The sequence below is a fragment of the Puma concolor genome, chromosome E1 (assembly GCF_028749965.1).
Source record: "Puma concolor isolate L17-30 chromosome E1, mPumCon1.1.hap2, whole genome shotgun sequence".
Taxonomy (NCBI): domain Eukaryota; kingdom Metazoa; phylum Chordata; class Mammalia; order Carnivora; family Felidae; genus Puma; species Puma concolor.
This window is the reverse complement of record NC_141680.1, coordinates 10695676-10917634: the sequence shown is the minus strand read 5'-3', so window position 1 is coordinate 10917634 and position 221959 is coordinate 10695676. Positions and strand designations below refer to the sequence as shown.

At 48.8% G+C, this 221959-nt stretch overlaps 5 protein-coding genes, 2 long non-coding RNA genes and 1 pseudogene across 10 annotated transcripts; 4 read left to right on the top strand and 4 right to left on the bottom strand.

Annotated features, from left to right (window-relative positions):
• Positions 1–8038: 8038 nt before the first annotated feature.
• On the top strand, positions 8039–46906 carry LOC112857091 (multidrug and toxin extrusion protein 1-like). Its single transcript, XM_025920381.2, has 17 exons — positions 8039–8192; positions 15105–15206; positions 16980–17048; positions 19425–19573; positions 20415–20457; positions 22225–22269; positions 25432–25529; positions 25780–25877; positions 25983–26096; positions 26180–26247; positions 27524–27632; positions 27752–27827; positions 31536–31605; positions 32118–32250; positions 43173–43267; positions 43970–44054; positions 45926–46906. Exons 1-17 carry the CDS (start codon positions 8064–8066, stop codon positions 46126–46128), a joined length of 1686 nt encoding a protein of 561 aa, XP_025776166.1. The 5' UTR covers positions 8039–8063; the 3' UTR covers positions 46129–46906.
• On the bottom strand, positions 28462–48299 carry LOC147574066 (uncharacterized). Its single transcript, XR_015243892.1, has 3 exons — positions 48169–48299; positions 42374–42490; positions 28462–29106 (listed from the first exon to the last, which is right to left on the bottom strand). It is a non-coding gene; the product is annotated as an uncharacterized LOC147574066 (long non-coding RNA).
• Positions 48300–48546: 247 nt separating this feature from the next.
• LOC112857060 (multidrug and toxin extrusion protein 2-like) lies at positions 48547–108764 on the top strand. The gene is made up of 17 exons (XM_086686151.1): positions 48547–48680; positions 48828–48929; positions 55955–56023; positions 58997–59145; positions 59938–59980; positions 60540–60584; positions 62768–62865; positions 64456–64553; positions 82271–82384; positions 83289–83356; positions 92287–92395; positions 93197–93272; positions 97824–97893; positions 99305–99437; positions 106608–106702; positions 107736–107790; positions 108093–108764. Exons 2-17 carry the CDS (start codon positions 48843–48845, stop codon positions 108320–108322), a joined length of 1539 nt encoding a protein of 512 aa, XP_086542277.1. The 5' UTR covers positions 48547–48680; positions 48828–48842; the 3' UTR covers positions 108323–108764.
• Positions 108765–146447: 37683 nt separating this feature from the next.
• ALDH3A2 (aldehyde dehydrogenase 3 family member A2) lies at positions 146448–170473 on the top strand. 3 transcript variants are annotated; one of them, XM_086686148.1, is made up of 12 exons: positions 146448–146587; positions 146716–146877; positions 149467–149698; positions 151234–151319; positions 152928–153136; positions 154747–154864; positions 156692–156833; positions 158821–158987; positions 160735–160834; positions 164963–165198; positions 166301–166424; positions 168451–170473. In XM_086686148.1, exons 2-11 carry the CDS (start codon positions 146725–146727, stop codon positions 166376–166378), a joined length of 1521 nt encoding a protein of 506 aa, XP_086542274.1. In that variant the 5' UTR covers positions 146448–146587; positions 146716–146724; the 3' UTR covers positions 166379–166424; positions 168451–170473. The 3 variants fall into 3 exon arrangements, with proteins under 3 accessions (XP_086542274.1, XP_025776247.1, XP_086542275.1); XM_086686149.1 differs by having other exon boundaries at positions 146511–146578; XM_025920462.2 differs by lacking the exon at positions 166301–166424 and having other exon boundaries at positions 146449–146587.
• A 1199-nt stretch (positions 170474–171672) lies between these two features.
• On the bottom strand, positions 171673–192539 carry LOC112857059 (multidrug and toxin extrusion protein 2-like). Its single transcript, XM_086686152.1, has 19 exons — positions 192375–192539; positions 192078–192190; positions 191003–191830; positions 189723–189824; positions 189392–189460; positions 188501–188649; positions 187755–187797; positions 184279–184323; positions 183949–184046; positions 183421–183518; positions 182323–182436; positions 181479–181594; positions 180170–180278; positions 179223–179298; positions 178728–178797; positions 174334–174466; positions 174167–174261; positions 173175–173268; positions 171673–172204 (listed from the first exon to the last, which is right to left on the bottom strand). Exons 3-19 carry the CDS (start codon positions 191195–191197, stop codon positions 171984–171986), a joined length of 1827 nt encoding a protein of 608 aa, XP_086542278.1. The 5' UTR covers positions 191198–191830; positions 192078–192190; positions 192375–192539; the 3' UTR covers positions 171673–171983.
• A 1213-nt stretch (positions 192540–193752) lies between these two features.
• Positions 193753–194788, bottom strand: LOC147574065 (uncharacterized). Its single transcript, XR_015243891.1, has 3 exons — positions 194630–194788; positions 193953–194178; positions 193753–193816 (listed from the first exon to the last, which is right to left on the bottom strand). It is a non-coding gene; the product is annotated as an uncharacterized LOC147574065 (long non-coding RNA).
• Positions 194789–194976: 188 nt separating this feature from the next.
• LOC147574064 (histone H3.3A-like) lies at positions 194977–197322 on the top strand (annotated as a pseudogene).
• A 15552-nt stretch (positions 197323–212874) lies between these two features.
• ALDH3A1 (aldehyde dehydrogenase 3 family member A1) lies at positions 212875–221703 on the bottom strand. 2 transcript variants are annotated; one of them, XM_086686146.1, is made up of 11 exons: positions 221595–221703; positions 219110–219276; positions 217475–217706; positions 216898–216983; positions 216470–216678; positions 215770–215887; positions 214914–215055; positions 214152–214318; positions 213760–213859; positions 213192–213322; positions 212875–213089 (listed from the first exon to the last, which is right to left on the bottom strand). In XM_086686146.1, exons 2-11 carry the CDS (start codon positions 219269–219271, stop codon positions 213075–213077), a joined length of 1362 nt encoding a protein of 453 aa, XP_086542272.1. In that variant the 5' UTR covers positions 219272–219276; positions 221595–221703; the 3' UTR covers positions 212875–213074. The 2 variants fall into 2 exon arrangements, with proteins under 2 accessions (XP_086542272.1, XP_086542273.1); XM_086686147.1 differs by lacking the exon at positions 221595–221703 and adding an exon at positions 219549–219623.
• Positions 221704–221959: the final 256 nt, after the last annotated feature.

Below are 221959 nucleotides of genomic sequence, written 5' to 3'. Positions count from 1 at the left end.
GTTTATTTTTGAGACAGAGGGCGAGTGGGGGAGGGGCAGAGAGAGAGGGAGACACAGAATCCGAAGCAGGCTCCAGGCTCCCAGCTGTCGGCACAGAGCCCAACGCGGCGCTTGAACTCACGAACCGCGAGATCATGACCTGAGCTGAAGTCAGAAGCTTAACCGACTGAGCTACCCAGGTGCCCCTGACCCCATGTCTTCTATGTGTCTTCTGGCTCTGTTGCTGTCCCGGGTTATGTCTGATTCCTGGCCAAGTCTGGTTTGGGTCTGGTTCTGACCTGCATACAGCTACTTACGCCTCCATGGCAGGGAGTCGGGGAGATACACGGTCGGACCATTCGGAGAGCCTCGTCAGATGGGAGCCAACAGGAATTCGGATCTTTAGGTTATTTCTTCATTTATCTTGGGGATTCCAATACCTCCCGGGAAGCCCCGTTATGTTTTTGTGGGCACACACCAGCACGAGCTCAAATCACTTAAGAGGAAAAGTGGTTATTTTCCCTCCCTGGCACGGAGAGGAGCCCTATAGCAGCTGCAGCTCAACCAGCCGGTTAGTGTTGAGGTTCTGTGTTTTACTTCTTGACCTGTGGGTGAAGTGACTAAAACAGGTGGTTTGTTCTCTTTCTCTGTGTGTACGTTTATAAGAAGCATTCTGGGGGCGCCTGGGTGGCTCAGTCGGTTAAGCGGCCGACTTCGGCTCAGGTCACGATCTCGCGGTCCGTGAGTTCGAGCCCTGCGTCGGGCTCTGTGCTGGCCGCTCAGAGCATGGAGCCTGTTTCAGAGTCCGTGTCTCCCTCTCTCTCTGCCCCTCCCCCGTTCATGCTCTGTCTCTCTCTGTCTCAAAAATAAATAAATGTTAAAAAAAAAAAAAAAGAAGCATTCTGCACCCAATTCCAGTGTGTGTGTGTGTGTGTGTGTGTGTGTGTGTGTGTGTGTTGGGGGTGGTTCCCCACCCACCAAACAATTCTCGGACACTGGCAGGGTGTCCCTAATTCTCCAGTTCAAGTCAATTCCAATTCCAATTCCAATTCCAATACCATCCAATTCCCGTGACCCCTACCCTAAAAAATTAATTTGCTAGAGCAGCTCACAGAACTCAGAGAAACAGTTTACTTACTTAGATTACCGGTTTATTAGGGTGAAGGGATATAACTCAGGAACAGCCAGATGGAGGAGACACACAGGGCAAGGGGTGTGGGAAAGAGCGGGGAGCTTCCATGTTCTCCAAGGGCCACTGTCTCCGAATAGCCACCTGGTCACCGACCCAGCAGCTCTCTGAACCCCATCCCCTTTGGGGTCTTGATGGAGGCTTCATTAAATAGGCACGATTGATTAAATCATTAGCCATTGGCAGTCGAACTCGACCTCCAACCCCCTCTCCCCTCCTTGTAGGTTGGGGGTAAAACCAAAAGCCTCTAATCACATAGTTGGCTCAAGTGGCAAACAGCTCTCACCCTTAGGTGACGTCCAAAAGTCACCAAAAAAAGACTTCTCGATTTCTCCTATCACTTAGGGAATTCCAATGGTTTTAGGGGCTCTGGGCCAGAAACGGGATGAACACCAAACACAGTATACATTTCTTATTATAAAGTACAACATCGCAATTTAAAATTTTTTTTTAACATTTATTTATTTTTGAGACAGAGAGAGACAGAGCATGGGTGGGGGAGGGCAGAGAGAGAGGGAGACGCAGAATCCAAAGCAGGCTCCGAGCTGTCAGCACAGAGCCCGAAGCGGGGCTTGAACTCACGGACCGCAAGATCACAACCTGAGCCGAAGTCAGATGCTTAACCGACTGAGCCACCCAGACGCCCCACAACGTTGCAATTTTAAAAAAGCTTTTCCCTATCTTGTGAATGATGGTAACTTAACCTTTCACAATGGTCTATTTATAATCTCTCTGTAGCTCATTCTCTCTCTCTCTCTCTCTCTCTCTCTCTCTCTCTCTCTCTCTTGGCTCTACTCTTTTCCAGTATTGGCTTCATCCCTGGGCCGGTGGCTGGACTTCTAGGCATCACGCGTAGCTATAGCAACACTTGAAGGGGAAAACAAGGGCCTCTTCCTTCTATGACTCTTTCTTAGAGACAAGGAGATCTTGCCCGGAAATTCCATCAGATTCTGTCATGTGTCACGGGTAGAACTGGGGTATGTGTCTCCATTCTGACACAGAGCCCTGACAAGGGAAATGAGATTAGCAGGACTGGCTAAGATGAATCATTTGGAGTGAAAAGAATATTGGAAAATTAGCCACAACGACCACCGCAGTGTTCCCCATAATAAGAAGAACCAGAGTGGCTTTGGACTTTTCGTCTGTAACACACTATGCTAGAAGCAATGGGGTATCTCTAATGTGTGAACAGAAGACAAATAAGGTGGCATGCAAGGCTCCATAAAATATATATTGCATAGGGGCGCCTGGGTGGCGCAGTCGGTTAAGCGTCCGACTTCAGCCAGGTCACGATCTCGCGGTCCGTGGGTTCGAGCCCCGCGTCAGGCTCTGGGCTGATGGCTCAGAGCCTGGAGCCTGTTTCCGATTCTGTGTCTCCCTCTCTCTCTGCCCCTCCCCCGTTCATGCTCTGACTCATATTGCATAGCTTTTCTAAAAAGCGGCTACTTGAGAAATCACCCACTCTATAATGAAGAGTTCTTCAGAATAAAGAATACCGGAAAGCCAGGCACGTGCTGAGAACCCAGCGAGTATGGTATGCAGAATAATGGCCCCCCAACGACGTCTATACTCTAACCCCCAGAACCTCTGAGCGTTCTCTTTTGCGTGGCAAAGGGACTTTGCAGATGTGATTCATTTAAGGATCGTGCATGCAAATATTATCAAGTAGGCCCAGTATAACCTCCAAGGTCCCTACAAGAGGAGAGCAAGCGGGTCAAGGTCAGAACAAGGAGATACGATGAAGCAGAGGTTAGAGCCATGGACTTCGAAGATGGAGGAAAGAGCCACGAGCCAAGGCAGCCTTTAGATGCTGGAAGAGGCGAGAAAATGGATTCCCCCCCCCCCCCCCCAGAACCCCCAGCAGGATCGCAGCCCTGCTCACATCGTGATCTTATCCCCACAAAACCCATTGCAGACTTGCGACCTCGGTAAAATACTAACGTTTTTGAAAGACTCCAACTACCTCCATTTTGAGCTCAAACTTTCTGACTGATTTAAGTTCTTCTCTTCCGGCTTATCTCCTAGCTCGGGCAAAAGACCCTTCGGGCAAAGCATCCGGTGCTGAAAACCGAAACTACCCCCTCGAGCGAGTGCAAAGTGACAGCTCTGATCCAGTGAGACCCTGGGGGGAGGGTGGGGGCTGGCTCCAAGACACTGATGGACCCGATCATTACTGCCCACCCACCGGTACCTGCCAGCCTTTGCCCCACACTTTCCTTGGGTAACCCTGGAAGCTTTTTCCTGGCACTTTGGCGACGTCTTTGAGAAGCTACTTTGCTGTCTTCCTGGTGTTGGCTTTATCCGTTTCTCGTGTCACCTCCACTCGTCTCTGCCTTTGGATTTTGTCAGTGGTGCGTGGCCGAACGGGGTCCGGTTGTGACCCCCCCCCCCCGGAGTCAGGTGCTCATCGCCCTTGGGCCCTGGCTACATTTTCTTGTTTCAAGCCAAGTAAATCTGTGGTCATGTGTTACAACCACAACCTACAAACGTCTATCATTGGCCAAAATCGATTCAAGAAGAGGTAGAAAATCTGAATAGACCAGCAGCCTCAGAAGAAACAGAAACTTTCCCCTTTTTTTCTTATTTTCAAACTAAATATAGCTCCTAAAAAAAAAAAAAAGGCATCAGCCAGTCTTCTAGATGAATGCCGTCAAACCTTCAAAGAACGGATAATTCTTTCTTCTTTTTTTATTTATTTTATTTTTTATTTTTCAACGTTTATTTATTTTTGGGACAGAGAGAGACAGAGCATGAACGGGGGAGGGGCAGAGAGAAAGGGAGACACAGAATCGGAAGCAGGCTCCAGGCTCTGAGCCGTCAGCCCAGAGCCCGACGCGGGGCTCGAACCCACGGACCACGAGATCGTGACCTGGCTGAAGTCGGACGCTTAACCGACTGCGCCACCCAGGCGCCCCTCTTTCTTCTTTTTTTAAGTTTATTGACACGTGTGGCAGAGGAGAGGGGAAGAAAGAGAGGGAGGCAGAGAATCCCGAGCAGGCTCCATGCTGTCAGCGCAGAGCCCGATGCGGGGCTGGAACTCGCAAACCGTGAAATCATGACCTGAGCCCAAACCAAGAGTCGGATGCTTAACTGACTGAGCCACTCAGGCGCCCCCAAAGAACAGGTAATTCTGATGATATTCTAATAATTACAAAGCGTAAAAACAGAAAGCTTCACAATTGATTCTACGAGGTTATAAATGGTGTGATAACTAACTTGGACAAAGACAGGGAAAACATATACAAAAGAGTGCACAGATATAAAAATCCTGAATGAAACACTAGTAATAAATTCACCACCATAGACCACTGATACTATACCATAATCAAGGGGAATTTATTCCAGGAATCAGTGATGGTTACACATCAGGGAAGCTATGATGAACTTCACATTGAAATCCTCAAAGAAAAGAAAATGTGATTACTTCAGTGAACACTGGGGGGAAAAAAGCAGACAAAAGTAACTTCAATATGTGCCTTCTAAAAATCTCTTAGCGGGAGCCACAGAGGAACATAGTAATGACAATTTTCCAAACATCATCAGCAAAGTCAATACATTACTCATCTAGGGGGAATCAGACATGAATTGAAGTAGGGATATGATTGACCGGGAAGTCCCAGTATCTTAACGAGACACAATCTTTCTGAATAAATCTGCGGATATCATGGCTTGTCAGTCAAGATCCCAGCACTGTCCAAGTCAAGCATGCTTTCCCACAACCATTCTTGAAGTAATCCTTTGCTTATGTATTGACTCCAATGGCCAAATAGGACTTTCTAGTGTAAGAGAAGGCCTATGGATGAGGTCCATGTCTTGGCTGACCACCGTTTCCTTGATCAAGTTATCTAGTCTTAACGTAACTGTGTGTTGTTTTAAACTAATTATCAATTGGGGCGCCTGGGTGGCACAGTTGGTTAAGCGTCCGACTTCAGCCAGGTCACGATCTCGCCGTCCAGGAGTTCGAGCCCCGCGTCAGGCTCTGGGCTGATGGCTCGGAGCCTGGAGCCTGTTTCGGATTCTGTGTCTCCCTCTCTCTCTGCCCCTCCCCCGTTCATGCTCTGTCTCTCTCTGTCCCAAAAAAATAAATAAACGTTGAAAAAAAAATTTAAACTAATTATCAATTGACAAGATCTACTTTTCTTCCCCATTGCTTTCCTTTTTCAGAAAGGTATTTGTTTTGGGGGGCAGCTGGTTGGCTCAGTCGGTTAAGCATCTGACTCTTGATTTTGGCTCAGGTCACGATCTCACGGTTTGTGAGACAGAGCCCCACGCAGGGCTCTGGGCTGACAGTACTGAGCCTACTTGGGATTCTCTCTCTCTCCCTCTCTCTTCCCCTCCCCCCACCTCTCTCACACACAAAATAAATGAACATTAAAAAAGAAATAAAATAGGGGTGCCTGGGTGGCTCAGTTGGGTAGGCATCTGACTTCGGCTCTGGTCATGATCTCACGGTTCGTGGGTTCGAGCCCCACGTCGGGCTCTGTGCTGACCGCTCAGAGCCTGGAGCCTGCTTCGGATTCTGTGTCTCCCTCTCTCTCTCTGCCCCTCCCCCACTCACGCTCTGTCTGTCTATCTCTCTCAAAAATAAACAATAAAAAAAATTAAAATTAAACAGTTAAAAAAAAGAATGAGTGGTGTCCTTATATAAACAGGGACACAGAGGTAGACGCCCAGGGAGAATGCCAAGTGGTGGTGGAGACAGAGATTGGGATTATGTGGCCACAAAAGAAGGAATATCACGGACTGCAGGCAGCCACCAGGAGCTAGGAGAGAAGCATGGAACAGATTCCCCCTCTGAGCCCCCAAGAGGGAACCAATCCTGCTAAGTCCTTGATTGGAGACATCGTGCCTCCAGAACTATGAAAGAATGACCTTCTGTGGTTTCAAGCCATCAAGGTTGTGGTAACTTGTCACAGCAGCCATAGGGAACTCAGACAGGTGCATGCTATCCGTGTGATTTTGATAGTGACCTTGATCATCTGGTTGAGGGAGCGTTGCCAGTTTTCTCCACTTTAAAGTGACCAATCCCCCACCCCGCCCCCACTGTTGCAGACTGTGCCCTTTGGAAGGAAGTCACTGGGCACAGCCCCCTTAGGGAGTGAGAAAGGATGCTTTCCATCACAAGGAGGCTTTGTTGCTGTTGTGAAAGCGATTTCTGCCTCCAGTATATTCACATATGGTATTACCAATGTAAAGGACTGGAATTATCTGTTGAAGAACTTGTCCGTAGCAACTTTGTTAAATCCCCTTATGAATTCTATTGGCTTTCTTTCCCATTTGCTTAATTTGGATCGTGTGTAATTGTAACTGCAATTGTAATGCTTTGGCCTCTCTCTGTCTCTCTCTCTCTCTCTCTCTCTATATATATATATAAATCTATACACACACACATATATATCACACTTCCGTTCCACGTCTGGTTATATTGGCCAAGGCTCCGGAATACTAGTAAAGAACGGCCGTGATTGGAGAGTCAGCGTATATCCTAGGGTTTTTGTCTATTGGGACCCTCACCTCCTCCTCCACTTTCCTGCATGTAATTCTGGTGAGACTATTACCAATCACAGAGCCCAACCCTTTGGAGACAGGCCTGAGCGCATGGTCCAGGTCTAGGCAAACATTAGACCCTCTTTTCCTTCCCCGGGATGATTTTCCCAAAAGTGGGCAAGAAACCTCCATCTGACCACTCAAGTTTTCTCTCTGGTTTTTGTCTGTTTATTTGTTTGGAGCTAGAAGAGAGAGGGCCTTATTATCTGGTTTACGGGGTGGGAAAGAAAGGGGTGAGGGTTCCCAGAGGCAGCTCTGCCCAGCACAGGAAAAGAGAGGCTGCCTATGTAGAAAAAAATGAAACCAAGGAGAGAATCAAAACCGGTGGGAAGACGAGGGAAGACGAGGAGAGATGGGGGACAGGGAGAACACTAAAGACCTTGATTTAAAATCCCTGCATCCAAACTGCCTGGCTTGGGGAGCCCCAAACTTTATGCTTTCCATTTTCTTTGCTTCAGTTGGATCGTTTCTGCAAGAGAAAGAATTTCCACTATTACAGAAATCACCCTATCCTGGTAACTAACGTCTGCGGGGCAAGGATCGTGTACCAGACTGAAGGCACGTCGTTCACCGACACAACCTCGTTTCATCCTCACCAGAACCAGCGGTGGAGAAACTATTCCGAGTTTACAGAGGAGGCAACGGAGGGTCTAGGAGGCAAGCAAGTTGCTCTGCTCTCCCGGGGACCACGCGGCAGGTGTCCCTCAAATCCTCCTTTGTGGACGAAAAGGTCCTGGTTCTCCCACTTCAGGCTGATTCAGGATAAATACCCAAGAAGCCCGGCCGAACGGGAATCGTTCTGTTTGGGAAATGTGGGCTTGTCGCTCTATTCTGGTGGATTCTAAGTTCTGTAACACAGTTGGTGGGGGGAAAGGGAGAACGTCAATTCCAAACCCAGCCTCAAAGGCGGGTGCTGGGCGCACTCCGCAGAGCGGGGGCCACCAAAGCCCAGGTGCCCGCCAGGGCGCGCCCCCAGCCCGCGCCCCTGGCTGGCCGCCAGCCCCGTCCCGGAGCGAGGACTTGAGGTCCTTCCTGGCCGCACGTTTCAGAACCTGAAACCCCCGGGGCAGGCGGAGGGCCGGGGCGAGCCCTCCGGAACGCTTTCTGGGTGTTTCCAGAGCTTTTGCAAACGCTGCCTTCCCGGCAGGAGTCGCGTCCGCAGCGGTGCAGGGGTGCAAGGGAGGCGCCCAAGGTCGCGTCCGGGCAGGGGGCGCGCACGGCGGGGCCCCGGGCTGCGGGCGGGCTCCCGGCGCGCGGCGGGAGGTCTGGGGCGGGGACTGGAGTGGGGGCGGCACTGCGCCCTCCAGGAGGCAGTCTCCAAGCTCTCCGGCCGCAGAACTCCGGGCGCATGGAGGCTATAGAGGTGTCCGAGCCGAGCGGCCAGGGGGCCACCCCCGAGCGTCGTGGGCCTCGCTGCCAGCTTCTGCCCGGCTTCCGAGAGGAGCTGCGGGCGCTCCTGATTCTGGCGGGCCCCGCGGTGAGTAAGGTAGCCTCCGTCGGAGGCTGGGCCCGGCGGGTCGGGGGCCCGGCACGCGTGTCGCCCCGGGTGACCTAGGGGGGAGGCAGGGGGTCAGAGCGAGCTGGCGGCAGACGCGCGGGCGCCCGGGGACTCGGTGCCCAGAGCCGCGCGGGCGCGCGTCCCGGTGCCTCCGCGTGCGTCCCGGGTCGCGCTCTGCACCGTCCCGGGGGCCCGACCCGCCGGGCACAGGTGGCGCAGCTGGCCCCCGCCCGGGCATGGGGAGACCCGAGGGAACCGGGACCCGCTGGCCTAAAGGCGCTCCACGGGTGCCTTCCCTGGGGGAGGATTCCAGCGAAGCAAGCCGGTTCCCGAACCGCAGAACATTCGGGGAATCTGGTTGGCTTGAAAACTAGCTGTCGAGTCGGGATTTCAGGTCGCTAAATGGTCTCGAGGCAGGGAGGAGGAAGGTGAATTGCCCGTCTCTCTTGGGTTTAGATCTCCGGACCCTTCGGGATTATTGTCACCCTCTGCACGAGGAAACCAGAGGCATCGTGTCTCACTCTCCTCCCCCGTTATTGTGTGTGTTAAAGACGTAGAAAGTTTTTAATGTGGTTCTCTGTGGGGCTGAGGTTTTTTTCTTATTCTAAGGTTAGGGCTTTTTCTGCGTTGTCTATTTAAAAGTAATGTGGGTTTTGAAAGCCACAGGAACCACAGAAAAATGTAATCCCAGCCCTGTTCTCCTGACAGTTTGGGTGGTTTTCAAGTGAACCGAGTAAGAGTCATTTCATTGGACAAGAAGAACCAGTTGGGGTTTCAAGGCGGGAATAAGCTTTTGGCCACTTGGTAGGAGTTCTGCACCTGCACCGGCTAAGGCGGTCACGTGGCACTTCCTGGCGTGGTGACATCACTGGTTGAGGGATCTCATGATACCTGCTGTGGTGTGCCTGGGGGCAAGAGTAATGCCAGGGATAAAGCCGTGGAATGAAATTCTATCTTAGCAGGAAGGTGTTTGTGAACCTCTTCTTGGAGAATGGAGAGAGAGAATGCGTGGTTTGGAATCTCTGTATCTGGGGGGCTATTCCCTGCTTTGATCTCAGAAGGCAGGTTGGGAAACAACCTCTTCTAGCTTTTGTTTATTCATCCCTAAAATAAGGATAGAAATCTGGGCTTTGGCTCAATGTGCTGTCAGACTTGCTGTGAGAAAAGGCTTCTATAAGGCTGTTATTGCTCTAATAATACAACACCACAAGGCGGCTTGCTGAGACCTAGCCTCTCCCAGGACAAGTCCTTCGTTTCTCTGGTCCCCACTGAAACCTGGTCTCCCTTGATGTAGGGGGACCTTCCGGGTCTCTAGGGATCAGCACTAGCCTGAGTTGTTGACCTGTTGGGCCCTTTGTGTTTGTTGGAACCCCTGTGTGTTTGCATGTATATGACTGTGTTAATTACCGATACAATGTATATTCCTTACAGACAAAAATAGAAAACCAGGACAAAGAAGGTAACAAAAACACTCTGAAACTTCCCCACCCAGGCAATTTGGGAATTTCCTTCCAGCCCTTTGGGTGGGGGTTTGTACTGACTGCTTTACCCAATGTATATTACTTACAGACAAAAGTAGAAAACCAGGACAAAGAAGGTAACAAAAACACTCTGAAATTTCCCCACCCAGGCAATTTGGGAATTTCCTTCCAGTCCTTTGGGTGGGGGTTTGTATGTGACTGCTTTACCCAAAGAGGTCATACAGTGCTGTCACTCATTATTTAGTCTCTTTCCACACTCAGTGTCCCATACTAAGGCTCCACCATCAATTAGGTAGGATGCCTGGTCTGAATCTCCTCTTTGTGATTTTGTCTCTCCCATTGACTGCCTCCCTTCCAGCCTGTCATATTAACATGGATCCAAGATAGTATCGAGGCCCAGGTATTAGGACTGACTTCTCTTCCACTCCAAATGAACTTCAGATGAGGCCTGTAAGGAGAGAATATGCCTAACGCAAGGGAACAAGGTGCATATCAGAAAACATGTTGGTGCATGTTCCATTTATTCTGCAGAAAACGTATTTGTGAGGGAGGGAGGCGGTGGTTGAAACTACCTAGCCTTGGGCTTTTCTACTTTGTCTTTGTCATTAGCATTTTATCTTCACTGCCAGGCTGAGTCAGAGTCCTGAAAAATAATCCCAAGGGGGGATTGCCTGCTCTCTAGGAGCATGGGCTGTGCGCAGCATTGCCGAGGGTGGAAAAGAAGGGGGGAATCGCCTGGACCCAAACTGAGCGAGTTTGTTCCCATCTGTGTGGAGAAAGGAATACTTGAGAGGGAGCTGGAGAACGTTCTAGGGCTGCAGGGCAGAACGACAGAGCAAGCCCCGCACGGTGAGTGGCGTCTGGACAGACAGGCTGGATGGCAGTCGGGAGAGACACCAGACCTGCAGGCTGATGGTTTGATTTTCATCCTATAGGCAGTGGGGAAATAATCAGCGGGCAGTACTTAGTGACGCATGTAGGATTCGGCAGGAGCAAGCTTCCAGAAGGCAGAAGACAATCTAGGCTTGGCTGATGAAGGTCTAAAAGAGTGGGAGGCATCTCAAAGGGTGATGGGCATGAGGGGAAGGGAGTGGTCCAGGACCCTCCTCCATTGTCCCCTCCCTCACCCAGGCCTAGCTGTCTCTCCGCCAGATGGACCTGCTCACCTCCCCTCCTCCGCACTCCAGGTCTGGGCCACTACCGCCTCCAGCTTGTGTCTCCCTCTTAGGTTGGCCCCACTGCTCCACTTGGAGCCACCAAACTCCTCTTCAGATGTGCTGTGTGAGCTTGTCCCCTTCCTTCTTTGGTCTCCGTGAGGCCCTCCAGTCTCTCGTTTCAGTCTCCCACTGGTCCTTCACCCAGCCTCCTTTCAGTGCCCCAGCCTTGCCTCAGACCCCACACCCTCCTGCCACTCGGCGTTTCCTCTGCCTGGAACGTTCTCCCCAGACAGACCGCCCACCTTCACCATTCAGGTTTCAGCTGAACTTCATTTCTCCCAGAACCTTCTCGGACTCCCAGGCTGTGCTCTTGGAGCTCCTGCCTCCTTTGTAGCACCAATCATGTGTCCCTGGCAGTGTTATTCCACGACGAACATCTTTCTGTGCTACGCGGCGGGTTCCATTGGTGTAGGAATGGAGCGGATGGTGTTCATGTTACTTCCGTCCGTCTCCCTAGTGCTTGGCGTGTACTTGGTGCTCCAAAGATGTTGACCCCAGTTGACCATCTGGGAGTCCGGTGACTTGCGTCCTACCTCTGTTACTAACCAGCTGTGTGACTTGGGGCTGGTGGCTCAGCCTGCCTGCCTGGATTTCCTCGGGTGTCAAAGAAGAGGCCGTAGCCAACGACCTCGGAGGCTCCTTCCAGTGCTGGCCTTTCGCTACAGGAGTAAGCTTTCAGGCATCCTTTTGGGGGGGGGGGGTAAGACCAGGGCCTTCTAGAACTGTCTCGTATGGCACACTGGACAGGCTCACACCCATTGCCTCCCTGGCATCTGGCCCTGGAGAGCACCCTTCCAAAGCGGCCACATAGCAAGAGTTCGGTTTGTCTGGCCGAAGAATGAGCAGGGCCTCCGTGGCAGGAAGAAACAGATGCCACTTGTTTTTTGCTTTTTTTTTAATTAACTAAATTAAATCAATTTTTATTTAAACCCAAGTTAATATATAGCGGGATAATGGCTTCAGGAATAAAACTTAGCGATTCATCGCTTCCACGTAACACCCGGCGTTCATCCCAACAAGTGCCCTCCTTAGTACCCATCACTGTTTAGCCACCCCCCGCCCACTAGTTTGGGCATTTCCTTTTTTTTTTCTTTTTTAATGTTTATTTAGTTTTGAGAGAGGGAGACCATGTGAGCAGGGGAGGGGCAGAGAGAGAGGGAGACACAGAATCCGAAGCGGGCTCCAGGCTCTGAGCTGTCAGCGCAGAGCCCGACGTGGGGCTCGAACTCATGAACTCCTGAACCGTGAGATCATGACCTGAGTTGAAGTCGGACGTGTAACCGACTGAGCCACCCAGGCGCCCCCAGTTTGGCCATTTCTATTGTGCATTTGACTACATGTAGCCATTGCCAGTCATGCTGTCGTGGAGACAGCAGCCCCTGAGGCACCCGGGGGAACAAACCTGTGTCCGGAATTGGTTAATTCCCCAGGCACAGCAACATGCCGTGTGATGGGACAATTTGGGAGGATCTTGTCCTTGACCAACACGTCTTGACTGGGTGTGCATGGGGTGGGCGTTGGGGTGTCGAAACGCAGATCTCACAGCCCTGCTGATGTCCGGAATCAGTCTCTTAAGCTAGGGGCCAGGTGTTAGCTTTCTGATAAATATCCCCAGGTGATCCTTTAATTTTTTAAAAATTTTTGTTGAATTTATTTATTTTGAGGGAGAGAGAGTGAGCACAGGGAAGGGGCCAAGAGAGAGACAGAGAGAGAGGATCCCAAGCAGGCTCTACTCTGTCAGCATAGAGCCCAATGCGGGGCTTGAACTAACAACCATGAGATCATGACCTGAGCCGAAATCAAGAGTTGGACCCTTAACCCACTGAGCCACCCAGGCACCCCCCTCAGGTGATCCTTTGTGTAGGGACCACAGCCATGGTCAAGAGCTCACCCAAAGGGCTTAAAACCAGGATATAAACATTATGCGGTTAACAAACATCAACCCTGGAGCCAGGATCCTCCTGGGACTGAAGGTCACAAATGGCTGCTGTGTTGGGCGACCTGAACCCCATGTTACTGCCATGACCCCAGCAAGTGTTCGGTGGGCTCAACACTGCATCTCACGTGGGTTAGCTGAACTCAGCTAGACTTCCTGGCCTTTTCATCTAAGAAACATAACTATTCCTGCTGGTGGACGGGACACTTGCCCTACAAAAATGCCCATTCCCTGCCCAACTACAAAAGGCGTTCTGTGTAGCATGATCAGTCAGAGCAGAATTGGGAAAGTGGCCCAGAGGCCTGATGATAGATGGGACTGAGCACGTTTTTACGTGAAGCCACGGGAAACAGCTCACATGTGGCCTGTGGGGGGACTGGGCACTGTGTCGTAGAAATAACGTTCCCTGGAAAAGAGGAAAACAGATTCTGTGATACAGCCATTTGCCACTGTTTACATGCACGGAGGCTGAGAAGTTAGTGACCGTGATACTGAGTTCACTAAAAAAAAAAAAAAAGGACCCCATGATCTTTAAAGTTCTATAAATTCACAGTCAAAGAGACAGCAAGGTCCCCTGGACGGAACCACAGAGAACATCTGTAAGGATGGTGACGAGGCCCAGATCCTGGCCCGTCCCACTGGCACAGGCCTACGGGGGGTACCTTGGCTCTAGGCTTGGGCTCTATAGGATTGGGTTTCTATGCCAACCTTTTTTATTTTCACCCCTGCCCCCAGCTTCTCGTTGTCCCCTGCCTGCTCTTTGGTTTTTGGCTTACTTCTGCAATACGTTTTGAAAGCATCCCTTCTGCTCCATAGCAGAAGGTCCTGTCAGATGAGAAGCTGTGTCACTTGGGGGCCCAAGAAAGATGGAACCTTGTCTGAGGTCTGAGCAGGAGGAGTCCCTTTCCCTTTGCCGATGGGACCAGCACAAGCTCCTCTGTGTCCCATCAGCTTGGAAAGGGGCCCTTGGGGCAGATCCCAGCAGCAGCTGTCAATCCTTAGGCCTCTGTTCTGTCTCCCAGAGAGTGGGGGTGAGAGCACATAAGCCTCCTGGGAAAGAAGGGCTTTCCCGAGAGGTACTCCACTGCTCTGGCGGGTGAGGGTGGGAGGTGTTTTTTAATTTTATTTTTACTTTATTTTTGAGAGAGAGAGAGAGAGAGAGTGGGGGAGCGGGAGAGACCGGGGGAGACACAGAATCCAAAGCAGGCTCCAGGCTCTGAGCTGTCAGCACAGAGCTCGACATAGGGCTCGAACTCGTGAACCGCGAGATCACGACCTGAGTGGAAATCAGAGGTTTAACCAACTGAGCCACCCAGGTGCCCTGGGAGGTGGCTTTAAATTAACCTAAGGAGAAAAAAGAAAGAAAAAAAAATTAACCTAAGGAGATAAGGTAAGTGTCCAAACATCCAGCTGCAACCTTGGGGAGCAAGTCATGGTAGTTCCTGGAATGATGGCTCATTGTTCCAGAAGCTGAATTTGCCCTCCTTTCTGAGCCTTCATAGGATATAAGAATTAAACATGCTTGGCAGATTGGGGATGTCTCTTCCCAAGATTCCAGAGCCCGCTGACCTTCCAGCAGGATAACCTCGTGTCTGCCTTAGGTGTTCCTGCCTGTGGAACTGATTGAAGGCGGCATTCTCTCCAGTCCTCACTAGGAATTTGGGAGAACAGGGGGGTTATCCCAGAAGGCAGCCTCTGACAACTTCAGAGAATGTACACGTGACGTGCGGCCTGAGACTCTGCAGTGAAAAATCAATTTAAAAAGCTAGAAAGTTTTCAGAAATGTGATTGTGGGGGCGCCTGGCTGGCTCCAAGGGTTGGACTTCCACTCAGGTCACGATCTCATGGTTCGTGAGTTCGAGCCCGCATGGGACTCTGTGCTGACAGCTCAGAACCTGGAGCCTGCTTCGGATTCTGTGCCTCTCTCTCTCTCTCTCTCTCTCTCTCTCTCTCTCTCTTTGCCCTTCCCCTGCGCTCACTCTGTCTCTCTCTCAAAAATAAACAATTAAAAAACGTTTTAAAAATGTGATTCTGGTAGCGGTCGCAGATGAACTTTTTACCATCCTTCTGGAAGCCTACCTGAAGTTGCGTGTTGGCCTGTGAAAGTTGGCAGAGGCCGATACCAGCCAGATTCCGTTACTGGCGTTGATTTGCAGAGGGTGGGGGCGCCCCGACCCCCGCCCCCGGGCCCTCACACCCTCCTTCGGCTGTGACAGTTGGGACACTCACCCGCAACTCCTTTTCTGTCTCTTCCCAGTTCTTGGCCCAGTTGATGGTGTTTCTGATCAGTTTCGTGAGCTCCGTGTTCTGTGGCCACCTGGGGAAGCTGGAACTGGACGCCGTCACCCTTGCGATTGCGGTACGTGGGGGACTTGCCAACACACGTTTCCGAAAGCCGTCTGTCTGAGTTCCCTCTTGCTGCTGTTACGAGGTGTCGCTATTTAATGGCCTAAAACAATCCAGCATATCATATTATGCTGCTGGAGGTCAGAAGTCGCCAAGGGGTTTCACTGGGCTGAAAACACAGTGTTGGTGAGGGCGGTAACCATTTTTCCGTCTGCAGCTATAATTCTTCTTTGCCACGTAACCTCATGTTTTCCGGGGGTTGGGATGGGACATCTTTGGAGGGCCCTTACTCCGCCTCCCACATCAGTAAATTTGTAATCCGTGGCGCTCTGGCCTTCTGTTCTTGGTCCCACATCTGGGAGAAGGGAATCCTAAAGCGGGGGGGGGGGGGGGGGGGGGAGGGGGGGTGAAGTCTGACTTCATCAGGAGAAACTGTGACACCCCCCACCTCCGCCTTGACTTTCATCTCCCTGACACAGAAGTGGAAGATGGAATCCTGGATCCTAGTGTCCAAACCTAAAATTGGGAGGAACCCCAAATCCTCCCTGTATCCTGGATATGAGTCCCCGAAACCAAAGAGAGATGTCATTGACCTCTGCCAGGGGCTAAGTGGCTATGTCTGGCCAAACGACCCTGCCAACTTGTTTGGTTTGGCCAGCGAGGTGTCTCCAGGAAGGTGGATTTGGTGGCTTGTGTGCCCCTGTTCAGCCTCCCCAATTTCCCCTTGGTGCTCTCTGCTAAGGCACACGTCCACCTTACTTAGCCGTTGGTGTTTGCTACCTCGGAACTGGGCAAGACTACTCTGAACCGGGTCTTGGGTATATACGGGTTGTCTTGCTTTCGGGGAACAATGTGAGAAACCCCCAGGCTTAATTATCCCTTTGTGGTTTTAATGTTTGGAAATCTGGGAGGAACAAATGCACCTGGCAAGCCTCTGGCAAAATCTTTTTAGCCAAGCAAGCACAAGAAAGCCTTCCTTGGGGTGCCTGAGGGGCTTGGTTGGTTGACTGTCTGACCTAGGCTCAGGTCATGATCTCACAGTTTGTGAGTTCGAGCCCTGCCTCAGGCTTGCTTCCATCAGTACAGCTTTGGATCCTATGTTTCTCTGTCTCTCTGTCCCTCCCCTGCTCATGCTTGTGCTCACTCTCTCTCTGTCTCTCAAAAATAAGCACTTCAGAAAGAGAAGGAAAGCAAGCTGGTGCTTCTAGGCTGAGTCCAGTTTGGGGCTGTTGTCTCTGTAACCTCCCCGCAGACTCAGGTAGAGGTAACAGGTTCCAGACATCCTGTGACGCCACTCCCTGGTGTTGGGGGTGCTGCCCTGGGCTCCCCAAAGCTCCAGGGACCCTGGGGTTTAGTTGCTGACCCTGGTCAAGACAAGTACACCTGGAAGCCCTCTGGTCTTGGCTTCGGGGGCTTGATTCTGAGCCCTCAGAACCCTTTGGGATATTGTAACAGGCCGTACTTGGCCTTGAGCAGGGGGACTCACCCAGAACTGCCACCCCACCACATTACGTTGCTGTTAAGAAGGATTCACGTTCCTCTGAAGTCAGGAAGCCAAACGCCTGGGATTTAAGAAAGCAAAAGGCTTTGTCGTGACCTCTGGCTGAGACGTTCCCTCTCTCTCAACTCGTGCACGTCCTTTAATTAAAGTGGGGCCAGTGGAGGGGCTCCGGGCGGAGAATGGGGCTGAGTAGGCCGACTGGTGAGGGTTGTCGGAGGCTCGAGGCTGCCTCTGATCAGAGCAGACAGAGAATATGCCTTCCTGTCTCCTTGCGTTTCTTGGCAGATGATCAACGTCACTGGAATCTCGGTGGGCTTTGGCTTATCTTCTGCTTGTGACACCCTCATCTCCCAGGTAAACGGAAGCCCCAGGTGACTCTCACGGTGACCCTGAACATCTTCTCTGGAGCATAGCCGGAAGGTCCCCAGCGGCAGGAAGGGAGGGCCGTGCGCGCGGTGGGGAGGGACTTGCTGACGGCCTGCCCTGTGACGTCTGGCCAGCCGTCAGTTCCACTTTCCGGTGCCTGCTTTTTTTGAAGCGTGGCTGGGTGTCTCGCAGGCTTGTGCACGGCCACCTGACGTTGCCTTTTGACCACACGGGACATTTTGTACGAGTCCCTTTTATGACTTCCCGCATCGTTGAGTCTGGCACGGTCCCCGTGGGTCTCAGACTTGAGCGTCCCTCGGAGCTACCAGCGGGGCTTGCCAGAGTAGGCTGGTGGCATCCTGGTAACTGCTGAACAAGCGGGTCTGGGGTGGGGGAGGGGCAGAGGGCCACGTCTGACCTGCTCTCTGCCAAGTCCCATGGTGGTAACTATTCTCTCTATAGCTAGCTTCAGGCTCCCGTACAGATGTCACTGAACACGTCCCAGGGAGAGATGGCACAGAGTTTTTGGCTTCTGTAGGCCCGTAGGAGCTGGCTTCTGCGTGCACTGACCCTGTTTCGGCAGGTGGGGGGCAGGGCCCGAGATACTGCACGTCTAGTAGGTTGGTTTCCAGCTGATGCAACCCTGACTGGCCTTCAGAATCACACGGAGAGGGGCGCCCGGGTGGCTCAGTCGGTTAAGCATCTTTGGCTCAAGCCATGATCTTGCGGTCCCTGAGTTCAAGTCTCCCCGCGTCGGGCTCTGTGCTGACAGCTCAGGGCCTGGGGCTTCCTTCAGATTCTGTGTCTCTGTCTCTCTCTGTCCCTCCCCCGCTCGTACTCTGTTCTCTCAAAAATAAATAAACATTAAAAACAGGAAAAAAAAGAATCACATGGAGAGCTTTTAAAAGTGATTCATGTGGGGCGCTTGGGTGGCTCAGTCAGTTGAGCACCCGACGTCAGCTCAGGTCATGATCTTGCGGTTCGTGAGTTCAAACCCCACATTCGGCCCGCCACTGTGCGTGCACCACCCACTTCAGATCCTCTGTCCCCTCTCCTTGCCCCTCTCCACTGTGCTCTCTCAAAAATAAATAAACAGCAATGACTGATAACTGGGTCCCACCCTGGACCTGTTAAATCCAGACTCTTTTTTTCTTTAAAGTTGGTTTCTTTATTTGAGATAGAGCAGGAGGGGCAGAGAGAGAGAGAGAGAGAGAGAATGCCAAACAGTCCCTGCACAGTCAGCACAGAGCCCCAGCTGGGGCTCAAACTCATGAACCATGAGCCCACAACCTGAGCGGAAACGAAGAGTCAGACACTCAACCGACTGAGCCACCCAGATGCCCCTAAATGTAGACGATCTTTAGTGGGACCCTGGTGTCAGTGTTTTAAAATTTTTTTTTTTCAACGTTTATTTATTTTTGGGACAGAGAGAGACAGAGCATGAACAGGGGAGGGGCAGAGAGAGGGAGACACAGAATCGGAAACAGGCTCCAGGCTCTGAGCCATCAGCCCAGAGCCTGACGCGGGGCTCGAACTCACGGACCGCGAGATCGTGACCTGGCTGAAGCCGGACGCTTAACCGACTGCGCCACCCAGGCGCCCCTACCCTGGTGTCAGTGTTTTAAAAATGTTCTCCAGGTGGGGTGCCTGGCTGGCACCATGGAGTGTGCTACTTTCTTTTTAATAATGTTTGTTTACTTTGGGAGAGACAGAGTGCGAACGAGGGAGGGGCAGAGAGAGAGGGAGACACAGAATCTAAAGCAGGCTCCAGGCTCTGAGTTGTCAGCAGAGAGCCTGACGCAGGGCTCGAACCCATAAACCGCGAGATCATGATCTGGGCCAAAGTAGGACACTTAACTGACTGAGTCACCCAAGTGCTCCTCTTTTTTTTTTTTATTTTTATTTTTATTAAGTAAACACTATACCCAATGTGGGGCTTGAACTCACCACCCTGGGATTAAAAGTCGCATACTCTGGGCACCTAGATGGCTGAGTTGGTTAAGCGTCCGACTTCGGCTCAGGTCATGATCTCCTGGTTCTTGGGTTCGAGCTCCGCGTCAGGCTCTGTGCTGACAGCTCAGAGCCTGGAGCCTGCTTCAGATTCTGTGTCTCCCTCTCTTTCTGCCCCTCCCTTGCTCGTGCTGTGTCTCTCTCTGTCTCTCTCTCTCTCTCAAAAAATGAGCATTAAAAAAATTTTTTTTAAGGAAATCGAAAAAAAAAGTTCTCCAGGTGATGCAAATGGGTAGTCAAGTCTGAGAACCACTAACGTAAAGAGCGTGGCAGAGTCATGATTGAAGGCCTTTGGGGGGGGTATAGGGGTGCCGTTTCTGTACTCATGCGTTTGTTTGGACCGTGTGCACCTAGACGTATGGGAGCCAGAACTTGAAGCACGTGGGGGTCATCCTGCAGAGGGGCACCTTGGTGCTGCTTCTCTCCTGCTTCCCCTGCTGGGCACTCTTCGTCAACACCCAGAACATTCTGCATCTCTTCAGGCAGGACCCAGCCGTGTCCAGGTAAGATGGGCCCATGCCATGGGGTGGGGGTGGGGATTGGGTCCATCTTGCCAGAAAAACGGCCCTATCCAGGTTCAGCCTCTGGGAATTACAAAGGCCGGCATTATGTAGTGCTTTTCATACATGGCAAGGTCTAGACCCTTCCTTATTTGGGTGACTTCAGGGTACATCGTTTATACTGAAATAAGGTTTGCAAACATCCTCCGCTTGAGATAGGAGTTTAGGGCATTTGTTCACGGTTTTGTGATTCTTGACCCCGGTTGATACTAAAATCACCTGGGTGCCTTTAAAACCCGCCCATGCCCGGTCCCCCTCCCCCGTCGGCGATCCGTTTGAATTGGCCTGCGGTGTGGCAAGGGCATCAGTGTCTTTCAGAGTTCCCCTGAGGATTCTCATGGGCTGATGTGTTTGCCACCTGCTGGTCGAGTTAATCAAGACCTTTAAAACAAGTCCTTGTGCTAGACCCGCGGCGGTGAACCTAGGGGGCGTTTAGCCATGTTGGGAGGCATTTCCGGGGATCAGAACTGGTTACTGGGGCTCTGCAGAGACATCGCGAAACATCTTTCGATGCACAGGTTCCTTCCACGGCAGGGAATTATCTATCTGGCCGTAGTGCCGAGTTGAAAAACCCTTTCCTAGACCTAAAGATTTGGAAGGACCAAGAGAGGCAGTTTTAAGAGGACAAGGTCTAGGTGTCTCTCATTTTCGCGTTTGCTCCAGCAGTCGAAACCCGTTAATTTAGAAAGAGCCAAGAATGGGAAAGATGGTTTTTGTCAGCTTCTCCTACCCACCCTTCCCTCACAGAGACCGCTGTGGCCTTTTTTTGCTTTTCATTGTACAGGCTTACCCAGGACTATGTCATGATCTTCATTCCTGCCCTGCCTGTAAGTTTTCAAGGGTTACAAGGTCCCCTTCTTTTTTTTTTTTTTTTAAGTTTATTTTATTTTGAGAGAGAGCGAGTGAGCCACAACGAGTGGGGAAGGGGCAGAGAGGAGAGACAGGATCCCAAGCAGGTTCTGTGCTGTCAGCGCGGAGCCCGACTCAGGGCTCGGTCCCACGAACCGTGAGATCACGACCTGAGCCGAAATGAGGAGTCGGATGCTTAACTGACTGAGCCACCCAAGCACCCCATGAGGTCCCCTTCTTGGGGTTTACTGGTGGAAGGCACCTGAGCTACCTGTGGGCCCAATGCATTGGGTCAGTCTTCTGTGATTCACACGTGTGACGCTGGCTCCTTTAAGAAGTGGGGTTTTAATTATGCCTGTAAAAGACACAAACGTGTGTCCCTTGAGAGACCCCGGGACCGAGGCGAGTTCAGTGAACCACTGTCTTGAACTTCTGCCGCTGGAGGGGTCTCCAGGATATCCTCCGCGGAAAGGAGTTCAGCCTTTTTTTTTTTTTTTTCTTTTTTCTTCTTTTAGGTAAGGGTAAATTCTCTCCCATGTCAGAACTCCTTAGGGCCTCACTCTGAACCTTTAGATTTTTTTTTCTTCCTTGCTGAGTGTGATCACACACAACCCTAAGTGTATGTTCACGTCTGACACAGAAGCTCGCGGTCAGTGAACAATTAAAACTATTTTACTCCGTTGGGACGGTGGGACTGTGTGGGTTTGCTTGCACTGCCCTGACAACACGCCGCAGACTGGATGGCTTAAACGTTTTCTCACACTACTGGGAGCTGCAAAGTCCGAGATCAAGGTGGTCGCGGGGTTGATACCCTTGGAGGCCTCTCCTTGGCTTGCAGACCACCTCCTGCTTGGCTGCCTCTTCTCGCGGCCATCCCGGTGTCTTCTTATAGACGCGGTGCAGCCGCGGTGTCTCTTGTCTTCTTATAAGGACCTCAGTCCTGTTGGGTTAGAGCTTACGCTAATGGCCTCACGTTCACGTAATCACCTCTTTAAAGACTCCCCAAATACAGCCACGTTGGGGGTTACGTCTTCAACATACGAATTTGGATGGCTGTAATTCAGCCCTTAAAAGTAGCCGTCTGCCGTCACAGTTGGCATTGTGGCTTTTAATTTACCCCGAAGCCTTTCAAGTTTAATGTTCTCGGGGTGTCTGGGTGGCTCGGTTGGTTAAGCACCCAACCCTTGGTTTCTGCTCGGCTCACGAGCTCATGGTTTGTGGGATTGAGCCCCGAGTCAGGTTTTGTGCTGACAGTGCAGGGCCTGCTGGGGGGGGGGGGGGGGGGGTCTCTCTTTCCCGTTCTTTCTCTGCCCCTCCCCCATGTGCACGTGTGCACGCTCTCTCAAAATAAATTTCTGAAAACATTAAAAAAAGATAAAGTTCCGTATTCTTTAGTTACGCCACCAAATAGGACTGTTACTTGGTCTATAAAAGGGGTGCCCCCCCCGAGTTTGCCCAGGGGCCTCCTTTACAGCCCCACTGTCCCCCAGAAGGCTCCTTGTCATACTCCCAAGGAAACTGCTCTCCCAGGCCCTGGGGTCCCTTGGATGCTGTTCACCCATAAGAGATGTTTGGAACGCCCTGGCCTTAGACACCTCGGCTCCCGCCCCCTGTCCCTGTCCCCTTCTGAGACGGCATGCCTCTGCGGGTCCACGGGGGAGCAGAGGGCAGCCAAGCCACGGCTCCCAGCTCCTTGCTACATGGCAAGGCCAAGATGTTAACATTCGTTTCTTCTTCTCTTGTAGGCAATCTTTATTTACACGTTACAAGTTAAATTTTTGCTCAACCAGGTAATGTAGACTCTCCTTTTTTCTTTGGGGGGGGGCGGTTCAAGGGAGTTTATGGCTTTCGGGGATCGGGGCCCTGAAAACACTCATGGATAACGGGGTGGGGAACCTCACCTGCTGGGGGCCACCGAAATACGTTTCCCCGTGTGGTGCGCTCAGGACTTTGGTGTGGAGAAGTTTACGAAGTGAAATCAAGGGAAGGGTATGTTCTTGTTGGCTCTGGAACATTCTTATCTGATTCCCCCTTGGAAATATTGTCATTGGCAGGATCAGGGGTAGCACTAGCGTTCTTTGGCTCCATGCTGTTACCTGGCTCTCTGGAAGTGAAGGGTGTGTGCCTGTGTCCCCCAGAGGGCGCCGGGCAGGCTCCAGGGAGCCAACCTCTCCGCTCCTCTCAGCCTGTCTGAAAGGCCCGGCTCTCCTCAGTGGGGCGTGAAGGCCCACGTCGTAATATGTCAGAACTGTGACCAGCAGCAGGGGCCAAAGCTGTGTGACGGCTGCCCTGGTTCGGTAGGCGTGGATTTACGATGCCAGCGTATGTGGGACCCTTGACTTCCTTCCAGAGGAATCCAGGGAAATGAGGGTCCCGGGCAATGGGTCGTGGCCACGCAGGCAGGCTCTCCAGGGCACGTGCGACTGAGGGCACAAGGGAGGGGAGAGAGAAGGGAGGAGGTTTTCCGTTTATTTAACGTTCTTAAATTTAAGGTATTACCCTGTGGACAAAAACAGCTTCCGAGTCTCCCGTCAGCGTAAGGATGATACACTTGAAGGGTCTGGAAAGGGGCGGAAGTCTGCACGACTGAGCGCTGGCCTGTCTGTCCACTGCCAGCCCGTGGCCTCGTCTGAAGCCACGCGGAGGCGTTAGATGCTCGGGGCTTTCTCCCTGACTGCCAGGCTCCCAGCCAGCATGGGGGCTCCTAGCCACAGGCTCCAGCTTGGCCCAGTGAGGACACTGGGAGTGAAAACCCCTCTCTCAGATACTCTGAGGGACCCGCAGAGACCTACAAAGAGGAGCCTGAAGCTGAGAGGGGCCGAGAGGCTTGAACTGGGTTTGGAGACTACGCGGGGTTCCCAAGGGGTGTTCTGGTCACCGGGACGTGGGAGCACAGAGGCCACGGCCTGGGTGGAGGGGCACAGTGGATGACAGAATCAGAGAGGTGGGCTGGCCCAGGCTCAGCCTTGGTTCTCTGCTGGGGATTTCAGCTGGTGGGGAACCGATTGCTAGGGGGAGAGAGGAGAGTTATGGACGTGGTCCCAACAAAAGATGCTGCAGGTCTGTGATGAGAAAGGATGCCCTACAGAAGCAACGGGAATCGAAACACTGGGGCGGATCCTGTAGAACGAAATGACTCCTTGTCTGCAGGGATCTCTGGAGAGGGAGGGAGTTGCATTTAACCCAGTTTCCGTCTTGGGGCCCAGCCCTTCTGTGACCGTACGATATGTGAGTGTGCAGCTGGTCTGGGGGCAAAGTTAATACAGTTGGGGAGGTGGAAGGAGCCCCAGAGAAAACCGGGGGGTTGCTTAGACTTCTAGGTGGGAGAGAGGTAGACAAGGCGACCCCACTGGCTTCTGCTGACCTTCCTCTGAGGGAAGCTGTCTCTTGCGTGTTCTTTCTTTCCATCTGTGTGCCCAGGGCTTCCCCGTTTATAGCTCTAGTCGCCAGTCTGGAATGCTGCCTCTAGGAGGCACATGCATGTTGCGCACTTGACCTTCTCATTCCCCAGGCCTGCCTCTCCACTTGCCTGCCTTCCTTCCCAGTTAGGGGCCTCGAACACCTTATCTCTGGGGAACCTGCCCTCATCTGGCTCTCCATCTTTTCCTTCACTCTTACGTCCGGTCACTGATGGTCCTGTGGTCCTGCCTCTCTCCAACCTCCAGCCTCAGTTCCTCTCTTCTTCTTCCCTTATCCTTCGGCGGATACTTCCGTAGCATCTTAGCACATTTCCCTGCTGCCAGTCCTTCCCAAGGCCAACCTCACCCCATGCTACTTCTACTCTCTCTACCCGAAAGACTTGTGTGCTCCCCTGCCTCCTTTGCTAAAAACTAATAAGCAGGGTTGCCTGATAAATAAGTGACCCACATAAGTGGTTGGCCACGATCCTTGTCCTGGTCCCTGACCAGGAGACCACTTGAGACAAATACGCAGCATGATGTGGACCATAGCGTGGCTGGATCAGAGGAGTGTGGTTCTCCCCCAGCAAGGGCGGGGGAGAGTTATCATACGATTCTGATGGATGGAGTTTAGGTGCAGTGCAGGGGAAGCCACGTTTTGGTAGGCTCAGAGCAAAGCAGAAGAGGGGTCAATGCCAGGTCCGCCCTGCAAAGTGGACCCACGTCCTCTCTCCTTGGGGACCGGAGAGAGCTCAGATAGATGCGGATTGCTGTGTCCAGAAATCCGTGAGAAGCTCTGCCCCTGAGCTGGAAAATCGAGGCTGCTGCTTTGGGGTGTGAGAGTGACTTCAATCCCCCAGGCAGGAGAGGGATCTTTTATTTTCACCGGTAACGACTTCACATGGCGAGATGTCACAGGGTCCGTGATTTCAGAGAAGCAGGTTTGTCCGAGGGTGAGGAAGCAGTAGGCGTTCAGACGAGGGGCCGGGGTGACACCTTGCAGGTGGGAGAAGCAGCCGGCCTCATCGCGTCTGCGATTCTGATCCCCTGATGCCTTGTACGTCTCCAGCCCGTGTCGTTTTCCTCTCCCTCCTGAAGTCTTAGATTAAGATGCCAAACAGCCCGGACTTCTCTGCCCTGTACTTGTAAGCAGAGCCGGGTGGGATGGAGTCCTTCCCACGCCCCAGCTTTGTGAGGTCATCTTAGATCAGTGTTCCGAACTTCCATTTGGTTGAAAAAGTGCTGAGTTGGTCACCCCCTGTCCAGTGTGGAAGGTGATTTGTTTATACTCCGTCTCGGCCAGTCCTTGTGCTCTGGTAGGCGAACCACTTGGCGGTCCTGCCTGTCTGTTGCCGGGCCCTCTCCTGCCCACGTCCCTGTGTTTCACGCCTCCAGGCGGGGGAGGAGGGGAGGAGGGAGGCAGGAGGCCAGGAGCTGACACCGCGCATCCGGTTGGGTCCTCGTGCTATGCCTGTGGCGCGTGTGCATTTGGGGAGGAAGTGACCACCCTGCTCCCTGGTCTCCAGCATGCGGTGCGGTCTCTCCTCGTTTCAGGGAATCATACTGCCCCAGATCCTCACCGGAGTTGTCGCCAATCTTGTCAACGCCCTCATCAACTATCTGTTTCTCTATCAACTGGATCTCGGGGTGATGTGAGTCCAGCTGATTCTGGGGATGGGAGGCAGGGGGGGACCTGCCTGAGGCTTTTCCAGGGCAGGATGGCAGGGGGGGACCTCTACTTGGTCATGTGTCCCGGTGGGGGTCCCCTCCCTGGGCCGCTCTGGAAAGCACGGTCAGGGACGGACCGCGAGGCTGCTCCGGAAAGAAGATGTGTTTCGGGCTGCCACGGGAGTCCCCGCACGATGGACAGGCACCTGCCCTCACTGGGACCGTTCCTTCCAGGGGGTCGGCACTGGCAAATACCATTTCCCAGTTCACCCTCGTGCTGCTCCTCTTCCTGTACATCCTCTGGAGGAAACTGCACCAAGATATCTGGGGAGGTAAAGTCTGCTGTTCGTTTTCCAGCTCGGACGTGGGTCTTGTCTCGGGTTGAGCTCCAGCCCAGTGGCCCGTGTGTTGGTGATGTGTCTCTGTCCCTGCTGCAGGGTGGTCCCTTGAGTGTCTGCATGACTGGGCCGGCTTCTTTGACCTGGCCTTCCCCGGCATGCTCATGCTGTGCATTGAGTGGTGGGCCTACGAGATCGGGAGCCTACTGAGCGGTCAGTGCGGGGACAGGTGGCGATGGCTGGCGTGGGCACGGGCCCCATCCGGAAGCACGGTGTCAGCTGCCTCTCTCCACCAGGTATCCTCGGCATGGTGGAGCTGGGAGCCCAGTCCGTGGTGTATGAAGTGACCGTCATTTTGTACATGGTGAGTGTCCGGGAGCCGGTCGTGTGGGGGTGCTAGATGGTTCTCTTGAAAAGAGCCCAAAGGGGCGCCTGGGTGGCTCAGTTGGTTAAGCAGCCGACTTCAGCTCAGGTCACGGTCTGTGAGTTCGAGCCCCGCGTTGGGCTCTGGGCTGATGGCTCGGAGCCTGGAGCCTGCTTCCGAGTCTGTGTCTCCCTCTCTCTCTGCCCCTCCCCCGTTCATGCTCTGTCTCTCTCTCTGTCTCAAAAATAAATAAACGTTAAAAAAAAATTTTTTTTTAAATGAAAAGAATCCAAAGAACAAGCGTAGGCATTCATCCCATTAGTAACCTGTGAAACGATACACGAAAGTAAAATTTCATCATAGAGCCAGGTAGGGCCCATCTGGAATGGTGGGGTCTTTCCGGTGAGCTCTGGGGAGTTTGCATGTCCTAGCACTGTTCGGATCTGAAAGATTTTTGTTTAAGCTTCTTTATTTGTGTAGAGAGAGAGGGCATACAAATAGGGGAGGGACAGAGAAAAAGAGGGAGAGAGAGAACCCCAAGCGGAATTCTTGCTGTCAGCGCCAAGCCTGACGTGGGGCTCGGTCCCATGAACCATGAGAACGTGACCCGAGCCGAAATCAAGAGTCAGACACCAGCCAGGCGCCCCCCGGATCTGAAAGACTTGATTTGATTTGCACACTTGCCAGACATGAAGAATCTTTTCCGGTTGTCACAACACAGATAGATGCCTGGGGACAGGTCGGGGGCGCAAAGGGTGATGGCGCTAGGTTCATGGCGTGAGGAGCCGCATTGCCTGGGATGAGCTTGGGTGTGCATCTTTGCGTTTCCTTAAAGTTCCTTTTTACCCGACGCTCCGGGGAAGGGGAAAGGTCGCCGTTTTGGGATTCTGTTTTCTAAACTTGATCCCTTGATGGTCTTTCAGAACAGACTTGCCCTGGGCTCCTGGCAGTCCGTCCTCTGCACGCAGAGGAGGAAACACGATTGTGCGGGATCCTCCCCTGCACACCTTAGAAGCCTTGCCCAAAAGCCCAGTATGCGATGGAGATTCCCATCAGCCTGGGGGCACTCGGCTAGGCAAATGGGAGGTTGCAAATTTGTTTTCTCAGAACTTTTAGGACCAGGTTTTACCACTGAGGTGTATGCCATGATCTCCCGGGTCCCTGTTCCCTGGGGAAGGTGCACGGTTGGGCTGAGAACCGAGCCAAGAGGCAGGGACTTCTCTGCTCCCTGCTCACTCTTCCCTTTTCGTTACGGTATGTCTGCTTTTCATTTTAGATACCTTCAGGCTTCAGTGTGGCCACCAGTATCCGGGTAGGGAATGCGCTGGGCGCTGGAGACATCGAGCAGGCCAAGAAGTCCTCAACTGTCGCCTTGCTGGTCACAGGTGCTTAGGCTCTTCAGTCATTGACTCACCCAAGTGGTCTGTGCCCGGGAAGCCCAGCCTCCTGGTGCCCTGCAGATCTCATTTCTCACTGGTTGTTTCTCTGCTGTTTTTACCTCCAGGAGTCTTTGCTATAACCTTCTGCGTCCTGTTGTTAATTTTTAAGGATCTGGTGGGGTACGTTTTCACTAGCGACCGGTGAGTGTGGACATTTTCTTGAAATGCAAAATTTGCGGTAAAGAAATGGTTGGGTAGATGGATGCCTTCACACTGGGAGGCATCCTGGGGGTGTTGCATCTTGGAGGGTCCCTGAGCCATTTGTAAGATCAGAAACTCACCGGGGGCACCTGGGTGGCTCGGTCGGTTAAGTGGCCAACTTTGGTTCAGGTCGTGATCTCACGGTCCATGGGTTCGAGCTCCACATTGGGCTCTGTGCTGACAGCTCAGAGCCTAAAGGACACTTCAGATTCTGTCTCCCATTCTCTCTGCCTCTCTCCCACTCGTGCTCTGTCTCTCTCACTCTCAAAAATAAATAAACAGGGGCGCCTGGGTGGCTCAGTCGGTTAAGTGGCCGACTTCGGCTCAGGTCATGATCTCGTGGCCCATGAGTTCAAGCCCCGCGTCCAGCTCTGCGCTGACAGCTCAGAGCCTGGAGCCTGTTTCCGATTCTGTGTCTCCCTCTCTCTCTGACCCTCCCCCGTTCATGCTCTGTCTCTGTCTCAAAAATAAATAAACGTTAAAAAAAAAATTAAAAAAAAAATAAACATAAAAAAAGGGAAAAAAAAACCTCATTGATGTTTCCTGGGAAGAACTGATCAGATGTAGGAACTAATTTATCATCCAGAATGCCAATTTATTGGGCAATTTATTGGTGATACATGCTGCAGGTGGTCAGGATAGGTGTGTATTTTAGAGAAGGAGACCCCTTTTTGGTACCATTGGTTACATTTTCAGTTATTTTGCTCCCAGTGATAAGAATCCTCTTGGTAGCTCAGAATCTGGCCCCCAAGTTCCTGGTAGATACAAGTCGTGGAATATATTGGTCAGTTCGAACCGAAGTTAAAATCTCCCTGAAGAGCTGTCTCAAAAAAATCACATGATCAGCTCGATCACTGAGACGAATTCGTGTAAGGGATGGATCTCCTGTGTGGTTTACGGGTCCTGTTTGGGTTGGTTGCTTTCATCAGTGAGGCTGGCTGGTGTGGGCATGTCGCAAGGATACTTCTGACTTGGGTTTCTTCTATCGGCAGTTACAAAAGGCAGCGTTGACTTTTCCTTCACGGGTTTAACAAGCAGGTGGTAGACAGGACTGCCCTCCGCCGTTCGTTCCTTGGGTATCTTTTCGGGGTTGCCTTTTGACTTCTGATGTCGGGTTGTCCCCTTGAAGCCTCCGCCGTGTTGCTGTGGGAAATAGGATGTTTAAGTGTCCCTCGCTTCCAGGGAAGCAGAAGGGCAGCCGGGAATCATGCTCGATTTCCTGCAAGGGGATCAGAACGGTCGTTATCGGATGTGTGTCCTGCGCTGATGGTTTCAGTAGGCACGTGGCAGACGTTTGCTTTCGAGTCTGTCCACTTCCAGAAACCACGCGGGGCAGGAAGAAAACACGAACAAAAGGGCCCAGGAACCATATCTTTGGTGGTATCGGGAGACCGAGAAAACTCCCGACGTCAAATTATTCACGAGCTGACCAGGATCAGCTGAAACTGGCAGGATTGGTGAGACAGATTCTAACAAGGACTTGGAACCTAACGTTAGCAGAGAGGGAGAAGAGAGAGAGCCCCTTGACGCAAAGTAATAAAGGAGGAAGTTACTAGAAAACAGTAATTTTTTTGAACCGTGAGAGACGAGTTTGCATGACTTTTGAAAGTAAATTTAAAAAACCTGGGGGCGCCTGGGTGGCGCAGTCGGTTGAGCGTCCGACTTCAGCTCAGGTCACGATCTCGCGGTCCGGGAGTTCGAGCCCCGCGTCGGGCTCTGGGCTGATGGCTCGGAGCCTGGAGCCTGTTTCCGATTCTGTGTCTCCCTCTCTCTCTGCCCCTCCCCCGTTCATGCTCTGTCTCTCTCTGTCCCAAAAATAAATAAACGTTGAAAAAAAAAAATTAAAAAAAAAAAAAAAAAAAACCTGGAAGGAATATGGGGGCGTCTGAGTGGCGTCAGTTCAGTATCTGACGTCAGCTTAGGTCATGATCTCACGGTTCATGAGTTCGAGCCCTGTATTGGGCTCAGTGCTGACAGCTCGGGGCCTGGAGCCTGCTTCCGATTCTGTGTCTCCCTCTCTCCCTGCCCCTCCTTCACTTGCACTCTGTCTCTTTCTCTCAGAAAATGAATAAACATTAAAAAAAAATTTTTTTTTAATCTGAAAGGGATAAATAACTTTCTAGGAAAATAATTTACCAAAACTTACCTTGGAAAACATAAAAGGTCTAACTGGACCGATTTCCTTTGAAGAAATAAGAAAAATTGATTTTAAAATTTGAAAAAGCACTAATCCCTGAGGATTCCCGTGGAGAATTTTATAAAACCTCGAAAATGTCATTCCAGTGCTGTCGAACTGTACCAGAGACCACAAAAAGGGAAATGTCCGCATTCTGTTTTGGAAGCAAAAATAACATTGGTACCGAAATCTGACAAAGTTTGTACAGTAAAAAAGAAAGTTGCAGGCCAATCTCACTTATTAATATCAGTTCTAAAATCAAAACTAAAATATTAGTGGACAGAATTCAGCAGCACATAAAAGATAATATATTTTGATGGGATATAAAAGTGAGTATGTTGGAAAAGCCAAGTTGTAGAAGGTCACGTAGAGAATGCTAGAACATGGACTAACAGTTTCTAGAAGGGGAACAGAAGACTGTATTTGTACTGGAAAAGTACAGACAGTATTCAAGATTGTTGGCCAGTCAGCAGGGAGGTGGCAATGGGTGGGCTGGGAACAGAGTGGAAGTAAGATTTTTCTCGATATTCTTTTTGCATGGCTTGATTTCTTTTAACCATTGGCAGATGTTACCTATTCAAGAAATGAAATCCAATTTGAATAGTGAACTGTATTTCTGTCCTGTTTTTAGAGGGGGAGGAGAGTGACCACCTTGTTCAGTGCTGGGTTTCCTGATTTTTTAATTCATTCAACAAATATTTATTGCCAGACAATGATCTAGGCCTGTTTGTTCATCACTCAAGAGTATGATGGAATTTTTTGCCTTCCTGGGTCAGTGGCAGCATTTTCTAAAAGTGTAGGTGTTAAAATCAAAGTCTCTAGCTGTAGAGGTTAGGGACTACCTCTAGGAACCAAGGATAATTCTGTAAACTGTCTCTATGGCCTTTGTAACATGCCAACCTGGGTTCCACAGAGAGAACTGTAACCACTCTGTTCTACTCCATCCAGACACACTGAGATACATGTGGAATCATGTTCAAAGAAGGATGGCATTGGGGCGCCTGGGTGGCTCAGTCGGTTAAGCATCTGACTTCGGCTCATGATCTCACGGTTCGTGGGTTCGAGCCCCACATCAAGCTCTCGAGACGCTGTCAGTGCAGGGCCCGCTTTGGATCCTCTCTCCCTGCCCCTCAACTGCTCACATGTGCTTGCACACTCTCTCTCAAAAATAAACATGAAAAGAGGGTGGCATTATAATCCAAATTTTATTTTTTTGTGGGCAGTGGAGCACCACATCATCTCATGCAATTGTTTCCATCAACCAGTTGGACTATATATTCCTTCTGGAAGTCATTCGATGCAATGTAGGGTTGGTTTCCTCTATGGGCCAAGAAAAACCGTAGGATTGTCCGCAAATCGGGTGTTGGCTGGAACGCATGAGCCCCTCCGGTTTTACACAAGAGGCCAAATGCCATCACCTGAGCCACACATCTGTCTCCTCCTGATCACGACGTGCTTTCTTTTCCTAACAGAGAAATCGTGGCTCTGGTCGCTGAGGTGATTCCGATCTGTGCTGTTTCCCATGTGTTCGAAGGTCTTGCTGTAAGTGTTACGCAGTATTCCTTTCAAGCCCCTTTATGATCTACACGTTTCTTCTGATGGTGGTACATTTAAACCGAAAAGAGCAGTTGGGGGTGCCTGGGCGGCTCAGTGGGTCAAGCGTCTGACTTCGGCTCAGGTCATGATCTCACCACTCGTGGGTTCGAGTCCCATGTCGGGCTCTGTGCTGACAGTTCAGAGCCTGGAGTCTGCTTTGCATTCTGTGTCTCCCTCTCTCTCTGCCCCTCCCCTGCCCTCTCCCTGTCTCTCAAAAACGAATAAACGTTAAACACAAAAAATTAAAAAGGCAAAAAGAGAAGGAAAGAGCAACTGGGATGGGGCAGGTAGGTAATACCGAACGTTTTTATCATACTCGCTTGATAAGAACGCGGGCACGTGATCACGGATTTTAAGTCCGAGCCCCACCCCTGCCCCGGGGTTGGGAGGTGCTTGGGGACAGGAGTCTTTCAGAAGCCTCAGCAGTGTTCTCACTGATGGATGTTTTCTGCCTACAGTGCACAAGTGGTGGCATCCTGCGGGGAAGTGGCAACCAGAAGGCTGGGGCCATGGTCAATGCCGTCGGGTATTATGTGGTTGGTCTCCCTGTCGGGATCTCGCTGATGTTCCTGGCCAGACTGAAAGTGCTTGGTAAGCGTTAACCACACGGGCAGGCAGATCTGTTACTCATGGGCCCTGGAAATGACTGTTGGAGCATGGAGGCTTTTTTCTTTTCTTTTTTTTTGACACTTGGCCCTGGAACTTTGAAACTTTTGCATGCTCGTTCTGTGCCCTGTCAGAGAGAAGCACGGAGTGGACAGCAGGTAGCCAGGGGCCCGGGACTGCAAGTTCATGCCCCTCTTGCCCAGCCGGGCCCGCTTTTCACACTGACACGCTTGAGTAGAGCAGGGTGACCTTTCTACTCCTCTCCCTGCCCCGTGCCATCAAGTTCTCACGTCCTCAGAGTTGGTGAGAGCAGGAGTGCCGAGGAAGCTTTGAGAAACGTGCCTCTTGTGGCCCCGGTTCTGTCCTTTGGTAGAAGCGCTTGTATGGTGAGACCCGGAGAGTGAGTCTGCAGGACTGGTTGTGGCCATCATAAACTGGCCCCACTGGAGTGTTTGGGCTGAGGCAGGGGAAGCCATGGGTCAGCCTTGGCGTGATTCTTCCAGAACTTCCGGCAGCAGCCATGGTAGCCGTATACATCCTAGAGCGTGGCTCCCGCGTCAGCCCATGCAGCCCTTAGAGAGCTGTGTTCTCAACGTCCCCTTCATTGCCATTCTGTTGCCTCCACCTCCCGCCTGGTACGACCTTGTAAGCCTTGTGCCTTGCAGGTCTCCCCAGAAGGCCATGGGTGTGATGTGTGTGAACAGCACAGAAGGAAGGCACAGGGGTGTGAGGGGACTCTTTATCCCCTTGCCACACTTGGAGGAAAGGACTTAATCCATGCTAACCTTTAAAAACAGAGAGAGGGGCGCCTGGGTGGCTCAGTGGGCTAAGCATCCAACTTCTGCTCAGGTCATGATCTCGCGGTTCATGAGTTCGAGCCCCACGTCGGGCTCTGTGCTGACAGCTTAGAGCCTGGAGCCTGCTTCGGATTCTGTGTCTCTTTCTCTGCCTCTCCCTTGCTCGTGCTCTGTCTGTCTCTCTCTCAAAACATTTAAAAAATTTTTTGAAGTATAGAAACAAATGACTGCCCAGCTTTGATTTCTAAAATAATAATTTGGAATACACTGGTGGTTAATGCATGATGATGTTAAAACCTGAACACTTTATCTTTGGGTGAAGTGGTGACAGATCTAAGCATGGCTCATTTTTACCCATCAGTACTTGGCTGGCGGGGGACCAGTGAGAAGTCATCTGATACCTGGCGTGACCTTCCCATCCCGTTATGCTGCGCATTGTTCTCCAGTTGAATAATATTTTAATGAAAAATACGGGAGATGTTCAAAGAATGGAGTTGCCAATGCAAAGTTCCCTGGGCTTTCATCATGGTGCAGAAAATTATTTAGCTGAGTTTCTGACATTATTCATATTTTGGATTTGCCAGTGGCATAGCTAAGGGAAACGTTAGAGGGATCCACTTAAAAATACAGATCTGTGTTCCCAGTGCTGTTCATTTGACAAAAGCATCCCTAGGATGTGCAAAGCAGAGGGAGTTAAGAATCACTTAAAAGAGAGGCACCTGGGTAGCTCAGTCGGTTGAGCGTCCGACTTCGGCTCAGGTCATGATCTCACAGTTTGTGGGTTCAAGCCCTGCATCAGGCTCTATGCTGATAGCTTGCCCAGAGCCTGCAGCCTGCTTCGGATTCTGTGTCTCTCTCTCTCTCTGCCCCTCCCCTGCTCATGCCCTGTCTCTCTCTGTCTCTCAAAAATAAATAAAATGTTAAAAAAAAAAAAAAAAAAAGAAACACTTAAATGCTGTGGTGGGGCACCTGGGTCGCTCAGTCGGTTAAGTGTCCAACTTCGGCTCAGGTCTTGATCTCACAGTTCGTGAGTTTGAGCTCCACGTCGGGCTCTGTGCTGACATCTTGGAGCCCGGAGCCTGCTTTGGATTCTGGGTCTCCCTCTCTCTCTGCCCCTCCCCTGCTCATGCTCTGTCTCTCTGTCTGTCTCTCTCTCTCTCTCTCTCTCAAAAATAAATTAAAACATTAAACATTAAAAAAAAATGCTGTGGTGCAAACTTCCAGTTATAAAGTAAGTCCTGGGGATTGGGAATGCACAATATGGCAGCTACAGTTGTTAATACTGTTATTACTTGCTGGAAGGTTGGCAAGGGAGTAGATCTTAAAAGTTCTCATTGTAAGAAAAAGAATTTTGCAGCTGTGTGTGGCGACATAATTAGATTTATCACGGTGATCATTTCACAATACATACACACACGTTGAATCATTGTGTTGCACGCTTGAAACTAACAGGTCAGTTATATCTCAATTTAAAACATGCTGGGAACTCTGGGGAGCTGAGGGTTCCGCGAGAAGACTGTAGCCAATCTCTGCCACCCACCTCTTCGAGAAAAAAAAGTGTAACACTAACTGGCTTGAATGTTGTGTCCCGCTTTGTAGGGTGTGCAGTATACCTACACAGGGTGCTCAGAGGCGCATCAGAATGTGACAAGTTCGCCTGCGCAGCTCCAGCAAAACATAAAGTCCATCATAATTCCCTGTGAGGCTTTTCGAATACACCTATTCCTGGGTCTTGCCTAGGGGATTCTGATCATCGTGTTTCGGGGTTCCGGGGTTGAGTCAAACAGAAGTCTTTTAAATGGTGTGGGGTGAAATTCCTGGAACTCTAACTCGTAACTTTCCAATTACAGCTGGAGATAGCTGGTTATTTCCTGTTTAGGATGGTTAGGGTAAGCTTGTAGTTTTTGTGGCTTGGGAACAACTGGATTTGGAAGAGAAAGCCATCCTGTATGTATTTGGTTTTATTAGTCCATTATAGGAATGGCAGGTGGTCATCAACTTTACTCTTCTAGATATTGGGCTGGGAGCGCCTGGGTAGCTCAGTCAGTTGAGTGTCCAACTTTGGCTCGGGTCATGATCTCATGGTTTGTGAGTCCGAGCCCTGCATCGGGCTCGTTGCTATCAGCGTGGAGCCTGCTTCAGATCCTCTGTCTCCCTCTCTCTCTGCTCCTCCCACGAGTGCTCTCTCTCTTTCTCTCTCTCAAAAATAAACATGAAAATAAATAAGTAAATAAATAAAAGTAAACATTGGGCTGATCGCACCTGAAACGTGATACGAGGGTGACTGGTGTCAACGGGAGCAGAACTGTACATTCTGCACCAAGTCTGGCTATCTGCACCTGTCAATCACGAGCCCAGTCTGGCCACCTTGCCCTTACCCAGATCTAGATGGCTGTGGACCAACCAAATAGGAAAAGCAAAGGCCGTTAATTCTGAGCTTGCTGTAGCAAGGCCGGGGCCAGCATCACTGGAGTTCTGGCAGAGATCCAAAGGCAGGCAGAGGAGTTGGGAAGGTTTTGTGGCGGGGGTGGGGGGGGAAAGGGGCACGCTTCGGGTGTCCCCTGATGGACGCCGGTGGCCTGGGGAAGCTGGAAGCAGGCTAAGTAGATGTGGGGCATCCTGTGCAATTGGTCAGGGGTGCGTGTTTGCTTTTCTCTGCTTGGTTCTGAGTGGGAAGCAGGGACAAAAATTAGGGAAGCTGTCAGTTCTTAAGTCAAATCCTGGCCATTTTGGGTCAGCTGTTGCAGAAGTTACTGTTCAGCGTCCTGGAGTGTCCCTAGAGATAGCTATCTGGCCTTCTGCAAGTCTGATGTGGAACAGGCTGGCTTTTCGGTTGTTTATTGTGGATAAGGGGTTTTCCTGGCTCTGTTGCTGCAGGTTGTGGGTCAGAGTTCTACTTTTATATATGATGTGGCCATCGTATATTCAGTGTCTCAGTCTCCTCTTTTTCAGGGAAAATTAGAGACAAGGGGAATTCAGGGAAAGCTAGGGAGCCAGGTCTTACCACTTGGGGATTGTACAGTCATCTTCATAGTCAACTGTATTGCAAGATCTTCTTGAGCTCCTTGATGTTGTACCGTCATGATGACTATCATGGTGAGCGATTGTGCAGAACCATTCAAGACTTGGGAAAAAATGCAACCAACCAGTGTCACAACCATTGAAAAGGTCCCTTCCAACAAGGTTCAGGAGCAGTTTTCCCTGCTCTCTCTTCCGGTAGATGAAATCTTATGGCTAAAGATGGTGGAGAAGCTGTTTAGGAAGATGTTGTGGGAAGGCAGCCTTAAGCTGTTGGCGGTAGGACCCTGGTGATATTTTGCACGTAGCCCATCAGTGTGGTCAGGCTGGTATTGGTGGCGAAATCCCTAGACACAGGCCTTCCAGTGTCCTAATTCTTTCAGAATTTAAGGATGAGTTTAAGGATGACATTGGTCCTTTCTACTTTTCCAGAAGATTGTGGGTGATGAGGACAGCATAGTGTTTTGAGTAAGGAGTAATATTTTACAGAGTTCTTTTATATGGCTCCCATGAAGCACGTGCCTCAGTCACTTGGTATAAAACTTGCCATCTGAGACCTGTAAAACCTGAGACATCAGGTTGGAAATACAAAGTCAGGCAGCTTTTTAGTGATGGTAAGGGCTGTAGCTTTTCAGCAAGGAAATGCGTCATCTATCCTGAAAATAGACAACCGGTAACTAAAATGTATTTAAATCCTATGGAGGATACAAGCTGGACAAAATCCATCTGTAGGTGTTCAAAGGTCCCTTGAGGCCTGGTTCCCGGCCACGTCGACCTTCACGGTTTCTCCAGGATTATGTTGGTGACGAGCGACACATGACCTGAAAAAAACCTCAGCTATTTTTTTAAAGTTTCCCCACCAATGTTGATTTCAGATGCTAAGCAACCCGTCTACTCTGTGATGATGATGAATAGTTTCGTGGAGAAACTTCGCTAACATCCACTTGAAATCATCTTGTGCTGTTGAGTGGCCATCTTGATGGTGCCCGAGATTCCCTGAGTGATGGGTGTGCAACCAGATGTATTTTCCATTTGTCTTTTCAAAACCGGAGGGGCGCCTGGGTGGCGCAGTCGGTTAAGCATCCGACTTCAGCCAGGTCACGATCTCGCGGTCCGTGAGTTCGAGCCCCGCGTCGGGCTCTGGGCTGATGGCTCGGAGCCTGGAGCCTGTTTCCGATTCTGTGTCTCCCTCTCTCTCTGCCCCTCCCCCGTTCATGCTCTGTCTCTCTCTGTCCCAAAAATAAATAAAAAACATTGGAAAAAAACAAAAAAACAAAAAAAAACCGGAGGCTAAACACTGGTCTTTTACAAGGGCCTCTTTGAACCCTCCAGAGATCTTTCTTTTGAGGGCTCGGACAGGATCAGAACCTGGTTAAAGTGGCTTGCTTGGCTCAATGACCTGCGAGGGTCTCCTTTTGGCTTCTGCATTCTCTTGTTCTCTGTGGGTCTCCATCTTTACAATGGCTGCCTCTCTGGAAGACGGAAGTGAGTTTAAAGGTTTCTTCACTTGCTTTCTATCTGTGATAGGGGCTCCGGCAGAGGTGAGAAACCCTCTCTGTTTCCAGAACAGCCCCACATCAGGCAAGGGCTTCTCCCACAGCATCAGTCTGCCGTCCGCATATATGTCTAGTCTCTGGTCTTTGCTGGTGACGTAATTTGGGAATCACAGTAGGGTCTGCCATCTGGGGTGATGTTTTACCTCGGGTAGAGGACTGCAGTCTGATATTTTATTGTTTTATTATTTTTCTTTAAAGTTTGTTTATTTTTGAGAGACACAGCATGAGCAGGGGAGGGGCAGAGAGAGAGAGAGAGGGAGACACAGAATCCAGAGCAGGCTCCAGGCTCTGAGCTGAGCTGTCGGCACAGACCCCAACACAGGGCTTGAACTCATGAACTTTGAGATTATGGGCACAGAGAGACAAAGTAGTTTTTTGTAGTTGGGGATGCCTGGGTGGGAAGGAGGCCTGCTGAGGAGCCTTCTAGGTTTCAGAAGCCTGTTCGTGTTGGGGCCTCCTGAGCACAGGGTCTGTCTCTATGGACAAGTCTATTCATAGAGAGGTGTTGCAAGCTCAGAAAAATTTGGCTCCCGTGGTTTGCAATATCCAGTTAAACCCAGAAATCCTGGATAGGTCATACCCTAAATGAACTGTGTTGTGGCAAAATTGTGATTGTGCTTTTGAAACGATGTCTCTTTTCTGCCAAGGCTGAGAACAAGAAAACAGAATGTTTTACGTGCACTTCCTCATTCTCCGCACAAAGTAGGAGTGCTGATGCATCATGTATCAGAAATGAATCATAAGAGGGCGCCTGGGTGGCTCAGTTGGTTAAGCATCTGACTTCGGCTCAGGTCACGATCTCACGGTTTTGTGAGTTCGAGTCCCTCAGAGGGCGAGCTTGAACCCCACTTTGGGTGAGTTTGAGCCCTGCTTCAGGCGAGTCCCACTTCTCTCTCTTCTCTCCCTCTCTGCCTGTCATGGGATCTCTCTCTCTCCCTACCTCTCTGCCTCTTGCTTACTTGTGCCCTCTCTCTCAAGAGGAAAAAAAAAAGATGATCTTTCTCTCTCTCTGCTCCTCTCCCTTGCTCACGTGCTTTCTTCCTCTGTCTCATGAATGAATGAATGAATGAATCCTGCTGTGATTTAAAAAAAGGCAGGGGCGCCTGGGTGGCGCAGTCGGTTAAGCGTCCGACCTCAGCCAGGTCACGATCTCGCGGTCCGTGAGTTCGAGCCCCGCGTCGGGCTCTGGGCTGATGGCTCAGAGCCTGGAGCCTGTTTCCGATTCTGTGTCTCCCTCTCTCTCTGCCCCTCCCCCGTGCATGCTCTGTCTCTCTCTGTCCCAAAAATAAAAATAAACGTTGAAAAAAAAAAAAAAAATTAAAAAAAAAAAAAAAAAAGAAAAAAAGGCAAAAAAAAAGAATCACAAGGGAAATGTACATTTTGAAAATTCTTTTTTAAACTAGAAAAAAAAATTTTTTTTAATTTTAGAGCGAGGGAGTGCAACTGGGGAGAGGGGCAGAGGGGAGAGCGAGAGAATCCCCAGCAAGGACGGAGCCTGATGCAGGGCTCCAGACCATGACCCTGGGATCCTAACGTGAGCCAAAATCGAGTCAGGTAGTCAACAGACTGAGCCACCCAGGTGCCCCGATTTTTAAAATTCTCGATTAAGGAACTGAGAACAATTGAGGGGGGTTGGGGGGGATTCAGTGGCCCTCCTAGCCCGTGACTGTGCAGACACACTGTTTTCCTCGGCTGGTGAAGGAAAGGGGTGTCGGCTGTCCCCACGTAGAGGCTCGCTGAACAGAGCAGAACAAAGACTCATCACTACAGTAAAGCGAGTGGCTTCAGGAGGGGTCGATGTCAGGATGGTTACTGGGTCAGGTATTTGTGGTGAGCGAGGGATAACAATTTTGTTGGTGGCCCTGAAGTCTTGAGTAAAGATATCCTCATGCATTTGACTTTTTTTTTTTTTTTTTTTTTTTTTTTTTTTTTTAGTGACGGTTCTAAGGGCCAGTCCAGGGTATGGAAAGACCTCTGGGTGTGACTTTTCAGCGCTAGGTTTGAATCCCTTCATTTGCCTTCAAGGGATGCTGGGGAAGTTTAGGTAACACTTGGTAGGAGCAGTCTGAACTTTCAGGGGTCCTGCTCCAATCCTTTGGCTGTGTCAGTACAGTGACCAAGGCCATGGAATGTCAGGCATAGTGTCAAGGTCCTTGTCTGGGGTCTGTGTCAAATACAGGAAGCTAGGTGTGCACCCTGAGCAGCCCGAATTTGACCATAAATAGAGGAGTCCGCTCAGATCTCTGGTATGCATTTGATATCACGGTTCCGCCTGCAGAGGAAGGCTCCCCCTGTGAAATTTGCAGGGGTGGTAGCATCGAGCAGGAAGCTGCGCTTCTCAGTCAAGGGCTCCAGGGTTACGGTTAAAGACTGGGATAATTGGCCGGGGGTGCCTGGGTGGCTCAGTCGGATTAGTGCCTCTTTTTTTTAAAGTTTTTAAATGCTTGTTTATTTTTGACCGACAGAGCGAGAGTGAGGGTGGGGTGGGCAGAGAGAGAGAGAGAGAGAGAGAGAGGGAGACACAGAATCCGAAGCAGGCTCCAGGCTGAGCTCTCAGCACGGAACCCGAAGCGTCTGACTCTTGCTTTCGGCTGAGGTCATGATCTTGCGGTTCGTGAGTTTTGAGCCCCGCGTCGGGCTCTGCGCTGACAGTGCAGAGCCTGCTTGGGATTTTTTCTCTCTCCCTCTCCCCGGCTTGTGCTCTCTCTCTCAAAATAAATAAATAAACTTGGTGGGGGGGGAAGACCGGGAGATTGGGAAAACCTGTGGGTCACTTGAAATACCAACCACCTGTGCAGTATGTGTACCCTGAGACAGAGGTTGGGTAAGGTGCCGGGGCTGCTTGTAGAAAGCGGGGCATCTGCCAGGCATTGATGAGGATGGCCGTCTCTATTTACGGTGAATTCACCTGGAGTGTTGAAGGGCCTGGCGGGATAGTGGGTGATTTTGCCTTCCGCAAGCACTCACTGACCTGAAACGAGAGAGTTTTCTTGGTCTTGGGTTTTCCCTTCCTGGCATCCCTTCTGTTTACAGTATCTGCAAGTGTCCTTGTAGTTGGAGGTTGGCCGGGGTGGGGGCGGGGGGGCGGCCATCCAGCGGTCTCTCTCGCAGGTCCCAAAGAGACTTGGGGTCTTGGCTCATTTTTGTCCCAAAGTCCTTTTTCAAAATGGTCCTCCCATGTGTTGTAGGTCAGCGAAAGGGTTATGTTTCCTACCAAGTTCTGTGTTCATCTTCGCTTTCCAATTTCAGTGTTAGTTTTCTCATTGACAAAAGGAGACGAAAGGGTTGTGACATCGAGCACCTTCTCCGACGCCCACACGGCGGTTAGAAGGGGCTTCGAACGGGCGGGCGGAAACCCAAAAAGAAAGCTCCCTGGATCAAAGCCAAGGCCTCAGGACACAAAACTGTGACAGGAGAGCCTCATCTGGTCTTAGTGGTGACCTGCAGAAAAGTTTGTCCCAGTGGATGCCAGTTGGGTTGAGAACCACAAACTCCTCGTGGGTCCGTGAGATCAGCACACGCGGCGGGCTTCTAGGGCCTGTGCCTGTGTTCTGGCCTCTAACTGTCCCTCTGTGACAGACAACACTTTACACAGCACCACAAAACACAGCAAAAGGGATGAAAAGGAATGGCCTGATTCCACCCAAGATGCCAAACGAACGGGAACCAGGGACAAAACCTGGGTACTGAGCCGAGGAGCTCATTGTAAAGAGATTGGGGCGCAGGCCTGGCCCGAACTCACATCGTCAAGGACTGCACACGCCACAGGCCGACAGGCACGAGGGGCCTCTGTGGGTACCACATCGGGTTGGAGGCTGGGGTCCGTGGTGTTAGGCAGTGTAGGCCAGGTCTTGTGGGGCCTCCGTGATGAGCTGTGGACGTGGAGACCAACCAAATGCGAAAAACAAAGGCCATTATTCTGAGTTTGCTCTAGCAAGGGAGTCAGCCACCACCACCGGAGTTTGGGCAGAGACCCAGAGGCGGGCAGAGGGGTGGGAGAACTCTACAGAGAAACTAAGAGAGGTCTCAGGTGTGCGCTCATGGCCCCGGGGAAGCCGGAGGCGGGTTAACAAGAGAATCGGGGCATCCTGTGGGATTGGTGGGGGCAGGGGGGAGGGCGTGTTTGCTTTTCTCTGGTTGGCCCTAAGTTGGAAGCAGGGACAGAACTTAGGGAACGTGTCAATTATCGATCAAGTCCTGGCCATTTTGGGTCAGTTGTTGCAGAAGTTCTTATGTAGCACCCTGGATTATTCCCAGAGTTTGACGTGTAACCAACTGGCTTTTTGGGTTTATTGTAGGTAAGGGCTTGGTTTCTGGGCAGATTGCTGTAGGCTGTGGATCAGAGCTCTATTTTTTTTTTTTTTAATATTTATTTATTTTTGAGAGAGAGAGACAGTGTGTGAATCGGGGAGGGGCAGAGAGGGAGGGAGACAGAGAATTGGAAGCAGGTAGCTCCATGCTGTCAACGCAAAGCCTGATGTGGGGCTTGAACCCATGAACCATGAGATCATGACCTGAGCCGGAGTCAGCCTCTCAACTGACTGAGCCGCCCAGGCGCCCCTAGAGTTTTGTTTTTACATATGGTCTGCCCGTTGGTTGTTTGCATATTCAGTTCCTCACAGCCCTCGTTGGCTTTTCTGATTCTGCCATTACTTCACTGTTGACCAAAGAAACCCTTCTCACTTGGGGTCTCCCTCTGTGTCCCGTGTGGGTTTACTAGGTAGAGTGCGATGGTACCTTGAGATCCACGAGGATTTTCCTGTGTTCTGTTCTCCCTCAGCCTCTCTGTGATCATCTCTCTGCGGACAACCTTGTCCCAGGAGCTCTGGAAGTCTGTGCCCAAAGCCAGTAAGCCTGTAGGAAGTGCCAAGGGAGGGAACTTAACATGGCTGGTGACTTGTGCATTTTTTTTTTTTTTTAAATTTTTTTTTCAACGTTTATTTATTTTTGGGACAGAGAGAGACAGAGCATGAACAGGGGAGGGGCAGAGAGAGAGGAGACACAGAATCGGAAACAGGCTCCAGGCTCTGAGCCATCAGCCCAGAGCCTGACGCGGGGCTCGAACTCACGGACCGTGAGATCGTGACCTGGCTGAAGTCGGACGCTTAACCGACTGCGCCACCCAGGCGCCCCGGTGACTTGTGCATTTTGAAAACGTTAGTCCCTTTTGAGGAAAATAGGCCATAGCTGTTCAGAAGCATAGCACTCTTAGAGACAGGAAGTAGTCTGTCTTGGGAATTTCATTTCCTTATAACCTGAATGTCTCTTACTAGCAAAGTATTAGGATCACAAAGGCCAAAAAGAGCGTCTAAACATCAGTTCTGAGACCCAGAGCACTGGGCAGTGTCCACAGGGAGCCCTGGGCCTCTCAGAACCTTCTGGAAACCAAAGGAGAGCAGGAAGGGGATGTCTGGATCACTGTGGGCTCCACTGCAGCCGTGAAAGCAGATTCTCAAAGTGAGACAGGAGGCACATACTCCCCAGGGGTGCCCTGTTTTCCATGGAATTAACCTCTATTAAATATTTCCACTTCTAGGTCTGTGGTCAGGGATCATTATCTGTGCGATCACGCAGTGTCTGTGCTTTTTCATCTTTATTTCTCAGCTAAACTGGAAGAAAGCCTGTGAAGAGGTAACTATGTTCATTGCTGGCCCATAAAAGTTCCTCTCCTAGAAAACAATCTGTTCAGGCTCTCTCCCTCTCATTTGTAAGGTTCTTTCCCCTTTTATCACCAATGCTTTGTTGTTGTTTCAACTGCCTTTATTTCACATGCTAAGGGCCAGATACCCCTGCAGTTATCCATTTCCCTTTTGTTTATTTATCAAACAGAAAAATAGGGGTTCCTTTCCTCCTCGTATCCCAAGCCAGGCTACCACCTATGTGCCTGAAAAATCAGTTTGAGGACAAGATTTGAAACTGGAAAGAAAGGAGGGATGCCAGCCAATTTATCCTGATACTGTTTTTTATGATCCCAAAATATTTCATTAAGATACCTGCACACATGAGTGTCTCCAGCTTGCTAGGGTCAGTGTGGGGTCTGAAAATAGATGGTAGACAAAACAAAAATGAAGGAAAAAGGGGAGAATCCTCTGACCTTGGGCCCAGCCTTCCCCCTAGTGCTTTTCCATCGATCCCTTCCCCCCCCACCATTGACCTTACGTCAATCATCCTGAAAGACGATTCCATACTTGGGAACCAGAGAAGGTCCCCTTACATGTCAGTTACAGAGAATGGCTTGGTTTTTCCTAAACTGGGTAGTAGTCAAGCCAAATGTTTTATTTATAACGGTGGTAAATAATGCTTTGTGGATTGACTTTGAGTTTCATTTTCCAGGCTCGGGTACATGCCAATGTGAGACTAAATGTGGTCCGGACTAGGACCCAGTCTGTGGCCCAGCCTGCAGTCTATCAGAACATAGGTATGGAATAAACTCTCACCTCTTGGAAACAAGCCTGTCCAGGTGGTCCAGGAGGGGCCATTTGTGGGACACCACTAGATTTCCTGCCATGAGCGCCCCCCGAACCCGGGAAATAAAGTTTCAGGGACAAATGATAAAGTCACGCAACACTCAATTTTAGGTACACTGCAGGTTGCCAGTTCCTTGGCTGACCTAACGGTACTCACGTAAGCATTCCAAAGGGATCTCTAATACTCGGTGATCCTGTGCGTTGACCTTATCTTGGAAACTGACATTAGTATGTCTGTGTCTATAGGGTTCCCCCATTCACCAGGCAAAGATGGGCCTTAAACAGATCGTTGTTTTAACTGTTGCTTCTGGTGACCATCACGCAAGTGTGTATATCACTTTCTCTCTGTCAAATCTGTAATCTCCCCAGACTTCCAGATCCTTCGGCAGTTAGTCATGTACTCACACTAGTTCCTCGCTTCTTTATAACCGAGTTTTCACAGACTGGCTGAATTACAGCCCGCTGCCAATTCCATTGTTCCTGCCAGTTTTCGTTCATGTTGTCTGGTCCCCTGTGTGCCTGGTTATCTTTGATTGTGTTCCAGATCTTGTATTTGAAAATTGCCGGTGGAAGTAATTTGAGGCCTGTGATGTCTGTCTGTCTTCAGGGAGGATTTTCCTTTGCTTCTGTTGAACACTTAGGGTTACCAGCAGTCTAGGGCAATTTCAGAAACAGCTTCCTGGAGCCCCCAGCTGACTTGAAGGCAACCAGGGTGAGGCTTGGTTTACTTCTGGTTCCTCCTGAATTCTTGGATACAGCCCCTGAGATCCGGCCTAGAGTCCAGAGGGGTTTACCTTGGTGAGGACTAAACTCCCCCCAAAAGCATTGCTCAGGTCCAGATGGAGAACTCTCAGGTCAAAAGTGGCCCCCAAAGCTGGCTGGCTTTGCTGGGTTTCCAGCTTCCCGTAGATCTTGCCCTGGTGACTTTTTGTTACTTCGGTAGTACTCTGATACCTTCAAGATGGTATTTTTCATTCGTTTTATCCAGCTTTCATAATTGTCTTCAGCGGATGGTTGGTCCCAAGTTTCCTATCATCTCCCATTTGTAAAAGGGTAATAATACTAGTTACATCATACCACTGTCGTGAGAGTTACGTGAGCTTCATACGTGTAAAGCGCTGAGAACAGTGCCTGGCATGGAGGAAGCATTTTGTGACAGTGAGCTGGAATTACTCTATTCGAAATGCTTTTCTCTCACAACTCCCAAGGGCCATCAGCACATCCCAGTATCCACTATGCTTGTTTAAGAAGTCGGATGCCCATCTTATTCTTGGTTCTTTCTGTCAACTGCCTTTGCGTTTCTCTCGGGAAGCTTTTAGGATATTTTCCTGAATTCTGACTACTCTGAAGCATTGGAAGACTGAATCTACATCTGAGTCACACCCTTGCTGGATGCTTAGTAGGCCCCCTGATGTGAAGATTCACATCTCTCTTCAGTTCTGTGAATGGCCTTGAATGATCTCTTAGGTGATTTTTCTCCTCCGTTGGCCTTGTTCTCCTTCTGAACTGTTAATTAGAGGAGTGTTGGCCCCTTGAAAACTTGCCCTATGAATCTTAACTAGAGGGTCACTGTATTTATTCCTCTAGTTCTTGTGGTGAGGCAGAGCTCCCTGGTAGACCTAAGCTCACAATAGCAGGCTCTGGAGTTTGTGATCGGTGAATGGAGAGGCACTCTGAGATAGTATTCTTTTGCGTATCCAAGGCAGCAACTGCTTCCTCAATAAACTTTCCTCCAGCTAGTAACATACACATAGGACATCTTTTATACTGATAAAAAAAATATCCTTTTACTCTGCTCACTAAGTTCCTTTTTTCCCTTCAGCGGTGGTCCCAAGGAACCAGCGAAGAATGTTAAGGAGAGCTGTTGTACAAAGAGACGAGACTCCATTGGATCTGCAAATGAGCCAAGACGCTAGGATGACCGGGAGACAGTTGGTGCTGTGGCGTGGGCTTCTGCTCCTGGGGGTCATTTCAATCTTGCTCCTAGGGATTTTACTGAGAGTGTATATCAGAGTTGAGGGATAGGCAAGAGAGAGTCAGGTCGAGTGATACTTTTTGAGTTTACAAGTAACGCACCGGCCAAGTGGTGGAAATTTGTTTTCAGTTAAGCATTTCTACTTTGTGAGTTTACAAGTAACGCACAGGCCAAGCGGTGGAAATTTTTCAGTTAAGTAGTTCTACTTTTTGAGTTTACAAGTAACGCACAGGCCAAGCGGTGGAAATTTGTTTTCAGTTAAGTAGTTCTACTTTTTGAGTTTACACGTAACGCACAGGCCAAGCGGTGGAAATTTGTTTTCAGTTAAGTAGTTCTACTTTTTGAGTTTACAAGTAACGCACAGGCCAAGCGGTGGAAATTTGTTTTCAGTTAAGTAGTTCTACTTTTTGAGTTTACAAGTAACGCACAGGCCAAGCGGTGGAAATTTGTTTTTAGTGAAGTAGTTCTACCTTCTGAGTTTGCAAGTAATGCACAGGCCAAGTGGTGGAAATTTGTTTTCAGTTAAGTAGTTCATCTGTGCCCATGGCTTTCAAGGATTGAGAGTTCAAAATTATGTTTTCTAATGAAAAAAGGAACTAAGGTAAAAAAAAAAAAAAAACAACTATGTTCTAGTCTAAGACAATGTCTGAATGATGAGATTGATAATACCTCATCCATCATTGTCTCAACCCAGGACCACTGTGTACTGATGGTATTCATCTATGACTTTGATATTTCTTCTGCTTTTGTTTCTTTAGATACAAACGTATGTACTGAGTGCTTAAGGACTGTTAGCATCTAATTATTTAAAATATATTTTACAGCATATGTTTCCTTGTGTCTTCTATGGTTATTCAATGGGAAAATGGCATTTGTTAAGATTCATTTGGGGTCCAGCTCTCAGGCACTGTGGGCAACGGACGTGCTTGAGAAACCAAAAGAGGAGAAGACAGGTTTAAGAAGAGAGGAGTCCGATGGCATTGATGAACATGCTTCCTGTTAAGGAATGGTCTAAAAATCTGTCCGGACTGAGAAAGATTGGCAGAGACCAGGAGAGAGGAAGCTGTAGGCCAAGACCCCACTGAGAAGCAGCACCTCATTTTTCTAGAGGGGTGGACATCCCAGAGAGAGAAATAAAGGGCTTGAAGAGCTATTCTGGGCAAACTGGAAGAAGTCAGACCTTTTCCTATGTTGATGGAGGGGATTAAAGATTGGAAGGCAGCAGAAATGGAAAGAGGGGGCTAGGAAAGGGGTCCTGGGTGGGCCCCATTCATCTTCTGCTTGGGTCTTTGTCTTTATGAAGGCACCAGCTTTAGGTGGTGAACATGGCGTATCCAAGGAAGGGGTGCTTGGATAGCTTGGATAGGCGCACGTGCTTTTGTCTTAAAAGGATGAGGTTTTGGTGAATGCTCCCTTCTGCCCCAGCATTGGAGAATAATTGGGGAAGTTTTTGGAGCTGTGCAAATCCAAACAACCCTAGCCAATTCCTCTGGGGTGGAGGGAGTGGTCAGGATTTCAGTAGCGGCCTTGGATTAAGTAGTAACCAAGTTGTACTTGGACTCAACCTTCCTGGGGAGAGGGGGACACTGTTTAACTCAGAATTAAGAACGCTGTGTACTTGGGATGGATACAAAGAGCTATGCACGGCCTTTGCCCTCAAAGAACAGATAATGGACAAGATCACAAATGTTGGCTACTATGAGTAAAAAAACACCCAGGGCCGCCTTAAGGTATCTCCACCTCGGTGTTTTACTCTTCTAGGAGAGTCACTTTACTGGGACCAAGATTAAAGGCCTGCCCTGAAGGATGCCCCCCCCCCCCCCCTTCGCCGGCAACCTCCCCTCTCCCAGCTCTTTCGTTAGGAAGCCCACACACGCACCCTCTTCATTCCCTCCCCTGTGGATACCCCTCCTGGATACCCTCGCCTTCTAAAGAGTTCTCACCCTGCCTGGCCTTCCCTTCACCAGGTAGGAGCCCCTGGGAAGGGATGCGGAGGCTTATCAGCCCAAGTTGCAGGCGAGGAGCGCATCCCCAGGGGAGTAAATACTTTAACACACCCGTAACCCGAGGCAGAGGGAGAGGGACTTCACCTGCAAAACCGGCGCAGTGCTCTCGGGGTGCGGTGGGTGGAATTAGAAATTCGCCCTCTCCGCCCCCGCCGCAGCACATTTCGCTCTTCCCAAGCTACAGTCTCCTTTGTCAGCGCACAGCGCCCCCGACCCCGTCCTGCCTCCCCAGCACCACCCCCCACACCCCACCCGGGGATGTGCGGGCGGTGACGGTTGGCCCGTAGGTCCGGCGTCCCGGGGTGCGGCCCTCCCCCGCCCCTTCCCCCACCCCCGGCCGCGTGCGCAGGTGGGGGCGGTCCGCGGGCGCGCGGGGCGGGGCCGTGCGGGGGCCGCCCCCAGCCCGCCGCCTCCCGCGCGCCAGTCCCCGCGCCGGCATGGAGCCCCCCGCAGCAGCCGTCGCCGCCGCGTCCCGGGAAAGCGCCGAGCCGCCCGACGCCCCTCGCTGGCGCGTCTGCCTGCGGAGCCTGCGGGGCGCGCTGCCGCCCGACGCGCGGCGGGAGGCGGCCGCGCTGGCGGCGCTCGCGGGCTCCGTGGTGAGTGCGCGCCCCGACGGCGGCCCCGGCTCGGGGCGCCCCCCAGCGCCTTCGCCCCGCGCTGCCCGAGCGGGGCCCGAGCGGGGACCGGGCGGGGCGGGCGGGCCCGGGGTCAGCGCGTGCTCTCCCTCCTTTTTTCCCTCGCAGTTTCTGGCCCAGTTGATGATCTTCCTGATTAGCGTCGTCAGTTCCATCTTCTGTGGGCATCTGGGCAAAGTCGAGCTGGATGCCGTTACGCTCGCGGTATCGGTAGGTTTTCTTTTCTTTTCTTTTTTAAATACTTCCATTGGGGTTGGCCCCGCGGTAAAGCCTCGGAATTTGCATTGTATTATGTCTGATATCTTCCCTTAACACTATCGGAGCTTGGCCCGTGGGTACCTTTTGCCTTATCTCTAGATTTGAAAGGAGATCGCGTAAACTGCTCGGGGAAGCGTGTTTGAATCATCCCATGGTGGTCGGGCTTGCGAGGAATTTGTAGCAATGATACACTTCCAGGGCGGCCAGGGATTGCTAGGAATTTGTAGCAGTAATACGGTCACAGGAACAGAACGGCATTTTTTTTTTTCCTGTTGTAAAATCAAACGGGAGAACTTAGAGATCATGTAGATTGTCTGCCATCGGTTTGAATTGCACAATTCATTATGGGCGCAGTATTTCCGGCTTGTACTAAAGTGTCTCCCTTGGGCCACGGATTGAAATTACACCTCCTTTGAAGGCTTTCGTCCCTGAGTTTTTGTTAGTGATGTAGCGGAAAGTTGCCTCCCTCCATCCAGGCTTTCAGAGAAGGTGGAAAATAGTTCCGGTGGTGCTGGCAGGTGGTCTCTCCCAGCCTTAGAAAATTCCCCCTCCGTCCCCACCAGAGGTCGGTATCTGCTCTAAGATCGTGGCGGGACCGCCAGAGTTTCTCTTTTCAGCTTTGTGGGTGAAGTGACCTTAGTATGTGGACTCAGATATTTTATTTACAGGTCTGTTACTGAGTGAACTAATTCAGGCTAAGGGATATTTCTCCTTCCTTTGAGATTTTAAATTTTTTTTTTCAACGTTTTTATTTATTTTTGGGACAGAGAGAGACAGAGCATGAACGGGAGAGGGGCAGAGAGAGAGGGAGACACAGAATCGGGAACAGGCTCCAGGCTCCAAGCCATCAGCCCAGAGCCTGACGCGGGGCTCGAACTCACGGACTGCGAGATCGTGACCTGGCTGAAGTCGGACGCTTAACCGACTGCTCCACCCAGGCGCCCCCCTTTGAGATTTTAGATTGGGTCTCTAGAAAGAGTGAAGAAAGCAGAGAAGCTTTACGTATAGGCTGTTAACTGTGTCCCCTCCAGAAAGGATGAACTTGATTCCTCCCCCACATAGGGCACGGTGGCCCTGGCATATGTTGTACTCCTGATCATTCTGTCTGCTGTGAACGACATTAACAGTGGGTTATTATTGGAAACCTGAAGGGACACTTTTCTCTTTATCCACCGGGCCGCAGTTGGGATCTCCCTTTTCCTATCGCTGCTTCCAAACCTTTATTCTGCAGTGCTCTTTAAATTTTTTTTTTTTTTTAAATTTTTTTTTTCAACGTTTATTTATTTTTGGGACAGAGAGAGACAGAGCATGAACGGGGGAGGGGCAGAGAGAGAGGGAGACACAGAATCGGAAACAGGCTCCAGGCTCTGAGCCATCAGCCCAGAGCCCGACGCGGGGCTCGAACTCACGGACCGTGAGATCGCGACCTGGCTGAAGTCGGACGCTTAACCGACTGCGCCACCCAGGCGCCCCTAAATTTTTTTTTTAATTTTTATTTATTTACGTGTTTATGTATGTATCTTAAATGTTTGAGAGAGAGAGAGGGACAGAGGATCCGAAGCAGGCTCCGTGCTGACAGCAGCGAGCCTGTGTGGGACTTGAACTCACCAACCGTAAGATGGTCATGACCCGAGCCAAAGGCAGATGCTCAACTGCCTGAGCCACCCAGGCACCCCCTTAAAAATTTTTTTTATTATAATTTTTTTTTTACTGAGATATAATTGACACACAACATTTAATTGGTTTGGGGTGTCTAACGTAATGGTTCAGTATTTGCGTATATTGTGAAGTGATCACATTAAATCTGGTTAAAATCTTATCACTATACACAGATTTTTTTTTCCATGTGATGAAATCTTCTAAGATTTACTCTCTTAGGAAGTTTCAAGTGTGAAATACGGTATTATTAACTGTATTCACCATGTGGTACATTGCATTTTCACACGTTATGTACTTTGTAACTGTTATGCCCAGAATTCATGATCCCCAAAGACCACTAGGGAGCCGAGTCCGATGCAAAAGCAAAGAGCCTTTATTCGAGCTAGCTCGAGCTCAATCCCCTACCTGCACCGACGCAGCGGTGAGATACCAGGGAAAGAGCGAGTTTCAAAAGGACAAAGGTTTTATTGGGGCCTGGGGCAGTTGGTGAGGTAATGGCTATGGCCTCAGCCGATTGGCTGGGGAAGGGTCCGAGTCCTGTTAGGCAGGTGAGGGGGGGGTTACTCAAGGGGAGGAGGTGTGGTCAAGGTGAAGGACACAGAACAAGATGGAGTCGGCTGGCGTAGGCCCGCCCTTTCAGTAACCGGGACTTTGTATCTTTAGATGGCCTTTACCACCAAGCCCCTCGGACATCCCCCCCGCCCCCCGTCCTTGGCAATCACCAATCTGCTATGAGTTCAGTTTTTCTTTGTTTGGATTCCACGTGTAAGTGAGATTATACAGGCATTTGTCTCTGTTTGACTTCTTTGACTTAGTATAATGCCCTCAGTGTCCATCCGCATTGTTACCAATGGCAAGATTTTCTTCTGTTTTAGGACCAACTAAGATTCAGTGCATAAGCCGCATTTTATTTACATTTTATCTACCTGTTTCATTTTCTTTGGTTAAATACACAGAAGTGGGATTGTTGGATCATATGGTAGTTCTATTTTTAATTTTTTGAGACTTCATACTGTTTTCCCCAAGGGGCTGGACCAGTTTGCATTCCCTCCAGGAGTGCACAGGGGCTCCCTTTTCTCCACGTCTCCTCCAACACTTGTTATTTCCTGTCACATACTCTCGCAGGGGTTAGTTCATGGTGGTTTTAATTTGCATTTCCCTGACGATTAGTGATGTCAAGCACCTTTTCCAGTATCCTTTGGCCATTTGTGTGTCTTCTTTGGAAAAATGCCTATTCAGATCCTCGGCCCAGTTTTTAATTAGATTGTTTGGGGTTCTTTTGCTAGTGAGTTGTAGGAGTTCTTTACATATTGTGGAGGTGAACCCCTTATCAGGTGTACGATTTGCAAATATCTTCTCCCATTCTGTAGGTTGGCTTTCCACTTTGTCGGTGGTTTCCTTCAGGGTGTGGGCGCTTTTTAGTTTGGTGTGGTCCCACTCATTTATTTTTGGTTTTGTTGCCTTTGTTGTTGGTGTCAAAACCAGAGTCCTTGCCAAGACCAAGAGAGCTTGCTGCCTGTGTTTTCTTCTAGGGGTTTTATGGCTTCGGGTCTTGCGTTCAGGTCTCGAATCCATTTTGAGTTATTTTTGTGTGTGTGTGGTGTAAGATAGTGGTCCAGTGTCACGCTTTGGCCTGTGGCTGTCCAGTGCTCCCGACACCCCTGGATTGAATAGCCTGTCTTTTCGCAGTGCCCATTTCCGGACTGTCCCTTTGGGTTTACCATCCTGTACGGTTCATGTCCATGGTATCTGATGGCCGGTGCATGGCTTCTTCTGTGTTCATCAAACGCCCCAGGGCCTGAGTGCTCAGCTTCTTGGGTGTGGGGACCCCACCTCCCTCCATCTCTCTGGCTTTCAGGAACCCCCTAAATTCACTTCAGGACTCACACTCTGCACATTGCCATCTCTCAGCTTGGGCCCACGGTAGCAGTTTTGTTGGTTTTGTTTTGTTTTTTCACTGTAACAGTTTTAAACTTTACTTTCCTGCTGGTAACCTTTTATCCCTGGAGCCCTCTCAAGTCCCCACCTGCCCTTTGACCTCATGGGTCTTCCTTGCTGTGGTCCCTCCCTCTTCTCTCACTCTGCAGCCCTGACTGCATTCTCCATCGTTCTCGATCCTGCATTCTGTGACTTGCATGTGAGGCTCGGGAGGATCCTTCTAGATGCAGCTTAGGGGCATGCATTTGCAGAACACTTTCCCAGACCACCCCCCACCCCACCCCAGCCCCACCCTTCCGTGCTGTGCCACAGTCTCTGTCTCTGAATGCTCTCGCCTTGGCCGGCCAGCTCATATTAATTTTCGCCACGCCTGGTTCCTGGCACAGATCTGCCCCGAGTGGATATTCCCAGGAAATGCAGAGCTCAGGGGAGCTGTGAGCGGGTCCTCATCTAGGCGCTCCTGAATTTGTCTCCTACGCAGCCCTGCTGTAACATGGTGAGGGTTGAAGGCTCTGTGATGATACACGTGCAGGCCCCATGTCTCCTTTCACTATTTTGGCAGAACTGTCTTAACCAGGGGCGGCTGCGTGGCTCAGTCTGTTGAGCGTGCAACTTCCGCTCAGGTCATAATCTCCCGAGTCATGAGTTTGAGCCCCACATCAGGCTCTCTGCTGTCAGCACAGAGCCTGCTTCAGATCCTCTGTCCCCTCAAAAATAAATAAACATTAGGAAAAAAAAAAAGAAGGAATTAGGGGCTCCTGGGTGGCTCAGTCGGTTGAACGTCCCACTTCGGCTCAGGTCATGATCTCACGGTTCGGGAGTTCGAGCCCCAGGTCTGCCTCTGTGCTGACGGCTCAGAGCCTGGAGCCTGCTTTGGATTCTGTGTGTGTGTCTCTCTCTCTCTCTTTGCCCCTCCCCTGCTGTGCTTGCTTGCTCTAAAAAATCAATAAATATTAAAAAAAAAAAAAAAAAAGGAATTAAATAAAACTATCTTTACTGTATCCTGGGGGGAGAAAACAAAATTAAGATTTTATGGAAGGTTTGTAGTAATTTCCTTCCTTCTTTCTCTCTGTTTTTCCCGCAAATCACGCACCGATGAGAGCATAAAAAAGAGTTCCTACTTTTTGAAGTAAAAATAGGTACAGAGCAAATACAAGCCCCAAATTCCGTAGATAGGCCTGAAAAGGGTATGCGGGAAGGTTGGTATGTTGCAAAGAGAGGAATTTCTGTAGCTAAGGTTTTAGGTAAGGGAGTCTATGTCTGTCTTTCCTTGGGCAGTGCGTGGTAAGATGGTGCTTTTAACCAGCCGTTAAATTGTAACTAATTGGTAGGAGGAGAGTAGGCCCAATTTCAAGAAAACTATGAAAGCCAGATACAGTTAAAAATGTTTTACTTTATGAAAAATTCTGTATGCGGAATGAGAGAATTTACAAAAGTGTTTGTTTTTTAAGTAAAAGAACGTTTTTTAAGGTTTATTTTATTATTTTTTTAACGTTTATTTTTTAGAGAGAGCGTGTGCACCCATGTGAGTGGGAGAAGGGCAGAGGGGGCCGTGGGGGGGGGGAACAGAGGATCTGAAGCAGGCTCCACATTGGCCGCAGAGAACCCGTTCGGGGCTCGAACTCACGGAACTGTGAGATCATGACCTGAGCCGAAGTTGGATGCTTAACCGACTGAGCCACCCAGGCGCCCCTAGGTTTTATTTTATTTTATTTTTTTGAAGGAATCTCTTACTCCCAATATGGGGCTTGAACATATGACCCTGAGACCAAGAGTTGCGTGCTCCACCAACTGAGCCAGCCAGCTGCCCCCTGCCCTCCCCCCCTGCCCCCCCGGCCACAAACATTTATTTATACCCCACCTTGTTTTGTTTCATGAAGAATTTGAGTTGGTTTGTAAAAATACTTTCAGTACAGAAGGATAAATAATTAGCTGGTAGAATTACCAGCATCCTGAGGTCGTGTAGTTTCCAGAAATTCACAGTGTGCCCAAGATGTCCCTGAGCCATCTGTTCGGGGGAAGGACGGCCTTTCCTGATACTGAGTCAGAGGAGTGGTGTGGACACCCTGAGGTGGAAGATGGTGTCCCGGACAACTTGCTACGAGAGATACGTCAGCAAGTCTCGAACCATCTCCGTATACAGGTGGTCATTGTGTGGGGAAAGCACAGCGCCCTTGACTTTCATCCAAGCAGTCTCAGACAGCGGACTTGGCCCGGAGATAGACTTGAGGCCACAGAAGAAGAGTGACGGCTGGGCTTCCTTTTCTTTGCCTGGAAGGCTGAGGGGTTTTGGAGCTTTGGCCCTGACACTGTACCAGGCTGGAATTGAGAACACAAGGCGCCTGCCTCCCGCTGCTCCCTCTGTGTGTGGCCTGTCACTGACCCCTGGTGGCTAGAGTTTATGATCTTGGTCAGCCAAGAAGTGAACCCACCTTGGGATTGACATCACTGCTAAACGTGAGACCCGGGATGAAAATGAGGGTCTCCAGCTCTCCCCAGCCCCCGCAATTGCAAAATGGCTCCTTGGGCCCTGACCTTAACCTGCAGGTTCATTGTCAGGGGCCCTGGGTAAGGTGCAGACACGAGGGCGACACAAAACCAGTCCTGTTTCTCATCACAGGGTTCAAGCCTGTGGCCAGACTTCCCAGCTTCAGGTCGCCATCTGAGTGGCCTAAGCTTTCTGTGACTTGCTCCTGAGACCCGTAAAACGGGCACAGTGCCCACGACAACCCTGTATGGGAGGGTTTGGGGACAGGGCCTGCACGTGGCGTATGCTCAGTACACGTTTGCTGTCCTCGTTCTTTTTCAACGTTTATTTATTTTTGGGACAGGGAGAGACAGAGCATGAACGGGGGAGGGGCAGAGAGAGAGGGAGACAGAGAATCGGAAACAGGCTCCAGGCTCTGAGCCATCAGCCCAGAGCCTGACGCGGGGCTCGAACTCACGGACCGCAAGATCGTGACCTGGCTGAAGTCGGATGCTTAACCGACTGCGCCACCCAGGCGCCCCTGCTGTCCTCGTTCTTAAAGGCACATCGCAGACCAGGGGCGTTGCCTTTAGATATCAACCGCAACCTAACTTTTTGAGGTGGAAATTGTTAACACACGCCGTGTTGTTCAAGAAGAACTACGTTGTCAGTCACCCCGGTTGACCGTGATTGCGGAAGTGATTGTGATCCTCTGGTCGGAGGCTGTGTTTCTGTTTACAGTCGCCAGGGATGGACGTGGACGCCCATCTGCTGTGAGATGCAAAGTCTTAAGTGTACGATTGCAGGTTGCTCCTTCCAGATAAACCGTCACGGCTCCTTGGCTTAGCGGGAGCTGTTAGGCAGCGACTGCCCGGCCGGTCCTCCAGCTGCAGCTGCCTGTCATTCCTTGCAGGTGGTGAACGTTATTGGGATTTCAGTTGGAACTGGCTTGGCCTCGGCTTGTGACACGCTGATGTCTCAGGTGAGGACCACCCTCCCCCATGCACGATTTTTTTTTTTTAATTTATGTTTGTATTTAGTCAGTTACCTTTCCTGTTGGAGGCTAGGTAGGCGACTCTCCCCTCTTTGGCTTTTGTTGCCTTTTATTTGTCAAACACTGTGCTGCTGATGGCTGTAGATGTAAGCCAAGTGGGCTTTATAATTGGGCTCAGGGGCTGTGCTTTCCTTTCTGTCTCCGGTCTGATCTCTCCCACCCTGACACTGTACTCCCTCACCTGCTGTTGGAGACGCTCAGCTCCGTCTCCTGCCCACGTCTCTGTCCTGAGGGCCACACTTGAATGTCGGTCACGTCCCTGACATCACACTCAGCTCAACCAGAGCTAAGCCCATCCGGCTTTCCTCCCTGAACTGTTTCTCCTCTCGGGTTGTCTCTCTCAAGAACACACGACCCTCCACTGAAGCCAGAATCCTTCTTTATCTTCTGTCTCCTTACGTTAGCGGAGAGTCCGCTCACACCCCTCCGTCCTCGTTGCCTGTCACAGGACTGGGAACTCTGGGTTGGTGTGCTAACGCAGTCAGAGGAGAGTCCGATTCTGGTCCCGGCCTTTCTCTCCTGGCTCTGTCTTCCATCTCACCCACCTGGTTTACAACCATAGTGGTTTCCCTGGTAGAATCGGAGCTGCTTGGGGAGAAAGGCTATAATCCCATTCAGTCTTTGAATCCCTGTGGCTCAGCATCGTGCTTGCTATGTAGTGGGTACCCTGGACATCTGTCGAATGAGTGAGAGGAAAGCAGAGAAGCAAGCAGGGATGGGTAGATGACGACGGATGGATGGATAGACGGTTGGGTGGTGGGTGGATGGGTTTATAGATGGATGCGGGATAGACGGGTGGGTGGGTGGAGGGGGGATGGATGGATGGATAGATGGTTGGGTTGGATGGTAGAATGATGGTTGGACAGATGGATGGATGGGTAGATGGCTAGAGGGATGGATGGTAGATAGATGAGGTGGACAGATGAATGATGGCTAGATGGGTAGGTAGATGTGTCATAGATGAGTCCTGCCTTCAAACCCACTGCCTGGGAGAGTGGGGACAGGGTTATATCCCAAGGAAGGAGTGGCCCTGAGCATATGTGTTATATCCTGAGCTGTTGGACTCAGCTCCTCAGCTGTTGGTGCGTGAGGGTGTCCTGGGATAGTTTTTATAGGCTAAGCTAAATGTGGCTCTAAGGACTAAATGTAGCTCTGGATTGGCATGGTAGAGAATGTGAAATTTTATTTATTTTTTTAATCATTAGAAAATTTTTTTAATGCTTATTTATTTTTGAGAGAGAGGGAGAGAGACAGCATGAGCGGGGGAGGGGCAGAGAGCGAGGGAGACACAGAATCTGAAGCGGGCTCCAGGCTCTGAGCTGTTAGCACGGAGTCCGATGCGGGGCTCGAAGTCACGAACTGCGAGATCATGACCTGAGTTGAAGTCAGACGCTTAAGTGACTGAGCCACCCAGGAGCCCCTGAAATTTTATTTTAAAATAGTTATTTTGTCCCTTTTTTGTTACCATTTCAGTTATTTTTATTCATATAGTTAAAAAAAGAAAAAGACTAGATCTTTGTTTCCCCATCCACCCATATGCAGTGGACGTCTTTCCGTATTAGTAAACGTGTTTCTCTAATAGCACATTGTTTCTTGGATTTTAAATAGCCTTTTAAAAAGATTGTAAAGGTCAAGCACCGTCCAGAAACTTTAGGTTATCTAGAAACGTATTTGAAAAAGATGGAGGAAAAATCACTAAAGGTTAACTGTTTGGTGAATATCCTCCAAATATTTCCAAATATGGACACTTACACCATTCTAACATCTACATGGTCTTATTACTTTTTCCTGCCATTAAACCATGTGTTTTGGAGAACACATTGGATGAAGTAGGTGGACACATTCCCTTTTAATGTCTGCACAATATTCTATGTCCTTTGTACGGCCATTGTTTTTAATTTGTTTCCACTGACTCTTTCAAGGCACTTTAGGTTAGACTCCTTTTTGCTTTTGAGAAAGAGACAGTCATTCAGGGTACTTGAAGGAAAGGGAGCGTGAGAAAAGCTCTGAGAAGCCTTGACTCGGCCAAGGCCACGGGGGGGACCGGGCCTGCCCTGCCCTCCCGTGGCCTGCTCTCCGCTCTGTGCTCTGGCCACCTGGCTGCCCCTCATTTCTGCCTTTTGTGCTCTCGTCACACTTAAACATCAGGTGATGTCGTTTCTCTGTTCGCAACTCTCCTGTGACCCCGTCTGACTGTGGAGGCCGCTGAGCCCTCTGCTGTCCCCACCGGGCTTCCAGCCCCACAGGCTGCCCTGCTGGGCCTCTCCCAGACGTCTGCCTGGCTCGTTCTCCCAGTCCCCGCATGTGTTTGCCAGAAATCCCCTTCTTCGGGAGGCCTGCCATCCGCCGTGTAAACATCGTGCTCCTCCCCCAAGGGTCTGTCCCCCTTCCCTGATGTCTTTTTCTCCAAGCATTACTGCCATTCTGGAGAATGCACTCTAGATCTTAGTTATTTCTGTTTATCGTCTGTCTCCTTTTCCTTCTAGAAAGTCAGCTCCACGATGGCAGGGACTTCGGCCTGCTTTGTTCACTGCTGAGTTAGTTCCCGGGTCCCAGATGCATGTGGCACATAGTGAGAGTTCAAGAAATACTCGCTGAGCGAATCCGGCAGGCTCTAACCCGCGCCTGCTTCTTGCACCTTTGAAGCCCTGCTCTCTGCCGTCAGTGCCCTCCATGCCTAACTGTCCCTGTTCCCAGAGACAGGAGACTCCTCGTCCCGGGGCATGTTTAAAATGCCCTTGTGCCCTTGGCTCAGATGTTGGGGGCGGGAAACAACAGCTGTCCGGCTGCGTGGGTGGCCAGCAGGGTGCTCTCCCTTGGGGAGCCGTTTGCGATGCCGGCGGTCCAGGCCTCGGCCCGGTACACGGTGGCCCTCTTTATCACTGCGTTTGTTTTCTCCAGTCCTTCGGAGGCAAGAACCTAAAACGCGTGGGGATCATACTCCAGAGAGGAATCCTCATCTTGATGCTGTGTTGCTTTCCTTGCTGGGCCGTCTTCATCAATACGGAGCGTATCCTCCTGCTCTTAAAACAAGACCCCGAAGTCTCCAGGTCAGCATCGTCTCTAATGTCAGAACCCCAGGTTCAGCGTAAGTGACCGTCTGGTCGTCTTAACCTTCGTTGACGTTTTGGTCAGTTACCTGGACTTGAACCCCCGTGGAGAATGGAAACTGTGACTTGTGGATCACAGGGTATTAACGCTGGCAGGGACGAGCTGGCACAGAGTGACACAGAGTGACACAGCGTGACGCAGTAACCTGACGTCCTGCCCAGAGTGAAGATACAGGATGAGAATGTTAATACCCTTGGCCCCAGTCTACTTTCCCGGTGTTTTGTAAATACGCAGAGGGTTTTTTCCCTCCCAGAAGCAAAGGAGCAATATAGTTGCTTAGAGTTCTTAGAGTTGGGGTTTTTTTTTTTTAACCTACAATTCCAGCAAACTCTGGAATTTGTCTTCAGGATACACGGGATCACGGGATGCAGGGAGGCATCTCTCTTTTCTAGAACACCGTTCGTCTTGCTTCAGTGTGAGATACAGCTACAGTCCTGACCCAAAACGTTTCTGAACTTTGCCCGACTTTTAGTTCATTTTGCTCTGTTCATTCCATCTTTTCTGCTAAGAATGAGCTGAAAGATATAAAGTCAGACTTCCCTGTAAAAGCAGACACGTAGCAAGCCTAACATAGTGTTAATCTGGGTTGTGGAAAAAGCCTTTTCAGAGCGGTATTAAATTTCTCCCATGTAAATTACGTTTAATTTTTAGGAACCATGTGGATTCAATTTGAAGAAGTATGGCAGCAATTGTTTGAATATTAACTGAAGGCTGTTTGTTGTTTATTTCAGGATAGCCCAGATTTATGTGATGGTTTTCATTCCTGCTCTTCCTGTAAGTGTCGAGGATATTTTGTGTCCTGGGACGCCCCAAGCAGCTCATGAATAGTGTCATGCCTGTGCCTCCCCTTTCTGTTTATTTTATCATAGTCCTGTTCCCGTGCAAGTTCAGTGTGTATTTCTTGGACCTGTCATCCCATCCTTACTGCTTCTCAGAGCTTGTGCCACTTTGATATCCAACAGCTTGAACGTAATACACACACCGATGAGGGGGAAGAGCTTTCTGTCCTTATTCTGAGGGTGCTTTTGACTGCAGATTAATTAGTATGTTTCTGGGGCCCCTCTGGGATTGGGGAAAGTACTGCCAGCTGGTACTCTCAGAGCCATTCAGACGTCAAGGTAGTGAGCCGTTCGCACATTCGGCCAGTTCGAGGTCTGAGGGTCCTCCCCGGAAAATTCCAAACAGCATCCTCGCATTTGATCCGCGTGGGTCTGGGTCTCTGATTTTGAGGTCGCATCAGGAGGAAATACCTTCTTGAGAAACAGAACTGTCAGAAACTGTCGGAATTATGCCTTCATGTTAACAAGAGGTGTTTTTCTGTTTTATCTCCTAGGCAGCGTTCCTGTTCCAGCTGCAGACAAGATATTTGCAAAGTCAGGTATAGAGCCTTTGGATCTTTTTACTCCGTGGTCCCTAGAAACGTGTAGTAGATATTCTTAGGGAGTTCTCCGTGAAAGTCATTCACAGTTTTTTTCCCTGGAATTTTACCCAGAGTTCCTTGTTTGGGAGACCTGAGGTCTTGTAAGTGGATTTTGTCCAGCTCAGGAGAGATGCCCGTCTCAGTCTGTCAGATTCCTGCGCCCACCTCTTGTTTTACTCTGCAGCCCCTGCCTCCCACAGTACCCACAACACTGCACCCCTTCCCTCCTCTGTGGGCTGCCTGCTGGCTTTGGGTCTGACCTCAGGCCCGGCTCTGATGCCTGTGCTTTAGAGGAAGAGGCTGCAGAGTTCTGTGGGGTTTATGGCGCCCCCAGGAACCAGAGGGACAAGGGACATGGAGGGGAAGGCTAAGGGCAGAGCTGAGGGGGAGCTCTGCCTCTCTGTGTCCCCAGGTCCCTCTTACGTGAGCCGCCCGCTTGCCTTCATGTAACTTTTATCCACAGAAGCCGCTCTACTTTGATGGTGGCCAACTGTTTTTTAAAAAAAAAATGTAGACTCTTTTTGTTTTTTTGTAAGTTTATCTATCTTAAGAGAGAGTGCGAGCAGGAGAGGGGCAGAGGGAGAGGGAGACAGAGAATCCCAGGTAGGCTCCACGCTGTCAGCGCCCAGAACCCAACATGGGGCTCAATCTCATGACCCCGGGATCATGCCCTGAGCCAAAACCGAGAGTCAGATGCTCAACAGTCTGAACCACCCGGGCGCCCCAAATGTAGAGTCTTCAAGAAAATGTTTACATGAGGACTAGCGTAGAGTAGGCAAGAGACACACGAGAAGTGAGGAATGCGGCCCCGTAAATAATGGGGGTGAATGTGCACCGCATACCTGCTGGGGACCGGGCCCTGCTGGGTTCTTCGTGTGGGGTGACCTCATGATCCTTCACCTTGGCCCTGGACGGAAGTTAGGTAACTCGGCCTGAGTGTCTCCCATGGGGTCTTCCTGGGACACCTCGGGCCATGCACCGATTTGCTGTCCATGCGGTCATCCCTTCTCTTCTATCTCTGTGTTACTGTGATAGAAACGATGGCCCAGCGGGTCACTCAAAAGCTTTTAGAAACTTCTAGTTGGCCGGGCTCGCAGCTGCACCAGTGGGGGAGACGTGGCCAGCGGCTCTGACCCTGGCCGTCGACGTCCTCTGTGATGGTGTTGTCATTCAGAACCCTTGCCTGTGTACCTCTTGAGTGTTCGGCTGACCATCTCTTTAGAAAAACTCACTCTTTCTGCTGCAAGAGTCTTAACTGTTCTCACGAGACCACATTCTCCGCTCACCAGAGGAGTGGAAACATCCCCACGCAGCCCGGCTAAAGCAGTTGTATGTCCTGCCTTTTAACTCGACCCTAACGCGCTCTGCCCAGAGTTTCAGGGACCTCCCACGGGTTAAAGGGCTCGGTCCCTCGAGACTCCCCTCCCCCCCACCTTCCGGTGCCCACGTTGCCCCCTGTGCTTCTGACTGATCGGCTGTAGGTTGGAGGTTTCCACAACCGCCAGCCTGGTTCCGTTAATTTTTTAGAGCGACTCCCAGGACTCACGAAGAGTTTGCTTACGATTTGCCGGTTTATTACAAAAGGGTGTGGCAAAGAACGCAGGCCAAACACCCAGATGGCAAGGTGTGTGGGACAGGGTCCGGAATTTTCACAGCACGTCCTCGTGTTCACAGCCTGGAGGCTGTCTGAACCCCGTGCTTCTGCGGTTTCAGGGGAGGCTCCCTCATGTAGGCGGGATTGATCACTTCCTCTATTCCCAGCCCCTCTCCCCTCCCCCAAAAATGAGCGAAGGGCTGAATATGTCAAGCTCCTAACAATCATGGCTTGGTTGTTCTGGTGAGCAGCTCCCATCCAGGAGCCCACCCAGAGTCATTAGGACAAAAGGCGCCCTTGTCACCCAAGAAATTCCAAAGGATTTAGGAACTCTGTGTCAAGAACCCGGGTTGAAGACCAAGTATTAGAACAAAGGATCCGCCTCGTGCCCCTGCCACTGAGAAGTTCTAGGGGAGTTAGGAGCTCCGTGCCGGGAAGTGGGGGCGGGGTGGGGGCAGAGACCAGTATATATGCTTCCCATTACGTTACACCCCATAACCGATCAGCTTTTGAAAATGCTGTTTGTTTTCCTGTTTGGGGATTTTAGGGCATCATCATGCCTCAAGTGATCACTGGGATTGCAGCAAACGTGATCAATGTGGGCATGAACGCCCTCCTGCTCTATGCCCTGGACCTCGGAGTGGTGTAAGTTGTGACCCGTTCGTTCCCCAAGTGTCCAGTGTCTGCTGGCCGCGGCCCTGGGGGCTGGGATATGGGGGGGGGGGGTGAAGCAGCCTGGGAGGGAATCTCCATGGGGTGGGGGCTGGTGTCCTGGAGCACCTTGGGGGGGCAGTCAGCCCAGGCTGTGGGAAGGAGTGCGGACGTTAGCTGGGGGAGAATGTTGTGGAAGAGGTGACGTTGTGAGCTGACACCTGCCTGTCCGGTGGAGTTAGTGTGAGAGGGCGTCGCTGCGGCCCGTGAAGACTGAGATGCCAGACCTGAGCAAAGGCAGGAGGGGGCAGAGGACTGTCGGGATCTCCCACTAGCTCTGAGTTGTAAGAAATCAAGCCAGTTCCGTCTCTGTGAAGCTGGAGAGTTGGAGGGTCCCACGAGGAAGGCAGTGTCCGTTTGGACCTCCCGCCGGTAGGCACCATGCTGTCGATCCGTCCCTGACTTGAACCGTCTGGTGCGCTGGCCCAGGTCCAGCCCCTTGCATGTGGGCCGACGTGGTCACACGAGCACTCGAGATACATTATGAATGAAATGTAGTAAAATGAGATAGAATAGAAAATAGTGTATGGAGGTCTTTTCATGAGACTTCGTGTGTATACATATTAATGTGGGTACCAGGTAGTGATGGAAATTTAGTTCTGTTAGTTGCAGTAATACACGTGTGTGTGTATATACACACACACACATATTTGTACATTTGTACGTTTGTATATAAGTCACTAAGTGATGGGTAGTAGAGAGGTGGACTATAAGAATAATCAATGAAAAAAGGTTTGTAACATCTTCTGCCAGAAAAGCCTTTGACCATGGGGGGCGGGAGCACGAGTCGGCAGGCAGGTCTGAGAGCTGGTGACATCAACCCACATAAACACCTGATTGGCACCCGGTTTGTCCGGCTTTCCTCTGCAGGTGCACCTCACAGACCATCTCGTAGAAGTTTCTTGAACAGGTGTATGGAGGACAGTTTGGATAGTTGGAAAAGAGGAGAAGAACACATAGGAATGGGTTAATAAGTGATAGAGTGTGAGGACTGGTCGGAAGATTAAAATGAAAAAATAGGAAGCAAGCAGGGTTCTGGGCTCTCTGTGCCAGGACGGGGCATCATTTAATTTGTGGTGATAAAATGTCATCTAAGATGCTCTAAGGTTGTCTTGTAATTGAAAACAAATTTATTATAATCCTGGGAAATAACTGTGAACCTTAGACCAGTATTTTGAGCACAGTAGTTGTTTTTGATATTGTACTTAGCTGACTACATTTAAGAATTTATCTGATAGGTTATTTCGGGCTGTTAGGACAGAGGACAGTGACAAGTGTGTATGTCCTTTTATTTTTCTGGTGATGAACAGTAACATTTGGCTCTTCCACAAAATTGTTGGTGGAAAGAAAACAAGTCAGTTATAAGTGGACAGTGTATTTAAATCATTAAAAGATAGTCCACAAGTTCTAGGCTTTTCTAATAACTGTAATTCTTAAACAGAGCAAAAGCTTGTCAGGGGTAGTCTGTTTATTTATATTTGGACAGAATATACTCCCAGGTAATGATCACTTTCTCTCCTTCAGAGGATCTGCCTGGGCAAACACCACTTCCCAGTTCCTCCTGTCTGCTCTCCTTCTCCTGTACATGTGGTGGAAAAAAATCCACGTCGATACCTGGGGAGGTATGAGAACTTTGATTTACATTATGATATTTGTTATTCAGAAGGATGTAATTCGGGTGTTTGGATATTTTTCCCCCAGAGAGTTTTTTTTTTTAATCTTTTTGGAAAATTAAAAAAATTAAGGAAAATATTTGTATACTGAAAATATAAAAATTATAGGTCACTATGAGTTTTGTTTTTTTTTTAAATGTCCATAAAGGCAGCTTTTGGTCATAGAAAACGATTGGCAGCTATTGGGTTTAAGAATTGATATTTAAGGAATTAAAATTGCAGATACAAAATCTAAATTTTCCTTTGCAAATCATCCTGCTGTATTAAAACACAGTTTGATTGATATCTTGTCGACTCAGATGAACAGACTGAGTTCTTAAATAATAGTACCACTTAACAGTTTCGCCAAATTCCCTTAAATAGTGTAACATGCATTTGTAAGTTTAGTAAAATAGATTTGTTTTCTAATTTTTTAAATTGTGGTAAATGTATGTAACATAAAACTTGCTATTTTAGCCATTTTAAGTGCCCTTAAATACATTCACAGTGTTTGGTAACCATCACCACAATCCAGTTCTAAAACATTTTTATCACCCCAAACAGAAATTCTGTACCAGTTAAGCAGTCACTGCCCATTTTTTTCTCCCTCTAGACCCCCAGTAACCTCCAGTCTACTTTCCGTTGATCTTGTACCTTGAAACTTTCCTGAAGTCCTTCATTAGCTCCGAAGGCTTTCTGGTTGACTCTTTGGGTGATTCTTTATAGAAGATCATACCATGTGCGAATAGAGATAATTTTACTTCTTCCCTCCCGGTTTTGATGCCTCTTAATTTCTTTTCTTGATTAATCGCTCTGACTACAACCTCTAGTGCAGCGTTGAAAAAAAGTAGCAAAAGTGAACATCTTTGTCTTGTTTCTGATTTTAGGGGTAAAGTTTTCAGACTTTAGCCATTGATATGACATATGTGAGTTTTTCATAGAAGCCCTTCGTCAGGTTGAGAAAGTTTCCCCTATTCCTAGTTTGTTGAGTGTTTTTGTTCATAAAAGTGTGTTGGATTTTTTTTTTTCCCTGCGTTAACTGAGATGATCACTCTTTGTTTTTTCTTCCATTTTATTAATGTGGTGTATTGCATTGATTGATGTTAATCATCTCGTGTGTTCTTGGGATAAATCCCATTTGGTCACTGTGTGCGATCATTAAATATGTTGCTGGGTGTGGTTTGCCAGTATTTTGTCGAGGATTTTTACATCTATATTCATAAGGGATATTGTTCTGTGATTTTCTTTTCTTGTGTTGTCTTAATCTGGCTTTGGTGTTGAGGTGATGCTGGCCTCAGAACGAGGCTGTGGGTTTGGTACCATTATTTCTCTTCTGTGTTTTGGAAGTTTGAGGAGAATTGGTGTCAGTTCTTCAAATATTTGCTTTAATTCACCGGTGAAGCCGTAAGGTCTTGGACTTTGTTGGGAAATTCTGATTGCCTGTTCAGTCTCTTATTAAAGGTTTGTTGAGATTTTCTCTTTGTGTTCGGTCACTTGAGGTAATTTGTGTGTTTCTAGGAATTTGTCATTTCGTCTAGTTATTTGATTTGTTGCCATATAGTTCCTAGAACTCTCTTATATTTTTTATTAAAGTGAGGTTGGTAGTAACATCCCCACTGTTATTTTTGATTTTAGTTATTTGAGCCTTTGTTCTTTTTCTCTTGGTCAGTTTAGCTAAAGTTTTTTCAATTTCGTTGATCTCTTTTCGTTTGTTTGTTTTTGTTTTATTTTTTCAAAGAATCGGTTTTTGGTTTTCTGGTTCTCTCTTGTTATTTTTCCATTCTCTACTTCATTTATTTCTGCTTTAATCTTCATTATTTATGTTGTTCTAGCTTTGGGTTTAATTTGCTCTTTTTCCGTCTCCTCCATGTGTAAAATTAATTTTATCCATTTGAGAGCTTTTTTCTTTTGCAATGTAGGCATTTACAGTTAGAAATGTCCCTTTGAGTACTCCTTCACTTCATCTAGTGTGGTGGGTTGTGTATTTGTTTTCTTTTGTTTCAGTGTGGTGTGTTTTTTTTCCGTTGAACTTTTGCTACACTTTTTAATAAAGTTTATTTATTTAGGGTGAGAGCAGGAGGAAGGGCAGAGAGAGCAGGAGAGAGAGAGAATTCAAAGGCGGCTCCGCACTGTCACTGGAGAGCCTGACGCCTGATGTGGGACTCAAACTCATGAACTGTGTGTGACATCATGATCTGAGCCGAAACCAAGAATGTGACACTTAACAAACTAAGCCACGCAGGTGCCCCTTCAGAGTTGTTTTTCAAATTGTCCCTTGTGTTTTGTTTAAGAGTGTGTTTAATTTGGGGCACCTGGGTGGCTCAGTCGGTTGAGCATCCAACTTCAGCTCAGGTCATGATCTCACGGTTTGTGGGTTCGAGCCCGGCGTCGGGCTCTGTGCTGACAGCTCGGAGCCTGGAGCCTGCTTCGGATTCTGTGTCTCCCCCTCTCTCTGCCCCTCCCCTGCTTGCATTCTTCTCTCTCTCTCTCTCAAAAATAAATAAAATATTTAAAAAAAAGTTTAATTTTTCATGTATATGAATTTTTTGGATTTCCTTATATTACTGGTTTTATCTTTATTCTGTTGTGGTTGGAGAAGATACTTCGTATGAGATCAGTCTTCCCAAGCGACTCTAAACTTGTTTTGTGACCTAACACATGGGCTGACCTGGAGAATGTCCCGTGTGCACTTGAGAAGAGTATTGCTGATGTTGGGTGGAGAGCTCTGTACAAGTCTGGTGCATAGTGTTGTTTTAAGTCCTCTCTTTCCTTAGTGATCTCTGTCTACGTGTTCCATTCATTACCGAAAATAGTACTGGAGTCTCCCAACTATTTTATGGAACTGTCTAATTCTCTAGTTGTGTAAATGTTTGCTTTGTATTTTATGGGGCTCTGTTGTTTGGCCCCTGCCTGTTTATCATTGTTGTGTCTTCTTGATAAACTGACTGTCTCATCAATGTATCATGTCCTTCAGGGGCACCTGGCTGGCTCAGTAGGTTAAGCGTCCCAAGTTCGGCTCGGGTCATGATCTCGCGGTTCCTGAGTTTGAGCCCGGCATAGGGCTCTGCAGATCCTGCTTCAGATCCTGCTCCCTCCCTCTCTGCCTCTCCCCCACTCATGCTTTCTCCCTCTCTCTCTCTGTGTCTCAAAAATAAATATTAAACACACACACGTATATAATGTCCTTTTGTCTTTTATAATAGATTTTGACTTAAAGTTATTTTGTCTAATCTTAGTCTAGCCACCCCAGCTCTCTTTGGGCTCCTACCCCAGTTCTCTTTGGGTTACTACTGATATAGAATCTATATATATATTTTTTTTTGAATTTTTTTTAATGTTTATTTATTTTTTTTGAGACAGAGAGAGACAGAGCATGAACGGGGGAGGGGCAGAGAGAGAGGGAGACACAGAACCGGAAACAGGCTCCAGGCTCTGAGCCATCAGCCCAGAGCCTGACGCGGGGCTCGAACTCATGGACCGCGAGATCGTGACCTGGCTGAAGTCGGACGCTTAACCGACTGCGCCACCCAGGCGCCCCTCTGCTTCATTTTTTAAGGCCATTTTCATCAGATACAGAAGTCTCGGTTGACAGTTATTTTCTTTTGGCGATTGACTGATTGATTGATTGAGAGCACATGCACACTCTCATGTGCGTAGGGGAGGGGCAGAGAGAGCGGGAAAGAGAGAAACTTAAGCAGGCTCCAATGCAGGGCTCGATCCCACAACCCTGGGGTCATGATGAGTCAGATCCCACAACCCTGGGGCCAAAACGATGAGTCAGATGCTTAAGCAAACTGAACCACCAAGGTACCCCTCTTTCAGCAATTTAAATATGTCATTCCGCTGCCTTATGGCCTCCATGGTTTCTGATGAGAAACTGTAGGTTAATCATCTTGAGGATTCCTTGGACGTGATGAGTCACTTCTCTCCTGCTGCCTTAAAAAATTCTTTGACAATATGATTATAATGTGTCTTGCTGTGGATCTCATTGAGTTGATCTCACTCGCAGTTTGTTGAGTTCTTAGATGTGTATATTATCTTTCTGGCAGCCTTTAATCTACTTCCTGTCAATGGATTTGCCTGTTCTGAACATTTCACAGAACTTAAACCGCACAATAGGTGGTCCTCTGTGACTGGTTTATTTCACTTAGCCTGATATTTTCAAGGCTCATCCATGTTGTAGCTTGTATCAGTATTTCCATTTCTTTACACAGGTGAATCATATTCAGTCGGTCATACATGGTATCATGGAGATGCCATGTTTTACTTATCCATTGAACAGTTAATGGGTATTTGGGTTCCACTTTTTGGCTATTTTCAGTAACGTTACTGTCCACACTCATGTACAAGTTTTTGTGTGGCTATATCTTTCAGTTCTTTTCGGTAAATAAGTAGGAGTGGGATTACTAGGTCATATGGTAATTCTGTGATTAACCATCTGCAGAATTGCCCGACTGTTTTCCAAACTGGCTACATGATTTTACATTCCCACCACATCCTCACCAGCACTTACTTTATTTTTCTTTTTATTTTATTATTATTTTTTAATTCTAGCTATCCTATTAGGTAGGAAGAGGTGGCTTGGGATTTTGACTTTCATTTGCCTGATGGCAGATGGTGTTGAGTATCTCGGGTTTCTTGGCTTGCTCAGCTCTTGTATTTCCTTTTTTCTTTACATTTCTTCGCCCCTCTGTCTGTAAGAACACTTCCCGTCGTGCCATTTGATTAGATTCAAAGCTTCGCCTCATTACGTAGTTCTGTTATCAGATCCTCCACCTTTATCACTGATTAGATTCCGTAGCCCTTTGATGTCCTTCCTGGTAACTGGCTTCTGATTGGATTCTGTATCTTGTGATTTTGGCCCTGTGGCTATAGCACTAAGTCACAAATTACTGAATACATATTTTTGAATGTTTATTTATTTTTGAGACAGAGAGAGACAGATCGCGAGTGGGGGAGGGGCAGAGAGAGAGGGAGACCCAGAACCCGAAGCAGGCTCCAGGCCCCGAGCTGTCAGCACAGAGCCCGACATGGGGCTCGAAACTCACAAACCATGAGATCATGACCAGAGCCAAAGTCAGATGCTTAACTGACTGAGCCACCCAGGCACCCCCAGCATTCTTTTCTTTTCTTTTTTTTAAAAAAAGATTTTTTTTCATTTATTTATTTCTGAGAGACAGAGTGAGACAAAGTGAGAGTGGGGGAGGGGCAGAGAGAGAGGGAGACCCAGAATCCAAAGCAGGCTCCAGGCCCCAAGCTGTCAGCACAGAGCCCGACACGGGGCTCGAACCCATGAACCGTGAGATTGTGACTTACTCTGAAGTCGGACGCGTAACCTACTGAGTCACCCAGGCGGCCCACAAATTACTGAATGTTTAAAAGTTCAGAGAATAACTGAATATTCACAAAATACTGAATATTTAAAAGTTCAGAGAAAGTATAGAGAATAACATAACACCATAATTTACAATACCAGGTTTCATGGGTTAACATTTTCTTTTCCTTCTGCCACTTAAAAAACAAAGGAATTAAAGATTAAAGATGGTGTTTGTTTTAGTTGGGATTTCATTCTGCTGTGAATAACAGGAAAACCAAATAACAGTGTCTTTAAAAACGTGGGAGTTTCTTTTTTCTCTCACCTGCAAGAAATTCAGCGGTAGTTGTCTAGGGCTGTGATGTCTGTCTGCAGTGTCACGGTCACGTGCAGGGCTGGCACTACTGGTTGAGCTCTCAAAGGTGGGGCCATCTGGAGGGAGGGCCGGAATCCCACCCAGGGTTCAACTGCCACACATCCTTCGAAGCACAGGGCTGCGGCATCCTTTCTTTTCCTTTCTTTTTTTTTTAATGTTTATTTTTGAGAGAGAGAGAGAGAGAGAGAGAGAGTGCACGTGGGAGAGGGGCAGAGAGAGGGGGAGACACAGAATCTGAAGCAGGCTCCAGGCTCCAAGCTGTCAGCACAGAGCCCAACATGGGGCTCAAAACTCACAAACCATGAGATCATGACCGGAGCCAAAGTCAGATGCTTAGCCGACTGAGTCACCCAGGCACCCCCAGCATTCTTTTCTTTTCTTTTTTTTAAAAAAAGAATTTTTTTTTTACATTTATTTATTTCTGAGAGACAGAGTGAGACAAAGTGAGAGTGGGGGAGGGGCAGAGAGAGAGGGAGACACAGGATCGGAAGCAGGCTCCAGGCTCTGAGCTGTCAGCACAGAGCCCAACATGGGGCTCAAAACTCACAAACCATGAGATCATGACCGGAGCCAAAGTCAGATGCTTAGCCGACTGAGCCACCCAGACGCCCCCAGCATTTCTTTTCTTTTCTTTTCTTTTCTTTTCTTTTCTTTTCTTTTCTTTTCTTTTCTTTTCTTTTCTTTTCTAATTTTTTTTTTACATTTATTTATTTCTGAGAGACAGAGTGAGACAAAGTGAGAGTGGGGGAGGGGCAGAGAGAGAGGGAGACACAGGATCGGAAGCAGGCTCCAGGCTCTGAGCTGTCAGCACAGAGCCCGACACGGGGCTTGAACCCACAGACTGTGAGATCATGACCTGAGCCGAAGTCGGACGCTCAACCGACTGAGCCACCCAGGCGCCCCCCCAGCATTCTTTTCTTAGCACAAAGGTGGATCTGCTGGCTAAGCTCTATGCCATGGTGTTCTATCTACCCATAAGGGGTACTATATAGGTTAATAGAAGTCCTGGTTCCAGGCTCTTTTTATCTTACTTCTCCACGGTATATAGTTTCCACTCCCAAGGTCACTTCATGGACCAAGATGCTACTATGTTCCAGTTAGTAGGAAGGAGGAGGGAGGAAAACAGGACATTCACACACCCCCTTTAAGTGTGTTAAAAGTTCCTGACAGGTGCCCACACCACATAGCCCCATGGTCATATTAAGCTGCAAGAAATGGATACATGGCCCCTAAACTTGTAAGTTTATTTCTGTGAAAGATTGTGAAGGATCAGGATGTGGGTTTTGCTAGGCACATAGCGGTCCCTGCTGCAGTTGGGAACCATGAAGTGCTCAGGAAACGCCAACAGCTCTGGCTCTTCTCCTGCATTCACCCTGGATGCTCATTTATCTCGCGAGATTTTGTGCATGCTCCTGCTTGACAGAGTGCCCCAAAAAGTCGATCATTTTACTGATCGATGTAAACGCTTCTTAATTAAGTGAATTGAAACTGTGGCATGCTAATTTTCAGTCAAATGCTGCAGATCGAAATCAGAGTTTGCTTACAGTCAGAAAAACTTCATGTGCGCTTTTTAAAACAAAACGAATCTGTTAACAGTGATAAAAGAGAAGCGAGTTTAGGTCCTTATACTTTAAGTCTTATAATCAGCCTCCTTTCATTTGTTTCTTTTCAATTAAAAATTTTTTTTTTTTAGTGTTTATTTTTGAGAGAGAGGGGCATAGTGCAAGTGGGGGAGGGGAAGAGAGAGAGAGAGAGAGGGAGACACAGTCCGAAGCAGGCTCCAGGCTTTGAACTGTCAGCACACAGCCTGGTGCGGGACTCGAACTTAGGGACTGTGAGATCATGCCCTGAGCCGAAGTCAGACGCTCAGCTGACTGAGCCACGCAGGTGCCCCTCTCTTCACTTTTAAAAGCAGAATCGGGGGCACCTGGGTCGCTCAGTCAGTTGAGCGTCTGACTCTTGATTTTGGCTCAGGTCGTGATCCCAGGGTCATGGGATTGAGCCCCACATCGGGCTCTGCACTGGGCGTGGAGCCTGTTTAAGGTTCTCTCTGGTCCTTTGTCCCTCTCCTTTGCTCTCTTGCCCTCTCTCTCAAAAATGAAATGGAATGGAATCTTAGAAAACGTGTTAGCCTCATTCTGCCCAGCGTCCACATCTACACGTAGACAACGTTCAACCATTTTCTCTTGTCAGATCACAGTTCTTAATCATTTCTGATTCTTCTTGTTTTAAAGTCAAAATGAGGAAAACTCCCGTATCTTGTAACAGCTTCGTTGAGGCATATGATACAGACGCTGTAAAATCCAGTTTGAGGATGTTTCTTCTTGTGACTGCAGTCCCTCCCTGCCCTTACCCTGTCTTCATCCTGAGCCTCAGGCAGTCACTAATGTGCTCTCAGCCTCCGTGGACCTTTTCTGGACCATCATAAATACTTTACGTTGTACCTAAACCATCGTTTATGAGGCAGGCTAATGGCCTCTGCAGAGGTGGCTAATAAGGAAGGTGATCTTATACATACCATGTAAAGTAATTCTTAGCTCTTTGCTCAATTTTTGTCTTTGTTTTTATCTCCCTTCACCCCTTAGTTTTAACGGTGGAGGAAAAAGGGCCACATCCAAACACTTATTTATAGACACAGATGCCTATTTGGGACCCTCTGCAAATCTAGGTCATTATCCCAGGTTGGTAGATCCTTTAATGTTAGGAGGTGGGTAGGATTTGGGTGTGGATTGGTTTATCTGCTGTGAAATTATTAACTGTTTAGCGTTCTTTAAATATTGACCAACATTTTTCTAAATATTCTCTCAGTACTTACGTAACTAAGACCCCCAAACTCAAGAGTTAACAATTGAGGGGCGCCTGGGTGGCTCAGTAGGTTAAGCGTCCGACTCTCAGGGTTACATCAGGTATTTCCAAAGTACTGTTTGTGCCCATTCAGATGCCCTTTTCTCAGCCCGGTGTCCCTCCTGTCCCGTAAATACTTGTCCTAATTGTTTTCTCTTCACAATCCAGCCTGTTGTTTACTTAGCTTTGAAGACCTTGTTCTGTGTGTGTGGTCCCCATAGTCCAGCCCAAAGCTTCTATTGCAACTGCTTGCTGTCCGTGGGGCCTGTGTGGGTCTGGTTTCATAAGGTCCGGGGCCTTTGGTCTGTCTGGCCCCCTGAAACTGATTGCCGTGAACCAGCACCCCGGCAACTTGCATCAGTAATATATGACAGTACGATTCGTCCCACACACTTCGCTGCCGTTATCTATGCTCCCAAGGAGTCACTCTGTTTTAGGTGTGTCTTTTCTAAATAGCATATGGCATTATTCCTTCTAAGAATCTACAGTTTCTAATCAGTGCCTTTACCCGTTTGCATTTATTGTCATTAAAACGTATTAGGACCTACTTACTAGGAATTACTCTGTGTTTTCTATTATTTCATGGTTTTTTTTTTTTTTTTCAACGTTTATTTATTTTTGGGACAGAGAGAGACAGAGCATGAACGGGGGAGGGGCAGAGAGAGAGAGGGAGACACAGAATCGGAAACAGGCTCCAGGCTCCGAGCCATCAGCCCAGAGCCCGACGCGGGGCTCGAACTCCCGGACCGCGAGATCGTGACCTGGCTGAAGTCGGACGCTTAACCGACTGCGCCACCCAGGCGCCCCTATTATTTCATGGTTTTACCTTGCTTTTTTTTCCTCTCTTATTTCTTTACTTGTAATCGGTTTTCTTTCTGTCTTTACTCTTACTGTAACTCTTTTTTTTTTTTTTTTTTTTTTTACTGTAACTCTTGATTTGGGAGGTGGGGGCACCTTGTTCCGCATGTTGTTCAGCGTGGTGACTCTGGATCCAGATCGCCGCCGTTAGGTCCCATCTTGAAGTGGGATCTGGGGAACACTACCTAACTTCCGTGTCTCCATTTCCCTTTTTGTGAAATGATGATAATGAAAAATAGGGCCTACGGGGGCACCTGGGTAGCTCAGTTGGTTGGGCGTCTGACTTTGACTCAGGTCGTGATCTCATGGTTTGTGAGTTTGAGCCCCGCATCGGACCCTGCGCTGACCATACGATCCTGCTTGGGATTCTCTCTCTCTCCCTCTCTTTCTGCCCCTCCCTTACTCGTGTTCATTCTCTCGAAATAAATAAGCTTTACAAAAATCATAGGGCCTACATCCTTTAATTATTGTGAGGATTTAACTGAGTTATCCCTGTGAAGGGTTTAGAACAAAGACTGTGACAAAGTGCACTCAACAAATGTTAGCTGCCATTTTTTTTTTTTAGTATGCTAAACTGTTTTTAATTGTTTTACAGTCCCAAGCGCTTTCTCATGTTTCCCTTCAACTTTTTATTTTCAAGATGTTCAAGCCCACTGGAAAGTAGAATGGTTTAAGGGTCATGCGACTCTTCTTTCCCTTAATTTCCTGATCGTTAACATGTTGCCTTATTTGTTTCTGTTTTTCCCTTTATGTGTGTGTGTCTTGCCATGTACTGAATCGCAGACATGACACTTCGCCACCAGCTAGTTCAGCATGTGTCTCTCCTAAATGACATTCTCCCAAATAACCACCATATGGTCGTGGAGGAAAACAAAAAAGAACACGTTATTGAATGTGATATTCATTAATGTCCTAAGATGTGCCTTCTGTATTCAAATTTCCATACCTGTTTTTTTGTAAATTTTTTTAATGTTTATTTATTTTTGAGAGAGAGAGAGAGAGAGAGAGAGAGAGAGAATGAGTGGGGGAAGGGCAGAGAGAGAGGGAGATACAGAATCCGAAGCAGGCTCCGAGCTCTGTGCTGACAGCTCAGAGCCCGATGTGGGGCTCGAACCCACAGACTGCGAGATCATGACCTGAGCTGAAGTCGGATGCTCAACCAACCGAGCCCCTCAGGCGCCCCTCCATACCTGTTTTTATGATCCAGGGTCCAGTGAGGGTCCCTGCATCACCTTTGGTTGTTGTTGCTTTAGCCCCTTTTTATCTAAAACAATCTTCCCAGAGCGCCTGGGGGGCTCAGTCCATTAAGCATCCAACTTCGGCTAAGGTCGTGATCTCGCAGTGCATGAGTTCAAGCCCCGTGTCGGGCTCTGTGCTGACAGCTCAGAGCCTGGAGCCTGCTTCGGAGTCTGTGTCTCCCTCTCTCTCTGCCCCTCATCCGCTCACACTCTGTCTCTCAAAAAATAAGTAAACATTAAAAAAAAAAATAGAACAATCTCCCCATCTTTTTTTGTTTTCCTGGCGCTGATTTTTCAAAGAGCCTATGCCATTTTTTTCAGTGAATGTCTTAGACTCTGGATTTCTCCCCTCATGTTAGTTTCCTCATGAGCAGATTCCGATTAAAGCGTTTAGGCAGGAATACTATGAAGAGGGTGGTGTGTACTTAATCCGAGACCTATAATCGCAGGTGGCGCTGGCTTTGATCGTTTGGCTTGAGGTAGTGAGTGCCAGATTCCTTCGTGGGAAATATACATTTTCTCCTTTGTAATTAGAGAGTAATCTGTAACACGACAGAGAGGATTTGACTGTCTGGGACTCCAGTAAATTTTCATCCGGTGGTTTAGCATCCACTGCTGATTCGCACTTGAATAATGACTACAGTGGCGGTTTCAAATATTCTTACGTTTTCAGTATGCGTACTTGCCTCCGTTAGGATACATTCAGCTGTAAATTACAAAAACCAAACAACTCGTTCAATCAGCTTAACCGTTAAAAGTTCAAGTAACTGACTCCTGTAACTGGAAGTCCCAGGGTAGGTGTTTCGGAATTTGAATGCAAAGGAGCCGTGGATGCCTGAATGAAAATTAAGAGTTTCCAAGAGAAGTCAGGATGCTGGTTGTACAGGCAACTGTTAAGGCTCATTTGTGATATTTTAAGATACGTGCTTTTTTCTGATCTCTGTTCTGTTCCCAGATAATGCACCTTATCTTTTGTATCATCATTAATCATAAATTTAGTTCTGGATTTTTAAAAATTCTTTTTTTTCCAGATTTTTAAGAATGCTAATAAAACATTATTTTGTTGTGTTTCAATTTATCAATGTTTTTAGACATTAATTTTTTTCACTGTTGCTTCTTGAATCTCATTCCTCCTTTCTGGATTATTTTTATTCTTGCTGATATGTGTCTTTCAGAAGTTCTTTCAGGAAGGGCCTGGAAAGAGTAAACCCTCAGTCTGTTGATGTCTTAAAAAAATGCCTTTATAGGGGCCCCTGGGTGGCTCGGTCGGTTGAGCATCCAACTTTGGCTCAGGTCATGATCTCATGGGTTCATGGCTTTGAGCCCTGCGTTGGGCTCTGTGCTGACAGCTCAGACCCTGGAGCCTGTTTCAGATTTTGTCTCCCTCTCTCACTGCCCCTCTGCCTCTTGCACTCTGTCTCTCTCAAAAATAAACATTAAAAAAACGCCTTTATCTTTTTCTCATTCTTGAATATTACTGGGTGTGAAAATCCAAGTTGGTAGCAACTCTGCCTGCTCGGCTGATGTTACACTCTTTCCTTCTTGTTCTTGGTGACAAGTCTGGCATCAACCTGTCTTGGCTTTGTAGACAAGTATTTTCTTTTGTAGTTTTTTTTTTATATATGTATATAATTTTTTTAATTTTACATCCAAATTAGCATATAGTGCAACAATGATTTCAGGAGTAGATGCCTTAGTGCCCCTTCCCCATTGAGCCCATCCCCCCTCCCGTAACCCTCAGTTTGTTCTCCATATTTAAGAGTCTCTTCTGTTTTGTCCCCTTCCCTGAGTTTATATTCGTTTTGTTTCCCTTCCCTTATGTTCATCTGTTTTGTCTCTTGAAGTCCTCATGGGTGAAGTCATATGCTTTTTGTCTTTCTCTTGACTAATTTCACTTGGCATAATACCCTCCAGTTCCATCCACGTAGTAACAAATGGCAAGATTTCATTCTTTTTGATTGCCAAGTGATACTCCATTGTGTATATATACCACATCTTCTTTATCCACTCATCCATCGATGGACGTTTGGGCTCTTTCCATACTTTGCCTATTGTCGATAGTGCTGCTAGAAACATGGGGGTGCATGTGTCCCTTCAAAACAGCACACCTGTATCCCATGGAGAAATGCCTAGAAGTGCAATTGCTGGGTCGTAGGGTAGTTCTATTTTTAGTTTTTTGAGGAACCTCCATACTGTCTTCCAGAGTGGCTGCACCAGCTTGCATTCCCATCTTTTGTAGTTTTAAAGATTTTCTTTTCCTTTTTGTACCATAACATGGCCGCACGAGGATTTAAAGAAAATTATCTTGGGACGCCTGGGTGGCTCAGTCGGTTGAGCGTCCGACTTCAGCTCAGGTCACGATCTCGCAGTCCGCGAGTTCGAGCCCCGCTTCGGGCTCTGGGCTGATGGCTCAGAGCCTGGAGCCTGCTTCTGATTCTGTGTCTCCCTCTCTCTCTGCCCCTCCCCCATTCATGCTGTGTCTCTCTCTGTCTCAAAAATAAATAAACGTTAAAAAAAAAAAAAAGAAAATTATCTTAGACATTCAGTAACCTTTCTTAATCTGAGGGCCTCAGTTAAACTCTGGAAAAGTTTTAGCCTTTTCCTCTACTGTTTATTCTCCATTGCTGACTGTTCTGTCCTCTGCACTCAGACACCTTCCAGATGGCTTTATTTCTCTTCCGTATGTTCTCTCTCAACTTTGTCCTGCACCTCAAGACATCTTCTCTTTCCTGTCTCTGTTTGCTAATCACCTTTTAAGCTGTGACTTGTCTACTTTCTGATTCATTTTTTGTTTTCAATTTGCAACAGTTATGTCTTTTATTCCTAAGATGTTACTTGGTTCTTTTTCTGTCCATCCTTATTTCAAAACCTCCTGCCCTAAACATTTTAAGAACGCTTACTTAAAAATTTTTTTTTTGGATGGTCCTATTATTTCTACTTTATCCGGTGTGAAATCTTTCATGTGTTGGTTTCGTGGAGTTTCTTTCCTGGCATTAGATTTCTTATCTGTTTATATCCTGGGTCATGGAACATACCTGTATCCATACTTTGTTAATTTTAAGACTCATTTTTTTTTTTTTTTTTGCATATTAACGTCTATAATTGGAATTCCTCTTGCGGTTGTTGTACTAAAATATAAAATACCATGTCATAATTTAATTGGCCGATTCTTTGTGGCACATAATGATACCTTAGACGCGTTGAAAGCCACACTTAATTTCACCAAGCATCGTCTGACCGATGCCTGCTACCTCAGACTGTGGTTTTGATCTGTTTCTTTATGATTTTTGTCTGTGAGCTTATTTCCCAAGGGGGTTGTCTTCCTTGTGAGTCACATATTTGCCCTATTTTTTTTAATGTTATTTACTTATTTTGAGAGAGAGATGGAGAGTGAGTAGGAGAGGGGCAGAGAGAGAGGGAGAGAGAATCCCAAGCAGGCTTCGCACGGTCAGCACAGAGCCCGATGCGGGGCTTGAACTTACAAACTGTGAGATCATGACCTGAGTTGAAACTAAGAGTCAGATGCTTAACCGACTGACCCACCCAGGCACCCCATGGCCTGTCCATTTTTTAAAGGTTTTATGTCTGATCAGATCAAATGAAATCTACCCGTTCTGGTCCCAGGCTTTCCTTACCATGACTGCATCAGGTTCATACCCTCTCCGGTACACGGCAGCCCTTTCTGCTCCTGGCTCATTTGTACCCATGGGTCCAGGCTGGCAGGTAGATTTTCTGGTCTCCTGATGGGGGACAAAGTGGGGGACGGGCAGTGCTTTCCTAACTCCTAACACTTCCTGCTCAGTGGAACTTGTGCCTTGACCTCTGACCCTTCTCACCAGCCATAGCCACCTCATAATTCATGTGGATCTTTTTCTATTGGTTCTTGATGTTGTTCTCCCCTCCAGCCTTCACCTCCAAATTTGGGGGTAGAGGGTGGGGTCCCAGCCCCTCTCTTCTCCTGCTGGGACCCAGGAAGGTGAATGGCAAGATGACTGTTGGGGCCTTTCTTTGTTCTTACGTTATAGAAATTCCTGTGTTGGAGCGCCTGGGTGGCTCAGTCAGTAAGCGTCCGACTTCGGCTCAGGTCATGATCTCACGGTCCGTGAGTTCGAGCCCCGCGTCGGGCTCTGTGCTGACAGTTCAGAGCCTGGGGCCTGCTTCGGATTCTGTGTCTCCCTCTCTCTCTGCTTCTCCCCCACTCACACTCTGTCTCTCTCTCAAAAATAAATAAACATGAAAAAAAAAAAAAAGAAATTCCTCAGTGTTTTTCAGTGCCTCCTTCCCCTCCCCTTCTCTCCCTCTCTTGTCCTGGAATTTCTCATACTCAAATTCATGACACACTGATACCCTCATTTCTTACGGGGCCCCCCCTCCCGTTTTGGAGTGTTTCTCCCTCCCATGTCACAGTTCCCATTGTCCTCCTTTGAGGCACCTTCTCTGTGTTTAATGTATGTCTTTTGATGTGTATCTTTGAAAACTGCAAAGTGGTCTTACTGTTTTTGGCTGTATATATGTTTATATTCACCTAAGAGCATAAGAGTTCCGATTTCCTGGTTTTTTTTTTTTTTTTCATAATTTTTTTTTTTTTTTTTTTTCACTTCACAGAGGTAGGCAAACAGCCCCACAAACTAAATCCAGCCACAGCTTGCTTTGGTAAATAAAGTTTCGAACACAGCCACACCTAATCGTCACACGTTGCCGGTGGCCATTCTCGTGCTGCTACAGCAGACTTGAGTAGTGGCCTCAGGGACCATTTGGTCTGCAAAGTTGAAAATGCTTACTGTTTGGCCCTTTTTGGAAAAAAAGTTCATTGACCTCTCTGATTTATAGCGTAGACGGTGGTTTTGCTTTAAGTTGTAGTGAATGAAATGTACATAACATGAAATTTACCACCATAACCATTTTTCGATGTATAGGTAAGTAGCATTAAACACACTCATGTTGCCGTGAAACCATCTCCGTCGTTCATCTCCAGAACTTTTTCATCCTGCAGAACTGGAACTCTGTCCTCGGTAAAGAGTAACAACTCCATTTCTCCCTTTTGTCCGTCCCCTGGCAACTACTGTTCCATCACTGGTTTTCTGTCTCTAAGTTCGGCTTCCCTAGATACGTCCTCTAGGTGGAATCATACAGTGTTGGTCTTTCTGGGTCTTCGCTTAGCGTCTTCGGGTTTGATTCATGTTGTAGCACGTGTCAGAATCTCCTTCCTTTTTGAGAGTGACGAATACTCCGTTGTGGGTGTGGACCACATACCGCTTATCCATTCATCCCTTAATGAGCATGTGGACTCTCCTTCCACCTCTTGGGTGTTGGGAATGATGGTGCTCTGAACATGGGTGTGCAGGTAGCTCTTGGAGAATGTGCTTTCATTTCTTTTTCTGTATGCTCAGCAGTGATATTGCTGGACCCTGTGATACCTCTTAATTTTTTGAGGAACCACTATACTTTATTTCCATAGCGGCCGTACCATTTTACGTGCCCAGCAGCACGGCACGCGGGTTGCAGTCTATCCACATTCTCACCAGCATGTGTTACTTTCCTTTTCTTTTTTTTTTTTTTTTTAAATTTTTTTTTTCAACGTTTTTATTTATTTTTGGGACAGAGAGAGACAGAGCATGAACGGGGGAGGGGCAGAGAGAGAGGGAGACACAGAATCGGAAACAGGCTCCAGGCTCCGAGCCATCAGCCCAGAGCCCGACGCGGGGCTCGAACTCACGGACCGCGAGATCGTGACCTGGCTGAAGTCGGACGCTCAACCGACTGCGCCACCCAGGCGCCCCTCCTTTTCTTTTTTAAAGCAGCCATTCTAATGGGTGTGAGATACCATCTAACTGTGATTTTGATTTGCATTTCCTTATTGATTAGTGAGGTTGAGCATTTTTTTTCATGTGCTGGTGGCTGTTTGTAGATCTTTGGAGAAATGTCTATTCAAGGCCTTTGCTCATTTGTTTAAATCATTAAACAATTTTAACGTTTACCTGTTTATCTTGAGAGAGAGTGCCTGCATGCACATGTGTGCAAGTGGGGGAGGAGCAGAGAGAGAGAGGGAGAGAGGGAATCATAAGCAGGCTCCGTACCGTCAGCACAGAGCCCAACGTGGGGCTGCGAGATCGTGACCTGAGCCGACATCAAGCGTCATCCAGATGTTCAACTGACAGAGCTACCCAGACGTCCGGGTTGTTTTATTGTAGTTCTTTAGATATTCTGGTGATGATATCCAGATATCCTTATCCGATACATGATTTGGAAATATTTTCTCCCATCCCGTGGGTTGCCAGACTCTGCTCTGTTGATGGTGTCCTTTGGTGCACAGAAGTTTTCAATTTTGATGTAGCTGAAAAGATCTGTTTTTACGTTAGTTACCTGTGAGCAGTATAATGTCAGATCTCGCCGTGTTGCTTTATATACACCTGGTGTTCTGCTTTTAACTGTAATACGCGTCGATCATAATTTACTTCTCTAGTTTCCCAGCGACGATCTCTGTGATGCCCCACCATCCCACAACCACAGCCTGCCTCAGGGAATATCCTCCGTGTGTTCCTCTGGAGCTCTATGGGAGGGTCTCTGCCATTGGTACCCAGGAGTGAAATGTGTGGGTGGCAGGGCATACGCGTGCCTCAGTCTCACTAAGTGTTGCCAGCTCTGTCCCCACCATCTCAGACTCTGGTCTTGTTTGACATCTTTAATTTTTTTTTTTTTTTAACGTTTATTCATTTTTGGGACAGAGAGAGACAGAGCATGAATGGGGGAGGGGCAGAGAGAGAGGGAGACACAGAATCGGAAACAGGCTCCAGGCTCTGAGCCATCAGCCCAGAGCCTGACGCGGGGCTTGAACTCACGGGCTGCGAGATCGTGACCTGGCTGAAGTCAGACGCTTAACTGACTGCGCCACCCAGGCGCCCCTTGTTTGACATCTTTAAAATACATTCTTTTTCTGGAGACCTCTGCTTCCTCCCAGTCTCTGGCCCTTTGCAGGAGGCAGCCATGGGAAGTAGAATTGTTGACGTCGGAGACTGTTGAAAAGTAAAAGCTGTTTTCTCTCTCCCCTGTTCTCTAGGGTGGACTTGGGACTGTTTCCAAGAATGGGGCTCCTACATCCAGCTGGCTGTCCCCAGTATGTTCATGGTGTGCATTGAGTGGTGGACCTTTGAGATCGGAACCTTCCTTGCAGGTTGGTCAGTGGTTCAGCAGAAATCTGAGAACAACCTGGTGGATCTTGTCTCCACAGCTCAAGGGACATAGGTCTTACTGCTCCTCCCTTTCCATTCTGCCGAGCTCTCGTGGGAGTTTTCAGCGTAGAATTAAATCCTTGCCCAACCGTAAGCATATTCGAGTTCAGTGGGACTTTAGCTCTGCCTCACTGCCCTTCACTTTATAGATTGAGCGAGGGAGGTCATGGTTAAGAAGTGTGCCAAGGTCACGGAGAGGGAGAACTGAAACCTGAATCTGGGTCTCGTGACTCTCTCAGACCTTCTGCTTCAGCTGACTTTTGCTGGGCAGCATGCAGATTTTTAATCCATTTACAGAGTGACTGATTCGGCTCTGTTTTAGACGTGATCTTTGTTTCTATCAGAGCTGTGATAATTTTGGTCCTAGGTGTTCACCGTAGCCATCTTACTGCCAGGAAAGTAATAGAGAACATAATAGAGACAGGATGACACTGATTGGTGTTAAAGGCTCTGGAGACACTTGACTACTCCAGCTCCCACCACATCAGAGTTCCTCTGTCTGCCTTCCCACCCCCCACGTTGCGACCCCGCGTCTGCCCAAGGAATGACCTGCAGCTCTGGGAGCCTCGTTTTCTACTTTAAACCTGATGTTTTGTTCTTTGGTGGATACAGACTTGTAGAGTGAACCTGTCCCATGTCGTAGCTGCCTTAGTTCTTGGAAGCTTCCTGGGAGTGGACACCTGGGGTTCTCCTCCACACAGATCATGAATTCTGCCATTGGCTTTTGCTCCTGGGGGCGATCCTGGCTTCTTTTAAGTTAAGACACGTTCTGTTTTCACAAGGAAAATGTTTGCTTTGATCCACTTTCTGAGATGTGTTTTGTGTGTGTCTGTCCCAACATTTCAGGACTGGTTAGCGTGACAGAGCTCGGGGCCCAGGCCATCATTTACGAACTGGCCTCTGTAGCCTACATGGTAAGAACCTCTGAGGTGAGACCCAGCACCTTCTCTGCACAAACTCTGCTAGGCTGTTGGCATTGCATTCACTCGACACCCCCCCCGCCCCCCCCCACAGGCCGTGCACTGGGGAGAGAGGAGAGCCAGACAGCAGGAGAGAGAGCACATGGGAGGGAGTGTGGATTTTGGATCCAGACACTGGGTTTGAGTCTTGCCATGCTGCTCCCAGCTGTGTGACTGTGAGCTCATTACTTAACCTTTCTGAGCTTCCGTTTTCTCATTACAAAATGGGGAAGAAATGCTTCCACCGAGTGAAGGTAGAATATGATAATGTGTTAAAGCACTTGGCGCAACGCCTGGCACGTTTATGCAACAAATACGGAATCGGTGGTGCTGGGATACGATGGAGAGCGAGATGGGGGTGTCCCCTGCCCTCTCGTGGCCTGTGGTCTGGTGGGGAGACAGAGACAAACAAGTAAACCGGTAAACGAGAGCATGACCGACATAGATGACGCGTAACCATAGAAGCAGCAATAAAAGTCTGAGGTGCGTAAAACCAGAGCTGTGTGCTTTCAGGCGGGTTCGTCAGAAACAGTCCTCTGAGTTGCTGGTTAAGCTGAGACTTGAAAGGGGACAGGAGCCAGCCCAGGGAGCCCGAGCGTGAGAGCTGACTGCAGAGCCTGCCTGAGCAGAGGCTCCGGGATGGAAAAGAGCATGTGGCGTGTTCAGGGGCCCCAGACAGGAACCTGGCTGACGGGGTTGGTGAGGAAAGAAGGGTGACGTGTAGAAGCCGGCTTAGGGGAGGACAGGTGCCTGGGGGTCTGGAAGGAGGCTGTTCGAATCATCTGGGTGAGCACCTAGGAGCCTGCTGGTGGGCGAGGAGGAAAGTGGGTGAGTTAGTTGTGTGGGAGGGCAGAGGTGACAGGACCTGGCTGGGGTTTGGGTGCGGGACGCAAGGCAATGAATAGGGAAAATCACAAACGACCCCAGAGTCTCCAGCTTGAAGAACCGCTTGAAGAGGATGCCTCTACCTCTTGATACTTGAATATTCCAAACCCGTACAAATCATCCCTTTGTTTTGTTTCTTATTTTTTTTTATTATTTTTTATTTTGAAATGTTCATTTTGAGAGAGAAAGAGCATGAGCTGGGAGGGGCAAAAAGAGAGAGAGAGAGAGACACTCCCAACCAAGCTCCGTGCTGTCAGCACAGAGCCCAACACGGGGCTCGACTCCACAAACCATGAGATCATGACTTGAGCCTAAATCAAGAGTCAGACGCTTAATCAACTGAGCCACCCAGGCGCCCCTGATTCTTATTTTTTTAGAGACCAAGGGAGGCTATCTGGGCAGTGGGATTGTGGGTTTTTTGTTTCCTTTTTTTTTTTTAATCTTAAAAATGAAAACAAAAAGGTTTTTAGTGGGGATCGATGAAGTGGTTTAGGAATAAAAAGCATGTCCAGGAGCAAACCCCAAGATGTACAAGTCAGGAGGAGGACAGCTCAGCCAAGGGGGAGGACAAGGCAGTGTGGAATGAAGAAAATCAAGAGAACACGTTGTAGAAGAAACGAGCTATGAAGGGTTCACAGAAGGAATGACAGTTGTATGGAGAGCCGCTGGGAGGTGGCGTAAGGCAAGGTTGGAAAGTGTCCCTTGGGTTTTGGGTCATTAGAGACCTTGGGTGGGGACCAAGAGCCGTATTCCAACACATTGGCTTTCAAGGTTGGTGAAGGAGCAGAGGCTGCTGATGGAGACAGTTCCGTCTGGAGGTTTGGTAGTTGATGGTGGGAAATAATACCATCAAGGGAGGGTTTGGGTTTAGCTTCTGTTTTGAAATGGGGGCACTAGAGTTTATTTATAGATATGTGGTCAACACTACCTGTCTTCTAAATCTCTCGTCTTCCAAGTCTTCTCTGTTTCTACCTGCTCTGTCACAGGCTTCCTTTTGTTTTTATTTTTAGTTGAGGTAAAAACCACAAAAAGTAAAATTTACCATCTTAACCAGTTTTAACTGTGCAATTTAGTAGCGTTAACATTGTTGTGCGGACAGCGCCCTGGGTGGCTCTGTTGGTTAAGTGCCGACTTTGCCTCAGGTCGTGATCTCACGTTTGTGAGTTTGAGCCCTGCATCGGGGTCTGTGCTGATGGTGCAGAGCCTGCGTGGGATTCTCATTCTCTCCTCCCTCTCTCACTCTCTCTCTCTCTCTCTCTCTGCCCTTCCCCCACTCATGCTTTCTCCCTCAAAATAAATAAAAAAACATTTTGCAGCTGATCTCCAGAAACTTTTCACCCTGTAAGATGGGAATGCTACCTATTAAACAGTTGCCTGTTTAATTGATTAACTGCTATAATTTAACACTCCTCCCTCAGCTGTTGGGAACCACTATTCCACTTTCTGTTTCTTGTCACAGGCGTCCCTCTGTTAGAGACAGTAAGGCAATGATTCTTCATTATTCCTGTGGAAAAAACAAGTCCCCACAGGGGTGGGCTTACCGTAAAAATTATAAAATACAAAGAAATAATCTAGCATGGGCAAGAGCTTGAACAGATACAACAAACAGGAAAGTTAGAGTTCAGAACTTGAGACGATGGTGTAATAATGGAGGAGTAGAAAAGTATCATGGTTAAAGTCATGAAACCTAAAAGAAGGAGCTAAAACCAAAAGAACGTTATTTGGAGAAGAACCGAGTAAGATTTTTTAATTGACGAATTGTAGCCATTCAAATGTAGTACTTGATAGGATCAGCAGATTAGTTAAAGCTGGAAAATAATGAACTTGAAGACGTATCTGGAAATTCCCAGAATAAAACAAAGACATGTAAATAGATGGAATTAGATACATAGACCAATCTGTGCATATATGATCAAATGATTTTTAAGAAAGAGACCATTCAGCGGGGACAGGACAGTTTGTTCAGGAACAGATGCTGGGGAAACTGGACATCCACATGCAAAAGAATGAAGTTGCCCTCTTACCTCACCCCATATACAAAAATTAATTCAAAGTGGATCAAAGACCTAATGTAAGCCCTAAGCAATGAAACTTCTAGAAAAAGACAGAAGGCCAAAGCTTCACGACATTGGATTTGGCAATGATTTCTTGCATGTGACACCAAAGGCACAGGCAATGAAAGAAAAAATAGACAAGCCGGACTCGATGAATGAAAAATTCTGTGCATCCAAAGGCCATATTCACCGAATAAAAAGGCAGCCCACAGTGGGAGAAAATACTTGCGAATACTGTGGGATAAGGGATTAATATCCAAAATCTAGAGAGAACTAAAACTCAGTAGCAAAAAACCAAACTGGATTAAAAAATGGGCAGAGGACTTGAATAGGTTTTTTCCCAAGAAAGATCTACAGATGGACAATAAGCACGTGAAAAGATACTCAGCATCACTAATCATTAGGAAATAATTGACAAAACAACTACATTGAGATACCACTTTATACACGTTAGAATGGCTACCATTCCAAAAACCCAAACACAGAAGATAACAAGTGTTCGTGGGAATGTAAAATGGTACAGCTACTATGGAAAGAAATGCGGTGGTCCTTCAAAAAATTAAAAATAACGGTGTCATGTGCTGAGGCAGTGTCCCTTTGGGGTAGACCTAAAAAGAACTGAAAACAAGATCTCCAAGATACCTGCACACCTGTGTTCGTGACAGCGTTACGCACAATGGCTAAAAGGTGGAAGCTGCCCACGTGCCCGTCGACGAATGAATGAATAAGCAGAACGTGATATACACATTCAGTGGAATATTACTCAGCCTTAAAAAGGAAGGAGATTCTGATATAGGCTACCAAAGGGATGAGCCTTGGGACAATATGCTAAGTGAAATAAGCCAGTCCCCAAAAGACGTACAGGCATATACCTCAGACGCATTGCAGGTTTGGTTCCAGACCACAACCACGAAGTGAATATTGCAATAAAGTCAACAAGATAAAGTTTTTTGGTTCCACGGTGCATATAAAAGTTCTGTTTACGTTACACTATAGTCTACTAAGCGTGCAATAGCATCTGTCTAAAAGATGTCCATGTCCTAGTTAAAAATACTTCATTGCTCAACGAAACTAACCATCCTCTGAGCTTTCAGCCAGTGGCAATCTTGGGACAAGGGTCTTGCCTCAGTGTTGACGACTGCTGACCAGGGTGGTGGTTGCTGAAGGTTGGGGTGGCTCTGGCAATTGTTAAAAATAAGACAACCATGAAGTATGCTGCGTTGACCGGCTCTTCCTTTCGTGAACGGTTTCTCTGTAGCCTGTGATGCTGATTGATAGCATTTGACCCACAGCAGAACTTCTTTTAAAATTGGGAGTCAGTCCTCTCAAACCCTGCTGCTGCTTTTGTCAACTACGTTCATGTAATATTCTAAATGCTTTGTTGTCATTTCGACAGTCTTCATGACATCTTCACCAGGAGTAGATTTCCATCACAAGAAACCACCTCCTTGGGGCGCCTGGGTGGCTCAGTCAGTTAAGCGTCTGACTTTGGCTCAGGTCATGATCTCACTGCTCACGGGTTCAAGCCCCGCGTCGGGCTGTGTGCTGACAGCTCAGAGCCTGGAGCCTGCTTCGGCTTCTGTGTCTCCCTGTCTCTCTTTGCCCCTCCCCTGCTCATGCTCTGTCTCTCTTCTTTCTCTCTCTCAAATACAAAATAAAACATAAAAAAAACTAAAAAAAAAAAAAAAACAAACCGCTTCCTTTGTTCATTCATAAGAAGCAACTCTTATCCATTCAAGGTTTGTCATGAGGTTGCAACCATTCAGTCACGTGTACAGGCTCCACTCCACCTCTAATTCCAGTTCTCTCGCTGTTTCCACCACATCTGTGGTTACTTCCTTCACTGAGGTCTTGAACCCCTCAGAGTCATCCATGAAGGTTGGAATCAACTTCTTCCAGACTCCTGCTCGTGTTGATATTTTGATCTCTTCTCCTGAATGATGGATGTTCTCAACAGCATCTAGAATGTTGAATCCTTTCCAGGTTTTCAGTTCACTTTACCCACATCACTGTCTCTGGCAAATATAGTCTTAAAGACACGTAGCTCTTAAATAGTTAAGACTTGAAAGTTAAAGTTTGGTCCACGGACTGCAAAATGGATGTTGTGTTGGCAGGCCCGAAAACAGCATTAATCTCATTGTACATCTCCGTAAGAGCTCTTGGGTGACCAGGTACATTGTCAATGAGCAGTGGTGTTTTTGAAAAGAATCTTTTTCTGAGCAACAGGTCTCAACAGTGGGGTTTAAATATTCAGTAAACCATGTTAACAATAATTGTGCTGTCATCTAGGCTTTCTTGTTCCATTGATAGGTAAAGCACAGGCCAAGTAGATTTAGCACAATTCTTCAGGGTCCCAGGATTTTCAGAATGCTAAGTGAGCATTGGCTTTGACTTAAAGCCACCAGCTTTATTAGCCCCTAACGAGAGTCAGCCAGTCCTTTGAAGCTTTGAAGGCAGACATTGATTGCTCTCCAGCTATGAAGGTCCTGGGTGGCATCTTCCAACATAAGGCTGTTTTGTGTGCGTTGAAAAGCTGCTGTTGAGTGCGGCCACCTTCATGAGTTATCTTAGCTCGATCTTCTGGATAACCTGCCGCAGCTTCTGCATCAACACTTGACATTTCACCTCTCACATTTACGTTACGGAGATGACTTCTTTCCTTAAACCTCCCAAACCAACCCCTGCTAGCTTCAGACTTTCCTTCCGCACTTCCTCACCTCTCTCAACCTTTACAGAATTGAAAAGAATCAGCCTTGCTCTGGATTAGGCTTTGACTTCAGGGAACGTTGGGGCTGGTTTGACCTTCTGTCCAGACCACTGATCGTTTCTCCACATCAGCAATAAGGCTTCACTGGACTAGCACTTTTCCTTTCCTTCGAGAACTTTTCCTTTGCATTCACAACTTGGCCAACTGGTGCAAGAGGCCGAGCTTTCAGCCTGTCTCCATTTCTGAGATGCCTTCCTCGCTAAGCTCAGTCGTTTCTAGCTTTTGGTGTCAAGTGAGAGACGTAAGACGTCCTTTCCCTTGAACACGTAGAGGCCATCGTAGGGTTATTTCTTGGCCTAATTTTAATATTGTTGTGTCTCAGGGAAGGGGGAGGCCTGAGGAGAGGGAGAAAGGTGGGGGAACAGCTGGTTGGTGGAACAGTCAGAATGCGCATAGCATTTATCAGTTAAGTTTGCTGTCTTAAACGGGCTTCGTGAACGAAGTCTACAGTTTGTTTGATCTCATTTTTTTTTTTTTTCACTTTATTACATTTCCTTTAAAAACTATTTGGGTTAAATAGTCGAAGAACTTTTTCCTAAGACTATATGGAAGGTAAGCTGTGAGCCATGCACATACGAAAGAGCCTTTATTTTTCCCGTACACCTGTTCAGTAATTTGAGTGTAGAGTTCTAGCTTCAAAACAATCTTTCCTCAGAATTTTTAAAGCCTTACTCTGTGTTCATCTGGCATTGAGTTACTAATGTGAAATTTGATCTTAATCTGGTTCTTGTTCCTTTGTGACAACGTGGGTTTTCTCTTCAAAAGTTTTAGCATTTATTTCTTTGTCCATGTAGTTGTGAAATTTTTCAAGTGTGGATTGCTCTGAAGGTACTTCTTTACTTACCCTGCTCATTAGTACTTGGTTATACCCTTTCAGTACAAAGGCTTTTGCTTTCCTCAACTCTGAGAAGTTTTAAAACTATTATTCTTTCTCCCTTTCTGTACCTTTTTTCTGTTCTCTCTTTTTAATTGCCTATTGGGTGGAGGTTGATCTCCAGTATTGAACTTGGTTTTTCTTCATCCACTAAGAAACGTGGTGCCAGAGGGGCTCAGACGGTTGAGCATCCAACCCTTGATTTCGGCTCAGGTCATATCCCAGGGTTGTGGGATTGAGCCCCCCCACCCCCACCCCCGTCTTGGGCTCCATGCTGAGCATGGAATCTGCTTAAGATTCTCTCTCTGCCCCTCTCCCCTGCTTGCACGCTCTCCAAAATAAAAAGAAAATCTCTTTGTCTTTTTGTAATTAAATTTTTTTGTTTGGTTTTTAGTTTCCAAGAACCCCTTCTTTTTCTCTTACAGTCCCTTCTTCATGGGAACCTGTTCTTTTTTTTTTTTTTCTTTTCTTTTCTTTTCTGCTGTGCTATCTTTTAAATATCTTTGGATACGAAGTGGAACCTTCAAACATTCTCTTCTGTTCTCTGAGTTACCTCATTTGTTTCCTCTGAAGTCATTTGGTCTTTTATTTATCTTGGTCTCTTTTGCAGATATGTTCTTTGGTTTTCCTCAAAGATCTGGTGATCTTTATTAGTCCCTTTGTACTTACGAAAGAGTGACTACATTTAAGAAAGAGCGAATACGTTGATTGGTAAAATAAATGGCTGGCGTGGCTTTTCTGATCTTGTTATTTGGGGATGTTTCTCTAACAGACCTCTCCCCTGAATGGGAAGGACCAGTAGGGAGTCGAGTCCAAAGGTGTCTCTGTCATGTGGCATCTTCATTTTAGGGTTTGTGGGCAAGGAGCAGGGAGCAGGCAGTCTGACCTCCCCTCCCATGTCCCACCTGTCCCCAGGACACTACAAGAAGGGCTTGGTTCTGAGGTGCTCACACCATGCAGGGAGCTCTCCCACTTTGCTTTTCTACCTTTAGCCTAGTCTTTCTGTGTGCGGTGGGGCTGGGAGGGAGGACCAGCTAGGCGATGGGGTCTGGCTGTGCTGTTCGTAGTGGATCTGATCTCCCTGAGTGCCACTCACCACCGCCTCGCTGATGGACCTGAAGCCTCAAGCCTCCTGACGCTGCACTGAGAACAGCTAGCAGGATGTGGCCTCCGCCTGTCTGTATTTTGGACTGTGGTTTCCTGTGGTTCTTCCCTGCGGTGATGACATCACTTCCCCTCTTCCAGAAGCCAGTCTGCTCTCCTCTTCTCAGTGATGTGTGAATGAACTTCTTTTCTGTGCAGCATCTTGACTGATATTTTAATGGTGTTTGGGAGGGAAGAGAGTTAAGCCTGTGAGCTAGTTGTCCATCTTGAACCAGAAGACAATTAGGTATATACTCTGGGCATGCAAGTCTTATAATGTTTTACAGAGTCAGTCCGTGGTTTCTCAAGTTCTTAACCAAATATGTATTTTTACCAACTCAGGCTCGTTCTCAAAACAGTAATAAGTTAGAGGTGGTCGGGAGGATGCTGGTTCTAGTAGGAATGAGAAGTTAAAGCTGGTGTATAAATTGTCGGCAGACATGACAGCGAAAACCAGAGTTTTCTATACAACCCATGTTATCTGAACAGCTCCTGAGAGCAGCACTGTATTTATTACAGGATAATGACAGGAGGTCGAGAGCACGGCTTCGGAGATTGACTAATGGTCTGTGTAAGAGCAAGGAAGCTTCTAGCTTCGGATTTCCATAATGAATGATGAAAAATGAGATTTTGGAGACACATTTCAGTGTCCTTGATAATTAGAAGTATGGAATGTTGGACACAGTGGAGTTAATGGAGTCAGATTTCCTCAGCGTTCATCAGGTTCTTACACTATGCCAGGCTTTGAGCTAAGTGCTTTTCCGTGTGGTTCATTTAATTTTTACAAATTATCTCTGTATTTATAATGCATTAAATCTTACCTCGTGGAATGCAGCTAGATTGAATTAAGTCTCGATGGTACGATTCTGGCCAGTGAAGGAGGTGCTTTGCCCTGAAATCCCACTGCATTACGAGGTTCTGCCCTGATGGATGGGATACAGGTAGCAGTCAGGGCAGCCACTATCCTTGTTCAGGAACGAAGAGGTTGGGTGTGAGCGGGACTGAGCGATTGGATCGTGGTCACACAGCTCAGCTGTAATAGAACCAGTTCGAGAACACGGATGATTGTCTCTGTGTAGGGTTCTCACGTGGTTGGACCCTAGGGCACTAGCATTCTTGCAGGCCCTCTGACTTCTTACGATCTGTGATTGTTGGTTCTCAGGTGCCCCTTGGCTTCGGTGTGGCGGCCAGTGTCCGAGTGGGCAATGCTCTGGGGGCAGGGAATGCCGAGCAGGCTCGGGACTCCAGCATCACCGTTCTCCTGTGTGCGGGTGAGTTGAAGCAGGTCTGCTCTCTGGCGTCCATACTGATTTTTGTCTGATAGGTTACGGTACACGTTTCGGAGTTTCTCTGGGGAATGGATTTATATATATGGCCTCTGCTACAATATTCTTTAAGCCCTTTTCAGGTCACTCAGCAAAATGAAACTTCTCATGGTGATTTTCCGTTACCGGGTACCAATGAAATGGTACACTTGGTAAGACTGAAAAGTCTTCAGATTGTTATCACACGTGGGCTTGTTTTCTGACCAAAGCCTGTGTGAGTGAGTCTCCATATCCTGGACCACTGCCTCTTCGAGCAGTTTTTTTTTTTTAATTTTTTTTTTTTTCAACGTTTATTTATTTTTGGGACAGAGAGAGACAGAGCATGAACGGGGGAGGGGCAGAGAGAGAGGGAGACACAGAATCGGAAACAGGCTCCAGGCTCCGAGCCATCAGCCCAGAGCCTGACGCGGGGCTCGAACTCACGGACTGCGAGATCGTGACCTGGCTGAAGTCGGACGCTTAACCGACTGCGCCACCCAGGCGCCCCTCTTCGAGCAGTTTTAATGGTTTGGAATCCGAGCAGTTAGAGAAGATTCTGACTGTATAGACATCTCACCGAGCATCTTTTTCTAGGAATGTGCCTTAGACAAAGGAGTCAGAATCAGGACTTCCTTGCTGGTTTCAAGAGACAGTAATAAACACTTGTAATTGGGACATTTCTGAAATCATTGACACCAGTCTCTCCTGAGACTGGATTTATTACTTGGGAGAGCTGTCACTTCCCGCTGCTGTTTCTGTATTTTCCAGGTGTCTGTGCTCTCGTAGTGGGCATTGTACTCTCAGCGATGAAGGATGTGATTGCCTATGTATTTACCAGTGACAAGTATGTACCCATCTTCTAGAAGGATGTTTTCCGTTTTATGCTTTCTTTTTTCACTGTACTTTTCTGGTTCTAAGAGGTGAGTAGTATTTTGCTTCACGGGAAGTAGGGCAGCCAGCAGTGAGAACCCCGGTACTACATTTGAATGAAATTGGACGAAGGAAGCCGATGGGCACTGTCCCCGTTCCTCCAGTACCCAATTCGTTCATTTATCGAACCCCAGTGGCATTTCTCTTGTGCTCAATGCTGGTTCTGCTCAGAAATACCGAGAAAAAGCACATGGCATGTCCTTGTCCCCAGAAAGGCACGTCCCAGTCCAGAGCACGCTGACAGCATGATGCCTGAATCAAAAGGGCAGAATTTATATAAACCACTGACTCAGTCTTAGGTTGAATTTTATTGCATTTGCTGTAACTCTGTGTTTGCGTAGTTATTTAGATATAATGAAGTGTCTTTTGAATAAACCAGATCCTTTTTATGAAAAGGTTTCAGTGATTTGCACTGTTTGCCTCAGATTACTTTCATAAAGAAATTCAGTTGAGGGGCACCGGGGTGGCTCAGTCGGTTGAGCGTCCGACTCTTGATTGCAGCTCAGGTCACGATCTCACGGTTCATGGGTTCGAGCCCCGTGTCGGGCTCTGTGCTGACAGCTCAGAGCCTGGAGCCTGCTTCCGATTCTGTGTCTCCCTCTCTCTCTGCCCCTCTCCCACTTGCACGCGCTCTCTCTCTCTCTCTTTCTCTCTCTCTCTCTCAAAAATAAACATTAAAAAATTTTTTTTAAGTAGCTGATTTAAGGATTTTTCTTGCTCCAAAGTCTGGGCACCCTCAGAGATTAGTCTTACTAATTGCTTTGCTCCCTCCGTACAGGTGCCATACATTCTTGTTTCTTTACATGACTCATATTTTTGGTTGAAAACTGGGCATTTTTTACATCATAATGTGGCAATTCTGGAAATCAGAACCGCCCCCACCCCCCAGGGTTTTTTGTTGCCGCTTGCTGGCTTAGTGGCTTTTATGAACTAATTTGGTGAAATCTGTATTTTTTGTCCAGTGTGGCCACGAAAGTCTCTGTTGCATTAGCTTGGTGATCGGCTAATTACTGGACCAAATTTCCTTAGCTACATGCATCCCACTTTACCTCCCACTCTGTGGAGGGGCTCTCTGGGCGTATATCAGGGCAGCCTTCAGCACTCGGCCAGGCAGTTTACAGCTTGGCCTTCGCCCTCATTTCCTGCCTGTGCGGAGCCTCAAGTTCAGCCAGAGGTGAGAGCTTAGGCCCTCTCCGGTCTTTCTTGAGCACCTACCCAGTCATATGCCTGCGTGTGGCCTTTTAGATTCCCAGGGACGTGTCAGAGCTTTGAAGCCCCTATGGATGTCTCATTGCCCAGCCTTTCCTGCCGAGCTTGTCGGTTAGTCTTGTTTGTGCCAACTCTTATCCAGTGCTTCAGGGAGAAGCACCTAAAACATTTGCCTGCAGACATCTCTCAGAGACCAGCTGGAGCACTGGCCAGGTTTGAGTCCGGAGAAATAAAGACAGCGTTTCAAGGGGAGTCTTTTGAGGAACAACCTGACAGGTGGTCTCTGTGCAGAAGAATGGCTATTCCTTGGGAATGAAGCTTTGAAAAGGTTCCACTCCTTCTTCCTCCTCCAGTCCTGGAAATAGGGACTGTTTCTTATCAAGGTTACTGCTGAGCTGGGAGCCGGGGTTGGTACTCAGGTCAGTGGCAACACCACAGACGTCGCTGTTATTACCAAGACTCGGCAGCTTCTCTTGAGGAAGCACTCCCCAGGTCACCGCAAGCCGTCGGTTAATGTCTAGAATTCCGAAAAAAATGGATTCTGACCATATTTGCCGGTTTCTGACAATTTTCTCTTTTTCCCGTGAATGGGTCATGCCTTCTTTGTATGCTTTGTAATTTTATGTTGAGATGACATTCTGAATATTGTAACACAATACTTCTGGAGATTAGGTTCTCCTCCCTCCTCAGGCATTGCTGTTCTGCAGTTGTCCCATTTGCTTAGTGATTTTTCCAAACCACTTTTTTTTTGTTTGTTTGTTTTACAAAGACTATGTTGCTTGTCATGTGTGGTGTCTGTTTTCTCCTCAGTGAGCCAGTGGCCTGGCAGATTTCTTCAAATGCCTTGATCCAATAAGAAAAGAACATTTTTAAAAAGTTCTGTCTCTCTCAGTTATCTGACAGGCACTGTGTGGGAATCGGCCTCTGTGCTGGGCCCGTAGTGAACCGCCAAGGAGATCAAAACCCACAACTCTGACTTTTGGAGCACGAGATCCTTATTGTCCAACATGCCATCAACTAGCCACACCAGGAATGCAGGCAGCCATCCCTACACCTGCCTGCCATGGGACCAGGGGACAGGAAATGGTAGCTAGTCTATGAAACCCCAAAATTCATGGATACTTACTAGGCTTATTCTTCATGAAGCACTGCGTGCTTCAAGTTTTCCACTCGACTCCAGAGTTGTGAAAATGGTTGATTTTGACATTTCTGGCCAGTTCAATCATTGTTTTGGTAAAAGGATTGATTTTTGGAGCTTCCTCCTCCATCAGCTTCCATCATGTCACCTGGATATAGACTTTGCATGCTAATCTGACTTTTTTTTTTTTAAATAATGTTTTAGAGGTTTTTATTTTTGAAAGAGAGAGAGAGAGAGAGAGAGAGAGAGACAGAGCATGAGCTGGGAAGGGTCAGAGAGAGAGGGAGACACAGAATCCGAAGCAGGATCTGGGCTCCGAGCTGTCAGCACAGAGCCCGACATGGGGCTCGAACCCCCAGATCGCGAGATCACAAGCTGAGCCAAAGTCGGACATTTAACTGACTGAGCCACCCAGACGCCCCCTAATCTGACTTTTAATCCATATCATAGGGTAGTTTTTTGTTTTTTTTTTCCTGGAAATCTTCCAGATGTTATTTGTGTCTTTGCACATGCTTAGGCATAGGTGAATATTTTTTCTTTTATTTGGTGTGGCACTTTGTAGACTCTCAGTCCAAAGCACTGGATTTTTCTTTAGCTCTGGGATATTTATATAAATGGTAGAACTTCTGGGTGAATTTGACTTGTCTCTTCTCTCCTCCTCTGTGCTTGGGGTCATTTCTTCAACTTTATCTTTCAGATTGAAATTTAGTATTTTGCCATGTCTATCTCATTATTCAGTCTTCAAACAGAATGTTTTCCTGTAGTGTTCATATTTTTTCGTTTCATTTTTTTCCCCCATTTACTCCTTGTTCCATGGATTCGGTGGTGGCTTTTGTGTCACCTGTTCTGCATGCTCATTTGGGTCTGTCCTTTTTGTGTGCGGGCTGTTGATTTTCTTCTGAGTCCGGTGAACACTGGGTTAATGTCTGTATTTGAATGAAAGACCATTTTGGTTAGTAGGGATAGTGTACCATGAGGCAACTTCACAGTCCTATGGATCTATTCCAGAGAGGTCTCTCCTCTAGTGAGAGGGCTGACTGCAGGCTTTGTCTCTATTGGTGGTACCTGTTGACCAGCAACCTTCCCCTTTAAGGCGAATGGTAGGGAAGCAGAAATCTTCCTTTCGGGAGAGTACGATAGCCTGTTTCATGTATTCCAACCACATTGGCTTCCTCTTTTTTGTTTTTGTTTTTTAAATGTGTATTTACTTTTGAGAGACGGAGCATGAGCAGGGAAGGGGCAGAGAGAGAGAGAGAGAGAGAGGGAGACGAAATCAGGAGCTCCAGGCTCAGAACTGTCAGCACAGAGCCCGACGCAGGGCTGGAACTCAAGCTCTGAGATCCTGACCTGAGCCAAAATCGGATGCTTAGCCAACTGAGCCCCCCAGGCGCCCCCGTCGTGCGGGTCTTCAGACCCCTCCAGCTCTGCTGTGTCTTCTCTCCAGAGTCCCAGTATCCCCACTGTCATCCCTCCCCAGACGGACCTTCTACCATATTCAGAGTTCAGAGGATCCATGAGGGGGCAAGTGTTTCCTGTGTGAACACTGGCCTTCACCTCCATCTTTGAGGAAGTGTCCCGTTCACAGAGGAAGACTGTCAGCCATAGGCTGAAACATTTTTTTTCCAACCTGCATGTTTTTATACTCCTAAGCAAAACTTTAAGAATTATCCTCTAGGGGAGCCTGGGTGGCTCAGTCGGTTAAGCGACCGACTTGGGTTCAGGTCATGATCTCGCGGTTCGTGGGGTTCGAGCCCCACGTCAGGCTGTGTGTTGACGGCTCGGAGGCTGGAGCCTGATTCAGATTCTGTGCCTCCCTCTTTCTCTGCCCCTCCCCTGCTCACGCCCTGTCTCTCTTTCCTTAAAAAATAAATAAACATTAAAAAAAAAAAAAAAAGAATTATCCTCTATAGTGGCAGCCTAGACCATGCCCCTTTTACCCTCGATTCTAACTCAGAAAATTTAGTGACGTTTTATTGGGTACTCGTTTCGTCAAATAGAAAAGTTGTGTTTTCACTGAATTACTGATCCATTAGTTAGGTTTGTCAGATCAGTAGTAATTAACATACTCCACTTAAATGTAATTTTGGGGTCACTGACCACTTTCTTTTCCTCCCACAGAGATATTATTTACCTTGTGAGCCAAGTGATGCCTATTTTTGCTCCCTTTCATCTATTTGATGCCCTTGCAGTGAGTATCTGGAGAGATTTTACCCCCACCTAATATTCATAGCAAGATTTGTTTTGCGTTTCTAGTTTTGAATTAAATATGCGATTTCATCCTTGAGAAGAGAGAGTTCTTGCCACAAGTGTTCTTTTTTTTTTTTTTTTAACATGTATTATTATTATTATTTTTTAACGTTTTTATTTATTTTTGAGACCGAGAGAGAGCATGAACGGGGGAGGGGCAGAGAGAGAGGGAGACACAGAATCGGAAGCAGGCTCCAGGCTCTGAGCCATCAGCCCAGAGCCCGACGCGGGGCTCGAACTCACGGACTGTGAGATCGTGACCTGAGCCGAAGTCGGACGCTTAACCGACTGAGCCACCCAGGCGCCCCTAACATTTATTATTTTTGAGAGACAGAGACAGAGCACTAGTCAGGGAGAGATAGAGAGAGAGGAAGACACAGAATCCGAAGCCGGCTCCGAGCCGTCAGCACAGAGCCCGGCGCGGGGCTTGAACTCACGAACCGTGAGATCATGACCTGAACCAAGTCAGACGCTTAACCGACTGAGCCACCCAGGCGCCCCTTGCCGCAAGCATTCTTCACCGGTTGTGGGAAAGATGGGTGACGCTAGAGTATAACATCTCAAGGTAGAAGAGACCAGAGCTATCCAGCATCCTCTTTATCTGGGGCCTGAATGCCCTGTGTGACTCTTAGCCACATGAGCAGGCCCGTATCTACTGTATTGTCCATGGCAGGCCAGGCCACCTTCGAGTTGACCCTGACCACGAGAAAGTCTTTCTCTAGGCTGATCTTCTGTGGGTTTGTAGGAGTTTGAAGACCCTTCTGCTGTACCCTGGGATCATGCCTTGAGTCGTCTTCCCAATTTCAGCAGTTAGCCCTCATGACTTGATTTCTAGGTCCGTTTGCCACCTTTCTTTTTCCCCCAAGGAGTTTCTTCCATTTTATCGTTACCAGTCTGAAGGTGTGATACCCGATTGAATACCAGCTGTGGTAAGAACAGTGTGGAAGAGAGCAAGATGGTTGCCACCGCTCTGACTCTGGGCATTTTTGAAGCCCATGGTCCCATTCCTGCTTTTCAGCCATGATATCAGACTAGTTTCTGCTGAGATTTCCATCAGTGAACCTTAAACTTTTTTTTTTTTTTTTAATCATACACTTACAAAATAATTTTTAAGCAAAGATCTGAATAACATTACCTGGGGGTTTCTGATGAAAGCCGCTATAGCTTATTGTCGTTAACGTAACTTTAGAAGCAAAACGTTTTTATCTCTTACATAATGTGCAGTTCTTGTTTTGAGGTAGAACTGTGTGATCACATCCAAACCTGGGATGTATTAATGTAATATGTCTCACGAACCTGACACGAGGGTAGGTAAACGGCTATAATGGTGGTTTTGGTATTCCTCTCTTTAGGGCACCTGTGGTGGAATCCTGCGAGGTACAGGAAAACAAAAGATCGGTGCTATCATGAACGCCATCGGTTATTATGTGTTTGGTTTTCCCATTGGAGTATCTCTGATGTTTGCCGCAAAACTTGGGATAATAGGTATGTTTTTGATTCCTCAGTGATTAACCTCAAATCTCATTTGTCATATTAAGATAAGCTGCTTGAGATATAAATTAGCTGACTTAAGGGGCCCCTGGGTGGCTCAGGCGGTTCAACATCCCACTCTTGATTTCGGCTCAGGTCGTGATCTCACGGTTCGTGAGTTCGAGCCCCACATCGGGCTCCACGTTGGTGGTGTGGAACCTGCCTGAGATTCTCTCTCTCTGCCCTTCATGCTCTCTAGCTCTCTCTCTCTCTCTCGAAAATAAATAAACTTAAAAAAAAAAAAAATAGTTGACTGATAAGTAGCCCCTGTGGAATTGTTTTCTCTCAAAATAGTTACTCCTCTGCCTTCTCTGTACCAAAACCCTGGAAAGGTAGTCTTGAAAAAAGTAGACATGATCTGTGTCCTCAGGATGAGACCAAGATTAAGTAATTACACGGGAATTCCATTTGGATTCAGTACCGCAGGCGAGAAGAACTGGGTCCTGTGAGCACCCGTGAGTTCCCTCACTGGTTGGAGGGGACATCTGAGCCTTGACGGACTCGCCAGACCTGGCTTGCCCGAAGGTAGTAATGTGTTAGCTTCAGACCCGAGACATGATGAATTACCTAGATGAAGTGAACACCATTTACTGAAAAACTGTTCTTTCCTCACTGAATGATCTTGGCACACTTGTCGAAAATTAGCTGGCCACGGACGTAGGAGTTTATTTCTGGACTCTCTGTTCTCCTCCACTGGTCTCTCTGTCTAAACCAACACCACTCTCTTCTGGATTACTATAGCTGTGTTTACTACAAAACTTAACTGTTTTGAAATCAGGAGGTGTAAGCCTTGCAACCTTGTTCTTTTTTTAATTTTGTTTTGGCTGTTTGGGGACCCTTGGAATATTCCATATGAATTTGAGGGTCAGGTTTTCCATTTTTTGCAAAAAGGCCGTTAGACTTTTTATCAGGATTGCATTGAATCTACAGACTGCTTTGGAAAGAATATTGCAATCTTAAGTCCTCCAGTCCATGGGCACAGGATTTCCATTTATTTAGGTCTTTAATTTCTTACAGCAACGTTTTGCAGTTTTCAATGTTTTCTGCTTCCTTGGTTGAATTTATTCCTAGATATTTTATTCCTTTGGATGCTATTGTGAATATAATTTTTTTTATTGATATTTTAGAGAGAGCACAAGTGGGGGATAGAGGCAGAGGGAGAGAGAGAGAGAATGAGAATCTTAAGCAGGCACTGTGTGGAGCACGGAAGCAGGGCTCGATCCCCTGACCCTTGGGATCATGACCTGAGCTGAAATCAAGAGTCAGACGCTCAGCTGACTGAGCAACCCAGGCGCCCCTAGAACTATTTTCTTAATTTCCTTTTCAGATTGTTCATTGATGGTATTTTAAACCACAGCAAATTTTGTGTGTTGACTGTGTAAGTTTACTGAATTTATTAGCTGTAGTATTTTTGTGTGTGTGAATTAAAAAAAATGTGTCTAAGTTATTTATTTTTGAGAGAGAGAAAGCGCACAAGCCAGGGAGGGGCAGAGAGAGAGAGATAGAGAGGGAGACACAGAATCTGAAGCAGGCTCCAGGCTCTGAGCTGTCAGCACAGAGCTGGATGCGGGGCTCAAACCCACAAACTGTGAGATCATGACCCGAGCCAAAGTCACAACTGACTGAGCCACCCAGATGCCCCTATGTGTGGATTTTTAAAGATTTTCTGTGTATTGAATCAAGTCATAATTAAATAATTTTACTCCTTTTCTAATTTTTAAATTTTATCTTTTTCATTGTGGTAAGTGTACTCTTTAATCACCGTCACCTATTTGCCCCATCCCTCTAACTCACGCCCCTTGGTAACCATCAACTTGTTCTCTATAGTTAAGAATCTGTTTCTTAGTTTCTTTCTTTTTCTTTTTTCTTTGCTCACTTGTTTCATATCTTAAGTTCCACATGTGAGTGAGATCCTATATTTGTCTTAATCTGACTTATTTTGCTTAGCATTGTGCTCTCTAGCTCTATCTATGCTGTTGCAAATGGCAAGATTTCATTCTTTTTAATGGCTGAATAATATTGCATTGTGTGTATATATATCACATGTTCTTCATCCATCCATCTACTGATGGACACTGGGTTGCCTCCATTATCTTCGCTGTTACAAATAATGCTGCAATAAACATAGGGGTGCATATATCTTTTTAAATTAGTGTTTTCGTTTTCTTTGGGTAAATACCCGGAAGTGAGATTGTTGGATCATAGGATAATTCTGTGTTTACTTTTTGGAGGAACCTTCGTACTGTTTCCCTGAGTGGCTGCACAGATTTGCATTCCCACCAGCAGTGCATGATGTTCCCTTTTCTCTACAGGCTCACCAACACTTTATTTCTTGCCTTTTTTTTTTTTTTTTTTTTTTTTTACTGTTTTTTTTCTAGCCGTTTTGACTGGTGATGTCTCCTGTACTGGTTTGCATTTTCCTGGTGATTAGTGACCTTTTCATCTGTCTGTTGGCCATCTGTATGCCTTCTTTAGAAAAATGTCTATTCAGGTTCTCTGATCATTTTTTAACCAGGTTTTTTTTTTCCTGGTGTTGAGTTACAGAAGTTCTTTATATTTTTTTGGTATTACCCCTTTACCAGATACATCATTTGCAAATATTTTTTCCCGTTTGGTCGATTGCCTTTGTGGTTTTTGATGGGCTCTTTTGCTGTGCTAATAAAGCTTTTTCTTTTGGTCGAGTCCCAATGGTTTTTGCTTTTGTTTTCCTTGCCTGAGGAGAGATATCCATAAATATGTCTAAGAGATTACTGCTTATGTTTTCTATAGGGAGATTTATGGTTTGGGTCTCACATTTAGGCCTTTAAGCCATTTTAAGTTTATTTTTGTGAACGGTATAAGAAAGTGGTGTAGGGGCGCCTGGGTGGCGCAGTCGGTTAAGCGTCCGACTTCCGCCAGGTCACGATCTCGCGGTCCGTGAGTTCGAGCCCCGCGTCGGGCTCTGGGCTGATGGCTCAGAGCCTGGAGCCTGTTTCCGATTCTGTGTCTCCCTCTCTCTCTGCCCCTCCCCCGTTCATGCTCTGTCTCTCTCTGTCCCAAAAATAATAAACGTTGAAAAAAAAAAATTAAAAAAAAAAAAAAAAAGAAAGTGGTCTAGTTTCATTCATTTTCATGTAGCTGTCTAGTTTTCCCAACACCATTTATTAAAAGTGTGTTTTCTGTTTAAGATTTTATTTTTAAGTAATGTCTACAGCAAATGTGGGGCTCAAACTCACAGCCCTGACATAAAGAGTTGCATGCTCTACTGACTAAGCCAGCCAGGTGCTCCCCAAAAGAGACTTTTCTTTTCCCCGTTGTATATTCTTGCCCGCCTTTCTAATTTCAATGGATTTTATTTCCTTTTTCCTGCCTTATTATTGTGGCAAGAACTTATACAATTTTAACATTTTTCTATATTCTTCTACAGTGCTTTTATTTTCAAGTTTAAAAACTGTAAAAAACTGAAATTCATATGGTGTGAGACAATATTCATATAGAGCTTTTATGCTAACCTTTTGTATATATAATGTCACTTAAGTTTAGATGATGACCACATAAGATATTTCCCACAAGTTCCATTCTAAATACGAAGCAGCTAAAACTTGAAGAGTTTAAGTAATTTGTCCCACAGATAGTAAGTGATGAGAAAGGATTTGAACCCAGATAATTTGCCTCCTTGGTGGTGCATGTTGTCTCTCTCTCTTTTAGCAAATTATTATTATTTTGTTTTTTTTTGGAAATTATATCCTTTATCAAGATTCTAAATGTATAGGATTGTACAAAATAATCTATCATGTGCTTTTGGGGTAAGTTGTTATACGTGTTTTATACATATATATTCACATCTGTATCTTCTGTAGCTTTCAGTAACAGTGAATTTTATTTTTGAGTGTGTATTTTTTTTTTTAATTTTTTTTTCAACGTTTTTTATTTATTTTTGGGACAGAGAGAGACAGAGCATGAACGGGGGAGGGGCAGAGAGAGAGGGAGACACAGAATCGGAAACAGGCTCCAGGCTCCGAGCCATCAGCCCAGAGCCCGACGCGGGGCTCGAACTCACAGACCGCGAGATCGTGACCTGGCTGAAGTCGGACGCTTAACCGACTGCGCCACCCAGGCGCCCCTGAATGTGTATTTTTTAAGAGTGAACGAGCGAGCATGAGCAGGGAGGGGCAGAGAGAGACGGAGAGAGAATCCCAACCAGATCGAGAATCGGACGCTTACACGACTGAGCCACCAGGCCTGAATTTTATTTTCCTTAAGAAAAAAAATAGTCTAATTAGAGGATTGACTGAATGCTTTAGTATGTATCAGATAGCTCCTTTTTTTCTGTAGTCAACCAGTACATTTTTACTATGTAAAAATTTTGAGTCTGCTCTTTATTCTCTGCGAAATTTTCATCTTCTAGCTATCATAAGAGCCTCCCTGTGGCCACACAAACAGGTGCTTAGTTTATCTTACTTGTAGGAAATGTTACTTGGTGGCTTAGTGAGGAACTGTCTTCAGTGTCGTCTGTGTTTTTAATGACAGGTACAGGCTGGGGGCCTGTGGGGCATTTGATTAACGTTAGGCTGGGCTTCATTCTCTATTTGGGACACACGACTGCCAAATATTTATTACTCTCTCCTAGTGCTACCAAGCACTGTCCTAATCACCAGAGAAAATACTGTTCAACCAAATCGTAAGAGCCGCTGCCCTTAGTAAGCTGCTGGGGCTTTACGATTCAGCTTTACTTAAAAAAACAAAACACATAAAAGCACTCTTATTAGATTCTAAGCTCCTTTAGAGTAAGCAACATGTCAGATTTCCCTCATTTTTTTTGTTCACTAATATGCTTTTGATAATTGTACATAGTGGGTTCTCAGGTTTGTTAAATAACTTTTGAAGATTTTGTTTATTTATTTTAGAGTGCACAAGGGGGAGGTGTAGAGGGAAAAGGAGAGAGAGAGGAGAAAGAGAGAGAGAAGAGAGAATCCCAGGCAGGCTCTGCACTCAGCACAGAGCCCAACGTGGGGCTCAGTCTCACAACCATGAGATCATGACCTGAGCTGAAGTCAAGTCAGATGCCTAACTGACTGAGCCACCCAGTGTCCCCAAGATACTTTTAAATTATTAAAATTATACTTTAACGGCATGGAAATTTTGGGAAAATACATTAAGTGTAAACAATTAAATTACCTTTTATTACACTGCCTTGATATAATGGCAGAGGCATTCAGTGTATTTTATTTCACTATTTTAAAATTGTTTTTTATTCCGGTATTTTTTCTATTTTTCACAAATGCAGGGTTTTACTGAATGTGTAATTTTCCCCTATTCTGTGTTAAAGACGTGGTTTTTAGGACCTCTACTATTTCCTTGCATCATTTCCTTAATGCTCCCGATAGTGGACACTTAAACTGCTTCTCTATATAAATAAGATTGTGATGAGCATCGTAGGTGTATGAGTTACTAACGTTTCTGAATCTTTCCTTAGGACGGGTTCCTAGAAATGTAATCACTTGATCAAAGTGTGTAAACTGTCCGTCCACCTAATTCTCAACTGAAGGGAAGTTTTAATCAGCAGGGGTCTACAGAGGACCAGCCTCACTGTGCTTTTCCCTAGTGTGGGGCCACAGACACGGAATGAACGAATTAGTATTCCAACTCCCAGTTTATACCACGTTCCAACTCATCCCTCCGCAGCTTGCGTCATAGTGAAATTATTGATATCAGGGGCGCCTGGGTGGCGCAGTCGGTTAAGCGTCCGACTTCAGCCAGGTCGCGATCTCGCGGTCCGTGAGTTCGAGCCCCGCATCAGGCTCTGGGCTGATGGCTCGGAGCCTGGAGCCTGTTTCCGATTCTGTGTCTCCCTCTCTCTCTGCCCTTCCCCCGTTCATGCTCTGTCTCTCTCTGTCCCCCAAAAAAAAATAAACGTTAAAAAAAAAATTTAATAAAAAATAAATAAATAAATAAATAAATAAATAAATAGATAAAAAAGAAATTATTGATATGAAATATCTACTTTGGTACACAATGCTATTTCAGTGGCTTAAATAGTTTCTTCTCATAAATAGTTGGCATTATCATTTTTTTTCATGGATCCCTTTATATCCTCAATAAGCTTTTCCACACAGCAGTTGGAGAGATCTTTTTCAAAATGGGCTTCTGCAAGCTGCCTGGGTGGCTCAGTCAGTAAAGCATCCAACTCTGGATATCAGCTCCATCATGATCTCACCGTTGTGGGATTGAGCCCCGCATCTGGCTTTGTGCTGAGCAGGGAACCTATGTGGGGTTCTCTGTCTCCCTCCCTCTCCCTCTCTCCCCCTCCCCCACTGGTTCTCTCTCTCTTTAAATAAATAAACATTAAAAAACAGAAAAACCCAAAGTGGGCTTCTGAAAACCTCAGGTCTCACATCCACAGATGCACACACCAGTCTTAAGCCCTTCAGTGGTTCCCATTAGGGTTGGAATCAAACCCCGATCTTTCTGGGCCCAGACGCCCATCATCACGTCCTGCTTCCCTGACCTTCTCCCCTCCACTCCCTCGTTCCCCTGCTCCTTCCCAACTGGCCTTCCTGCTCCTGGGACTTGCGGGCCGGTTTCCCCTGGGCCAGGCCTGCTCTTCCCTCTGCCTGCAGGGCCTGTCCTGTCACTGTCACAGCGGGCCCCTCGCCCTCGCGGCCACCTGCCCGTCTCCCTGCCTCTGGGCCGCAGGCCACCCCTCCAGCGCTCTGCCCAGCGTCTCCCACGGCCCTCACCACCCTGCCAGCCGTCACGTTTGCTCCCTTGTTTGCCCTGTGTCTCCCCCAGCAGCACAGAAGCTCCACGAGGGCACTGATCCCGTCAGCCTGTTCGGTTCTGTGTTAGACACAGCACTTCAGGCAGCGCCCGGCACAGACAAAGCCGGTAAATGTTTGTTAAACAGTCAACGTATGAAGCGGCGGACAGGCTCGTGCCGTTTTCGCTCTTCGTGGGTCCGTTGCTTGCCACCGATCCACCCACGGTGAGCTTGAGTCTAATCCTGGCCCGTAATTATCTCAGTTTCAGGGGAGTTAGTTTAACGGCAGCTTATCGTGTAGATCCAGAAGTTTGGGAAGCACGTTAATGACGACGGGAGCGTAACTGAAGGACCTCTGAGCCGTGACTCTCACCCTCCATCCCTAGGTCTCTGGTCTGGATTGATAGTCTGTGTCTTCTTTCAAGCCCTTTTCTACCTGGTGCTCGTCTGGAGGACAGACTGGAAGAGAGTTGCAGAGCAGGTAAGAGCGTGTCCTTGGAGAAGCGTGGCTCTTGCCTGGTCGCAACGGCACCGGAAGGACTCTTCGCGGGTCAGAATGCCGAGAATGCCAGGGGCGGCGTGACTCCCTTTGACCCGCGAAAAGGGTCTAAGGTGACAGTTAGGGGCCAAGAACATCCCATCTCAGCGCATTTTCCTCTGAGTGTAGGGCCAGTGCAGCATCCGCTAACTAGGGCTCAACAACAACAGCAAGGAATTAGCTTAGGAAGGATTTTGCTGTTTTCGTACAACAGTCCTTAGAAGAGTAGTCGTCTTTTCCCCCTACTTACACTGAGTTGTTACGCGTTTTTAGGTCTCTTTTTACCGACATTTTTGGTCCGTGTTTTCCATATGCTTGAGAGCATCTGTGATCGGTGGGAAGTAGGTGGGGCAGAGCCATACCCTGCATGGAGAGGACAGGCTCTTGACTCAGTGGGCATCGCCGTGTTGAACTGTGAGCCCCGTTTATTCTGTCGAGGCTTGAGATGGGATGGATGGGGGGCCGGCTTAGGGGCGGTGTCACCGATGAGGAGACGGGAGGATGAGCTCAGGTGCGCCAAGCGTCACTGCTTACCTCTTGTCCCCCCTCCAGGTTTCTCATGGCTTTGGCTTTCCTCATCGTGATGTATGATGTCTTCCTTAGCGTAGTGTGATTCGTGGAGGAAGTGAAGTGTACAGGGTATTAAGTTGGGCCATAAACTCTCCTCTATGTGATAGCACCGTTTGCCTTTAGACTTTATTCCTCATATCAGTGCTTAGGAACACTGACGTGCACGGTGCAAAAAATGTTACATTTGCAACTAGAGCAGCGGGTAGCTTTTCACATTATTGTGAGCAGAGCACTGGGGAGAAGAGTGGTTGTTGAGTGTTACATCGTATCGTCACCGGCATTTCAGGCTCAAAAAGGACCGTGCTGGATGGTGGAAACCTTTAGCGATAGCTTGCATGAAGTTTTAACACGAGTACTAGCCTAACCTGACTTGCGCTTTGTCCACTTACGTGCCACTTGTTCTCAGGCACAGGTTCGAGCTGGTGTGAAAGGGATCAAAGAGGCCACGCCTGCACCAACAGGTAACAGAGGACATGGTCTAGTGCACTCGCTCTGCCTCGAGAGCCTGAAACGGGTTAGTGTGGCCAGAGTTGCTTAGTTTATGAGAGCCTGCTCTCTTGCATAATAAACCTTGTCTCTGCCTTTATTAGAATGGGGAGATCCACTCTGGGTTCTCCTGTGAAACGCTCTTCACGTAACTTCACACGTACCGGCCGGTAACTGACGGCATCGTTTACGATGCATTCTTGTGCAACTTCCCATAATATCCCTTTATTTCTGAACCCCCTACGTAAGTGTATACTCCACTGTTCTCTGCAATCAGATCTGCCCGTGTTGGAAAAAGAAGTCACCGATGAAGTGATTTTACCTGCTATCGTCAGATCCGAGAGCCAGACCCTGCAGCTAATGGTGATAGAAGAAAACAATCAGTATGCGGTGGCCACCGTTGGGGATGTTTTGACAGTGAAGCAGCTGATTTTCTATCGTGGAATGGCTCTAGCTGTTGCTGTTGCTGCCCTTCTAGCAGGAATTTTAATAAGAGTTTTTCAGTGAGCCTGGCTAAAATAGAAGAATTAGCAGCAGCCCACACACTAGACATGATAATTATTGTGATATATGAAGCCTGGGAGGTGACCTCCCGGTTGTGGATGGAAAGGATATCAGTGATGTTTTCTTAGTTATCCCGAGAATCTGCACTATCCTGTTGGAGATCACGAAAGGAGTTCTAAGTTTCTCCTGAATATTTAACTCTATCATGGGTGATGAGTCTGTGGATTTGATACTCCCTTGCCCTAAGTGTTCTGTACTCTTACATTGAATATCTTCTTTCTTTTGGGAAATTCGTTGCCCTCTAAACTTGATGGCTGATCCAGTTTTGTTTGTATTTCTAGGTTATCGTATTTAATCTTGTTAGTGAGTATTAAGTGCCTGTTCAAGTGCTGTCTCAGGTATTGCCGTATAAACTTTTATAAAATAAACACCTTAAAATTGAAAATGTGTGCCGACGTGGGGGTGCCTGGGTGGCTCAGTCGGTTAAGCGTCCAACTTTGGCCTAGGTGGTGATCTCACGGTTCGTGAGTTCGAGCCCCGCATCGGGCTCCGTGCTCACAGCTTGGAGCCTGGAGCCTGCTTCAGATTCTGTGTTTCCCCCTCTCTCTGTCCCTCCCCAACTTATGATCTGTCTCTCTCTCTCTCTCAAGATAAATAAAAAAAATTTTTTTTTTCAGTGTGTGCTAATGATACTATAAAATCTATCTAAATGATAACTTTTAGTTTTTGGCTTTTGAACACATTTTTTGTGGCAACTTTCCTATTAAAGAATCAACATCTGTTCTCTTCTGCTGCTCAGCTCCCCAAATGCTGGCAGTTACAGCTGCTCCCATCCAAGCAGATTTTTAGGGTCTCTATGGGGAGTTTGAGCAGCCCAAATAGAAAATCCTAAAAAACATTACTGACATTGGGGATTCCCTCCACGAAACCCACCGGATGAGCCAGAGTGCAAGACTTTTATAGGGAAAGAAAACTTACATCCTCAAAGGGCCAATACCAAATATTGCAACCGTGATCTAGGACAGGATGCTATAGAATAAGACAGGAAAACTTGTGAGCTAAAATTCACATAACATGAAACGAACCAGTTCAGGTGTATAATTCAGTGGCATTTTGTACATTTCATACTCTTGTGATTTTGTGTTGTTTTTTTTTTTAGCTATGATACCATCTGAGTGGCTGTGAACTGTCTCATTGTGGTTTTAGTTTCCATTTCAAATGCAGATGACAAATGGTGTTGAGTATCTTTTCATTGGGTTGTCTAGCTGTCTATCTTCTTTGGAGAAATGTTTGTTCAAGTCCTTTGCCCATTATTTTTTTAAGTTTGCTTATTCTGAGCGAGTGTGTGTGCGCAAGCAGGGGAGGGGCAGAAAGAGAGGGAGAGAGAGAGGATCCCGAGCAGGCCTGGTGCTGTCGGCGAGGAGCCCAATGCAGGGCTCGATCCCACCAACTGTGAGATCATGACGTGAGCCCGAAATCAAAAGTCAGATGCTTAACCAACTGAGCCACCCAGGCAACGCCCCCGCCCCCACCTCCACCTTTGCCCGTTTTTAAATTGAATGGTCTTTCTAGTGTTGAGTTGTTAAGAGTTTCACATATGTGCATTCTGGATACTACACCCTTGTCAGATGTAAGATCCGTGGTATTTTCTCCCATTCAGTAGGTTGTATTTTCACTTCCTTGACGGTGTCCTCTGTTTCACAGAAAAGTTTTCATTTTGATGAAGCCCAGTGTGTGCATTTTTTTTTTTTTTTGGTTTCTTTTATCATATCTAAGAGTCCATCGCCACATGATAGGAAAAAAATTTAAGTGTTCTTGGAATCTAAAAATACTCTAGCAGAAATCAAAACCTAAATAGAAGACTGTTTCCATTGTGACATGTAAGGAGTTTGGAGGTCATCACCCCTGTCCTCGACGAAGAACACATTATTTCTGCTTTGTCACCTCTGACACCAAATGTGTGGGTTTTTCTATACCAACAACCCATTCTCCAAACCACCCCGCACCAACTGAGATGTCCGGTGATTCCATTTAATTCTGACACAAAGTACCCAGAGTCAGTGTCAGACCCCCTGGTTAAGGGCTCAGACCCACAAGACTGACCCAGACTTCAGAAGCCAACTGCAAGGCCAGGCCGACCAGACTCCTCCCGACCGACCAACCGTCAGTTGGAGGTTTTTATGACCCACTTCTTGGATTTGGCAATTTGCTAGAACAGCTCACAGGACTCGGGAGAATGCTTTACGTAGGACTCCTGGTTTGTTACAAAGGATACAACTCAGGAACAGATAAATGGCAGAGATGCATAGGGGAAGGTGCAGGGGTCATCGGTGGTGCTCAGAGGTTTCATGCCCTCTTGGCATGTCCCCTTCTCGGCACCTCGATGTGTTCAGCAGTCCCGAAGTTCTACAAATCCTGTTCAGGGGTTCTTACGAAGGTTCCGTTACACAGGTGTGATTGATTAAATCACTGGCCATTGGTGATTGGACTCCTCCCCAGCCCCGCTCCCCTTTCTGTCATATTGTAGATCTTTCTATTGTCCATTGCTCTGAAGCGATCAAGGCCCCGCCCCCCTTCCCCAGCAGTAGCTTTATTAGCATAAGCTCAGGTGGGGTTGAAAGAGGCTTATCATGAATAACAAAAGATGCTCCTGTCACCCCCGCCCCCATCACTTAGCAAATTCCAAGGAATTTAGAAGCTGTTGTATCAGAAACTGCGGACAGACGTGGCTATCCCAATATCAAAGAGAATGCCTGAACAGACTGAATGTCCACCATTCTTGTTGGGTCTGTCAAAGGATTGAGGTCACAAGGATAACTGCTGCCCCCCAAATTGAAAAGACAGGGAGATACAGCTTCCCACAGCAGAGGCAGCTGGAGCCAGGAATGGGAAAACTTCAGCTATGATTGACAAATTGCTGGAGACTTAGTGTGGACAAGCTTAAGAGTTAAAAATCTCCAGGGGATCTTGTCATCGGCGGGTCCCGCACTTCTGTGAATTTTATCTTCGGGGCCCCATTCAGTTCTCAGGGTGTAGATCAGAGAAGAATTCTTTATTAATGTTTCTACAGGAGGTAAGGGAAATGGAACCATTTAAAATATGCCCAGAGCATTCTGTGCTGTTTAACCAAAGCCCACCCTCAAGGGAAACTTTTACCAGAGGCCAGCTACCTAAGGGTTTTATCAGAACCTAATGTGGTCGAAGGAAATCCCAGACTCCAGTTCCACCAGCCTTCCACAAGGAGGCAGTGAAATACCCAACTCCACGCCCTCTACCATCCCAGGGGAAGGGGTGACACTGAGAAGCATTCAGTAAAGGTATGAAGGGAATAGTCCAGAGACAGGCTCTTTAAAAGACTGAGACCATGGGGCTCCTGGGTGGCTCAGTTGGTTAGGCATCCGACTTCGGCTCAGGTCATGATCTCATGGTTCATGGGTTCAAGTCTTGCGTTGGGCTCTGTGCTGACAGCTCAGAGCCTGGAAACTACTCCGATTCTGTGTCTCCATCTCTCTCTGCCCTTCCCCCACTTGTGTGCACGCGCGTGCTCTCTCTCTCTCTCAAAAATAAACATTAAAAAACTTTTTTTAAAGAGGAATTAGATTAGTTGTAAATGTATATTGCAAACTCCAGGGTAACCACTAAAAACGTTTAAAGAAAGAATATAATCGATATGCTGGGAGAGGAGAGAAAATAGAATCATCTAAAATGATCAATTAAAACTGTGGAAGGCAGAAAGAAAGTGAAAGAGAAAAAAAGAACAAGAACAGCAAGTAGAAAAAGTAACACAATCGGGGCGCCTGGGTGGCGCAGTCGGTTAAGCGTCCGACTTCAGCCAGGTCACGATCTCGCGGTCCGTGAGTTCGAGCCCCGCGTCGGGCTCTGGGCTGATGGCTCGGAGCCTGGAGCCTGTTTCCAATTCTGTGTCTCCCTCTCTCTCTGCCCCTCCCCCGTTCATGCTCTGTCTCTCTCTGTCCCAAAAATAAATAAAAAAACGTTGAAAAAAAAAAATTAAAAAAAAGAAAAAGTAACACAATAAATAATCCCACTATATCAGTATTTCCATCCTCCTTTAAAAAAAAAACAAAACTGGGTGCCTGGGTGGCTCAGTCCGTTAAACATCCAACTCTTTTGATTTCGGCTCAGGTCATGATCTCATGGTTTGTAAGACTGAGCCTCGCGTGGGGCTCTGCGCTCACAGTACAGAGCCTGTTTGGGATTCTCTGTCTCCCTCTCTCTGCCCCTCCCTGGCCTTGCATGTGTGCTCTCTCTCTCTCTCTCTCTCAAAAACAAAACAAAACAAAACTAGGAGTAGAAAGGAACGCCCTTAATGTGATAAAAGCCATATACGAAATATGTGCAACCAAACTCAAGAGTGAAAGAGAAAGGTTTTCCCTTAAAATCAAGGATAGGACAAGGATGCATACTTGCACTAATTCTACTCAGCATAGTACTGCAAGTACCCAGAGTGTTAGGCAAAGGAAAGAGAGAGAGGAAAGGGAAGGAAAGGAAGGGAGGGAGGGAGGGAGGGAGGGAGGGAGGGAGGGAGGGAGGGAAGAGGAAGGAGGAAAGAAAAAAAAGAGGGAAGGAAGGAAGGAAAGGAATTCAAAGGCACCCGAACTGCAAAAGAAGTAAAATTACCTATATTCAGGGCGCCTGGGTGGCTCAGTCGGTTAAGCGTCCGACTTCGGCTCAGGTCACGATCTCGCGGTCCGTGAGTTCGAGCCCCGCGTCGGGCTCTGGGCTGATGGCTCAGAACCTGGAGCCTGTTTCCGATTCTGTGTCTCCCTCTCTCTCTGCCCCTCCCCCGTTCATGCTCTGTCTCTCTCTGTCTCAAAAATAAATAAAAAACATTAAAAAAAATTTAAAAAAATAATAATTAAAATTACCTATATTCATAAATGGCATGATATTATATGTAGTAAACCTTAGAGATTCCGTGAAACCGTTAGGCATAATAAACACGTTCAGCAAAGTTGCAGGATATAAATAAACACACAAAATGAGTTGTATCTCTGTCTAGACACTAGCAATGAGCAATTCAAAAAGGAAAGTTGGAAAACAATCCCATTTTATGGTCGCATGAAAAGAATAAAATATTTACGAGTAAATTGACCAAGGAGACAAAAAAATAAATAAAAATTCTATGCCGAAAACTATAAAACATGGCTGAAAGATTATTAAAGACAAATAGAAGAGACATCCTGTGTTCATGGATTAGAAAACCTAATATTGTTAAGATAATAATATCACCCAAAGTGATCTACAGATACAAGGTAGTCCCTATCAAAATCCCAAAGACATGTTGCAGAAATAGAAAAACCCATCCTAAAATTCACATGGAATCTCGGGGGACCCAAACAGTCAAAGCTTCTTGAAAAGGAACAGAGTTGGAGGTCTCACACTTCTGATTTCAAAACCTATTACAAAGCTACAGTAACCAAACCATGTGGTACTGGCATAAGATGGACAGATAGACCAATGGACAGAATTGAGACCCCAAATAAACCTTTGCATATAGGGTCAAATGATTTTCAGCAAGACTGCCAAGACCAGTCAATGGGGAAAGGACAGTCTTTTCACTAAATGGTGCTGGAAAAATCGGTAATCTGCATGAAAAAGAATGAAGTTGGACTTTTACCTAACACCATACAGAAAATTAATTCAAAATGTGTAAAAGTAAAATCCTAATTACAAGAGCTAAAACTTTGAAACACACACACACACACACACACACACACACACACACACACGGGGAAATCTTTAAGACACTGGATTTGGCAGTGATTTCTTGGATATGATACCAAATGAATAAGCAACAAAAGAAAAGATAGATCGTTTGGGTTTCATCAAAATTAAAAACTCCTGTGCATCAGAAGATACTTTTCAAGAGTGTGAAAAGGCAACACAATGAATGGATGGAAATACTTGCAAATCCTTTATATGAAGGGGATTAATGTCTAGTGTCTAGAATATATAAAGAACTTCTACAGATCAATAACAAAAAAACAAACAGCCCAATTCAAAAATGGTCAAAGGACTTGAATAGACATTTCTCCATGAAAAATGAACAAATGGCCAGTCAACACAAGAAAACATTCTTTACGTACATCACTCACTAGTCATTAGGAAGAGGCCAATTCATAACACCACGAGACTTCCCTTCACACCAATTACAATGGCCATTATAACAAGATCATGGAAGACGACAAGTGTTGGCAAGGATGTAGACTGAATGGAAATTGTGCGTTGCTGATAGGAATGTAAAATGGTGTAGCCGCTGTGACGGTATGTGTGATGTTTATCAATTAAATGTAAATTACCATATGATGCAACAATTCCACTTCTAGTTATATGCTCAAAGGAATTGAAAGCCGGGGAATCAAATACTTGTACAGCACTGTTCACAGCAGCATTTTTCACAATAGCCAAGGTGGAAGCAACCCAAAGGTCGAGCAACAGGTAAATGGATGAACAAAATATTGTATATACATATAGTGGAATATTATTCAGCCAATAAGGAATGAAATTTGGATACATGCTATAACTTGGGTGAATCTGGATAACATGATTCTAAGGGAAATAAGTCATATGTAAAAAGGACCATTTTCTTATACCATAGACAAAAATAAAGCCAAAATGTATTAAAGACCAAATGTGAGACCTGAAACCATAAAAATCCTAGAAGAAAACATAGGCAGTAATCTCCTTGACACTTAGCAATGTATTTATGGATGTGTCTCTTTGCGCAATGGAAACAAAAGCGAAAATAAACTGTTGGGACTGCACCAAAATAAAAAGCTTTTGCACAGCAAAGGAAATGATCAACAACAGAAAAAGAGAGCCTACTGAATGGGAGAAGATATTTGCAAATGACATATCCAATAAGGGGTTAAAATATGTGAAGAACTTAATATAACACCACCAAAGCACCAAAAACGGGCAGAGGACCTGAATAGACATTTTTCCAAAGAAGACCTACAGATGGCCGACAGACACATGAAAAGATGCTCAACATCACTCATCATCAAGGAAATGCAAATCAAAACCACAATGAGGGGCGCCCGGGTAGCTCATTTGGTTAAGCGTCTGACTTCAGCTCAGGTCATGATCTCACAGTTCAGAGTTCGAGCCCTGACTCAGGCTCTGTGCTGACAGCTCAGATCCTGGAGCCTGCTTCAGATTCTGGCTCCCTCTCTCTCTGCCCCTCCCCTGCCTTCTCTCTCTCTCTCTCTTTAAATAAACATTAAAAAAAAATTTTTTTTGATTTGACCCCTTCCTTGCACTAAGAGAACATAGTAGAAGGCCATGAAATATTGAAGAACTTTTCAAGGCAGAAATTGTAATAGACAAAAGAAGAAAAGAAATTGTAACAGAAACACGAATTTAGGCAAACACAAAGATTATACCAAGGACCTCTATCTTCTGTTGATGCCCCAACAAAGGTTTCATTCACAGCTTGATGAAGATTCCCTGACCCTTTGAAAGCTAGTGTGTCACAGTGTGCTCCTAGGTCTTTCTCTTTAAGCTATGTGACTGGGGTTCCCAAGCTTTTTTTGGCTCCTGGTACCCTTAGTATTTCAATCCTTTTTTTCACCGCACCGCTAGTCCAAAAGAAATACCTAGTAGTTCTTACCAATTAGGTCTAAGCAGCTTCATAATCACTTACCTCCTAACAAGTTCGTAGCTATTTAAAGAAAATAATACACACAAATTGAAAAAAATTAGGATTTTTTTTGTTTCATTATTTAAAAAGGCACTGTTCCTTACTAATGGGATATTTGTACCTGCTGGGCACTGCACAACTTCCCAAACATTGAAGTCAGGCTAGATACTGTCACCCTCGTTATCTATTTCACACTGATTTTCAGCCAGGAACATTGCAACTGCTGAAAACCCAGTTTTGCAAGAATGTGACATTGTCGAGAAAGTATACAATGCAATCTAGTGCTGGAATTGTGAAGCGCCTTCAGCTAATAGCTTGCTTGGAGTCTGACAGATGTCAAACATCATTGTTTCCCTTGAAAATTGAAAGTCTCTTACCACACCTATGAATTCACTGCCGCTTCCCCAGGCACCTTGGGGAATTTAAGAACCACGAGTACGTACGGAGAAAAAAGTCTGGAAGAAGATACCACGTTAACAGTGGATGCTTCTAAGTGCTGGTATTACAGATAGTTTTTACTTCTCTATACTTTTCTGTATTTGCTGAAAAAAAATTACAGTGAATTTGCATTACTTTTATAGTCAGGAGAAGCGAACGATGAGGCAGATTCCCAAAAATTAAGAATTAAAGGAAAAGCAAAGGTTGTCAAGGATTTGAAATAACAGGAACTCATACACTACTGGTGAGAACGTTAACTTGTACAACCATTTCGGAAAACAGTTTGTGTTATCTAGTAAAGTTGAAAGTAAAGAAATAAAAGTCTAGGGTGCCTGGGTGGCTCAGTCGGTTGAGCATCCAACTCCTGATCTCAGCTCACGTTTTGATCTCAGGGTCATGTATTCAAGGCCTGCATTGGGCTCCATGCTGAGCATGAAGCCTACTTAGAAATTTTTTTTTTTTTTTTAATTTTTTTTTCAACGTTTTTTATTTATTTTGGGACAGAGAGAGACAAAGCAGAACGGGGGAGGGGCAAAGAGAGAGGGAGACACAGAATCGGAAACAGGCTCCAGGCTCCGAGCCATCAGCCCAGAGCCTGACGCGGGGCTCGAACTCACGGAGCGCGAGATCGTGACCTGGCTGAAGTCGGACGCTTAACCAACTGCGCCACCCAGGCGCCCCAAAAATTTTAATAATTATAAATAAAACCTATGATTCACTATTTCCATTATTAGTTACAAACTCTAAGTAGTCCCCATATGTGCCATGGTACCTGCACAAGAGTATTCTTGCAGCATTGCAAGAATTCATTGCAGCATTGTTTGTAATAGCCCCAAATAGAAATAACCCAAATGCTTGCCTATGGAATAGATAATTGTGCATATTATGCATTCAATGAGCTACTCCGAGGATGGGAAAATAATTGGAATACGCATTCATTACTAATGTAAAGCTAAGCTAAAGAAAGGAACAAAAGAACGTGTAAGAATGCCTCTATTTAGAAGAGACTAGAGAACATGAGAAACCAAAATACGGAATATATTTTGGAAACTAAATAAAACAAAGCATGAGGTGGGTTGATTCAGGGAAGGAGAGGAAGTAAAGGAACGTGGGATCCATTCATCTTCAACTTTGCAAGGGAATGTGGTTGTGGGAATCTGGAAACTGCCAGCTTTCTCAGGGAAGTAGGAAGCGAGGTCCTGAGGGTAAGATGATGAAGGGGGGTTGGAGGAAGTTTGAGGTCAGAGGAGAAGGCGTGAAACTGTGGAGAAGAGGAGTTAGGGGTGTTAATGGATTGGAAAATATAGTGTGATTACCAGGTGGCATTAAGGGCCATTTGAGGTTCGAAGTCATGAACTTTATTTTTTTTTAAATTTTTTTTTTCAACATTTTTTATTTATTTTTGGGACAGAGAGAGACAGAGCATGAACGGGGGAGGGGCAGAGAGAGAGGGAGACACAGAATCGGAAGCAGGCTCCAGGCTCTGAGCCATCAGCCCAGAGCCCGATGCGGGGCTCGAACTCACGGACCGCGAGATCGTGACCTGGCTGAAGTTGGACGCTTAACCGACTGCACCACCCAGGCGCCCCTCGAAGTCATGAACTTTATTTATTTTTTTTTTTCAACGTTTTTATTTATTTATGGGACAGACAGAGACAGAGCATGAACGGGGGAGGGGCAGAGAGAGAGGGAGACACAGAATCGGAAACAGGCTCCAGGCTCCGAGCCATCAGCCCAGAGCCTGACGCGGGGCTCGAACTCACGGACCGTGAGATCGTGACCTGGCCGAAGTCGGAAGCTTAACCGACAGCGCCACCCAGGCGCCCCGAAGTCATGAACTTTAAATGAAAACAGAGTTCGGGGTTTTTCTCCTGGATGCAGACTGACTCATTTAACAGTCGCCACAAAAAAAAAATAAGGTTTTAGGGCAATTCCACTACTAAGTGTTCACCCAAAGAATACATAAATCCTAATTTGAAGGGATACATGCACCCTGATGTTAATAGCAGCATTATCAACACTAGCCAAATTATGGAAACAGCCCAAGTGTCCATTGATTGATGAATGGATAAAGAAGATGTGGTATATACATACCATAGAATATCACTGAGCCGTCAAAAAGAATGAAATCGTGCCATTGGCAACGACGTGGAGGGAGCTAGTGTGTATTATGCCAACCAGAATAAGTCAGAGAAAAACACCATATGATTTCACTCGAGTGGAATTTCAGAAACAAAACAAACGGGTTTGTTTTATATGGGTAAAAAAGAGAGGAAAACCAAGAAACAGACTCTTAACTCTAGAGAACAGACTGATGGTTACCAGAGGGGAGGTGGGCGAGAGGACGGGTGAAAGAGGTGATGGGGATTAAGGAGGGCCCTTGGGGTGATGAGCACTGGGTGATGTGCAGAAGTGTTGAATCACTATATTGTACACCTGCAACCTGTATTACACTGTATGTCAACTAACTGCAATTTAAATAAAAACTTTAAAAAAATAAGGCTTTATATTTTGTTTCAGGAAAAGGAAGCCTATATGAATAGCTGAACATCGCTAAATCAGGCTTCCGCTCAGTCACCACACGGCATCCTTACCCCCGACCACACTTGCCCATAGGAAACTTTCACTAGTTTTCTCTGCGGCCTTCCAGTTTTTTCTTCATGCAACAATAAGGAAATACGAATATATTTTTATCCCCACCATTTCTTACACAAATGGTAGCATACACCGTGTATCATCTTGCTTTTTTTTTTTTTTCACTTAATGGTATATTCTAGAGGTATTTCCATTTCTACTCTGAAAGCTTTCTTCTTTTCTTCTTTCCTTTTTTTTTTAAATTTTAGAGTCACATGATATTCCACTGTGTGGCTGTTCTGTAGGGTTTATTTAACCAGCACCCTAGAGGTAAACCCTTAGATTATTTCTAGTCTTTTGCTGTTGTAGACAGTGCTGACATTATATATGTGCTTATGTGTTTATCGTTTGTCTCATTAAAATTACCCTTCAGGGTGAGATCCTGGTCTTGGTCACTGTTAACAACTCTAAAGCCTAGAACAGCCTGACATACAGTAAGTGCATAATAACTATTTGCTGTGTGCATGCATAAGGGAATGGGCGGCACCCTCCTGTAGTCTACAGCCGGTATCCCTATGTTACCTACTTTTCTGGTTTTCTCCACTGCTTGTGATTTGAGTCACATTAGAAGTATTTATGGCACTACCCTTGATGAAGCAAAGAATAGGCAAGTCTAACAAATGTCTCTGTTTCTTATGTATAAACAGTGTCACACATTTCATTTCCTGTGTGGTATTTCTCATGTGGGCACCCCTATGTTCAGCGATATAATTCTCATAACAAGATTTGCTGGGTCAAATTGAATTGGTAATTTTCATAATATAACCAAAATACCCTTTTACACTCCATGAGCAGCATACAAGAATCACTATCTTCCCATAGCCTTGCCAACAGAGTATGTTGAGAAACTTCTGGATTTTAGCTGACTTTGGTAGGAAGAGGCCACATCTCAGGGTGCTTTTAAGTTGCATGTGTCTTACTAGGAGTGACATTGAGCCTCATTTTATACATTCAAGGGCCGTTTGAATTTTTTTTCTAGAAACTGTTCATGTCCTTCGCCCATTTTTTTTCTATTAGGGTGCGGTCTTCCCCCCCCCCCGCCTTAATTTTCAGAAGCTCTTAATCCGCTAATAAATATGGCTTCATCAGGGCTGTGGAATCCAGCCCACTTCAGATGAACAATGATTCCTGTTGGTGAGGAGCTACATGAAAAGGTGGAAGAAGAGCAGGAGCTTTTGCTTCATCTCATGTCTCAGATACGGTTCCAATAACATGTGCTGTGTTCAAGAAACAATCGAAGAAGAAAGGTTAAAACATCAGTGGCAGAGAAGGTTAGATTAAAGTGTAGACTAGGGGCACCTAGGTGGCTCAGTCGGTTAAGCATCCAACTTCGGCCCAGGTCATGATCTCACGGTTCGTGGGTTCGAGCCCCACATCGGGCTCTCTGCTTTCAGCACAGAGCCCGCTTCAGATCCTCTGCCCGCCTCTGTCTCTGCCCCTCCCCTGCTTGTGCTCTCCTTATCTTTCTCAAGAATAAATAAACTTAAAAAAAATGAATGAATAAAAATGGAGACTAGAAACGTATATCACTCTTCTTCCTGCTCCAAATCCCATTGAAATGGTAGGTGTTTTTGTTTTAAGTAGCCTTCATGCCCAGCAAGGAACCCAACGCAGGGTTTGAACTCAGGACCCTGAGATAAGACCTGAGCTGAGATCAAGAGTCAGACGCTTAACCAACGGAGCGACCCAGGCGCACCCTGAAATGGTAAAAATACCATTTCTAAACTAGACATCTGGGGGAACTCCTAGGTGATAAAAAACTGATGAGATCAGATTGACAGAGAATTAGAGTAAGAGAAAATGTGGTCCAAATCATAAGTAGGAGAGTACTAGAATAACAGTTTCCAACAAAATGCCAGAGAATCAACAAGCTTCGAGTTAAATGCAGAGAACAACAGGGGGGCTCTGGGCATCATCAGGGTAATTCAAACAACTTTTTAAAAAAAAGATTACTTATGAGAGAGAGAGTGAGAGTGTGAGTATGTGGGGGAGGGGCAAAGAGAATCCCAAGCATGCTCCGTGTTTCAGCACAGAGCCCGATGTGGGGATCGAACTCACAGATTGTGAGATCACGACCTGAGCCAAAATCAAGAGTCAGATGCTTAATCACCTGAGCCACCCAGGCGCCCCAGGGTAATTCCACTATGCTCTCTGGAGAACTGGGGACAAACAGTCCCTCTCCCTCAATATGCTAAGTTGCTGGTGGCAGCCACATTTGCCCTGGGACAAAGCCCTGAAAACTACTTCCTGGATAAACACTCCACCCAAGGAGAGCTCACAGAGTACGTGCTGGGACTGGAAATGGCAGCAGAGCAAAGCTCATGGTAACTGCAAATACAAGAAAGCCTGCTGGAACTCAAGCTCTTCAACCCAACCGGGGCAATAAGACAGGTACAACAGGTGAGATGCAAATGTGGAAAGAAATAGACAAAGAGTGCAGTTAATTGTATGTGATAAGATCACCCATCTAGAAAATACAAAAGAGCTGAAAAATTATTAGTCTTAGAAAACTTGTAAGCTACGAGGTCAGCTTTCAAAAGCCAAAAGCTTTCCACATCATCAGTTATCAATTAGAAATTTTAATTAAGGGGCACCTGGGTGGCTCAGTTGATTAAGCGTCCAACTTCGGCTCAGGTCATGATCTCACAGCTCGTGAGTTCAAGACCAGTGTCAGGCTCTGTGCTGACAGCTCAGAGCCTGGAGCCTGCTCTGGATTCTGTGTCTCCCTCTATGCCCCTCCTCCGATCATGTTCTGTCTCAGCAATAAACATTTAAGAAAAAAAAAGGTAAAAGATGATAAAAAGATAAATTATGTTCTCTCTGCTTAAGTAGCTTATATTTATTGGTGTACATTTCATATGATTTATTTAATTTTTTGATATCTGCATTAATCTGTGCTTGAAGCATAGGATTAGCATGAATCCTGGGAAGGAACACACAGCATCTACGGTGAAACAGGGTAATCCTGGGGTAGAATGGGCAAAATCCACATTCACACTCCCCAGAGCTCAGTCAGGTATTTATGCAGATGAGTAACCTGAACTCTTCAGTTTTGCAAAAGAGTAAAGATGTTCCCAGACAATGGGAGACACATCTGTCAACCCTGTCAGTAGTCCGTGGCCTCACCCCATCCCATACCCACCTGCATTCCATTCCTAGGTGTTTACACGAGAGAGATGGGAGAATGTGTCCACAAAATGGCCTCTGTGTGAATGTTCATGGAAGGTTTATTGGTAATAACCCCAAACTTAACAATTCAGATGTGCATCAGCAATGGATAAACACATTGTGGTATGTCCATACAAAGCAATACTACTCAGCAATAAAAAAGGAAAGGACTATTGATGCATGCAACAACGTGAGTAAATGCCGAGTAAGCTGGGTGAAAATGACTATATATTGTATAATTCCATTTATATAAAATTCCAGAAGTGATCAACTAAATGATAGACATAGAAAGCAGCTCACTGGTTGCATTTGGGTGAGAACAGTGAGGGAAAAATTCTAAAGGAGGACACAGAAATATTTGGGGTAAATGTTCGTTACGATTGTGATGATGGTTTCATGAATGGTACATAGGTCAAAACTTACCGAATTGTACCCTTACTCAATATATGTGCAGTTCTGTGACAAGAGAACGTCAATAAAGCTGTAAAAAAAAGGTACAAGAGGAGAAAATGACAAAATTGTGCTAATACAAAGGAAAATCAAAATGGGAAATCCTGGGCGTGTGGGTGGCTCAGTGTGCGAAGTGTCTGACTCTTGGTTTCAGCTGACTTTGAGAAGACAGAGTACTCTCCATAATGTGAGTACTCTCCAAAACTTCAACTCTTTCCTGGCTTTCCAGCCTGACAGTGCCTTAAATCTCTCTGTGTCTCTGTGTCCCTGAAAAGCCCTAATAAAGGCTAGAACTTCTGGCACGATGTTAAACAAAAGTAGCAAAAGCAGGCATCCATATCTTATTTGTGACCTTCAGGTGAGAGCTTTCAGTCTTTCAACACCGAGAATGATGGTACCTTTAGGGTTAAATAGAAGCCCTTTACCAGGTTGAGGAAGCTCCCTTCTATTCCTAGTTTGTTGAGTGTTTTTATCATAACAGAGTATTGGGTTTTGCCAAATGCATTTTCTGCATCGGTTGAGATGGTCATGTGGTTTTTTTTTCCCTTTGTTCGATTAGTGTGTATTTAAAAAAAATTTTTTTTAATGTTTATTTATTTTTGAGCGAGAGAGAGTGTGAGCATGGGAAGGGCAGAGAGAGAAGCAGACACAGAATCTGAAGCAGGCTGCAGGCTCTGAGCTGTCAGCACAGAGCCTGACGCAGGGCTCGAACTCACAAACCATGAAATCATGACTTGAGCCAAAGTTGGACATTTAATTGACTGAGCTACCCAGGCACCCCCCCCCCCTTTTTTTTTTTTTTTAAGTTTTTAATGTTTATTTATTTTTGAGAGTGTGGTGTATTGTTTTAATTGATTTTTTAATATTGCATTTCTGGGATAAATCTCACTTGGTAATGGTGTATATACGTCCCACATGCTACTGGATTTGGTTTGCTAATATTCTGTTGAGAACTTTTGTGTCAATATTCATAAGGAATATTGGTCTATAGTTTTCTTGTGATGTCTTTGGTTTTGATACTAGGGTAAGGCTGGCCTCAGAGAGTGAGTGAGGAAGGGTTCCATCCTCTTCTATTCCTTTGAATGATGTTGAGAAGGATTGATGCCAATTCTTTAAACGTTTGATAGAATTTGCCAGTGAAGCCATCTATCTAGTCCTGCTTTTTTCCCTCCAGATGTGAGGTTTGTTTCATTGCTGATTTCATCTCTTCAATTGTGATAGGTCTCTTAAGGTCTTCTATTCTTCTTGAGTCTGTTTTGGTACTCGCTGTGTTTCTAAAAATTTTTCTAATTCATCTAAGTGATATTATTTGTTGGCATATGTTCATAGTATTCTCTTATATTTCTGTAAAGTCAGTAGTGATGTCTCCTTGTTTATATCTGATTTATTAATTTGTGTCTTTTCTCTTTTTTCCATTGTCAGTCTACCTAAAGGTTTGTCAGTTTCCTTGATCTTTTCAAAGAACCAACTTTGGGTTTTGTTGACTCTCTACCATTTTTTCTATCCTCTGTTTGTCTATCTTGGCTCCAGTCTTTATTATAATTTCCTTCCTGCTTCTGGCTTTGGGTTTAGTTTGATTTTCTTTTTCTGATTCCTTAAGGCGTAAAGTTAGGTTGTTGACTTGAGGTCTGGTTTTTTTCTTAAGTAGATATTTAAGTTACAAACTTCCCTCTCAGAACTGCTTCCACTGCATGCCAGAAGTTTGGGTATGTTGTTTAATCTGTCTCAAACTGTTTTCTGAGTTCCCTTGTGATTTACGTGTTTAAGATGGTTTTGTGTAATTTCCCCATCTTTGTGAATTTTCAAATTTTCCTTCTTCTTTAAAAAATGTTTATTTATTTATTTTTGAGAGAGGAAAAGAGAGCATATGTACATGCGCAAATGGGGGAGCAGCAGAGAGAGAGAGAATCCCAAGCACTGTCAGCGTGGAGTCCGAATCAGGGCTCAGTCCCACCAACCATGAGATCGTGACCTGTGCTGAAATCAAGAGCTGGACACTTAATCAACTGAGCCAACCAGGCACCCCCAGATTTTCCTTCTGTTATTGATTTCCTTCTGTTAATTTCATTGTGGTCGGAGAATATACTTTCTATGATTTCAAATTCATTTGCTTATTAAGAATGGCCTTGTGGTCAATCTGTGTAAACCTAAAGAGTGTATGTATATTGTGCTACTGTTAGGTGGAGTGTTCTGTATACGTATGTGAGATTTATAGCAATGTTCAAAATCTCTATTTCCTTATTGATCTTTCATTTAGTTCTAATCATTACAGGAAGTGGAGTATTGCAGTCTCCAACTAGTATTGTGGAATTGTCTATTTCTATCTCCAGTTGTATCTGTTTTGATTACTACATATTGGGTTTTTGTTGTTAGGTGAGCGTGTGTTCATAATCATTATATCTTCTTGATGGATTGACCGTTTTTTGATATATAATGTCCTTCATTGACTCTTGTAACAATTTGACTATTTGTCTATTTTGTAGTATATTGTAATGTACTGATGTTAGCATAGCCACTCCAGTCTCTCTTGGTTACAATCTGTATGAAATATTCTGTCCTTTCACTTTCCATCTCTTTGTATATAAAGTGAGTTTCTAATAGGCTGTATATAATTGGATCATGTTTTCTTTATCCATTCTGCCAGTATTGGCTTTAAATTGGAGAATTTAACCCATTTACATTTAAAGTAGTTACTGATAATGAAGGACTTTTGCTATTTGTTTTCCCCGTTCAATATGTTTTTGTCTCTCAGTTCATCTATTACTGCCTTCTTTTGTATTGATTTTTTTTTCTAGTAAAGTTTGATTCCCAATCCATTTCCTTTTTCTGCAGATTTTTTAGTTTTTTCTTAATGGTTACATTGGGGCTTATGATTAACATCTTAAACTTCCAGCAATATAGTTTGAATTAATAACAACTTAGCTTTAATAGTATACAAGAACTCTACTCCTAAATAGATCTGAGTCCCTCTTTATGATACTGTCACAAATTACACCTGTATTATTATTTTAAATGTTTATCTATTTTGAGAGAGAGAGAATCCCAGACAGACATAGTGCCAAACCCAAATGCAGGGCTTGATCTCATGAAACATGAGATCATGACCTGAGCCAAAATCAAGAGTTGGACACTTAACCGACTGAGCCACCCTGGTGCCCCACAAATTGCAACTTTATACACAGTGTACCCATTAACATACATTTATAAATGATAGTTGTATGCATTTGTCTTATAAATTATACAGGAAAAAAAGAGGCATTACAAACCAAAGATATAATAATATTGACTTTTATAATTAGCTACATAGTTACCTTTACCTGTGTTTTTCATTTTTTCGTATTGTTTTTGCATTTTTCTCTAGTGTCCTTTCATTTCAACCTAAAGATTCCTCTTAGCATTTCTTATAGGGCAGGTCTACTAGTAACACATTTTTTTCAGCTTTATCCGGAAATATTTTAGGCAAGAATATTCCTGCCATCTGGATAGTTCTGCTGAATATGGAATTCTTGGCTGCCGATTTTTTTCTTTCAGCACTTTAAATATGTCATCTATCTTCTGTCCTCCATGGTGTCTGATGGGAAATCGGTTGTCAGTCTTATTGAGGATTCCCTTCTACATGATGAGTCATTTCTCTCTTGATACCTTCAAAATTCTTTTTGTCTTTGAGCAGTATGATGATAATATGCCTCATTGTCTTTGAATTTCACTTGCTTTGGGTTCACCGAGGTTCTTGGATGTGTAAATGTATTTCATCAAGTTTGGGAAGTTTTTGACCTTTCTTCAAATATTACTTCTGTCCCTTTCATCTCCTTCTGGCACTCTCATTTGAATACATTGCTCTGCTTGATGGTGTCTAATAGGTCCTAGGCTCTGTTTATTATTTTTTTAATCTTTTTTTTCAATGTTAATTTTTGAGAGAGAGAGAGAGAGAGAGAGCACAAGCAGGGGAAGGGCAGAGAGAGGGAGACAGAATCTGAAGCAGGCTTCAGGCTCCAAGCTGTCAGTGCAGATCTCAACGTGGGGCTTGACCCCACAAACCATGAGATCGTGACCTGAGCTGAAGTTGGATGCTTAACTGATTGAGCCACCCAAGCACCACTTCAATCTTTTTTTCCTTTCTGCTACTCATACTGGGTAAGCTCAACTGACCTCTTTTTATATAATAAAGAAGATATCTGGACTTTGTCCCCAGTTCCTGGCACAGAGCTTTAAAAACCTTTGGAATGTCCTGAGTGATAATAATGTCTGAACCATGGGGTGACAGATGACAGGGCCCCGGTTAGCTTCGAGATGGGGGCTGGTCACCAGGAAAACCAACCACATATTTAGAGGGTTGGAAATTTCAGCCTTGGCTAGAACTGAGTTCAAACATGTTGCCAAATGATGTGATCAACCATGCCTATGTAATGAAACCCAATATAAAAACACTTGGGTATAAAACTCAGGGGAGCTTCCTGGTTGGTGAACACTTGATGTGCTGGGAGGGTAATGGGTCCAGATTCCAAAAGGAGAGAGCCCGGAAGCCCTGCATCATCTTTTGACCCCCCGTCTTTGCCTTATGTATCTGCTTCATCTGGTGATTCCTGAGTTGTATCCCTTATAAAAATTGTAAGGTAAGTATAAAATTTTCAGTGAGCTCTGGGCCACGTTGTAGTAAATTATAGAATGGAAGAAAACTCCAGATAGTTGTGGAAAACTCCAAATTTATAGTTGGCTGGGCAGGGATACGGGTATCCTGGGGATCCCACCTGTGGCTGGCGCCTGAAGAAAGTGCAGTCTGTTGAGGACCTTGTCCTTTGGCCTGTGGAATCGGATGCTAACTCCAGGTACTTGCTGTCAGAATTAGGTTGAATTGAATTGTACAACACGCAGCTGTTGTCTGATGATCGTTATCACAATAGTCCTGTCTTCAGGTTCGTTGACTCTTTCTTCTGCATGCTCCAGTCTGCTGCTAAACGTTTCTAGTGAAATTTTCATTTGTTATCGTATTATTTGGCTCTAGGATTTCTATTTGGTTCCTGTGCTTTCTATTTCTTTATTGGTATTCTTTATTCATTGAGGCGCCATGCTCTTGGTCTCCTTTAATTCTTTGTCAGTGGTTTCTTTAGCACTTTGAGCATATTTAAGACCACCAATTTAAATTATTTCCCAGATAGGTACATTAGCTGGGCTTCTACAGAGACAGTATCTATTAATCTTTTCTTCCCATAAATGGGCCTCACTTACATTCTTGATTCTTGCATACCTAGTGATTTTGTATTGAAAATTAGGGGGTTTTATCATTATAATCTGGCAGCTCTGGAAGTCAGATTCTTTGCATTCGTGCTGCTTGAGAAGGATTTTAGTGTGTTTTGTTACTTTCTTGAAATATTTTTGTTAAAAAATATTCTTAAAAAAATTTTTTTTTAATGTTTATTTATTTTTGAGAGAAAGTGAGAGAGACAGAGTGTGAGCAGGGGAGGGACAGAGAGAGAGAGAGGGAGACACAAAATCCGAAGCAGGCTCCGAGCTGTCAGCACGGAGCCCGACGCGGGGCTCGAACTCAGGAACTGCAAGATCATGACCTGAGCCAAAGTCAGTTGCTTAACTGACTGAGCCACCCAAGCGCCCCAAAACAATATTCTTTATTGTGTGTAGCCACTGAGTCCCAGTTCCATTACCTCAGCGGTCATCCAGTGATTAGACAGAGATTTCCTTAAACAGGTTTGGGCTAGCGAAGCTGGGAACGTTCATGTAGAAGTTTCTGCGTGGGCATACATCTTCAATTCTCTTGGGTATATACCCAGGAATACAATTGCTGGGTCAAATGAAACTTTATATTCAACTGTCTGAGGAACTGCAAAATTGTGTTCCACAGGGACTCCACCATGTCTCCACACCTACACCAACACTTGTTATTATCTGTGAGTTTCATTATTGCCACCTAGTACATGTCGTATCACCTGTGTTTTCGTTTGCATGAGTCTAACGTCTAAGATGTTGAGTGCCTTAGTGGGCTCATTGTCCACTTTTATATTATCTTTGGAGGAACGCTGATGCAGATAGATCCTTTACCCATTTTAAAAATAGACTTTATTTTCCAGAGCAGTTTTAGGTTTACAGAGAAGTTTCACAGAACATATAGTGTTCCCATAAATGCTGCCACCCACCCATAGCCCTACGCAGTTTCTCCCATTATTAACATTGTGCATTAGAGTAATAAATTTGTTATAATTGATGAATGAACATTGATACCTTATCATTAATGAAAGTCTGTAGTTTAGATTGGGGTTGACTCTTTGTATCATCCAGTTCTATGGGTTTTGGCAAATGTGCAATGTCATGTATCTATCAGGCAGAGTAGCTTAACTGCCCTAAAAATGCCCTTTGCTCTATGTATTCATCTCTCCCACACCCAAACCCCTGGCAGCCACCGATCTTTATAAAGTCTCTATGGTTTTGCCTACTCCAGAATGTCCTATAACTGCAATCCTAGAATACGTAATTTTTTCAGACTGGCTTCATTCACTTAATAATACATACTTAAGGTTTCTCCATGTTTTTTCAGAGCTTGATAGCTCATTTCGTCTTACCACCGAGTAAGACTCCATCGTATAGATTTGGTACGGTTTGCTTATCTACTCGCTGGTTGAAGGACATCTTGGTTTGGGCATCCAAGTTTGGGCAATTATGAATACAGCTGCCGTTAACATCGTGCGCAAGTTATTTTGCGTGGACATAAGTTTTCGGCTCATTTGGGTAGAGACATGCACCGTGAGTATTCGATCACGTGGTAAGCCTATGCTTTGCTTTGTAGGCAGCCGCCAAACTCTTTCAAAGTGGCTACACCGCTTTGGTTCCTCCCAATGATGTGTGAGAGTTCCTGTTGTTCCATATCCTCGACAGCATTTGGTGTCTTCACCACTCCGAATGTTGGCCATTCTAACAGGTGCGGAGTGGTATCTCACTGTTGTGAACTGCAATTCAGTGATGACTTACCTGCTTATCTGTCATGTGTACATATTCTGTGGTGAGGTCTTTTTTAGATCTTTCACTCATTTTTTAAATTGGATTGTTTTGCTCTTGTTGAATTTTAAGTGGTTTGTGTTTGGTTTGGTTGGTTTGGGTATATTTTGTTTGGGTTTAGTCCTTTTTCAGGATGTTCTTACAAAGGTTTTCTCCTAGTCCTCGGCTTTTCCTTCATTTTATCAACAGGGTTCTTTGCAGAGCAAAAGAACTATCAATCTGGTGATGTCCTTATGGTCTACATGCTCAGAAATAATCCCGATTCTTTATAGTTTTTTAATGTTTATTTTTTTGAGAAAGATAGAGTGCAAGTGGGGGAGGTGCAGAGAGAGAGGGAGACATAGAATCTGAAGCAGGCTCCAGGCTCCGAGCTGTCAGCACAGAGCCCGACGCGGTGCTCGAATTCATGAATCACGAGATCATGACCTGAGCTGAAGTCGGACGCTTAACCTACTGAGCCACCCAGGCGTTAATGAATTGACCTATTCTCAAACTAATGTCAGGCTGACAGCACGGAGTCTGCCTGGGATTCTCTCTCTCCCTTTGCCTCTCTCTGTCTAAAAAATAAATAAACTTAAGGAAAGAAAGAAAGAAAGAAAGAAAGAAAGAAAGGGAAAGAAAGAAATTAGAAGAATATTTTAATCTCTGGCTTTCATCCCAAAAAGAGGACATAAAAACTCACATGTGAAAAAAAAAGAACTCACATGTGAATGAAGCCCTCCCTATACCAGAGGAAAAGAAACATTCTTTGATGGGGAGTCAAAGCTGAGAGAATTCTATACAGACCTTGTTAATCCTTATCTTCCTTCAGCCTCTCCACATGGTTTACTTACTTTTTTTTTTTTTTTTTTTTGAGAGAGGGCACACATACATGCACACGCAAGCAAGGGAGGGGCAGAGCAAGGGAGTGAGGGAGTGTGAATCCCAAGCAGTCTCTGCACTCACAGCACAGAGCCTGATGTGGGGCTCGAGCCCACGAACCGTGAGATCATGACCTGAGCCGAAACCAAGAGGCAGACGCTCAACCGACTGAGCCACCCAGGCACCCCGGTGTAGTTACTTTCACACGATTGCCTGTCTTTGTTCAACCTTCTGTAACAGCATGTTACATCATCATTTCTTTATGAGAGCTCCTGAGTCCCATGAAATTTCTGCAGATTTGTATATATTTCTCCTGTCCGTTTGTCTTCCTATCAGTTTAATTCTCAGGCCCAACTGAAAAACCTACCCTAAGAGGGTAGGGGTAAAATTTCGCCTCCCCTTCAGGGGTGATGACTTCTGAGCTACTTACATATCAGACTTGAAACTCAAAGTCTTCTATTTAGCTTTTAGTTTGTTTCTATAATATTTTTCTTTTTTTTTTTTTCTATAATATTTTTCTATCCCAACAGCGCCCAATTGTTTTTTCACAATTAGGCGATGGATCCCCAGATATGACACCAAAAGCACGGGCAACAACAAAAAAATAAATAAACTGGACTTCATCAAAAACAATTAAAAACTTTTGTGCCAACACTCAATAGCAAAAAACAATTAAAAATAGGTAGAGGGGCGCTTGCGTGGCTCAGTCGGTTGAGCATCTGACTTCCGCTCAGGTCATGATCTCACGGCTCATGAGTTCGAACCCCACGCAGGGCTCTGTGCTGACAGCTCAGAGCCTGGAGCCTGCTTCGGATTCTGTGTCTCCCTCTCTCTGTGCCCCTCCCCTGCGCACACTCTGTCTCTTTCTCTCAAAAATAATAAACATTAAAAAACAAATAGAGGATCCGAATAGACATTTTCCCCAAAGACATACAGATGGCCAAAGGCACCCAAAAAGGTGCTCAAAATCGCTATAATCCGTAAGTGAGGGGATATAATATACAGCATGAGACCTATATTTGAAAACTAAGAGAGTAAATCTTGAAAGTTTTTGTCATAAGAAAAAAAATCTTTGCAACTATCCATGGTGATGTACGTTAGCTAGACTACTTATGATGATCGTTTTATGATATATACAAATATAAAATCATTATGTTGTGCGCCTGAAATTAAAGGTTTGGGCAACAGAGGACACTATCAAGAAAGTGAAGGGACAGACTACAGAATGGGAGAAAATATTTGTAAACTGTAATCTGATAAAGGTCAAGTATCCAGAAAATCAAAAACTCTTACAACTCAATAAAAAAAAAAAGAGAGAGAGAAACAACTCAATTTTAAAAATAGACAAAGGACAAAAAAGCCATGTAAAAAGCCAACAAGGGGGCACCTACCTGGCTCAGTTGGAGGAGCATGTGACTCTTGATCTTGGGATCATGAGTTCAAGCACCATGTTGGGTGTAGAAATTACTAAAAAATAAACTGGGGGTACCTGGGTGGCCCAGTCAGTTGAGTGTCTGACTCTTTTGATTTTGGCTCAGGTCATGATCTCATGGTCGTGGGATGGAGCTCTGTGTCAGGCTCTGCACTTACATTGGAGTCTGCTTGGGATTCTGTCCCTCCCTCTTCCTCTGCCCTTCCCCCACTCGTGCACATGTGTGCACTCTCTCAAAAGAAATAAAGAAAAACTTAAAAAAAATTTTTTTTTCAACGTTTTTATTTATTTTTGGGACAGAGAGAGACAGAGCATGAACGGGGGAGGGGCAGAGAGAGAGGGAGACACAGAATCGTAAGCAGGCTCCAGGCTCCAAGCCATCAGCCCAGAGCCTGACGCGGGGCTCGAACTCACGGACCGCGAGATCGTGACCTGGCTGAAGCCGGACGCTTAACCGACTGCGCCACCCAGGCGCCCCAAGAAGAACTTTTAAAAAATCCCAACAAACCTATGAAAAGATGCTAGACATTAATTTGCATAATGCAAATTAAGGAGTACCTGCATGGCTCAGTTGGTTAACTGTCCCACTCTTGATTTTGGCTCAGGTCATGATCTCATGGTCATGGGATCAAGCCCCGCCTTGGGCTCCGCGTGGAGCTCTCTTCCTCTCTCTCTGTCCCTCCACTGCTGGCATGTGCATGCTGTCTCTCAAAAATAAATAAAATAATAAAATATAAAATAAAATCCACAATGAAGAGCCACTTCACACCCACTAGAATGGCTATAATAAAACATAGTAAAATATAGTAACATAAATTAAAATTATTAAATAAACATAATACAATAAAATAAAATTAATGAAACCAAAAGTTGGTTTTTTGAAACTATCAACAAAATTGACAAGCTTTTAAGCTAGGTGGACTAAGAAAAAATACAAAGACTCAAATAAATAAAATCAGAAATGAAAATGGGGCAGTGTCTGGCTGGCTCAGCCAGAAGAGCATATGACTCGTGATCTTGTGGTCATGAGTTCAAGCCTCACGTTGGGTGTAGAGATTACAAAAATAAATAAACTTAAAAAAAAGAAATGAAAATAGGGACATTACTACTTTATTCTACAAAAATAAAAAGATCATGGGGTGCCTGGGTGGCTCAGTCGGTTAAGCGTCCGACTTTAGCTCAGGTCATGATCTCACCGCTCATGGGTTCGAGCCCCATGTCGGGCTCTGTGCTGACAGCTCAGAGCCTGCAGCCTGCTCCGGATTCTGTGTCTCCCTCTCTCTCTGCCCCTCCCCTGTTCACGCTCTGTCTCTGTCTCAAGAATAAACATTAAAAAAAAATTTTTTTTGAAATAAAAAAATAAGATCATAAAAGAATATTATAACAATTGTATGGTAATAAATTGGATAACCTAGGGGCGTCTGGTTGGCTTAGTTGGTTGGTTAAGCATCCAACCTCGGCTCAGGTCATGAGCTCACAGCTCATGGGTTTGAGCCCCACATCAAAAATAAATAACATTAAAAAAATTTTTTTTTAAATAAATAAATTGGATAACCTAGATGAAATGGACAAATTCCTAAACACAAAACTCACAAGATTAAATCAAAGAAATATTCTGAGTAGACCTACAACTAGTTAGGTCTAGTTACTAGTTAATCAGTAACCAAAATCTCCTGACAAAAGGCACTCACTGACAAGATTTAACACATTAATGGGGAATATAAGCAAAACTAGGTCAGCAAGTAATTATTTTATAGGAAAATGAACTGCTTCCATGGAAGAATATATTCAGTATAAGAAAGCTTAAGAAGGGGCGCCTGGGTGGCTCAGTTGGTGTTAAGCATCCAACTTTGGCTTAGGTCATGATATCGTGGTTGGTGAGTTCGAGCCCCACATCGAGTTCTGTGCTGACAGCTCAGAGCCTGCAGCCTGCTTCAGATTCTGTGTCTCCTCTCTCTCTGCCCCTCCCCCACTCATGCTCACTCTCTCTCTCTCTCTCAAAAAATGAATAAACAGTAACAAAAAGAAAGTGTAAGAATTTTATAAAAAGGAAAATCAAATGTATACATGATAGTTAATGTTTGGGAGGAAATTTTACTTAAAATTGTAGCTCCCTTCTTGATCTCCAATAGGATAATCCAGATCCCCTGAAAAATTAAGAAAACATCACTGATACCCTGTGCACCCAGAGTTGAGAGAAAACCATGATAAGGTCAGTCTCCATGCTTCATATGTGGCACTTGATTAAAATTTCCAGTTTGTAGGCTGGTGATTATTCTTCTGTTTCGGTCATGGTCTTTGAAAACTCTACTTAGAATTTATGCTAGAAGAACAGGGAAAGCTCAGGGTTTCTATAATGAAAAGCTACCTGCTGCTCTAGTTGCAAATTTAACATTTTTTGCACTGTGCACGTCAGTGTTCCATCTCAAGCCTTGACAGAATAAACGGGGCTCACAGTTCAACACGGCGATGCCCACTGAGTCAAGAGCCTGTCCTCTCCATGCAGGGTATGGCTCTGCCCCACCTACTTCCCACCGATCACAGATGCTCTCAAGCATATGGAAAACACGGACCAAAAATGTCGGTAAAAAGAGGCCTAAAAACGCGTAACAACTCAGTGTAAGTAGGGGGAAAAGACGACTACTCTTCTAAGGACTGTTGTACGAAAACAGCAAAATCCTTCCTAAGCTAATTCCTTGCTGTTGTTGTTGAGCCCTAGTTAGCGGATGCTGCACTGGCCCTACACTCAGAGGAAAATGCGCTGAGATGGGATGTTCTTGGCCCCTAACTGTCACCTTAGACCCTTTTCACGGGTCAAAGGGAGTCACGCCGCCCGTGGCATTCTCGGCATTCTGACCCGCGAAGAGTCCTTCCGGTGCCGTTGCGACCAGGCAAGAGCCACGCTTCTCCAAGGACACGCTCTTACCTGCTCTGCAACTCTCTTCCAGTCTGTCCTCCAGACGAGCACCAGGTAGAAAAGGGCTTGAAAGAAGACACAGACTATCAATCCAGACCAGAGACCTAGGGATGGAGGGTGAGAGTCACGGCTCAGAGGTCCTTCAGTTACGCTCCCGTCGTCATTAACGTGCTTCCCAAACTTCTGGATCTACACGATAAGCTGCCGTTAAACTAACTCCCCTGAAACTGAGATAATTACGGGCCAGGATTAGACTCAAGCTCACCGTGGGTGGATCGGTGGCAAGCAACGGACCCACGAAGAGTGAAAACGGCACGAGCCTGTCCGCCGCTTCATACGTTGACTGTTTAACAAACATTTACCGGCTTTGTCTGTGCCGGGCGCTGCCTGAAGTGCTGTGTCTAACACAGAACCGAACAGGCTGACGGGATCAGTGCCCTCGTGGAGCTTCTGTGCTGCTGGGGGAGACACAGGGCAAACAAGGGAGCAAACGTGACGGCTGGCAGGGTGGTGAGGGCCGTGGGAGACGCTGGGCAGAGCGCTGGAGGGGTGGCCTGCGGCCCAGAGGCAGGGAGACGGGCAGGTGGCCGCGAGGGCGAGGGGCCCGCTGTGACAGTGACAGGACAGGCCCTGCAGGCAGAGGGAAGAGCAGGCCTGGCCCAGGGGAAACCGGCCCGCAAGTCCCAGGAGCAGGAAGGCCAGTTGGGAAGGAGCAGGGGAACGAGGGAGTGGAGGGGAGAAGGTCAGGGAAGCAGGACGTGATGATGGGCGTCTGGGCCCAGAAAGATCGGGGTTTGATTCCAACCCTAATGGGAACCACTGAAGGGCTTAAGACTGGTGTGTGCATCTGTGGATGTGAGACCTGAGGTTTTCAGAAGCCCACTTTGTTTAATTTTTTTGATGTTTGTTTATTTTTGAGAGAGAACGAGCACGAGTGGGGGAGGGGTAGGTAGAGGGGGGACACGGGCTCCAGGCTCTGAGCTGTCAGCACAGAGCCCAATGTGGGGCTCGAACTCGGGAACAGCGAGATCATGGCCTAGGCTGAAGTCAGACGCTTAACTGACTGAGCCACCCAGGTGCCCATTTTGTTTTTGTTTTCAAGTGGGCTTCATGCCCAACGTGGAGCCCAATGTGGGGTTTGAACCCATGACGTTGAGCCCAAGACTTGAGCTGCGATCAAGAGTTGGATGCTTAACCGACTTAGCCACCCAGGTGCCCCTCAAAAGCCCACTTTAAAATGCTATCTCCGGGGTGCTGGGGTGGCTCAGTCGGTTGAGCGTCTGACTTCGACTCAGGTCATGATCTCGCAGCTCGTGAGTTCGAGCCCCGCGTTGGGCTCTGTGCTGACAGCTCAGAGTCTGGAGTCTGCTTCAATTTCTGTGTCTCCCTCTCTCTCTGCCCCAACCCACTCACATTCTGTCTCTGTCTCTTTCAAAAATAAATAAACAAGAAAAAGCTATTTCCAATGCCTTATTGAGAACATAAAGGATCCATTAAAAAATGACATAAACAATGCCTGTCTACTTATGAGAAGAAACTATTTAAACCACTTAAATAACATCATATATCAAAGTGGATATAAAATATCCACTTGCATATCAACAATTTCACTACAAAGCAGGCTGCTTTGATTACAGATGGAATATGGCATAAATTGAGAATTAGTCCATTAATTCGTTCATGACATGTCTGGGGCCTCGCTGAGGCGCACTGAGACTAGTCCTCTGTAGGCTCTTGCTGATTATACAAAACTGGAATTAAACAAGACTCCTGATAATTAAATCCAACTTCTCTTCCATTGAGAAGTAGGTGGATGGACAGTTTACACACTTTGATTGAGTGATTCCATTCCTAGGAATTCCATTCCTAAGGAAAGAGTCAGGAATGTTAGTAAATCATTCAAGATGCTCATCAGAATCTTATTTTCAAAGAGTAACAATTTGGGGCACTCAAGTGGCTCAGTCGGTTAAGTGTTCAACTCTTGATTTCGGCTCAGGTCATGATCTCACAGTTCATTGGGCTCTGATAGTGGGCAGAGAGCCTGCTTGGGACTCTCTCTCTCCCTCTCTCTCTCTCTGCCCTACCCACCCCCCTCAAAAAGAGAGAGAGAGAGAGAGAAGCAATTTAAATGTCCGCTGTTAGGGAAGCATTAAAGAGACGAAATAAGGAAATATTATAGAGGTACTAAAAACCAGGTCTTTAACATGGGATAGGATTACATATTCAGTATAATCCTACATTTGTGAGTAAGTGGAAAAATACTGGATAAGACAGTTTTTAAATACTGAAATAGAAGACATTGAAATGCCTCAGTTTTTTTAAAAAAAATATTTTTTTAACGTTTTTTTTATTTTTGAGACAGGGAGAGACAGAGCATGAATAGGGGAGGGTCAGAGAGAGGGAGACACAGAATCCGAAACAGGCTCCAGGCTCTGAGTTGTCAGCACAGAGCCCGACGCGGGGCTCGAACTCACGGACCACGAGATCATGACCCGAGCCGAAGTCGGCCGCTTAACCGACTGAGCCACCCAGGTGCCCCAAAATGCCTAAGTTTTTATATTTGAGGAGTAGGTAACTTAAATTTTCTTCTTTACATTTTGTTGCACTTTCACAAATATTCCATACTGTTAAAGTATAACTTTAATAATTTAAAAAGGCTATTTAAGAAATCTGAATACCTACTAAGTACAGTAGCAAGAAGTGCTTTTGTGGACAAAGAGAGAAATCTGACATGTCTTTATTCTAAAGAAGCTTAGAGCCTAACAGGAAGAGGTTTTATAGTGTTTGCTTTTTTATTTTTTTAAATCTTTTTAATGTTTATTTATTTATTGAGAAAGAGAGCGAGACAGAGCCCAAGGAGGGGAGGGGCAGAGAGAGAGGGAGACACAGAATCCGAAGCAGGCTCCAGGCTCTGAGCCATCAGCACAGAGCCCAATGCAGGGCTCAAACTCACTCTAACTGCAAGATCATGTCCTGAGCCAAAGTCGAATGCTTAACCAACTGAGCCACCCAAGTGTCCCCCGTTTTTGGTTTTTTAAAGTCGAATTGCAAAACCCCAGCAGCTTATTAAAGGTAGGGGCTCTTGCAATGTAGTTAAATGGCATTTCCCCGATATTTAGGATGGTGCTTGGTAGAGATGAGATAGTAATAAATATTTGGCAGTTGTGTGTCCCAAATAGAGAACGAGAAAGTCCAGCTTGACATCAATCGAATGCCCCATCGGCCCCCGTTCTGTTCCAGTCTCTAAAAAGAGAGATGACGTCGAAGACAGTTACTCATTAAGCCACCAAGTAACATTTCCAAAAAAGATAAGGAACTAATCACCTGTTTGTGTGGACACAGAGGAGGCTCTTATGACAGCAGCAAGATTAAAATTTCAGAGAAATGGGGGCCGGTTCAAAATTTTTCCATGGTAAAAATGTACTGATTGGATACAGGAAAAAAGGAGCTATTTGAATGTATACTACATATTTGAATACATGTTTGGATACCTACTATAGCATCCAGTCCATTGTTTCTAAAAATAATACAATCATTGTTACTGAAGGAAATATATAGAAATTTGCAAGTGTGCATAAAACCACAAATACATATATAACAATTTACCTCCAAAGCACGTGATAGATTATTTTGCACAATTCCATACATTTAGAATCTTGATTGAATGGGTAATTCTATTTAAAAATATATAATTTGCTAAAGTTGACCCAACAAAGGATAGGTCTAAACACTGATTTTCTGAGCAGAAATCATGAAATCTGTAAGAATAAACTTCTCCAAAACACCAGGTCACAACAGTTTCATAAAAAAACTCCACCAAACCTTTATAAAACATCCCATTCCTATTCTGTGTAAATTGTTCCAGGGGATGCAAAAAGGAAAAAAAAACATTAATTCTTCTTTTTTTGAATATTTGATAATTGATATTGATATCATAATATTGATAGCATTAATATCAAAACCTAAGAAAGATTACACACAAAACTAAAGACTAATCTTACTTATAAATATCATTGAAAAATTCTTAAATAAAATATTAACAAAGTCTAGCAACTTAAACTCACACATAGTAACCAGAATAGTTCAATATGAAGAAAGCAACTAATATCACTTACCATCATAATAGATCTAAGGAGAAGATCTGTAGGATTATTTATAAACACTATGAAGTCATTGGACAGAATGCTCAATCATTCTTGTTGGAAACATTCAATAAAACAGACTCCCTGGATACTTCCTGTACATGATTTTAAAACACATGAACACACAAATTTATTTGTGTGTGTGTGTGTGTGTGTGTGTGTCTTTGCATGTGTGTGCACGTCAGCCCAAAGCCAGCATACTATTAGCAGAGAAACATTGAGAATGTTATCTCTGAAGTCTTGAACATAGGAGAAGAAATCAGTGGTATCACTCTGGAAAGGAGAATATAAAATTAAGCTTATTAGCAGATGATAGGATTGTATCCTTGGAAAATCCGTGAGAATCAACTGAAAACTACCGTAAATGGTAAGGGAAATTCAAATTTAAAAAAAAAAAATTTTTTTAACGTTTATTTATTTTTGAGACAGAGAGAGACAAAGCATGAACGGGGGAGGGTCAGAGACAGGGAGACACAGAATCTGAAACAGGCTCCAGGCTCTGAGCTGTCAGCACAGAGCCTGACGCGGGGCTCGAACTCACGGACCGCGAGATCATGACCTGGGCCGAAGTCGGCTGCTTAACCGACTGAGCCACCCAGGCGCCCCAGGGAAATTCAAATTTTTAACAAGACACAAAATTCACACATAGTAATTAACAACCTTCCTACATACCCACAATAGCCACTTGGATCATGTAACGAAAAGGAAGGCCTTACCTACAATGGCAACAGAAAGATAAAACGGCCAGAGGGAAATTTAACAAGAAATGTGTAAAAGCTCCACAAGGAAAAGGATAAAAGCATGCCCGAGCAGAAGCTAGCATTTCCAAAATGTTCATCAGGTACATGAACATAAAAGCTGAGAATGTCAGAGAAGTGCTCCTTTTATGAAAACACAGATGGCCTCCAGGTCTTGGACTGAGGTCATAACAAAGAAAAGTGTAGGGGCACCTGGCTGGCTCAGTCCGTAGAGCATGCAACTCTTGATCTTGGTTTTGTGAGTTTGAGCCCCACATTTGGTGTCGAGATTACTTAAAAATAAAAAAAAATCTTGGGGCGCCTGGGTGGCTCAGTCTGTTAAGTGTCCAACTCTTGGTTTGGGCTCAGGTCATGATCTCACAGTTCGTGAGTTGGAGCCCCGCATCAGGCTTTGTGCTGACAGTGCGGAGCCTGCTTGGGATTTTCTCTCTCTCCCTCTCTCTGCCCCTCCCCCACTCCCTCTCTCTCTCTCAAAATAAATAAACTTAAAAAAATTTTTTTAATCTTAATTTTTTTTTAACATTCATTCATTATTGAGAGACAGAGCACAGGCATGGGAGGGGCAGAGAGAGAGGGAGACACAGAATCCAAAGCAGGCTCCAAGCTCTGAGCTCTCAGCACAGAGCCCGACACGGGGCTCGAACCCAGGAGCAGTGAGATCATGACCTGAGCCAAAGTCGGATGCAGATGCCTAACCGACTGAGCCACACAGGTGCCCCTCTGTCTTTCACTATTGAGTACGATGTTAGCTGTTAGCTTTTCCTTGATGACCTTTCTCATGTTGAAGAATCTTTTCTTGTTTTAATAACTTTTATATTTTCTCTCCCATTTTATTTTTTAAAAACTTTTTTTTTTTAAGTAGGCTCCACTCCCAATGTGGGGCTTGAACTCATGACCCTGAGATCAAGAGTTGCACGCTCTACTGACTGAGTTGGCCAGGTGCCCCTTGGTCAAAATGTACATAACACAGATTCACCATTTTAACTCTTTTAAAGTGTATAATTCAGTGGCATTAAGTGCCTTCACCACCATCTATCTCAAGAACTTTTTCATTATTCCAGATGGAAACCATGTACCTATCAAAACTCCGCCGCCAGCCTCCAGACCTTGGTAACACCATTCTGTTTCTGTCTCTATGAGTTTGACTACTCTTGGTAACACCTATAACTGGAGTCATGCAATATTTGTCTCCATTTCATCTTATGTCATTTTGCCACACTTCCCTTTTTATCTCTTTCTTACTCTGCTTTTTGTTTTTCCAATTGGCTTTCAGCTCTCTGAAAGCGTTCCTTTTCCCTTCCATTTCTTTCCGGAGTTTTAATTACTGGTGTTTGCCTTCTCCTATTGTCCTACGTCTTTTTTTCTATGTAATCTATCGCTAATCTATTTCTTCTGGCTCTTTTTCTTTTCAAAGGTTGTATCTATTTCTCAAGAGATTGTGAGAACTACACATGTGGATACTTCTTTTGTATAAGGTTTTTATCTCTACTTCCTTAGAGGGGTCTGTCTGTGTGTGTGTGTGTGTGTGTGTGTGTGCACGCAGGTGAGTGGCGTCTACGGATGGGTCCTATGTTCTTTCCTATGACTGATCTGTGGACACAAACAGCTGTACCAGGCAAGTGTTTGCTGAAGAAGAGTGTGGTGTTAGGACAGGTCAGACAGTGAGGCTTCAGTTGAGATTTGTTGTCTTAAACGCCTCTCCGAAAATCTTCACAATGAGATACCAACTACACATCCACCAGAATAGTTCATTTTTCTTTTTTTTTTAATTAATTAATTTATTTTGAGAAGAGAGTGCACAAGCTGGGGAGGGACCAGAGAGAGAGAGGGAGAGAGAGAGAATCCCAAGCTGGAAGTGCAGAGTCCGACGCAAGGTTTGATCTCACGAACCATGAGATCATGACCTGAGCCAAAATCAAGAGTCGGACCCTTCATTGATTGAGCCACCCAGGAGCCCCAGGGAGAGTTTTCGTAAAGGCAGGAGTGACATAGACACCCTTAATCTCTCAACCTCAGGGCGACTAAGGTTGTGAGTGTGTGCGCCCAGGACTTCTTCCTTCTGGCCCCAATTTGGATTCCTAGAAAGTTGGATGATTTGGTATACCTTATGCTCTCTTGCAAGGAGTGCATTGACTGCTCACGTATATTTTCACACTTTTAAGATCTTTTAACTCCTTTTACCCCATAGTGGAATTAATCGGAGGATGTAGACAGCAGAATTCAGTGTAGCAAGGCTTCCTATAAGGAGTCTCTTTTGGTAGCAAGTGGCAAAAATTCAGTTCAGCCTTCGGGTCTGTAACACGTGGAAATGTATCGGCTTATGAAACTGGGAAGATGAACTCCACAGATGTACTTTTCGCTTCAAGCCTTACTAGATACAAATAATCTTATCAAGGCACGGTCGGTCTCCGAGATCTGCCTTTCTCTGTACTAGCTGTCTTCTCAGCAAGTGGTTTCCCTCAGAGTGCCAACTGATTAGCCGGTGATCCCATGGGGAGAAGCGTGTTCGAGGAGGGAGTGGGGGCCGCCTGGCTGGCCTAGTCGGTAGAGCATGTGACCCTTGATCTTGGGGTTGTGAGTTCAAACCCCACATTGGGTGTAGAGATTGGAAGGAAGGGAGGAAGGCAGGCAGGCAGGCACGCAGGCAGGCATGCCTCCTAGTTCTAACAAAAGCTCCTGGGAGGGCTGAATGGTCAGGCATGAGTCACTTGGATGTTCCTGAATCAATCACAGTTCTTATGGCTAGGAGGGTTTGATACTCTGACTAGACAGGCACGGGTCATATGGAAACGTGAGGTGATAAAGAGGGGTTGTGGAGTGCATCACCCACAATAAAGAAACTTTCTTTTCCAACACAAAGAGGGGGGGTTAGGAAAAGTATGGTGGGCAGGCAAACTAAAATTACCATAGTCGACTACATTTCCTGAGAGAAATAGCTTGTACGTACTCATGTCCTAGTCTTGTGTCCTGCAGGGGTGATTGCACTGGCCCATAGCTCCTTGAATCAATGCATTTATCACATTTAAAAGCTGAAAGCATTTATCACCGTGGGAGTGTGGTGAAAGAATTCCCAGTGTCTCTTTGGTTCCACACATATATCACCTTATTCTGCGAAAGCATTTGGATGTGATTTTTTTTTTTTAATTTTTTTTGTCAACGTTTTTTATTTATTTTTGGGACAGAGAGAGACAGAGCATGAATGGGAGAGGGGCAGAGAGAGAGGGAGACACAGAATTGGAAACAGGCTCCAGGCTCTGAGCCATCAGCCCAGAGCCCGATGCGGGGCTCGAACCCACGGACCGCGAGATCGTGACCTGGCTGAAGTCGGACGCTTAACCGACTGCGCCACCCAGGCGCCCCTGGATGTGATTTTTAAGTGGGCCCAACAAAATGCCATCGATTTCTCCAGCTAATAAAGTGTTCAAGAGTTGGTAAAGGGTCAAGCTCTCGTGACTGTGCCGTTAGAACCATGAGAATAGATTGTTTTAAAGAAACCCTCACCTCTTATCCTCAGCAGAAGCAGCTCCGTACTTAGAGATGAATTTGCCTTAGATGCTACTGGTTCCTATTCTATTTTCATGGTGGAATTAATGTTCTTTATTTGCATTTTTTTGAACCGTGGCAAGATTTGCATTTCGGCTTACCTAGTCCCTTACGTAAAGATCACTAGCTGAGAGTTTAAAAATGGCCACTCAGATATGATCAAAAAGATAGTCGGGTATACTCTGTGGTGAACTTTGAGCTAATTCAAACATTGCTCCACAATTCTAAATATTGACATTAGATGGTTGGCCTCCTATTCACAAGCAACTCTGTTAGCTATGGAGTTGGTTTAAAGACTTGGTGTGTGTTAAGAGACTATAGCTTTTCCCTGAATGTAAGAAGCCTGCTCACCTGTGATCTCCCCTTTAACCATGGTATCTCTCCCTCCCCCTTTTTTCCTTTCTTTTTTTCTTTTGTTTTTGCCAAAACAAGGCAAGGGAGAAGTAGAGGAGAAGAGTTTGATGGTCATGTCAACTTTCTTCCTTCCCTACAAATCTCTATCAATAAGCTTCAATTTTCTTCAAGTTTATTGATTTTGAGAGAGAGGAGGGGAGTGGGCAGAGAGAGAGAGGGAGAGAGAGAATCCCAAGCGGGCTCCACACAGTCAGCACAGAGCCCGATGCGGGGCTCGATCCCACGAACCCAGAGATCATGCCCTGAGCAGAGATCAAGAGTCAGATACTTAACCGAGCTATCCAGGCGCCTCTAAATAAGCCCCAATTTTTACAAGCTGTTGAGAAAGTCGCAAATGTGGACGTTGCCAAGACACAGAGACTAGAGTATTTCACAGTGTGTCCTTCATCCATTCAATGAATGTTTATTGAATACCAACTCATGGCCATGCTCTACACTAGACGCTAATATTACCGCGAGCACGAAAGACAAAGTCTCTGACTTTGTAAGACATTCCAGGGGGGACAACAGACATAAACTAAAACAGGATAAGGGACAGGGAAGTATAGCCTGCTATTTTAGACATGGTGGTCAGTGAAGGCTTCTTTAAGGAGGTAACTTTTTTTTTAATTTTTTTTCACGTTTTATTTTATTTTTGAGACAGAGAGAGACACAGCATGAACGGGGGGAGGGGCAGAGAGAGAGGGAGACACAGAATCAGAAGCAGGCCCCAGGCTCTGAGCCATCAGCCCAGAGCCCGACGCGGGGCTCGAACTCGCAGACCACGAGATCGTGACCTGAGCTGAAGTCGGATGCTCAACCGACTGAGCCACCCAGGAGCCCCTAAGGAGGTAACTTTTAAGCAGAGATTAAATTAAGGGAGAAAGTTAGCTGAGCACTCCAGGCAAGGAAAACAGCAGGCCGGAAAAGCCCCGGGGTGGGGAAGTGCTTCGTGTTCCGTGGACAGTGAGGAATCCACTCCCGTTAAATGAGAGAATCCTCCACAGTGAGGCTGGAGAAGAGGCCAGAAGCCAGAACATACAGGGATCGTAGAATGTAGCCGTGAGTTTGGATTTTACTCTAAATGTCACGGTAAGCCGTTAGAAAGTTTTGAGCAGGAAGTTAACACGGTCAAGATACCTTCTGAAAGGATCGTGAACCGCTCGGTGGAGAAAAGGCTGTATGTAGCCAAGTGTCTCAGTCACGGAGAGGGAGAAACCACTCTACTTATTTCAGTCAGAGGGAATTTTCAGGGGAACAGATTTTCATACACTCTGGGCCCCTGCAGTGCAGTATAAATGGGCAAATGTAGACACGAGAAATCACATCTATACCAAGAATCAAGAGTGGAAGCAGGGAACCCAGGAGGATGCTGGTGCTAAATACATGATGCAGGTGACATGATATGGCTTGGACTAGGGTAAAAGTGGTTGGAGTCAACATATTTTTGGCAGACAGGGTCAAAGAGGACTCGAGAATGATTGCAAGGACTTTGGCCCCAGGAAACGGGCTGAAGGGTGTACCATTTATGAGACAGGGAACACTAGAGGGGGATGTGCACTGTATTTGCTTGGTGGATGAGGGTAAATGGAAAGTTCTAATTAAAGTTGACTGAAGATGCCCTTTATACATTCATAGAGACGAACAGGATGTAGCTGAACGCAGCCATTCGGGTCTGGAGGAGAGGGTGGGACCAGAGATGGAATGAAAGCCTCAGATGACCATCCATGGGCTTAGAGGAGGAAGTTGGAACTCTGGAAAGGGAAGAAGTCCAAGGACTGGTTCAGCAAAAAAACCAAAACAACAACAAAACAAAACAAAAACCCAGACGGCTCAGCCAGGAAGGTGAAAAGAAAACCAGCAGAATGCAGGGAGACGGAAAACAAGCCAAGCCAGGGTCTCCAGAAGATGGCCATGCTCGGTTGTGCCAGCCGTCGCTGAGCAGAACGAGAAGGGACCTGAGGATTACACATTGGATTTGGCACCCAGCCGGTGGGGAGGCACACTGGGTGGCGTGGGTTCCCTCTCTGGGGAGATCGGCCGCAGAGGAGAACGGAAAAACGGGAAGGTAGCTGGTGGCTGATAAGCAGCCGAGGGACATTGCTCTTAGGGGATGGGCGATGATGACGTTTGCACAGCGCCGGCGAACTGGACGGCTGCACGGCCAGCACCAGCTTGGATGAGGTCCTGGCTTCCTGCCCTCTGGGGACGTTCGTCGGAGGGCCTTCTGCCAACCCGTCCTCGCAGCTCGCAGTCGGGCAGCGAACAGCGAGGGCCGAGGACGAGGGTGCTGCGCCACCTCCCCCGGCGGCGGCCTCAGGGCCCAGAGCGCTAAGGCGGCGCGCGGGGTGCTGGCGCCCGCTCTCCACGGACGCCGAGAGGCCGGGCCCGGCATTGCGCGGCGCCGGACGCCCCCGCCTCTGTCCCCTCGGCCACCTCTGAGAGCCACAAAATGGAGGCGGGAGGGAAAAGCGATGGCGAAAGCGCCGGGGCCCGTGGGCCGCGTTCCGCCGGCTGTCGGGGAGCTTCCTGCCCCGCGCCGGGCTCTCTCGGGCGCCCAGCCCCTCGCCCTCCGCGTCTCGGCCCACTTCCCGGCCACTCCCCGTCCCCCGTCTGAAGCCACCTTGCCAGCACGCGCACCCCCACGCCCCACCCCTCCCCCGGCCCCCGGCGGCCGCAGCCCCCACCCCCGGGCTAGATCCCCGGAGCGGCGTCCGGCCCGCCGAGGTCACGTGGGGGCGCGTCAGCCAATCGGCGCGCGGCAGCGGGTCCAGCCCAGCCCCGCCCGGCCGCTGTTGGGCAGTGGGACGCGGCGGGTGCGGAGAACGCGGCGGAGCGAGCGAGCCGGCGGGCGGGTGAGCGAGGTAGGGCTCCGGGCCGTAGCAGAGGGTCGCCGGGTGGGCGGGGAGGGGGGACGGCGCCCGCCAGCCGCTGCATCCCTCCGGCCCGCCACGCCCCCGCGGCGCTGCCCGACCTCCGCTTTCCCCTTTAGGACAAGGCCATGGACAGCAAGATCCAGCGGGTTCGCGACGCGTTCGCGTCCGGCCGGTCGCGCCCCCTGAGGTTCCGGCTGCAGCAGCTTGAGGCCCTGCGCAGGATGGTGCAGGAGCGCGAGAAGGACATCCTGGAGGCCATCGCCGCCGACCTGTGCAAGGTACGCGCCCCGCGGGCGGAGCCAGGACACCCGCCTACCTCTGGGGAACCGCATTCCACCCGAGCTTTTGCTGCCTTTTTTTTTTTTTTTTTAAATTTATTTTTGATTATGCAAGCACTGTGGGAGTATTGTCTCCAGCAGTCGTGATAAGGCAAATTTCCATGGACTTTCCCGATCTTCTTACCTTGCAGATACAGAGAAATAAAGACACATGTGTCTTCCGGCCTCTGTTGCTCTTTTGTGAATTGCCTTTTATATTTTTGCCCGTTTTTCTGTTGCATTTATGGTTCTTTGCTTTATTATTTGTACGAATCTTTTGTATAGTGTGGATTTTGGTAATTTGTCAGCTTAGTACATTGTTTACGTTTTTCCTCGGGTCTATTTGTTTTTGTCTTTTTACGATTTCTTTCGTAGACAGAGGTTTTTCGGCTGTCGTTGTTGCACTGAAATTTTCCTCCTTGACTTTGTGTTAGGCCCGTGTTCCTCAAACTCCAGTGTCTTGATGAGTCACTTGGGGATCTTGTTAAGATGTAAGTTATGGTTCAGCAGGTCTTGGAGGGCACCTGAGAGTCTAACAAGCTCCCAGGTGATACCATGCTTCCTGTTTGGGAACTACCCTTTTTTTTTTTTTTTTTTAAATTTTTTTTTCAACGTTTATTTATTTTTGGGACAGAGAGAGACAGAGCATGAACGGGGGAGGGGCAGAGAGAGAGGGAGACACAGAATCGGAAACAGGCTCCAGGCTCTGAGCCATCAGCCCAGAGCCCGACGCGGGGCTCAAACTCACGGACCGGGAGATCGTGACCTGGCTGAAGTCGGACGCTTAACCGACTGCGCCACCCAGGCGCCCCAACCCTTTTTTAAAATTTTACTGTTTTTTAATTGCAGTTTAGTTGCTATACAATATATTAGTTTGGGGTACAACACAGGTGCACAGTACAGCTTATTTCATTTAGCATAATATTCTCTAGGTCCATCCATATTGTCACAAATGGCAAGATTTCATGTTTTGTTTTGTTTTTTTTTTGGCTCAGTAGCACTCCGTAATAAATACATATGTGTGTGTGTATATGCCACATTTCCTTTATCCATTCATCTGTCAGACACTTAGGTCACTTTCATGATGTGGCTGTTGTAACTAATGCAGTGAACACAGGGATGCGCGGATCTTTTTGAGTTCGTGTTTTCATTGTCTTCAGCTAAATACCCAGAAGTGGAATTCCTGGATGTTGTGGTATTTCTGTTTTTAATAGCATACAAACCCTAAGATTAGCTCATAAATCTCTGTCATGTTTGGCCCAGGCGCTTTCCAGACTGCTACCTCTGTGCTGGGTCTCAGAGGGAGTGAGTTTGCATGCTGGCAGTATAAGAGCTGAGTTTCCTGTAGCCCTGCGGTTGTTAAGTAACCGCATCCCAGTTAAGTCCCGCTGATCTTTAAAGCCTGAGTTATAGAGGCCCCTCTTGCTGGTGCAGGTTCCCAGGGCAAGGACACCTGATATGCAGCTTGAAGCCCTCCCTTTTCAGGGAGGATCTTCATACCTGTGATATCCTTGTTGTTTGTGGGGCCCGGTGCCAGGGTGTGGGTTCCATCTGGACCGCATCTCTGCCCCTCCTACCCCTCTCCGTGTTGCTTTTTTCTTTAGGACTTTAGCTGTGGACGACGTGTCCTGTGGGTCCTTAGGTCATTCTCAGACAGTTACTGTATATGCACTTGTAGCCAGGGAGTGTCCATGGGAGGAGTTAGACCTCAGGATCCTCCTCTGCCATCTTCAACGAGAAGACCCGGAACCACTCTTTGAGTTGCAAGGTTTGGAGTAGCCTTTAGGGTGCAGATATATCAGTCTATATTTTCTAATACTGTTTTCATTTTGTTTTTACGTTTTAACGAATTCTAGGGGCAGCCAGACCATGCTCTGGCTCTGTGGGTCTCTCTCACTTCCCCCAAAGATCTTTCCCCCCAAAGATTATTTTGAGGGGTAGTGACATCAGGAGTAGCAGTAACAACAGTAACTATATAAAATTTCCTTTCTAGGACTTTTGACAGAGAGAGGAGCCTGTGATAGCAAATAAACAAGGTGACGTAATTAAGATTTCAGAAAGGATCAGTCAGTCTTTCTGTAAGCATGAGATACTTACGTATGTATATATGTAGGACTACTGAAGAAATATACAGAAGTTCCTTGCCCTTGAGGGATTTCAATTCGGTAGACAGAACAAACACAGATACAATGTGAGTACGGTTATAAATCAGTGTCTAAGGGTGTGATACAAAGATATACATCAGAAGCATAATTGGTTTATGAAGGTTGATCAAGGCAGGCTCATATTGATCATGGAAATGTTTCTGAATGAGACAGTGTTTAATCCTGACTTTAAAAGGCTTGGATCAGTAAAGCAGGATTTAGAGGGATTGAATATATTCGTGAGGGAGTTAGCAAATCCTCAGACCCTGAAGGTTACGAAAGGGATCTGAATGGCAAACCAGCTAGTCTGATAATGCCGTTTGTCACAGCAGGTGTATCTGGCCTAGCTCTTCACGGCCAGGTGTGTCTTGCTCAGGCAAGATTAACTGTGATCCTCTTATAACAGAGTGAACTCAATGCATACAGTCAGGAGGTCATTACCGTTCTTGGAGAACTTGATCTCGTGCTGGAGAATCTTCCTGAATGGGTCGCTGCTAAGCCAGCTAAGAAGAATCTGTTCACCATGCTGGATGAGGCCTACATTCACTCAGAGCCCCTGGGAGTCGTACTGATTATCGGAGCCTGGAACTACCCTTTCGTTCTCACCATTCAGCCTCTGATAGGAGCCATTGCGGCAGGTCTGGCGTCAGTTTCTCTCTTCATGACCTTGGGGACGGGCTCATCCTCTCACGTGGGTTGTAAATTAAGGATAGTGTCCAATTGAATACACGTGTTTGCTTTGGTGGTTTGCCTTTGTTTACACCAGCAGTGAACCGAGAATTAGAAAATAGTATCATATATTTCTTAGTAAGTTCCAAACAGTTTCTTAAAGTGAAATTACAACTCTCAAGGTGGGAGAGCAGGCAGGTCCTCCCGTGAGGTGGAAACAGCCCTGGGCTGTTTGGGATTGGGTATTATTGGGTCTCTCCGGGCTGAGATGAGCCATGTTGTACAAAAGGATTTTATTATTTTTAAGACTTAAAAATAAATTTTTTTTTAAATGTTTATTTACATTTGAGAGAGAGAGACAGACACACAGAGTGCGAGAGGGGGCGGGGCAGAGAGAGGGAGACAGAATCTGAAACAGGCTCCAGGCTCTGAGCTGTCAGCACAGAGCCTGATGTGGGGCTCGAACTCACGAACCATGAGATCATGACCTGAGCCAAAGTCGACGCTTAACTGACTGAGCCACCCAGGTGCCCTGAAGGAATTTTTTTTTAAGTAATCGCTACACCCAACTTGGGGCTCAGGCTCAACAACCCCAAGATCAAGAGTTGCACACTCTATCGACTGAGCCAGCCAGGCACCCTTTTGTTATTATTTTTTATTTAAAAAAAAATTTTTTTTTTTCAACGTTTATTTATTTTTGGGACAGAGAGAGACAGAGCATGAACGGGGGAGGGGCAGAGAGAGAGGGAGACACAGAATCGGAAACAGGCTCCAGGCTCCGAGCCATCAGCCCAGAGCCCGACGCGGGGCTCGAACTCACGGACCGCGAGATCGTGACCTGGCTGAAGTTGGACGCTTAACCGACTGCGCCACCCAGGCGCCCCTTGTTATTATTTTTTAAATGGGCTCCAGAGATTTGCATGGTGACTGTTTTTTGTTTTGTTTTGTTTCGTTTCTTAATACCCGGAAAGTGAACCTGTGAGGTTCTAAAGTCGTGAGTTGACGGGCCCATGAGTTTGGAGTTCCAGTGGTTTCAGTTGCCGGCCGTGGCCTCGGATGAACCATCGGATTCAGTCTGATCAGTTTCCTCATTCAGATATGGGCCCTGGAAGTATTGCTGGCTTGAGTATACAGCAGATGCCAAGAGGTTGCTTTCTCACTTCAGCTGGATCCGGAGTGACAGCTTTAATTGATGAGGCCTGTTTGCCCAATAATTCCAAGGCAAACAGGAAAGTCTAGTCGTGAGAGGGGGAGGAAACCGAGAGAAGAGCTGGAGCAGTCAGGGAGCATGGTGGAGCCCGTCGTCAGTGACGTGAAGGGAATGAGAACCAAGGAGTTTGCATCTGAGGAAGTCAGACATACTCACTGAGGAACAGCAGATTTGGAGGCCAACTCAGCACCTAGCCTGGATCCCCCTCCCCGCCTCCCACGGGCACCGTTTTCATAGGTATTAAGGTTACTCAGGTATTAAATGGCGCTGTCCTGCTTTTTTTGCCTTGTTTAGGAAATGCTGTCATTATCAAGCCTTCTGAACTATGTGAAAAAACAGCCACGGTCTTGGCCAAACTCCTGCCACAGTATTTAGACCAGGTAACGTTGTCTTGACCCACCTTCAATGTGTCTGCTCACCGGGGGGGGGGGGGGGGGGGGGGGGGGTTGCACATCGGATCTTCCTGCTGGCACGTGTCATGGATGCCTGTCGACGTGGAATCACTGTGGAGAGGAGCCCTCGTCCAGCTCTCACGGAAAGGCAGCTTCAAAATGTCAGAGCTGCAGGGCCACCTGGGTGGCTCAGTCTGTTAAGCCTTTGACTCTTGATTTCTGCTCAGGTCGATTTCGAGGTTCGTGGGTTCGAGCTCTGCACCAAGCTCTGTGCTGGGTGTGGAGGCTGCTTGGGATTCTCTCTCTCCCCCTCTCCCTCTCTCAAAATAAATACATCTAAACATTAAAAAAATTAAAAAAAATTTTTTTGTTAAAAATTATTAATTAATTAATTAATTAATTTAAGAAAAACATTTTTTAAAAATGTTTATTCATTTTTGAGAGACAGGGACAGAGCACCAGCAGAGGAGGGGCAGAGAGAGAGAGGGAGACACAGACTCCGAAGCAGGCTTAGAACCTGACTCGGGGCTCAAACTCAAGGGCTGTGAGATCACGACCTGAGCTGGAGTCGGACGCTTAACCGACTGAGCCACCCAGACGCCCCACCACCTTTAAAAAGAAGAAAAGAATTTGTTTTGAGAGTAAGCCAGCACAGGCAGGGAAAGGGGCAGAGAGAGAGAGGGAGAGAGAGAATCCCAAGCAGGCTATGTGCTGCCACTGCAGAGCCTGATGCAGGGCTCGAACTCACAAACCGTGAGATCGTGACCTGAGCCGAAATCAAGAGTCGGACGCTTAACCAACTGAGCTCCCCAGGCGCCCCCACAAGCCACCTTTCGTTTTAGGGCCGTATCTCAGAATCTTTTGAGTATGTGAGTCTGTGTTCGTTCCTGGCCATCCGTTCTCTGTCATTCCCCCCCCCCCCCCCGGCTGCTGTTATGTCAGATACTCTCTTTCACAATAGCTCTTAATAACAGCACAGTGCACGTAAGGGCTCGGTCCAAAGCTGTGTGACTTCTCCCCGGTAACAAGTGAGGAAACTGAGGCTCAGAGGTGTTCAGCAGGTTGCCCAGGGTCACACGAGCTAGTGAGTGATGGAGCCCAGGTGCGGTCCAGATCTGACTTCAAAAGTGAGTGCTCTCCCCCGCCGCTGCTTCGCACGCCCCTCATTCAGCGGACCTTTACTTGGTTCCTGCCACGGGCTAAGCCCTGCACTGTTGGTCGGGCGAGAACGTTCAGGTTAAGACATTCAGCCGGGACCTGTCCTGCGGTCTCTGACGGCAGACTCTTCACCAAAATCTTGAGGTTGCACAGCCCGCATCTCATGCGTTTCCCTGGTCGAATCCAACTGTTGGCTCTCTTTGGCGTCTACCCTGCTGAGCTCAGGTGGAAAACAGTGGACTCTCTGGTCAGTTCCACCGCAGGTTGATGGTTCTCAGATGCCATCGGACTGTGTTCTCCACTTGTCCTCTGTCCGTTCCCTCGTCTGTCCTCACAGGGGGTGGTCTCCGAAGGCGACAGGTTTATGCTGAAGAAATTGCTCGTCCGAGGATAGGGTTAACGTACCCACACGAGTGCTTGCGTTTCTCCTTCTTGAAGGACCTGTATGTCGTTATCAATGGTGGCGTGGAGGAAACCACAGAGCTGCTGAAGCAGCGATTTGACCACATTCTCTATACGGGAAGCACGGCGGTGGGAAAAATCGTCATGGAGGCCGCCGCCAAGCACCTGACCCCTGTGACTCTTGAACTAGGAGGGAAGAGTCCGTGTTACGTGGACAGAGACTGTGACCTGGACGTCGCCTGCAGGTGAGGCTGTCTGGTTACCCCGGGGGGTTCCCGACAACCTGACGGGTTGATGGATCCTCTTGGCACTGAGACCCTGGGCCCCCCAGCTCTGAGAGACATCATGAGCCTACGGCGGTTGACGTCCTCAAGGGCGCTGGGACTTGTTCCCAAGCTGACTCTGGTGCCACTGCCAGAAGAGCAGCGTTTCTGGACGTCGCGTGGTTGTCCTTAGGAGTTAGGAAAAAAGTTTTGTCTGGCTGTGGCAGGAGATTTAACTGTTTTGCTGGCAGATGATCCAGGAAGTAGATGAAGTCTCGTGTGTACCTAATAAAATTCTTAAATTCCCAAAAGAAAGGTTGTTGACCTCTTTAACAAGTCCCTTTGTTGACAAACTCAGGATTACTCAGACTCCTGTTTTAACTGAGAGTAACATCTTGCAGGGGCGCCTGGGTGGCTCAGTCGGTTAAGCGTCTAACTCTGGATTTTGCCTCAGGTCACGGTCTCACGGTCGTGGGATCGAGCCCCATGCAGGGCTCTGCGCTGACAGCATAGAGCCTGCTTGGGATTCTTTCTCCCCCTCTTTCTCTGCCCTCTCTCCCACTTGGACATGCGCTCTCTCTCTCTCTCTCTCTCTCTCTCTCTCTCTCAAACAGAGAAAAAAGGAATACCATCTTGTCAGGCTGGGAACCAGAAAACAAAAGGTTGCAGATTCTCTCTGCTAAATCAGGTTCATCTACCAGGGAGCACCCAGACCTAGAACAGACTGCATGTTTGGGGTGGCGTGGCTCTTTTCTCCCCTTCAGAGATGGGCAAGGACGGTTTGTAGGCAATCAGGCCGCGTCCAGGTTGGCTTTGTAAATAGAAGTCTCCTTGCCAGAACATGAGGCCCCCCAGTGAAGGTTTTGATCCATGTCTGGGCACAGCTTTCCAAAGTGGGGAGGGGCCTCCACAGAGATGCGGGTGTCTTGGAGGCTGGCTGTTGTCCTGCTTGTACCTGAACATCTTGCCACAGCATTTAGAGCCACAACCAGAAGTGGAGTCTGTGTGGAACTCCTGTCATCCCTGCTGTCCCCTTGGCTGAAGTGGGAGAAGAGGAGGGTGTGGGGGGGCTTTCTTTTCTGGAAGCAGGCCGTGGTGTCACTGCTCGTAAAGTGCTGTTTCCCATGAGCTGGCACGAGAATTCCCTTCCTCCGTAGAATGTTCTGTGTCAGTTGGAAAATGCATTCTAAGTTCCAACCAACTGATTTAGAGATGAGTTTTACAACATTTTCATTCTCTAAATTTTTTTTAATGTTAATTTATTTTTGAGAGAGAGACAGAGTGAGAGCAGGGGAGGGGCAGAGAGAGAGAGGGAGACACAGAATCCGAAGCAGGCTCCAGGCTCTGAGCTGTCCGCACAGAGCCCGATGCGGGGCTTGAACTCGCCCACCACAAGATCATGACCTGAGCCAAAGTCAGATGCTCAACCGACTGAGCCACCCAGGCGCCCCAGCATTTTGATTCTTTATAAAGAGTATTAAGTAAATCTGTGAGTGCATGCTAGCTGCAAAATACTCAAACAACACAAAAGTGTGTCAAATGAATAGTAGGCTGGATTTTATGGATGTTCTGGTTTCCCCACCTCCCCCCAGGCGCATAGCATGGGGGAAGTACATGAATTGTGGTCAGACCTGCATTGCTCCTGACTACGTTCTCTGCGAACCATCCCTCCAGAATCAAGTTGTGCAGAAGATTAAGGAAACCGTGAAGGTTTGTGTTTTAACACATCTGATCTCATTGGTTTCGTTAAGATAATGCAGTCAAATCAGCTCTGTGCAGGCAGCACCCCTGTTTCCCCTCCCCCCATGGAAATTCCAGTAGCACATGTGGCTGCATTCATTTGTGGGCTTATTAAAAACGCCCCGTGCACCTTTCACAGAAGGGTCTGCTAGTAGCCAGGTTAAGTTGGCATTTAACCCACATCAACTGCCTAGTTTTGTTGACGAAACCACGGGTTAGCTGTAGCACGTGCTTTGAAAAAAAGAGTAAATAACTGTGTTTCGTGGTTTTGAGAGAACGTTGCCAGTTCTTTGAAGTGCACCCAGAGGTCCTTCGGCATATTGGCCATTGCTGATTAAGGTTATCCGTTCTTGTGCGTGAGGGGGCATAGGAAGACCAGTAGTTTAGAGGGGAGAGTTTATCCAGTACCTGTTGGCAGAATACTCTTGACTTGGTTATCAGTCTTTCGAGGTGTTGAAACTCAAGCTCTCTATAGAGGGAATCAGGGAATGCTACATGGTAGTGACCTGAGCTAAGCATCAAAGAAATGTAGGATTTGGATTGGAAGCAAGGGTTGGGGTGACTGAGCTCACCCGTCGGAAGGGGTCGTTAAGCCCCCTGAGTGGAAGAAATTATTGGCACATTGTTCACTCAACAGATGCTAACTGAGCACTGGAAGGATCAGGAACACTGAAGGGTAACACACACGATCAGGCAATGGAAAGCGTATATGCTGGGAAGTTTAGAAGAAGAGTGGTGATCCAGGCACGAGGGGTGGAAGGTGTTGATGGGGGAATTGGATGTGAGAGCTAGGACTGGAGATGGGGCCAGACAAGGAGAACATGGAATGTGGGGCGGCAGTGTGGGGTTCAGGATACCTATGGCACAGAAAGCCCTTGGAGATTGAAGACGTGCTTAGCTGAGGATGGAAATGAACTCGGTTTCAGAGGAATAAGAAAGATCTCCCCTCTGCCTGCCTTGCGGGCTTTGTATTCTTAAGCGTTTCGTAACTGAGGTTCACCAGGGAGCCATTTAATTAACGAAAAGTTTCTGCTCCTCACCTTGCAAAGACTGTGACTCAGTTGGTCTGGGGTCTCGACGTGACCCTCAGGTACAGCCAGCATTAACAGCATCATTGGTGGCTCCGGAGTTGGGGCACAGGAACTCGCACCAGCAGGCTGTCACCCAGCCTTGAGGGCATTTGGTTGGAGGGTGGGTGAACGCTTGCTGTGATTGGAGAGCACATCGAGAGCGTTCACAGAGCCTCGAAGTGATGTGGCAATTCAGTAATTTTGTGTTTGTTTTACGTAATTGGTGCCGATCATAGGATTTCGTTTTCCTGGCACCTGTGACTGCTGGCGATACCAGTCCAGAGAAGATGTAAAATAGTGCAGTAGCAGAAAGTTCAGCAAACTTTTTTCCGTAAAGGGCTAAATAGTAAATAGTTTAGGCTTTGCAGCAGGCCACGGGTTTCTGTTACAATAAGCAGGAGCAGGGCGGCCACAGTCGCATTGTAAACGAATGGGTGGCCCTGACTCAGAGCCAGACCTCCCCCTACACCCACATTCATCCCCCGGGACAGCCCCCCGGGGGTCTGCGAGGGATCACCATGAAGCCCCCAAACTATGGAGAGTCCTAGGTCTGTGCACGTGTCCTTGACCTGCCAGAAAGCTTAGACACTATTACTTGAGGGAGGAGGGTGAGGATATCAGATCAGGCCCCCCAGATCAGTTTTGGGGGCATGAGCGGGTTTTATAGTTATTAAGGAAATTGACACATGGGTCTTTTGTGGCAATTAAATGCTGTTGTTTTCAATAGGAATTTTATGGAGAAAATATAAAAGAATCCCCTGATTACGAAAGGATCATCAATCTTCGCCATTTTAAGAGGATACAGAGTTTGCTTGAAGGACAAAAGATAGCCTTTGGTGGCGAGACCGACGAGGCCACACGCTATATAGGTAATGGAAATTCACCTTTTGCTGTGGGGACGTGCAGTTTGATGGTTTTTATTGACGCTCTTTACCCATACTAAATAAGCCCTTAGATACATAACGTTTAATCAAAGATTATAGACTGTGGTCTGGTATACTGCTTCCTAACCCATTTCAAGAGGGTTTTACGTCTTTATAAATAACACCACCTGTGATGCACTGGCTTTTTGCCTCTACACGTTTCATCTGTTTTTTTGTTGGTTTGTTTTCCTCCCTACAACCTGTAACCTAACAACCCTGAGAAGCAAAATAGAACTCCGTGTGATTATTTCTGGATTCTGGCTGGGAAAACAACAGCACAAGGAAGGAAATCACTTAACTGCAATTTTACAAGTAACCAGTCGCGGTTCTCTTCCAGAAATAATGTGTTGAATCGCTTTCTCAGCCTTTTGGCTAAGATCAAGTGCAGAAATAATGTGTTGATCTGTTGTGCTGGACCTTATTACTTGTGTACTCTGTTTTTGTGTTCTTTTATTCTTTGCCATGAATATGTCTTGTTGTCGACTTTTATTTTTAATTGATTTTTAATGTTTATTTTTGAGAAATTCAGAGCACAAGTGGGGGAGGGGCAGAGACAGAGGGAGAGACAGAATCCGAAGCAGGCTCCCGTCTCTGAGCTGTCAGTGCAGAGCCCGATGCAGGACTCGAACTCAAGAACTGTGAGATCGTGACCTGAGCTGAAGTTGGACGCTTAACCGACTGAGCCACCCAGGCACCCCATTGCTATTGAATTTTAAACATGTTGCTCTAAAATAACATAAGATGATGGGGATTACGGAGACACTTACTTGGCAAAAAAAAAAAAAAGCTGCCCCAAATAGCTTTACTTATCCCTTCTTAGCAGGTCGGATGCTGCACGTCACCAGAAAACCCTAAAACCTTAAAGGACTTAAAACAATAAGGAAAAGTACATTCTCTGGTCATGAGCCATCCCAAGGCGCTTCTGGCCTGTTCATTTGGTGGCCCAGTAATGGCCTCAAAACCCCCAATTCTTTCATCTTTCTGTTCTCCCATCAGCCATTGCTTTTGCCCACTCCCGGGCCAATCAGTGGCAGGAGGAAAGGTCTATTGTGATTCGCTCAACCAGTTAGGAACCTCCCCCTGACCTGACGTCAGGGTCACCTTACCTGAGCACATGGCTATGTGGAGAGTATAGACACCCAAACCGAAACGGTTCTCTGAGCCCGGGCAGCGGCGGGCAGTGGGTTTGGGGTAGCCGCATAGGTCCCCCTGGAAGGTGCTGGCAACAGCCATCTTCTGCCGCATCGCCAGGATATCCTGGCAGGAAATTAGGGGGAAGCGAAGAGAGCAAGCTTGTCATTGTCGAGTGTCTTCCCTTTTCATTGGTGACCCAGCTTGTTTACAGCGTCTTTTGGAGCACTGTTCGTTGGGGACTGACCTGGTGCGGACGCCCGGACACTCTGCAAAGCTTCGTCAGCATCCATGTTGCTCTCCCTCCTTGCGCCCCTTCCCCAAAGCGGATAGAACACTGAACTAAGAGAGCCTTGGCCATTTTAAATACATTCTCCTAACCTCTCTAACGGAGTTGAAATAAGGTCAACGAGATCATATGCGTGAAAGCACTTGAATTAAGAAGTGGTGTTGATTTGATCCACAGAGGGGCTGTCTACACTCCCAAAAAGACCTGTCCACAGAAAGGTGGAAACATAACCTCCTGGTACATAGGAATATGGCTATGAACAGGGTTAAGTATGAATATACTCAGGTGTGTGGATCTTTCTCTCGGTTTGCATGGGGATCCCCTGATGCACACGCTCGGAGACACATGCACGGTTCATCCACATGCGTCCTCGGGACTCTTTTCTCAATAGCTAATACTTGGGCAGGAGTGGGAAGGGGATGGATAGGTGACCCAGCGAAACAAACGGAGGATGAGAGTTTGGCATTCCTGTCTTCTACTTGAGGATTTCATTTTGCGCATTTCTTTTCTCAGCACCAACGATCCTTACCGACGTCGATCCCGAAACCAAGGTGATGCAGGAAGAAATTTTCGGACCAATTCTTCCAATAGTGCCTGTGCGGAATGCCGATGAAGCCATAAAGTTCATAAACAACCGTGAAAAGCCTCTGGCCTTCTACGTCTTTTCTCATAACGAGAAGGTAAACTTTGCGGGGAACGGCTCCCTGGCAGAAGCCGCCACCGCAGACCGTGTCCCTTCTTTGCCACAAAGCAACGATGGTTTCCAGCAGAGTTCCACCAAGTGAGGCTGTAGTCGCAGCTTGCCGTCTTGGGTAATGAGGCTCTGGGGTTGTTGCTGTAACCTTTCCTATACTCCCTGGGGTTCAGCAGGAGTCCTCAGGGTTATGTCACAAGTTCTTTGACTCGCAAACATCTCCCCTGGAATTGGAAGACTTGCGTGTTCTGCCGTTAACCCACAGGGCTTTCCTGTGTAAGAGCTTTGTCTCTCACCCCGACGGCATTCGCAGCCACTGAAGTGGGCCATGTGGCGCCACGATCTCTGGCGCGGCCGTGGAAATGGTTGCAAAACCTCACACTTCGTCTTTCCAGCGGTATCCCTTTGTTGTTCAAGCGATGGAACCATACCAGCCCAGGGAGTGCGTCATACCGTAGCCAGGGCAAGGCACTGGGCAGCCGCTTTGCTGCGGGGCCTGTTCGTTTGCATCAGAAGGGGACTGGCTCTTGCAGAGGGACAGTGGCCTCAAGGTGGGCAAGTAGGTTCGAGCCCTCCGAGAAGGGGACTGGCTCTTGCAGAGGGACAGTGGCCTCAAGGTGGGCAAGTAGGTTCGAGCCCTCTGGAGAAGAGGGAAATCTAGAAAGGGGAGATGGGGATCGGTCAAGGTCTGAGGAGTTCACAGACCACACGTTTTCAGGAGAGCCTCTCATGGCAGCTTCTAGAGCCTGCTGTGCCGCGGAGATGAAGCTTTGTGAAGTGAGATCAGATGCATGGGGCTCAATACAAAATGGGTTATCGACGACGGTCATGACGTTTTAAAGGACCGTAGGTAACGTGGATAGGAACCTTGAAGCAGAAAGTCTGCCGGTCCGGGTACAGGTCAGTGAGGTGCTCTTCCCACAATGGGGGTCACCTGTGGTGACCACAGGCCATTGTGACATTCATTCTAGAACTCTCAAGCGCTTGTTGGTGAGTTTCACCTAGGCAGCGAGGCGAAATTTCCCAGTCAGGTGTCATCATGCCTGTTCTGGTCTCAGGCCAACCATTTCTTCAAAACTAGAATGTCAGCTCTTTGCAATTCTCAAAACTAGAATGTCAGCTCTTTGCAATTCCCAAAAACTGAACAGCATCTATTAATTGTATGCCATGATTTAGAACAGAGATAGGGAAATCTTACCAGTGTTTAACAACCAGATATGTAGTCTGAACGTTCCTTTCTTTTTTTTCATTTTTTTTTTTTTAATTTATTTATCTTTGAAGGGAGGGGAGGGACAGGGAGAGGGAGACAGGATCCGAAGCAGGCTCCACGCTGTGAGCACAGAGCCCGACGCAGGCTGAACCCACGAACCGTGAGATCACGACCCAGGCCGAAATTAAGAGTCGGCCGCTTAACCAACTGAGCCACCCGGGCGCCCCCGGACTGTCCCTTCTAAACGAAGACTTTTGTGGCTCCATCGGGTAGTCCTGCTCTGGGCAGTGACGGAGTGAGCAGGACTGGTTCAGTGCTGCCTCCCTCGAAGGACGAGACGTGCATCTAAGAAGTTAAGATACTGATCACACGTTTGCTAAATTGAACAGCCCGTTAAGTTGTTTACATGTTATGGAACGTTTGGCACAGTGTCCCAAACCCGGGTAGTCGTGTCAGCGCATGAAGTCAGCAAGTGCAGGTCCCCCAGATGCTGCTGACCCGGAGCCTTTGTTCTGTTCCACAGCTCATCAGACGGATGATTGACAGCACGTCCAGCGGTGGCGTCACGGCCAACGACGTCATCATGCACTTCACGCTCAGTTCTTTACCCTTTGGAGGAGTGGGTGAGTGTTCCTCTCTGCCCTCCATGGCGTAGATTGCAAATCGAATAATCTGCCCAGGCGGTCTGGGGTCCCAGCTCGATGGTGTTCTCCTGAGGGACGCCACCCTGCCAGGCCCCCTGCTGAGGGGTGACTGTGTGTCCTGTCACCCACTTTCCATCCTTAGCACCCACCACAGTCTGGAACTGTTCTGCTCCTTTTGTCGACTTACTTGTATGTTCTTACTCAGTTGTTGTCCTTTCCCTAGACTTAGGGGATTTTTTTTTGGCCGGAAGTCAGGTCTCAAATTAATTGATGAGGTTCCCCTGTCTTTTTTTTTTTTTTTTAATGTTTATTTAAATTAAAAAAATTTTTTTAGTGTTTTTATTTATTTTTGAGAGAGAGAGAGACAGAGTGTGAATGGGGGAGGGGCAGAGGGAGAGGGAGACACAGAATCCAAAGCAGGCTCCGGGCTCCGAGCTGTCAGCACAGAGCCCGACGCGGGGCTCGAACTCCTGAATGGCGACATCATGACCTGAGCCAAAGTCGGACGCTTAACCGACTGAGCCACCCAGGCGCCCCTCCATCTGTCTTTTTCAAGATGAGGTCGTGAATGACAGGTTCAGAATGCCAAGGGCAGGCAGCATTCTGGGGTTTCTGATGTCCGTTTGCTGTCTGCTCAGGGTGGCATTAAGTAGTCCTCAGTCCCCACCTGCACTGCTCCCCAAGCCCCTGGTGTGGGGACTAGCCTCTCCTCAAATTGTCTCGTGATTTGAGAAGAGCACGAGATGTCGTGTGTTCTAGAGAAGACGGGCAGGAAGTATTCCCAGTGAAGCTCCGTGGACACATGCCCTTTGGGCTGTGACCCGCCTGCCTCTTTGATGCCAGAGATGACGGCTCAACTCTGTATCTTTCCTTCAGGAGCTAGGTGGTAGGCCTCTCTAACAGCTCATCGAAGAATCACAAATAACGAGCGCATAGGAACTCTCGTAATAAAAAGCAGACAACAAAAGCTACCGTCTCGAAAGCTCTGCTGTGTTTTGTTCCTCTGTAAGAGCAGAAGTGAAGTCGTCCCTGGGAATGAAATGGCTCGTTTTAGCAGGACTACCTGTTCCCAGTCGAGGCCAGCTCCTCCCATGGCCTGCTTCCGCCGCAGGCCACGTATCCCTTCCTAGGAGGCGAAGGAATCGGCAGTACCCAGCGCAGGGCCGGCATACGCGAGGGGCGAGTGGGCAGAGGCCGGGTCAGGGGTCCGGGCTGGTGCGAGTGGTGGCTTGGACTTGGGTGGTTGGGGAAAGGGGCTGAGTGGATCCGGGGAGTCGGGCAACAGGATTTGCCTGATGGATTGAGTATGTCGTAGGGGGGAGGTGGTGAAGGAAAGGAAGGGTAGCCTGGAGGACCGGGGCTGCCGTGATTCCAGTTTTACTGCCCAGATTCTTAGAGGATTCACTCCGACTCCAGTCTCCCGTTCCTCAGGGCCCCACGGGGTCCCGGTTCCCACCGAAGACTCTCATTGTTCCACCTGGAGTCACCGATGCCTCCCAAGTGAGTGCAAGTCGAGTGACGTCTGTTCAGTCCCAACTTGACTACGTGGCATTCAGTGTCATTGATCATACCCTCTTCTTTACAACGAAACAAACCCTTCCTCCTGTTAAATACAAAAGGAATACAGGCGTCTCTCGTTTTTTTTTTTTTTAATTTTTAAATTTTTAATTTTTTTTTTTAGGTTTATTTATTTATTGTTGAGAGGGAGACAGAGTGAGAGGAGGAGGGGGCAGAGAGAGAGGGAGGGAGAGAGAATCCCAAGGAGGCTCCACATTGTCAGCACGGAGCCCCTTGTGGGGCTTGAACTCACGAACCGCAAGATCATGTCCTGAGCCCCAGGAATATAGGCTTCTTAAGAAAAGAGAGAAGACCCCAAAGAATAAATACTTAGATTTTCCATACCCCACTATTTAGAGATAACCTTTGGGGCGCCTGGGTGGCTCAATGGGTTAAACGTCCGACTCTTAGTTTCAGCTCAGGTCTTGATCTCACAGTTTCATGAGTTCAAGTCCCACATCCAACTCTGCACTTGCCTCACAGATCCTGCTTGGGATTCTCTCTCTCTCTCTCTCTCTCTCTCTCTCTCTCTCTCTGCCCCTCCCCCACTCATACCCCCACAAGCTTGATCTCTCTCTCTCTCAAAATAAACTTAAAAAAAAAATAGTGTTTATGCCTGTATGTTTATGCCCATTCTGTAGCGTTTTATTTGTTTTGGCCCTTTTCCCCTTAAAACCTGTATTACTTTTAGAATTGGGAGAAAAAAGCATTTCACTTTCTAAGCCTTTGTAACACAGCAGTTACACTCTTAGACCTCTTCCCTAGGGAAATAATGAGAAACTGCACAAAAATACATCAGAATCATCACACAAAAAGTGTGGAATCCTGAGACCCTAAGGTGGCATTCGTAGGTTGGAACAGCATGCAGTTACTAACTCGTGACGCACAAGCATACCGATGTGAGAAAATGTCACACGGTGTTGTCGCAAACCGGTGTTGTCGCAAACCGCGAGATCATGACCTGAGCTGAAACTCAAGAGTCAGATGCTGAACCGACTGAGCCCCTCAGGCGCCCCCCAGGCACAAACACTATTAACATATTGACAGTTTGGAGTTTTCCTTAAAAATGCATCTCGTTTGGGGCGCCTGGGTGGCGCAGTCGGTTAGGCGTCCGACTTCAGCCAGGTCACGATCTCGCGGTCCGTGAGTTCGAGCCCCGCGTCGGGCTCTGGGCCGATGGCTCGGAGCCTGGAGCCTGTTTCCGATTCTGTGTCTCCCTCTCTCTCTGCCCCTCCCCCGTTCATGCTCTGTCTCTCTCTGTCCCAAAAAAAATAAATAAAAACGTTGAAAAAAAAAAAAATTAAAAAAAAAAAAAAAATGCATCTCGTTTGACGTATATTGCCAGACTTCTCCGCAGCTTTGGTTGCCCCTAAATGACGTCCCAGCAGCCTGCAAAGTACCAGTAAAGTGCTCCGTGGCCCCGTTCGCCCGTGCCTTATACCCTCGTGGCATACGCACGTAGCTGCCACGCAGCACCCACGACAAGGACGTGAAAACTGTCACAGGGCATGGCTTTTTAAGAAGGCAGAGGTTGGGGCGCCTGGGTGGCGCAGTCGGTTGAGCGTCCGACTTCAGCCAGGTCACGATCTCGCGGTCCGTGAGTTCGAGCCCCGCGTCAGGCTCTGGGCTGATGGCTCGGAGCCTGGAGCCTGTTTCCGATTCTGTGTCTCCCTCTCTCTCTGCCCCTTCCCCGTTCATGCTCTGTCTCTCTCTGTCCCAAAAATAAATAAACGTTGAAAAAAAAAATTTAAAAAAAAAAAAAAAAAAAAAAAAAAAGAAGGCAGAGGTTTACGCTTGCGTATTATCTCTCACCCGGCAGCGGAACCCTGTCATCCTGCCTTGGTTACTCTGTCGCATCTTTGAGGACATTAGTGGGTGAATAAGGGCTGTGGGTACCTAGAGCCACATGGAACAGAAGGAAGAGAGGACACAGTGCTGAAGAGTCCAGCTGACCTGGACTCAGCGTTCTGGCTTCGCATTCCGCACCTTGGGCAGGTTACCCGACCGGCCAAGCTCCCTTTCCCTGCCTGGAACTGGGGGCAATGGTGACTTTGTACAGTGGGGTTGTGGCGGGAACGAACACAGTGTGGTCTTTGGTATCAGGGAGAGCCACTGCCGGAGAGCGGCAGGTCCTGGCTCGACTCCTGGGAAGCGTCCTGTTTTGTCTTGTTGTTAATGTTTATTTTGTTTTGAGAGAGCATGAGCGGGGTCGGAACAGAGAGAGGGGGACAGAGAGAGAACCCCAAGTGGGCTCTGTCCCATCAGCACAGAGCCCGACGCCGGGCTCGATCCCACGAACCGCGACATCATAACCTGAGCCGAAACCGAGTCGGACGCTCAACCGGCTGAGCCACCCAGGCGCCCCGGAAAGCGGCCTGTCTGACAGGGAGGTTCACCTTGCTGGGGGTCCTGGGGGCGCTGGGAGCAATTTCCCGGAAGAGCCACTCGCACTGAGAAGCGAGAGGGGGGCATCCCCGGCAGCAGGAGTTTTGTGGCTTTCTTGTGGCTTGTGTCCCTTCCAGCGGAGCCTGTTTTGCTTCTGTCTTTCAGGTTCCAGTGGGATGGGCGCTTACCACGGCAAACATAGTTTTGATACTTTCTCGCATCAACGTCCCTGCTTACTGAAAACTTTAAAGAGGGAAGGTGCTAACAAGCTCAGGTACCCTCCCAACAGCCAGTCAAAGGTGGATTGGGCCAAATTTTTCCTCCTGAAACGCTTCAACAAAGGAAAGCTCGGTCTCCTGTTACTTGCTTTCCTGGGCATCGTGGCGGCTGTGCTTGTCAAGGTAAGTCCCCGCCTCTCTGGTCCCACATGGCTGCCAGATGGGCGTCTTCTGTCTCAAGAGTTCCTCTGATTGTAGAAATCCGACTCCGTCTCTTAAATTAACCTTGAGTCTGGGACAGGGTCCGCGAACTCGCAGCCTGCCGGCCCGTCTTGCCAGAGGAACAGCCACAACCCCTCACTGACTCGTTGTAGCGAGAGTTGAGTCCTTGGGACAGGTGGCTGTGTGGCTCGCAGAACCTAAATGATTCCAGAAGTGTGCCCACCTCTGGTTTAAGAGTGTAAGGCCCCGTAGGGGCGCCTGGGTGGCTCAGTCGGTTGAGTGTCTGACTTCGGCTTGGGTCACGATCTCGCGGTTCGTGAGTTTGAGCCCCGCGTCAGGCTCTGTGCTGACAGCTCAGAGCCTGGAGCCTGTTTCTGACTCTGTCTCTCTGTCTCTGCTCCTCCCCTGCTCGTGCTCTGTCTCTCTCAAAGATAAATTAATAATAATAAAAAAAAAAGAGTTTAAGGCCCCATAGAACTTGTCACGTTCTGAGCTGTTCAGCCCTCTGATCCTTCTGCCTCCCGCATGTCCGTGTCAGTCGTGTTCTCGAGTGTGCCTGGGGTCAGCAGGCCGTGGAGACAAAGGAGGGAATTGCACGGCGGCCAATAGCAGTGGTAGGACAACTTTGGCGAGCGAGGCGTGGAATGTGTTTCCTCCAAAGTTAACTCTGCCACATACGTTCTGTCTTTGGCGATTAGTTATCGTAGACGCGGGCTCACCGCCCGGCCCTCCTGAGAGCTGGCGTCCCGAGGCGGTCCGCATATCCTTGGGCTGAGGGAACAGAGCCAGGATTTTGGAAGTTGAGGTGGAGTAGGGCAGGGCGACCGTGTCCCTGGAGCCCCCGGCCAGCCAACTGACGAGATGCGTTGAAAATAGCGGCAACACTCGTGGTCAGCAGCCTCGGAAAAGGGGCGAGATTCGAGCGCTGAATAGAAGGTGGCTTGTTCACGTCTGTGTTTTTGTTTCAAGGTCAAAAAGGGGGTTGGCTTGTCTTAAACCAGTGTCACAGCTTTGGTGGAATTGGAAATACCAGTTGCATTTGAAATCGTTTGGGTTTTCTCAGAAATACCAAGCTGTGCTGAGGAGAAAGGCCCTATTGATATTTCTGGCAGTTCAGACTCTGTCGTCCAGTAAGCAGTGATGAGAGCCGCAGAACTCAGGACCCAGCTCTGTCTGTTAAGAGTGAGGTAGGAACTGCTTGTTTTCTCTCTCTGTAAAGTGGGCCAGGCGGGGGTATGTTTTCTTCTAGTGGTTTCTGTATAGCTACAGGCTTAGGGGTTATCGAACCAGTGTTTCACCTCTCTGTCTCCAGACATTTTGGAGCCTGGCCCAGCATCTCAGGGCATCAAAACTTACCCGTACAGTTGAAAGGGCGGGGGTGGTTTGCGGGGATCTTAAAAAACGTGTGGAGGTAACGTGGCCCTGCTAGGTCTAGACGAAGCATGCATCATTTCTAGAAGAGGAGTCACGTGAGCTCCTCCCCGCTCCTCCCCATCTACTCAGCTCTCCCAGAGGACGTGCCCACTGACCAGCTCAGATCTATAAGAAGCACACGGACACAGTGAACGCTCTGTTTTATAATTTGAGGCTTATCTTCTAAAACTCTCCGAGTCCCATTTGGTTCTGCGCTGTTTCGGTGTTTAACAAGAAGTTTGGCTTTAGAATTCATGGTGGCAGACTGAGCGAATCAAAACATTGTGTGCAGCTGGGAGGCTTTCTGTTCCTTCCTCCGCATCGTCCTGAGGTCTCAGGTGTGCTCGGCTCTCTGGCCCTTACCTGCCTGTCATCTCTGATCCCAGGACATCAGTCCCCAGCCTGACACACACCTTCTTCCTGGGGATGGAACTTCGTAGCGCCGTGGCAAATTCGGAGGCTGACTGTGCTCCCCCTCTAACCCAGGAAGGTTCCCACTGCCGCAGCACGCTGGGCCAGGCAGGCGGGGGCAGGCCGGGTAGCCCGTGTGAACTCCCAAAAGGGTTTGGTGGACAAGCCTCTCTCTGATAAGATCTAGAGAGGCAGCAGTGTGTAAAAACATGGACCCTGGTAACAAGAAAATGTGGCTTTAATTCCTGGTTCTGAGATCAACAGATTTCTGACTCTGAGCAAGGCCTTTTCTGAGCCCGCCTTGGGGCCTCGCTTGGCTTGCTCGTCTCTAGGACAAGGGCAGCCTACAGCGATCTCCCAGGGCGCTCCTCAGTTCCCATTACCGTGAGCTGACGTGTTCGTGGTCCACACCGCTTTGGATTCAGTGTGAGACCGCTCAGGATCTGGCTTTCTTTCCCTCTTTGCTGCTTCTCTCTGAGCCTCTCTGTCCTCTTTCTCAAATCACCTCTTATTTTAAGTAAGTGATTCTAAGCTCAAATTGTGCTTTTGTATTTATTGCAACTGCAGTCATTTTTTTCTGAAACGGCTTTTCTGCACTTTGTGATTCTGTTACATGCTTGGATGTGATTTCATTAACTCTCTTTACCACAGTGAGGATGGTCTTGGAACATTTTTAATTGGGAGATTGAAAGTAGTGATTATTAGTCTAAAGGGAACAGGTCAGTCTCAGAGTGGAAAGGAGTGTTCCGAAAACATTTAAAAGATGTGTGTGTGTGTGTGTGTGTGTGTGTGTGTGTGTCTACACGTCTACACAAAATAAAGTTCCTATAAAGCTTAAGCCACCAAAAGCCTTGCAGGAGGTATGGGTGTTAAAACGTTGAAAAGCATGGAAGGTTTAAAATTGATAGATGTCATTAGGCCCTTGAAAATGAACTACGACAAACTCTTGAGATGGCTGCCAGAACTCCTTCGGGCTCAGTAGGTATGGATTCTATTCAATACTGCTTTGGACTTTAGAAACGAAAGTGTTGATCCATTTTCAGACTTCACGTAGAGACTTCAGCTCCCCACGCACAACAGGAGGATAGTAAATGAGTGTTTTCCACTCCTGTGTCAACCCCGCTGTCGTCTCACTGATAACAGACAACACTGCCTCCGTCGCCACCTTGTTACTGTCGCTTTGCAGGGAAGGCCCTAATCTTTTATCAGCCCAGACTGCGCTTACCTTCTTAGGGACACAGGGACCTTTTGTATACAGCACATTCAAGCATCTCTTAAAATAGCAGGCATTTGATAGAGTCCCGATACTGAGTTCGTGTTCCAGGGCCGGTTGCGTGGGGGTTTTAAAGCAGCAGCAGAGTAACCTGGCTTCCTTTCTCCTCTCTCTAGGCGGGATACTACTGAAGAAAGATCCTGTTCAACCTCCTAGTTGCCTGTACTGAATTATGCCTCTCTTAAATAGTTAACGAACCATTTTAAAATCCTGCCAAAAATAGGAAGGAAATATGCAAATGCACCCTAATCAAGCCTGCAAGTCATTGCCACTCACCATTAATAAAACTTCCCGTTTCGTCTGACCGCCCCCCCCCAGCCTTCCCCCACTGTGGGGGTACACTCAGAGAACGTCTTTTACGTTGTGTTCCTCAGCTCGCGGTGGGGGGTGGGGTGGGGGCGGAGAAGGTACTAGGCTGACTCCCAGGGAGATGTGAAAGGAGTCTCTGAACCTGTTGAGTGACTTCTTACTCCAGTTCATGGGACACAGGACCCCCCCACCCCCCCACCTTCCGCCATCACTCTGTGAAGCTTCCAGGGGGCTCCTCCCTGCCCGGGGTTATCAACAGCCCTCTGTAGCCCACAGAGGTGAGGAAAGATCTTCCCAGCCCTGCCTGAGGTTTGAGGCACCGGATCTGTGTGTTGGGGATGGGGGGAGGTCCCTGTCCCTCACCCACTGGGTGGTGGTCCCGTCCATTCTCCACCCACTCTTGTATTTGGTTTGTGACAGTCTTTTGTGGCCATCCGCAGATGCCTTCTGTAACTAACGCCACGCAAGACTTCCCGCAGATCCCAGGGCTTCCAGGGAAGACAGTTGCCAATTTCCATGCAAGTATCACCCGTCATTCTTACTGGGCAGGAGTTGTAGAATTCTGCATCTTATAAAACCTAACTGGCACTTTTATTATGCTGTAATAAAATTACTTACAACAACACTTATTCTCAGGGGCGCCTGGGTGGCTCAGTCGGTTGGGCGTCTGACTGCAGCACAGGTCACAATTTCGCAGTTTGTGAGTTCAAGCCCCGTGTCGGGCCCTGTGCTGACAGCTCAGAGCCTGGAGCCTACTTTACATTCTGTGTCTCCCTCTCTGTCCCTCCCCAACTCATGCTCTCTCAAAAATAAATAAATGTTGGGAAAAAAAAAAAAAACCTCTCAGGATCTTAAGAGTTTCAAGTCAGTGGATCTTCAAGGACAGATCTTTTAAGTTTCTTATTTCCGTAGCACAATGCAAAGAAATTTCACTTTTTTAAACTTCAGAGAGATCCTTTTTTGAATAAATTCAGCCTTCTGGACTTAACGTGGAAAGCCATTTCCTGTCACGGGCCAGAGGCCTTGGATATTCTGGACTGTGGAGCTTGAGAGCCTCAGGGGGGCTGATGGTGGAACATTTGGAGAAGGACTGTGTAAGCCACGGCGTCCCGCTGGAAGAGAAGGGGACAGAGGACACAGGCAGGGGATCTCCTGAGCATGGCTGAGACCTGAGGGACTTCAGCCAGGGTGGGAAGGAGCCCTGTGGAGTGCAGCCTCCCTGCCAAGCATTGGTGACTCCTGGCTACGGTGCCTCCACCCTCCCTGCCCCCTGCCCCCCTCCCCCCCCCCCCCCCCCAGCCACGTGAGAGAATGTAATTCACTTTAGAGAACGTGTAACCAGCTGCCTTGAATGAATCTGTCCCAGGGAGGCTGTCTGAAGTTCACGGTCATCATCACAGGATGCAGTGTCAATCACTAGGCTAGTTTAAGATGTCAGGATTGGGGCGCCTGGATGGCGCAGTCGGTTAAGCGTCCGACTTCAGCCAGGTCACGATCTCCCGGTCCGTGAGTTCGAGCCCCGCGTCGGGCTCTGGGCTGATGGCTCAGAGCCTGGAGCCTGTTTCTGATTCTGTGTCTCCCTCTCTCTCTGCCCCTCCCCCGTTCATGCTCTGTCTCTCTCTGTCCCCAAAAAATAAACGTTAAAAAAAAAAATTAAAAAAAAAAAAAAGATGTCAGGATAATCGGTCACGAAATACCTTAGACAAAATTTCAATACGGAGCTTTCGTTTAGCACGTTAAATTGTGCCCTGTGATTTCTAGTTACGCTAAATCACTGGCTTGTCTGCTACTGTGTTCTGCTGCAAAATAAATACGTCATATTTGATAAAAGTGGCATGAATTTTAAGATTCCTAGTGGGGAACCTCTTATGTCCCGATAGAGACCATTCTTTGGCCGGAAATTTTGCCCCAATGGATAAATCCATTTTTTGCCTTCATCTGTTCAGAGGTGGTATTCATCGACTTTAAGTCCTGCTTTCTCCCTGAAATTCTTAGCCAAGAAGATTTTCTCCAGCTCTGCTTTCTCTGTCCCTTACAGGTTTTTATTTTTTAAAGCACCTGTGGAGTTTAGGGTTTTTCCAGCTAAGCCCTCCTATCCCCATTTGCCAGTCTAAACCAAGTGTTTCCGTAAGAGTACTCCAGGAACACTAATTCCATAAGGTTTTACACAAAAACTGATCCCACCACCCCATCCTGTGTGTCAGGATTTGTAAAGCACACTAGCATCTCAAAGGATCCGAGTCCTGTAGAACCTGTGTGGCGTTTGGTGGGGGTCGTTTCCCAAACTTCCTTGACCGTGGAACCCTTTTCTCGAGATCCTTTTTCAACCTTAGAGCACCTTTGGGGAAACAACAGCATTGCTTCTCTGTGCCCCGTCCTCAGTCGTTTTGTTTGGTCGCCAGAAGCTCACTAAGGTGTCAGTGTCACGGACAAGGGTATCAGCTTCTTCCTCCCTGTGAGCGGGAGGCCCGGACTGTCACCAGGTACCGAAAACAAAATGAATTCATGTTGACTCTTCAAACAGGGATTACATCCTGTGTGTACTTTTTTTTTTTAATTGGCTTTGATCATTTTGTTTGTGAACGTGTGTGGAGCCACTGATGCCTAAGGGACTGTGGCAGCGGAGGCCAGACTGCCTCCACTTTGGATGACAGCGTGCGGCCTGAAAATATTCGGCAGTCCCAGGCCACAAAGAGAAGCAGCCTGGAATTTGGGTCGGCGTTGCATTCACCCCCAGGGTGCACGGCCAAGCGATCGATCTGGTTTTGCTCCTCTTCTTTCTACCCCATCGCTGCTGTAAGAACAAGGGTTTCTCAAGGTCTGTGATCAGCACAATGCTGATGGAATGAAGGGTCTATGGACAGCCACCTGCCCCTTTGGGGTTGCCAGTGCCTGGATCTGCAGGGGCCCGTGGGGCACAGGGCACACGGGGGGTGTGGCGAACCGGGCTGCCCATGCAGGGCCCATGGGCCCCCTTGTCCAAGCTTCTCAAAGGCTTTGTGAACAGACGGGGGGGCGGCAGACTCACCTAGGAAATATGTAGCTTTTAATTGGGTAACTGGTTTTTTAAATTGTGTCTTGATTTGAAATCTCCCGATTTGAAGCAGCCCCAGGATTGTCCCTCTCCGGTCGGCTGACGTCCTCTTAAAGAGCAGAGAAGGCCAGGTTGACAGAACCGTCACGTCACACGAGGCGCCGGCTGAAGGTTTTGTTTTTGAGGTGCGGTCCAAAGTGTACATCCACCCGCACTGGATCCCCAGGGTGCTGTTGTAGGGGGACCGGTGTGGAGACCTGTGGGCGCGGCCACCCTTGGCCTCCTTTCCGTCTCCGAGCCGCTCGGCTAGTGTCTGGTGGTCAGGACCCGGACGACCAGCCCGGCCGTCAGCATGCCTGACGCCATCCCCAGGGCGGCCCCGCGGCGGATGGCCAGCTGTCTGGCTGACAATCTGCTGGCCGGAGCTGGAAGGGCCTGGGCCACCTCCGGAGTCCTGAAGAGGTCCAGGTGGCTCTCGGGCCTTGAATACGTTGTCAGGGTGATGCCAGGAGAGGCACCCGTGGCCACTGCGGAGGCAAACGGGAGCAGTCAGCGGCGCCGGGGGCCTGGGAGACAGCTGTGGCCTTGGAACCAGGAAGCCTGGCTGCCTTTGTTACGCTGGGTGCAATAATGTGGGAAAACACCTTAACACGCGAGCGTGACGCAGAGAGAAAGCTGCTCGTACGATCACGTGAGGCGCGTTCCCGTCTGAGCCTTGTGATGACACGCGATGGCGTGTCACTCCCACACGTGCCTTCGGAGCACATCTGAAACGCTCAGACGGTCGGACCTCACCTTCGTCTCTCGTGACGCTCTAGGCTCCCGGAGTGTTTGTCAGCTAGCTCGCTGCTGCGCTGACGACGGCAGGGCCCCGGGGGAGATGAGGTCACCGGATAAGTGAGGGCTCTGGGCTGTGGATACCCAGACCTGGCGCCCCTCACCAGCCCGGGACAGGAGGGCCCCTGCGCCTCGGGCCGAGGCCATCGCTGCATCGCAGACACGCTGGATACACACCAGAGGTGCCCGCCTGTCTGATGGGGTACAGAGAGGCAGGCAGGGGAAGTGCCCCCCCCACCAGCTGGTCCAGCCAGGCGGACCGGCCGAGACCCAGCTGCCATAGGCCGGGATGTGGCCTTCTGGCCCGGGCTGGGCTTCCGTGGTGAGCACGTGCCCTTGAGTGTGACGGGCCCACACTGGGATCATCTCACCTTTTCCAGTTGCGGGACCATCGTCGGGGGAGAGACCTAAGCTCTCAGCCTGGCTCCCTCACCCGAGGATGGGGCTACAGCTGGCTGCCTCACGAGGCTAAGGACGTGACGTGCTTCACGTGGGGCCTCTGAGTCACAGGGAGTGGTGTCGTCTTCCTGGCGCTTAGAACACCATGTTTGTGCCAAGAGGAGGGCCGGCAGCTTGGACTTGGACTTGCCCGGGACACGCAAGGAAGAGGCTGCCACTGGCATTGGGGCCCACCCGGCCGAAGCACTGCGACAACGTTACCTGAAGAGGTGACGGCTTCTGCAGGCCCGGGTCGGGGGACCGTGGCCACCGTGCTGTCAGTGCTCTGCGGCAGCAGTCCGGCATGTTTCTGGGCCTAAAAGAGCAGATTCGGGGTCTTTGAGAGTGCACCCCCCCCCTCCGTCTCTACCTTCAGACCGAGCTGTCACCGTTACTGTGTCTGAGAAGCAGGCGCGGGCCTGCCCTGTTTATTTATTTTTTTAATTTTTTTTTTCAACGTTTATTTATTTTTGGGACAGAGAGAGACAGAGCATGAACGGGGGAGGGGCAGAGGGAGAGGGAGACACAGAATCGGAAACAGGCTCCAGGCTCCGAGCCATCAGCCCAGAGCCTGACGCGGGGCTCGAACCCACGGACCGCGAGATCGTGACCTGGCTGAAGTCGGACGCTTAACCGACTGCGCCACCCAGGCGCCCCATGGCCTGCCCTGTTTAAAAAGTTCGGCCAAGGGGCACCTGGGTGGCTCAGTCAATTAAGTGTCTGATTTCGGCTCAGGTCACGATCTCACGGTTCGTGGGTTCGAGCCCTGTGTCAGGCTCTGTGCTGATGGCTCAGAGCCTGGAGCCTGTTTCCGATTCTGTGTCTCCCTCTCTCTGCCCTTCCCCTGCTCGTGCTCTATCTCTCAAAAATAAACATGAAAAAGAAAAAAAAAAAATGGCCAAGAAGATGTTGGACAGAGTGATGGTGTTCCCCCTTCCAAAGTCGGGCACACACTCTTGGGGCTCATCCGGGTTCAGACTAGTTTGAGCTCTTTGCTTTGGTTTCAAGCAGCTTGGGCTGGCCGTGGAAGCTTTTTGGTGTGTGTGCCTCTCCTTGAAATTAGACCGTATCCTGGCACTGTCTGGGGTCCAGTTACGGTGCCCGGAGATGTTGAGGCTGAGGGGGCCCCTCCGTGACCCCCCCGCCCTCCCAGCTCATCCCACAGGTCACTGCTGCTGAGGCCTGACGTGCTCTGAGCATCTCCGCACGCTCACCTCCTCTGCGGCTAGCTTCCAGTCCATCCGGGCAGTGTAGACGGCAAACGCAGCAGCTCCCAGGAGGCCGCAGGCCAGCATGCCCAGCCAGAGGCCTGGGGGAGACAAGTGACAAATGGGGACAGCGTCCTCCCAGGCCTCCCCCCACTTTCCCTCACAGTACATACCCATGATTCCCATTCTGACCACAAAGGTCAGAACAATGCCCAGCGGGAGGCCGATGACATAATACATGATCATGTTCACGACGGCTCCAAAGGCCTGCTTGCCGCTTCCTCTCAGAACTCCGCTATAGACGCACTGGGAGGGGAGGCAGAAAGGGGCGAGAGGCGGGCGTGAGCCTGACGGCAGGGATCCTGCAGCGGGCTCTCTTCTAAGCCACTCATGTCGCACGGCTTGATTTCACTCTAAGCCCAACGATGGTGCTCTTGTCCCCATCCGTGGGGAGACCGAGTCGGGGCAAGTCACTTGCCCACGGCTGCACAAGAGTAGTTGTGTCTTGAACACAACTCCAGAGGCCCCGTCTTCCCCTCCACACTAGGACTGCTTCTCTAGAAAGTCAAGGTAAAATTGGAAACCGACCACCAGCTGGCCCCGGAGGCTGGACTGACGTCACACAGAGTTGTGTTGCCTTGGCAGTGCTGCTGTGGCAAATTACTGTAGGTTAGTGACTTGGAACAAGACACGTGCACTGGTTTCTGGTCCTGGAGGTTACAAGTCTGAAATGGGTCTCACCGCCCTCTAGTCAGGGCGGGTTCCTTCTGGAGGCCCCTGCGGAGAATTTGTGTGTCTTTGCCTTTTCTGGCCTCTACAGGCCGCCCTGCATTCCCGGCCCCCAGACAGCGGTGGCATCGGTCCACCCTCTGCGGCTGTCGTGGTGTTTCCATCTCCTTCTGTCTCCCTCCCTCTCTCGCCTGTGAGAACCCTTGTGATTACTTTGGGTCATCTGGATAATTCACGATAATCTCCCCATCTCAAGATCTTTCACTTAATCACATCTACAAAGTCCCCTTTTGCCACCTGACATTCACAGGTCTGGGGATCAGGATGTGGAGATCTTTTGGGGGGGCCATCATTCTGGATACCGCACGTGGCAAACAAAGGTGTCATCTGCTCCAGATGAGACACGCAGTCCTTGCTTGCTCCTGTCCCCATAATGCTCACGGACAAGAACGACTTTGGAGAAAGCACTAACTGTTTTATTTTCCTAGGGTCATCCTCCCAGCCTGATCTCAGAGCTGATGAACTAAAGAGCGACAGGCACAGCTCATGCTTGGTCAGTGCTACTGACGAATAGCTATTTGGTATTTTCATTTTGTTAAGATAAAGGATGTGGAGCGGGGCGCCTGGGGGGCCTCAAGTCGGTTGAGCATCCGGCTCTTGGTTTTGGCTCAGGTCATGATCTCGTGGTTAGTGGGTTCAAGTCCCACACTGGGATCCGTGCTGGCAGCACAGAACCTGCTTGGGATTCTCTCTCTCTCTCCCCCTCTCCCTGCTCCTTCCCCACTCTCTCTCTCTCTCTCAAAATAAATAAGCTTAAAAAAAAAAAAGATGAAGGATGTGGAGTATTTTGTGGTTTGCTTTCACACTTTTGAGCAAAGAGGTAATGCATTCGGGATAGGAGGTGTGTGCCTCTTGAACTCTGAATATGGCATGTTTGTTTCCCATTGTTATATATTTTGACACAGAAGATATTTTTTGGTTAGAAGAAGACTTCTCCCAAATTATGATTGATGAGCTCTACAAGTATATATCTCAACAAGTATATTTCGCCCTCCAGGGGACACTTGGCAAGTGTCGGGGGATGCTTTGGGTTGTCACAACTGAGGAGTGCTAGCTGCATAGGGTTGAAGCCCTGAATGCTGTTAAACACCTTACAGGGCACAGGGCGGCCCCCTTATAACCAAGGATTCTCCATCCCGAAATGTCACAGTGCCAAGGTTGAGAAGCCCTTTAAAGCATTTTGAGTCACGGTGACAACGTCAGAGGCAAGCACCCAGGAAGGGCCAGTGGCCCCACCAGTCTGTGCGGTTGAGAAGGTTTGGGTCTGTTAGGGAGAGGCGGCGGACCGGTGTGCTAGGCAGGGATTTAACAGGGAGGCGAAACAACCGGGTGGCGGGGAGAGGGAGCTGAGCTCGATACGTTCCGCATATATTCCAAGTTGACTGCAGGCTGTGTGTGCACACAGCGGAGACCAGGGCAGGCCCCAGCCTCCCACACGTCGTGGACAATGGAGCCTGTGCACGTGGACGGAAGAGACACGCAAGAGCCCAGAAGGAAGTAAGAGCCGGGCAGACTCGAAAACAGCCCACATGCACATTCAGATCCTTCGGCAGAGAACGGAAGCCTCGCGAGCTGTCAGGTGTTTGAACACAACCTCCGACCAACAACTGCCTCAACACTGAGCTGTGTGGACAAAAGGGTGGGACCCCTAGGAAGCTAAGCCTAAGATAAGCACGGAGAAAAACCCAGAAAACAAAACTGAGTAGAGATCTTGCAGCTCCAGGCTGTAGAGGAGGCGGGATTCACAGAAATAAATAGCCCGGGCAAATTCCTAAATACAACAAGAGGCCTCAGAGAAAGGTCACACGCTTTGACGTTCTCTGGGATGGGGCTGTGCAAGGCCACACAAGAGAATTCAATCAGAGGTGCCGACAAGAAAGAAAAATGGGCATGCCCCCAATATTTGGTTAACACAAAGAATAAATAGCAGGAGAAAGTTTTAAATATTTTGAACGAAGAATAAAACGACATATCAAATTTAGTAGATGCCACTACCACAGTGCTTAGAAACGCACAGCCGTAAATGCCTATATCCGAAAAGAAGAAAGGCCTCAAATCCATACCCCACATTAAGAAACAAGGAAGAGCAAACTCTACCTAAATAAAACAGAAGGATGGGGATAATGATGACAGGGGAAATTACTGAAATCGACGACAGAAAAAAACAACAGAAAATCAACGAAACCCAAAATTTTAGGTCTTTGATAACATCCACAAAAAGGATGAACATTTGCCAAGGATTTGACCTTGGTAAAATAAGACCAAGAAAATAAGAAAGCGAAGACCCAAATGACCAAAGTCAGGTGTGAAAGAAGGGACATTACTACTGACCATACAGAAAAAGATTATAAGAAAATACTATTAGCAACTTGGTGCCAGAGAATTAGACAAATTTAGTTGAAGTAAATAAGTTACTTGAAAGACACAGATTACTGAAAGTAACTCAAGAAATAGAAAGTGAAGAGACAAATAAATAAATTGAATTAATTTAAAAATCTTCTGACAGAAACCCAGGCCCAGATGGCTTCACTGGTGAATTCTGTCCAATATTTAAAGGGGAGGGGCGCCTGGGTGGCTCATTCAGTTAAGCGTCTGACTTCGCTCAGGTCATGATCTCACGGCTCGTGGGTTCAAGTCCTGAATTGGGCTCTGTGCTGGCAGGTCAGAGCCTGGAGCCTGAAGCCTGCTTCGGATTTTGTGTCTCCCTTTCTCTCTGCCCCTCCCCCACTCGTACTCTGTCTCTCTCAAAATAAACACACATAATTTTAAAAATTAAAAAAAATAAAAATAAAATGAGGATTTGGGGGCACCTGGGTGGCTCAGTCGGTTAAGCATCCGATTTCGGCTCAGGTCACGATCCTGAGGTTCGTGAGTTCGAGCCCCCCATCAGGCCGCGTACTGACAATGCGGACCCCACTTGGGATTCTCTCCCCATCGCTCTCTCTGCCCCTCCCCCGCTTGTGCACATGCACATTCTTTCAAAATAATAAATGAATTAAAAAAATAATAAAAGGAGACTTCAGTGTTTTCTTGTTTTATGTCATGCTCTTTAAAATTCACATCATCCACATCTGCACTAAATGGGACCCTTTCCTCTGAAATGACCCATTTCAAAGGCACAGAAAACTCAGGCCCCTCTGTGTTCTGGGTTGATTCACAGAGCATGGTGCTGTTGAGCGTCTGACCAATAGGGGCATGGCTCAAAGCCTGTGGCCTCAGCTCTTGAGGAGGCATGAGGAAGGGAAAAAGATTTGTGAGTTTATGTGGGTGTAATTTTTCAGGCGTTTTTTTTGTTCTGTTTTTGTTTTTTTGCAAATCCGCATGCGTCTTTTGGCTTGTTGGAATTGCAGAAGAGAGGGGATTCATTGTTTTGAATAATAGAATTAATCCAAGCAGATACAGTGGACACTTACTACAGAGTCAGCCCTTTACATGTTTTTTAACTTTTATTTATTTTTTAATGTTTATCTTTGAGAGAGAGAGAGACAGACAGACAGAGCATGAGCAGGGGAGAGGCAGAGAGAGAGGGAGACACAGAATCTGAAGCAGGCTCCAGGTTTGGAGCTGTCAGCACAGGGCTGGACTCGGGGCTCGAACCCTCTGTGAGATCATGACCTGAGCTGAAGTCGGACACTTAACCGACGGAGCCACCCAGGCGCCCCATCCCCCTTTACATGTTTGAATGAGTTAATCCTCGCAGCCCGACGAGGCCTCAGGGAGGGGCCATGAGCATGGACTCCTACAGGGGAGTCAGGCTTCACATCAGGGCAGTACTCACACATATGGCCTCAAAGAGCTGAAAGACGGTATAAATCGGCAAGACCTTGTTCACCAGGGCAATGACTTGTCTGCGGGAGAAACCGGAAAGAACATTCACTTGGAGCATTAAGACATCACTGCATTCTTGAGACTCACACCCTCCCTGTTGTGCCTCCTCCTAAAAATGATTGGAACGGAGGTAGTTTTACCCCCCCCCCCCACAAACCTGACACTCCCAGCCCTAAGTTTCTTCATGGAGCCCTAAGCTCCAGGAGAGCCCCACAATGTTGTACTGCCTGCCCTCGGCATCCTGTCTACGGACCAGCAAGTGACGGAGGCCGTGGTCCGGGGGGAGAAGCATCAATGCTAGCTTCTTCCCAGCAAGAGCAAAGTCGAGGCTGGTCCTGCTTCCTCTGGACCTGGTGCTGAGCCAGCCAGGTGACGAATCTCTGAGGACCAGCTGCAAGCCACTCTGACATTTCCCAGAAGTCAGTGAAGAAAACTGATTACCTACTCATCATTTGTAAAAATACGCCCCAGTTTATTTTTCAGGGTGCTCAGCACGATGCCCACAACCAGCAAGGTGCCACCTGGAAGAGACCAAAGGAAGAGCATTTGCCCCCAACCCCTGGAGGAGCAGCTTAGGTCAGTGCAAGGCAGGAAGGCATAGGAAATGCCTTTCCCCCTGTGGTTCTCAAAGTGGGGTTCCGGGACCAGCAGCAACAGCATCACCTAGTAACTTGTTAGAAATGGAGGTTCTCAGGGGCACCTGGGTGGCTCCGTGCTGACAGCTCGAGCCTGGAGCCTGCTTCGGACTCTGTGTCTCCCTCTCTCTCTGCCCCTCCCCCACTCACGCTCTGTCTGTCTCTCTCAAAAATAAAGAAACAAAAAAAAAAAGAGAGAAATGGAGGTTCTCAGACCCCATCTCAGACCTACTGAATCAGAAACTCCATGGGGGGGAGGCCTGCCAATCGGATTCTAATCTTTCCAGATGATTCTGATAGTCTAAAGCCTGAGAACCACTGGTGTCCACAGCTGATCTGAATCTGTCAGCCTCAGAAAGCAGAGCCCGGGAGGAGGACACAAGATCCGTTGGTCCCGAGGGGTGGGATGGGGCAGGTCCTGAGATCCTTGGGGATGCTGGGAAGGCAAATTTGCAGAAGGCCCCTGGACATGGAGGCAGAAGTCTGGGGAGGAGGGGACTTCACAGGGTCACATGAAGGTGGAAACTGGTGACCTGTCCCTGGAGAACCCGAGAACAGCAGCAGGGAAGGAGTGCGGGACAAGAGAGGTTTGCTGGTGGGGGGGGAAGAGGAGGGAGTGGGGGAGGGGGCGGGGGGAGGGTAGGAGGGTGGCGTCAATTCAGCTGGGGCTCCTCCGGGCCAGGTATTGCAGATTTGTCCCCTGCCCCAGGCTCCAACTTCCCAAGCCCCGCCCCCACCCCCAGAGGATTCCACCCACCTGTGCAAAGCATGCCTGACTTGGCCGACCGCTTGGCTTGCACTATATCTGCAGCTCCCAGGGCCATCCCCACACGGACACAGACGGCGTTGCTGAGCCCCAGGGGAATCTGCGATCAGAGATAAGGGGCCATCAGTAGAATCAACCTCCTGCCCCTGGAAGGGGCTGGATCCTGAGCCAGGAAGAGGCTTGTGCCGGGGGCGGCGGAGGGGGCCTGGGGGAACAGCCCTCTAACCCTCCATCAGGGGGCCAGCTGGAGGACAGCAGGAAGACAGGATGGATCCCAGGAAGGCAGCGTGAGGAGAGAGGGCGTTCACAGCTGAGGTTGGGAGATGGGGTGGGGGCACCCTCAGCGAGCCCGTCAGTCCTGCCCCCACCGGCACCATCAGACATCACAGGCAGGGGCGCCTGGGTGGCTCAGTTGGTTGAGCGTCCGACTTCGGCTCAGGTCATGACCTCCCGGCTCGTGAGTTCGAGCCCCGCGTCGGGTTCTGTGCTGACAGCTCGGAGCCTGGAGCCTGCTTCCGATTCTGTGTCTCCCTCTCTCTCTGCCCCTAACCCACTCACATTCTGTCTCTGTCTCTCTCAAAAATAAATAAACATTAAAAAAAAAAATTAAAAAACAAATCACAGGCAGACTGGCCCTGCAACCAGAATCAATGTGTTGCCAAAACCTCGTAAGTAAGTGCATTTTTAAGAGTTGAATGTGGTCTTAAGTATGCCAGAAAAGCTCCCTGTTAGAAAAAACAAAATTCTGGGAAAACCCTTTGTAAAATTAAGCACCTTATACCTTAGTGCTGTAAGTGTAGACTTTTGTGAATCATTTCCTTAAACTCAGAGTGCATGTCCCCAAAGGGTCGCAGTCTGCATGTCCCCAGGAAGCTGGCAGAGGCATACGCAGTAACATGGGACAACTCATGTCTCTGTAAGAAGAGGAGGGAGCTATGGGGCTGTGGGGGGCTGGGGGACAGCAGTGAACCCCCAGCCAGGGACACGGTCACCGAGCTCTCGCTGACTCGGGTTTGCAGGAATGTGGGCCTGCTGCTAAACGGAATGTCCCGTTTTCCAAGAAAATGCAACACTTCAGATTATGATGTGAAATATTCCCGTTTTTAAGTGGCACTAATTAATTTAAAAATTCTAACATCATGGGAGTTCAGTATTACTCTCGGTGGAGCAGCTGGGGGCCACCTGTGTGTGTCTGGCAGGGCCCGGACCTAATGGGCACAAGGAGGTCATCTGAGAGAGAGATGGCCTTTAGGGGGACAGCCTGCCCCTCTTCTGTGACACCCCAGGCTGTCAGCGGGGCCTGGCCGGCATGGAGGGCGTGCAGAAGGTACCGCCATAAGATACTCGCCATGTAGACTGCGGTGGCCAATTCGTAGATGATGGCCTGGCCGGAGAGGTCCAGTACGCTGAGCAGGCCTGCGGAAGAGACACACGGTGAGCTCACGGACACGGAACAGGACTCCCCTCTGCTTTGGAGGCCAAGGGGCAAATGACTTCCAAGGGCAGCTTTGCAACAGAAAACGTTCCCGTTTGGCCTTCAGCCTGGCAGGAAAATCCCACCCAGCTGTGGTGGAATTTCTTACGGGCTGTTCGTTCCCGGTATGGTTTCACTTTCAAGTTGAAAGTCCTTGGTGTACATGGCATATGGAGAGAAAAGAGACCTGGACCAAGATCAGGAGACCCCAGTTTGGGTCCCAGCGCTGCCACTGGGACTCCGGGCAGTCTCTTGTTCTTGGGGCTCAGTTTACCTATCTGTAAATGAGGGGCAAGGGTTGGACCAGGTGCTCTCTCAGGGCCATTCTCTCACAGGGCCTTGTGATTCCTGGGCTGCGTGGACTCTGCACGGGGTGCTCCGGGGAGCACAGGCGTGTCAGGTGAGAGCCCCCCACGCCTGCCTGGCCCCTGCACGCTCACACCCACGTTCGTTCCGTCCCTCGCTTCCCCCACTGACTCCAACACCTGCCCAGGACCAGGCCCAGAGCCATGCTGGGTTCCTGACATGAAAAGCCCAGGCCTACCTTCTGGGAGCGCACAACCTGGAGAGAGCAACAGCCCCGACCTGGCCGAGGCCGCCAAACCACCCATCCGGAGAGGGGGCTTCCGGGCTGCCCACACGGTTCCCCGAGCCGCGCTCCTCTACATACCCATGAGGAAGCTCCCGATCTCGTAGGCCCACCACTCCATGCACACCATGAGCATGCTGGGAACAGCCAGAGAGAAGAAGGGGCCCCAGTCCTGCAGGCACTGGCCGGACCAGCCTAGGAACAGAAGCCCCGCTGGAGCGCGGCGCAGGGAGCCCATCGCGCACGCGCGCCCACTGCCCGGAGCCCCTGCCCGCCCTTGGCTCCGCCCACTCCCGGGCTCAGCTCCGCAAGCCCAGGCCTCCTGTGTTTTGCCCAAGGTGCACCACGGGGTGGCTCGGGATGGGAGCCTCAGGCGTGGGTGAAGGTCGCCCGCTCCACCCGTGACACCACGAGATCTTGGGCAACTACCCTGCTCTTTCTGGCCTCCATTCCCTCCTCTGAAAATCTGAGTTCTTTGCCCAGACGCCCCAGAGGGGTTGCTGGGAGGATGGCATGAGGTCAAGGTCAAAGGATTGGATTCTCGGGGCAGATAGGGCCGTGCGGACAGGGAGAGCAGAGTGGCCATACAGGACTCCCTGCCCTGTGAATGAGGCCCCGTCCGGAGGGGCTGGTCCACAAATGCCCGAAAGCGGACCCCGAAATCTATAGAGTTAGCTTTCAGGAGGCAGGAAAGCTCAGAACCGGGAGTACATGGGCACGGGTTCGAGTCCAGCCCCACCGGGCGCCGCCTCTGGCGTTTTGAGCAAATTGTTTACCCTCACTCCATCTCCTCCAGGTAAGTAAAATGGGGATTATAAGGTGGTGTGGAGTAACCGGGGATCGGAAATGTCGAGCACTCGGCCCACTGCTGACACCTAGGGTTTTACCTGCGATCAGGGAGCTGGCCAGAGAGCCCCCTGGGGGCTGTCCCCAGCAGGGCTCTGCACCGTATCACATTGGATGGGGGGCACCTGGGCCTTTGGGGGTAGGGGTGCTGAGGGGTAGAGCAAAGGGGAAGGAGCCCCTGAAGGGAAGTGGAGGCAAGCCCGAGACAAGGCTCCTCCAAAGGGGCTCCCACCGGGCCTTCGTCCACCTGCCAAGTGAACACCCCATGCCCGAGCCGGGGTCCTGCCTGCTGCTGATCTGCTCAGCCCCCCAAAGGCAGGGTGGCCCCCACACCTGCCCACGTCTCCAGGTGTAGCTTCTTCAGCACAATGTAGAGAAAGAGGAAGATGGTCTGCAGGATGTGGGAGATAGTGTTGGCGTAAGCAGAGCCCCTGGGAAAGGAGAGAGAGCTGAGCTGGGGCCAGGGGCCGACTCTGGCCCTGGGGGCAGGGGACTTCTCCCCTGAAGCCAGCATGGAAGGGAAGGGGGCCCAGGCATGGGCAGCCAGCACCCCCATCCAGAGATCAGCCACACCCAGGAACCTTAGTACAGTGTCCCTGAGTCCCCCTGCCAGGTCCCAACGCTCGGCCTCTCCTGGGGGGCTGGGGCAGGGATGAGGAGGGCTCCTCTCCTTGTCTCCTTGGTGGGGAGTCCCCCAGAACTTGAGGGACCAGCAGGGCCCCCAATTCCTCATGACACCCCACTTCTGGATGGCAGGGGCAGCCTCTGCCCTTTTGGCAAGGCAGGGATGGCAACTGACCTGCCCCCGTCAGGGGTGGGGTGCCTGGTGGGCCCCTGCAGCCCAGTGGTCCCGGTGCTCACCTGACCCCCAGGCTCAGCACAGAAACCAGGATGTAGTTGCCCAAGCCATTGATACAGTTGCCCACAATGCCACTGAGGACTTGGGGCCAGACGATTCCCTGAAATAAACAAACACTGGCCTTGCTGGGGCGGGGGGCAGGGCCAGGGGGTGTGGACAAGCCCGGGGACGTCCAGGGGTTGGCAAGAGGCTGGGGACACGCGGCTCCTTACTGGGCCTTGGTCAGTAGGTTCACAGAGGGTGCCGAAAGGGGAAAAGCCCCAGCCACCCCTTCTCGCTGGAATGGGGCAGTGTGTTGGGGCAGGGGTCGCCCTCTGGCCAGGGACCTGTACCTGATTTTGCAAATATTTTGCCAGCAGGCCGTAAAGAAAAAACGCCTGTGTAAAATAAAAACAAAAAACCAGACACACACATAAACAACGACTACCAAAAAAGCAAAACAAACAAGCACATGATGAACATCAGGAGGTATTTCCCTGGTACCTGAGTGAGGGGCAGTTATTTCATCCAAATAGGTCTGGGACCCCAAGAAGCCCACTTAGCATCTCAGGTGCACTCTGGCCCTGCCTATGGGGAGAGGCCCCCTCAAGGCTCGGGCTCCACCGCAGACGAGATACGCAAGCAGCGCTGGCTCTCACAAGGCTTGTGTAAGAGGCCCAGCGCCTAACAGGCCTCCTTGCTGCCGGCTCGGACCTTGCATCAGCTCAGGAAGGCCACCCAGGGGCCCGTGCACAGAAGGGCCCATCAGAGTCCAAATCCACGGGTTGTGACTGCCCTTGAGCCTGGCTCTGGCTGCTGGAACCAAGAATCTGGAGGGAGAGGCCTTGGGCTGGGCAGGGAGATGGGGACCCAGCAGTGTGGCCACCGGTAGGCCCTGCTGAGGGGGTTCAAGCCCCCGTGGGGTGGCAGGACCTTTCCTGTCCGTGGAGGACAGAGAGGGCCTGCGTGTCAGTGTGTGCGTGTTAGGGGTGCTGCCCCTGCCCTTTCTGTCCTCTGCCAAAGCCTGGCCCAGGGCCTGCGCCCTGCTACCCCACCCCTTCCCTTTGCTTCCCTTTGCTTCCCTTTCCCTTCTGCTTCTCCTCAGTATAGCACGGGGCTTAAGAGCACGAGCTGGAACAGACTGCCTGCGTCCAAGGGTTGGCTCTGCCTTTTACGAGCTGTGCGATCTTAGGCAGGTCACTTAACCTCTCTGTGCCTCAATTTCCTCATCTATAACGGGGATGATAATGTGTGTATGCTATGTATCCATATATATTTAAAGTTAATATCAGAAAATGCCTATAAAACAGTATATGGCCCATTTAAGCATTCCAAATGTTAGGTAAGCGTTATGTAAATCCTGTTTGTCATTTTTATTATTACTTGACTGGTAAGTTTTACAGCCGCATTTTAAGGCAAGGACTTGCTTTAGTTGGTAAAGGCGTTGCCACAGTTTTGACGCTCTAGGAGGTTTCTCCCCTGACCCAGCCCCGGTGGCCCTGTTTGGCAAGATACCATCACCTTGGTCTGAAGGGCTGAAGTGTGTGCTCTAGCAAACCCTTGGAGGAGACAGACTGGCCTTTGCAGGTGGTTTCCATAATACAACGGAAATCTGGACCTGACCAGACCCCAGAGGGGTCATGGCACTGGCCTCTCAGGCAGGCGGGTGCGGCCGGGGTTCCTCCTGCCAGGCCTTGGCGTGCTTTAAAGCACCCCACCTTCACCCTTCCCTGATCGGTCCTCCAGCACCCCACCCCCTGGTGTCATAGAGGGTAAAGGGGAGCTGTTGTTCCAAAGACGCAACACTGCCAGCTAGTGACACGTGTCACTGAGTCAAGAAATCAAATAGAGTAGCAATGGATTCCAGAGCAGACATACAGGCCACGGGGTCAGGTGAGAAATCTCAGAAACTGACCTGACTAGATGCATTGCTTAGCTGGGATTTAACAAATTAGTGGAGAAAGGGGAGAACAGGCAATAATTAGTCTTAGTTATAAGTGTGTTAGGTAGATTAGAATCTTAAGTGTAAAAATAAAAGCCACGAGAGGGCTCAAAGAAAATATGGGCAAAATGTTTATATAATCTTGCAATGGGTTAAGTGGTTTTAAGTTCATCAAAGACTTCATAAAGAATGGGATTTATGGGTCTGTTACATATACATTAAAAATTCCTGGGGCGCCTGGGTGGCGCAGTCGGTTAAGCGTCCGACTTCAGCCAGGTCACGATCTCGCGGTCCGTGAGTTCGAGCCCCGCGTCGGGCTCTGGGCTGATGGCTCGGAGCCTGGAGCCTGTTTCCGATTCTGTGTCTTCCTCTCTCTCTGCCCCTCCCCCGTTCATGCTCTGTCTCTCTCTGTCCCAAAAATAAAATAAAAAACGTTGAAAAAAAAATTTTTTTTAAAATAAAAATTAAAAAAAAAAAATTCCTGAGGTCAAGGGGCGCCTGGGGGGCTCAGTCGGATAAACATCAGATTCTTGGTTTCCGCCCCGGGGCATGATCTCACGGTTCATGGGTTCGAGCCCCACATGGGGCTCTGAGCTGACCGTGTGGCGCCTCCTCGGGATTCTGTCTCTGCCCCTGCCCTGCTTGCTCTGTCTCTCTCAAATAAATAAACTTAAAAAAAATTGTTTTTTTAATTCTTTAGGTCAAAAATATCAAAAAATTAGAAGGCAAGTGACCAACTTTAAAAAAAAATTAACAGGCAAAGGGTTAAGATACTAGTTAACAAGAGTTATAATAATTAGGAAAAGATTAACCCACTAAAAAAGGGTCTGGACAGTTCTCAGAAGAAAAACAAAATGATGAAAAAAATACATGAAAAAAAGGTTCATTAGCAATAACACGCATTTGAAAACTGTTTCTAGTTGGGAAAAAATTAAAAAAAAATTTTTTTTTCTAATGTTTCTATTTGAGAGAGAGAGAAACAGAGCAAGTGAGGGAGGGGCAGGGAGAGGGAGACACAGAACCTGAAGCAGGCTCCAGGTTCCAAGCTGTCAGCAAAGAGCCCCACGTGGGGTTTGAATCCACGAATGTGAGATCACGACCTGAGCCGAAGTCAGACATTCAACCAACTGAGCCACCCAAGCGCCCCGCGAAAAATATTTGAATAATAGTACACTGACAAGAGTGTTGCTAGTGGGGATAAAATCTGTACAAGTTGGTATCAGAAGCCATTGACAGAACAACACCAATTCCCATGATGCGCCTGAAGGGAATCGTTACAGATACAAAGACTTTTCTATAAGGACGCTTAGCACGATCTTCTTTCCGCTAGTGAATATTGGAAACAACCTGAATACCTGACAAATTAGGATTGGCTGATAAATCATGACACTGTAGGATAGTGCATAGCCTCCGAAATGGATACTGTGGGAGGCTATTTAATCGTATCGAGAGACTAATATCAGGGGAAAAGCAGGTAATAACACAATATTACGCACACTGACCCTCTTTCAAACCGTACACGTGTATGTGTGTTTGAACCCACGCGTCCACGCGCAGAAATAATCCTGGGAAGGGATCTGACCCTAGAGTCTCTCTGGGTGGCAGGATTAGAAGCGATTAAAATGTTTTCTTTCCCACGCTTCCCACAATTTCTCCAGTGAATGGTTTTCTCATCAAAAAACATGCCATGCTACGTCTTGAAAGTCCAATCTGCGTGGACGGAATGGGACTGCAATTCTGCTGTCCCTTCGGCCAGCCTCAGCGGCACAGCGGAAAGTCGCTGCGGGCTCACGGGCTTCCCCAGCACGTGGCGCGGCAAAGAGAAAGCCGGGGTTTAGGGGGGTGGAAGTCCACCGTCCTCCCAGCTCCGTGGACAGTGACACTTACCGGAAGTGCCGGGATGAAAATGAGCACGTACTCTTGAGTTAACCTGCGAAGGAAACAGAAGCTCCGGAACTGACCAGGCTGTGCCCGGGGCACCTGGGTGGCTCAGTTGGTTAAACGTCCAACTCTTGGTTTCAGCTCAGGTCATGGTCTCACAGTTTGTGAGTTCGAGCCCCGTGTGGGGGCTCCATGCTGACAGTGTGGAGCCTGCTTGGGATTCTTTCTCTCTGCCCCCTCCTGTGCTCTCTTCTCTCCCTCTCTCTCTCAAAATAAATAATAAATAGAAATAAACTTAAAAAAAATAAGCAAATGACTTGCCCATCCTATAAAATGAACACACTATTTCCACGAGGGGACATTTCTAAGATTACTAATAAACGGTGTGATTCATCTGAACTTGGTTCAGCCCTTCTGTCTCTTTTTTGGAAGACGGTGTAGTGCACACTTCAAGTCTCCAAAAGCATCTGGGAAGCCCCAGCTACCTGCTGGGACAGGCAAATCCCATCCATTTTTCTGCCTTTCCTCCTGAATGAAAACTGGCCCTGTATCCTCCCCCTGCTGGTCACAGCTGGAATCGCATGCCGGGCGGGAGAGTCCAAAAACCAAGAACCTTCCCCATATGAGCTGCACTTGTGACGGCTTGTGACCCAGAGAAGCACGGGGGCCTAGGGCATGGCTTCTTTGGCAGCATGGTTGGGGGGGGAGGGGTGGGGTCCCTCCCCGGGTTCCCGGCAGAAGCCAAGCAGTACCTGGACACGGCTGGGTCCTGCCTGAAGAGAAGCAGGATGTTGTGGGTGTTGAGGAAGAGTGCCCAGCAGGGGAGGCAGCAGAGAAGCATCACCAGGGTGCTCCTTTGCAGGATGACCCCCACGTGCTTCTTGTTGGGGCTCCCGAAGCTCTGCAAAAGAGCCCATCCCTGGGTCAAGCTGCTCACACCTTCAGTACCTTCCGTCTGTCCCCTGGGTGAGCCCAGCCAGGGCATCAACCTCCTAGCCAGTGCTGGTGCCGTGGGGACAGACCCAGGACACGACAGGCACCCGTCAACACCTCGGTAGCAGGCATTTGGCCCCCTTTGATCGCAGCATGGTTGGGGGGGGGGGCCGGCGGGGGGGGGGGGCTTCCTCTGCAGGGGCTCAGCCCGCTGGTAGAATCATAATAGCGGTTATTTGCTGAGCACTAGCTCCACGCCAGGCTCTGTCTACCCGTTGTCCTTGGTTCTTCAAAAGCGCCTAAGTAGGAAGGCGTTGTTCTCAGGGAAGCTCCGAGAGCATTGTCAAGTCTCCATGCTGGTAAGTGGCAGCCAGGACCAAGCCCAGGTCCCTGGGCCCACTGTGAGTCCAGACCCCCCCACCCCCCAGGAAAGCTGAGTCCCGCTGGGCTGTGGCACCCCCACCCCCCACCCCGGGGGCAGGAGGGTCTGCTCTGTGCACCCTCAGCATTTGACACGTGAGGTCAGGGAACTGCTTCTGGCCCATTCCCTCCATGGCTCTCTAGCCCGTCTGCTCAGACTCTTTCAAAATGAAGGGTCTAATTCCCTGATGGCACACAATCCTTGCAGGCAGGCCGGGACCAGCCGTGCCCCTCCGCCCCCCGCCTGTTTGATGGGCACCCCATCGCCCGACTCCAAAAGGCACACCTACCTGGGACATCAAGGTGTCACAGGCTGAGGACAAGCCTATTCCTATGGAAACTCCACAGACATTGACAAACTGGAGCCACACACAGGAGAAAACACAGGGCTTGTCAGGGCCCAAGGAGGGGACCCTGGGAGGGGACCCTCCATCTGGGGGAGGCCACCCACCAGCAGCTCTGACCTGCAGCTGAGTCAGAGACACTGCCCCCTCCTGGCCAGGCCCGGCCTGCGTGTGCCGTGTGCCGTTGGGCGAGGCCCCCCAGGTCCCAGCTCTGAATGCAGCTGTCAGCCCTCGTGCTGTCTTCTGGGGGCGGAACGGAGCAGGGAGCTATACTCACGGCCACCGAGAGGGTCACTGACGCCAGCTCCACCTTGCCCAGGTGCCCACAAAACACCGAGCTCACAATGTGGATCATGAAGGTCAGCACCTGGAACAAGAACTACAGAAAAGCAGCCAGGCTCAAGGGCCCTGTACAGCCCAGCCCCACACAGAGGCTTCTCCAGGTCCTGCGGGGGGCCTCACACCAGAAACCCTGCAAATGAAACAAAACAAAACAGAAAACCACAAGGCCCTGGGGCCAATCCCCCGCCCCAAGGAAGCTGGCATTGTGGCTGAGCCAGACACAGCGATCGGGGCTGGAAGTCAGGTGACCCGAGTCTTGCTCCCGTCCTGGCGTCAGCAGCTGTGTTAACCTCTGTGGTTAACCTCCAGGCTCCGGTTTCCCTGCCTGAAAGTGCAGGAATGCACAAGAAGCACTCAGCAACACACAGAGCCTGGAGCCCAGAGAGCTTGATTCAAGCATCCAACACTCTACCGATGTTATCATCATTTGGTCAGGTCACATACACGCAAAAAGGTAGGCGTGGAATAAAATACACCCAAATCTTGGCAGTGGCTATGTCCTGGTTGGGGGAGTAGATGACTGACTTTCTTCTTTCTCTGAATCATTTCTTAAACGTTCGCTTATTTTTGAGAGACAGAGTGCGAGCGGGGGAGGGGCAGAGAAGGAGGGAGACACAGAATCCAAAGCAGCTTCCAGGCCCCGAGCTGGTAGCACGGAGCCCGATGCGGGGCTTGAACTCCCGAACCGTGCGATCACAACCCGAGCCGAAGTCGGACGCTTGGCTGACTGAGCCACACAGGCGCCCCGCATTGTATCTGCAGCTTTTATGGGGTGCCCATATTGATTCGTCTTTGTGGTCAGAAAAAAAAAAAAAAAGGGTAGCTAAAGCAATTTTCCCGTGGGACATAAAATGGGCAGAGGCTCCCTTCTTCCCCCTGTAGCAGAGGCCCCCGGACTCCTGCATGAATGGGTCTCATTCGTCACCCTAGGGATTTTAGCCCAGCCTTCCCATTTGTTTCCTAAGGAGGACACACCTGTCCCTCCTTGAGTGGGGCTGCTGAGCGAGGTCAGGCCCCACTGGCACACCATGCACCTGTCCAGGGACGGCTGTCCTGTAGTCACCTGCTGTGGGCGGTGACCTCGGGTGCAGTCTGGACATGGTCAATGTGGGCAGTTCCTGGGGACAGGTGTGAGCGGCTCCTGGCGTAGCCCTGTCACACCTGGACGGCAGCTGCCGCCAGCCTTACTGCCTGCCCCTCACATCGTCTACTTACCAGGGGTCCGGAAAGGGCAAAGAGCGTCCACACCTCGGCCCCAAAGCCGACAGGGACCAGCCTGCGGAGGGCAGGGCAACAGCCCCCTCGGTCTGGGGTGACCGTGTCCCGAACGCTGTCCAGTTCAAGACTGGGCTGCCGGCCACCCTGCATGCCTGAGCGCTCCTGCAGCCAGCCTTGCCCAGCCAAGCCCATGCTACTTTGCAGCCTGGCTAATGAGTAAGGGGCAGGAGGAGGGGCCGCTGCGGCAGCCTATCACACAAGCCCAGCGTCCCTGGGTTCTGCCACCAGAGGGGGACAGGATAGAGTCCTGGGCACCTGGGAGTCACCCACGCTGCTGCCTGTGGGGGCCTTGTGTCCGCAGTCCCAGGGCGGTCCCAGGGCGGTCAGCTGCAAAGCCCCGGGAGGAGGAGGTTTGGGACAGTGTGGGGGCACACGGGGCCCGGATGGGCTGCGCTGAGGCACTGGGCATGCTACCCCTCGGCATGATGGTGCCCGTGATGACTCCCATTTCACAGATGAAACAGTGGAGACTCGGAAAGGCAGGGAGCAGAACCTGGATTCCGTCCAGGTGGGCAGCGTCCAGAGCTCTGCCCCGGGAGTCATATGGTGGGAGGGGGCAGTGGCCTGGAGCCAGGAGCTAGGATACCTGGGGAGGGACCCCCAGCCCTGCCTCTGCCCACCATCCCTTTGGGCAGCATCCCCGAGACCCAGGGTGACCCCACTTGGGCAAACCGCTCACCCCTCTCGCCCTCCATTTTTTTCCAGTTTCCTCTCTGGCCCGACCAGTTCACCTTCTTTCTCTTCCACGCAGGGGTGGCCTACGACCTACCAAGGACAGGCAGGGCAGACCAGACCATGGGAGGCTCATAACTACCACCGTACTTGGCCCAGTCCTGGATCAGGCTTCGGGATGTGCGAGCTGCACAGAGGGAGGGAGGGAGGGAGAAGCAGACCCCCCCCCCGCCCCCCGCCAAAGGAGAGGAGTGAGGATGAAAACAAACCAAAGAAGTGCATTCCAACCCACATCTCACACACCCTGTGCACTCGCTGCTCCCCACATGCACTCACAGACCTGGTCTTCGCGCAGAATCCCAAATGCTCCCCTGGCTTGTGCACCTGCTGCGTGATGGATATTCCTTCCCTCATTCTGTCGAGCTCCTAGCGCAAATTTCTACAACCTGCACACTAAACAGTAAAGTTAGCTGCCACGGACAAAGGGGAAAGAGAAGACGTTTTATTACCATTGTAATTATTAGGATACGACCCAAAAAAGGCAGGGCAACGGGTAAAAGCCACAACGCCCTAGTAATAAGCTCATCACCAGTATTTATGATGTTGATCCTCCAGTGCCTTTTCCAGTTCTCCTCACCTTTGGCCCCTTCTTGGCTGGTTTGGCTTCCGCTTCTGAGAGGGCGGCCAAAAACCTTCCTTCAGGGCCCCTGGGCCTCAGGAGTCTCTTCTGACACCCGCTGTCCCCAGACAGGGAGCCATGTGGCGGGAGCAGTGACCCCACCAGCCTAAGTCCACTGCCTTACTCCTGCAGCCGCGAAGTGACTTCTGTGGTCAGAATCCATGTTTTGTGGGAGTCCCCAGCGGTGGGGGTGGGGGTGCCCTCCGTGAACCCCGCGGGTGTGGGGCAGGCAAGCAAATCTAAATCCAAAGTCTGGTTTAATGAAGGCAAACCCGCCCCCACCAGGATGGAAGGTATTTGGTGCAAATGGCCTGCGTCCAGCACCTTCCGACTGCTTCCGGTCAGGCTTTACCCGTGCAGACCAGTGGGGCACTAAGCCGCAGCAGGTCAGGGCCAGCTCGTTCTCCAGAAGGCAGCTCCTTGGTTGGGCGTCCCCAAAGCATTTCCCACAATATTCCCCAGCATTTTTGCATAAGCTAATAATTCCTACATTTCCTTCTGGATAAAGCTATTCGTTCTCACACTCCTTTCAGGCCCTGGGTGGGTGTCCAGACCGGGGTGGGGGGGGGGGTGGTTAGGAACAAGGCATTAGGGCCCCGGTGGCATTGCAGGGTCGCTGCCTCAGGCCCAGGGGCACGGTGGGAACTGCTTCCTCCAGGAAGAGTCCTCTAAATGCTCCCACGTGACTGTGCTTCCAGACTTTTTCAAGGAACACCCTACACCCCACTACTAACCCCCCCCCACCACCACCTCCCACTTCCAAGTGACTATAAATTCTGCTGCGTGTCTGTTCAGCCACCTGCAGACTCAGCCTCCCAGTCTGGTTTTCTGGGACTCCAGCTGTGACAGCCAATGTAGAGTGCCGTCCCCCAGGGAGGTGAGAGCTCAGGGGTGTCGGCGCCCCCCTGCCAAGTTGTCCAGCACCACGGGGACCAGTGTGCCACCCTCCTGTCCCGCATCCCCTGCGGCCTCAGATAAGCAGACACCACATCGATCAGCAGTTCAGTTCCCGGTATCAGGACCGTGAATCCCCGGTGACCTCGCGGAGCCTGTTACTTCCCTGGTGACCTTCCTCCCAGGGGCGTGGTGACCTACAATGTCCTCCCTCGCACCGATTTCAGTTTCGGGGTCACAGTTCTTTGGTGGAAACAGGAGGAGCTGACTTGAGATAATGCCCGAAGAGCCAGGAGGTGGGGAGGGGGAGGGAGGGAATGCGCAGGGAATAATGATTGGCCGGTGATGATTGGCTGAAGAAAGCTGAGCAGCCAGCCGTGAAAACAAGAGAATCAGGGCAACTTTGGACCCAGGGCTTTTAAGACAAGCCCCTGAGATGACTCAACTCCAACACCTTCAGTCCCAGGGGCCAATTTCTGGGAAACAGGAGCAGGAGCCAGCCAGCGCTGGGAAGGGAAGAGGAGTGGGCGGGAAGGGGTGAGCTGTGCCCCCTGGATGGGGCAGGGGGTTCCCCCCAAAGACGGGATGCTGTACAGATAAATCACCCGCATGTCCTGCATAGTAAATGAGCCCCACACTTACCGTCCTAAGTCAGCCACCACTTGTATCACGAGTCTACTAGGCTGCTGGGATCAGCTGGCTCTTTTGGTTACAAGTTGGTAGGGCCGGCCCGGCCCAGCCTGGACAGTTCCAGAAGGGGGTGCCTGCTGTCGGTAGCCCGCTCTGCTGAGGCTGGCATACTGCCTACTTGTACCTTCCTTCACAGGGCCTCTCTGGGCAGCTTGGGCTTCTCACCACACGGGGTTGGCTTGAGGAGAGAACATTCCAGGAGTGCATGGAGGAAAGTACGCTCATGTCAAGACACAGCCTGGGAAGTTACACAGGTCACTTCTGCCCGTTGGCCAGAGCTAATCACAGGGCTTGCCCAGACCTAACGGCTTCTGCTCCCCGATGGGAAGAATGGCACACCACCTGTCGCCTCTGCGACTCTCCAAAGGCACACTCGCTCCCCTCCCGCCTCCCGTCTCTGCTCTTCCTGTCTCCTCTCCCCTGTCTAGCCCATTCCCCCTGACCACCCCCCCACCCCGCAAGGGTGGAGCAGATTAAAGTCTCCTGCACACAGTGGGGAGGGGGGCTCAGGCCTGCCCAGGACCCCCCACAGGGAGGAAGGACCTAAGCTCACAAAGTCCTGGGAACAGTAGGAGGCGGGAAACGGAAGAAGGGGAAGGGGGAGACATTGCAAGACCCCCTCAACACACCCCGAGGTTAAGGAGGCTTTCAACCAAGGAGGGGGAGCCTAAAGTTGGTTTCCACTGTTCGCAAGGCACCTGGAGGGCTCACAAGAAGGGCTCAACTCACAGCCATGGGGTAAGGAGACACGTCTGGAACTGCACTAGAAGCCACTGGCCCGGACAACTCACATGGCCCAGAAAACTCAGGGTGGGGGGGGCCTCAGGCCCCCGCACCTGCCACAGGCCAGCAGCAGCAAATGCCAGCACGAGTCCTGGGGGTGGGCCCGGTCCCTGGATCTGCCGTCGGGTAACTGATTGGCCGGGGGCGGGGGGTCCTGCCAGATACCGTGGATGTCGGGGCCTCTGTTAACCTTTCTTCACTTGGTTACACTTTACCAGGCCTGAGCCTGTTATTTGCCCTTTGGCTGCCCGGAGCCCCGCACCCCCCAGGCCGGGGAACCAGAGTTTCTCTTTCTGACCCCTTCTCACTGCCCTGTGACTGCCCTGTGACTCCCAGTTACCCACTGGGAAGAGTGGGGACTCTGGCCTTCCGGTCCCTCAGCTCCACACATCTTCAGAACAAAGGACAGCTGGGAAGGATAAGGTCGGCCTCCTGCCTGTCCCCAGGCCTCCAGCTGAGCGGTGACCAACATCTGCCTGACCAAAATGCCTGAGGTCACCCCGGCACCCCCAAGGCAGCTGCCTCCTTCTCTCTCTGCCTCCACCCAGCACCTTTTCCCTCCAGGCCTCACCCCTTCCTTCTTTCCCCCCTCCCTCCTCCCACAAAGCTTCACAGGGCATCTTCCCCACAGAAACGCCTAGAGCCCAGTCCTGACAGGTAAGGGAGAGGGACAGAGCCAGCTGTCAAAGCCCCAGCAGGCACAGCGAGGCCCCCACCTAGGCCCTGCCAAGGGCAAGGCTCTAGGAGCCAAAGATGGTGGGGGCCTTTCCGACCGGGAAAACGTTTGCAGGAATAAAAACGAACATTATTCGGCACTAGAAAGAAATGAGCTCTCAAGCCATGAAAGGACAGCGAGCAACCTTAAATGCAGGTTGCTAGGTGAAAGAAGCCAATCTGGAAACGCTGTCTACTGGAAGATCCCAACTATAGGACATTCCGGAAAAGGCAAAACTATGGGGACAGTAGAAAGATCTGTGGTTGCCAGGGTTTAGGGGAGAGGGGGGAATGAACGGCAGGGAAGGAGGACTTTTAGGGCAGTGAAACTATTCTGTATGATACTACAATGGTGGATCCATGTTCTTGTATATTTGTCCAACCCCCCCAGAACACACAACGTCAGGAGTGAACCCTAATGTAAGTTACAGAGTTTAATTAATAGAATGTACTAACATTGGTTCCTTAGTTATAATAAATGTATTGTCCTCCTGCAAGGAATCAATAATAGGGGAAACTGGGGGAGACGGAGAGTGGAAATAAAACTCTACATGTTCTGTACAATTTTTATATACACATAAAAATGTTGTAAAAAGTAAAGTCTGTTATGGCCGCCTGGGTGGCTCAGTCGGTTGAGCGACCGACTTCGGCTCAGGTCAGGATCTCACGGTTCGGGGGTTCGAGCCCCGAGCTGGGCTCTGTGCTGACAGCTCGGAGCCTGGAGCCTGCTTTGGATTCTGTGTCTCCCCCTCTCTCTCTGCCCCTTCCCTGCTCCCATTCTGTCTCTCTCAAAAAAAAAAAAAAAAAAAAAAAAAAAAAAAAAAAAAAAACCACGCCAGCGCCGCCTCTAGCTCGCCGAGCTCCAGCTGAAGGAGAAGGGGGCTAAGTGAGGAGGTCTCAGCGCCACGGCTCGTTCAAAGCAGACTGCCCGCAAATGGACCCGGGGGGTAAAGCACCGAGGAAGTAGCTGGCCGCAAAAGCCGCTCGCAAGAGTGCGCCCTCTACTGGAGGGGTGAAGAAACCTCATCGTTACGGGCCTGGTACCGCGGCACTCCGCGAAATTAGACAAACTTCCGATTCGCAAACTTCCTTTCCAGCGTCTGGTGCGAGAGATTGCTCAGGACTTCAAAACACACCTGCGCTTCCAGAGCGCGGCTATCGGTGCTTTGCAGGAGGCAAGGGAGGCCTACCCGGTGGGCCTCTTGGAAGACACCAACCTGTGTGCCCATCCGTGCCAAACGTGTGACAGTTATTCCAAAAGACATCCAGCCAGCGCGCCGCATACGCGGAGAACGTGCTTAAGAATCCACTCCGATGGAAAACATTTCATTCTTTGAAAAACAAAAAAATTTTTTTTTCTCTTCTTCCCGTTGTTGGTAGTTCTGAACGTTAGATATACTTTTTTCCCCCCATGGGGTCAGAAGGTACCGAAGTATATGATTGCAAATGGAAAAATCGGGGACAGAAATCAGGTATTGGCAGTTTTTCCATTTTCATTTGTGAATTTTTAATACAAATGCGGGGACGTAAAGCATGAATGCAAGTCGGAATGCTTCAGTGAACACGTGTCAGCAGTTCAACTTTATAACAATTATAAATAAACCTGTTACATTTTTCTGGACAATGCCAGCATTTGGATTTTTTTTTTTTTAAACAAGTAAATTTCTTATTGACGGCACCTAAATGGTGTTTGTAGCATTTTTATCATACGGCAGATGCCATCCATTCACTATAGCTTTCTGAGTTGTCCTACAAGCAAGTACATGTTTTTAATGTTGTCTGTCTTCTGTGCTGTTCCTGTAAGTTTGCTATTAAAATACACTAAGCCAGGGGCGCCTGGGTGGCTCAGTCGGTTAAGCGTCCGACTTCAACTCAGGTCACAATCTCGCAGTCTGTGAGTTCGAGCGGACTTCAACTCAGGTCACGATCTCGCAGTCTGTGAGTTCGAGCCCCGCGTCTGGCTCTAGGCTGACGGCTCAGAGCCTGGAGCCTGCTTCCGATTCTGTGTCTCCCTCTCTCTCTCTGACCCTCCCCCGTTCATGCTCTGTCTCTCTCTGTCTCAAAAGTAAATAAATGTTTAAAAAATTTTTTGAAAAAAATTAAATAAAATACATTAAACTAAAAATAAATAAAATAAAACATCAAAAAAAATTTCTTTAAGTCTATGAAAAACAGTAGACAAGGGGTACCTGGGTGGCTCAGTCGGTTAAGCATCCCATTCTGGATTTTGGCTTAGGTCATGATCTCGTGGTCGTGGGATCAAGCCCCGTGTCGGGCTCTGTGAGTGTGGAGCCTGCTTGGGATTCTCTCCCTCCCCCTCTGCCCTTCCCCTGCCCCCTCTTGGGCACTCTCTCTCTCTCTCTCTCAAAAAATAAGAAATAAAAAAATAAAATAAATAAAATTTTTGAAAAGGTAATATTTGCTGAGATTTCTAAGGAAAATGCCCTCCCCCCTCCATGCACCTTTAGTTTAAGAACGCAGTGGTGGCACCCTTCACAGCCACCGAAAAGTGGAGACACTCGGGCGTGCATCGGCCGATAAAGGGAGGAACAAAGAGAGGTCCAGCCAACACTGGAATTTTATTCCGCCATAAAAACGCATGGAGTACAGACACCTGTTACATTGTGGATGAGCCTTGAAAACACGCAAAGTGAAAGAAGTCAGTCACAAAAGACCAAATAGTATACCGTTCCACTTAGATGAAATAACCAGAAGAGGAAGCGATTTCCAGGGGCTGGGGGAGGGGAGGGGGGAAGGGGAGGTGACAGCTAAGGGGTCCAGGGCTTCTTTAGGGGGTGATGACAGCGTTCTCCAGTTGTGAATATCCTGTGAATACACTCAAAGTTATTGAATTGTATACTCGAAAGGGGTGAGCTATAGCTCAATAAAGCTGTTTATTCTTTATTAGTTTTGTTCAATGTTTATTTATTTTTGAGAGCCAGAGAGAGACAGAGTGAGAGCGGGGAAGGGGCAGAGAGGGAGACACAGAATCTGAAGCAGACTCCAGGCTCTCAGCACAGAGCCCAACACAAGACTCGAACCCACAAACCATGATCCACAAACCCACAAACCAGATCACGACCTGAGCCGAAATCAAGAGTCGGCTGCTTAATGGACTGACAACCCCAGGGGGGTTGACCCCATGCCTGGCGCGGGGTCAGAGGCTCTGACAGATTGTGTGAACCAGGCAAAGTCCACACTGGGGCCGGGCTGAACCTGATTCAAACCCTAGGTCCGCCTGGTGCCACCAGGCCCAGCAGGTGCACTTGGAGGTCCTGAAGGACGGAGAGACAGCAGGTAGGGCCAGGCCAGGCCAGCTCACCAGGAGCCCAGGACCAGAAGGAGCAGAAGCGGGCACTCGGAGGGGGCAGAGGGAAGGAGGGGGGCAAGTGGCCCCATTTGTGGGGCGCAGGGAGGTGCTTCGCTGGCGGGAGGCCCTCCAGAACATCAGCCCCAGACATCTGGACGTTCCTGGTGTCACTGCAGGATCCCGAGCCAGGACACCAGAGTCCTCTGCCTGTCAGGATGAGCAGCTCCTCGGAGGGAGAGAGCGGAGGGGTGAGACCAGTCCAGGGCTGTCACAAGGCTTCCAGAGGGCAGGGAAGAGAGAGGGAGGTGGAGAGAGGGCTATTCACGTCTCCCAGGCCAGGACCACCCTTTCCTTCCTCAATATTCCAGGCCCTTGGTGGCGGTGCTGGTGTGAATCAAGATTTCTCCTTTGCCCTTCACTCACCTGGGTCCTCCTTGTTTAGAAATTGCCACAATTTCCGAATCTAACCCTCAGGAGTTGTGCTTTTTAAAATTCCTGTCGCGGGGAGACAAGCCCCGGGAGCTGTTCTGTGCAAAGGCACAGAGGCACAGAACGTCCCAGAGGCACGTTCATTGACAAGCACGTTTTTTTTCCCCTTGAGTTCTTCTACATGTCAGGAACTGTTCTAACACCTGCCCTGGGTGAAGTCAAGGCCTCTTCTTGGTATGGGAAGAAAAGGGGTAGGAGGTCGAAAGGCCCACGCCCCCGTGTCTGGGAAGTGGCGTCAGACCTTCCGTACCCCGAGGCATCAGAAGGGACAGCTGGGGGGCTGCTTGTGGGTGAGGGGCCGGGAGCTGGAGCCCCTGGGCCTCCCCCTCACTCCCCACCATTTCCCTCTCCCCCAGGACGTGTCTGCTCTGCCCGCAGAGCCCTCCTCAACTTCGAACTTCAGGAATCACAGAAGCACCCACACCTTTGAAATGTGCCGAATCCCTGGAACAGGAGAGAGCGAGGGAGGGAGGGATCCCCCTGTTGGAGGATTTGGTGGGCTCAGAGATCTCAGCTCCCAGAAAGGCTTATCCTAGGGGGAACCTCATGGTCAGGAAGCGGCTGTTTGTGCTGTAGGAGCCCAGGGACTTCCTCAGCCTTGCCGGACGGGGTCTGTCTGGCCACCAGCAGGAGCCATCCAGGGAGCAGGGCCTGAAGGTTTGGGCGCAGGGCTGCGGAGATCCCTCCCAAGGGCTGCCGGGGGACTAGGGACCACTGTTGTCCACAAGCAGGGAGTGACTGGGACTGGCCTCACGCAAGGGGCTCTCTGAGGTCAAAGCAAGGCCCAGCCAGTGCACCTGCCTCGGGCGCTAGCGCGTGACCCAGCCGGGAGCGCAAACAGGAAGCTGGGCCTTGGCTCCAGGCGGCTGAATGGTGGGAATAAACTTGCCTTTATTTAAAAACAAGCCGTAATTCAGCCCAGCCTGTGTGCAGATGGCCCGGATTACTGAGCCCGGGGGACACTGCCCGGTCACGCTGGTGGGCAGGGGCAGCTCGTGGACCTCGCCCAGAGAGAGGCCACCCAGGGGACACCTCGTGCAGACACCGGGACACCAGGCCCCTACCCCCTCACAGTGCCCGGAAGGGGGTGGTCCTGTGTGCCCCGTGATCGCCTCCAGGCTGGGCCACTCAGATTCACTCTCCTGGGACTTTGCACTTGGGCCTGACAGAAGGTTCCTGGTGAAGAAGGTGGCCGGAGACCTGTAAGTTTGGAGAAGCTGGCACCTGCTAGGCCTGGGCACCGCTGTGTGAAATCCCAAGCTAAGAGGGTCACTGGAGCCCTAGGCAGCAGAGGCAGCCGATTTGGAAGGAGCAAAGAGAAGAGCAGACCCAATGAGAGGCAGAGACATGGGTCTTGCCTGTGAAGGGCCAAGGAGGCTCCCCAACCACCTAGAAAGACCTTTCCTGACCCGTCAGGTCGCATGCCAGCCTGGGAGGGAAGAGTGCATCCCTACTTTCCCCTCACTCCCGTCCCCCTTTCATGAGGTAGTTTGTTGAACCCCACTGTTTGCTCAGGGGAGCGTCACTGCAACGAAACGAACACAACATTAGACCGAAGTCTAATGTCTTCGTAGCCCATTTAAGCAGCCAAACCCCAAGCCTATAAATGCTTCAAGGTTAAGAAGTCAAAACCCGGGGCGCCTGGGTGGCGCAGTCGGTTAAGCGTCCGACTTCAGCCAGGTCACGATCTCGCGGTCCGGGAGTTCGAGCCCCGCGTCAGGCTCTGGGCTGATGGCTCGGAGCCTGGAGCCTGTTTCCGATTCTGTGTCTCCCTCTCTCTCTGCCCCTCCACCGTTCATGCTCTGTCTCTCTCTGTCCCAAAAATAAATAAACGTTGAAAAAAAAAAAATTAAAAAAAAAAAAAAAAAAGAAGTCAAAACCCAAGGACGGGGCTCTCCCCGGGGCTCCCGTCTGGAGTGTTCCTAAGCATTTCCGGTCTGGCCCTGCCTGATTCGAGTAGATTTCGACTCAACTACACTCTTCCCAGTTTTTAATCGGGCCTCATTTTGTCTTTCAACCGGAGACAGGGAAGTCTGTAAGGGCAGCTCAGTTACATCAGGCGGGTTAAATCCTGATTCTGCCACGTCCGCAGAATGTGGGCAAGGCACTGATTCTCGTCAGGTTTGTTCTTCCTGACAAGGGCGTGACATAAACGGAATGACCCCACGGTCCAGCCATTCCACTTCTGGGTGTAGACCCGAACGAATTGAAAGCAGGGACTCAAACACGCTTGTACGGTCCTTGTTTACAGCAGCGTTACTCATCATGGCCCGAAGAGGAGACAACCCACGTGTCCGCTGAGGGATAAAGGATCAAACAAAACGCAGTCTATACCTACAATGGGCAGTCATTCATCCTTAAAAAGGAAGGAAATTCTGACACGGGCCACACGACACACGTGAACGTTACAAACGTTGAACACACACTGTGTTAGGTGAAGTAAGTCGGTCTCAAAAACATAAACGAGATACCTTGGGGCGCCTGCGTGGCTCAGTCGGTTGAGCGTCTGACTTCAGCTCAGGTTGTGATCTCACGGTTCGTGGGTTCGAGCCCCACGTCAGGGTCTGTGCCGACGGCTCGGACCTGCTTCAGATTCTGTGTCTCCCTCCCCCCCCCTCTCTCTGTCCCTCCCCCACACACACTCTATCTCTCTCTCAAAAATAAAAAAAATAAGCATTAAAAAAATTAAAAAAAATAAATGATACACCTCTACGAGGTACCTAGCAGAGTCAAAGTCACACAAAATAAAATGGTGGGTGCCTGGGGCTGAGGGCAGGGGAGGATGGGGAGTCTTTTAGTGGGGATAGAGTTTCAGTTTGGCAAAGCTAAAAAAAAAGGTTCTGGAGATCGGTTGCACAAAAATACATAATACGTAACCCTACTGAACGAAACACTTTAAAATCTTGAAGATGACTAATTTTATGTTGTGTGTGTTTTTTTTGCCAGAAATTAAAAATGAAAAAAAATCTAAACCTCACAGAAGGTGTTGCTACAAGAAGTCAACGAACTAACGTACACAGAAGTGCCTGGAACATAGTAGACATTTAATAAATATTAGGGACTTTTTTCTTTCTTTCTTAAAATCTGGTCCTTGACTCGTAATATGGTAAAAAAAAAAACCATAGACTCTGGTGGGGCGCCTGGGTGGCTCAGTTGGTTAAGCGTCTGATTTCGGCTCTCAGGTCATGATCTCACAGTTCATGAATTCAAGCCCTGCCTTGGGTTCTGTGCTGACAACCCAGAGCCCTTCTCGGGTTTCTTAAGTAGGTTGCATAATCTGCATAACAAATGTTGTTATGGGCGTTACACACTTTATGGAGAAGGAGAAGCAGGAGGAGGAGAGGAAGATCCGAGAGAAAACGTGAGCTGTGCTTGTGGCCTTTCATCCCTACAGATTTCATGCAGACTATGTTTGCGTGGAGTGTAGGAGTGTATGTGTCGATGTCAGGGTGCGTGTAGAAACAGGCGTCCCTCCAACAAGCGCGCACGGGCGAGCAGCACTCGACCTGTTATCGAATTTGATCTTCTACTGACCTTGCCAGGTAGATATAGGCTTATTTCTGATTTACAGATAAGAACACAAAAGCCAAGTGCTTGCTCAAATAAAGTGGCAGGGCCGGAATGGGAGGCTGGATCTGTTTTATACTGAAGTATATGACTTTCTACTACATCCGGGGTGAGAGCTTTTCTCCGGCCTGCTCCCGGCTGTATGGAGAACCACAGACAGTTCAGCAGAAAACAGTGCTCCGATTAACTCGTGATGTCTGCCCTGGGCCTGGGGTACAGGAGTCATGGTTTGTCTGTCTTGCGGTCACCTTCCAAACCTCGTCACACTGGGCACAGCTTTGGAGCAGAAAAGGGGAGAAAACTTTTTTCTGTCTAGCAGCTGTTGGCCTGTTCTCTGAAAAAGAACTCAGTGTTGGAATGTTCCTCCAGCCAGGGCACAGCTGGAGTGGGTGCTGGGCCTTCTGTGGTCTCACTCCTTCACCCTCCCGACACAGAGAAGTCATTATCCTAGTTTCTTCCAGTCCCCGACCCTGTAAACTCCTACTAGGCAGACAAGCTTCAGGGGAACAGAGAGCTGTTGTCTTTCAAACGAAAGAGCCACCAGCACGAACATTTATTTACCAGAAGATCACATGAGGACTTGTGAGCTCATGTCTGGCCCTGACTCAAAGGGAAGATGTTCTGTGAACGTAGCACCCTGGGACCAGGCCTGGGCAGCATTCCCAGCATGGATGAGGCAGTTGTTCCGGAAGTTTGGCACCTGTGGGGCACCATTGTCATATGAGGGAACAGGGGGTGTGATCTTTCTCCCCATCTTGCTATTTAAAAGCCTGGGTCAGGGGCGCCTGGGTGGCTCAGTCGGTTAAGCTTCAGCTCAGGTCATGATCTCACGGCTAGTGAGTTCGAGCCCTGCGTCGGGCACTGTGCTGACAGCTCAGATTCTGTCTCCCTCTCTCTCTGCCCCTCGCCCACTCATGCTCTGTCTGTCTCTCCTTCTGCTTTGCTAAGACGCTGAAGCCAGTTGGAAGAATGGACAGAGGCCTAGAGCAAGCTCCCAGATCGCTTGGCCTCTGGCAGAGGGGTAGAGAACTTGAGGGCCAGGCAGGAACCAGGGGCAGAGGGTCCTGTCCCATAGTGAGCATGGTTGGAAGATGTGCATGGGGATGGGTGGGGGGTCGGGAGGGCGCAGGGCTGCCCCCAGGCACTCCGCATTCTGGATCTCGCAGAAGGGAGTGCCTGGCGAGAGACTGCCAGCGTCTGCCTGTCCTCCTCCTGGCTCTGAGCCTGGCCAGCTGCTGCACGCGTGGCTGCTTCGCCTGCCCAAACAACCCATATCGCCTCTAAGGAATTAAGCGGCGAAAGCCACACCCAACCGGTGTTTTCAAGATTTTGTATAAACAAAGTCAAAGATGCGGGTTATATCACACCCCTGGCCTGAGAGACAACAGTTGCTGGCCCGGCGTGCGGCCAGCAGGAGCCGGGAGGGCAGGGCGTTGGGAGAGGCTAGTGCTGAACGAGGGCCTTGGTCGTCCAAGGCTACTGCTGGGCCACCCTCTCAGGGCCATTCCGTCTCTCCTCCCTGCAAACTCCAGTGACCTCCAGTGCCTATTCGCGAATAAAGGGACTGGCCCAGGCTCGGGGAACCCCAGGAGAAAGCAGCAAAAGTAATAACTAAAATTAATCAGCCCCTCACAAGGCCCGGTGCTTTCCCTGCCATCATTCATCCTACCCTCACACTAATCCTAAGAGTTAAGTGTTGATACCCCAAGAAACAGGCTGCAGGGGCTCAGTCATCTGCCCCAAGTTCACAGTGCTGCCCAAGGTCAGCTGGCTCTCAGCATCCATTTCTGCTTCCTGCCGGCAGCTTTCTTTCTTTTTTTTTTAATGTGTTTATTTATTTTTGAGAGAGAGAGAGAGAGAGAGAAGGGCAGGAGCAGAGAGAGAGAGGGAGACAGAGAATCCCAAGCAGGCTCTAGGCTCCGAGCTGTCAGCACAGAGCCCGGCGTGGGGCTCGAACTCGCGAACCGCAAGATCGTGACCTGAGCTGAAGTCAGACGCTTAACCGACCGAGCCACTCAGGCACCCCACAGGATACAGAGTTTGGGGGCAGCAGCCTAAGTGAGCGGCCAGTGGGCATGGGTGTTTAGAATCAGGAGGCTCAGCTGGCACCTGCTTGCAGGGCTAGGGAGGGGTGATGAGGGAGGGACAAATTGCTGGAAATTACAAGCAGGAGTCTCAGGTAGGGGGACAAGCCAGACCCGGTTGGAAGACACTGGAACAAGGAGTGGACAGAGAGCCAAGAGGAGAGAGATGGACACCAGCTGAGGGGAGGGGAAGTGATTGGAGACTGTTGTGGGGAAAATGGCTGATTCCCTCCAAGCTTTCAAATGTGAATAAGTGCAAATACTCTTCAAAAAAATTGTTTTAAGGACAATTTGCTATCACATGTAACACAGACTCCAACAACAGGGTATCTAGAGTAGCCTAATAATGTCTTTGAAAAGCCAAGTTGGGGGCGCCTGGGTGGCGCAGTCGGTTAAGCGTCCGACTTCAGCCAGGTCACGATCTCACGGTCTGTGAGTTCGAGCCCCGCGTCGGGCTCTGGGCTGATGGCTCGGAGCCTGGAGCCTGTTTCCGATTCTGTGTCTCCCTCTCTCTCTGCCCCTCCCCCGTTCATGCTCTGTCTCTCTCTGTCCCAAAAATAAATAAACGTTGGAAAAAAAAAAAAAAAAAAGAAAAGCCAAGTTGTTCCCATCTTTCTGCCATATCCTCCTTGGTAGGTCTGCTTAGCCTCAGGGGGGGGTGAGGGGGTGGGGGAGGGGGCTGTCCTCCTGGTCACAAGATGGCTGCACTATTCCAAATGTCACATCCAGACACACCAACCTCTAAGAAGAGAAGTCATTCCTTCGTGTGCTTCTATTTTTATTAGGGAAGAAACTATTCCCAGAATCCCCCAGTAGACCTCCTCTCAGACCCTGTCGCCCACAACTGGATCCCATGTTCATCCTGAATCAGTCATCGGCTGGGAAAACACACTTCATTATTGGCTTACGTCGGGGCTCTCAACCCTGACAGTATATTAGAATCAGTTGGGGAACTTAAACAAAAAAAAAACCCCAAACATATTAATGCCCAGGCTGCACCCTGGAACATGAATCAAAGCTCAGGATCCATGATAATGGTATGCCTGTGCAGGTTCATCAGTCATAACAAATGCATATATTGATACAGGGGAGGCTGTGTATGGGTGGAGGCAGGGGGCTTATGGGAAATCTCTGTACTATATACTCCATGTGATGTGAACCTCACACTGCTTTTTTTGAAAGAAAGAAAGAAAAAGAAAGGAAGGAAGAAAACGGGGCCCTTGGGTGGCTCAGTCGGTTGAGCATCCGACTCTTGATTTCGGCTCAGGTTGTGGTCTTATGGTTCATGGGATCGAGCCCCGTGTCAGGCTCTGTGCTGACAGTGCAGAGCCTGCTTGGGATTCTTCTCTCTCTCTCTGTGTCTCTCCCCCACTCTCTCTCTTTCTCAAAATAAATAAAATAAACAATAGCAAATATTGAAAAATAAAGAATTAGGGAGCACCTGGGTGGCTCAGTTGGTTGAGTGTCTGACTTCCACCCAAGTCGTGATTTCGAGGTTCATGCGTTTGAGCCCCCCATTGGGCTCTCTGCTGTCAGCTCAGAGCCCAATTTGGATCTTCTCTCTCCCTCCCTCTCTGCCCCTCTCCTGATCATTTGTCTCTCAAAAATAAAATAAACACTTAAAAAAAAATAAAAAGGGGCGCTGGGTGGCTCAGTCATTTGAATGTCCAACTTCTGCTCAGGTTGTGATCTCATGGTTTGTGGGTTCAAACCCTGCGTTGGGCTCTCTGCTGACAGCTTGGAGCCTGGAGCCTGCTTCGGATTCTGGGTCTCTCCCTCTCTCTCTGACCCTCCCCTGCTTGTGTACTCTCTCTCAAAAATAAATAAACAAACTTGGGGAAAAAAAGGAAAAAAGAAAGAATTAAAAAAAAAATGTTTAAGTTCACGGTCCCAGGCGTTACTATCTTTTCAGAAGTCCCGAAAATTATAATATTCTAGCATGCCACCAGAGTTGGAGAACTATTGGCTTAAACTATTTGGTATTTGTCTCTGAGTTGAGGACAAAGTCACCTGTCCCGGTGGGGGGGTGGGGGGGGGGGCGGTGAACATCTGAATGAAACAGGGATTCTGTTACAAAGAGGGAGGGGTGGACTTTCCTCAGGCAACAGTGAGTCTGCTGGGGTCACCGCGGTCCGCACCGTCGGTCCAAACCAGTCACGGTGACTGCAGAGAAGCAGTTCCTGAAGAAGCAGGGCACTCAGAGAAGGGGCTGGCCCAAGGGTGACGCTGGCCCCCAGAAATGGCAGGGCCCAGGGGACCTCAGAATCAGAGCTGGAGACGGGCGTCCACACCTGCCGTCTGCCGTCCTCCCAGACTCCCTGAGGGAAGTATGGTGGGTTTCCCCATTGCCTGACCTCAGACGTGGCAGGAGACCCAGAGGGGAGCCCTGGCCATGGCCAGGGCCCTGGAGATGGTGTGGGGAGGGGGAAGGCCCAGGATGACACAGGGCCAACCTGGGGGTAGGGAGAGGGACAAGAACCACCGCAGGTCACGGTTAGGTCCCTGGGGTCCATGACAAGGGGTGTGTGATGTGCCCTTAAATGGTCACCTTTAAAAGGCCCAGAAGGTTCTCCATTATCGGCCCAGCACCGCCTTTTCCCAGGTGTTTTCCTTGTCTGTTGCTTCATGCATTTATTGCTCGTCCCCAGCCACGTGGCCGACCATTGGCTGCTCAACAAACAGAGACGACTCTTCACCCTGGCAGAACCGTGTGAGTGGTTCTGGCCAACAGCATGTGAGTGGAGGTGATCTGCCATGTGACCCTCTGGGTCTCCGTCCCCCCCAAGTCCCGCACAGACACGGGACCTCCATTAGCAGCGGTCTCTGGCTTCCTTTGTGGAGCGGAGCCCCTCCAACCTCCTGCTATGTTAACCACAAGTTCCGCAGTTAACTTGTTACCCCAGCATAACCCAGCCCACCCTAAGACACTCCAATCAACCGTAAGGTCAAGAGCACAGACCTCCTCTGTTTCTTTCACAACCCAACACCACCCGCTCAATGTTTGTTGAATGAATGAACGAACGCGTGAAGGAACTCTTCCCGTTTAAAAAAAAATTTTTTTTCCAACGTTTTTATTTATTTTTGGGACAGAGAGAGACAGAGCATGAACGGGGGAGGGGCAGAGAGAGAGGGAGACACAGAATCGGAAACAGGCTGCAGGCTCTGAGCCATCAGCCCAGAGCCTGACGCGGGGCTCGAACTCACGGACCGCGAGATCGTGACCTGGCTGAAGTCGGATGCTTAACCGACTGCACCACCCAGGTACCCCATCTTCCCGTTTTATAACAACAACACTTTATCATTTGGAAGAGGCTACGGCTAGAACAAAATGATTTTCTAATCTGAGACTCTAAACGCTAGAAGCAGCAAACAAGGGAACCAAAGGATCATTTTGCTAATGTGGCTACGGGGCCAGGAACTGGGAGGTGACAGGTGCCCATTGCGACCAGCAAGCTGGAAATGTCACCTGATTTTCCTTGGTAACACGTGCGTTGTGACGATTCTTGGCCATTTGTGTTCGGGACAAAGGCAATTGTTTGGGAAGGTTGAATCGTAATTGTGCAAATATTGTTTTCCAGCTCATTTCTTCATCCAAGAAAACCAGTAGAAAGAACAACAATAGATTGAATCATGGTGTTGGGACAAGACCAGGTTTTTGTGGGTTTTTTTTTTTTTTCCAATTGTTTTTCTCTTGGGTTCAAATCTAGTTTGAAAATAGGATTCGACCAGTATGGGTTGGGTTTGGGACATTTGGAATAAGACAGGTTACATGGTCCGTGGTAAGTTTTGTAATGATAACAAAAAAGAAGGGGAGAAGGAGAATGGAGAGAAAAGGGAGGAAGGAGAAAGAGAATCCGGGTTTTTACCTGTCTGCTGTAAAGCTTCCCTCTGGAATAACGCGGATCAAGTCTTTGGAAGCCCCCAGGCTTCTTTTGTCTGAGTTGGGTATTTCCAGCTCTTTCCACAGCTCCTGCTGCAAGGGTTTTAGGGAGCCACTCAAAATGTCACTGCAGGTGACATTTCTGTAGTATCAGGAAAGCGCAGATGCCCTAGGGACGCGGTACCTGTGGCTGGGCACAGTGAAGTGAGACCAAGTGACAATGCTTCCTGAACCTCGGTTTCCTAACCTATAAACGGGCTCACAAGCCTTACTGCGTGGGGCTGCCGGTGGGTGCTGGCGAAGGAGAGAAGGAAGTGGGCTTCCTCCTTCCCCCCACCCCTGGCTCTGCTCTCTCACTTATCAGAGCGATGCCTCTGGGAAGACAAGGGACCTGAAGTCTTTGATCAGGTCTTTGATCGGTCTTTGATTATTATTTTTTTTAAGTTTATTTATTTATAGGGGCGCCTGGGTGGCTCAGTCGGTTAAGCCTCCGACTTCAGCTCAGGTCATGATCTCCAAGTCCGTGGGTTCGAGCCCCGCGTTGGGCTCTGTGCCGACAGCTCAGAGCCTGGAGCCTGTTTCCGATTCTGTGTCTCCCTCTCTCTCTGTCCCTCCCCCGTTCATGCTCTGTCTCTCTCTGTCTCAAAAATAAATAAACATTAAAAAAAAAGTTTATTTATTTATTTTGAAAGAGAGAGAATGAGCAGGGGAGGGACAGAGAGAGAGGATTCCCAAGCAGGCTCCGCGCGGTCAGCGCAGAGCCTGTCGCGGGGCTCGAATTCACGAACCCTGAGATGGTGACCTGGGCCGAAATCAAGAATAAGTTGCTTAATGGACTGAGCCACCCAGGCGCCCCCAGGGTGTTGTCTTTACTGTTAAGATGTTTTCAGTTTCTGGCTGTTTTATTCTACAGTTGGCTCATGTGAGCTTATAGTCACCTAAAGTAAGGTAATTTCAGATGAGAAGATGGCAGGAAGAATGGGAATTTGGAGCAACCAAACCCCAATGACGTCATTTAAATTCATTCACGGAAATATTTGTTGAGCACCTACTATGAGGCTAGTCACTGACAGCCTCTAGGGATATACGGTGAATACAACAAAGGTCAGTGCTCGCATTAAAAAAAAAAAAAAAAAAGGTTTTTTTATTAGTTTTCTTTATTTTTGAGAGGCAAACTGACTCTTTGATTGACTCTTTGATTTAGACTTAGGTCATGATCTCACGGTTCGTTAGTTCAAGCCCTGCGCCGGGCTCTGTGCTGACAGTGAGGAGGCTGCTTGGGATTCTGTCTCTCTCCCTCGCTCTCTGCTCCTCCCCACCTTGGGCTCCCTCTGTCTCGCTCTCTCAAAATCAATAAAGTTAAAAAAAAAAATAAAGCAGAATGTGAGGCACCCCACAGGCAATCTGCTAGGAAGTGGCCAAGATGGAAAGGAATCCCACCCCCTTACGCAGCCAGGCGGAACATTCCATCACACACGTTCTCAAGATGAAGGATGACTAGGCCTCCAATAAGAGGACGTCACAGCACCATTCGTCTCACAAGGGTCATCCTAACTTCGGCTGGTATTCGGGGACACTATCTGTGTTAACTAATTGGCTTCATCCAGAGGACAAACGTCTATCTTCACGACAGGAGGTAGTTCTGCGACTTGAAGCAAGGTGCTGGTAAAGTGCGGCTCCTACGTTGGGAGACAGGGGGCGCTGTTTCGCTGGCTGTTCCCCTTTCAAAAAGGTCGCTCCCAGGTCCTTGGGAAGGAAGAAGAGCGCCCGGCTTATGAGGCTGGCTAGCTTTCTTAGCTTTTAAAAAGACTTACGCAGCTTTCAAAGAGACCGAGAAAGAACATACCCTGACAAGTTTTCGGAAGTAAGCAAACAGAAGGGAGAAAAACCTGTTCCTTTATTTTTGACAGGAGGGGATGAAGCCTCTTATTTTTAATTATCTGCCCTGGCAGTGGCATGGTCTGATTTTTGGTCTAGGAATCTCCTCTGGGTGCTCAGGGAAGAATGAACCGGTGGGGAGCAAGACCAAAAGAAAGGACACCACTCGGGAGACTCTCTGTAGTACCCAGACCAGGAGTGTGATGGTGAGAAGGCAGAGCAGGACTTACCTGGGCGCTACCTGGAGGCACCCTCCCCCCCACCCCCTGGGGGGCCTTGCTGAGGTCTTAGCCCTAAAGAAAAGCAGGGAGTCAGCATGCCTCCCAGGTTTAGGCTTGAGCCATCCTCTGAGGGATGAGGCCACGTTGGCTTAGAGAGGAAAATCAAGAGCTCTGTCCTAGGCTTGCTAGCAATACGTTCGTGTTAAGAATCCAAGTTCAGGGTCACCTGGGTGGCTCAGCCGGTTAAGTGGCCGACCCTTGATTTTGGCTCGGGTCATGAGCTCCCCGTTCCTGGAACAGAGCCCTGTGTTGGGCTGTGTGGTGACAGTGCAGAGCCTGCTCGGGATTCCCTCCTTCCCTCTCTCTCTCTGCCCTTCCCGCCTCTCAAAATAAATAAATAAACATGGGGGGGGGGGGGAAAGACTCCAAGTTCGTATGTCAGGTAGGCAGCTGGATATATGGATTAGGAGCTCAGAGCCAGAACTGGAGACTTTAATTTGGAAACAGGGTGGGAGGGGAGTCGAGGCATGGAGTCCCAGGACCCCGGAGGTGAGGGGTGTTGGAAGGAGGGGTGACCGGGCAGCAGGGCTGGGAAGGCTGGCTGGGCGGTGGGACGGTGAGTCTGCCCACTTGGGGGTTGGCGGTGCCAAGACGAGAGCAGTTTCGGCGGAGCAGAGGTGACAGAGGCTCACCTGGCTGGCTCTGTGGAAGCATTGGGCTGTCCGAGAGCAGATAACCCACTGTCCGGATGAGTCTCTCTTGGGCAGGAGAGTGGGGAAAGGAGGCACTAATTAGAGGGGCAGAGGTTCTGGGGAGGATTTGGGCTGCATGAGTAAATTGTTTGGATATTTGCAAAATAAGGAAATGGTGCACCCAGTGAACATCCAAGCAGTACAAAACTTCACGCTCTGCCTGGTCCCCCTCCGCTTCCCCTCAAGTGGAGGGGATGAAGCCCAGGTAACAGCTTAAGGGCTTTTATTTGAGGTTGTATTTAGGTTTGGGGGGGGGGGAGGAGAAATAAGATGTGAGATATCAGAGGCTGGGAATGATCCAGCACAGAAAGGGGACCAGTGATGGAGGGGAGCTCCAAGGGGGATAACGGTGAGAGTCAAGGTCAGGAGCAGGCAAGGTGGAGAGAGGCAGGTGGCCCTGGGACAAGTGGAGGGTTGGCCTTTGTTGGGAGCGAGGACGTTCTGGCACCGGAGGCGGGGGGGGGGGGGGTTGGTGCGGGGAGGAAGGCCATGCTTTTACAGTCAAGGCTCCTGTGAGCACCACCACCTTCATCTCAGAGAGGGGCCAGCCCTAGTCATTGCGACCTGCCGCCAGGAGGGGGCGCCAGCTTGCCATGAACCCGGTTCGCTTCAGCAGGTCTCTCCCCCACCTACCCCTGTCCACCTGCTGGCCAGGTTGGGCTGATTCTTGGCTCTTGCTTCAGACCATCCTCCCCGGACCCTGTCCCAGCTCTTCAGGCCTCCGAGGCCAGACCCCCGGGCCCAGGCGCTCCCTGACCAAGAACTGTCAGGCACTGTGGGACCTGGGGGGGGGGGGGGCGAGGGGAGGGGGCTTCCGCCCAGGAGCTGCGCTCGGAAATCACCCAAGGGTTTTGTGTTGACCCCTGCATGGTCTCACCGAGGGACCCCTGCCCTGGGTGCCAAACCCAATGTGAGAAGAGCACTTTGGCCTCCAGTTTCCGAGCCACTTGCCATCAAGACAGCCCCCTCGGTCACCCCTTCGCTGGATACACCAGAAACGGAGCTCACTCCCCAAGTCAAGATGCAGGATAAATGGCTCCAGGACACCAGTGGCTCCCGCCTTGGGGCTCTGGGGGCCAACGCGGGACTTTGGGGAGGCCTTCAGTGCAAGTCGGGATGAGAACTGGCTGGGGCGGGGGCACGGGACCGGGGAGGATGCAGGGGCTGCAAAGGAAGCAGGCGCACACACTCCTTGGTCCGGCTGGGGAACTTTTATTGGTCTCTACGTGTCCAGCGAGGGGGCGGGGACTTGAGGAAGTGAGGCCCGGGGCCCAGATGGGAGTGGGGGCATGCAGTGATCCTCAGGGGAGCAAGAGGGGGGCTCCGGGAGCAATTCTCCCAGGGCTGGACAGAGGGGCAGGGGTGCGGCGCGGGGAGGCCAGCCAGGTGCAGCACTTCAGTGACGGGTCATCTGCGAAGAGGACACAAGGGGGCAGTGAGGCCCGTGTCCTGCGCGGGCCCAGGGGCTCCCAGCAGCCGAGTCTCCCCGACCGCCTCCGCCCCCACCTCTCACCTTGGCCAGGCTTGGGGGGTATCTGGCTTTGAGGGACTCATCGTTCAGCAGAGGCCGCACCAGGCAAGAGCGTCGGTGGGAAAAGGTCTCAAAGCTCTTCTTGCCGTGGTAGGACCCCATGCCGCTGTTCCCTGCGGGGAGGAGCTGGCTCAGCCCCCGGTGGCCTGAGACCCCCAGACCCTGCCGACAAGCCTCACGTGCCCTTTCTCTGAGCCTCCCAGGGGTGGCCGATCCCTGGCGGATGCCCCAAGGGACACGTCCACGCTGGGGACAACAGAAGGTGCTCAGAAGAGTTGTTTCAGCTGTGGGACCTCTGGGCCATGTCCCCTCTCTCAGGGCCTCCCTGAAGCAGGACTGGTGTACCAGGTGACCCTTAGGACCCTCCAGGGTCTCAAGGTCGAACATGGCTGATGGATGTGCCGGCCGGAGCCAGAGGCCCACACAGGAGAGGTTAGTGGGGGTCTGAGGCCCAGGACTGCTCTGGTCCCTCCTGAACTCCCAACCCAGGGCTGTGGAGGGGGGACACCTGGAGGGGGCAGGCAGGCAGTGAGCTCAGCCCCAGACTCACCCACACCCCCGTAAGGCAGGGAGTGCACAGAGTTGTGGACAACGACGTCGTTGGCCGTCACGCCGCCACTCGAGGTCTCCGAAATCATCTTCTTAATCACCTGCAACAGCAGCCGGCCCCACCCCCGCTTCAGTCTCCTTCCCGGACCCCCCAGGCCCCTCCCCACTCTGTCTGGGCACATCCCAGAGCCTTGGGGGTCAAGTCGATGGACTGGTTTCAGAGCGGAGGACAAAGAGGCTCCGAAAGGTTAAGTGACTTGCCCAAGATCACACAGCGGTAAGCAGTGACGCTGGGATTTGAACCTGGGCCCATGGACCCCTGGATCCTGTTCACGCGAGTGCTGTGTCGGGACCCCCCCCCAGGACCCTGGGAGGAGGGCACCCCAGGCCTACCTTGTCATTTAGAGAGAACACATAGAGGGCCAGGGGCTTCTCCCGTTGGTTGATGAACTGGATGGCCTCCTCCAGGCTGCGCACACACACAATGGGCATCACGGGCCCAAAGATCTCCTCCTGCATCACCTGGGACTGGGGGTCCACGTCTGTGAGGATGGTGGGGGCTGGGACGGGAAACAAGCGAGAGTCAGCGGGTGCAGAGGCCCCCACCCGCCCTGCAAGCACAGGCACCTAGCTTCTTCCTTCAATTCCTGTACAGGATTCGGGTGAGCCCCCCCCCCCCCCCCGCCTGGGCTCCATCACAGCAGACCAAGGAGAGAACTGTGGATTAACCTACACGTGGGGGAAACCCAGGGTCCACATCTGGAGCGGGCGGGCACTGTGCCCCGCTGGCCACCTGAGCCCCTGCCAGAGCCCTTCAGTCTCCGACAAGCTGGGGGCCGAGCGGGGTCGCATCGGGTGACCTTCAAGCCTGGGCACCGGGGGCCCCTCCAGCTGGGTACTCGTTACTCTTGGGGCCTTGCCGTTCAGACCCCCTGCTGATGCCGCCTGGGCCTGGTGGGCAGAGGGCTTCTGGGCTGGGGATAGGCTTCCCAGGAGTCGTGCCCAGTCCCTGCCTGCCGAGACTCCCGGAGCATCCCCCCGACCCTCTCCCCCGCCAGGCCCACTGGATCGCGTCTGCTCCTCAAGGATAGCTGTCCACCCGCGGGGACCCTGGCAGCGGGCACGCACACACACACCAAGGGCGAGCACACACACCGATGTATCGGGTGGCCGCGTCCCCAGTGCCTCCATAGGCGACTTTCTGACCCTCCATCAGGCCCATCACCCTCTGGAAGTGCCGGGAGTTAATGATCCTTCCGTAGTCACGGGACTTCTTGGCATCCTCCCCGTAGAACTCCTGCGGACAAGAGGTGACAGGTTTCAGGTGAGGACGTGGACCCTCATCACGGCCATTGGCTGACGGGCGACCTTGGCCTGGGAGCACCCAGGGGCACCATCTAGCCCAGGACTGCTGAGCTGTCATGACGCCTGCAGTGCTCCAAACTTTCACGGCGTATGAACAGCTGCGAGACAGCATTGTTTGAAAGAAATCTGTGCACAGTTGTGTGGACGTTGTCAGAAGATCGAATGTGTGTCTTCACGGAAAGGTAGAGTGTGGGACGTACCAGGAAGGCGGCAGTGATTGTCGAGGCGGTGGGTTTCTAGCTGGAGCTTTTGTTTCTTTACGTTTTATTCCTTTATAACCTTTTCTGAAAACTTTCTTTTAATGTTTCTTTTTCAGAGACAGACACACAGAACGTGATCGGGGGAGGGACAGAGAGAGAGGGAGACACAGAATCCCAAGCAGGCTCCAGGCTCCGAGCTGTCAGCGTAGAGCCTGACGCGGGCCTCGAGCCCACGAACCTCAAGATCGTGACCTGAGCCGAAGGTGGACGCTTAACCGAATGAGCCACCCAGGCACCCCCTTTTATAACCTTTCCCAAATTATTTACAGTGAGTGTGGATTATTTTGATGACCAGGAAAAAAAAAAAAAAATCCAGTGTGTTCTAAAGTCTAGACCCACCTCACTGCCTTGCAGCTTCTCACTCAGCCCCAGGGACCAACACTCACTTTCAGGGACTTTTTGAGCTTCTCCACAATTTGGTTCTGGATGGAGGGGTCACAGAGGATGTAGTCCGGGGCCACACAAGTCTGGCCACTGTTCATGAATTTCCCCCAGGCGATGCGTCTGTGAAAATTCCAGATTAGATTGCATCCCGGGAGGCATGGGAGGCTCCCTCGGACAAACATCTTATTCCATTATCTCAGGGTCAAGGTAGGAGGGGCTGAGCACTGGGGGAGAGCTCTCAGGTACCCAGAAGCCAGAGGCTCCCTAACATCCCACTGGTTTCTAGACACTGGACTGAGCAGACGCATGTCCCTGAACGTGTTTACAGGGGCCGATGGCATCACACCTGCTAATCTCATCAATGACTGGTGGGGGGTTTCTGGGAGACGTCTGGGGTGGGCAACCTTTGTGCCTCTCTGTCCATGCCCTTGAGCCCTGCATGGCCAGGTGTTATCTCTGCTCGGGGTCCCCACACCCTGGAAGGCCACGCACGTGGGATGTGAAAGGATTCTGGCTCGACCTCTTTCCTGCTGGAAGCCTTCCCAGACTGCCTTGCACCTCTTTTGTGGGTATGGTACCCCACCCCCACCCCCAGCTCCCACCCAAGACCGCAGACACCGTGAGGGCAGGGACGATGTCTGTGTCCCTCACGGCAGAACTGTGGTCTGCGTGAGCTGGAGGGCAGCCAGAATGGCCACTCACCTGCAGGCGACATCCAGATCACAGTCCTTGTCCACATAGCAAGGGTTCTTGCCCCCTAGCTCCAGGGTGATGGGGGTCAGGTGCTTGGCTGCGGCCATCATGATGATCTTGCCCACAGCAGTGTTCCCGGTGTATAGGATGTGGTCAAATCTCTCCTTGAGGACCTCTGTGGTCTCAGAGATGCCCCCATTGATCACCGGGTACAGATCCTTCCGTGCAAGGAGAAGGCGGGGCTCAGAAAAGACCACAACACTTCCTCCTCGCCCTGCCCACCCGGCCATCACCAAACAGAGCCCCCTCTCCTGACCCCGGGACTCCATTCACCTCAATGGGAGAGGCCGGCTGTCATTGGCTCCAACCCCAGGCTTAGCCCCTTGCTGCAAAAATTCACTATTTCTCAACCCCCAAAGACCTGGGGAGCACCTCACCCTGTCCAGGTACTGAGGGATGACGGTGGCCAGCAGGTTCGCCATATTCTCACTCAGCTCCGAGGGCTTGATGACCACCGCGTTCCCTGCAGAGCACGCAGAGTCAGGGCCCTGCCCTCCCAGTGACCACGCCGGGAGCCCCTCCGTTCTCTGCGTCCTTGGCGGAACGGACAGAAGAGCAGAGGGCAGGCGCCCACAGAAGCTGCACCATCCGCCCTCTGCGGAGTTCAGATGCGGGAGGAGGGGGAAGAGAAGGGAGGGAAGGGCCTGGGCCCTGATGGGAGAGCAGAGCTGGTCCCAACTGGTGGGACTGGTGAGCCCAGATGCATCTAAGCTGAGAGCCACCCGGCCCCGAATACACGGCGGGCAGAAAGGGGCGGGCCTCGGTCACTTCTGAGCCAGGCCGGGCTTCGGGCACCAGGGGGGCCGGCTAAAGAGTTTGCTCCCTGAAGCCTCTGGGGAAATTCAGACCCATCAAACCACTCCCTGAGCCCCAGCTCCACCCCATCTCTGGCTCCACTGGGCTGGGACAGTGATCCCTCCTGACGCCCGCCCTCCCGAGACAGAGCCCGAGTACCTGCAGCGATGGCGCCCACCATGGGCTGGACCGTGACAGTGAAGGGATAGTTCCAGGTGCCGATGATGAGGACCACGCCCAGGGGCTCCGAGTGGATGTAACACTCATCCTGCTGGGTCTGCGGAGTCTTCTCCACGGGCTCGTCCGCAGCCCACTCTGGGAGCTTCTTGATCACGTGTTCGATCTCTTCCAGGACATACACCACCTCCTCGTAGTAGGCGTTCCACTCATTCTGCGGTGGCAAGGAGGGGGGGGGGGGCTCCGCGTGAGCTCCCCAGTCAGAGATCCAGGGCCGTGCAGCCAGGCCTCTGCTCAGGGAGTCACCGGGGCTGCCTGTGGTCCTGGCTCACTGGGCCCTAGACGTGTGACCCTGAACGAGCTGCCCACCCTGTCCTAACCTCAGTCTCCAGATCTCGAAAATGGGAGCATTTTTAGTACTTCACATGCTGGGTGGGCACGTTGGACACAGCCTGGCATGTTCAGCTGCCAGGGTGATGGGGCTGTTTACTGTGCGCTCCCCAGGCCAGGGGTCCGGGCCACCGAAGACACAGTGGGGCTGCGGGCAGAGCTGAGGATTTGCCGCTGGCATGGTGGGTCTGAGAGGGCCCCTTTCTGACAGTGTGGAGGGCCCGGGCAGTTTGCACATGCCAAATTCATGGTGCCTAAGAGGACCTCAGACCTGGGTGATTTCATTAATGGGGGGGGGGGGGGGGAGGCGGCGGGAAGCGAGCTGAGGAGGGTCCAGGAATGCTTATAGATTAAAATGAGACTTGAACCCTAAGAAGGCCACCTTGAAGAAATGGGTATAGGTTAAAGGCTGCCAAAGAAAGGAAAAAATCCAGGAGAACCTCTCAGCAGGGGAGGGAGGGAGCAGGCCAAGCCTTCAAGGGATCCTCCTGGAGTGGGTGGGGAGGAAGCCATGCTGCAGGGGTGAGGGGAAAGGAGGAGCAGACTGCAGGAAAATACAACACTTCCATGAACTTTGGCTGTGAGAAGCAACGCAGAAGTCGTGAAGCTTTTGTTTTAAGATGAGGAACCAGAGATTTAAAAAATACAGCAGCGGGGGCCCCGGGTGGCTCAGTCCGTGAAGCCTGGGACTCTTGATTTCAGCTCAAGTCATGATCTCAGGGTTTGTGAGTTCGAGCCCTGCATCCGGCTCTCTGCTGTCACCACAAAGCCCGCTTCGGATCTTCTGTCCCTTTCTCTTCTGCCCCTCCCCTGCTTGCTCTCTCTGTCTCTCTCAAAATAAATAAATAAATAAATAAACTTAAAGAAAAAAAAAGTTAAAAAAAAATACAGCAGCAAAGGACTCTGAAACAGGAGGGCCATGAGCTCGAGAGTCACTCTGCTCTCCTCCAAGGCAAAAATGGAACGGGTGGAGGCAGGGCCAGGCGACTTGGGGGCAGCAAGGCGAAGGGGTTGAGAATTTGGAGGTGTCTGATTTCGCTCAGGGTGAGGAGGGATGGACGGGGAGGGAGGGCCCTCTGGGACGCCAAGCTGGGATGCTCTCTGGTTAGGGGAACCCAGGTGGCCCTGCGTGGGGCTGAGGGCTGGGAGAATGAGGAGACCCGGCGTTCGGGGTGTCGTGTCCTCAGGACAGGGCTACCAAGGGGGGGGTCTCACGCTCTGGCGCACCCTGTGGAGGTCCGCTGTCAGCGCGCCCGCGATGTCCTTCTCGTGCTCCTTGATCATGCGCCGCAGCGCCTCCAGCTGCTGGATCCGGAACTGCAGCGGGCGCGTCTTGCCCAAGTTGAAGGCGGCCCTGGCCCGCTGCACGACTTCGCCGATTTTGCTCATGGTGCCTGGGGACAGAGAGCATCTTGGAGCCGGGGAGGAGGACGGCCTCATCCCTCATCACCAGGACCTGGGGGCTGCAGAGGCAGCATCCTCATTGCTCCTCCGCCGCGTTTCTTTTGTAAGAAGAGAACGATCCCCCAGGAGAGCTGGGGAAAAGGCATTCTTTTGCCTTCTCAGCTCCCTAGCCCAGCTGTCTGGCCCCCCTGGCCCCTGAACTGATCGCAAAGCATCTGAGCGGAGGGCCAGGAAGCAATGGCATGCGACCCTAACTGCTCACGGTGAGATCCTGGCAGTGTGCGGAGGGAGGGGAGTGCAGAGGTGGGGGAGGCCCTTCCTAGCGTCTCTCAAGCCCCGCCCCCACCGCTACCCGCTTGCAGAGCCGGAGACACTCCCCCCGCAAGCACTCCAAGAGCCCCGCACACCCAGCCACGCCACATTCCGGATTAGATTGGCTGGCCCGGGTTGGGATTCCACACCCGAGCTGATTAAAGAAAGCCCAGCATCAGCATACCAGCACCACCTTCCTGGCTCTGCGATTGTTCGCAAAAGCATTGGCTGCCTTGCGGGTGGAACCAGCCTTGGCCTTTAAACCAGTGCGTGCCCGCAACACCTGTGAGACACAGGGCACACGCCAGAAGAAGTCTCCCGTCTCCCAGGGCCTCCGAGTTGCACACGGATGTGTGGAGGGGATCCCTGCTACCAGGGCGAGAAACCGTCCTGGCACACTGGGCTGGTTCTTCTGGGGGCCGTTCGGCTGCATCTAAGCAAAAGCCTTTAAAACGTTATTTCCCTTTGAGAGTGTAGGTCCACATTCAGGAGCCTATGGAAAGGACAGCGTTCCTAAACCTGAATGAAAAAGGTCATCAAGTCTTTATGTAACGGAGAAATACTGGAAACATCCGAAAGGTCTATCAGCGACTGAAATGAGCTATACAGCACCTGGGTGATGGCCCGTTGTGCAGGATTTAGGAGGGAGGCAAAATAGATGTTTCTGCACCTTCATAAGGGCACTGGCTGTCTGTGCCGGATGTGTCCCAGGCACGAGGCATAAGAAAGAAAACCGGGAGCAAGGCAGCAGGAACACTAGGTACGCACGTGTGCGTGTGTGTGCGTGTGTGTGTGTGCTCTTGAACACGCAAGAAAAGACTAGAAGGGTGGCTCCCAACATGGCGACCATAGACGGGGGTGACATCAGCGGTGACCTTCGCTTCCATCTTCCGCGGTGTTTGACTTCTTTTGCAATGAGCTTGCATTTTTTAAAAATGCTTTGTAACTTTTTGACTAGGTAACACATGCTCGTGGTGGAAGAAATAAAAGATAACGAAAGGGGCACAGAGAAAAGCCTCCCTTCTCCCTTCTCCCTCAGCAATTCCTTTCCGTCTTCCCAGAGACACCCCACCTCTTTCAGACACTGCATAACTGCTAATAACAGGAAGAGAACCACGATAAGACTATTTCTACTTTGCAAAAAAAAAATATATATATATATATATATGCCATATATAAAATATATGCATATGTTTGACATATATACATATATATATGTATGTAAATATATGCATATATGGTATATGTAGTGTATATGGTATATATAATTTTTTTTTGGCAAAGTGGAAATAGCTCTGTGTGTGTGTGTGTGTGTAATCCTGCTTGAATTCCAGCAGGTGGTTTCTGGGATCTCCCACTGCCTCCCCTCTCCACGGTGCTGAGCCCCACCCCAGGCCTTCTGCACAGAGAGGAGGGGCCCCTGCTGGCCTCCAGGGCGCTCCTGCTGACCACGACCCCAGCCACACAGCCTCGCAGGAAGGTCCTGCTTCCCTCCCCAGCCTCAGGTGGTCAAACCAGAGCATCAGCCTCTGGCCAGCGGCCCCCAAGGCCGGGCGGTCCAGGGCGGAGTGGGCGAGTGAGACGGGGTGGGCACTTGGTCCAGCACTCAGAACCATGTGGTCTCTGGGAAGGAGCCCCCTCTGCACAGCGTTCATGGCGCTGCCTCTCAGTTATTAGCGATTCACGGAGCTGGAGGGCGTCTAACATTGCACCTGGCACACCTGGGTTTCCCGGGACCAGCTGCCTTCCCACGTCTCCACATGCCACCTTCTCACCTGTGCCGACTTTGCCCCTGGACGTCCCCGAGGATGGCTCCCCCTCAATCCTCCCCTTTGATCCTCACAAAAACTCCACAGCAGCGCCCCAGGGAGGAAGGAACTGTTAGGAGTCCATTTAACAGCCGAGCAAAGCGAGGCCGAAAGACACTAGGTGTTCTCACCTAGGGGGAAAAAAAAAAAAAAGAACGGGGTGGGAGGAAGGGAGGGGAGAAGATTACCTTTGACACAGCCTTTCCCAGCGCCTTGAGCTTCTGGAATGAGCAAGCCTAGAGGGGACACTTTTAAGGACCCTTCTTCCAGCCCACGTGGCCTGGGAGTCCCTGCCCAGGAAGTTTGTGTAACAAGAACAAAACAGTATTCAAATAGGGGTTGTAGCTAACGGACCTCTCCTTCCTATGAGCCCCAGCTTTGGGGATTAGGCCTTGGGTTGTTTATTTTTTTTCTGTTCTGAAATGCAAGAATGCGTCTGTGAAGGCTTGGGTGGGGCGCACATCCAAGCTTCAAAAGGAGCCTCTGTGTTTGCCCTGGGCAAGGGGGCCCTGATTGATTCAGCCTGGCATGCACCTCTTCCAGATTTCCGAAA

What these genes read in the sequence shown, in the direction of transcription:
- LOC112857091 (XM_025920381.2), top strand. Translation starts at nt 8,064, where the DNA reads ATGGAGGCTATAGAGGTGTCCGAGCCGAGCGGCCAGGGGGCCACCCCC. An exon ending in CAGGACCCAGCCGTGTCCAG is followed by an intron (nt 19,574 to 20,414) that starts GTAAGATGGGCC and finishes TTCATTGTACAG; the next exon opens with GCTTACCCAGGACTATGTCA. An exon ending in TACGTTTTCACTAGCGACCG is followed by an intron (nt 27,828 to 31,535) that starts GTGAGTGTGGAC and finishes TTTTCCTAACAG; the next exon opens with AGAAATCGTGGCTCTGGTCG.
- LOC112857060 (XM_086686151.1), top strand. Translation starts at nt 48,843, where the DNA reads ATGATCTTCCTGATTAGCGTCGTCAGTTCCATCTTCTGTGGGCATCTG. An exon ending in CCGTTACGCTCGCGGTATCG is followed by an intron (nt 48,930 to 55,954) that starts GTAGGTTTTCTT and finishes CATTCCTTGCAG; the next exon opens with GTGGTGAACGTTATTGGGAT. An exon ending in CAAGATATTTGCAAAGTCAG is followed by an intron (nt 60,585 to 62,767) that starts GTATAGAGCCTT and finishes TGGGGATTTTAG; the next exon opens with GGCATCATCATGCCTCAAGT.
- ALDH3A2 (XM_086686148.1), top strand. Translation starts at nt 146,725, where the DNA reads ATGGACAGCAAGATCCAGCGGGTTCGCGACGCGTTCGCGTCCGGCCGG. An exon ending in TCGCCGCCGACCTGTGCAAG is followed by an intron (nt 146,878 to 149,466) that starts GTACGCGCCCCG and finishes CTCTTATAACAG; the next exon opens with AGTGAACTCAATGCATACAG. An exon ending in TTTACCCTTTGGAGGAGTGG is followed by an intron (nt 160,835 to 164,962) that starts GTGAGTGTTCCT and finishes TCTGTCTTTCAG; the next exon opens with GTTCCAGTGGGATGGGCGCT.
- LOC112857059 (XM_086686152.1), bottom strand. Translation starts at nt 191,197, where the DNA reads ATGGGCTTGGCTGGGCAAGGCTGGCTGCAGGAGCGCTCAGGCATGCAG. An exon ending in TTGCCCTTTCCGGACCCCTG is followed by an intron (nt 189,825 to 191,002) that starts GTAAGTAGACGA and finishes GCTTTTCTGTAG; the next exon opens with TTCTTGTTCCAGGTGCTGAC. An exon ending in GGAAGCTAGCCGCAGAGGAG is followed by an intron (nt 173,269 to 174,166) that starts GTGAGCGTGCGG and finishes CTGCTCTTTTAG; the next exon opens with GCCCAGAAACATGCCGGACT.
- ALDH3A1 (XM_086686146.1), bottom strand. Translation starts at nt 219,271, where the DNA reads ATGAGCAAAATCGGCGAAGTCGTGCAGCGGGCCAGGGCCGCCTTCAAC. An exon ending in GATCTGGATGTCGCCTGCAG is followed by an intron (nt 215,888 to 216,469) that starts GTGAGTGGCCAT and finishes GAATTTTCACAG; the next exon opens with ACGCATCGCCTGGGGGAAAT. An exon ending in CGCGGCCACCCGATACATCG is followed by an intron (nt 214,319 to 214,913) that starts GTGTGTGTGCTC and finishes TTCCCGTCCCAG; the next exon opens with CCCCCACCATCCTCACAGAC.